At 51.0% G+C, this 252962-nt stretch overlaps 3 protein-coding genes, 1 long non-coding RNA gene and 1 other non-coding gene across 9 annotated transcripts; 3 read left to right on the top strand and 2 right to left on the bottom strand.

The window, feature by feature from the left end:
* The first annotated feature begins 9173 nt into the window (after positions 1–9173).
* Positions 9174–30175, top strand: LOC138984677 (uncharacterized). The gene is made up of 3 exons (XR_011461932.1): positions 9174–9302; positions 28180–28266; positions 29948–30175. It is a non-coding gene; the product is annotated as an uncharacterized lncRNA (long non-coding RNA).
* An 82234-nt stretch (positions 30176–112409) lies between these two features.
* Positions 112410–120336, bottom strand: DUSP7 (dual specificity phosphatase 7). Its single transcript, XM_005911657.2, has 3 exons — positions 118951–120336; positions 117055–117489; positions 112410–114402 (listed from the first exon to the last, which is right to left on the bottom strand). The coding sequence occupies exons 1-3, from the start codon at positions 119465–119467 to the stop codon at positions 114095–114097; spliced, it is 1260 nt and encodes a 419-aa protein (XP_005911719.2). The 5' UTR covers positions 119468–120336; the 3' UTR covers positions 112410–114094.
* Positions 120337–136352: 16016 nt separating this feature from the next.
* POC1A (POC1 centriolar protein A) lies at positions 136353–237070 on the bottom strand. 5 transcript variants are annotated; one of them, XM_070359191.1, is made up of 11 exons: positions 236930–237070; positions 201963–202047; positions 200828–200999; positions 200266–200445; positions 198773–198880; positions 197693–197808; positions 189569–189702; positions 179594–179662; positions 176964–177062; positions 154629–154772; positions 136353–136551 (listed from the first exon to the last, which is right to left on the bottom strand). In XM_070359191.1, exons 3-11 carry the CDS (start codon positions 200986–200988, stop codon positions 136453–136455), a joined length of 1110 nt encoding a protein of 369 aa, XP_070215292.1. In that variant the 5' UTR covers positions 200989–200999; positions 201963–202047; positions 236930–237070; the 3' UTR covers positions 136353–136452. The 5 variants fall into 5 exon arrangements, with proteins under 5 accessions (XP_070215292.1, XP_070215291.1, XP_070215290.1 ...); XM_070359190.1 differs by lacking the exon at positions 236930–237070 and adding an exon at positions 212431–212765 and having other exon boundaries at positions 201963–202118; XM_070359189.1 differs by lacking the exon at positions 236930–237070 and adding an exon at positions 212431–212765.
* TRNAG-CCC (transfer RNA glycine (anticodon CCC)) lies at positions 161378–161450 on the top strand. Its single transcript has one exon. It is a non-coding gene; the product is annotated as a tRNA-Gly (tRNA).
* Positions 237071–238668: 1598 nt separating the features above from the next.
* On the top strand, positions 238669–252728 carry ALAS1 (5'-aminolevulinate synthase 1). The gene is made up of 11 exons (XM_070359153.1): positions 238669–238826; positions 239837–240055; positions 243816–244064; positions 244811–244960; positions 245770–245992; positions 246846–247030; positions 247561–247740; positions 248076–248240; positions 250153–250421; positions 251119–251281; positions 252422–252728. Exons 1-11 carry the CDS (start codon positions 238685–238687, stop codon positions 252580–252582), a joined length of 2106 nt encoding a protein of 701 aa, XP_070215254.1. The 5' UTR covers positions 238669–238684; the 3' UTR covers positions 252583–252728.
* The last annotated feature ends 234 nt before the right edge of the window (positions 252729–252962 follow it).

Genomic DNA, 252962 nt, shown 5'->3' with positions numbered 1-252962 from the left:
CGGGAGTCCTTGAGGAACACAGTTAGGCGGGAAGTGACAGGAAATTAGTGTGCCGAAAACAGTACCCCTGGCTACTGTGGGGAGAGTGAACTGTAGGGGGCAGAGGAGAGGAGGCAGAGCTGTGAGGAATCTGGGACAGGACTTTACTTGGAGCTGAGTGGGGACACGAGGGGTGGATAGGAGTGGATAAAGAAAGACAGTAGACTGGGCTTGGGATGCAGAAGGTTGGGGAGATAGAGAAGGCCAGTGTAGCGCTTCAGTTTCTGGCTTGAACAAGCGGGTGAATATGGTGCCTTCAACAGAAACGGGCAAGAATGGGGGAGGGACAGGGGTCTTGTTGCTTTATTCTGAGGGCGCCAATGGCTCCGGTGTTTATTTTTTAAAAAAAACTTTTAATTTATATTGGAGTACAGCCGATTAACAGTATTGTGAGAGTTGCAGGTGCCCAGCAAAGTGACTCAGCTATATGTATACGTTTATCCTGGATGTTTTCTTTTTAGATGCATTAAATGTGATATGTCTGTTGATACCCCAAATGAGTAAAGCTTGTCTCCTGATATCTATTGCCCTGTAAAGTCGTACCCCTACATTTTTTTTCCACACAGCGGTGGGGTCTGAGGGCACTTTTCTTTATTTTTCTGGCCGCACTATGCGGCATGTGGGATCTTCCCCCAAACCAAGGGTTGAACCCCTGTCCTCTGTACTGCGAGTGTGCAGTCCTAACCACTGGACTGCCAGGGAAGTCCCTGAGGGTACTTTTTAAGATACAAATCAGATCTTGTCAGTTAAAATCTGCAAGGACTTCCCCTTGCATTAGAGATGAATTCTTTACCTCCCCTAATCCTGGCAACTCATCATTCACTTCTCTCCTATGGACTTCTTTCTTTCCTGCCAAGCACAAATACTTTGTTCCTGCTTCAGGGCCTTTGAACTTGCTATCCACTCCACTTGGACTGCCTTCTTCCTGCTCTCTAGATGGTGTCCTAGACTGCCTCTAGAATTGAGACCTTCTGCCCCATCTCCACAGTTACTCTGTGTCCTCTTATTCTGTTTGCTTCCTTCATAGAACTTTCCCAGCCTCTAATTACCTGTTTTATTTACTTGTGTATGTATTCATTGGCTCAAGCACCATGAATTCAGGACTGGTTTGGTCACTGTCATTTTCCATCGCCTGGCACAGCACTTGATGTAGAACAGGAGATTAAGAACCCTCCACCCCCATAGCCCCCTCCCCCCCACCACCCTGAATGGACACTCCTTGCACTCCTGGGCAGGCAATTTCACAGACTGATGGACACATGTTGCAGAGAGTTGAGGAGTGAAAGGGAAAGGAGGATGTGGGGGCTGGACACACAGGCGACTCCTTACTGAAGCATTCCTGAGAAAAGGGAGAGAAAGCTGGCAGGTTGAGTTAGGAGAATGAAGAGCAGGCTCAGATGCTCTGGGGGTGACCGAGTACCAACAAAGAAACAATTGAGGGTTTCCCTAGCGGTCCAGTGGTTGAGACCCCACACTTCCACTGCAGGGGGCACGGGTTCAATCCCTGGTTGGGGAACTAAGATGTCACATCCTGTGTGGTGTGGCCCCCAATTTTTTTTTTTTTAAGAAAAAAAATCAGTTGAGGCCAGAAAGAAAGGTGTCTCTACAACAGCTAAGTCCTTGAGGGGTGCTGAGAACAGGCGGACCAAGCTGGTGGGAAGAGGTGGGGACGATAGGAGGTGGGAGTGGTGCAAGGCCCCAGGGTGTGGGAGAGGTAGGGCCGGAAGTTGGGGCAAAGAGGGGAAGGGTATTTTTGGTTTTGGGGTTTTTTTTGGCCATACTGCACCTCTTGTGGGATCTTTATTCCCTGACCAGGGATTGAAACCACACCCTCAGCACTGAGTCTTAAGCACTGGACTGCCAGGGAATTCCCAGAAGAGAAGGTTTTTCACTCTCACACCTTGAAAAAGGGAAGCACACAGGGTAGGGGCTGGCAAAGGAGGCTGTGACAGCTTAAAAGGAACCAGGCTGCCCCACTGTGTGGCTTTCCAACTGGCAGGAGCTTTCACAGCTCCTAGAAAGTGATCAGTGATACACGCTGAGGACTTGTTGCCGGGTTGTTTTGACACTGGCAGAGTGAGCAGTGAGCAGAGAGCCATAGCCGGACGAGGAGGCAGATTCAGAGGTGGATGACAGCCATGCAGTACCCCTGGAGTTGCTGTGGGGATGGGCCCAGGGCAGAGTCCCAGCTGAAGGGCAAGGGAGGAGCCAATGACAAGGATGAAGAGTTTGGGCTGTGATCTGAGGGGACCATTTTGAGGGCTAAAGGGAACCATGATCGGGAGCCATTGGCCTGCCATGCATTTCATAGTGGGAAAAGATGGTAGGGCCAGCCATAGGTATAAAGAGAGAGTTTTCCTACCTAGCTTCCTTTCTTTTTCCCTTTCCTTCTCTCCTTCTTCCTTTCCTTTCTTCCTCTCCTTTCTTCCTTCCTCCCTCCTTCTTTATTTCATTCCTTTTTCTTCTTCTTTCTTCTTCCTCCTCCTTTTCATTTTCCCCTCCCAATCTGTCTCTTTTTCTCTTCATAAATGTACAAAGAGCGTATACAAGCTCTTCTGTAACCTGATTTTATTCATTCAGTCATAACCTGTGGACATCTTTTCCTTTTCATGAAAACCCTTTGTAATCCTATTTTATTTTACACACTTAAAAAATCTTATTCTGAGAGGAGGTCAATAAACATCACCAAATGTCAAAGCAGTTTCTAACACAAAAAAGGTGAAGCCCTCAGCCGTTCCCCCAGGGACTCACCCTCTGTCTGTGCGGAGGCTTCTGTGGCATAGCCTTGGGCAGAGCTGCTAGCTGGACTCAGCAGAATGCCTGTCAGCCAGGTCCCTTGTGCCTTGGGCACAAGTCAGACATGTGAGGCCCCTGTGACCCAACAAACCTTGGTCTGGGTGGGACTGGATGTGATGCGCCTGAGCCTTGTGGCCTGCAGAGGCGTGGTCTTGTCCAGACCTTGTCCAGCCACAGCCCAACCCACAGCCTGAGTAGGATCCACTGGGACCTACTTATTGAAATTTACAGGGTCAGAGACATCTGGGGTTATGTTTGCTGTGCTTGGCACAGTGCCAGGGTACCTGTGGGGACCTGATAAATGTTTGAGGAATTAAATGTAAATACTTCACAAATCGAGGCAGATGCTGAATCAGTGGGCAAGACATCAGTCAGCCTGGAGGAAGTTCACAGAGACAAGTCAGTTCTTTTTTTTAATTATTATATTTCTGGCTGTGCTTTGTTGCTGCCCAGACTTTTCTCTAGTTGCAGAGTGGAGGCTACTCTGTAGCTGTGGTGCGCAGGCTTCTCATTGTGGTGGCTTCTCTTTCTGAAGTGCAGGCTCTGGGCTCAAGGGCTTCAGTACTTGTGGTGCTTGAGCTTATTTGCACTGTGGAATGTGGGATCTTCCCGGTCCAGGGATCAAACCAGTGTCCTTTGCATTGTAAGGCAGATTCTTATCCCCTGGACCACAGTTCAGTTCAGTTCAGTCGCTCAGTCATGTCTAACTCTTTGTGACCCCATGAATCGCAGCATGCCAGGCCTCCCTGTCTATCACCAACTCCTGGAGTTCACTCAAACTCAAGTCCATCAAGTCCGTGATGCCATCCAGCCATCTCATCCTCTGTCGTCCCCTTCTCCTCCTGCCCCCAATCCCTCCCAGCATCAGAGTCTTATCCAATGAGTCAACTCTTCACATGAGGTGGCCAAAGTACTGGAGTTTCAGCCTCAGCATCATTCCTTTCAAAGAAATCCCAGGGCTGATCTCTTTCAGAATGGACTGGTTGGATCTCCTTGCAGTCCAAGGGACTCTCAAGAGTCTTCTCCAACACCACAGTTCAAAAGCATCAATTCTTCGGCGCTCAGCAAGGGAAGCCCTACCCTATATGTAGACTTTTGGATGATGGCCATTCTAACCTGTATGAGGTGAAACCTCATGGTTTTGATTTGTATTTCTCTAATAATTAGTAGCATTGAGCATCTTTTCATGTGTGTGTTGGCCATTTGTATGTCTTCTTTGGAGAAATGTCTATTTAGGTATTCTGCCCATTTTTTTGATTGGGTTGTTTGTGTGTTTAATATTAAGTTGTATGAACTGTTTGTGTATTTTGGAAACCCCTTGTCAGTCGCACTGTTTGCAAATATTTTCTTCTAGTCTGTAGATTACCTTTTCATTTTGCTTATGGTTTCCTTTGCTGTGCAGAAGCTTATAAGTTTATGTCCCATTTGTTTCTGTTTGCTTTTATTTCTATCGCCTTAGGAGACTGACCTAATAAAATATCAGTATGATTTATGTCAGAGAATGCTTTGCCTATGTTCCCTTCTAAGAGTTTTATGGTGTCATGTCTTATATTTAAGTCTTTAAGCCATTTGAAGTTTATTTTTGCATATAGAGTAAGGGTCTGTTCTAACTTCACTGATTTACATGGGGTTGTCCAACTCTTTTCTCTGCAAGGAGATCCAACCAGTCCATCCTAAAGGAGACCAGTCCTGGGTGTTCATTGGAAGGACTGATGCTGAGGCTGAAACTCCAATACTTTGGCCACCTCATGCGAAGAGTTGACTCATTGGAAAAGACCCTGATGCTGGGAGGGATTGGGGGCAGGAGGAGAAGGGGACAACAGAGGATGAGATGGCTGGATGGCATCACCGACTCGAGGCACATGAGTTCGGGTGAACTCTGGGAGCTGGTGATAGACAGGGAGGCCTGGCGTGCTGCGATTCATGGGGTCGAAAAGAGTCAGACATGACTAAGCAACTGAACTGAACTGTCTAACTTTTCCAACACCACTTGCTGAAGAGACTATCTTTGCATATTCTTGCCTCCTCTGTTGAAGATTACTTGACTATAGGTGTACGGGTTTATTTCTGAGTTCTCTATTCTGTTCCACTGATACATGTATCTGCTTTTGTGCTAACACCAGGCTGCTTTGATTACCACAGCTTTGTAGTATCATGTGAAGTCTGGCAGGGTTATGCCTCCAACTTCATTCTTTTTCCTCGGGATTGCTTTGGCAATTCGGGGTCTTTTATGGTTCCCTGTGCATTTTAGGATTATTTGCTCTTGTTCTGTGGAAAACGTCATGAGTAATATGATAGAGATCACATTAAATCTGTAGATTGCTTTGGGTTGTATGGCTGCTTTCACAGTATCAATTCTTCCAACACAAGAGCATAGGATATCGTTCCATTTCTTTGACTCATCTTCAGTTTCCTTTATCAGTTAAACCGGCTAATTGGAGTAAAGCACTGAACACTGTGCTGAGTATACATTAAGTGTTTAGTCATTGTTCATCCCAGCCACACTGTTGCCCATAAGGTTCCTGAGGAGGCAGACATGGCTTAAGGGAAAATGTCAGTGTCAAGTCAATGAGTGAGCACAGGTTCCAAGGAAGGTTCAGGATGGAGGGCCACCACAGTCCTCAGGGGTGCTGGGTCCCCTCAGTCCTGAAGTTATACAAGGACAGAGACTGCCAGTGTGCCCAGACAGGAGGAACTGGAGTGGCTCGTCAGAACCACAGTGTTTTAGGAGAGAAGACTGGGAGTTGGAGAGGAGGCCCCTGAGCACCAGGTTAAGCTTTGGATCTGGTTGAAAATTCCTGTGAGAGACCACCTGGTTCTTGTAGCCCCAGAGGGCAGAGCTATGGCCAAGGGAGGCAAATACCAGCTCCACGGATGAGGGTCATTTTTGCAATCAGAATTTCTTCCACACCATGGGCTTCTCCCAGAGTGATAAGCTCTCAGGTATTAGAAATTACTGGGAATAGAGGTTGAAATATGGGATGGAGGGTGGGAAACTATAGCTCTCAAGTTCAGTTTCCTCCAAAAGTCTGGGGTCCTAAGCTCCTGGAAGAAGGAAAGGTGGTGGGCAGTCTGCAGTGCCAGGCTGGGGCCCAGGATCTGTCAGGAAGAGAGAAGACAGGCCCCACAGAGGCTTGGGGTAGCACATTCCTCCAGTCACTGAGACACCTTCACACCTTCACCCAGGCCACATATTCCCTCTGGGGGGTTCCTGGCCATGAGGTGATGGGACATCTCCAGCCGAGAATGTTAGCCTGTCATCCACATGGGGGCAGCACAGGACCGCGGATGGAATGGGGCCGCCAGTCGCCGCCCGGAGCACCCGTCCTTTGGGAAGAAGCCCTTTGAGCCTTCAGGCCCTCTCACACCCCAGCTTCTAGCACCCATCACCCCCATAAGCCCCCCCACCCCCACCCATTCTCAGCAGGTTCTCTGTGTAGGTTGACTCTTCCCTGGCTCCAGGGTGTCCCACCTAAACCTGGATCCCAGAGAGGGATCAAGGTAGACAAAGTGGAGCCTGTGGGTGTCCCTGGGAAGCCCCTGCTAGTTTACATCCGAGTTATTGGAGGTTATGCCTGTTGGGGGTTAAAAGAATAGGTTTCCATATAAGACTGACTTGAGTTCAAATTCTGACTGCTGCTTCCCAGTGGAGTGACTTCACCTCTCAGAGCCTCAGTCTCTCCACCTGTGACAGTGGGGGGATGCTGAGCAGGCAGGAAGCCTCCCAGGTCTGGCTGAGCATTTCCTTGGGAAATGCTTAGAGCCTTGGGAGCTGCCAGGGTTCTCATCACCCTGTTTCACAGACGAGGAGATGGAGTCCTTGGGCCTGACTTGCTAGAGGTCTCACAGCCAAACGGAGAGCTGTGCTAAATCACTTTAGTCACGTCCAACTCTTTACGACCCTATGGACTGTAGCCCACCAGGGTCCTCTGTCCGTGGGATTCTCCAGGCAAGAATCCTGGAGTGGGTTGCCATGTCCTCCTCCGGGGGAATCTTCCCGACCCAGCGATCAAACCTGCGTCTCTTATATCTCCTGCAATGGCAGGCAGATTCTTTACCACTAGTACCACCTGGGAGAGCTATTGTGGTCCAGATGCCCCCACCAGGAACATGGGATGGTATGTGCCCAATGAGGTCCTGGAGGAAACCCTGTGATACTGACAGGTGACCTGGGAGAAACCCTGGCCTCTGCAGCCAACAGATGCTCAGAGTAGCGGTGTCCACTGTGCTGGCTCTGCTTCCGCTCAGACCCACCGGCCCCTCCCAGAAGATGCCTAGAAAGGAGGGGGTGTTGGTGGTGGTGGCAGTGTCCTGGGGAGGAGGGCAGGCTCCTCTCCTGCCAGCTTGGGCTGGGCTGGGTTCTGTGGGTCTCAGGCACAGGGACTAGCCGGGTGTGAAGGTGGAGATGCTCATCAACATGGAGGCCTGACCTACCAGAAAGGGAGGGATGGGATACATGGGCATGAGAGGAGGCCGGATAGGGCAGGACTGTATTCATGAGGCTCCCCCAACTCTGAGCCCTGTCTCTGAGGTGAAGAAAGAGCATCTGAAAAGGAAGAATGAAGCTGAGGGCTGGGAGGGACCCCTTTCCTTCCCCACTAGCAGCCTCCAGTGGAGCCAGCACTGCAGTGCCATGGCAACTGTGGCCTCTCCAGCTCCCCTCTCTCCTTGAGCCCCATCGTGCCTGGATGCCCCCCCAGCCTGTGCACACCTTTCTAGCTGGGGCTAAAGAGAAGCTGGGGAAGGGGAAGGCTCCTTTCTCAGCCCCTGTTATGGCCCAGGGGCTGAGTCCCAGGGCCACCCGAGGCTCAGGATCACGTGGAAGATTCTTTAAGGGGCAAGAGGGAAGGGTGAAGTGGCCTTTGCAAGAATTCTTCTGAATGAAGGAAGAATGAATGAAATCACCTCCCTAAGATTTCAAACCCCCAACTCTCAAAGTCTGTACTCTCTCCCAGGTCACAGAGGCTGCGACCCAGGAGCCCCTGGAAGGGATGAGAAAACCAGCGCCAGGGCAAGGGTATTGAAAATCACCTGGATCCCCTCTCCACGCCTATAGGTAGGGAAGCTGAGGTCTAGCGATGAGCAGGGACTTGCCCAAGGCACACAGAGAGTATGTGGCAAAGGCAGAACCAGGGTGGTCAGAGTGGGACAGGGCACGGGACATCCTTACTGTTGGCTTGAAGAGCAGGCAGTGAGGACCAGAAGGGCTGTGCCTTACAGTGTGGGGGTTGGGGTGACTCTGGGGAAGGCTCTGGGCCTGCCTTGCCTGCTCCCCACTTAGCGCTTCAGTAAACCCACTTCCGGCCTCAGGGCACAACGGAGTGAGTGAGGAAGGAGGCCTGGCCCTGATTAGGGAGGAACAAGGGACACCAGATAGAGCCGCAAGGAGCTGGGGATCCGAGGAGGGGCACAGGAGAGCTGGAACCCGCAAGGTCCCACTGAAAGCCCCTGAGCGAGAAGCACTCTGACCCAAGTGCTGCACTTTCCAAGCTCTGGGCCCCTGGGCAAATCCCCCAAACTCCCAGCGTCTGCCCCTCACTCTCCCCCGCTCCAGGTAAAACAGGGTCAGCCCACAGCCTGGAGGGAGATTCTCTGTGATGGTGCAAACAGAGAGAATGACCCCTGGCTCCACTTGGAAGATGAGTGGCTGGGCCTGTAAGCTTGAAATCCTTCATCTGCTGGCCCAGGACTACTATCAGGACCACCTGGAGCATCTGTGAGATGCAGAACCTGAGGGCTGGGACAGGAGGTGGCTGCGGGCACAGCACCCCAGGATGCAGAACAGAGAGAGTCCGTCTAGGCAGGAGCCTCGGGTTTGGAAGAGGGGCTCTGGAGCCTTCCTGGGAGAGGAGGGGGGCTGCTGGGGTGCAGGGGCAGGCCTTGTGAGGTCAGGGAGAGGGGGTGGGGTGAGGAGGATGCCATGGGCCGAGCAGGCTCAAGCTGGCATTTGCTTCCTATGGCTCTCTGGCACTGGACCCCAGATGATGAGGGCCTCCGGGAGCTGTCGCCATACCCCCGAACCCCCCAAGGCCTGGCCCACAGTGGGTATCCTAAATCCAGGGCCTGGGCAGGAAAGGGGTGTTCTGCTAGGGCCAGGAGCCAGGAGCTCTGCATTAGTCTTCGCCACACCTGCAGACTGGCTTCTTCTGTTAATCCTGTGTTAGTGAAAGTGAAAGTGAAGTCGCTCAGTCGTGTCCGACCCTCAGCGACCCCATGGACTGCAGCCTTCCAGGCTCCTCCGTCCATGGGATTTTCCAGGCAAGAGTACTGGAGTGAGGTGAGGCCCAGAAAGGTAAAGTGACTTGCCCAGAGTCACACAGCTATTTCTCTGTCAAGGCCACTCCTGGAAGCTCTGCTGGGCTTGGATGCTGCCGGAGACACACGCCGATGACAGCTTGGGAAAAGGAGGGCTACGTCCTAGCTGCGGAGTGAGCCTCTGGGAGAGCGTGCTGTGGTGTCCACGGCAGGTGGGTCCCGTACAGCATCCCTGCTCCGCAGCCCTGTTGGTCCCCCCAGTGCTCGTTCATTAGTGGGTCGTCGCATTCTTAAGCACTCACTGTCTGTCCACTGCTAAAGGCTGGAGGGCGTGACCCAGTTGCTGCCTTGACACTTGGCAGCTGGGTGACCTTGAGCAAAAGCTCCATCCGTTTGTAGCTCCGTGACCTCCTCGTGAGACAGGGCTGAGCGTGCCACCTACTACACTTGTAGGTTATGGTGAAGCTCCGGGGATCCTCACAGGGCCTGGCCGACGGGGCTGTGTCCCATTTGATAGCCCCCCGACCCCTGCAAGTCTTGAAACAGCCAGAAGGCCAGGCTGGTGATACCCGGCTCTCTTCCTGACCCCCAAATCTCCCCTGGAAACATGTAGGCTGCCCACCCCCAGGGCACCCCGCCCAGAGCGGGATGAGAGAGTGGGGATGGCTCCCCAGATGCTCTCTTCACCCCCAGCAGGCAGGGATGATGAGATGACGGTGGGGGGAGGGGGGTGGAGCCAGGAGAGGGCGGCTGAGGACAGCTGCTGAGTGGAGGCAGTGAGGGCCCGTGCGGGCCCCTGGCCACCCCTAACAACCAGCCCGCAGCACAGGGAGCCGTGGGTGAGGGACCCAGGGTCGTCGCTCCGCCTGCCACAGCGCTGGCCCTGCCTGACTGGCGCGAGTGCTCCAAGCACTAGTTTTAACCGATCTTTTTTCTGCAAGAAGCTCCAAAGCTCCCGGAGGCGCGGGGGCGGCTTCCCCTTGACTTGCGTCTCATAGAGGATGCGGCTGGCTAAAAATAACTCGAATTACTGTGCTCCCTCCCCCGGCGTGGAGGAGGGGCCCGGGGGCCTGCGGGGCGGGAGCCTGGAGGGAATGGAGCTGCAGCCCGGAGGGGGTTCCCTGTGAGGAGGAGAAAAGCGGGGCTGGCAGGTGGGAAGGGGTGCTGGGGGCTGAAGGGAAGGCCCTGTCTCACCCACTTCTCTTAAGGCCGGCTCCGGAGCAGAGCTGGGGGTGAAAGCTGGCCCTGATCTCGGGCCGCGCACCGCGTAGGGAGCCAGTCTGGCTGGGTAGTAGCAGCGGGCTCCTTCCAGCAGGAAGTCTGTGTTTGAAGGAGACCTCCTTCCACTCAGGTCAGCGCTATTGAATGCAAGCAGTGACAGCAGGGGGCGCTCCTGGTTTCCGCTTGCCTTCGCTATGGTGGGACACGGAGCCCCAGATCTTTATCCAAAAGCTGGGTGCAACTGCAGCATGAAGCACTACACTCCTGGGCAAGCTGAGGCCTCCTCTCGCAGCCCCACCTCCTCCGTCTGTCTGCAGAGGCAGCATCAGGCCTCCCCCATCACCCCCTGTGTACAGGGCTGACAGCCCACGTGTGACCACCCCTCAGAGCAGGCTGGGGGCTGTGGTAGAGTCCAGGAGGCCCTAAGCCAGCAGGACCTGGGGTCCCCACATGAAGGGGGCCTGGTCCGGGAGGGTGGGGGCTGCAGTGCCCATGGGACAGGGGAGGTCACCGTGAGGCCCAGGAAGGAGCCTTAGGTTGGGCTGCACAGTGGGCTGCCAGCCCTGCTGGCCTCCTGATGCTGCCCTCTCTGCCCTCCCCAGCTTCGTACCCCAGGGCTGAGACAGAGCATAGGAGGCTAAACGGCAGGGCCAGGGTCTCATGGCGGAGAGGGGATGGCATGGCTGGCCTTTGTGCACACGCAGACCCGGCAGAGGCAGTGGGGGACACACTGGTAGGGGGACCAGTCAGCCCTGCAGGAGGGATGGGCTGGGACCTCCAGGGCGCTGGGTGGGGGTCCTTCATGCTCTGTATCTCAGCTTCCTTATCCATAGGGGTGGTGGTTGGATGCCCTGGCAGTCCCCTTAGATGGAGAGCAGAAGGAGCCCAAGTGGAGTAGGGAAAAGAGCAACTACCCCTGCCCGCCTCTCACCTCTCAGCGCTCACGGGGCTCTGCAACGTTCTGTCCTAAAGTCACCCTCACTTTGCACACAAGGAAACCAAGGCTCAGAAAGAAGAAGTGACTCACCCGAGGTCCTGGAGCTTGTGCATGATGAACCAGGCCTTTATTTATTTATTTGGTTGTCCAAGGTCTTAGTTGTGGCACGTGGGATCTTAGTTACAGCAGGTGGGATCTAGTTCCCTGACCAGGGATGCAACCCAGGGCCCCCCTGCATTGGGAGCATGGAGTCTTAGCCACTGGACCACACAACTGGACCTTTGAACCCAGGACTGTCCAGCTACACAGTCTGTTTTCTCATTTCATCTTGTTCTGAACATGGAGCCAGATGCACTTGTGAGGTTGAGTCGAAGTGGGGTGCATGGGTGTGGATCCAGAAACGAGATGCACAGAGTCATGTAGATGTGGACCCATACCCTGACCCACCCATCCCCTACCCCTCTAGGGTTGGCTCAGGTCACAGGGCACCTCGTTCCAGGGCACCATTGTGCCTGGGAAGTGTCCGTGTGTGCAGGGGGGTCGGGGAGAAGAGGGAGTGTATACCCTGGCAGGATGGGAACATTATCATTAACAATAATGATAATACAATCCACCCCCCAGGATGTTTTTAGCAGCTCTGTTCCTGAGGAGAAGCTAAGAACAACACAAACATCCAGTAACAGGAGAATTAAGAAATCAACTGCACCTCCCGCAGCAGCAGGGGTGAACCCTAAAGCATAATGTAGAGGGAAGAACACAAATTGCAGGAAACTACACTCAGTTCAAAGCCATTTTTATCAAGTCCTCCACCAGGCTGCGGAGAAGGTGATGGCACCCCACTCCAGTACTCTTGCCTGGAAAATCCCATGGGCGGAGGAGCCTGGTAGGCTGCAGTCCATGGGGTTGCTAAGAGTCGGACACGACTGAGCGACTTCACTTTCACTTTTCACTTTCATGCATTGGAGAGGCAATGGCAACCCTCTCCAGTGTTCTTGCCTGGAGAATCCCAGGGACGGTGGAGCCTGGTGGGCTGCCGACTATGTGGTTGCACAGAGTCGGACACGACTGACTCGACTTAGCAGCAGCAGCAGCAGCCACCAGGCTGAAACGACACAGTACTGTTTAAGACGTTCAAATGCATATGATCGAGCTCTTGCAAAAGAGCAAAAGTGATAAACCAGCATTCTGGGTACGCTGGGGGAGGTAGGAATCGGGGAGGGGTGTCACACACAGGGGGATTCCGCCGATGAAATCTGTTGCTGGCTCACAGGGCGCCAGGTGCTGTTTGTGGTGCTGGGGGCAGGGGAGGTGGGCACAAGCAAGACAGACGTGAACCCCAGGTCTCACAGCGCTTACAGTCTCGCGGAGCGCACTTTGATTCTGTTCTTGTGTTGCGTGGTAGGTCACCAGCATCCATTAGGTTATTATGTATTGTCACAGACATTCCTTTGTTGTTGTTCAATCACTAAGTTGTGTCCGACTCTGCGACCCCATGGACTGCAGCACGCCAGGCTTCCCTGTCCTTCACTTTTTCCTGGAGCTTGCTCAAACTCATGTCCATTGAGTCAATGATGCCATCCAACCATCTCATCCTCTGTCGCCCCTTTCTCCTCTTGCCCTCAGTCTTTCCCAGGATCAGGGTCTTTTCCATTGAGTCAGCTGTTTGCATCAAGTGGCCAAAGTATTGGAACTTCAGCTTCAGTCCTTCCAATGAATATTCAGGGTTGATTTCCTTTAAGATGGACTGATTGGATCTCCTTGCAGTCCAAGGGACTCTCAAGAAAGCCCCTTATGTTTTTACCCCTTATGTTATACCTAAAAGAATGTCACAGACATTCTTTTACATTAATCAAATACTATACTTAAAGAAGTATATAAGAACCACAAAGGTAACTGACCTCTCCCTCAAAAAATCCCACCCAAGAGGGTGAGGTGCGGGGGCTGAGCTCCTCTCCCCACCTCTTCTCACTGATACACCATCACATTCATCCAGGAGTCCCAACCCTTGGACCCACGTCCCCCCAGGTGTTCAGTTCCAGCTGAATGTCCCACAAGGTTACTCCCTCACTCATCAGCAGGTGAAGGTCAGACTGGCTTGGAGTGCAAGGTTGGTGGCGGAGGAGGGTGCCCAGCTTCAGGGAGAGCCAGAGCCAGTTGGGGAGGTAAAATGAAATGGAGAGAGGCACAGAGCCTGGGGAAGATCCCCCCTCTTTCTGGCCCAGGGCTCTTACATGACAAACAGAGGTGGAGGGTGCCAAAGATGGGGAATAACAGGTCGGCTCTGTTTCAAGCTCTGCACCTTCACCCGGGGGTGTTGGTCTGCCATCCATCCATCCAACCATCCATCATATATCGGACACTGGTGATCTATCACACAACACCACAACAGGAACATTATGTACCTTGCGAGACTGTAAGCTGCACAAGGCCTGGGGTTCACGTCTGTTCGGCTTGTGCCTGCATCCCCGGCCCCCAGCCCACGTCCCCTGCACAGCAGGGGAGGGCCAGTCTGGCCGCCCTCACTCAATGGCCTGGTGCCTGGTGGATACTTGCGGAGGGGTACCCTGCCTCTCCGTCACTGCTCTCAGCAGAGAAGGATGCACCTCCAGGCCCTCACATGTGCTGTGCCCTCCGCCTGTAGCGCTGCACCCCCACCTGGCTCAGCCTAACCGTCATCGCCGCTGGGAGGCCTTCCAGGACCGCCCCAGCCAAGCCAAGCCCTCCTCTTCACATCTCCTGCAGCACCACAAGCTGTACCCTGGTCGTGCTTGTCTAGGTCCAGCTCTCCTGAGTTGGGGCACTCCCCTAGGTCAGGCCCAGGTTCCCCAGGGCTGGGCGGGCGTGCCCCCCCAGGAGGGTTCTCAACTTCATCCTCTCTGGTATTCCCACTCCAGCACGCAGTCTCGCATTTTCTCCCTGGAGGAGCCAAGCACGAAGGGGAGGTCAGTTTCTTCACCAGCCCCCACACCTCTTGGACTCCACTCTCTGGGTCTTCACCCCTCCCCCCAGCAGTCCACCCATCTTTCCCTGAGGGCTACCAGGGCTCCACGTGTCCATCTCATTTCTTCCAGAGGTGCCCTTGGCAGGAGAGATAGTGGGTGGGCAGGGTCCAGGGCTGGGGAATGGGATGACAGAAAGCTCCCTGAGAACCCTCCCCCCAGCTCTCTATCTCCACAGCCTGTGATGGATGCAGGGTGGGGGATGGGAGAGATGGCAGTGACTGGTCCCTGTTCCAAATCCAGGTCACTCCCAGCCTGCTCAGCAGTCATCGGTAATTAGGGGCCAGCAGGACGTGGGCAGGCGGGTGGCAGGAGGCCTAATTGTCTGATTTTTCAGGTAATTAACGGGAGGCTGTCTGGCCTGTCCCCGTGGGGCCCAGCATCCGCCACCCCATCCCCTGGGCAGCCCCAGCCGCCTAATGAGGCCAATTATTGAGGTGCCCCGGCCCTCATTAGCCACCTGGAAAGGTCATGTGGGAATGGCACTGGGGGTGGGGCTCAGCCAGCCGTGGTGGAGGTTGGGAGCCGCCAGCGATCGGGTTTGGGATGCGCTGGCTGTAGGTCTCTGTGGCCACTCACTGAGCGGTAGCCCACCCGCATGTGGGACCTCACTTCTTGGCCCTGCTCTCAGGACAGGCAGGAGCTTTAGGTCAGATCTTACCCCTGCCACTTCCCAGTCGTGTGGCCTTGGGCATGTCCTCTGGTCCAACCCTCTGTTTCCTGAATCAGAGATAATGGAGGTAAAACTCCAGGGGCGCAGGGGGTTCCCTGTGCATAGGTGCTCACCTTCTTCCCCTGGGGTCGGCTCCTTTGCTTCACTCTTAAGGAATGTTGGCCCAGAGCCCGCAGAGCCTAGAGTCGTTGGTGTGTCCGAAGCCCACTCTGCAGTGTCTGGCAGCTGAGGGTAGGCAGCAGAGGTGGCCCTCTGAGATTCACCCTAGGGACCTCAGCTACCGGGTGGGGAGTCCTGGGAGGAGTCATAGGGATGATCCAGCTTGGGAGAGGCGGGGCCTGGGAACAGCTGGACTTTTTGCACACTTGAGCAGAGTGGCAATGGGGAAGCAGGAATTCTCCAGGAAATTAGGGGCTATGGAGATCATGATGGAGCCGGAGGCTCTCCACCTGCTCCAGGACACTCCAGGACATAAGACAGTGCTGCAGCCTGCTGTCCAAGGGAGGGTTCCGTTCTTTCTTGGTTGGTCCACACCATTCTTGGCCCAGGAGATCACTGTGCCTTCAGATGTTGAGTTTTTTGGCTTCTGTGGCTCCTCTGTTTCAAGAATTCTGTGACCTAATTCCACGCTGACAAATTCCATGCTGTTCAGGCTCCTATAAATCGTCAGCTAATGCTACTTTTGGTCCTACAGCCAGCCCAGAATCTAGGTCAAGGGTTTCCAAACTGTGTCCCCCAGGAGCCCTAGGGTGGGAGCAGAAGTGAGAGGCCACTGACCTTCCAGTTGGAACAGCTGGACTTCAATCTTTGATAAAATATTAGTAGGTGCTCCTTTGTGAGCTGTAGCCATGTGCTAGACATGCACTGGGCCTCTGCCTCCGCGTGTGTCCTCAGAAAACCCCATGAGGAAGGTAGCGTCATCTCCCCATGTTACGTTTGGGTCGCGGACACTGTCGGAGGCTGAGACCAGGCGGCATGCCCCAGGGCTCACAGCCTGTGCAAAGGAGAGCCGGGACTTGGACCCAGTTTCCATTCTGAGCTGCTGGGAATGTGGGTTCTGCAGCTAGGGAGAAAAGTAGGTGCAGGACTCGAGGTGGGTGTCCCACTCATTGTCATCGGTTTCCTCTGGATTGGAGAGTGTGTACACACACCTGCCTCTCTGCTCTGGAAGAGCATGGCCCCAGCCCCAGGTCACCCAGGGCCCCTGCGCCCCACACGTGGTGTCTGTGTGCACTAGGGCCCATCTGCCCATCTGTTTCCCTTCCCTCTGCCGTGGGATCTGCTTCTCCGTGGTCCAAACAATAAGCTCCAGCCCAGAAATAGCATATGTTTCCAGCCTCTGCTAGTCCAAGTCATAAATCGCCCAGTGTGATGTGCTCCTTGTGTCAGCTTGCTTCAAAACTCGGCATGGGGGTGGCTGAGTGAGTGTGAGGAGCGTGCAGGGCCTCCTCCAGGCTGAGAAGCTGGGAGTCGGGGTGAGTCCAGGACTGAGGCTCAGGAAGGCAAGCAAGGACCGGAGCTGGCTTGGGGGCTCAGCCTGGGGCGGGAACCAGCGGGTGGCGGCCCAGTGTCAACCTGGGCCTCAGGGCTGAGACTTAAACGGGAGCTGAGGTCAAAGGGTCAGGCATAAGTCTTATCCAATGGCCAGAGGTCCAGACTTGGCTTGGAGTCAGGGGTCAGAGGGTAGGGGCTGTGACTCAGAACTTCATGAGAATGGAGAGCTAAGCTCAGTCTGGGGTCAAGGTCAGGCCTCAGGCTGAGGTAGGGTCAGAGGTTAGAGATTAGAATCAGACCAGTACCGAAGGCCACAGCTAGCTGAGAAAGAGGTCTGCAAAGACTCAGAAGCCGTCCTAACTCTGTCCTGGAAGTGACCAGTGGTGAGATGGCGACAGAGGGATCCCTGTGGTAAATAAGACAGGATGTTGTATGCAAAGCCACTAGAGCAAGGCTGGGGGCCTAGCCCCCAGTCCCAGCTCCCTGCCTTCAGGATGGGAGCCTTGGTTGCTGACCTCTGAAACGTGGAGGATCATGCCCCGTCTCCGTGTTGATCACACTCTGTCGGTGTTGCTGATTTCTACCCTCGGGACTGTAGGCCCTGGAGTAGGGGTGAGTGAAGCTCACTCAGTCGTGTCCGACTTTTTGCGACCCCATGGACTGTAGCCTACCATGCTCCTCTGTCCGTGGGATTCTCCAGGCAAGAATACTGGAGTGGGTTGCCAATTCCTTCTCCAGGAGATCTTCTCAACCCAGGGATCGAACCCGGGTCTCCCACATTGCAGGCAGACCCTTTACCATCTGAGCCACCAGGGAAGTAGGGGTAGATAAGCTAACAGAGTAAGGGGCAGTGGTCAAGGCGGGTATGTGAGATGCTTCCATGGCACCGAGTAGGGGTCTCTAGAGGAACTGTGCCAAGGCCCTGCGTCCCCAGTCACACCCCAGGGCCCTGTCATTCCCAGGCTGCCCCTGAGAGGCGGCCGTGCAGCCAGTTCGGGCCTCCGCGGCCCGCCCTGAGCCATGTGCAGGCAGCACTGTCCGGAGCTCCATCCCGTCAGCTGGGTTTTCCCGCCTCTTCTCCGTTCCGGGCCCAGCGTGGCTGGAGATGTGGGGAGAAGCCCACAGAGAAGCCGGTGATGGAGCTGGGGCGGAGGATGCAAGCAGGAATGAGAGGCCAGTGGGCCGAGGAGAGGGTTCCAGGGAGGAAGCCTTATCACAGGCCACTCTGTTCTCATCTCCCACGGGGCCTGGTCATGAACCAGCCTTGGCCACTCACCCACCCCTGACCTCAGAGGTCATGCCCTCCCCACAGGGGAGTCCAGGGAGGTTCAACAAGGCGGGGGCACCAGGCATGTGTGTGGGTTGGGGGCTGGAGGGAGGTGAGAGAACCCCTAGGAGACGGGAGTGGTGGGGAGCAGTGGAGGACAAGTGGACAACAAGAGGGCGGCCCTGCCCGCCCAGGATGCGAGGCCTGCAGGCTTTGGCTGTGAAAGTCCCGGTCACCTCCCCCGGCTGAGCTATTAATACCCAGCTGGGACCCACGCACCCTTGCTGGGAGCACGCCGAGTTCCTTGGGGGCTAAAAATGGTCTGTGATGGGGGTGGGCCCGTGTCCTCCCTCTCTGCTTGTCAGAGGAGCTGGGGCCAAAGGTCAGGCTGGCCTGGAAGGGGGCCGGAGCCAGGGTGGGGGTGCAGAGGGCGACTGAGCCCTGGGGTGGCCTGAGGATTCCAGGCTGGAGCAGGAAGGCGTGCAGCCAGTCCAGTCCCTGAGGGTGGGCGCAGGGGGCTTGCCAGTGATCCCACCTGGGAGGGAACCAGCACCTGGCCCTCCTGGCTCCTTGCCCCTACCTGGGCCTTCTGCCTTCCCTCCTCAGCTCAGTCTGCCCCAGGCTGCAGAGGGGCTGGAGGCTGAGGGCTGGCTGCCTGTCTCCTTCTGCCAGGAGAGGCCTGGAAGAGAAAGGGGACTCTGGGGAGCAGGGAGTTGGGAGCCTCCTGTGGGATCCGGGTGCCAAAAGCAGAGCCTTTCAATGCTTCAGCTTTATATGTGAAATCTAGATTATTCACAGCATTCTCTCAGCAGTAAGTAAATGGCAGTACCATTTTATAGATGAGGAAATTGAGGCTTGGTCATCTCCACAGAGCCTGAACTGGACAGACCCAGTTTGTCAGAACTCCAAACCCCTGTTGGAGTCATGTTGTCCCCTGTTAATGTCACTGCAAAAGGAGATTTCTTGGTTTGTCTCAAGGATCCATGAAACAGATATTTCCATCAAAATGCCCTGATCACCATAGTGTCCCCAGCCTACCCTGGTGGCCAAAGAATGAAGGGCCTGCAATGGGCCGCTTCGTCCTACATCAGTGAACCCCGTTCCCAGGGATCATCGACCACTTCTTCCCTCCTTCCTGGGGCTCAAGGGCACATTCGGGAGCCTGTGCTAGTCTTCTGGGCTCAAGGCCACCTGAGGCCACCCGCTCCCTGCTATATCCCCCTCCCTTCCCATGACAGATGCTCCAAGATCCAGAGCCGACCCCGGAAGAGCAGAGACTTGGCCGGGAGAGTCCAGATGAGAAAGTGACTGAGAGATGTCAGCCCTGGAGGCCCCCTGAGCCGGAAATCCCGACAGCTGCCTGGCTCATGGGTCCTGGGCACTGGGCCCTGACCCAGGGCAGGCAGCGGCCGCATCAGGTGTCCAGAGGAGTTGGGGGAGGTGATGGCTGGAGCCAGGGGCAGTCTGCCTGTGGTTAGCGAGGCTGTCAACACCTCCTGGGGTGTGAAGACAAGAGTGAAGCCAGGGGCCTGGGGGCAGGGTCCTCCTTTTGCCTGGAGGGTCCGAGGGGAGAGACGGGCCCTGTCTTGAGGGTCTGGGAGAGGAAGCACAGCCCTGTCCTAAGCTGAGAGAAACCTGGCCCTGCCTGAGAAATCTGAGGAGGGCGACAGATCCCCCGTGGGGGCTGGTAGAGGGGATGTGTTTCCTAAAGGCTGTTGGAGAATAAAGTGTGGGAGCTTGTCCCAGCCTGACACCAGGGAAGGCTGCCATATCCTGGGCTCAGGGGGCAGCTCTGAATCTGCCTGCCACCCGGTCCTATCTGGGAGGTGCATGGCTCTGCAGGACAAAGCAGGCAGCCTCTGTGCTCAGGCCGACCACACAGACAGCCCCAGGGTTTCACTTCCCTAGGAGAAAAGTAGAAGCCAACCTTGCCTGGATTTTCCTCAGCCTCTGGGGAGGCTCTTCGCCTCTGTGCTGGTGAAGATGGGAGGTGGGCTACCTCAGAGAGCCTGAACCAGGGGAATCCGCCCAGGATGGGCCTCTCTGCCCATTTGATGCAGGCACCTTTGCTCTCCTGATGCCCACGTGCTCAGCTCCTCTGGAGCCACCTCTCCAGGCAGTCTTTCTGGATTGATAAGAAACAAGCAGGCCCCATGCACTCACTCCCATGCCAGGCCTGCAGTGTCCAGGGCCACCCCGTGTCCTTAGGACCCCCACCCACAGAGCCTGACCACATGAGGCTTTGGGCCTTCACCTCTCTTCTCTCACTTTCCTTTCAATGCTCCTTCTCTCCCAGCTCTTTCCTAGACCCCCAGGCCTCTGGTTCTCTGACTGAAGCAGCCCCTTGGCCACACCGGGTCTGGGGTGCTCTCCTATCTCAGCTTTCTCTGCTGCTCAGTTGGGGGCTCAGTCCCCTGCCCTGGGTCTCTGTCTCTTCTCTCTGGGTTTATCTTCATCCTCTGGGCTCTGACTCAGCCTGACTATCTCTCTTGTTTTAGTCTCCATCTCTGCCCCCTCTCTGTCTCTGTCTGGCTCCCAGACCCAGTCTCAGATATCCCAGCCTTTCTGTTACTGTTGCTCTAGGACCCAGTCCTGGCAGTGTCTCCTCTCCCCACGGGGCTAGGGCACCTGCTCAGACATCTGCTCTGCCGTCTGCTCACTGGGGCCCACCAAGTGCTCAGACAACACTTGTGGTCTCAACTCTGGCCAAAGTTCCAGGGGAACCACTGTGATTCCCAGAAGGTGGGTCGGGGGGAGACAGACCAGAGGGGCCTAAGCTTGCCTGTCCCTTGAGGGACTCATGGCCCTTGGCCTCCCTCTGCTAGGGCCACTGGCCATGGTCCTACCACACACAACTACCAGTACCACAGGCCTCACGATTCACCCCACCACTGATGGTTCAGGGCTCTGGGCAGGGTCTTGTCTTGTGTCTCCTGGGGCAAGTAGGGCTGATTTGAGCAGGTGTCAGGAGGGAATGTCCGTGCACTTGGTGGGCACTGGGCCCTGTCCCCAGCATGCAGAGGTGCTCCATAGAGTCCCCGTGACTGCTCCTGTGACTGTAATTCCCCAGGGTCCCAGCGTCACGATAGGTGGGGCGGAGGAGGGGCTGAGCTGCTGCTGCTGGAAGCGTCCCGTGTTCACCCACGTCCCACCCACGTCCCTTCCGCTGTTGGCCAGAAGACCTCTCCCCACACCTGGGACCTTCCTGTCCTCAGAGTCAGTCTGAATTGCACACTGGTGCTCACTAAGTTAATTACTGCTGTCTTGGGGATATATTTTTTTAAGAAGACATTTTTTCCAGGGGGAAAAACACGCAGGAGTTATAATTAGTCAGGAAGAGGAAAGAGGAGCGGAGCGTGTGAATCACCAGCCCCGGTGACAGACGGTTAGAGCTGAGCAGAACTTTTGGGAGAAGCTGCTGGGGTGTGGGTGAGTTGGGGCCAGGGTGCTGCCCCCAGGCAGGCTGGGGTCCTCAAACACCAGGTGTGTTCAGGGATGGGTACTTCACCTGTCACCCGGAAGTCTTAATACCCTGCCCCTAAGGCTCTGTCCCCCATTACCATCAGGGTTCCAGTTTGTCAGCTCCCCTGCAGGTCCTGCTGGCCGTGACCATCCCCCGGGCCTTCTGTCCACATCATCCCAAGGCCAATGCCAGTCCCTGCTGGCATGTACCTGGGCAGACAGCCTTGCGGCCTGAGTGAGGAGAGAAACCGTTGAGGGTTTGATTTCCATCTAGACCAGCTTCTCATTCATTCACTCACGTGTTCATTGAGTACTAAAATCCTGCTGTGTGTGTGGTCTACAGACAGGCAAACCGAGGCCCAGAGTAGTGCCGCTCCTAGCCCAAGGCCACACGGCAGTCAGTGGAGCAGTCTCTCTGCCAACCAGACCCTGGGCAGTGCTCTGGGCCACCAAGGTGACCACAACCAGGCCCATATTCTGAGCCCTTTCTAACTGAGCCCATATTCTGATGGGGGAAGTGCCTCTAAGGCAGAACACCCAGTGCCATGAAGTGGGAAGCACAGTGGGAGTCCAGAAGCGGCTCTTGATCCAGCCTGGTGGTCAGAGACGGCTTCCCAGGGGAGGAGGTGAACAGTGTCCCGCGGCTGGAAACGACATGCTGGCCCAGCACGCTGGAGGGATGTTGAGTGACTCTGTGCCGGCTCAGACAGCAGCAGGAGTGAGGAGTCGCTGCGGAGTGTGGCTTCTGAGCCAGGTCCTCACAGTCCCCGTCTCCCTGCTGTTTCTCTGGAGTGGCCGTCTGGGGCACTCTCGGACCCTGGTCCTTGCTGACCCTCCACTAGTTCTTTTTGATGTCTGAGGCCCGCTGACAAAGGTAACCCCTGTCTGGGCAGTCAGTGGCCAAGGAGACTGGACCCCAGGGTTCTCCCTCTCGCCTTCCCCTCTGGCTGAGGGCTGTCTACCCAGTGCTCTGGGGGCTCCGCCCAGGCCTTGGGGTCCACTGGAGCAGCGTGGCCTGTGCCTGAGAGCAGAGGAGAGGACGCTTCCTCCTCTGGGAGGGCGTGGCATCATTGAGCACACAGAGCGCTCCCTTCCAACCCTGGACCGAATTAGCCTTCCAAATTACAGGCTGCATGTCCTCCAAATTGGGGATTGGGTAGGAGAACAGAGGGCCAGCTCTCCTTCCTGTTTCCTGCTCAGAGGGCCCTCGGTTGGCCCATCCCTAAATAACAGGACCACGTTAGGAAAGAATTCTGGGTGCACACACCCTCCCATCCCAGGGTGCAGGAAGCCCCAGTCTCAGACCTACATCAAGGCTCAGGGCAAGGCTGTGTCCTTCTGGGGTTTGACAACAAGCTGAGAACCAGAACATCTAGTCAAGGCCAGTTTGTTATTCTGAGGGCACTTGGGGGATCAGACATTCATTCATCAAACACTTTCTGGACACTTTCTTTATGCCAGGCCTTGTGCTGAGTTCTGAGACACTGAGTGGCAACGGAAGTGACAGACATGTGACCAGGAAGAACATGTCAGAATAAGCAGGCCTGTGGCAGGGGCTGTTCCCAAGTGGCCCTGGTAACGCTTGATGCGGTCAGGGAGAACTTCCTGGAGGAAGGGGTATATAAGCTGAGTCCCAAAGGATGCATATATCTTTAGCCAGGGGAAAAGAGTTCCGGGAGGAAAGAACATCAAGTGCAAAGGCCAGGAGCAGAGAGTGAGGGAGGGATGTGAAGAAGTGGGTGGAGGCACCGGTTTGTTCAGATCCAGGGGCCTTGTCAGTCATGCTCAGGGATTGGATTTCATCAGAAGTACAAGGGGAGAGGAGGCCTGTGATCCCGGGAGTAGAAGAGGATTGTGTGTGTGTGTGTGTGTGTGTGTGTGTGTGTGTGTGTGCGCACAAGCGGGCAGAAGCAGAGCTGGACCCACAGCCCCACCCTGGGGGCTCCGGTATAGGTATAAAGGGGTATGGGGGCAGAGGAGGGGGTCCTGGGACCTCCCACATTGGCCTCCCCCCTCTTCCAGACAGCCCAGGGCCTTTGAAGAAGCAATCAGTTTTACCACAAGGAAAACATGGGAGCCTGATGGTATTTCTTTGTGTCCTGAAATTAAGGTGCCTTCCTGTGCTTTCACTAATTGGTTTGGAACTTTTCATGTTTTTGTTTTATGGATGTCGAGCATAAATGCTAATCCTTGTGTGGTGCTGAGAGCAGAGAATGGAAGGAAAACACCTCCTGAGCTCGCCCACGCCTGTGTCATAGAGGAGGCAAGTCAGGTTGGGGGAGGGGTTGCCAAGGCCACACAGCCACTGTGGTGGTCCCCTGGGAGCAGGAGGGGTGGCTTTTGGGGCTCTTTGGAGAGAGGATGCTTGGTGAGGGGTTCTTTCAGCAGGGTGGAGAGAGGACCTGGGGGCTCCTCCAGCTTCTGATCTTGCTTGCACACCTCCTGGAACAGAGAGCTCACTGCTTCTGGTCCACTTGTGCTGAACTGGCCCACTGTTACCTGGTGGGCAGTTCTCCCTGAGTGGGCTGTGCTGCTGCCTTCCAGTCCTGCCCAAAGTTCCCTGCATTTTGACCTCTACCCCACCCGGGACCTCTTGTCTCCACCTTGGCTATGAGAGGTGACGCTGGGGCCCCGGGTGGTCTTGGCAGGCAGGACCCTGGGCCTCTGCAGCCTGCCCAGGCTGGGCCTGATCTGGCCCCAGTGTGGTGCCTGCAGTCCTGAGCCTGATGCTGGGAGGGCTTCCGGGCTGGAGCTTCCCCGGCTGGCGGCCAGCATGGGAGCGTGAGGAAAGGCACGGAGCCCGCTTCCTGGATGTGTGACCTGCTGTCCAGCACGTCCTGCAGGGCCCGGCCCTGCTTGGCCGAGGACACGAGCCAGTGGGTAGAGTCAGGGCCTGGCGGGCAGTTCCACGGGCTGTGCTGGGCAGACGGGTGGGGCGCCAGGTTGGTGCATGCCCTCACTCAGGAGGCTTCTGTTTACCCGCTGCCATATATCTGACCCTATGATGGCTGCTGGGCCCTCAGAAATGAATTGGATACCGACCGGCTCCTGCCTCCGAGAGTGGTCTGGAGTGTCCAGTGGTCTGGACAAGCGGGAGGAGATGACAGAGAGCAATAAAAAAACCTGCCTCCCTGGCCATAGCGAGATTGGCTCCAAACTTCGGGTTTGTGAAATCCTACCTTACCGACTTCCAGCAGCAGAAAGGGATCTCTCAAAGTCACGTCTGGCCTCCTGCTCGTTCTGCTTGACCTGCCGTGCCTCCCCTTTGCTGGCCCCCAGACGGCCTGTGTACTCTGGTCCAGCCTCCCCGGGAACTCGGCTGCAGTGAGCACTCAGGGTTTAATGGCCTCTCTGGCCATCTGGCCTTTGCCCAGGTTGTTCTGTCTGGAAAACGTCCCCTTCCTTTTCACTTGCTGATGCCTACTCACTCTTCAGAGTTGGCTTCCCAGCTTCCTCTCTGGGTAGCTTTCCCAGCCTCCAGATCAAGGCCCCCTGGCGCCTGTCCCTGTAGCCCCCTACACTGCTCCTCAGAACACTCATGGACCCTGTAATTAATCGTGGGCTAGTCCCACTGACGGCGGCCCCCAGGACCCAGAGTGGCCGGGTTTCTCATGGCCACCACTGGATCCCACGGTCTCACCCCACATGAGCCCAGAGCATGTGCTTAGTCAATGTATGTTGAATAATGAGTAAATGTAAAAACCACAGTGTTTCCATTAATAGAAATTTAAGTTCAGGCACAGACGTCAGCTAGTAAGATTGAAATACATTCTCATACCCACAAGCTGAGGATGTTGCAAAGATTACCCTGGACCCTAAAAGGTAACCACCCCCACGCCTCGTCCCCAAAGTCACTGGCAGCAGCCGGTTCAGGGTGGCTCTGACGTGAACAGCAACAGCAGTGACCCTGGCTGTGTGTTGGGAGCCACCTCAGCACCAAATAAGTGAAGAAATTTTTTCAATGAAACATTATGTTTGGATGCCAGAACCTAGAGTATCAAAGATGTGTGTGGAGCCAAGATTCATTCATCAACAGACATTTCTTCAGAGCCAGCTACGTGCCAAGGGTTGGCTGAACACTGCGGATCTGGCCGTGGACAGACAGCCTGCCTTTGCTTGTATCGGCGTCAGGCTGAAGCCAGAGGAAACGCGGGATCAATGGACCCACGTTCAGCCGTGGACCAAAGGGAAGGGAAGACATGTCCTCCATGTGTGCTGTCTGAGCCCATCTCTGTCAGCAAAGGGGCGCACCCTGACCCTGTCCTGCAGGGCCCTGGAGACTCTGGTCATTCTGCTGGGGGCCTGGGCCAGTCACCCCCGCCCCTCCCCAGAACCAGTGTTCAGGCAGCTGTTCTAGCTGGGAGGTGCCACAGGACCCGGCAGACATGTCCCTGCTCATGTCTGCCCCCCTTCACGGCCTGTACGCGGGATCCAGCCCCCAGCCAGCGTCTGCCGACGGTCACATTAGGGTCACATGCAGATCAAAGCTGCCCGTCTCTGCTGCCAGGTCACGGCTGGGGTGTCCCGCTGCTACGTGCGTGTCAGGTGGGGGGCATGCAGGGGCTGGGGGCCCTGGGAGAGGATGGTGAGTGCCTGTGAGATCAGGGCCTTGCCCACTCAAACTCACCAAAACCTGGCCTTTCTCATGCTTCAAACCAGAGTCCCCCCAGAAAGATAGCTGGCAGCGAGACAGCCACCTCCCTGGGGCTGGAGCCCCCAACCCAACTGGCAGGACTTGGGTCAGTGGCCTGGGATCTCTCTCTGGCCACCATGCCGACGTGCCGAGGCCCAGGTCCTCACCGATGGGGCCCTGCCGGAGCCGGGAGGACTCTGAAGGACACAGACAGCTCTTCCTCTGGCAGGACAGTGGGGCCATTTATCAGGGAGATAAGCAGTAGCCAGAGGGCAGAGCTGGCGGAAGGAGCTGTCTGGAGTAGATAATCTAGGGTCACTCAGAGGGCAGAGGGTGCGGAAGGGCTCTGTCCCCACCCCTCCCTCTGCCACCCAGACCCTGCCCTTGTGCCTGCTGGGCAGGCAGGCATCTGGATATCTTACCTCATGGGAAAACCTGATGCCCTCCGGGGGCAAGGAGCTGGGCTTCGTTGGGCATGGGGTGAAATGGGCATTTCCTGTTCACATTCTGTGCCATGGCAGGGCCCCTGTAATTCTGTCTTGCCCCTTCACAGCTGGGGAAATCAAGGCCTGGAGGAGTGGACTTTGGGCTGGTCTCGTCAAGGGGAGCAAGCACGGGGTGCTGAGCCTGCCTTCAGCTTCCTGCACAGGGTGGGAGCGGAAATCCATGGGGTGCTGGGTCACTGGGCACTCGCCATGTCCCAGATGCTGCCTGCATGGGCTCTGTCCTGTCCTCTACCTCGGGGGCCAGGCATTACCTTGTCCTCCTCTTCCAGAGGGAGGCAGTGCCCAGAGAGGAGAGGGCACCGGCCCAAAGGCAGAACCGCTAGGAAGTGGCCCAGGGAGGGTTGGAATGCAGGGTTCTCAGAACTGTGTCCAGAGCACTGTCTGCCCAGAGGGGCTTTGGGTGCCTGGCAGAGACCAGAACAAACCCACTGGGTGGAAGAAAGCTCTGGGTCCCTCTGGCCAGCTAAAAGCTGGTATCCCCAAACTGTCAGAAACCCCCAGGCTGCTCTGCTTACCCTACCTCGGCGCTTGTGTGTGTTAGTCACTCAGTCATGTGGAACTCTTTGCGACCCCATGGACTGCAGCCTGGCAGGCTCCTCTGTCCATGGGATTCTCCAGGCAAGAATACTGCAGTGGGTTGCCATTTTCTTCTCCAGGGGATCTTCCCGACCCAGGGATCGAACCTGGGTCTCCCACATTGCAGGTAGTGGCGCTCAGTGGGGCTCAATATACATTTCTGAACAAATTATTAAGTCTAAAACGAGCAAACTGATGAGCAGAAATAATGACATTTCCCCGCTGTGAGTCCCTGGAGGTGGTTAGGCCTTCTCTTGGGCCTGGGAACATTGGTGTCGGTGTCTCCCTACCAGGGACACCTCTGCACACTGCTTACTGGCTCTTCATGGTGATTCCATCCTAAAAGACAGTATCGCCTTTGGGAGTGTAGAGAAGAACCCAATTCTTGGACTGTAGAGGGAGGAGGGGGAGGATGAAGGAGTGAGGAGACCCCTCTCCTGGGCTGTTGCTGGGACCAGGGGCTGGTCTGGGAGATGAACCTTGGATCTCCTCTCTCTGCCCTAATGTCCAGGGCAGTAAATTTGACCCAGAACCAGCCAGAGGCTTTTCTGGAAAGTATTTGCAGAATACTTTCTGCGAATGAAAGGTAGCAGGGGGAGAGGGGGGCAACCTGGGAGCCTTGGAATTCATCTGGCAGGCCTAGGGGCCTGGCAGTGCTTTTGAGAGCCTATTTTGCCCATGACCAGCTTCGGGGGTTCTGGGTACTCTTTAGCAGGGAGAGGGGTCTGGATTGTGCAGAGAAGGGCTCCAGGGCCAGGGGGAGGAGCCAGTGGGCATGAACACTGGTGCAGAAAGGAGCCCCTGGGGGCTTTGTTGTGGAGGGACAGGCGGACAGACAGGCACAGCTGTGTCGGCCCCACCACCACAGCCCCCTGGGGGCCCCCACACCCAGAGGGGCCTGACCTGGGTTTGCTTGGGGCTGTTGGGACTCAGGTGTGGAAGGTTTTTACCCTTGGACACTGGGTCACCTCACATCAACCCAGGGGGAGATGCACACAGACCTCCAGTCCTCAGGAGACAGGCACCTGGCTGCCTCCCCCAGAAAAACCCCCATCCTAGGAAGTCCCCTCCTTGGTGGTTTGTGGCGGGGGGCGGGGGGGGGGCGCACATTGCCAGCAGTGAGACCCCACACTGAGCTGGCCTAGCCCCTGGGGGGACAGAACAGGCACATGACAATTTTAGCAACCCAAAAAGAAACCCAAGAAACACGGCTCTTGCTGTGCCCCGGCCAACGCTGAGCTTGGCCTTATGGGCAGTCTCCCATGGCCTTTTATTCTCCTGACCCCGTGAGGTGTGCACAGTGTTGTTCCTTGTTTTCCAGGTGAGGAGCCAAGGCCCAGAGCCACATCCATGATCCTAGCGGCAGACGTGCACGGCGCTCCCAGAGGGGCCTCAATGCACTCCCCAGGTATGTCCCTCTGCTCATGGGCGTCCTCCTAGCAAGAATCCTTAATGGGGAGGGGGGCACTGGGTGACCTGAAACACCCACAGTCGAGTCCATGTGCAGGACCCCAACGAGGTGGATGTGGAAGCTGGCATGGAAAGTGGATCAAGCCTGTGGTTGCGGGGAGGTTGTTGCTGCTGGTACAGATGGATCCCATTTGTGTAACACATGTGTCACAGATCTAAAACCTGGGGTGACGCGGGGGCAGATGAGGCACCCCAGTACACACATGCTGGGGGGCACCCATGCAGAGCCCAAGGACCATACCTCCCCTACCTTAGCATCGAGCACCCACACAGACCGGATCACGGCAATCTGCCAGGGCACTCTTGCCCTCTCTCTTTCTTTTTCTCTCCACCTGGGCCTCTCTGCTCACCTGGCTGGGGACAACGACTGGAGGTAGGCTGGGCCTGGGTCTTGGGCACAGAGTCCCACCTGGGGCTCCAGGCCTGGTCCAGACATAAGGCGGCCGGGAGTCTTGGCTTAGACCCTGCTCAGCATCCCGACACCTCCCTCTCTTCCTCTCTGCCTCTCTGCCTCTCTGTCACTTGCTTCACGTTCCTCTCACGTCTTTGGGGTTCTGAGGGGTCCTGCCCTCAGTGGCAGCAGACACATTGGCGACACGTGCCCTTCCTCCTGCCCCGGAGACCCACGCTGCCTCTGGGTATCTGTCTGAGGTCAGGCTGACCCATGGTGGTTACAGCCTCCCTCGAGCTGTACTCCCAGCCTGGTCCGGCTGCAGTTGAGCTGGATGGAATAAAGGAGCCACTGGCCTTCACGCCCCCGCCCATGCCTCCCTGCAGCAGCCCTGGGCTCAGGGGACTTGGGGGTGGATGAAGGCTTCCAAGACGGTGGCAGTGCCCAGAGTGGGTGTTGTGCCCGAGGACAGGGAGGGTGTGAGGATGGAGGGCTGAAATGAGGATGGGGTGAAGCGGGGACAGGGCTGAACACTCACAGGCAGGCCTCCCTGGGGGCAGGTCTGATCTTCCTCTATGCCCTGAGCCCAGTGCCTACCTGGTGTTCCCTGTGGGCCCAGGACACCGAGGGGCAGGAAGCTAGATAGCTTCTGGTGCAGACTTCCTGTGGTCTTGGGCCAGGCTATTTCCCCATCTGTCATCTGGGGCAAGGTGATGGCAAGGGGAGGGGAAGATGCAGGCCTGGGCATGCCCAGCAGGTACCAGGAAGACAACTACCAACCACTGTAGGGTATCCACACGGGCCTTTCTCGTCCGTGTCTGTGGCGTGCAGTCACCCTGGCGCCGAGTACTCTTGCTGTCCACGTGAACACCCGCCCGAGGCCACACAGATGTGGGATGCTGGTGTCAGGATTTGAACCTGTCACCTCTCTGAGGCCGCCTGCTGTCTCTCTGAGCAGAGCAAGAAGCTGCCAGACACTGGCCCAGGATTGGGGCCACCTGAGCCCTGCACTGGCCAGAGGAGGCACCACACATCCCCCCTGCATGTCCACCCGTCCACCCTGCTCTGAACTGTTGTGTGCATCTCAGCTTGACAAGGCAGGACCTCACCCACCCCCACAGAGAGCCCACTGCGAACACGCCAGGAGCCCAGCCATTGCCCTCTCTCAGCAGCTGTCCCCAGAGCCTGAGCCTAACCCACTGCACGTCCTGCCCCTTGTTCTTCCCAGGTGGCGTTACCCCTCTGTCCCTCTCCTCTGACCGAAGCTGGTCACCTCACTTCCAGCCCTTGTCAGCTCTCCCTGATCCCCATTCTTCAGCGGGTCTAGACTTTGTTCCCATGCCCAGAATTCCACCTCCAGGCATACAGGGGCCTGGTGGGACTCCAGATGGTGGCCAGCCATGGGACCAAAGAGGACACCCCCCCAGTGACAGGAGCAGAAGGGCTGGAGGCAGGAAACCCCTTACCGGTAAGACTTACCTGCAAGTCTCTGCTTCGTGTCCCACAAGATGGGGGGTGTGGGGTGGAATCCCTTCCTGGGAGGCTGAAATGAGAGGACGTGTGTCTAGAACAGAGCCCGCACGGGGAGTTTCCTCTTCCTTCTCTGGGCTGGCCTGTGAGCTCCCGGGAGGCAAGTAAACCGCCCGGTGCAGCCCACGGAGCGGATGGATCCATGACCGAATCAACACGCTGTACTCGTTGCCCAGCAGCTTGTGTTTCTGGCTTTTGGACTCACACAGAGCACACAGGCCAGAAGTTCCACTTACCTCCTGTTGGAAGGTTTGCAGGCCTCAGGGCCTGGTGGCGGGGGAGGGACAAATGGCCCCTGAGGGCCTGTGCAGCCCTGACCTTCCCAGGGCCTAGACAGGTGTATCCAGGCGTCCCCCCGCTAATGCTGTGTTGAGGCTGGGGACTCTGAGGGGGACCCTATTTGGGTCCCCGGTGGGCTGTGTTGTCCACGTGCCAGCTAGCCTGTTCTAGAGAGGGCCTCAGCCTCATGCCTTCCTAGAGACCCTTGGAGTTTAGCAGAGAGTGGTAACCCAGCGCTGCGTAAAGAGCCCATCCCCGCCCAGCCCCGGTCAGACTCCACGGGGAGGGCAGAGGCCTCTCACTGTTGCAGGAGAGGAAAGTGTCACGTCCCGGGACCCGCAGGAGTCCTTAGAACAGACCACCGCCAAGTGAGGGTCCTTGCTTCTTCGCAGGAGAGAATTCAGGATGGAGCCAGAGAAAAGCGGAGGTAAGTTTATTTAGCGCAATGCACTTACTCCATAGTCAGAATGCTGACCCTTGGAAAGCGAGAGCAGCCCTGGGGGATGGGGGTCGTGGATGTTTATGGGCCAAGTAATTTCATGTATTAACAAGTGGGAGGAATATTCTTGTTGTTTCGGAGAAGGGGGGATTTTTCCAGGAATTGGGCCACTGCCTGCTTTTTGGCCTTTTACAACCATCTGGGAACTATCATGGCATAAGGGGGAGTGATTTTGAGTATTACCATGAAAGTATAATGAGCTGAAGGCCAATGACCAGGCCATTCTGGAAGACTGCTTGATTTCAGCCGGTTCCATTTGATCTTAATCGCATCCCAACCAACAGCTGCGCCCCTTCAATATCTCGTGGTTGTGTGCTGCCCTTTCCCTCCTGTCATTCCCCATCAGAGATTTTCTCCTATATTCTTTTTTTTTTCAATTTCAAATTTGTTTTCATTGAAGGATAATTGCTTTGCAGAATTTATTTGGTTTCTGCCAAACATCAACATGAACCAACCATAGGTATACGTAAGTCCCCTCCGTTTTGAACCTCCCTCCCTCCTGTGTTCTTAATATTTACTTATTTGTTTGGCTGCACCAGATTTTAGTTGTGGCATGTGGGATCTAGTTCCCTGACCAGGGATTGAACCCGGGCCCCCTGCCTTGGAAGCAGGGAGTCTTAGCCACTGGACCACCAAGGAAGTCTCTTACTCCCATATTCTTACGGGAAGTAGAAGGACAATAATCTGTTTTCTGTAGCTATTTCAGGGTTGAGTAGGGGCATTGACCCTGTCTGTCAGGTAGTAAAAGTTTCTGGATGTCTGGTATAGGGGTCCCAAGGGCAGGATAGCTTCTTATTTTAAATCAGAGGGTGGTATGAGCTGGAATCCTCTGCTAACCATCATTTTGATGTGGAACTGTTGTAACCTGGAAGACATGAACTTTCCCAGGAGGTTAAAGAGGCAGGGTCCAAAGAGGAGGAGGAGGAGTATGATCTTTACTTGGGGTCCACATAAGGAACCAAGTAAGCCTAGGGAGGGTGCTCTTGATGGTGGACCAGATGGCATTACGGTCTACTCCCTGGTTGTAGCGGTGTAACCATGATACTTGTTATAAGTCCTTTAAAAAAATGTTTGGCTGCACTGGGTCTTAGTTGTGGTACACAGGATCTTAGTTGCGACATGTGGGATCTAGTTCCCTGACCAGGGATGAAACCCAGGCCCCCTGCATTGGGAGCTTGAAGTCTTAGCCACTGGACGACCAGGGAAGTCTCTCATAAATCTTTGTGATGTCCATCTCAGTCTGGCCTGAATTGTTGATATAGGTGCAGTAGGTTTCGTTTATGACCACACAGACGCCACCCTGCTTGGCCAGCAAGTGATCCAAGGCTAATCTATTGTCCACAACAACGTTGGCCAGTGAGTTGAAAGAAGTTGAAAGTCTCCTTAGGGCATTGCCAGTGGTCTGGGCTGGGTTGCCTAAAGTGCAGGTTAGGATTTCTAGGGTTACCTCATGGTAGGCGCAGCCTCTCAAGCAGCTGCTAATCCACCTGCCAGTCCTGCCCCTGCCAGTATTAATTCAATAACCCTCCTGGGATGATATTAAATATTTTTCTGTATTGTGACTGTGAATAGAACCAAATGTCCTAATGTACAGGCTCCCCTGTGCACACGTTTTATAAGGATAAGCATATATAGGGGCGGGATTACCCTGGAGTACCTTGTCTTAGGGCGCTTACTCTGGGGAGTGCTGCTCTCCAGACATATCCTGAAGGTGCAATCAGAGATCTGAGAATAGGGACTTCCCTGGTAGTCGATGGTTAAGACGCTGCACTTAGAGCAGGAGGCGTAGATTTGATCCCTGATCGGGGAACTAAGATTCCACACACTTGCATGCTCGGTTGTGTCACATGTCGCATGCCAAGAAAAAAAAAATGGGGATAGAAGAATTTAGCCAGGAAGCAGCCATCTAGATCCATGGAAGGGAAAAGTTATGAACGCAGTGCAGAGACAAGGGCTCATTCGTATATTCCAGATAGTTACATCTGGGAGTATTCCATGCCCTTGGCTTAGATGAGATGATGTAGTGAGAAGGTTTTAACCCACGGCTTCCATAGAGCCTGACACTTTCCAGCCCCAGGCTTAGTCCGTTCCATCCCTATCTTGTATACACCTGCGGTCAGGGCTTCATTCTAAACACAGAGAGTGGAGGCATTTGTGGGAATGCAGTTTGGGTCTGGCTTCCTAAATGCTGTGCTTATGTTACCATCTGGTGCCCAGGGATTGTTCTGAAGAGGCTCTCCATAGCCGAGAGAACCAGTAGCAGTGTAGTGGTGCTGGAAGCATGCCTGCCGTTTGTGTGTGTGTGATATAGATATTTTGTTGAAGTATAGTTGACGTACCATGTTTCAGGTGCACAGCAAGGTGATTCAATTATGCAAATACACATATATTTGAAATTCTTTTTCATCATAGATTATTACAAGATGTTGACTGTAGTTCCCTGTGAAAGTGAAAATGAAGTTGCTCAGTCGTGTCCAACTCTTTGGGACCCCATGGACACGTAGGGGTCCATGTAGTTCCCTATGCTATACAGTAAATCTTTGTTGCTTGTTGCAATCTTTATTAATTATAAATCTAGCCTTCTATGCATACTAAGTCAAACAAGTGGAATCAAAATATCATAATTTTTTTAGTTAGGCAAAAATTGATAAGTTTTCTGAAATATATGTATTATACATATTTATATATACAAAAGCTTTTCTACTACACTTGATAAAGGCTTGAGAAAGAATGTAAAAAAAAAGAGATGGAGAAATTGGGAAACATAAACTAAATGAAATGGAAGCACTGAATATGAAATAGAAAAGTGATACAAGCTAGATAAAAGTAAGAGATCATCACATAGTCCAGTTGTTTTTAAACATGACTGCTCATTAGAAACACTTCCGGAGCTCTGGAGGAAAAAAGCGATACCTAGGCATTTTATTTTTTAAAAAAATTTCAAGATAATTCTGATATGCATCTGGATTTTAATATCGGTGATTACAGGTTTTTCTGTTAGATCCCAGTTTTGGTGATATAGAGTTCTGTTATTTTTCTGTCCACCAATCATGATACAATGGTATTAAGTGAGTAATAGTTGCACGGTCACAATAGAAGGTATTTATCAGTTTTCACAATCAATAGCCAGACAAAAAATAAAAGATAATTGCAAGCCATAATGAAATTTTATAACAATATAAAATAATTACATGCAATTTGGGGGGGGGTCAAGCAGAATGATGTGGTAAGTGGAAGTGCATCCATGCACATGTTTTCATTCATCCAGCCAGTATCTGTCTTTTGGTTGGTGCATTTAATCTATTTACATTTAAGGTAATTATCAATACATATGATCCTATTACTATTTTCTTAGTTGTTTTGGGTTTATTTTCTGTAAGTCTTTTCCTTCCCTTGTATTTCCTGCCTAGAGAAGTTCCTTTAGCATTTTTGTTGTCAAGGTGGTTTGATGGTGCTGAATTCTCTTAACTTTTGCTTGTCTGGAAAGCTTTTGATTTCTCCATCAAATCTGAAAGAGCGTCTTTCTGGGTAGAGTATTCTTGGTTGTAGGTTCTTCCCTTTCATCACTTTAAATATATCAAGCCATTCCCTTCTGGCTTGTAGAGTTTCTGTTGAGAAATCAGCTGATAGCCTGATGGGAGTTCCCTTGTATGTTGTCATTTTTCCCTTGTTGCTTTTAATATTTTATCTCTGTTTTTAATTTTTGTCAGTTTGAGTACTTTGTGTCTCAGTGTGTTCCTCCTTGGGTTTATCCTTCCTGGGACTCTGTGCTTCCTGGACTTGCTTGATTATTTTCTTTCCCATGTTAGGGAATTATTCAGATAGTCAAAGTGAAGTCGCTCAGTCGTGTCCGACTCTTTGTGACCCCGTGGACTGTAGCCCACCAGGCTCCTCCGTCCATGGGGTTTTCCAGGCAAGAATACTGGAGTGGGTTGCTATTTCCTTCTCCAGGGGATCTTCTCGACCCAAGGATCGAACCCAGGTTTCCCACATTGCAGGCAGACGCTTTAACCTCTGAGCCACCAGGGAAGCCCAGAGATATTCAGATATTATCTCTTCAAATATTTTCTCAGGTCCTTTCTCTCTCTCTTCTCCTTCTGGGACCCCTATAATGCAAATGTTAGTGTATTTAATGTTGTCTCATAGGTCTCTTAGGCTGTCTTCATTTCTTTTCATTCTTTTTTCTATTTTCTGTTCTGTGGCAGTGATTTCCAACATTCTGTCCTCCAGCTTGTTTATCCATTCTTCTGCTTCAGTTAGTTTGCTGTTGATTCCTTCTAGTGTATTATTTATCTCTGTTTGTTTGTTCTTTAGTCCTTGTAGGTCTTTGGTAAACCTTTCTTGCATCTTCTCAATCTTTGTCTCCATTCTTTTCCCGAGATCCTGGATCATCTTCACTGTCATTATTCTGAATTCTTTTTCTGGGATGTTGCCTATCTCCACTTCATTTAGTTGTTTTTCTTGAATTTTGTCTTGTCCCTTCGTCTGGGACATACTTTTCTGCTTTTTCATCATGATTAACTTTCTGTAATACGGATTTTGTTTTAGCTGCTATGAGTCTGTGCTTCTTCTTGCATCTTCTGTTTGCCCTCTGATGAATAAGGCTAATAGGCTTGTGTAAGCTTCTTGATGGGAGGGACTGGTGATGGGAAAAACTGGGTCTTGCTCTGGTGAGCAGGGCCTTGCTCAGTAAAGCTTTAATCCATTTATCTGCTGATGGGTGGGGTTGCATTCCCTCTCTGGTCACTGTTTGCCCTGAGGCAACCCAGCCCTGGGGTCTGTGGCTCTATGGTAGGGTTAATGGTGAACTCAAGAGGGTTTATGCCAAGGGGGACCTTCCAGTGCCCCCCATACCCTGTGGTGAGCCCCTGCCGACCCAGAGGAGGCCCTCAAACACTGGCAGGTAGTTTTGGTTCAGTCTTCTGTGGGGTCACTGCTCCTCTCCTCTGGTCTTGGTGTGTGCAAAATTTTGTTTGTGCCCTCCAAGACTGGAGTCTGTTTCCCCCAGTCCTCTGGAAGTCCTATAATCAAATCCTGCTGATCCTCAAGGGCAGATTACCTGGGGATTCCCAGTCCCTTTGTCAGATCCCCAGGCTAGGACGCCTGATGTGGGGTTCAGAACCTTCACAACAGTGTGAGAACTTCTTTGGTATTATTGTTTTCCAATCAGTGGGTCACCTACCTGGTGAATATGGCATTTAATTTTATCGTGATTGCATCCCTCCTACCATCTTGCGGTGGCTTCTTTGTCTTTGAATGTGGGGTATCTTTTTTTGGTGAGTTCCAGTGTCTTCCTGTCAATTGCAACAGCTAGTTGCAATTTTGGTCCTCTCACAGGAGATGAGCGCATGTCCTTCTATTCCACCAGCTTGAATTGGAAGATGACTACTTTTCTGGGTAACAAAAGTAGCCATGATTGGGACTTCCCTGGAGGTCCAGTGGTTAAGACTGTGTGCTTCCAATGCAAGGGGCATGGGTTCGATCCCTGGTCAGGAAACTAAGATTCCTACATATGGTGCCACCAAAAAAAAAAAAAAAAAGTAGCCATCATTAACAGAAAAGTTATGTCACTTTTTTAAAAAGAGTTAAACACGAGCAAGGTATTGGGCCTGATAGAGATATTGTCTGTTACAGTTGTATTGGTTGGGGTTGGTGGGGAGATGGTTTCCATGTGTTGGAAACTCATGGGACTGGTAAAACTCCTATTGTATGTACCTGTTTGTACCTGTAATGACGGCTGTAAGCCGGGGTTTTTACAGTAGGCCCAACAATTAACTACGTTTTCTCCCCTGGCGACTATTTTATATTTGTTTATTAAAGCATGATTTTCTCATTCCTCTTGAGCCATGACCATCATCAGAAGTCCTACCAGGAATATGATGCCTTTTGGCATCATATTACTCTATTTTTGTATTTCAGACCTAGCAGAGGTAAAGATGTTTACTGGGGGAGTGGCTCCTGAAAAGTGGCAGAATAAGAGCACGATAGTCAAGAAACACAAGGATGACTAGGCCAACCCACCACAGCCACAAGCAGTCACTTACCTGTTCTCTTGAACAAGTGTCTGAAGTCTTCCATGGACTCGCAGGAGTAGGTCTCTTCTGGTTCCTGTTGGGACTTATAAGATACAGGTTTTGTTCTAGACATATGAACCCAAGTAGTAATTCCCCATAGGTTGACAGCAGATGGGTACTTCGGAACGCTTGATATGGTCCCTTCCATTTTGTTGTATCTGATCCTCAGGGACCCTTCCTTCCAGGTTTTTAGTAGGACAGAGTGCCCTGAGTGGATGGAGACTTCAACCTTTCCCTTTTTTTTTTTTTACTTTAAAGAATTTTTTTTTAATTTATTTTTAATCGAGGGATAATTGCTTTACAATATTGTGTTAATTTCTGTCATATATCAACATGAACCAGCAATGGATATACTACATCCCCTCCCTCCTAAACCTCCCTTTCACCTCCCACCTCTTCCTACCCCTCTAGGTTGTTACAGAGTCCCAGTTTGAGTTCCCTGAGTCATACAGAAAATTCCCATTGGCCATCTATTTTATATGTAGTAGTGTATATGCTGACCTTTCTCTGTGGGGTGGGCAGCACTTTGTTTCCATATTCTTGGAGGGCGCTTTGAACTTGGCTCAAGATTAATTTGTGGCTTTCCTCATCAAATGAGATCTGAACTCACAAAGGCCTTCCCATAGGTCATTTCAAATGGGCTAAATTTTAAAATTCCCTTTAGGGCCATCCTCGTCCATAGAAAGGCTACAGGCAAAAGGGAGACTCAGATTTCTGAAGTGTCTTGGCATAGCTTAGCAAGTGTCTCCTTTTTTTTTCTTGGACGCCTTCTTTTTAGAACATGATTTGCTTTTTCTGCCTTGCCTAAGGATTGGAGCCTCCAGGAAGAGTGGAGGTGGTCGTGAATACCTAGAGCTGAGGAAGCCTGTTGGGTCACCTTGGCAGTGAAAGAAGGTCTGGTATCATTCTGTAAGCTTTGTGATCTCACATCTCTCTCTGTAAGCAGAAACTCGGATCCATCTATTCCCTTGTCAGTCCTAATGGGGAAAGCTTCCGTCCACCCTCTGAAGGTGTTCTATGAATGCCGATAGGTGTCTCCATCCCCTGCATGGGAGCATGTCCATGTGCCAGTCTTCCCCTGCATAGGCTCCCCGATGTTGTATGGGCTGAGTGACGGGAGAAAGTACGCAGTAGCTTCTTGGGGCATGGCGGCCGCAAAGCTTGCGAGACCTGGTGACATTTTTAACAGTTTGGGACAGTCCCTTGCCCAGGAACACCTAAGTAACCAGTTTGGATAGGGAGTCTCACCCTAAATGGGAGGACTCGTGGAAGTGCTTAATTATTTTCCATTCCTTGATGCAGGAATGAGAAGCTTTTCTCTTTTGTCAGCCACCCTGAGGGCTCTCTTTTCAGCCCCTTATGTTTAGTCAGCCCACTCGAGTTCTTCCCCTATACAGGGTGGCGCTGTCAGGAAGGAGGTGCTGCCAGGCCTGAGAACGGCAGCTGTGCCCGAGTGCAGCCTTGGTGGCCTTGCTGGCCAGGGTGTCTCTCCTTGTTAGGAGGTGTGGCCCCTTTGGTGACCCTGCAAGCTCCTTTGAAAGCTGGAATGCTTCTAGGAGTTCTACAATTTCTGGTGGTGTTTTATAGGGACTCCTTTGTTAGGAATCTTCTTTCTTCCCACATGACAGCGTGCACATGTAGCAGTAGGAATCCTTACTTGGAATCAGTGCGTGTGTGTGTATATTATATATATATAATACACACACATATATATTTTGTTTTGTTTGTTTATTTTTGGCTGTCCTGGGTCTTCACTGCCACGAGGGCCTTATTCGAGTTGTGGAGGTTGGGGGCTGCTGTCTAGGTGGCGCACGGGCTTCTCATGCAGTAGACTCTGTTGCAGAGCACCGGCTCTAGGGTGCACAGGCTCGGTAGTTGTGGCTCACGGGCTTAGTTGCTCTGCGGCATGTGGGATCTTCCCTTATCATGGATTGAAACCGTGTCTCCTGCATTGGCAGGCAGATTCTTTACCACTGAGCCACCAGGGAAGCCTCCTCAGCGTTTATATTGACTCTATTTAAATTATTATCTTTTTAAAAAAACTTGTTTTTGGCTGTGCTGGGTCTTCACGGCTACTCCGGCTTTTGTCCGGTTGTGGTGTACGGCCTCTCATTGCTGTGGCTTCTCTGGCTGAGGGGGTATGCGGGCTCAGACGTTGTGGCTCCCGAGCTGTAGAGCACAGGCTCAATATGTGGTACACGGGCAGAATTGGACTTCCATGGTGGTCTAGTGGTTAAGAGTTTGCCTTCCAATGCAGGAGACGTGGGTTCGATCCCTGGCTCAGGAAGATCCGTCAGAGGAGGAAATGGCAACCCACTCCAGTATTTTCACCTGGAAAATCCCATGGACAGAGGAACCTGGTGAGCTACAGCCCATAGGGCCACAAAGAGTTGGACATGCCTGAGCACAGTGCACACTCAGGCTTAGTTGCTCCGAGGCATGTGGGATCTTCCAGGATCGCGGAACACACCTGTGTCTCCCGCACTGGCAGGTTGATTGAGCCACTGAGCCACCAGGGAAGCCTGTGTATTGACTGTTTTTTTTAATTTGTTTTCATTTATTATGGCTTCCCATATATTGACTTAAAAGTATTTGTTTTATCTTTGGCTGTGTTGGATCCTGGTGTGCACAGGCTTTCTCTGGCTGTGGCGGGGGGGGCCACTCTCACTGCAGTGGCGCCTCTTGTCATGGAGCCTGGGCTCTAGAGCGTGCAGGCTTCAGTAGTTGTGGCTCACGGCTTAGTTGCCCTGTGGTGTGTGGGATCTTCCTGGGCCAGAGATGGAAGCTGTGTCCCTTGCATTGGCAGGTGGATCCTTAACCACTGGACCACCAGAGAAATCCTCTATTGATTCTTTTCTTTTATTAGAAAAATTAATTATTTGGTTGCACTGAGTCTTTGTTGCTGCATGCGGGCTTTCTCTACTTTTGGTGAGCAGAGGCTACTCTCTGTTGCAGTGCATGGGCTTTCCACTGTGGTGTCTTCTTTTACTGTGGAGCACAGACTCTAGGTGCATGGGCTTCAGGAGTTGCAGTCCATGGTCTTAGTTGCTCTGCGGCATGTGGGATCTTCCCAGACCGGGGATGGAGTCCATGTCCCCTGCATTGGCAGGTAGATCCCTATCTACCGTACCACCAGGGAAATCCTCCTATATTGATTCTTAATCCTTTTCCTAGCTGGAGTGCTCTGGTCCAAGGGGATCAGCTTGGCCTTTTGGGTGGAAGTGTAAGAGGGTAGAACTCCAGGCTCACAGTTGTTCACAGACTGACTATGGACATAGCCAGATGGCCTTACCCCTTTGTGTATAAAGCTGCGTCTATCAGTAAACCATTTTTTTTTAAAAGTAACTAATTCATAAAATTATTATTACTTAATTTTGATTTTATACTGGAGCATAGTTGATTTTCAACATTGTGTTAGTTTCAGGTATACAGAGTAGTGATTCAGTTATATGTATATACTTTTTCAAAGTCTTTTTCCATTTAGGTTATTACAGACTGTTGAGTAGAGTTCTCAGTGCTATACAGGAGGTCCTTGTTGGTTATCTTTTATTTTGTAATTTTAAATATAGCAGTGTGTATACGTCAATCCCAAATCCCAATTTATCCCTCCCCTGGGCCTTTCCCCTTTGGTAATCATAAGTTTATTTTCTCAATCTGTGAGTCTGTTTCTGTTTTATAAATCAGTTCATTTGTATCATTTCTTTTTAAAAGATTCTGCATTAAGTGATGTCATATGCTATTTATCTTTATCTGTCTGACTGACTTCACTTAGTATGATAATCTCCAGGTCCATCCATGTAGCTTCAAATGGCATTATTTCCTTCAGGCTGAGTAATATTGCATTGTGTGTATATCTATTTATCTATCTCATATCTTTATCCATTCATCTATCCATGGGCATTTAGGTTGCTTCCATGTCCTGGCTGTTGTAAACAGCACTGCAGTGAATATTGGGATGCATGTATCCTTTTCAACCATGGTTTTCTCTGGATATATGCCTAGGAGTGGAATTGCTGGGTCATAGGGCAGCCTTATTTTTCATTTTTTAAGGCACCTCCATACTGTTCTCTATAGTGGCTTTACCGATTTATATTCCCATCAACAGTATAGGCAGGGTCCCCTTTATCCACACCCTCTCCAGTATTTATTGTTTGTAGACTTGAGAAAACAATTTTATCCATGTATTTTATTTTTGGCTGTGCTGGGTCTTAGTGCATGAATTTTTCTCTGGTTGAGGCAAGCGAGAGCTACTCTGTAGTCGCAGTGCTTGGGCTTCTCATTGCAGTGGCTGCTCTTGTTGCAGAGCACAAGCTGTAGGCGCTCGGGCTCCAGTAGTTGCAGCTCCTGGGCTCCACAGCACAGGCTCAGTAGTGTGGTGTATGGCTTAGTTGCTCTGCAGCATGTGCAATCTCCCTGGCCAGGGACAGAACCCGTGGCTCCTGCATTGACAGGCAGATTCTTTACCACTGAGCCACCAGGGAAGCCTTTTGTAGACTTTTTGATGATGGCCATTCGCATTGGTGTGAGGTGATAACTCACTGTCGTTTTGATTTGCCTTTCTCTAATAATTAGTGATTTTAAGAATCTTTTCATGGTCCTCTTGGCTCTCTGTATGTCTTCTTTGGAGAAATGTCTGATAGGTCTTCTGCCCATTTTTTGCTTGGGTTGTCTAGGTTTTTATTTATTTATTTTTGACTGCACCTTGTGGCGTGTGGAAGTTCCCTAAGGATGGAAGTCACGCCTGCTGTGGTGGAAGCACAGAGTCTTAACCACTGGTCCACTAGGGAAGCTCATTTTTTTGTTTATTTTTTGATATTGAGTTATATGAGCTGTTCGTAAATTTGGGAGATTAATCTCTTGTTGGTTGCATCATGTGTAAATATTTTCTCCCATTCTGTGTGTTGTCTTTTCCTTTGGTTTATGGTTTCCTTTGCTCTGCATAGCTTTTGCGTTAATTGAGTCCCATTTGTTTATTTTTGTTTTTATTTCCATTACTCTAGGAGACCAATCAAAAGTTTGTTTCTGAGTTTATTTTTGTGTATAGTGTTAGAGAATGATCTAATTTCATTCTTTTACATACAGCTGTCCAGTTTTCCCAGCACTATTTACTGAAGAGGTTGTTTTTTCTCAATTGTATAGTCTTGCCTCCTTTGTCATAGATTTAGTGACCTTGGTGTGTAGGTTTATTTCTAGGATTTCTACCTTGTTCCATTGATTTATATTTCTGGTTTTGTGCTAGTACCATACTATTGTGGTGACTATAGCTTTGTAGTATAGTCTGAAGGCAGGGAGCCTGATTCCTCCAGCTGTTTTTCCTTCTCAAGATTGCTTTGGCTGTTTGTCTCTCAGCTATATAGAGGAGAAAAGGTTTTCTAAATTTTGGAGACCTAACTCAGAGGTAGTCCGTAATTTTTATTTTAGATCTAGGAATGCCTGTTGGCAGTTTTCATTGCAGTTGAGAGGTTTGCGGTCACTTCCTTTTAGGGTTTCATAGAGAGGCTTTGCTATGAGCCCAAATCCTGCAAAATCCTGCCATCCCCAGAAAGGCTCTCAGTTGCCCCTTTGCTGGGAGTCGGTGGGAGGGTGGGTGGTGTTGGAAGGTCACAGTGACTTCCTTTTGGTCTTCATCTGGTGGGTGAGCACATTTCCCCATGTACTTAATCTGTTGGGTGGAAATCTGGGCCTTGTGAGGAGAGACTCAGTATCCTCATTTCCCCAGGGTCATAAGAGCTCATATATTAAGAACTGGGTTATTAAATGCTGGACCTCATTGGTCCTCGGGTCTCTAGGGATACTGTTTTTGTTCACGGGTTCCAATGAAACCTGACCTGGAGGCACATTAGAGCTCTTCCAGGAATCTCAGTGTTCCAGAAAGAGGGGTTTACTTGAGAAACAGTATAGGGTAAGGGGAGACCTCCTCTAAGGGTGGCTGAGGCGGGCTTCATGGCCAAGAATAGTGATTTCTCCTGGTGGGTGCCTTCTCTGAGGGTGTCTCCAAATTGAACAATTGTCTGGAACTGAGTGAGCATCTCCCTTCTCAGCAAGGGGATGGGGCACTCAGACATGAGCAGGAACTGGTGTGCCAGGGTGAACTTTCCTAGTAAGCAGCTGAGGGGTGGTGTGAATCATTTGGCTTTGGGCTCCATCAATCCCTATTACCATACAGGATGGGGAGAACAAGGGTCCAGGGAAATCAGTCATCACAGAGTAGGTGGATCTGTTAATAACAACAAAAAAACCTGCCCCACCTTCCATGTCAAGCATTACCCAAGGCTCCTCCCGGGTGTCCTTTGGGAGCCAGGGCAGGTCCTGGGCCCTCAGTCCTCTCAGCCAGCATTGGTTTGGGAGCCCTGAGTCCTCTTCAGGACTGGGGGCAGTCCCACTTCCAGTGGCCCTCTGGTTTGCATATCAGGCAGAGTCCCTGTGGATTTCTCCCACAGACGGGGCATTTGTCCTTCCAGCGGCCCTCCTGGCTGCATTTGTTTATTATTATTAATTATTTTTGGCTGCACTGAGTCTTCATTGCTTCGCAGCCTTTCTCTAGTTGCCATGAGTGGGGGCTGCTCTTCATTGCAACGTCCGGGCTCCTCATGTGGTGACTTTTCTTGTCGCAGAGCTTGGCCTCTAGAGCGTGCAGGCTTTCAGTAGTTGTGGCACAAGGGCCTAGTTGCCCCACGGCACGTGGGATCTTCCTGGACCAGAGATTGAACCTGTGTCCCCTGCGCTGGCAGGTGGAATCTTAACCACTGGCCCTTCAGGGAAGTCCTCCTGGCTGCATTTAAAACAGATCCATTCCCAGCTGGGCAGCGGCTCTGATCCAGATTTTCTAGTCCTGCCCCCACCATGGGCTGTCACAGGGAGGTAACCCTGAGGAGAGGTGGAGGCTGGATTCTTCACTCTCTGGGCCACCAGGGAAGCCACAAGAATACTGGAGCTGCGTCCAAGTTTGGGCCTTTCCTTGTTGTTCCTGAATCCTGTTTTCCTCCTCAAGCCTCTCTCTCTCCCATTCCATAGTTTGTCTTTTCCTTTTATTTATGGCTTCCTTTGCTGTGCAGTAAGTTTTATTATATCCCATTTGTTTATTTTTGTTTTTATTTCTATTGCCTTGAGAGACTGACCTAAGAAAACACTGGTATGATCTATGTCAGACAATGTTTTGCCTATGCTCTCTAGGAGTTTTATGGTGTCATAACTTATGTTGAAGTCTTTAAGCTAATTTGAGTTTATTTTTGAGCATGGTATGAGGGTGTGGTCTAACTTCACTGATTTACATGTGGCTGTCCAACTGTCCCAGCACCCTTGCTGAAGAGACTACTTTTTTTTTTTCTATTGTATATTTTTGCCTCCTTTGTCAAAGGTGAATTGACCATAGATACATGGACTTATAAAGAATCTGCCTGCAATGTGGAGTACCTGGGTTTGATCCCTGGTTTGGGAAGATCCTCAGGAGAAGGGAATGGTTACCCACTCCAGTGTTCTTGGGGCTTCCCTGGTGGCTCAGATAGTGAAGAATCTGCCTGCAATTTGGGAGACCCTGGTTTGATCCCTGGGTTGGAAAGATCTGCATCCCACTCCAGTATTCTTGCCTAGAGAATTCCATGGACAGAGAAGCCTGGTGGGCTACAGTCCATGGGGTTGCAAAGAGTTGGACACAACTGAGTGACTGTCCCTTTCACAATGTGGATTTATTTCTGGGCTCTCTGTTGTGTTCCGTGGATCTGTATGTATGTTTTTGTACCAATACCATGCTGTTTTGATTACTGTAGCTCTGTAGTAGTGTGTGAAGTCTGGGAGAGTTATATCTCCTGCTTTGGTTTTTTCCCCCCTCAGGATTGCTTTGGCATTTTCTGGGCCTTTTGTAGTTCCATGTACATTTTTGGATTATTCTATTTCTGTGAAAAATGTAATGGGTACTTTGATAGGGATCATATTGAATCTGTAGATTGCCATTTAACAGTGTTAATTCTTCAACCCAAGAGCATGGGATATTTTTCCATTTCTCTAAATCTGCTTTAATTTCCTTTATTAATGTATTATAGTTCTCAGTGTATTAACCTCTTTGATCAGATTTATTCCTAAGGGTTTGTTTTGTTGCGGTTTAATATTTGTTTTCATTTATTTATTTGGCTGCACCTGATCTTAGAAGCCACATGTGGATCTTCAGTTAATTGTGGCATGGGAACTCTTAGTCACAGCTTGTGGGGTAGATCCCATAAACCCTGACCAGGGATTGATCCTGGGCTCCCTGCCTTTGGAGCATGGAGCCTTAGCCACAGGACCACCAGGGAAGCCCCAGTCCAATTTTAAAAGTTATTGTTTTTTTACATTATCTTTCTGATATTTTATTATTAGTGTAAAGAAATGCAACCAGTTTCTGAATGTTAATGTATCCTGCTGTTTTGCTGGATTCCTTTATTAGATCTAGTAGTTTCAGTGTGGAGTCCTTAGGGTTTTCTATGCATAGAATCATATTATCTGCATCTAGTGACACTGTTAACTCTTGCTTTCCAATTCAGATACCTTTTATTTCTATTTATTTTTTTATTGCTGTGGCTAGGACTTCCAATACTATGTTGAATAGAAGTGGTCAGAGTGGACCTTCTTGACTTGTTACAGATTTTACTGGGAAAGCTTTCAGCGTTTCACTGTTTAGTATTTTGGCTGTGGGTTTGTCAGAAATGGCTTTTCTTATGTTGAGATGTGTTCTGGTTATGCCCTGTTTGGTAAGACTTTTTATCACGAATGGATGAGGAATTTGTTGGGTTGCGTTTTCTGCATCTTTTGAGATGGTCGTGTGCTTTTTGACCTTTGTAAATGTGTTGTATTACACTGATTGATGTGCAAATGTTGAACCATCCTGTGAACCTGGGATGCATCTCCCTTGGTCATTGTATGTGGCCTTGCTTATGTGCTGCTGGGTTCAACTTGCTTATACTTGGTTGAGAATTTTTGTGTCTGTATTCATCGAAGATACTGGCCTGTAGTTTTCTTTTTTGGTTTTCGCCTGGTTTTGGTATCAGGTGGCTTCAGAGTGTATCTGGGAGTGTTCCCACCTCTTCAGACTTTTGGGAGAGTTTGAGAAGAATCAGTGTGAGTTCTTTGTTTGTTTGGAAGAATTTGCCTCTCATCCTGGAGTTTTATTTGTAGGGAGGTTGTTTGTTTTTTTAATTAGAGATTCTTGTTCACTTCTAGTGATTAGTCTGTCCAAATTTTCTATATATTCTTTTTAAAAAATTTTGTTGAAGTAAGGTTGCTTTACAGTGATATGTTATTTTTTGCTGTGCAGCAAAGTGAATCAGCCATGCATATACATGCTGCTGCTGCTAAGTTGCTTCAGTCGTGTCCGACTCTGTGCGATCCCATAGACGGCAACCCACCAGGCTCCCCCGTCCCTGGGATTCTCCAGGCAAGAACACTGGAGTGGGTTGCCATTTCCTTCTCCAATGCATGAAAAGTGAAAAGTGAAAGGGAAGTCGCTCAGTCATGCCCAACTCTTCGCAATCCCATGGACTGCAGCCCACCAGGCTCCTCCGTCCATGGGATTTTCCAGGCAAGAGTACTGGAGTGGGGTGCCACTGCCTTCTCCGATACATATACATATATCCCCTCTTTTTTGGATTTTGTTCCCATTTAGGTCACCACATAACACTGAGTGTAGATCCCATCAGCATCTGTTTTGTACATAGCAGTGTATGTCTATCCGTCCCGATTTCCTAATTCATCCCACTGCCACCTTTACCCCCTTGGTGTCTGAACCTTTGTTCTCTACATCAGTACCTCTCTTTCTGCTTTGCAGATAGGTTCATCTGTACCATTTTTTTACGTTCCACATATATGTGTTAATACACGATATTTGATCTTCTCTTTCCGACTGACTTCACTGTGTATGACAGTCTGTAGGTCTATCCATGTCTCTGCAAATGGCATGATTTCATTTCTTTTTATGACTGAGTAATATTCCATTGTATATATGTGCCATATTGGTTTGTTTTTTTTAAATTATTATTTATTTATTTAACTCTGCTAGGTCCTAGGTGTGGCATGTAGGGTATTTAGTGGTGGCATGTGAATTCTTAGTTGCAGCATGTGGGATCTAGTTCCCTGACCAGTGATTGAACCTAGGCCCCCTGCACTGGCAGTGTGAAACCTTAGCCATTGGACCACCAGGGAAGTCCTGCCATATCATCTTTTTATCCATTCTTCTGTGACGGACATTTAGTTTGCCTCTGTGTCTCGGCTATTGAAAATCGTGCTGCAGTGAACGTTGGGGTGCATGTATTCTTTTGAATTCTGGTTTTTTTCTGGGTATATGCCAGGAGTGGAATTGCTGGATCGTATGGTAGTTCTATTTTCAGTTCTTTAAGGAACCTCTATACTGTACTCCATAATGGCTGTGCCAGTTCACAGTCCCACCCACAGTGTACAAGGGTTCCCTTTTCTCCGCACCCTCTCCAGCATTTATTGTTTGTAGATTTGTTGATGATTGCCATTCTGACTGGTGTGAGGTAATACTTCATTTTAGTTTTTTTTAAATAATTTTATTTATTTATATTTGGGTATGCTGGGTCTTTGTTGCTGCAAGGGTTTTTCTCTAGTTGCGGTGAGCAGGTGCTGCTCTCTGATTGCCGTGTAAAACCTTCTCATCATGGTGGCTTCTCTTGTTGCAGAGCTTGGAATCTAGGGCCCATGGGCTTCAGTAGATGTGGCTCCTGGGCTCTAGAGCACAGGCTCAGTAGATGTAGTTTCTCCATGGCCTGTGGGATCTTCCTGGATCAGGGATCGAACCTGTGTCTCCTGCACTGGCGGGTAGCTCCTTTACCACTGAGTCACCAAGGAAGCCCTCGTTTTAGTTTTGATTTGCATTTTTCTAATAATTGTGATATTGCACATCTTTTCATATGCCTATTGGCCATCTGTTTGTCTTCTTTGGAGAAAGGTCTATTTAATTAAAAATGTCTTCTGCCAATTTTTTTTATTAGGTTGTTTGTTTTAAATTTTATTTATTTAGGCTGCCTTGGGTCTTTGTTTCTGTGCTTGGGCTTTCTCTAATTTTGGCAAGCGAGGGCCAGTCTCTAGTTGTGTGGGCTTCTTGATCATGGTGTACAGGCTAAGCTGTCCCACAGCAAGTGGAATCTTCTCTGACCAGGGATCAAACCCATACGCCCCGCATTGACAGGTGGATTCTTAACCACTGGACCACCACGGAAGTCCTGTTAGTTTTTTTTTATATTGAGCTGCATAAGCTGTTTGTTTATTTTGGAGATAATCCCTGTCAGTTGCTTTGTTTGCAAATATTTTCTCCCATTCTTTTTTATTAAATATTTTTTGACATATAAACCCCGCTTTACTTTTTTGGGGTGCACTGAATCTTCGTTGCTGCATGTGGACTTTCTCTAGTTGCAGAGAGCAGGGGCTGCTCTCTAGCCATGTTGAACGGGCTTCTCACTGTGGTCGCTTCTCTTGTTGTGGAGCACAGGCTCTAGGTGCTTTGGGAATTGCTGTGTAGGGCTCGTTAGCTATGGCTCACAAGCCCTGGAGTGTGCTTCTTCTTGTTGTGTAGTCACTAAATCATGTCTGACTCTTTTGCGACCCCATGAACTGTAGCCTGCCAGGCTCCTCTGTCCATGGGATTTCCTGGACAAGAATACCAGAGTGGGTTTCCATTTCCTTCTGCAGGGGATCTTCCTGGACCAGGGATCAAACTCATGTCCCTTGTATTGCACGGTGGATTCTTAACCAGTAGACCAACAGGGAAGACCCAGTTCTTCATTTTATTATTGATTTTTTCCTATTGTTTTTTAATCTCTATTTATTTTCTCCCAGATCTTTAGTATTTCATCCTTCTGCTGACTTTAGGTTTTGTTTGTTCTTCTTTTTCTAATTGTTTTGGGTAACACTTGGCTTCCCTGGAACTCTCTTGCTCTCTTGCTTTTTCCATGATCCAGCGGACGTTGGCAATTTGATCTCTGGTTCCTCTGCCTTTTCTACCAGACCACCTGATCTGCCTCTTGAGAAATTTGTGTGCAGGTCAGGAAGCAACAGTTAGAGCTGGACATGGAACAACAGAATGGTTCCAAATAGGAAAAGGAGTTCGTCAGGGCTGTATATTGTCACCCTGTTTATTTAACTTATATGCAAAGTACATCATGAGAAACGTTGGACTGGAAGAAACACAAGCTGGAATCAAGATTGCCGGGAGAAATATCAATAACCTCACATATGCAGATGACACCACCCTTATGGCAGAAAGTGAAGAGGAACTCAAAAGCCTCTTGATGAAAGTGAAAGTGGAGAGTGAAAAAGTTGGCTTAAAGCTCAATATTCAGAAAACGAAGATCATGGCATCCGGTCCCACCACTTCATGGGAAATAGATGGGGAAACAGTGGAAACAGTGTCAGACTTTATTTTTCTGGGCTCCAAAATCACTACAGATGGTGACTGCAGCCATGAAATTAAAAGACACTTACTCCTTGGAAGGAAAGTTATGACCAACCTAGATAGCATATTCAAAAGCAGAGACATTACTTTGCCAACAAAGGTTCGTCTAGTCAAGACTATGGTTTTTCCTGTGGTCATGTATGGATGTGAGAGTTGGACTGTGAAGAAGGCTGAGTGCCGAAGAATTGATGCTTTTGAACTGTGGTGTTGGAGAAGACTCTTGAGAGTCCCTTGGACTGCAAGGAGATCCAACCAGTCCATTCTGAAGGAGATCAGCCCTGGGATTTCTTTGGAAGGAATGATGCTAAAGCTGAAGCTCCAGTACTTTGTCCACTTCATGTGAAGAGCTGACTCATTGGAAAAGACTCTGATGGTGGGAGGGATTGGGGGCAGGAGGAGAAGGGGATGACAGAGGATGAGATGGCTGGATGGCATCACTGACTCGATGGACGTGAGTCTGAGTGAATTCCGGGAGTTGGTGATGGACATGGAGGCCTGGCGTGCTGCGATTCATGGGGTCGCAGAGTCGGACACGACTGAGCGACTGATCTGATCTTGGCTTCCCTGATAGCTCAGTTGGTAAAGAATCCACTTGCAATGCAGGAGACCCCAGTTCAATTACTGGGTCCAAAAGATCCCCTGGAGAAGGGAAAGGCAACCCACTCCAGTATTCTGGCCTGGAGAATTCCATGGACTGTATAGTCCATGGCGTCACAAAGAGTCGGACACAACGGAGCGACTTTCTCTTTCTCTTAGGTCATTTATTTGAAATTTGTCTTGTTTGTTTTTTTGAGGAAGGCTTGTATCTTCCCTCTAAGAACTTCTCGTTGCATCTCATAGATTTTGTATGGTTGTATTTTCACCGTTGTTTGTCTCAAGGTATTTTTTTTAACTTTTTATTTTCTATTAGCCCATAGCTGATTAACAGTGTTTTGGTAGTTTCAGGTGAACAGCAGAAGGGCTCAGCCCTACATGTACAGGTATCCATACTCCCCTCCCATCCAGGCAGCTGCACAACACTGAGCAGGGTTCTGTGTGCTGTACAGCAGATCCTTCTTGGTTATCCAATTTAAATATAGCAGTGTGTACATGTCCATACCAAACTCCCTAACTGTCTCTTTCCCTGTCCTTCCCCCCGGCAATCCTAAGTTCATTCTCTAAGTCTGTGGGTTTCAAGGTTTTCTTTAATTTCCTTCTTGATTTCCTCATTGATCCATTTGTTTTTAATAGCATGTTGTTTAGTCTCCATATAATAATTTTTTTCTCAGTTCTTTTCCTGTGGTTGACTTCTAGTTTTATGCCATGTGGGCAGAGAAGATGCTTGAAATAATTTTTGTACTTTTAAATTTCTTGACATTGCTTTTATGTCCTAGTATGTGGTCAGTACAATTGAAAGGATTGTGTGTTTTTAATGTAATGTCCTGAAAATGTCAATTAAGTCTAACTGTTCTACTATATCATTTAGGACCTCTGTTCCTTATTGATTTTCTGTCTAGAAGATCTGTCCATTGGTGTGAGTGGGCTGGTAAGGTCTCCTACTATTACTATATTCGTATGCATTTCTCCTTTTATATCTGTTGGTATTCATTTTATGTATTTGAGTGGTTCTGTATTAGGTGCAGGGCTTCCCAGTCGGCTCATGTTAGAGAATCTACCTGCAATGCAGGAAACCCAGGTTGCTTCCTGGTTTGGAAATATCCCCTGGAGAAAGGAATGGCTACCCACTCCAGTATTCCTGCCTAGAGAATCCCATGGACAGAGAAGCCTAGTGGGCTACAGTCCATGGGGTTGGAAAGAATGAGAACGACAGAGCATGCACGCATGCGTGGTAGGTACATATATGTTGACAAGTGAAAACTCGCTTCTTGTATTAATCCTTTTATCATTATATATTGACCTCCTTTATCTTCCTTTACGGCCTTTGCTTTAAAGTCTATTTTGTCTGATATGAGTATTATAACTCCCACCTTCTTGTCATTAACGTTTGCATGAAACACCTTTTTCCATCCCCTCTCCAATCTACATGTGTCCTTTGCCCTAAGGTGAGTGTCTCGTAGGCAGCATGTTGTAGGCGGTTTTTGTTTTTTAATTTGCTGCTACTCTTTTTTGGTTGGAGCTTTCAGTCCATTGGTACTTAAGATAATTATTGATGCCTATGTATTTATTGCTATTTTAAACTTTGTTTTCTGGTTGATTCTGTTTCCCCATTGTTCCTTTCTTTTTCTTTGTAGTTTGATTATTTCCTTTTATTGTATGCTTTTGTTGTCTTTTTGGTTTTTGTAAACTTATTGTATGTTTTTGATTTGTGGCTTCCCTTTTTCAAGTATGTCTGTCCCTTCCTATATCTGCTTGCCTGGGTCCAATAGTCATATAGACTTGCTCCTGCTGCTGCTGCTAAGTCGTTTAGTCGTGTCCGACTCTGTGCGACCCCATAGACGGCAGCCCACCAGGCTCCCCCGTCCCTGGGATTCTCCAGGTAAGAACACTGGAGTGGGTTGCCATTTCCTTCTCCAATGCATGAAAGTGAAAAGTGAAAGTGAAGTCGCTCAGTTGTGTCCGACTCTTAGCGACCCCATGGACTGCAGCCCACCAGGCTCCTCTGTCCATGGGGTTTTCCAGGCAAGAGTACTGGAGTGGGGTGCCATTGCTTTCTCCTCATATAGACTTAGACATGTTAAAAAAAAGAATCTGCATTTTCTTACTCTCCTTCCCCACATTTTATGATTTTAGTGTCCTTTTCTACATCTTCATATTTACCACTTTGATATTCTTTGTGTTTGTCATCACTTTCACAAATAGGGATTTTTTTTCTTTTTGATCTGTATACTAAGTGATTTACCGTAAGTGATTTTTTTCTTTCCATATCTTCTTGTTCTTTTTTATTTAGAGAAGATATTTCAATATTTAAGATGGATTTAGTATTTACTTTTCTGAGCAATTCTTTATTTCTCCTCCTGTTCTAAAAGTGATAATCTTCTGGGTAGACTATTTTAGGTTGCAGATTTTTCCCTTTCAAGACTGAATATACTTTGCCATTCTCTTCTGGCCTGCAGTGTTACTATAGAGATATCAGCTGATGGCCTTATGGGGGAATCCCTTGTAATTAACTCTGTTTTTCTCTTCCTAAGGGAAGAGAGGGAGGATTCGAATCCTTCCTAATTTTGCCATTTGTATTATCATATGTCTTGGTGTAGGTCTCTATTGGTTCATCTTGTTTGGAACCCTCTGTGCTTCCTGTCCCTGGATATCTGTGTCCTTCTTTAGGTTTGGGAAGTTTTCAGCCATAATTTCTTCAGATACATTTTCAATCCCCTTTTCTCTTTATTCTCCTTCTGGAATTCCTACTGTATGTAGATTGGCACACTTTATATTATCCCATAGATCCCTTTTACTGCTTTCATTTTTTTTTTCATTTGTTTGTGTTTTTTTTTTTTTGATTGGGTTATTTCCATTCTATCTAATAGGTCATTCATTCTTTCTTCTGCATTATTCATTCTTCTGTTCATTGCCTTGAGCTCAGCTTTTGTGTCAGCAAATGAATTTTCTAATTCTTCTTGGCTCCTCCTTATAGTTTCTATTTCCTTTTTTACAGTCATCTGCATTTCTGTCATTAGTCTTTCTTATTTCCTTCAATATTTTCATTACCTCCATTTTGAACTCAGTGAGTATTAGACTGAAGAGATCTGTGTCATTGTTCTTTCAGAGGAATTCTCTTGGTCTTTGAACTGGGAGTTGTTCCTCTGCTTCTTCATTTTTCTTCTATTTCTCTTACTCTGTGAAAGTGAAAAATGAAAGGGAAGTCGCTCAGTTGTGTCTGACTCTGCGACCCCATGGACTGTAGCCTACCAGGCTTCTCCATCCATGGGATTTTCCAGGCAAGGGTACTGGAGTGGGTTGCCATTTCTTTCTCCGGGGATCTTCCCAACCCAGGAATCAAAGCCAGGTCTCCCGTATTGCAGGCAGACGCTTTACCCTCTGAGCTATCAGAGAAGTCCTCTTACCCTGTGAGTTTGGGAGAAATAGTTATCATCTATAGTCCTGGATGGTTTTTTATATGAGAGAGTGCCTGTGGTTACTTGTGTGAGTTTCATGTTTTTTGGCATGAGGGCAGTTACTGGTTTGGGTGCTTGCTGTCTCTTTCCTCAGCGTGTGCTGCCCATTATCCCCTTGGTAGGAGATGCGCAGGTGCATGGCCTGCACGGGCTCCAGGAAGGCGGGGGCAGCTCTCGGTGCCTGATCCCGGGACCCTCAGCAGCAGTAGCAGTCTGTGTCGGCCTCTGGAGTCTTAAGATGGCAGCAGAGGCTCACACCCACCCCTGGAGCGTGTGTAGGTGGCGCCCTGCTGCCTGGGAGCGTGTGAAGAAAGCAGCTCCTGTGGCAGTCCCCCCTCTTCTTGTGCCCCCCCAAATAATAGCCCAGGCTCCTTCCCACACTCCCTCAGTTGTGGTGACCACACCTAGCCCCTCAGGCTGTCCCCACACAGCCAACCCCAGTCCTCTCCTGGCTCTGACCTCTGAGGCCCGAGCCTCAGCACCCAGCCCCTGCTCACCCCAGTGCCAGTGTCTCGGCTGGAGAGCGGACTTCCCGGTGTGGAGAAAGCTTTCCATGTTTACCGTTCCCTCCCAGGGGCTCAGGGCCTGTCCTGATTCCTTTGTTTTTTATTGTCGTTGCACGGTTACATGGAGATTTTCTTGCCCTTTTGGAAGTCTTGGGTCTTATGCCAGCATTCAGTATGTTCTGTGAAAATCATTGCATCTGTAGATGTATTTTTGATTTATTTGTGGAACAAGGTGAACTCTGTATCTTACTTCTCAGCCATCTTGATCCATTTTTTGTGTTGTATTTTAGATTCAGCATATAAATGATATCATAAGTATTTGTCTTTCTGACCTGCTTTACTTAGGATGGCAGTCTCTAGTTGTATCCATGTTGCTGTGAAAGGCAGGATTTCATGCCTTGTTGTTGAGCAGTGTTCTATTGTGTATTTGTGCCACATCTCCTGTATCCATTCATCTGTTGATGGACATTTAGGTTGTTTCCATGTCTTGGCTATGTGAATAGTGTTGCTATGAACATAGGGGTGCATATATCTTTTTGAATTATAGTTTGTCTGGATATGTGCCCAGAAGTGAGATTGGTGGATCATATGCTAATTCTATTTTTAGTTTTCTGAGGAACCTCCATTACCCTTTACAGTGGCCACACCAACGTCCATTCCCAAGAACAGTGTGGGAGGGTTCCCGTTTCTCCACACCCTCTCCAGCATTTGTTATTTGTAGACTTTTTAATGATGGCCATGCTGACTGGTGTGAGGTGGTGCCTCATTGTAGCTTTGATTTGCATTTCTGTAATAATTACGATGTTGGGCATATTTTCATGTGCCTGTAGGCCACTGTATTTTGTCTTTGGAGAAACGCCTATTTAGTTCTTCTGCTTATTTTTGATTGGGTTGTTTGGCTTTTTGTTGTTGTTGAGTTGTATGAGCTATTTAAATATTTTGGAAATTAAGCTCTTGTTGGTCATATCACTTGCAAATACTTTCTTCCATTCCATGAGTTCTCTTTTTCTTTCACTTATGGCTTCCTTTGCTGTGCAAAAGCTTGTAAGTTTTATTAGGTCTCATTTGTTTATTTTGTTTTTATTTCTATCGCCTTGGGAGACTGACCTAAGAAAACATTGGTATGACTTATGTCGGAGAATGTTTTGCCTGTGCTCTCTTCTAGGAGTTTTATGGTGTCATGTCTTAGGTTGAAGTCTAAGCCATTTTGGGTTTATTTTTGTGTGAGAGTGTGTTCTAGCTTCACTGATTTACATGCGGCTGTCCAACTATCCCAGCGCCATTTGCTAAAGAGACTGTCTTTCTCCGATTGCATATTCTTGCCTCCTTTGTCCAGGATTAATTGGCTCTGGGTTTGAGGGTTTATGTCTGTGCTCTCTCTCTTCTGTTCCATTGACCTCTGTGTCTGTTTTCGCACACACTGTTGTGATTACGGTAACTTTGCGGTATTGTCTGATGTCTGGGAGAGTTATACCTCCTGCTTTGTTTTTTCCCATAGTATTGCTTTGGCAATTTTGGGTCTTTAATGTTTCTATATACATTTTTGTATTATTTGTTCTAGTTCTGTGAAAAATGTCATGGATATGTTGATAAGGATCATGTTCAGTCTGTAGATTTCTTTGGGTAGTATTGCCATTTACCAATATTAATTCTTCCAACCCAAGAGCATAGGATATCTTTCCATGTCTTTGAATCCACTTTAATTTCCTTTGTTAATATTTTATAGTTCTCAGCATAAGTCTTTTACCTCCTTGGTCAGATTTATCTCTAGTGGTTGTTCGTGTGTTTGTTTTGATGCAGTTCACTTTGTCTTCATTTTTGCTCATTTCTGTATTTGGTGCTCTGGGTCTTAGCTGTGACACGTGGGGTCTTTCATCTTTTACTTGTGGCATATGAGCTCTTAGTTGCAGCTTGTTGCCTGTAGTTCCCTGACCAGGGATCAAACCTGGGCCCTCTGCATTTAGAGTTCAGAGCCCTAGCCACTGGACCACCAGGGAAGTCCTGGTACAATTTTTAAAAGTATTTTTTAAAAATTACCTTTCCAATATTTCATTGTCAGTGTAAAGAAATGCAACCAATTTCTGAATGTTAATCTTGTTTCCTGCTACTTTGCTGAATTCCTTTATTAGATCTAGTGGGCTTCCCTGGTGACTCAGACAGTAAATAATCTGCCTGCAATGCAGGAGACCCCGGTTCGATCCCTGGGTCGGGAAGATCCCCTAGAGAAGGGAATGGCTACCCACTCCGGTATTCTTGCCTAGAGAATTCCTTGCACAGAGGGGTCTGGTGGGCAACAGTCCATTGGGTAGCAAAGAGTCAGACATGACTGAACAACTAACCCTTCCCTTTTTATTAAAGCTACTAGTTTTACTTTGGAGTCCTTATTAGTACTTTCTATATGTGTTATGGGGAGGCCTTACAAATAGCTGTGAAAAGAAGAGAAATGAAAAGCAAAGGAGAAAAGGAAAGATATAAACATCTGAATGCAGAGTTCCAAAGAATAGCAAGAAGAGATAAGAAAGCCTTCTTCAGCGGTCAATGCAAAGAAATAGAGGAAAACAACAGAATGGGAAAGACTAGGGATCTCTTCAAGAAAATCAGAGATACCAAAGGAACATTTCATGCAAAGATGAGCTCGATAAAGGACAGAAATGGTATGGACCTAACAGAAGCAGAAGATATTAAGAAGAGATGGCAAGAATACACAGAAGAACTGTACAAAAAAGATCTTCACGACCCAGATAATCACGATGGTGTGATCACTGACCTACAGCCAGACATCCTGGAATGTAAAGTCAAGTGGGCCTTAGAAAGCATCACTACGAACAAAGCTACTGGAGGTGATGGAATTCCAGTTGAGCTATTCCAAATCCTGAAAGATGATGCTGTGAAAGTGTTGCACTCAATATGCCAGCAAATTTGGAAAACTCAGCAGGGGCCACAGGACTGGAAAAGGTCAGTTTTCATTCCAGTCCCAAAGAAAGGCAATGCCAAAGAATGCTCAAACGACCACACAATTGCATTCATCTCACACGCTAGTAAAGTAATGCTCAAAATTCTCCAAGCCAGGCTTCAGCAATATGTGAACCGTGAACTTCCTGATGTTCAAGCTGGTTTTAGAAAAGGCAGAGGAACCAGAGATCAAATTGCCAACATCCGCTGGATCATAGAAAAAGCAAGAGAGTTCCAGAAAAACATCTATTTCTGCTTTATTGACTATGCCAAAGCCTTTGACTGTGTGGATCACAATAAACTGTGGAAAATTCTTCAAGAGATGAGAATACCAGACCACCTGATCTGCCTCTTGAGAAATTTGTATGCAGGTCAGAAAGCAACAGTTAGAACTGGACATGGAATAGCAGACTGGTTCCAAATAGGAAAAAGAGTTCGTCAAGGCTGTATATTGTCACCCTGTTTATTTAACGTATATGCAGAGTACCTCATGAGAAACGCTGGACTGAAAGAAACACAAGCTGGAATCAAGATTGCTGGGAGAAATATCAATAACCTCACATATGCAGATGACACCACCCTTATGGCAGAAAGTGAAGAGGAACTCAAAAGCCTCTTGATGAAAGTGAAAGTGGAGAGTGAAAATGTTGGCTTAAAGCTCAACATTCAGAAAATGAAGATCATGGCATCCGGTCCCACCACTTCATGGGAAATAGATGGGGAAACAGTGGAAACAGTGTCAGACTTTATTTTTCTGGGCTCCAAAATCACTACAGATGGTGACTGCAGCCATGAAATTAAAAGACGCTTACTCCTTGGAAGGAAAGTTATGACCAACCTAGATAGCATATTCAAAAGCAGAGACATTACTTTGCCAACAAAGGTTTGTCTAGTCAAAGCTACGGTTTTTCCTGTGGTCATGTATGGATGTGAGAGTTGGACTGTGAAGAAGGCTGAGTGCCGAAGAATTGATGCTTTTGAACTGTGGTGTTGGAGAAGACTCTTGAGAGTCCCTTGGACTGCAAGGAGATCCAACCAGTCCATTCTGAAGGAGATCAGCCCTGGGATTTCTTTGGAAGGACTGATGCTAAAGCTGAAACTCCAGTACTTTGTCGACCTCATGCGAAGAGTTGACTCATTGGAAAAGACTCTGATGGTGGGAGGGATTGGGGGCAGGAGGAGAAGGGGACGACAGAGGATGAGATGGCTGGATGGCATCACTGACTTGATGGACGTGAGTCTGAGTGAACTCTGGGAGTTGGTGATGGACATGGAGGCCTGGCATGCTGCGATTCATGGGGTCACAAAGAGTCAGACACAACTGAGCGACTGATCTGATCTGATCTGATATGTGTTATATGCATCTAGTAACAATTTTACCTCTTGCTTTCCAATTCTGATACCGTTTGTTTCTTTTTATTGTCTGATTGCTGTGGCTGTTCTGTGTTGTGCTTAGTTGCTCAGTCACGTCTGACTCTCTGTGAACCCATGGACTATAGGACTTCCAATACTGTTGACTGAGAGTGGATGTTCTTGTCTTGTTCCAGATTTTAGCAGGAAGACTTTCCGCTTTTCACCATTGAGTATTCTTTTTACTATGGGTTTGTCAGGTATGGCTTCTCTTATGTGAAGGTGTGTTCTCTCTATACCCAGTTGGTAAGAGTTAGGAGTTGGTAAGAATAGATGTCTAATTTTTGGCAAATGCTCTTTCTGTACCTATTGAGATGGTCATGTCAAGTGAAGTGAAAGTCGCTCAGTCGTGTCCAACTGTTTGTGACCCCATGAACTATATACCCCGTGGACTTCTCCAGGCCAGAATACTGGAGTGGGTAGCCATTCCCTTCTCCAGGGGATCTTCCCAACCCAGGGATTGAACCCAGGTCTCCCACAATTTAGGCAGATTTTTTACCAGCTGAGCCACCAGGAAAGCCCAGGTTTTTGACCTTCATCCCCTACTCCAGTACTCTTGCCTGGAAAATCTCATGGATGGAGGAGCCTGGTAGGCTGCAGTCCATGGAGTTGTGAAGAGTCGGACACGACTGAGCGACTTGACTTTCACTTTTCGCTTTCATGCCTTGGGGAAGGAAATGGCAACCCACTCCAGTGTTCTTGCCTGGAGAGTCCCAGGGACGGGGGAGCCTGGTGGGCTGCTGTCTCTGGGGTCGCACAGAGTCGGACACGACTGAAGCGACTTAGCAGCAATGTGGTATAGTGCGTTGGTATGCGTATGTTAAACTATGCTTGTAAACTTGGGATGAATCCCAAGCAGGGGTTTGTGACCTTTTTTATGTGGTGTTGGACCGATCCAGTTTGCTAATATTTTGTTGCAGACTTTTGCATCTATATTCATTACAGATACTGACCTCTAATTTTCTTTTTTGGTGGTGTCTTTTGGTATTGGGGTATTGGTGGCTTCATAGGGAGTATTTGGGAGTGTTCTCTTCAGTCTTTTTGGGAGAGTTTGAAAAGAATTGGTGTAAGTTCTTCTTTGTATGTTGGTAGAATTTGCCTGTGAAGCCATCTGGTCTTGGACTTTTGTTAGCAGGGAGTTGTTTTCTTTTGTAAAAAAAATTACAGATTCTGTTATACTCTCATGATCAGTCTGTCCAAATTATGTTATTTTTTAAAAAATTTTTATTGGATTAGAGTTGCTTGACAATATTGTGTTAGTTTCTGCTGTAAAGTGAATCAACTGTATATATATTATATATATATATATCCTTTCTTTGGATTTCCTTCCCCTTTAGGTCACCACAGAGCATTGAGCACAGTTCCCTGTGTATACAGTAGGTTCTCATTAGTTATTTATTTTATACCTAGTAGTGTCTATGTGTCTATCTCAGTCTCCCAATGTATCCCACCCTGCCTTTCCCCCCTTGGTGTCCATGTTTGTTCTCTATGGCTGTATCTCTGTTTCTGCTTTGCAAATAGGTTCATCTGTACCATTTTTCTAGATTCCACATCTATAGGTTAATATATGATATTTGTTTTTGTCTTTCTGACTGACTTCACCATGCATGACAGTCTCTCAGTTCATCCACGTATCTGCAAATGACAGTTTTCATTGCTTTTTATAACTAACATTCCATTGTTTATATGTGCCATTTCTTCATCTTTATTTTTTTTTTTAAACATTTATTTATTTGACTGTGCTGGGTCTTAGTTGTGGCATGCAGGATCGGTAGCCGGGCATGCAAATCTTAGTTGCAGCTTGTGGGATCTAGTTCCCTGACCAGGGGTCGAACCCAGGGCCTCTACACTTGGAGTGTAGAGTCTTAGCCACTGGACCTCTAGGGAAGTCCCAGTGCAATTTTAAAAGGTAAATATATATTTCACATTACCTTTCTAATATTTCATTGTCAGTGTAAAGAAATGCAACCAATTTCTGATTTTTAACCTTGTTTCCTGCTACTTTGCTGAATTCTTTTATTTAGTAGTAGATCTAGTAGTTTTAGGAGAAGGCAATGGCAGCCCACTCCAGTACTCTTGCCCGGAAAATCCGATGGACGGAGGAGCCTGGTGGGCTGCAGGTCCATGGGGTCACGAAGAGTCTGACACGACTGAGCGACTTCACTTTCACTTTTCACTTTCCTGCATTGGAGAAGGAAATGGCAAGCCATTCCAGTGTTCTTGCCTGGAGAATCCCAGGGATAGGGGAGCCTGGTGGGCTGCCGTCTATGGGGACTGAAGCAACTTAGCAGCAGCAGCATCTAGTAGTTTTAGTGTGAAGTCCTTAGAAATTTCTTTTTTTTTTTTTTTTTAAACAATCATTTTATTTAGCCCATGATCCTGTAGGTCAGTTGGGGAAATTTTCTGGTCTGGGTCAACCTAACTGAACTCTGCATTTTCAGTCAGCTGGAGGGTCAACTGATGGCTGGGCAATCTAGAATAGCCTCCCTCACCTGTCTGCAGTTAGCAAGCTATTGAGGGAGCTTCTGCAGTTCTCTTTCTCTGCACTTTTTCCCACTCCTCCTCCCTCTCAGAATTTGATTTTGTGCAGATATCTTTCCTCCGCCATCCCAACTCCCTATATGTAGCATGAGCCTCAGGGAAACTGCTGGAGAATTGACATGATAATTAACATAACTGCATTTCCCTTGCTGGTGATTGGTCAGGAGAAGGCACACCCAGGTCTGGCCAATGAGGAATGTGGGCAAGTCTGTTCAGAATGCTCCTAGGAAAGTTTTCCTCATCCCATGGAAAAGCTATGGAGAGAAATACCTAACTCTGATTGAGGGCTTGTTATGCCTGCTACTGCTGCTGCTGCTGCGTCACTTCAGTTGTGTCCGACTCTGTGCGACCCCATAGACGGCAGCCCCCCAGGGCTGTGAGAGTGGGCATCCTTGTCTTGTTCCAGATTTTAGCAGGAAGGTTCTCAGCTTCTCATCATTTAGTATTATTTTGGCTGTGGGTTTGTCAGAAATGGCTTCTCTTATGTTGAGATGTGTTCCCTCTATATCCACTTTGCTAATAGTTTTTTTTATGAATGGATGTTGAAATTTGTCAAATACTTTTTCTGCATCTATTGGGATGGTCATGTGCTTTTTTATGTTTGTTAATGTGGTGTATTACATTGATTTGTGTATGTTGAACTGTGCTTATGAACTTGGGATAAACCCCATTTAGTTGTGGAGTGTGATCTTTTTTCTGTGTTGTTGGATTCAGTTTGCTATTATTTTGTTGTGAATTTTTGCATCTATGTTCATCAAAGATATTGGCCTCTAATTTTCTTTTTTGGTGGTATCTTTGTCTGGTCTTGGTATCAGTGTGTTTGAGGCTTCATAGCAGGTATTTAGGAGTATTCTCTCCGCTTCAGTCTTTTGGGAGTTTGAGAATTAGTGTAAGTCCTTCTTTGTATGTATGGTAGAATTTGCCTATGAAACCATCTGGTCCTGGACTTTTGTTTGTAGGAAGTTTTGTTTTGTTTTTTTAAATTACAGGTTATATTTCACTTATAGTGATTGGCCTGTCCAAATTATCCTTTTTTTTTTTTAACTTTTATTGGAGTATAGTTGCTTGACAATGTTGTTCGTTTCTGCGGTACATTAGAGTAAATCAGCTGTGTATATATATACGTATTCCCTCTTTTTTGGATTTCGGTCACCACGGAGCATTGAGTGCAGTTCCTTGTGCTATACAGTGCATTCTTGTTAGTTATCTGTTTTATGCATAGTACTGTGTATATGTCTGTCTCAATCTCCCAATGCATCCCACCCCTCCTTTTCCCCCTTCGTGTCCATGTGTTTGTTCTCTACATCTGTATCTCTATTTCTGCTTTGCAAATAGGTCTATCTGTACCATTTTCCTAGATTCCACATATACAGGTTAATTTATGATTTTTTTTCTCTTTCTGACTCACTTCACCATGTATGACAGTCTCTAGGTCCATCCACACCTCTGGAAGTGGCACAATTTTTGTTCCTTTTTATGGCTAAGTAATATTCAATGGACATGGGTTTGGGTGGACTCTAGGAGTTGGTGATGGACAGGGAGGCCTGGCATGCTGCGGGTTCATGGGGTCGCAAAGAGTTGGACACAACTGAGCGACTGAACTGAATATTCCATTATATATATGTGCCATATCTTCCTTTATAAAAACTATTTATTTATTTATTTGACTGTGCCGGGTCTTATTGAGGCATGCGGGATCTGCAGTTGTAGCATGCGGGATCTGTAGTTAGGGCATGTGAACACTTGGTTGTAGCATGTGGAATTTAGTTCCCTGACCAGTGTTCAGACAGAGGCTCCCAGCACTGGGAGTGTGGAACCTTAGTCACTGGACCACCAGGGAAGTCCTACCATATCTTTTTTAAATCCATTCCTTGTTTTTTTTTTTTAATAATTTATTTAAAAATTTTTGTTAATTTTTTGTTTGCACTGAGTCTTCATTGTAGAGCACAGGCTTCTCAGACTGTAGGCACGGGAGCTTCAGTAGTTGTAGCAGGCGGCTCAGGAGTTGTTATGTGTGGGTTTGGTACTTATGGTGCACAGGCTTAGTTGTTCTGTGGCATGTGGAATCTTCCCGGACCAGGGATCAAACCAGTGTCCCCTGCATTGGCAAACAGGGAAATCCTCCATTCCCCTGTTGATGTACAGTTAGATTGTTTCCATGGCCTGGCTATTTTAAATAGTGCTGCAATGAACACTGGGGTGCATCTATCTTTTTGAATTACGGTTTTCTCTCTGTGTATGCCCAGGAGTGGGATTGCTCATTCATACTGTAGTTCTATTTTTAGTTTTTTTAAGGAACCTCCATCCTGTTCTCCACAGCTGCTGTACCAATTTATATTGCCATCAGCAGTATAGTAGGATTCCCCTTTCTCCACACCCTTTCCAGAATTTATTGTGTGTAGACTTTTTGATGAGGCCATTCTGATTGGTGTGAGGTGATATCTCATTATAGTTTTGATTTGCATTTCTCTAATAATTAGCAGTCCATCCTAAAGGAGATCAGTCCTGGGTGTTCATTGGAAGGACTGATGTTGAAGCTGAAACTCCAGTACTTTGGCCAACTGATGCAAAGAGCTGACTCATTTGAAAAGACCCTGATGCTGGCAAAGATTGAGGGCAGGAGGAGAAGAGGATGACAGAGGATGAGATGGTTGGATGGCATCACCAACTCAATGTACATGGGTTTGGGTGGTCTCCGGGAGTTGGTGATGGACAGGGAGGCCTGGTGTGCTGTGGTTCATGGGCTCACAAAGAGTCAGGCACAACTGAGCAACTGAACTGAACTGAGTAATTAGCAGTGTTAAGCATCTTTTCATGTCCCACTTGGCTATCTGTATGTCTTCTTTGAAGAAATGTGTGTATGGGTCTGCCCGATTTTTGATTGGTTTGTTTGGGGTTTTTTGGCCACACCTTGTGGCATGCAGAACTTCCCCATCCCATGCACCCTGAAGTGGAAGCACAGAATCTAAACCACTGGACTACTGTGGGAAATCATTTGTTTGTTTTTCTTTTATATTGAGTTATATGAGCTGTTTGTAAATTTGGGGGTCAATCCCTTGTTTGGAATCATTTGCAAATATTGTCTCCCATTCTGTGGGTTGTCTGTTTATGGTTTCCTTTGCTGTGCAAAAGCTTTTTGAGTTTAATTGAATCTCATTTGCTTATTTTTGTTTTTATTTCCATTACTGTAGGAGATGGATCAAAAGATTTTGTGTATGATGTTAAAAGAATGTTCTAATTTCATGTTTTTGCATGTAGCTGTCCCTTTTCCCCAGCAACATTTATTGAAGAAGCTGTCTTTTCTTCACTGATACATTTGTTTCATTCATTGTATATTGATTGACTGTGGGTGTATGGGTTTATTTCTTGGATTTCTGTCCTGGTCCATTGATGGATGTTTCTGTTTTTGTGCCAGTGCCGTACTGTCCTGATTACTGTAGTTTGTAGTATAGTCTGAAGGCAGGGTGCCTGATTCCTCCAGCTTTGTTTTCTTTCTCAAGATTGCTTTCGCTATTTGTCTCTCAGCTATATAGAGGAGAAAGGGTTTTTCTGTTTGGGAGACCTAACGCAGAGGTGGTCCATAATTTTTATTTTAGAGCTAGGAACACCTGTTGGCTGTTTTCATCACAGTTGAGGTGTTTGTGGTCACTTTCTTTTAGGGTTACATAAAGAGGCTTTGCTATGAGCCCAAATCCTGCAAAATTCTGCCATCCCCAGAAAGCTCCTCAATTACCCCTTTGTTGGGGTCGGGGGTGGGTGTTGGAGGGTTACAGTGACTTCCTTTTGGTCCTCATCTGGTGGATGAGCACATTTCCCACATACTTAATCTGTTGTATGGAAATCTGGGCTTTGTGAGGAAAGACTCAGTATCCTGTTCACCTAGGAAGTGGAGGACCTGAATGGTGGTATCATCTGAATCTTCCCTAATGGGACTGGAAATTAGGAGGTCATCCACATAGTATAAGAGAGACCCCTTACCAACTGGTGAGTGCTATCCCTGTAGCCTTAGAGCAGCAGAGTCCAAGTTAGCTGGGAAGTTACATGAGCATCTGGATCTGTCCACTCAAAGGCAAAGAGATAGATACTGGGAGTCTGAGTGCAGAGGAATGCAAAAGAAGATGTCCTTTAGGTATAGCACTGTAAACGGTTTGCATTTTCTGAAACAGGGTAGTATGGTTGTATGGATTAGGGACTAATAAGTGAACTGGTCAGTCCTGGGTGTTCTTTGGAAGAACTGATGCTAAAGCTGAAACTCCAATACTTTGGCCACCTCATGCAAAGAGTTGACTCATTGGAAAAGACTCTGATTCTGGGAGGGATTGGGGGCAGGAGGAGAAGGGGACGACAGAGGATGAGATGGCTGGATGGCATCACCAACTCGATGGACAAGGGTTTGGGTGCACTCCGGGAGTTGGTGATGGACAGGGAGGCCTGGCGTGCTGCAACTCATGGGGTCGCAAAGAGTCGGACATGACTGAGCGACTGAACTGAACTGAACTGAAGTGAACTGGGACCACTGCCTCATTAACTACCTTCAGGCCTTGAACAAGCCTGTATTCTCCACTTTGCAGGCAGAAGCAGGGTTATTAGGCTGGTACAAGAGTAACTGTGGTTCTGGACCTTGAATTTTAAATCATATGCAGGGTCAAACACATCTATATTAATCAAAACAGAAACCATTACAATCAATACATTTTTGCAAATGAGAAGTAAATTTGTTTATTCCTGTAATATGAAAATCCCTGCTTCAGGATTCGATGAACTCTTGGAAATCATTTTCTACCTCCTTCTGGTTGTGAAAGCGTTTTTCCTGAAAAAAGTTATCAAGGTGCTTGAAGAAGTGGTAGTCAGTTGGTGAGAGGTCAGATGAAAATGGTGGATGAGGCAAAACTTCGTAGCCCAATTTGTTCACCTTCTGAAGCATTGGTTGTACAGCATATGATGGGGCTTTGCATGGAGAAGAATGGGCCCTTTCTGTTGACCAATGCCAGCTGTAGCTGTTGCAGTTTTTGGTGCATCTCAGTGGTTTGCTGAGCATGCTTCTCAGATGCAATGGTTTTGCTGGGATTCAGAAAGCTCTAGTGGATCAGACAGGCAGCAGACCACCAAACAATCATCATGACCATTTTTTGGTGGAAGTTTAGCTTCGAGAAGTGCTTTAGAGCTTCTTCTCAGTCCAGCCACTGAGCTGGTCGTCACTGGTTGTCAAATAAAATCCACTTTTCATCACATGTCACAATCTGATCGAGAAATGGTTCATTGTTGCTTAGAATAAAAGGAGACAACACTTCAAAATGACTTTTTTTGGTTTGCTGTCAGCTCATGAGGGCTTCCCACATGATGCTAGTGGTAAAGAACCTGTCTGCCAAATTGAACCTGTAAGCGATGCAGGTTCAATCCCTGGGTCAGGAAGATACCCTGGAGAAGGGCATGGCAACCCATTCCAGTATTCATACCTGGAGAATCCCATGGACAGAGGGCCTGCCGGGCTCTAGTCCATGGGGTCGCAGAGTCGGACTTAGCGCACATGTCAGCTCATGAGGCACCCACTTACTAAGCTTTTCCTTATTTCCAATTTGCTTCAAATATCAAATGACCAAAGAATGGTTGACACTGAGTTCTTGGGCAACTTCTTGTGTAATTATAAGAAGATCAGCTTCAATGATTGCTCTCAATTGGTTGTTGTCAATTTCCGATGGCTAGCCACTAAGCTCCTCATCTTTAAGGCTCTCCTTTGCAAAACTTCTTAAGCCACCACTGCACTGTATGTTTGCTACCAGTTCCTGGGCCAAATGCATTGTTGATGTTGTCAGTAATCTCTGCTGCTTTTACAACCCATTTTGAACTAGAATAAGAAAATCGCTCAAATTTACTTTTTGTCTAGCATCATTTCCATAGTCTAAAATATAAAATAAACATATATGGCAAAACCAATACAATATTGTAAAGTTAAAAAATAAAATAAAAATAAAATATGGAATAACACACACAAAAAAATAAAATATAAAATAAACAGCAAAAAAACATAAAGCGAGAAATGCATGTTAAAATGATATATAACATAACAACATCTATTTAAGAATGTATTCCAATATCAAATGGCAAATTTCAACAGTGCAAAAACTGAAATTACATTTGTGCCAACATAATATTACACATAAATTGGCCGGGTTGTAAAAGCCCATATTTTAAGAACTGGGTTATTATATGCTGAACCTCACTGGGCCTTAGGTCTCAAGGGTTACTGTGTTCTCTGTGGGTCATCAGCATTGGGTTGCGATGAAACCTGACCTAAAGGCACATTATAGCCCTTTCAGGAACCTCAGTGTCCCAGACAGAGGGGTTTACTTGAGAAACAATATGGGGTGAAGGGGAGACCTCCTCTGAGGGTGACTAGGGTGGGCTCCATGGCCAAGAGCAGTGGTTTCTCCTTGTGGGTGCCTTCTCTGGGGGGTGGAATCTCCAAATTGAACTCTTGCCTGGAATTGAGTGAACATCTCCCTTCTCAGCAAGGGGATGGGGCACTCAGGCATGAGCAGAAACTGGTGTGCTAAGGTAAACTTTCCTAGAAAGTAGCTGAGGGGTGTGTGTCGTGTGAATCGCTTGGCTTTGGGCTTCTCTATCCTTGTTACTATACAGGGTGGGGAGGACAAGGATCCAGGGAAAAAAAGTCATCACAGAGTAGGTGGATCTATTGATAACAAAAACAAACTTTCCCACTTGCTATGTTAAGGGTTTCCTGAGGCTCCTCCAGGGAAATGACCAGGTGTCTTTTGGGAGCCAGGGATGGTCCTGGGCCCCGTCAGGCTTCAGTCCTCTCTGCCAGCATCGGCTTGGGAGACCCAAGTCCCCTTCAGGATGAGGGCAACCCCGCTTTCAGTGGTTCTCTGGTTTGCATGCCAGGCAGAGTCCCAGTGGACGTTTTCCATGCAGGAGACATTTGTCCTTCCAGCGGCCCTCCTTGCTTTATTTAAAACAAGTCCATTCCCAGCTGGGCAGTGGCTCTGATCTAGATTTTCTAGTCTTGCCCTCTCCATGGGTTGTCACAAGGCGGGTAACCCCGAGGAGGGACAGAGGCCAGGGCTGCTGCTGAGATTGTGCCATTCATTGTTGTCTCTGAATCCTCTTTGCCTCCTCAAGCCTGTCTCTATTGTTAGATACTACAGAGGCCAAGACCAATAGCTTATTCATGGGGATTTGGGGTCTCACAGCTACCTTCTTTAATTTTTTCCCAGTGTCTTAGGCAGATTGAGTGATAAAATGGGTATTTACTAGGACTTGCCCTTTGGGGGTTGTCAGCATTAATATTGGTATAATTTTTTAAATCAACATCATTTTTATTCAAGTATAGTTGATTTACAATGTTGTGTTAATTTCTGATGTACAGTAGTGATTCAGTTATACGTGTGTGTGTGTATATATATATATATACATACGTCCTTTTTAAAATATTCTTTTCCATTATGGATTATATTCCACAAGATTGGATATAGTCCCGTGCTGTACAGTAGGACTTTGATGTTTGTCGTTGTTACTGCTCAGTCTCTAATATGTGTCCAGCTTTTTGAGATCCCATGAACTATATATATAGCCCACTAGGCTCCTCTGTCCATGGGATTTCCCAGGCAAGAATACAGGAGTGCATCATCATTTCCTTCTCCAGGGGATCTTCTTGACCTAGGTATTGAACCCATGTCACCTGCTTTTATCCCATATATATATATATATATATATATATATATATATAAACTAGCTTGCATCTACTAACCCCAAACTCCCAGTCCATTTCTCTGCATTCCCCTCCTTGGCAACCGCAACTCTGATTTCTGTGTCTAGAGTCTGTTTCTCTTTAGTAGACAGGCTCATTTGTGCCATATGTTAGATTAGGCATATAAGTGATGTATATTTGTCTTTCTCTTTCTGACTTAGTGTGATAATCTCTAGCTGCATCCATGTTGCTGCAAATGGTATTATATTGTTCCTTTTTATGACTGCGTAATACTCCATTGTATCCATGTGGTATATCTTTTTTATCCATTCATCTGTGGATGGACATTTAGGTTGTTTCCATATCTTGGTTATTGTGAACAGTGCTGCCATGAACATAGGGGTGCACGGATCTTTTTAAAAAATTCGACACTGTTTTATAAAAAAGAATAAACAAATTGATTAATCTCCCAGGAGGCCAATTAAGAAAAACAGTAGGAAACTACATGTGGACAGAGGCAGAAAGGAAAATAGAACATTGCTTCAATTCTTGAAGGTATTAAAAACCTATGACCGTATTTTTTAAATTTATCAATTAAAGATTTAAATGGAAAAATATCGCAAAGCTTGTAAGCTAAACTTATACTAGAAGAAATGCAGAATCTGAAGAGTTTTGTATAAAATTAACGGAGTGTACAATGAAGTCTTACCACAGGTAAAACGCCAGGATGCTTCACAACTGAATTCCACAATAAAGTTTAGTAACAAATATAATTATTTTTAAGAATTTTTTTCAGAAAAGAGAAAAAAAGGGGGAAACAATTCTTAATATATAAGGCCAGTGCTACTCTGAAACCAAAATCTACCAAAAACTTTAAAGAAAAAAAATCACAGGCCGATCATATGCATGCATTTATTCAACAGATACAAAAACCCAAGCAGATACTATCAGACCAAACCCAGCAACAAATAGGATGAATGATGACACATTGTGATAATTCTGGGGATTTTATTTATTCTAGGTTTATTCTAGGGATACAGGCTGGTTTAACTCTGTAAAATCTACTATATAATTTGTCAAATGAGCAGAAAAATGCATAGAAATCACATAATCAGTAGATCATATGGCGTATTGAATGAAAGGCATGACCCATTCATTAAAAATAAAATACTCATAGAAAACTTGGAATAGAAGGACATTTCTTAATCTGATAAAGGCTATCTACAAGAGGACCTTAAAATAACAGCAGTGAAATATTTTCAAATTTTTGTTTTTATTTATTCACTTACTTCAGGCTGTGCTGGGTCTTTGTCGTTGCTCACGGGCCTTCTCCAGTTAGGCGCCCGGGCTTCTCGCTGCGGCGGCGTCTCTTGCTGTGGAGTACAGGCTCTAGGCGTGCAGGCTTCCCTCGTGTGGCTGGTGGGCTTAGTAGTTGTGGCGCACAGGCTTAGTTGCCCCGCAGCATGTGGAATCTTCCCTGACAAAGGATAGAACCTGTGTGTCCCCTGCCATTGGCAGGCGGATTCTTAACCACTGACAATCAGGGAAGTCCAACAGTGAAATATTGACAGTAAAACGTTGATGTGGGAAATGGAATCAAATGTTTCATCTCGAGGTACATGACCAGGGAACGCAGAGCACCTGTGAGACTGCCCTGTGTGACTCCATTTATTGAGGTTCATACACAGGGAAACTGCCCAGCTAGAAGCCCAGGAAGTGGCCTTGGCAGGCTCACGTCGAGATATTCTGCGTCTTGACGGTATTTTTCTTTCGCTCTGGTTGGTGGTTACAAGTGGGTCCATGGAGCAATACAGTGGTTATGTCTGTGAGTGGATGGATGAATACACTCCGTGCATGTGTTTTTTTTTAAAATACTTACTTGTTTTGGCTGCCCTGGGCCTCCGTTCCTACTGTGTTTCTCTCTGGTTGCAGTGAGCTGGGAGCTGCTCTCTAGTTGTGGCATGTGGGCTTCTCGTTGCCATGACTTCTCTAGTTGTAGAGCATCGGCTCTAGGGCACCCGGGCTTTATTAGTCGCATCCTGGGCTCTAGAGCACAGGCTCAGTAGTTGTGGCCCACAGGCTTAGTTGCTCTGTGGCATGTGGGATATCCTCCTGGACCAGGGAGCGAACCCATGTCTCCTGAATTGGCTGGTGGACTCTTCTCCACTGAGCTACCAGGGAAGCCCCGTGCATGTCTTTTTGAATTATAGTTTTCTCCAGGTATATACCCCAGTGTGGGATTGGATTGCTGGATCATATGGTAATTTTATTTTTTATTTTCTGAGGAACCTGCATACTGTTTTCCATAGGAGCTACACCAGCTTACATTCCCAACAGTGTCGAGGGTGTCCTTTTCTCCACATCCTCTCCAGCATTTATTGTTTGTAGGCTTTTTGATGACTGGTTCCTGGTATACCTTGTTGTAGTTTTGATTTGCATTTCTCTAATGATTAGTGATGTTGAACATCTTTTCATGTGCCTGTTGGCCATCTGTATTTTGTCTTTGGAGAAATGTCTATTTAGGTCCTGTGCACGTTATTCCATTGGGTTGTTTTGTTGTTGGTGGTGTTAAGTTATATGAGCTGCTTATATATGTTGGAAATTAAGCCCTTGTCAGTCATAGCATCTGCAAATATTTTCTCCCATTCCATAGTTTGTCTTTTTATTTTATTTATGGCTTCCTCTGCTGTGCGAAAGCGCCTAAGTTTTATTAGGTCCCACTTGTTTATTTTTGTTTTTATTTCTATTGTCTTGGGAAACCGACATAATAAAACATTGGTACAATTTATGTCAGAGAATGTTTTGCCTATGCTCTCTTCTCTCTCTTATAGTGTCATGTCTTTTGAGGTCTTTAAGTTAATTTGAGTTTATTTTGGGGCATAATGTGAAGTATGTTCTAACTTCACCGATTTACATGCAGCTGCCCACCTATCCCAGCAGCACTTGCTGAAGAGACTCTTTTTTCCATGGTATAGTCTTGTATCCTTTGTTGAAGTTTAATTGGCCATGGGTGTGTGGTTTATTTCCGGGCTCTCTATTCTGTTCTGTTGCTCACTATGTCTGTTTTTGTACCAATACCGCACTATTTGATTACTATAGGTTTGTAACTTTGTCTGAAGTCTGCCAGAGTTAGACCTCTTGCTTTGTTCTTTTTCCTGACAGTTTTAATTCTGGGTCTTCTTTGGTTCCATATAAATGTTCGTATTATTTGCTCTAGTTCCATGAAAAATTTTGTGAGTAATTTGATTGGGATCACATTCAGTCCATAGAGTACTCTGGATAGTATTGCCATTTACCAATATTAATTCTTCCAATCCAAGAACACAGGCTGTCTTTCCCCTTGTTTGACTCCACTTTAATTTCCACTGTTAATGTTTTATAGTTCTCAGTGTGTAGGTCTTTCACCTCCTTGGTCAGATTTATTCCTAAGGGTTTGTTCAAGTGTTTGTTTTGGTGCAATGTTATTTAATCTTTACCTTCTTTCGTTTGTTTATTTGTCTGTGCTGGATCTTAGCCGCAGCACGAAGGGTCTTCTAGTTGCAGCATGTGAACTCTTGGTTGGCAGATTGTTGAATCTAGTTCCCTGACCAGGGTTCGAACCTGAACCTCCTGTATTTGGAGTGCAGAGCCTTAGCCACTGGACCACCAAGTAAATTCCGCTGCAATTTTTAAAGGCATTGTTTTTTTAATATTAACTTTCTGAGATTTCATTCTCAGTGTAAAATCTGCAACCAGTTTCTGAGTGTTAATCTTATATCCTGTTACTTTGCTGAATTCCTGTATTAGGTCTAGTAGTTTTAGTGAGGAGTCCTTGCTGCTAAGTCACTTCAGTCGTGTCCGACTCTGTGTGACCCCATAGACGTCAGCCCACCAGGCTCCCCCGTCCCTGGGATTCTCCAGGCAAGAACACTTGAGTGGGTTGCCATTTTCTTCTCCGATGCATGAAAGTGGAAAAGTGAAAGTGAAGTCGCTCAGTCGTGTCCGACTCTTAGCGACCCCATGCACTGCAGCCCACCAGGCTCCTCCATCCATGGGATTTTCCAGGCAAGAGTACTGGAGTGGGGTGCCATTGCCTTCTCCGTGGAGTCCTTAGGGCTTTCTATATATAATATCACGTTATATGCATCCGTGACAGTTTTATCTCTTGCTTTTCAATTCGGAGAGCTGAACCTTGTATTTCTTTTTATTATCTGATTGCTATGGCTGGGACTTCCAATACTATGCTGACTAAAGTGGTGAGAGTAGACATGCTCGTCTTGTTCCAGATTTTAGCGGGAAAGTTCTCAGCTTTTTAACCCTGAGTAGTATTTTGGCTGTGGGCTTGTCAGAAGTGTCTTTTCTTATATTGAGGTGTGTTCCCTCTATAGCCAGTTTGGTAAGAGTTTTTATGGTGAATGGATGTTGAGTTTTGTCAAATGCTTTTTCTGCATCTATTGAGATGATCATGTGGTTTTTTCCTTTCGTTTATGTGTATTTATTACATTGATTTGCGTATATGGAGCTATGCTTGTTGAACTTGGGATTCCCACTTGGTCATGGTGTATGATTACTTTTATGTGTTGTTGGATTTGGTTTGGTAATATTTTGCTGAGAATTTTTGCATCTATATTCATCAAAGATACTGGCCTGTTGTTTTCTGTTTGGGTGGTATTTTTTGTTTGGTTTTGGTATCAGATGGCGTCATAGAATGTATTTGGGAGTGTTCTGTCCTCTTCAGTCTTTTGGGAGAGTTTGAGAATTGGTATAAGTTCTTTTTATGTTTGGTAGAATTCTCCCATGAAGCCATCTGGTCCTGGACTTTTGTTTATAGGGTGTTTTTTTGTTTGTTTGTTTGTTTTAATTACAGATTCTGTTTCACTTCTGGTAATCAGTCTGTTGAAATTATCTATTTATTCTTTTTTAAAAATTTTATTGGGGTATAGTTGCTTTACAATGTTATGTTATTTTCTGCTGTACAGCAGTTAATCAGCTATACATATACATTTATTCCCTCATTTTGGATTTCCTTCCCATTTAGGATACCACATAGCATTGAGTAGAGTTCTCATTTGTTATCTATTTTATACATAATAATGTGTATATGTCTATCCCAATTTCCTTATTCATTCCACATCCCTCCACTTCCCCTTTGGAGTCCATACATTTGTTCTCTGCATCTGTATCTCTGTTTCTGCTTTTCTGCTTTGGGAGTAGGTTCATCTGTACCATTTTCCTAGATACTACACACATGCCTAAATATATGGTGTTTGTTTTTCTCTTTCTAACTTACTTCACTGTGTATGAGTCTGTAGATCCATCTACATCTCTGCAAATGGCATGATTTTGTTCCTTTTTATGGTTGTGTAATACTCCCTGTATATGTGCCATATATATATATATATATATATTCTTTTTTAGTATTTGTTTATTTGGCTGCGCCTGGTCTTGTTATGGCAGGTGGGGTCTTTACTGGCAGCATGCAAACTCTCAGTTGAGCATGTGGAAGCTAGTTCTCTCACAAGGATCAAACTTAGACTCCCTGCATTGGGAGAGTGAAGCCTTAGCGATTGGACCACCAGGGAAGTCCTGCCATATCTTTTTATCCATTCCTCTGTTGATGTACATTCAGATGGTGTCCATATCCTGGCTATTGTATGTAGTGCTGCAGTGAACACTGGGGTGCTTGTATTATTTTGAATTATGGTTTTTGTCTGAGTATGTGCTCAGGAGTGGGATTGCTGAGTCATATGGTAGTTTTTAGTTTTTAAAGGAACCTACATACTGTTCTCCATAGTGGCTGTGATAATTTACATTCCCACCAATAATGTAAGAGGGTGCCCTTATCTGCACATCCTCCCCAGCATTTATTTTTTGCAGACCTTTTGATGATGGCCATTCTGACTGCTGTGAGGTGATACCTTATTGTATCATTAGAGAAATTGCATTTCTCTAATAATTAGTGATGTTGAGCATCTTTGCATGCCTATTGTTGTTCAGTTGCTCAGTTGTGTCCAACTCTCTGTGATCCCATGGACTGCAGCACCCCAGGCTTCCCTGTCCTTCATCATCTCCCAGAGCTTGCTCAAACTTGTGTCCATCGAGTCACTAATGCCATCCAACCATCTTGCCCTCTGTCCTCCCCTTTGCCACCTGACTTCAGTCTTTCCCAGTTCTAATGAGTCAGCACTTCGCATCAGGTGGCCAAAGTCTTGGAGGTTCAGCTTCAGCATCAGTCTTCTAATAAATATTCAGGATTCATTTCCTTTGGGATTGACTGGTTTGATCTCCTTGCAGTCCAAGGGACTCTCAAGAGTCTTCTCCTTCTTAAGTCTTCTCAAAAACTCTTTTCAAGAGTTCAAAAGCATCAATTCTTTGGCGTTCAGCCTTCTTTATGGCCCAGCTCTCACATCCATACATGACTACTGGAAAAACCAAACATAGCTTTGACTATATGACCTTTGTTGGCAAAGTAATGTCTCTGTTTTTTAATAAGCTGTCTAGGTTTGTAATAGCTTTTCTTTCAAGGAACAAGCGTCTTTCAATTTCATGGCTGTAGTCACCATATACAGTGATTTTGGAGCCCAAGAAAATTAAGCCTGTCACTGTTTCCATTTTTTCCCCATCTATTTGCCATGAAGTGGTGGGACCAGATGCCATGATCTTCATTTTTTGAGTGTTGAGTTTTAAGCCAGCTGTTTCACTCTCCTCTTTCATCAAGAGGTTCTTTGGTTCCTCTTCACTTTCTGCTGTAAGGGTGGTGTTATCTCCCTATCTGAGGTTATTGATATTTCTCCCTGCAATCTTGATTCCAGCTTGTGCTTCCTCCAGCCCAGCGTTTCTCATGATGTACTCTGCATATAAGTTAAATAAGCAGGGTGACAATATACAGCCTTGATGTACTCCTTTTCCTATTTGGAACCAGCCTGTTGTTCCATGTCCGTTTATAACTGTTGCTCCCTGACCTGCATACAGGTTTCTCAAGAGTCAGGTCAGGTGATCTGGTATTCCCATCTCTTTCAGAATTTCCACAGTTTATTGTAATCCACACAGTCAAAGGCTTTAGCATTGTCAAAAAGCAGAAGTAGATGTTCTTCTAGAATTATCCTGCTTTTTCTATGATCCAACAGATGTTGGCAATTTGATATCTGGTTGCTCTGCCTTTTCTAAATCCATCTTGAACATCTGGAAGTTCTCAATTCACATACTGTTGAAGCCTAGGTTGGAGAATTTTGAGCATTACTTTGATAGCATGTGAGATGAGTGCAATTGTGTGGTAGTGTGAACATTCTTTAGTATTGCCCTTCTTTGGGATTGGAATGAAAACTGACCTTTTCCAGTCATGTGGCCACTGCTGAGTTTTCCAAATTTGCTGGCATATTGAGTGTAGCACTTTAGCAGCAGCATCTTTTTGGATTTGAAATAGCTCAGCTGGAGTTGCATCACCTCCACTAGCTTTGTTCATAGTGATGCTTCCTAAGGCCCACTTGACTTCACATTCCAGCATGTCTGGCTCTAGGTGAGTGATCACACCATCGTGATTATCTGGGTCGTGAAGATCTTTTTTGTACAGTTCTTCTGTGTATTCTTGCCACCTCTTCTTCATATCTTCTGCTTCTGTTAGGTCCATACCATTTCTGTCCTTTATCAAGCCCATCTTTGCATGAAATGTTCCCTTGGTATCTCTAATTTTCTTGAAGAGATCTCTAGTCTTTCATATTCTATTATTTTGCTCTATTTCTTTGCATTGATCGCTGAGGAAGGCTTTCTTATCTCTCCTTGCTATTCTTTGGAACTCTGCATTCAAATGGGTATATCTTTCCTTTTCTCCTTTGCTTTTCACTTACCTTCTTTTCACAGCTATTTGTAGGGCCTCCTCAGACAGCCATTTTGCTTTTTTGCATTTCCTTTTCTTGGGGATGGTCTTGATCCCTGTTTCCTGTACAATGTCACGAACCTCCATCCATAGTTCATCAGGCACTCTGTCTATCCGATCTAATCCCTGGAATCTATTTGTCACTTCCACTGTATAATCCTAAGGGATTTGATTTAGGTCATACCTGAATGGTCTAGTCGTTTTCCCTACTTTCTTCAATTTAAGTCTGAATTTGGCAATAAGGAGTTCATGATCGGAGCCACAGTCAGCTACCAGTCTTGTTTTTGCTGACTGTATAGAGCTTCTTCATCTTCAACTGCAAAGAATATAATCAGTCTGATTTTGGTATTGACCATCTGGTGATGTCCATGTGTAGAGTCTTCTCTTGTGTTGTTGGAAGAGAGTGTTTGCTATGACCAGTGCATTTTCTTGGCAAAACTCTTTTAGCTTTTGCCTTGCTTCATTTTGTACTCTAAGGCCAAGCTTGCCTGTTACTCCAGGTATCTCTTGACCTCCTACTTTTGTATTCCAGCCCCCTATGATGAAAAAGGGCATCCTTTTTTTGGTGTTAGTTCTAAAAAATCTTGTAGGTCTTCCTAGAACCATTCAACTTCAGCTTCTTCAGTATTAGTGGTTGGGACATAGACTTGGATTACTGTGATATTGAATGGTTTGCCTTGGAAATGAACAGAAATCATTCTGTCATTTCTGAGATTGCACCCAAGTACTGCATTTCAGACTCTTTTGTTGACTATGAGGACTACTCCATTTCTTCTAAGGGATCTTGCCCACAATAGTAGATATAGTGGTCATCTGAATTAAATTCACCCATCCTGGTCCATTTTAGTTCACTGATTCCTAAAATGTCTATGTTCACTCTTGCCATCTCCTGTTTAACCACTTCCAATTTTCCTTGATTCATGGACCTAACATTCCAGGTCCCTATGCAGTATTGTTCTTTACAACATTGGACTTGACTTTCACCACCAGACACATCCACACCTGGCCATTGTTTCTGCTTCGGCTCAGCGTCTTCATTCCTTCTGGAGTTATTTCTCAGCTCTTCTCCAGTAGCATATTTCCATTTGTTCATGCCTATTGGCCATCTATATGTCTTCTTTGGAGAAATCTGTTTAATTAAAAATGCTTCCCGTCCCATTTTTTTGATTGGTTGTTTGTTTTAAATTTTGTCTATTTATGGCTACACTGGGGTCAGTTGCTGTGCGCTGGCTTTCTCAAGTTGTGATGAGCGGGGGCTACTCTCTCCTCACTGTGGTGGCTTTTTGTAGAGCACAGGCTCTGGGCACCTGGATTTCAATAGTTGTGGCACATGGCTCAGTATTTCAGCTTGTGGGCTCTAGAGCACAGGCGCAGTAGTTGTGGTGCACAGGCTTAGTTGATCTGCAGCATGTGGATCTTCTGGGACCGGGGATAGAACCTGTGTCCCCTGCATTGCAAGGCTGATTCTTAACCACTGGACCAGGGAAGCTCCAGCTCTTGGTTTTATTGATTTTTTTCTATTGGTTTTTGATCTGTATTTGATTTATTTTCTCCCTGATCTTTATCATTTCCTTCCTTCTGCTGACCTTAGGTTTTGCTGCCCTTCTTTTTCTAATTGTTTTAGTCGGCAGGTTAGGTTGTTTACTTGAGATTTTTCATGTTTGTTTTTTTGAGGAAGGCCTGTATCACTTTGAACTTCCCTCTAGGAACTGCTTTTGCTACATCCCTTAGATTTTTTATGGTTGTGTTATTAATGTTGTTTGTCTCAAGGTATTCTTTTTTTCAGCTTTTTATTTTGTGTTGGGATATGGCTGATTAACAGTGTTTTGATAGTTTCAAGTGAACAGGGAAGGAGCTCATTGGTACATATACATGTATCCATTCTCCCCCAAACTCCCCTTCCATCCAGGCCGCCACATAACATTGAGCAGAGTTTCATGTGCTACACAGTAGGTCTTTGTTCTTCTCCATTTAAAATATAGCAGTGTGTACATGTCCATCCCAAACTTCCTAACTATCCCTTCCCCGTCCTTCTCCCTGGCAACCATAAGTTCATTCTTTAAGTTGGTGAGTCTCAAGGTTTTCTCTAATTTCCTTTTCGATTTGTTGACCCATTTGTTTTCGCGTAGCATGTTGTTTAGTCTCCATGTAATCGTTTTCTTCCCTAATTTCTTTTCTTGTGGTTGATTTCTAGTTTCATGCCATTGTGGTCAGAGAAGATGATTGAAACAATTTCTGTACTTTTAAATTTGTTGAAGTTAGTTTTATGCCCTAGTTTGTGGTCAATCCAGAGAAGGCTCCATGTGTATTTGAAAAGAATGTATACTCTGGTTTTCTTTTTTTTAACATAACGTCCTGAAAATATCAATCAAGTTTCACTCTTCTATTATATCATTCAGGATCTCTGTTGTCTTATTGATTTTCTGTCTAGAAGATCTGCCCATTGATGCGAGTGGGATGTTAAGATCTCCCAGTATGATAGTATTCCTATCCATCTCTCCCTTTATGTCTGTTGGTATCTGTTTCATGTATTTGGGTCTCCTGTATTAGGTGCAGGGCTTCCCAGGTGGCTCAGTGGTTAAGAATCTGCCTGCAGTGCAGGAGACCCATTGCAGGGAAGATCCCCTAGAGAAGGAAATGGCTACCCACTCCAGTGTTCATGCCTAGAGAATTCCATGGACAGAGGAGCCCAGTGGACTGCAGTCCATGGGGTTGCAGAGTCAGACACAAATGAGCACGCACACATGCATATTACACGCACATATGTTGACAAGTGTAAAATCCTGTCCTTGTATTGATCCGTTTATGATTATATTAATATATTGTCCATGTTTATCTTTCTTTACGGCCTTTGCTTTAAAGTCTATTTTGTCTGATATGAGTATTGGGACTCTCACCTTCTTATCATTTCCATTTGCGTGAAATATATTTTTCCATCCCTTCTTCAATCTATATGTGTCCTTTGCTGTCAGGTAGGTCTCTTGTAGGCAGCATATTGTAGGCACTTGGTTTTTTTTTTTTATCTAGCCTTCCACTGTTTTTTGATTGGAGTGTTCAGTCCATTGATATTTAAAATTGATATGTACATATTTATTGCCATTTTAAACTTTATTTTCCAGTTGATTCTTTGTTTCTCTGTTGTTTGTTTCTATTGTTTTTCTTTGTGGTTTGATGATTTCCTTTTATTCTATGCGTGTGTTCTCTTCTTTTTGGTTTTTGTGAATCTATTGTGTGTTTTTGATTTGTGGTTACCCTTTTTCAAGTATGTTAATCTCTTCCTATATCTGCTTGCTTTGGACTGATAGTCATATAGGCTCAGATATATTAAAAAGAATCTGCATTTTCTTACTCTCCTTCCCCACATTTCACGATTTCAGTGTCCTTTTTTACATCTTCATATTTATCCTTTTGCTGTTCCTCGTATTTGTCATCACTTTCACAACTAGTTTTTTTTTTTCTTTTTGATCTGTATACTGACTAATTCAAGTGAGTTACTTTCCAGTTGTGATTTTTTTCTTCCCATATCTTTTTGTTCTTTTCTGTTTAGAGAAGACATTTCAATATTTCCTTTGAGATATGTTTAGTATTGTGGGGTTTTTTTTGCTTTTCTGAGAAATTCTTTATTTCTTCTCCTATTCTAAATGATAATCTTTCAGAGTAGACTATTTTAGGTTGGAGACTTCTCCCTTTTAAGACTTTGAATGTATTTTGCCACTCTCTTCCGGCCTGCAGTTACTATAGAGAAATCAGCTGATAACCTTATGGAGGATCCCTTGTAATTAACTTCTTTATCTCTTGCTACCTTTAGAATTCTCCCTTAACTTTTGCATTATTTTTATCATATTTCTCAGTATAGATCTGTCTGTGTTCATCTTGTTTGGAACCCTCTGTGCTTCCTGTCCCTGGATATCTGTGTTCTTCTTTAGATTTGGGAAGTTTTCAGCCATAATCTCTTCAAATGCATTTTCAATCTCCTTTTCTCTTTATTCTCCTTCTGGAATTCCTACTATGTGTAGCTTGGCATGCTTTATGTTATCCCATAGGTCCCTCTTACTGCCTTCATTTTTTTTGGTTTTCTGGGTTTGTTTGTTTGTTTTGATTGGATAATTTCCATTATTCTAACAGGTCATTTATTCTTTCATCTGCATTATTCTGCTATTCATTGCCTTGAGCTCAGCTTTTGTCTCAACAAATGAATTTTCTTATTTTTCTTGTTCCTCATAGTTTCTAGTTCCTTTTTTAGTAGTCATCTGCATTTCTGTTGATAGTCTTTCTTAATTCCTTCAGTGTTTTCATTACCTCCGCTTTGAAGTCAGTGTCTGTTAGACTGAAGGGTCTGTGTCATTGTTCCTCAGGAGAACTTTGGTCTTTTAACTGGTAGTGGTTCCTTTGCTTCTTCACTTTGCTTACATTTCTCTTACTTTCTGAGTTTGGGAGAAACAGTTATTTTCTATAATCTTGGAAATATATATGTTTTTAATTTGTTTTCACTTATTTGGCTACAACAGGTCTTCCTCTCAGCTTGTGGGATATAGTTCCCTGACCAGGGATGGAACTCAGGTCCCATTGGGAGCTTGGTGTCCTACCCACTGAACCACCACGAAAGTACCTTGGAGGGCTTTTTACAAGAGGGAAAGACTCTGGGTAGCTCATGTGGGTTTCACATTTTTTGGCATGAGGGCAGTTACTGGTTTGGGTGCTTGCTGTCTCTTTCCTCAGCGTGTGCTGCCCGTTATCCCCTTGGTAGGAGATGCGCAGGTGCGTGGCCTGCACGGGCTCCAGGAAGGCGGGGGCAGCTCTCGGTGCCCGATCCCGGGACCCTCAGCAGCAGTAGCAGTCTGTGTCGGCCTGTGGAGTCTTAAGATGGCAGCAGAGGCTCACACCCACCCCTGGAGCGTGTGTAGGTGGCGCCCTACTGCCTGAGAGCGTGTGAAGAAAGCAGCTCCTGTGGCAGTCCCCCCTCTTCTTGTGCCCCCCCAAATAATAGCCCAGGCTCCTTCCCACACTCCCTCAGTTGTGGTGACCACACCTAGCCCCTCAGGCTGTCCCCACACAGCCAACCCCAGTCCTCTCCTGGCTCTGACCTCTGAGGCCCGAGCCTCAGCACCCAGCCCCTGCTCACCCCAGTGCCAGTGTCTCGGCTGGAGAGCGGACTTCCCGGTGTGGAGAAAGCTTTCCATGTTTACCGTTCCCTCCTAGGGGCTCAGGGCCTGTCCTGATTCCTTTCTCTCTCTATTTTTTTTGTTTTTTTCTTTTGCCTTATGCAGTTATGTGATTTTCTCACCCTTTTGGAAGTCTTGGGTCTTCTGCCAGCATTTAGTAGATGTTCTGTGAGAATCATTCCACATGTAGATGTATTTTTGATGTATTTGTGGAAGAAGGTGAGCTCCATATCTTACTCTTCTGCCATCCTGATCCAGTCTCTGTTGTATATTTTAGGTTCAATATGTAAGTGATATCATAGGTATTTGTCTCTATTTCTGACTTATTTCTCTTCATGTGGAAATCTCTAGTCACATCCATTGCTGCAGTGACGTTATTTCATTCCTTTTATTGGCTCAGTACTATTTCAGTATATATGTGTACAGCATCTTTTTTATCCATTCATCTGTTGATGGACATTTATGTTGCTTCCATGTCTTGACTATTGTGAATAGTGTTGCTGTGAACACAGTGGTGCATGTATCTTTTTGAACTATGGTTTTGCCTGGATATATGCCCAGGAGTGGGTTTGGTGGATCATAATTTAAATCTATGTTTAGTTTTTTTAGTAATCTCCGTACTGTTTTCCACAGTGGCTGCATCAACTTACACCCGAGAACAGTGTAGAAGGATTCCCTCTTCTCCATGCCCTGTCCAGCATTTGTTATTTGTAGACTTTTTAATTATGGCCATTCTGACTGGTGTGAGGTGATACCTCCTGTTGTTTTGATTTGTATTTCTCTAATAAATCACTGCAGATGCTGATTGCAGCCATGAAATTAAAAGATGCTTACTCCTTGGAAGGAAAGTTATGACCAGCCTAGATAGCATATTCAAAAGCAGAGACATTACTTTGCCAACAAAGGTCCATCTAGTCAAGGTTATGGTTTTTCCAGTGGTCATGTATGGATGTGAGAGTTGGACTGTGAAGAAGGCTGAGCGCCGAAGAATTGATGCTTTTGAACTGTGGTGTTGAAGAAGACTCTTGAGAGTCCCTTGGACTGCAAGAAGATCCAACCAGTCCATCCTAAAGGAGATCAGTCCTGAGTATTCATTGGAAGGACTGATGTTGAGGCTGAAACTCCAATCCTTTGGCCACCTCATGCGAAGAGTTGACTCATTGGAAAAGACCCTGATACTGGAGGGATTGGGGGCAGGAGAAGGGGACGACAGAGGATGAGATGGCTGGATAGCATCACCGACTCAATGGACATGGGTTTGGGTGGACTCCGGGAGCTGGTGATGGACAGGGAGGCCTGGCGTGCTGTGATTCATGGGGTCGCAAAGAGTTCGACGTGACTGAGCAACTGAAGTGAATAATGTTGTTGAGCATCTTTTCATGTTCTATATTTTGTCTTTGGAGAAATGTCTAGATCTTCTGCCCATTTTTGATCAGGTTGTTTGGTTTTTGTTGTTGTTGTTGAGTTGTATGAGGTACTTGTATATTTTGGTAATTAAGTTCTTGTTGGTCATGCCTACCTGCCAGCCAAGTCACTTCAGTCATGTCTGACTCTTTGTGACCCCAGGGACTGTAGCCTGTCAGGCTCCTCTGTCCATGGTATTCTCCAGGCAAGAATACTGGAGTGGGTTGCCATGCTCTCCTCCAGGGCATCTTCCCGACCCAGGGATCAAACTTATGGCTCCTTCATTGCAGGCGGATTCTTTACCACTGAGCCACCAGGGAAGCCCCTTGTCAGTCATATCATTTGCAAATATTTTCTCCCATTCTGTAGGTTGTCTTTTCATTTAATTTATGGCTTTCCTTGCTTTGCAAAAACTTGTTTTAGTAAGTTTCATTTGTTTATTTTTGTTTTATTTCTATTGCCTTGGGAGACTGACCTAAGAAAACACTGGTATGATTTATGTCAGAGAATGTTTTGCCTTTTCTCTCCTCTAGGAGTTTTATAGTGTAATGTCTTATGTTGAAGTCTTTAAGGCAAGTCAAATTTATTTTTTAGCATGGTCTGAGAGTGTGTTCTAACTTCAGTGATTTACATGGAGCTGTTCAACTCTCCCAGCAGCACTTGCTGAACAGACTGTCTTTTATCCATTGTGTATTTTTGCCTCCTTTGTTGAAGAGTAAGTGACCGAGGGTATGTGAGTTTATTTCTGGGCTCTGTATTCTGTTCTGTTGGTGTATGTCTGTTTTTACACCAATACTACACTGTTTTCATTACTGTAGCTTTGCAGTATTGTCTGAAGTCTGGGAGAGTTTTACCTCCTGCTCTGTTTTTCTCCCCAGTATTGCTTTGGCAGTTCTGGGCCTTTTATGTTTCCATATAAATTTTTATATTTGTTCTAGTTCTGGGAAAAATGGGTAATTTGATATGGATCTCATTCAGTCTGTCCATTGCTTTGGGTAGTATTGTCACTTACCAGTATTAATTCTTTCAACCCAAGAGCATGCGGTATCTTTCTTTGAATCCACTTTAATATCCTTTGTTAGTTTTTTATAGTTCTCAGCATATACATCTTTCACCTCTTTGGTCATATTTATTCTTACATGTGTGGTTGTGGTGTTTATTTTGGTGTAATTTAATTACCTTTGTTTATGTATTCATCTGGCTGTGCTGGGTCTTAGCTGGACACATGGGGTCTTTGGTCTTTATTGCAGCATGTGGGATCTGTAGTTGAAGCGTGTGAACGCGTAGTGGTGGCTTGTGGCATCTTGTTCCCTGGCCAGGGATCGAACCTGGGCCCTCTGCATTTGATGTGCAGAACTGTAGCACTGGGCCATCAGGGAAGTCCTTGTGCAATGTAAAAGGTGTTTCTTTTTACATCACCTTTGTAATATTTCATTGTCAGTATAAAGAAATGCAAGCAATGTCTTAATGTTAATCTTGTATCTTGCTACTCTGCAGAATTCCTTTATTAAATCTAGTAGTTCTAGTGTGGAGTTCTTAGAGCTTTCTATATGTAGGATCATGTTATCTGCATCTAGTGACAATTTTACCACTTTCTTTCCAATTCTGATACCTTTTATTTCTATTTATTGTCTGCTTTCTGTGGCTAGAGCTTCTAATACTATATTGAATAGAAGTGGTGAAAGTGGACATCCTTAACTTGTTCCAGATTTTAGTGGGAAAGCTCTCAGCTTCTCACTCTTGAGTATCATTTTGGCTGTGAGTTTGTCAGAAATGGCTTCTCTTATGTTGAGATGTGTTCCTATTATACTCAGTTTGGTAAGAATGGTTATCATGAATGGATGAGAAATTTTGTCAAATGCTGTTTCTGCATCTGTTGAGATTGTCATGTGAGTTTTGACTTCTGTTAATGTGGTGTATTATGTTGTTTTGTGTACGTTGAATTATCCTTGCGACTTTAGGATTAATCCCACTTGGTTGTTCTCTGTGTTGTTGGATTTGGATTCCTAATATTTTGTTAAGAATTTTTGCATGTATATTCATCAAAGATATTGACCTGTAGTTTTCTTGTTTTGGTGGTATCTTTGTCTGTTTTTGGTGTCAGTTGGCTTCATAGAGTATATTTTGGAGTGTTCTGTCCTCTTCCATCTTTTGGGAGAGTTAGAGAAGAATTGGTGTGAGTTCTTTCTTTGTTTGGTAGAATTCTCCTGTGAAGCCATATGGTCCTGGACTTTTGTTTGTAGGGAGAGTTGGGCTTTATTTTTTTTTTTAATTACAGTTTCTATTTCATGTCTAACAATCGGTCTGTCTAAATTATCTATTCTTTTAAAAAATGTATTGGAGTATAGTTGCTTTACAATATTGTGCTAGTGTTTTATAGCGAAGTGAATCAGCTGTATGTATTATATCTATATGTATATATATCCCCCTTCTTTGGATTTCCTTCCTGTTTAGATCACCACGCAGCATTGAGCACGGTTCCCTGAGCTACACAGTGGGTTCTCATTAGATATCTAGTTTATACCTAGTAGTATATATATGACTATGCCAATCTCTCAAAGCATCCCACCCCTCTCTTTCCCCTCTTGGTGTCCATATGTGTGTTCTCGATGTCTGTATCTCTATTTCTGCTCTGCAAATAACTCTTATTGTTACCATTTTTCTAGATTCCACGTATATGGCTTAATATGAACATATGTTTTTCTGACTTACTTCATTGTGTATGACAGTCTCTACAATTTTAGTTTCTTTTTATGGCTGAGTAATATTCTATTATATATATATATGTGCCATATCTTCTTTTTTTAAAAAAAATGTTTATTTGGCTTTTCTGGGTCTCACTTGCAGCATCCTGGATCTATCTATAGTTGGGGCACGTGAACTCTTATTACTTGGTGGCATGTGGGATCTAGTTCCCTGACCAGGGACCGAATCCAGGCCTCCTGCACTGGGAGTGTGAACCTTAGTCACTGGACCTGCTCTGTCTTCTTTATCCACTCCTTTGTTGTTGTTGTTTTTAAACCCATTATTTATTTAAACTATTTATTGTTATTGGTCACAGTGGTCTTCTCTGTGGGGCATAGGCTGCTCACTGTGGTGGCTTCTCGGTGCAGAGCACAGGCTGTCGGTGCCCGGGCTTCAGCGGTGCGGCACACGGGCTTTAGGACACGTGGGTGTCAGCAGTCGCAGCACAGGGACTCAGTAATCGCGGCTCTCGGGCCCCATAGTGGTGGTGCACAGGCTTGCTTGCTTCGCAACATTTGAGGTCTCCCCAAACCAGGGATCGAACCAGGGATCAAACCAGGGTCCTGCATCGGCAGGCAGGATTTTATCCACTGTGTCACCAGGGGAATCCATTCCTCTGTTGATGGACATTTACGTTGCTTCCATGTCCTGTCTACTGTACATAGTGCTGCAGTCAACATTGGGGTGCATGTATCTTTTTGAATTATGGTTTTCTCTGGGTATATGCCCTGGAGAGGGATTGCTGGGCCACATGGTAGTTTTATTTTTTAGTTTTTTAAGGAACCTCCACACTGTTTTCCATAGTGGCTCTGCCAATTTACATTCCCACCAACAGTGTAAGACGGTTCTCTTTTCTCTGCACCCTGTCCAGCATTTATTGTTCATAGATTTTATAATGATGGCCATTCTGACCAGTGTGAGGTGATACCTCATTGTTGTTTTGATTTGCATTTCTCTAATAATTAGTTCGGTAGTTTGAGCATTCTTTGGCATTGCCTTTCTTTGGGATTGAAATGAAAACTGACCTTTTCCAGTCCTGTGGCCACTGCTGAGTTTTCCAAATTTGCTGGCATATTGAGTGCAGCACTTTCACAGCATCATCTTTCAGGATTTGAAATAGCTCAACTGGAATTTCATCACCTCCACTAGCTTTGTTCGTAGTGATGCTTTCTAAGGCCCACTTGACTTCACATTCCAGGATGTCTGGCTCTAGGTGAGTGATTGCAGTCATCTCACACACTAGTAAAGTAGTGGTCAAAATTCTCCAAGCCAGGCTTCAGCAGTATGTGAACCGTGAACTTCCACATGTTCAAGCTGGTTTTAGAAAAGGCAGAGGAACCAGAGATCATATTGCCAACATCCGCTGGATCATGGAAAAAGCAAGAGAGTTCCAGAAAAACATCTATTCCTGCTTTATTGACTATGCCAAAGTCTTTGACTGTGTGGATCACAATAAACTGTGGAAAATTCTGGAAGAGATGGGAATACCAGACCACCTGACCTGCCTCTTGAGAAACCTATTTGCAGGTCAGGAAGCAACAGTTAGAACTGGACATGGAACAACAGACTGGTTCCAAATAGGAAAAGGAGTATGTCAAGGCTGTGTATCGTCACCCTGCTTATTTAATTTATATGCAGAGTACATCATGAGAAACACTGAACTGGAAGAAGCACAAGCTGGAATCAAGATTGCCGGGAGAAATATCAGTAACCTCAGATATGCAGATGACATCACCCTTATGGCAGAAAGTGAAGAGGAACTAAAAAGCCTCTTGATGAAAGTGAAAGAGGAGAGTGAACAAGTTGGCTTAAAGCTCAACATTCAGAAAATGAAGATCATGGCATCCGGTCATGCCATGGGAAATAGATGGGGAAACAGTGGAAACAGTGTCAGACTTTATTTTTTTGGGCTCCAAAATCACTGCAGATGATGACTGCAGCCATGAAATTAAAAGACACTTACTCCTTGGAAGGAAAGTTATGACCAACCTAGAGAGCATATTCAAAAGCAGTGACATTACTTTGCCAACAAAGGTCCGTCTAGTCAAGGCTATGGTTTTTCCTGTGGTCATGTATGAATGTGAAAGTTGGACTGTGAAGAAAGCTGAGCACCGAAGAATTGAAGCTTTTGAACTGTGGTGTTGGAGAAGACTCTTGAGAGTCCCTTGGACTGCAAGGAGATCCAACCAGTCCATTTTGAAGGAGGTCAGCCCTGGGATTTCTTTGGAAGGAATGATGCTAAAGCTGAAACTCCAGTACTTTGTCCACCTCATGTGAAGAGTTGACTCATTGGAAAAGACTCTGATGCTGGGAGGAATTGGGGGCAGGAGGAGAAGGGGACGAGAGAGGATGAGATGGCTGGATGGCATCACTGAGTTGATGGATGTGAGTCTGAGTGAACTCCGGGAGTTGGTGATGGACAGAGAGGCCTGGCGTGCTGCGATTCATGGGGTCGCAAAGAGTCGGACAGGACTGAGTGACTGAACTGAATAATTAGTGATGTTGAGCATCTTTCCTTGTGCCTACTGGCCATCTGAATGTCTTCCTTGGAGAAATGTCTATTTAATTAAAAATGCCTTCCACCCATTTTTTGATTGGGTTGTTTGTTTTAAAGTTTATTTATGACTGCAGTGGTGGGTCTTTGTTGCTATGCATGGAGTTTCTCTAGTTGTGGCGAGCGGGAGCTACTGTCTCTCGAGCTGAGGCACTCAGGCTTCTCATTATGGTGGCTTGTGGTGGAGCACATGCTCCGGGCCTGTGAACTTCAGTAGCTGTGGCCCGTGAGCTCAGTAGCTCTGCCTCGTGGGCTCTGGAGTGCAAGCTCAGTAGTTGTGGTGCGCAGGCTTGGTTGCTCTGTGGCATGTGGGATCTTCTGGCACCAGGGATTGAACCCGTGTTCCCTGCATTGCAAGGCTGATTCTTAACCATTGGACCACCAGGGAAGCCCCAACTTTGGGTTTTATTGATTTTTTTTCTGTTGTTTTTTGATTCACATTTTATTTATTTCCTCCTTGATCTTTATTATTTCCTTCTGCTGACCTTAAGTTTTGCTTGTTGTTCTTTTCCTAATAGTTTTAGGTGTCAGGTTAGGTTGTTGGGGTTTTTTTTTTTTTTTTGAGATTTTTCTTGTCTGGTTTTTTTTTTTTTTTTTAGGAAGCCTGTGTCACTGTGAACTTCCCTTTCCCATAGATTTTATATGGTTGTGTTTTCATTGTCGTTGTCTCAAAGTATTCTTTTTTTAAAAAAACTGTTTATTTTGAATTGGGGTATAGCTGATTAACAGCGTTGTGATAGTTTTAATGGACAGCAAAGGCTCTCAGCCATCCAGATACATGTATCTCTTCTCCACTAAACTCTCCTCCCATCTAGGCTGCCACATAACATTGAGCAGAGTTCCACGCGCTGTGCAGTAGGTCCTTGTTGATCATCCACTGTAAATATCGCAGTGTGTACATGTCTGTACCAAACTCCCTAACTGTCCCTCCCACATCCTTCTCTCTGGCAACCGTGAGTTCATTCTTGGTCTGTGAGTCTCAAGGTTTTCTCTAATTTCCTTTTTGATTTCTTTGTTGGCCCATATGTTTTCTTGTGGCATGCTGTTTAGTCTCCATGGAACTGTTTTCTTTTCTCATTTCTTTTCCTGTAGTAGATTTCTGGTTTCATGCCATTGTGGTCAGAGAAGATACTTGAAATAATTTCTATACTTTTAAATTTGTTGAGGTTAGTTTTGTGCCCTAGAGATGAGGGCAATCCCAGAGAAGGCTCCATGGGCACTTGAATGTGTTTTCTGGTTTTGTTTTGTTTTTTGGAGGTAATGTCCTGAAAATATCAGTCAAGTCTAACTGTTCTATTATATCATTTAGGATCTCTGTTGTCTTACTGATTTTCTCTTTAGAAGATCTGTCCATTGATGTGAATGGGGTGTTGAGGTGTCCTGCTGTGTATTCCTGTCCGTTTCTCCCTTTATGTCTGCTGGTGTTTATATTATATGTTTAGGTTCTCCTATATTAGGTGCAGGGCTTCCCAGGTGGCTCAGTGGTAAAGAATCTGCCTGGCGATGCAGGAGATGCAGGTTGATCCCTGGGTTGGGAAGACCCCCTAGAAGAGGAAACGTCAACCCACTCTAGTATCCCTGCCTGGAAGACCCCATGGACAGAGGAGCCTGGTGGGCTATATGATCCATGGGGTTGCAAAGAGTTCGACATGACTGAGCACACAGGCATGCATATTGGGTACATGTATGTTGACAAATGTAAAATCTTCTTGAACTGATCCTTTCATCATGTGTATTGTCTTTCTTTATCTTTGGCCTTTGCTTTAAAGTCTATTTTGTCTGATTTGAGTATTTCCACTCCTGCCTCTTGTCATTTATGCTTGCATGAAATATCTTTTAACATCACCTCTTCAATCTATGTGTGTCCTTTGCCCTAAGGTGGTATCTTGTAGGCAGTATATTGTAGGCTCTTGATACGTATATTGATACACACATATATATATTTGTTGCCATTTTAAACCTTTTTTCCACAGTTGATTGTTTCTCTGTTGTTCCTCTTTTTTTTTTTCCCTTTTTTGTGGCGTGGTGATTCCCCTTCATTTTATGCTTGTCTTCTCTTCTTTTTGGTTTTGGTGAATCTATTTTATGTTTTTGATTTGTGGTTGCCCTGGTTTTCAAGTATCCCTGCCTGTATCTGCTTGATTTGGACTGGTAGTTATATAGGCTCAAACACATGTTAAAAATTTTGTATTTTCTTACTGGTTCATGTTTTATGATTTTGCTGTCGTTTTTTTTACATCTTCATGTTTTATCTTTTTGCTGTTCCTTGTGTTTGTCATCTCTTTCACAAATAGGTTTTTTTTTCCCCTTCTTGATCTATATACTGACTAATTTAAATGATTTACTTTCAACATTCAGAAAACTAAGATCATGGCATCTGGTCCCATCGCTTCATGGGAAATAGATGGGGAAACAGTGGAAACAGTGTCAGACTTTATTTTTCTGGGCTCCAAAATCACTGCAGATGGTGACTTCAGCCATGAAATTAAAAGATGCTTACTCCTTGGAAGGAAAGTTATGACCAACCTAGATAGCATATTGAAAAGCAGAGATATTACTTTGCCAACAAAGGTCTGTCTAGTCAAGGCTATGGTTTTTCCTGTGGTCATGTATGGATGCGAGAGTTGGACTGTGAAGAAAATTGAGCACGGAAGAATTGATGCTTTTGAACTGTGGTGTTGGAGAAGACTCTTGAGAGTCCCTTGGACTGCAAGGAGATCCAACCAGTCCATTCTGAAGGAGATCAGCCCTGGGTGTTCATTGAAGAGACTGATGCTAAAGCTGAAACTCCAGTACTTTGGCCACCTCATGCGAAGAGCTGATTCATTGGAAAAGACCCTGATGTTGGGAGGGATTGGGGGCAGGAGAAGGGGACGACAGAGGATGAGATGGCTGGATGGCATCACTGACTCGATGGACGTGAGTCTGAGTGAACTCTGGGAGTTGGTGATGGACAGGGAGGCCTGGTGTGCTGCGATTCATGGGGTTGCAAAGAGTCGGACACGACTGAGCAACTGAAGTGAACTGAACTGAACTTTCCTACTGTGATTTTTTTCTCACTATTTTTCCCTCTTTATTTCTCTTTAGAGAAGACGTTTCAGTATTTCTTTAGGATGAGTTTAGTATTGCTGCATTCTTTTACTCTGTGCTTTTCTGAGAGATTCTGTCTTTCTCCTGTTATTCTAAACGGTAACCTTGCTGTGTAGCATAGTCTCGGTTGCAGATTTCCCCCTTTCAAGACTTTGGATATACTTTACCACTTCGTTCTGGCCTGCAGCGTTAATTTTTTTTTTTCAAGAATTAAGTGATGAATGTCTTTTGGCTGTGCTGGGCCTTCGTTGCTGCGCACAGGCTTTCTCTAGTCGCGGCAAGCAGGGTCTACTCCTCGTTGTGATGTGCGACCTTCTCACTGAGGTGGCTTGTCTTGTTGCAGGAAGGGTTCTCGGCACACAGGCTTCAGTAGTCACAGCCTGCAGACTCAGTAGTTCCAGTACACAGGTTTAGCTGCCCCGTGTATTATAGGATCTTCCTGGACCAGGGATTGAACCACATCCCCTGCACTGGCGGGAGGGTTCGTAACCGCTGGACCACCAGGGAGGTCTCTCTAGTTTCTTTTCTTACAGTGTTCTCCATTTCTGTTGACAGCCTTTTTAAATTCCTTCAGTATTTTCATTGCCTCCTTTTTGAACATGTCTGTTAGACTGAAAAGGTCTGTGTCCTTATTCCTTCAGGGGAATTTTCTTGGTCTTTTAACTGGGAATGGTTCCTCTGCTTCTTCATTTTGCTTGTGTTTCTCTTACCGTGTGAGTTAAGGAGAAACAATTTTCTGTTAGAGTCTTGGAGAGCATTCTATATGCAGGAGCATCCCTGCATAGCTTGTGTGGTTTTAATTATTGTTTTTGGCATGAGGGCAGTTACCGGTTTGGGTGCTTGCTGTCTCTTTCCTCGGCGTGTGCTGCCTGTTATCCCCTTGGTAGGAGATGTGCAGGTGCATGGCCTGCACGGGCTCCAGGAAGGCGGGGGCAGCTCTCGGTGCCCGATCCCGGGACCCTCAGCAGCAGTAGCAGTCTGTGTCGGCCTGTGGAGTCTTAAGATGGCAGCAGAGGCTCACACCCACCCCTGGAGCGTGTGTAGGTGGCGCCCTGCTGCCTGACAGCGTGTGGAGAAAGACGCTCCTGTGGCAGTCCTCCCCTCTTCTTGTGCCCCCCCCCGCCCAATAATAGCCCAGGCTCCTTCCCACACTCCCTCAGTGGTGACCACACCCTAGCCCCTCAGGCTGTCTCCACACAGCCAACCCCAGTCCTCTCCTGGGTCTGACCTCTGAGGCCCAAGCCTCAGCACCCAGCCCCTGCTCACCCCAGTGCCAGTATCTCGGCTGGAGAGTGGACTTCCTGGTGTGGAGAAAGCTTTCCATGTTTACCATTCCCTCCCAGGGGCTCAGGGCCTGTCCTGATTCCTTTCTCTCTCTATTTTTTTTGTTTTTTTCTTTTGCCTTATGCAGTTACGTGATTTTCTCACCGTTTTGCAAGTCCTGGGTCTTCTGCCAGCATTCAGTAGATGTTCTGTGAGAATCATTCCACATGTAGATGTATTTTTGATGTATTTGTGGGAGAAGGTGAGCTCCATATCTTACTCCTCTGCCATTTTGATCCAGTCTCTGTGTTATATTTTAGGTTCAGCATCTAAGTGATATCATAGGTATTTGTCTTTCTCTTTCTGACCTAGTTCACTTAGTATGACTGTCTCTAGTTGCATCCATGTTGCTACAAATGGCAGGATTTCTTTTTAATGGCTGAGAAGGCAATGGCACCCCACTCCAGTACTCTTGCCTGGAAAATCCCATGGACAGAGGGGCCTGGTGGGCTGCAGTCCATGGGGTCGCTAGGAGTCGGACATGACTGAAGCGACTTAGCAGCAGCAGCAGCAGCAGTGCTCCATCGTGTGTATGTACCACATCTTTATCCGTTCATCTGTTGATGCACATTTAGGTTGTTTCCGTGTCTTGGCTGTTGTGAAAAGTGCTGCTATGAACATAGGGGTGCATGTATCTTTTTGAATTATAGTTTTGCCTGGATATATGCCCAGGAGTGGGATGGAGCAATCATATGGATCATATGTAATTCTCTTTTTACTTTTCTGAAGACTCTCCATACTGTTGGTGGCCACACCAACCTATGTTCCCAAGAACAGTGTAGGAGAGTTCCCCCTTCTCTGTATCCTGTCCAACATTTGTTACTTGAATAGTCTTTAATAATGGCCATTCTGACAGGTGTGTGGTAGGACCTCTGTAGTTTTGATTTGCATTTCTCTAATAATTAGTGATGTTGAACATCTTTACATGCACCTGTTGGCCACCTGTATTTTGTCTTTGGAGAAATATCTGTGTAGATATTCCGTTCATTTTTCAGTTGGGTTTGATTTTTGTTGTGGCTGTTGTTGTATGAGCTGCTTATTTATTTTGGAGATTAAGCCCTTGTTGGCCATGTCACTTGCACATATTTTCTCCCATTCCATAGGTTGCTTGCTTTATTTATGGCTTCATTTCCTGTGCAAAAGTCTGTAAGTATTATTAGGTCTCATTTGTTTATTATTTTTAAATACATTATTCTTTTAATAACTATTCATATATTTTTTGGCTGCGCTGGATCTTCATCGCTGCACGTGGGCTTTCTCTGGCTGTGGCAGGTGGGGCTGCTCTCTGGTTGTGGTGCGTGGGCTTCTCACTGCAGGGGCTTCCCTTGCTGTGGAGCACAGGCTCCAGGTGCGCAGGCTCAGTACTTACAGCACGCAGGCTCAGTAGTTGCGGTGCTTGGGCTTACTTGCCTCAAGGAATGTGGAATCTTCCCGGACCATTCCTTCCCACTGAACCACCAGGGAAGTCCTTCATTTGTTTTTTATTTTATTTCTATTGCCTTGGGAGACTGACTTAAGAAAACCCTGGTATAATTTATGTCAGAGAATGTTTTGCCTACGTTGTCTTCCAGGAGTTTTATGGTGTCGTGTGTTATGTTGACGTCTTGAAGCCACTTTGAGTTCATTTTTGTGCATGATGTGAGGGTGTGTTATAACTTCACTGATTTAATGTGACTGTCCAACTGCACCAACTGCTGAAGAGACTGTCCTTTTCCCGTTGTATATTCTTGACTCGTTTGTTAAAGATTGGTTGGCCTTAGATACGTGGGCTTGTTTCTGGGCTCTCTGCTCTTTCCCGTTTATCCATATGTCTGCTCTTGTGCCAGTACCACACTGTTTTGAGTGCTGTAGCTTTTTGTATTGTTTGAAGTCTGGGAGAGTCTTTTTTTTTTCCCTCAGGATTGCTTTGGCAACTCTAGGTGTTTGATGGTTCCACATAAAGTTTTAAATTGCTTGTTCTAGTTCTGTGACAAATGTTGTGGATAATTCAATAAGAATAGCATTCAATCTGTATGTAGATTGCTGTGGGTAGTATGGCTATTTTAACAATTTTAATTGTTTAATTGTTTAACAATTTTAATTGTTTAATTGTTTAATTTAACAATATTAAATCTTTCCTATAAATAGGATATCTGTCCATTTCTTTGAGTCATCTTCAGTTTACTTTATTAATGTTTTATAGTTCTCAGCATGTCTTTCACATCCTTAGATTAATTCTGAAGTATTAATATTTTATAGGAGTATGATTTTAAAAGCTAATTTTTTTACTTTCCCTTTCTAGTATTTCATCGTTGGTGTAAAGAAATACAACCAATTTCTGAATGTTAATCTTATGTTCTGCTATCTTGCTGAGTTTGTTTATAAGTTCTACTAGTTTGTGTGTGTGTGTGTGTGGAATTTTTAGAGTTTTCTGTGTATGTAGTATTAATGTCATGGGACTTTCCAGGGAAGACTAAGGAGGGATCCCTCTGTACAGCCGTGAAACAGAGACAAGGCCTGGCCTGTGGCCAAGTTGGCCAGGGAGGCCAAGGGCCAGCCGACAATCTAAGAAGTCAGGAAGAGTGGAGCAGGAGGAGGGGACTATCCCTGCCCTTGGCTGATGGATTTTGTGAATGAATGTAAGTCTGTGATCCGTTGAGGGACGTGGCCACCTGTGACTTCTGCTCAGGGCTGCAGTGAGGTCAGGCCCCAAATGTAGTGGGTGCTCCTGTAGTCCTCTATTTGGGCCCCTGGATGCAGTTCTGGGTCTTGGAAATGAACTGAGAATGGGTAGGCAGGGGAATCGGGCTCAAGGAGCCACAGAGGGAAAACTCGCCCAGTGAGGTCACCACTCATTTGCTGTGTCGGGTGCTTGTCTCATGGATCTTCTCAAGTCCAAAGGGATGGAGTGATTTAACCAGAAGGTGGGTAAGGAGAAGGAGAGACAGCCAGCAGAGAGGAGCCTCAGGCTTGGCAGGCTCCTTACTAGCCAGAGGGCTGGTCTCTGCCAGGTGCTGTGGACTGTGCCAAGTCACCTAAGTGGCTACTTGGTTTTCACGTCTCAGAATCCTCAGTCCTGGCCACGGGAGTTGTAGCCCAACAAGTAGGGCAAGATTATGCCCTTTGAGGTCCCTTCATGGTCACTACAGAAGATGTTGCAGGAGAGGGAAGTGTCACGTCCTGGGACCCACAGAAGTCACTGGGACAGGCCACTGCCAAGTGAGGGTCCTCAGCTTCACGCAGGAAAGAATTCAAGATGGAGCCAGAGAAAAGCAGAGAGGCACGTTTACTGAGAGGAATACATTCCATAGGCAGAATGTGGACCAGCGCAGAACTAGAGAGCAGGCCTGGGGCTCATGGGTGTTTATGGGATAAGTCATTTCATCGCTAACAAGTGGGAGAAATATTCTTACTATTTCAGGGAATGGTGGGGATTTTCCAGGAATTGGGCCACTGCCCACTTTTTGACCTTTTATGGTTCGTCTTGGAACTATTAAGGCATAAGGGGGAGTGATTTTCAGTCAATGACCAGACTATTCTCAAGCCACCTTGGTTTCAGCTGGTTCCATTTGGTCTTTTTTGCATCCCAATAGCTGTGTCCCTGCTTTATGTATCTCGTGTTTGTCCTGCTCTTTCCCTCCTGTCTCATGATGACTGTCCCGTGGGAGGGTAACAGGGTGTGGGGCTCCCAGAGGTGAAATCTGAGCCAGCTTCCTGGTGGAGGGGGCTCTGAGAGCTGCGTGGCTAGGGAGAAAGATGGCCTGAGCCCCAGAGAGGACAGGGAAGGGCCATGGATGGGGACAGAGGCCCATGCAGTGACCCAGGCACAGGAGGCAGCATCCTCTGGAAGGGCAGTGGGCGTGAGCAGAGCGCTGTTTCCTCCGGAAGGAGGCAGTCCCCTGGGGGAGGCTGGGCACCAGCTTCTGGGACTTGTAGGAGCCAGGGTAGTGGCTTCAAGGCCACAGAACAAGGTCCTGCTTATAGACATGGTGGCCCTGACCCCCCCACCCCCACCCCAAGCATGAGAGAAGCAGCTTCCGGAAGGGCAGTTTCTTCCCATAGCTTGCAGAGCTGGCCCCAGAGTGGGCCTGCTCTCCTGAACCCCCTCACCGGACGCCCTACGTTCTGTAAATAAGAAGGGGGCTCTGCCAGATTGGTAGGGTTATCTGGAGAACTGTAGGGTTATCTGGAGCCCTGTAGAAGAGGATTGTGTCGTGTCTGCCTGGGTGGATCACAGCACAAATGAGGTGTGATGGTCACATGTTTGTGCAGCCTGGGAAACTGAGGCCCAGAGAGCAAACTAGAGGCTCACTGCTTCTCCTTCAAGTGGCTATTTCCTTAGGAAACATTCCCAGGTACAGATCTGCTGGGTTAAAGGCTGTGCATATTTTTAGGCCTTTTGACACCAGCAGCTAGATGGCCTTCAGAAAACGTCTCCAGGTCCATGTGCTTGGCAGGTTGTGAGGTAGTCATATCTGTGACCCAGCACTGCTCTGGAAGCTGTCATACTGGTGTCATACTCCAAGTCCCTTGGAGTCCCCCCATGATAGAAGGACTCCCCCTTCCGTCTGTCGGGACTCAGGGCTATGCAAACCAGCCCTGCCCTCCTGCAGTCTCATGGGAGCCCCACAGGTAGACAGGCTCTGACAGCACTGATTAGGGGGTGGTGGGCACAGTGAAGGAACTTGAGTATATCCCGGTGGCTTCCTGGAGGAGGCAGTGCTAAGCCAGGTAGGAGGCAAGCTGGCTAGGGACAGAAGGGAGTGTGTGTGTAGCCAGGCCATGAGGTAACCTTGTCCAGAAGCCTCCCTGGGACTGAGCCTGACCCAAGGATAAAGCACCCCAATTCCATCATTCTTTCCCAGGCAAGGGTTGATGTGTGGGCAGCTGCTACCCCAAACTCCAAGTAACTGAACTTCTCTGGCCTTGGATTTCCACTCTCACAGTAAAATGGGAGCCTGGTAGAGGAGTTTGGAGAGCTGATGTGAGGTCTTCAGCTTCAGGCGGAGGTCACTACTGGCCCCAGATACCCAGGAGGCAGCATTTTCCTGGGAGGGAGGAGCATGGCTGAGTCCACTGGCTGAGACGCCAGGACTCCCTCCAGCCGAGGTTCAGGCTCAGATCACAGCATGCAGAGTCCTGCTGGCAGAGGAGAGAGGCCTCAGGCCATCTTCCAGAGGGCCTGACCGCCCCCCCCCTTGCCCTCCCCCTGGACAGAGTGGCCTAGTACCCCACTCCTCCCCCCACCTGCAGGGTCACCAGACTGCGTCCCCCTCCTTCAAGGCGGCACGTCCACCCCCTCCGTCCTCCTCAGGCAGGGGCCCACCCTGCGGTGTGGCTGCTTGGGCAGCGCCTGCAGGTTTGTTCTGGGGGCCTTTCCCCAGTGGGGCGAGGCCCTGGGGGTCCACTGTCAGCCCAGGGCCAGAGGCTCTGAGGGTGTCTGGGAGCTTCCCCACTTCCCAGCAGCCAAACCCAGTAACAGCTGCTCCCACTGTCCCTGGGGCCTGGTGATTCAGACAAGTCACTCCCACACCTGCTGAGACACGTATCTTTGTTATCCCCTGGAGTGAGGCTCAGGGAAATGAAAGATCACTTCTGAAGGTGGAACTGCAGAGCAGTCTGCAAAGTGAGACTCCATCTGGGCCAGAGAACTCATCCCCTGGGTCACCCCGGCTTGGGTGTTTCCACAGCCCCTTGTTCAGGAGACAACTCTGATCCTGGCCACAGCCCCCAGAAAGGGAACAGATTCAGCACAGCGGTGGCAGCTGAGGTCCAGAGAAGGCAGAGATGGCCTTGGCCCACACAGCTTTGAGCCGGTCACCAAGTCCAGGGCAACGGAGGGATGCACACCTACACGGAGGCTCTCGGGAGTCCTGGGGCTGAGGGGTGCTGTGTGCTCCTCAGAGTGACCCGTCCTGGGAGGTCAGAGGCCGGCTGAGGACAGAGGGGTCCTCCCAGGACCCTTGAGTCAAATGAGGTGACTCTTTGAGCCCATCATCTGCTGACTAACAGACCATGGTTCATCTGGCTTAGCAGGTGTTATACAAGAACTCAGGGTGTCAGAACTGGGAGCAGCCCTCAGTGAGTCCAACCAATGTGTGCAGCTGGGGAGACCAAGGTCCAGAGGGTGCAGGAACCCAGCTGCAGGCCCACGGCCCTTCCGGCAGCTGAGCCTCTCCCTCGGGCCTCAGGTGGCTTAGTCCAGACCCCACTTGGGCAGGTGCTGACTGTGGCCAGGGCCTGAGCCTGGACTGAAAGTGGTGTTGGAGCCCACCTAGAGCTAGAAGTTGGTAGAAGCCCCACCCCAGACCCCCACTTTACCCTGATGGTCATCAGGGATCCTAGGAGCCCCAGTATCATCAGGCCAGGCTCCCACTTCCCCCCAGGCATCTGGGAGGACAGAGTTCAGAGGCTGCCTGGGAGTCGAAAAAAGTTGAAACTGTGCTCAGAGCCCAGGTGTTGGTCTTCTGCAACTGGAGTTGTAGCGGGGGTTCAACCCTTCCCCCGCTCCCGGGGTCCCGGGCTTGAGTGGGCTGGGGGACACCTCGGGCTCCAGGGATTCTGAAGCCGGAAGGGGCCCTTGGCCAGCTTCGTGTGGGAGAGCATCCATCTCCACTCCCAGTGAGCCTGGCCCCCTCCACCCAGGGCAGCGGCCCCGCCCCAACATGTTCCTGGGAGTCCAGATGGGGCGGGGGGTTCGGGACAGGCAGGCGCTGGGGAGGGCAGGGCCAGGCATTTCCTGCTGGCGGGTGCCAGCTCCAGTGCCCTGAAGGAGGGCTTCTTTAGTCTTAGTCAGAGGAAGTGAGCAGGGCAGATGGGCAGCGTGTGTGCGGTGCCGCCGGGCGGGGCGGGGCTGGGCGGGCAGGCAGCTGTAGGAACCAGGAGGCAGGCCTGGTCCTGCAGCTTCCTTGCAGCCATACACACGGTATCTGCCCTGGACAGCCAGCCTGTTTCCTGCACCCAGATGCCAGGCGAGACCGGCCCCAGACCCTGGCTCCTTCCTGCCTGGTGGCCGAGTCTCTGCTCTGCAACTGTGTGGTTAGACACATCACTTCACCCTCTGAGCCTCAGGATTCTCATCTGTAAAGTGGGGAAAACTGCAGCACTCACGTGCCCCTGGCTTTCCCCCTCCCAGTTTGGGGTCCCACTCCTGGGGTCCTGGAGAAAGAGCCCACCTGGTAGAGCCTGTGCCCTCCTTGAGCAGAAGGGCTGATCTGGGCCCACAGCACAGGGACTTCTCGAGAACCGGGTGCAGTAACAGTTGATTCATGCAGGTGCAGCCAGGGGTGACCCCCAACCCCCTGGCCTTGGCTGAGCTCTCTGCCTCCCCATCCCCTGGTGGCCCCCAGCAGTTGGAGCCCCCTGCAGTCCACTGGGGGTGGGTTACCAACACCATGCTGCCTGCAGCCCCAGGGCTGGGACACCCGCCATGAGGTCACCACCTGTCCCGCAGCCCTGCTTCTGGGGCAGTGCCCGGGGCCCCAGGGGTCTGGATTCTCTCTGACACAGCTCTGACTCAGCAGGTAGGAGGCACAGTCTCTGTCCCCATCCCCAGCCTGGGACCTCCTCCCTAAGGCCCCAGCGCTCTCCCTCTCAGGAAGCCCCAGCACACTCTGGCCAGTTGGAGAAGGGAGGAGGTCTGGGGGCTCAGGTTCCGGTCCCCAGGCCCTAACAGGAGGAGGCTGGAGGCAGGGCTGTGGTGGGGAGCATGTGCCCTGGCCTCTGGGCCAGCCCCGCGTGGAGGGAGGCTTGCCCAAGGATGAGCTGAAGGGATCTTGAGCTGGCTCATGCCACAGAAGGGCCATATGGGAGCAGAGGCCTGGCGAGGACTCAGACCAAGGGCCTCCCCTGCTTCCCCACCCGTGGGCCAGGGCCCTCTCCCCACTTTGGCGCTCTCACTGAGGGCTGGTGCTGGCTTGGGGCAGGAACACAAGTGAGATGTCCTCCCTTCAGGGGCAGGGTAGCAGATGTCGATGGAGCCTGGGAGTCCATCTCAGCCACTGAAGGGAGACTAAGGCTTGGGAGGGGGCAGAACCTGGGGTCTTCAGGGGCTCCTAGAGCGTGCCTCTGGCTCATCTCCGACTGAGCCCAAAGGGGCAAAAGGCCAGGAAGGCGAGAGGGTCTCTGGACGGATGTGGCTGAGCCAGTGGGGAAAGGGTTGCTGGGCTCTGGCCCAGCTGGGCGGTCGGCCTCCCCGGCCCGGGAGCCTGGGCTGGGCGGGGGCAGTGGGGCTCAGGGAGGGCGGGCTGTTGATCCAGCCCAACAATGATGAAACGGCCCCTTTGTCCCGTGGCGCCAAAATTGCTGTGACTGAAGGAGGCGTGACGTGAAAGGGTCATTGTTCCCACTTGGACGGCCACTCGGGGAGCTGGAGGACCAGCCCAGGGTCGGCCGCCTGCCAAGCCTGCAGCCCTGCCTGCCGCACGGCAGGCGGAGTGTCCCGGGCTTGCGGCCTCCCCTCCCGGGGCCAGCTCCCTCCTGGGCTGGGCCGGCACAGGTATCCACCCGGAGGTGCCCATCCGTCCCGAGCTCCACGGGGCTGAGTCCGATGTCACGGTGCTGGGGGCTAGGCTCTTCGCAGACATGGGAGCCCTGCTGGGCAGGACGCCTGGGTTCTGGGAAAGCCGAGGTGAAGTGAAGCAGGTGCTTCACCCTAGGCCGAGGAGACAGGCCTGACCACACACCCCAAGATGTTGGGAACCCCTCCCTGACCCTTGCAGCTTAGGGAAGAGAGGCCCAGAGAAGAAACTGGGTGGCCCAGACCACAGGGCATTAGCAGCCAGTCTGCTGACACCCAGGCCAGACCTACCTCCCCACAAGTCTGCATGCCTGGTGGACCCCCGCTCTCTCTGGACACTGAAGCCCCACCTCTTTGCAGCTCCCACCCCTCTCCTGCTCTCTAATCCATTCCCCTGAGCACAACCCCCACCCACCCCCCACCACACCCCACATCTTTCTAAAACCCAAACTGATCAGGTCCCTCCTCGGCCTCAAGCCCACCATGTCCTCCACATCCAGAGAAGATTCTAGCTCTTATGTTGCCCTTCAGGGCCCTTACTGTGCTACAGAAGCCAAGGGCAAGAGGCCCCTTTAGAGACTGGAGTCTCTCTTAGCCCGTGTGGGGAGGTGACCAAGTAAAGGCCCTTTGAAATCTTCCCAGGGTCAGCCTCCACCCCTTTGCTCCCACAGATCCTGCCCCCTCCAGTTCACCACCGCCCCCCCTCCTCCTCCTGGTCCACCTGGCCTCTGGGGCTCAGGTGAGGAGCCAGGAGGCTGGGCAGGGTGATTGGGAGGGGCTGGTTCACACCCAAGCTGGGGCCCCCTCACCCTCCCACCGTGGCCCCCCTGGCCCCAGTACCCAGACTTTCTCTCCTCCAGGGCTCTCCACTGCCCCCATCAGCTGGCATCAGGCTCAGCTTGACCCAGGCTAATTAGACCCTCCCCTAGCCCAGAGGAGGCTCTGGCTCCAGCTCTAGGCTTTTTTCCCTGGAGGGACAGAGCTAATTAACCGAAAGGGTTTAATTAATCAATTAGTGTGGCCTCCAGACCCCTCTACTTAGCTGTCACGGTGGCAGGTATTTATAAACATGAGTTCTGGCTGAAACCAGAGGGGAGGACAGGCGACCATGGTGGGCACAGAGGCTGCAGAGGCCAGAGCTCTTGCCGGGTGCAGAGGGGCCCAGTCCCACCTCCTCAGCATCTCCACAGGCAGACACGCAGCCAGCAGCGTGAGGACACAGCGCGGTGTGTTCCCTGGGGACACATGTCTGTGTGCACAGGCCTGATGTCCTGAGCCGGGCAGGTTCCCAGAGGTGCCCCAGGCAGTGCCCAGAGGGCCGATGAGTTAGCACCCTGGCCATCGAGGCCCCCAGGGGGATGGCTCTGCACAGAGAACTGTGGGAGCCAGAGGAGGCACCAGAACGTCAGCTGCGGGGAGAAGTTGGGAAGGCTTCCTGCAGGCGGAGGCATTTGAGCCTCGCTTAGGGAGACGGTAGACAGGTGTGGCCATTTGAAGGGAGTGATGGTGATGCAGAGTATTCAGGGTGAGGAAATAGCTTGTCCAGAAACAGCTGGAGGCGGGACCTTTGCTGCAGGATGTCCCCTTCTGCGGGGAGCCTCCTAGATGCCCTGTTGTTGTTGTTCAGTTGTGTCTGACTCTTTGTGACCTGCAGCATGCCAAGCAGGCTTCCCTGTCCTTCACTGTCTCCCAGAGTTTGTTCAAGTTTGCTCAAACTCATGTCCATTGAGTCAGTGATGTTATCTAAATATCTCATCCTCTGCCGCCCTCTTCTCCTTTTGCCTTCAATCTTTCCCAGCATCAGGGTCTTTTCCAGTGAGTCGGCTCTTCTTATCAGGTGGCCAAAGTATTGGAGCTTCAGTATCTGTCCTTCCAATGAATATTCAGGACTGATTTCCTTTAGGATTGATTAATGTGATCTCTTTGCTGTCCAAGGTACTCTCAAGAGTTTTCTCCAACACCATAGTTCAAAAGCATCAATTCTTCAGCGCTCAGTATAGTCCACCTCTCACATCCATCCATTACTACTTGGAAAAACCGTAGCTTTGACTGTATGGACCTTTGTCGGCAAAGTGATATCTCTGCTTTTTAATACACTGTCTAGGTTTGTCATAGCTTTTCTTCCAAGGAGCAAGCATCTTTTAATTTTATGGCTGCAGTCACCATCTGCAGTGATTGTGGAGCCCAAGAGAATAAAACCTGTCACTGTTCCTACTTTTCCCGCCTTCTATTTGCCATGAAGTGATGAGACCATACACCACGATCTTAATTTTTTGAAGCTGAGCTTTAAGCCAACTTCTTCACTCCTCTTTCACCTTCATCAAGAGGCTCTCTAGTTCCTCTTCACTTTCTGCCATAAGGGTGGTGTCATCTGCATGTCTGAGGTTATTGATATTTCTCCCAGCAATCCTGATTCCAGCTTGCGCTTCATCCAGCCCGGCATTTCGCATGATGTACTCTGCATAGAAGTTTAATAAGCAGGGTGACGGTATTGAGGCTTGATGTACTCCTTTCCCAGTTTGGAACCAGTCTGTTGTTCCATGTCTGGTTCTAACTGTTGCTTCTTGTCCTGCATATAAGTTTCTCAAGAGACCAGTTAGGTGATCTGATATTCCCATCTCTTAAGAATTTTCCAGTTTGTTGTGATCCACACAGTCAAACACTTTGACATAGTCAGTAAAGCAGAAATAGATGTTTTTCTGGAATTCCCTTGCTTTCTCTGCGATCCAGTGGATGTTGGCAGTTTGATCTCTGGTTCCTCTGTCTTTTCTAAACCCAGCTTGTACATTTGGAAGTTCTCAGTTCATGTACTCCTGAAGCCTAGCTTCAAGGATTTTGAGTATAACCTTGCTATCATGTGAAATGAACGCAATTGTCTAGTATGAACATTCTTTGGCATTGAAATGAAAACTGACCTTTTCCAGTCCTGTGGCCACTGCTGAGTTTTCCAAATATGCTGGCATATTGAGTGCAGCACTTTAGCAGCAGCATCTTTTAGGATTTTAAATAGCTCAGCTGGAATTCCATCACCTCCACTAACTTCGTTCGTAGTAATGCTTCCTAAGGTCCACTTCACTTCACACTGCAGGATGTCTGGCTCTAGGTGAGTGCTCACACCACCGTGGTTATCTGGGTCATGAAGACCTTCCTTGTATAGTCCTTCTGTGCGTTCTCACCACCTCTGCTTAAACTCTCCTGCTTCTGTCAGGTCCTTGAGTTTCTGTGCTACGTTGTGCCCATCCTTATATGAAGTGCTCCCTTGATATCTCCAGTTTTCTTGAAGAGATCTCTACTCTTTCCCATTCTATTGTTTTCCTCTATTTCTTTGCATTGTTCTTTTAAAAAGACTTTTTTTTCTCTCCTTGCTGTTCTCTGGAACTCTGCATTCAGTTGGGTGTAACACTTTCTATCACTGTTCCCACTTTTCCCCCTTCTATTTGCCGTGAAGTGATGAGACCGTATGCCACGATCTTAATTTTTTCTCCCTTGCCTGTAGCCTCTCTTCTTTTCTCAGCTATTTGTAAGTCCTCCTCAGACAACCACGTTGTTTTCTTGCATTTCTTGGGGATGGTTTTGATCGCTGCCTTCTGTACAATGTTATGAACCTCCGTCCATAGTTCTTCAGGCACTCTGTATACCAGATCTAATCCCTAGGTGCCTTACCTATTAGAATTGCGTGTCCCTGAGCCTCTGCCCCTCCAGGCTGTGCACTCTGGGACAGCCTCCCAAGATGTTGCCAGCATTTTTCCTCTGCCTCCCCAACCCACCTGGCCCCGGGAACCCACAGATGCATGGTAGTCCCTTCAGGAAGGTTGGGGGTACAGGCTCCCTCCCTTAGGATGCTGCTTTCCTGTGGTCGGCTCTGGTGGGAGCCCAGGTGGTGTTAGGCTTGGGAGTGGTCAGAGACCCCAAGCCTCGGTGGAGCTCAGCCCTGGGGTAGTTGAGTGGTACTGAGTCCAGGCTTGTACTGCTGGCCACACAGTAGGCAAGTAAATCGAGAAGTGAGTTGTTGCTACAAGGATAGTGACTTTATTTTAAAAAATCAGCAGACTGAGAAGATAGTGGACTAGAATCCCAAAGAACCACTTCACTGGAGTTAGAATTCGGGCTTCTTTTGTGTTTAAAGGGGAGGGGGTGTGCTTGGCTGTTGCAAACCTGGTGTCAGATCTTCGGTCTCGGCTGTCCCTGGAGCTCAGGTCATGACATCCTGTAAACTTCCAATAAGACAAATGTGATTCTCCGTTACACAGCTTTCTATCTCTGTATGAATGGGAAAGTGTTACACCTGTAAAAATCAGAGCCCTGAGAATGGGCTAGCCTGTATATTTCAGGCTATGGGCAGCATTCCTTTTTCTTTTGTAAAATTTTAAAAAATAATTATTTATTGGCTGTGCTGGGTCTTGTTAGTTGCGGGGAGCGGGGACAGCTCTCCAGTTGCAGTGCGCGGGCTTCTCACCGTAGTGGCTTCTCTTGCTGCAGAGCTCGGTCTCTGGGTGCGCAGGCTTCAGGAGCTGGGGCTCACGGACTCTAGAGCACAGGCGAGCAGGTGTGGCACACGGGCTCAGTCGTCCCGCAGCGTGTGGGGTCTTCCCGGACCAGGGATTGAACGCAGGTCCTCTGCACTGGCAGATGGATTCTTTATCACTGAGCCACCAGCGAGGTCCCCTAGGCAGCGCTCTTACTTGTAGCAAAAGCAATAGAACACAAAGGCTGGAGTGAAAGAAAGAGGTCCAGCGCGGGGTCAGATCGGCTCTTCCCGTGAGAAGAGTCAGCCAGACGGGCCCCAGGCCCCAGTGTGGACCCCCCGCAGCTTGACTTCCACATCTGCCCATCAGGGACGGCCAGCACCTCCCTCCCAGGGCTGCAGGGAGGATTACATGAGTTTATCACATAAGTTCAGAGGGACACTGGCCCAGAGTGAGGGCCATGCGGCTGTGTTATTATCACTAGTCTTACTGCAATTAGAAATGCCGGAGGATCAGATGCCAGCCAGACTCCCAGGCAGAACAGCTTTGAGGGGCAGCTGGAGCCTCTGGCCCTATGACTCGGCCCCCAGTGCCTTGCTGAGTGCCTGGCACTGCAGATACACGGCTTCTCTGAATTAGAAGCAATCATGGCCAAAAGTTAAAGACAAACGGTCCTGCTTTCCTTTCAGAAACCAACTGGAAAAAGTAGAGCACAGGTGTTTGACCCGGAAATGCCGCTTCCAGGCCTAAGGCCCAAGAAAAGAGTCTGCAGTGTAAAAACACTGCACCCAGGGTCCCAGCCCACACGTGCCGATGGGACAGAGAAAAGGCAGGGCAGCCCGAGCACCGAGTGACCGGGGCGGGGGACGCAGAGGACGGGGCTGCCGGGGCCTGGCTCCAGGTAGTTCGAGGAAAAGCGGGAGCCAGGCCTTACTCCGGCTGTTTCCCGTCCAGGAGCACCTTCCCAAGCCCCCATGCCAGGCTCCAGCGGGGCCGGAAGAGAAGCAGCTCCTGGCAAGCCTAGGTTTGGGGCCAGTGTGAGCAGAGGACAGACGGGGTCCCGTGGGTGCAGGGCCAAGGAGGGACAGGGCTGGGGAACTCAGGGGCTAGTGAGGAGGGTCTTTGGGCAAGAGACGTAGGAAGCGGAGCAAAGGGATAGAGTGCGGGGAGCAGGCTGAGCTCAAGGCCCTTCCTGATGGCCCCAGAAGACACTCAGGCTCCACGATCGAAGCTTCCCCAGACACAGGCTGGGACTAGGAGGAGCAGGCCGTGGAGCTGTGAGCAGAGGCCAGGGCTCCCCCGGGGCCGCGCGCTTGGCAGCTCTCTGTGAGTTTTTCTGGACCTTGGGTCAGGGACACTGCAGGGAGTCCTCTGGGCAGGTAGACAGAAGGGGCAAACGTCCTCAAGGGGCTGCAGCAAAGGGCTCTCCTGGGCAGAGAGAGGCACCCCCACCCCAGCCAAAGCCTCTTGGCCCGGGACCGTGGCCTTCTCCCCAGGCTGGGCACTGACTCCTAGGCGACTCCTGATGCCTGGCTGTCCAGGGCTTGGGACAGAACTGAGGGTCTGGGAGTGGGTCCCCTGGGTCACTTTTCTCATCAGGGAACCCGAGGACCTGGAATGGGGAGGAGGCTTGTCCAGGATCACACAGGAGTCAATAGTGGCCAGCCCCGGGCGGTGCCCCCCATCAGGGGGCGGCCCCAGTTAAATCAGCATCACCCTCTGCTCGTGTTCCCAGGGCCTGAGAGGAAGACCCTTCATCCTGCCATCTCCTCTTAGAACTACAGTTCTCAAGCCCACTGTACAGGTGAGAAAACTGAGGCTCTGGGAGGGGCCTCCAGTCTGTGCTGTCCAATACAAGGGAGGACGCTGGTGGTCTCAGCGTGCGGGGCACAGTGAAGGGTGGGGGCAGGGGAGCAGGGACTCCAGTGGCCAGAACCAAGCCCAGGTCCGCTTGCTGTGCGCAGTGAAGCCCATCTGCTGACCCTGGGTTGTGATGAAGGACAGGCAGTGTTTATTGCAGGCGCCAATACAAGGGAAGGGGTGGCTGGCACTCAAGACCCTTCCCCTCCCCGCAGGGTTTCAGTGAGGCATTTTGAAAGGCCAGGTGAGGGAGGGGAGTCGGCAGGCTGTGTGATCAGCTTGTGCGTGATTCTCTGGTTGACGGTGAGGTCACGGGACAGTGTCAGAGGGGCTAACGTTACCCATCCTTAGGAGCCAGTAGGTCTAGGGGCTGCTGTTCTCACGGTCACCAGGTCGTTAACATCTTCCATTTGGTGGGTGGTTTTCACATCTGTGAAACAACTCAGGAAATGTGCATCTGACAGTATTATCTGGGTGCTTCACAGAGGAGCTACAGCAGAGGATATGCTGGGGGCAGGGGGTGGGTCTGTCCTGGAAAGGCCCACAGGGTCCTGCTAAGTCACACACGTCTGCTGGCCCTGAGTCGTCTCCCCGCCCCCCCCAGGCCACAGTGGTCCAGCCCCAGCGTGCACCCTGACCATCCTAGCCTCCTCAGGGTCCCCTGTCCTGAACACCTGCCCCTTAGCCTGTTCTCCACTCAGAAACTAGAGGCTCTTTCTTTAAAAAAAAAAAAAAAATTTAACAATGGTTTTTAATTGAAGTATGGTTGATTTACAATGCTGTGTTAAATTCTGTTGTATCACCAAAGTGATTCAGCTCTATATGTACACACACACACACACACACACGCATTCCTTTTAAAATACGCTTTTCCACTGCAGTTTATCTTAGGATGCTGATTACGGCTCCCTGTGCTCTCCAGTAGGACCTTGTTGTTTGTCCCTCTGTGTACAAACGCGTACATCACTACCCCCGGCTTCCCGCTGCATTCCTCCCCTTCCCCCTTGGCAGCCGCCACCCGGCTGTTCTCTGCGTCCATTTCATCATAGATAGGTTCACGTGGGTTGTGTTTTAGACTCCACGTGTAGTGGTGTGGTAGAGCATTTGTCTTTTTCTGACTCCCTTCACTCAGCGTGCTATCCTCTGGGTTTGTCTGTGTGCCTGCGCGCGGCATGATATCCTTCTTTTTCATGGCCGCGTGGTGTTCTGTGGTGTGTGTGCCCCTCGTCGTCTTCACCCGTCCATCTGTCAGTGGACATAGCGGTCGTTTCCGTGTCTTGACTAGTGCATAGTGCTGCTGTGAACATAGGCGTGTGTGTATCTGTTTGAATTATACTTTTGCCCAGGTGTGTGCCCAGGAGTGGGACTGTTGGATCCTACGGTAATTCTCTCTCTGTTTTCTGAGGAACTTCCATACTGTTTTCCACAGTAGTTGGACCAACTTACATTCTAGGGGGTCTTTCTAGGGACAACCAGATCTTGCCAGCCCTGGGCTTAAAGCTCTTTAGGGGCTCCCCTGTCCTCTGGACCACATCCTTCCACTCCCCTCCTGGCCCATCCAGCCCTGGAGAAGGGGCTGTGACTCCTCTTTGGCCTGCAGCAGGGGCGGAAGGGCCCTGGGACTGGAGAAGGAGGTGTGGGTGTGGAGCCGGTGGATGGGGTTCCTCCAGATGCACAGAAGCCATGGGGGTAGGTGACGGAGCAGCCCCGGGAAGGGGACTGCCTGCCTGAGCAAAGTGGATCTGGCAGGGGCTGGCATCCCCTGTCGCCCATCAGGGCTCATCTGGCCCATAGCCAGAGATGGTGGGGCTGAGGCCTCATCTTACCCCTGGGGAGTCGCTAATGATGGTCTGTAATGGCCTTGCCTGGGAAGGGATGACCTCACCGGCCACACCCTGATGAGAGGAGGCTGGAGTCAGAGGCAGGCGGCTCCTTCATCACCCTGAGACCTGCTCGGGCTTGTCTTGTCTGAGAAATGAGGGGGCCGTGTGTGCGCACGTGCTCGTGGATCTGGTCCTCCCCAGGGCCAGAGGGAGAAGGCTCCCAGCCCCTGGGTGAGAAGACGGGGGAGCAGGGTGGGCAGGCCTTGCTTCTGCTCAGCGTCTCTGGCTTCTGGTAAGGACTCAGCTGTGGGTCCCTGTGTTCCCGGCCACATCGGCGCTGATGCGGAGGGCCTGCCCGCTGCAGACACAGCATCCGGGGGCCAGCCTGCGTGTGCCGGGCGGTGGCGGCAGGTTCCAGCACAGTCTTGCCGCCTGCCCCCGCCCTGCCCCATTCACTGGGGATGACTGTGTTTGCACTCTGGGGAGCGGCCCTGAGGGAAGGGGAGTGGCCCCTCTCCTGAGGGCTGCCTCCCTCTGCCCCAGGCCCAGCGCAGGACCACCCGAGAGAGAGTTCATCCCTTTTGTGGTCTCCTTGTCACACCCACTTCAAGGTGACTCCTCCACAGGTTACAAGTTCTTTCTTGTGTCCAGCCTTAGTCACTCCTGCTGTTGCACCTGATTCATATATCGTAGGACAGTCGAGGCCCCATTATCCTGCCACCCAGCCTGACGTCACTGAGCTTCCCTCAGGCATGTTCCCACTCCTGGACACATGTGCCCGGTTGGCGCAGGAAATGGCTGCTGGATGAATGTGCAAGTGAGGGAGTGAGTGGCTCAGATCCTCCTGCTGAACGCTAAGTGGATGAGGGGGTCCTCGGGGGCCCGGGCTGAGATGGGGACAGGAACGGGAACCCAAAGGGAGGCCAAAAAAAAGAGGGGCAGGAGGAGAGAGATGGACTGTGGGCACAGAGAGGGGGCCGGGCGTCCCTGAGCCCCGCTGGCGGCCGGACCTCAGCCAGAGACGCCTGCGATGGACGGGGCCCACGGGGCGTCGGGGACAGCACGGCCAAAACAGACTGGAATCGCAAGCGCTGAGTGAGGGACCATGACGCACAACCTGGGACCCAGCGTGGGGACAGGGTGTGGCCTAGGCCAAGGTCAGAGCAAGGACCCAGGGCCCCAGCTGTGCCCTGTCCCTCCGTCTCCATCTCAGCCAGGCAGGCAGTGAGGTGGGGATTGCTGCGGATGAGGACAGAGGGTCAGAGAGGCCCCCAGGCCTAGGGTTGCGTAGGAGGCATTGCCCCTAAGCCCTTGGCTGGAGGACTGGCTCCGGAGGAGACTGCCGCTCCCCCCCACCGCCCCCCCAGCCCTGTGCTTGGGCACGCCGGCACTGCCAGGCACTTACTCGGGCTGTTGAGGGCCCAGCCCCCAGCCCAGCACCCGCGGGCTTCCCCAGCCCAGGCGGAGGGCAGCGAGAGGGAACAAAGGTCCAGTCTCTGCCTGCTCAGGCCCCCACCCCCGTGCCTGCCCCTGGCACAGAAGGACCCAGGCCCAAGGGAGCCCACGAGCAAAAGCAGCCCCCACCCCTTTGCCGACACTTTGAGAACTGCCTCCTCCCACTCCTCAGACCTGGTGTTCCCCAGTTCTAAAGATGGGAAGGCTGGGGACTTCCCCCTGGTGGTCTGGTGGCTGAGACCTCATGCTCCCAGTGCAGGGGCCCCAGGTTTCCTCCCTTCAGGGAACTAGATCTCCAGTCCCGAAACCAAGACCCAGCGCAGCCAAAGAAAGGAAGATGAGAAGGCTGACAGCCACGCAGCTGGGGCTCGAACCACGCAGCCTTCACCATAGGCGAGTGAGGCCAAGACTGGACTGTTGGATGTAACTCATGGCGAGATGGGGCGGGACACAGGAGGGAGCCTGGATGGCCCCAAGGTGGGGGGTCCTAAGGAAGCAGCTGAATCAGTCACTCTTCCCGCTGTGCCCACCTACCTGCCACCTGGAGCCAGTCCAGTGCTGGTCACAGCAGAAGGGATAATGCCGGGCGGGGGCAGGGGGGGCGGGGCGGGGGAGGGGCAGCAGAGATGGGGAGATGGGAGTCAGCAACCCAGACCCCCAGGTTCCCGACTGGGGCCAACTCGGTCAGAGGTGAAGCCCCTGCAGCGGGGCTCCCAGTTCCCTGTCTCTGATGTGGGGCTGTGGGCCCACTAGGGGCCTCCGTCCCCAGGCCATGGCCTTCCAATCCCTCCAGGCCCCTTCCGTGTCCCCTGCTTCCCCCAGGGTTGAGTCTGAAGCCTCCAGAGGGGCCCGTCTAGAGGGCTGCTGCTCAGCTGCCCTGGGGAAGCCAGCCATGGACCAGGCCCCCCTGGAGGCCCAGGTCAAGACCAGGAAATGAAGGCTCATCATGCCTGAACGGGAACACACCAGGCATCGGGGTGTGTTGGCCCCACTGTACAGAAATGGATGCTGTGGCTCAGGGGGGCCGAGGGACCTGGCTCCCGTGGAGCTGGCCCACTCACTGACCAGCATCAGGTCCTGCAGGCATCCTAGGGATGGTGTGGGGGAGAGTGAGGTTGACAGATGCACAGCCCATGTCCCATCCCCGAGAGCAGCAAGAGGAAGGGCCAGGGCTGCGGGGGCCAGTCAGGACCTGGGGCGGCTGGGCGGTCTGGGCAGCCTCCGGGCGGGCAGTGCTGGGTGTGTCTGGGCAAGCAGGGCTCTGCTGTGTGACCTTGGCGCACGGAACGTCTCCACGCCTCGCTCTCCTGTCACCCAGGGGGCCAAAGCCCCAGTGTCCCTGCCGACCCACACCCCAGCTGCTCCTCCCAGCTTTGGGCGCCTCTGACCAGTCCCAGTAAGTGCCCAGCAGGCCCCCGGATATGGCCATAGTGCTTCTCCTCATTGCCCTGGCCCTTATCAGACACCACTCATTTTAAAGAAAAAATAATATTTATTTGCAATATAAACAAAGTCCCGTTCGGGAATATATATATATATATGTGTGTGTGTGTGTGTGTGTGTGTATGTAGGGTCACAAATTTTCCTTCATAAGATCATAAAGCAAAACTGGCCACCCTTGTTGGCATACCCTCATGTACACAAATCTGATGCGTTTTTCTGGGTTTTTCTTTTCAAAGGTAAAAAAGAGAGAAAGAGAACCATGTACACAACATGGAAGCTTCTTGTCAATTTCTCAACTGTGGCAAGATTTTCACCTGCTGCCTTGAAGAATCCCTGAAAACCAGCCCTGTGAGGTAAGATGCATTGGGGCAGGGTTTCCGTGGCCTCGCTCACACGCCGAGTGCTGGCTCGCTCAGGGACCCCGGCCCTCCTTAGGACCCATGCAGCTCCACCACCCGGGAAAATGGAGCTTGGAGAAGGAACGGAACCAGAGGATACCGGACCCGTGGCTCTGCTCTGTGGACAGCAGGCTTGGGTGGCGGGATGGACAGGCCTCACACCCCTTTCCCTGTCCGCCCTTGCTGCCCCATCCCCCACCCCCCGGGGCTGAAATGGATGAGTTTCTTAACCCAAGGCATGGGCAAGGTGCGCACAGGGCCGGCTTCCACGGGTTGAGGGGCTGGGAGTGGCAGCTGGAACCCAAGCAACAGCCAGGGTGGAGGAGGAGACCTGGGAGGCAGGGCTGCGCCCTCCACCTAAACTTCCCCAGCCACTGGGCCTGCTCCCTCAGCCAGAGAGAGAGAGAGAGAGAGACAGAAGTAGTGGATAAAAAGGGCCTGGGGCCCTCCTCAGGGCTGAGCCCAGAGGGTTAATGCTACTGCTTGGCAGTCCCCTGTGGCCTCCTCTTCTGCCTGGGGTGGTCTGCAGGGACTACCAGAGGACAAGTGGGTGGGCAGAGAAGGCAAAGGTCACCCGTCCAGCCCACCACTCACAGCGGGCATCACAGGCAAATGCAGCGCCAGGTGGGCTCGGCCGAGGCGGGAGATACGGGCAGGCCTGGGAGACCCCTGCTGGGAGCAGCGAACCACCCCTTTAAGGGCCGCTGCAGAAACGGAGGCTTCACACATGTGCAAAACGCATTTGGTCAAGATCAACATGGGGTTTGTCTTTTCCATTAAAACAGAAACAAAAACTCAAGAATTGCTTTTTGAAATAGGAAGAAAAACAAACTGATAACACCTCTCTCTCTCTCTCACTGGATCAAGAAAGGGATGAAATACTGGTTTATACAGTCCACTGTTGCATGTAGCCTGAAAATAACACTTTCCATTACAGAAAAGAGCAATCAAACAGAGCTTCAACACGCTCTCTGCTCCAGGAAGCTTGGGTTTACCTGCCAAAAGTAAAAAGTAAACTCAGGTCCGTGGATGTGTCTTTTAAAAAAACAGCCAAACTGGCTGAGCCATCAGCAGAAAGGAGTGTCCTGGGACAAGGAGAGGCCCCGAGGGACTCCCAAAGCCATGTGTCTGATCGCCTCGGGCCCCTCCGGAAAGTCCTGCCGGTGGAGGCCTGGCTGTGGGACACTGAGGGGAGCTCACCTCGGCACAGGTGATGTCTGGGTTCCTCGGGCCAGAGGCGGCAGGCCTGGGCCCTGCCGGCGGGCCCTGTGGGGGCCCGGGAGGGGCTGGCCCATCGCCCCGTGCCCCCGGCCTCACGTGGACTCGAGCGTGTTGAGTGGGAACAGGTTGTGGTTGGTAGGTGTGGAGAAATAGAGCTGCTCACTGGGGGTGTGGTTGTCACACGGGCTGCTCAGCCCCAGCGTCCGCTCGAAGTCCAGCAGCTGCCCCATAAAGTTGAAGTTGGGTGAGATGTTGGACTTTTTCCTCTTGACAAAGTCGTAGGCATCGTTGAGCGACAGGTTCATCTTCTGCATCAGGTAGGCCACTGTGACGGTCACCGAGCGGCTGATGCCCGCCAGGCAATGCACCAGGACCCCGCACTTCTTGGAGCGGGCCTCGTCTGCAATACACGGGCATGGGTCAGGCTGGTGCCTCCTCCAGGGAGCTCCCGCGGGTCGGGCACAGAGAGGGGCATGGCAAGGGACTGGTGCCACCAGACTCTCAAGGGACTTGGTGAAGTCCCAGGCGGGTGGGACAGCAACTTGGGGTCAAGGTGAAGAGCGTGAGCATGGAGGGGCTCTGCCACAGTCCAGCTGACGTGCCTGCACCTCGGTTTCTGCTCTGTCGGACAGACCTGTTTACTCGCAGGGCCAGTAGAGAGACCTGAGCCAAGGGAGGGCTCCGTGAGCCCTGTGCCTGCTGCCAGTCCTCCTGCTGCTAGAACTGTGTGCTAGAGTCACCTGCGTCCTCTCGGGTCATCTGCAGCATGGCCACCAAGGTTATCTGATCAATGAGACAGGCAGACACACGCAGTGACAAGGCCACACGAGGGTTCCTGCTAACAGGCAGCACTCACCCCTGCTAGCCCACCTCCTGGGGCAGCTCCAGGGGTGCCCCGATAGCCTCCTTGGGCCATGGGCGTCATGGAGGCCCTTCCACATGGGACCAGCAGGCAACGCTCAGCTCTGGACTGGGCCCAGCCAGTCCCTGGGGGCCTGAGTCCTGCTCCTGAATAGATGGGGGACCAGGGCCAAGCCTAGTTTCACCAGTGGAGCTTAAGTGGGGCCCACTTCCTAGACTGTTCCCCGGCCTGTGTGCCAGTGACACCTCCCAGCACAGCCACTCAAGTTCCGTCAGCTCTCCCCGCACCCTCCTCAGTGTGGCGCCAGGCTCCTGACATGCATTCGGAGCTCACATGCTGGCTGAGCCACTGACCAACTCAGTCCTATGCTCCCCCCCCAAGACCCGAGGGCGGCTGCACCGCTGTGCCATGGCTGTGCTGGGGACAGAGATGAACGAGAGGCAGCCCTGGGGCCCACGTGGTTCCCGCCTGAGCCCCGGGAGCCGGGCCCACTCCTGCAGGAGGTGCGGAGGTTCACAGACCGCTCCTCGGGGGCGCGCTGTCTCGGGCCTGGCAGGACTTCCCTTTTCCCAATCCCACGTGAGGATTCCCAGGGCTGAACATGCAGTAGGTGGTTCATCCAGACTCGGGGACCGACTGGGGCAAGACCAGCAGGGGGAAGAGACAGATGCCACAAATTCACGTGGAACACGTTGTCGGATCTTGAAATTTGGGGCAGGATAAGGGGGGTGGTGGAGAAAAGCCCCATCAGGATAATGGGGAAGCCTGGTCCCCAAACCCAAACCCAGGTGATCCCAAGTACAACCACTTCCTGCTGGCTTTATTTTTAGCTCTTTAAGGGGTGTGGCTGGGTCTTGGGGAGGCTGGTGCTTCATCCCCTCTCCGCCCCCACCCCCCCTACCCCCAAGTCCTGTGGGATCTTTGAGCCTCACTTCCTTCTCTTGTCACACAGGGATGAGTGACATATAGAGGTTCCCCCCACCTCTATACCCTGTTCTGTCCCCTTCCCCTGATGTAAAGGGGCCTTCAAGAGGGATAAAAGCACCTACAAATCAGGCTCAGCCCTGGAAAGTCGTGGGGGACCCCCTTCACCCCACACCTAGCTGCGGAGACCACGAGTGCTGAGGTGGCACCCATACCCTCTTGGGCACGTCCTCGGGGCAGAGCCGGGAAGCTCCGGATAGCCCCTGACACAAGCCCTCCCCCGCCCCAGCTTCCTTCCTTCCTCCCAGCCAGGCACCTAGTTTTGGTTCCCAGTAAGCGGATGAGGCGGGGAAGCCTCCCACTTCCTGTTATTAAAAGCTAGCCCGGCCCAGCTGACACCAAAACGCCCTCCACTGGACACAGCCGCCAGGGGGAAAACGCTGCCCGGAGGCTGGGCAGAACACTGGTCACCAGCCTCAGAGAGCCCAGGGCTTACATTCACCCCCTCATCCCGTATCCCTTTCCTGAATCCTGGGGATGGCCGAGCCAGGGACGGTGACCTGCCAACTGATAGCTTCCAGCTGGCCGAGGAGGAAGCGGGCAGGGAGGTCAGAGATAAGGAGCCGAAGTCAGCCGAGGCTGCGGATGCAGGGGCTCAGAGGGCGCCGAGCCAGATGGCAGACACACTGATCTGGGGGAGGCCTTCCTCTGCCTCCCCTCACCGCCTGGACACCAAGCCAGCCCCACAGGCTGCCGGGAACATCTGAAGCCACCCTGAGGCTCTTTGGGTCAGCACGTCCCAAGAGCTGCCAGGTTGGGGTAGGCCTCTGGCTCCAGACTACCCTTCAGCCCCCTCAGGTACACAGTAGAGCCCAAAGAGGCACCGTGACAGCCCGTCCTCAAGAAACATGTGCTGAGGTGTGACGCAAGGCAAGTGAGACCCGTGGGAGGTCTGAGAGCTGGGACGTTTGAGTGTGCTGAGCTCCAAACAGCACAGCCAGAAAACCCAAGGTGTCTGGACAGCAGAGTCCAAGCTGCTCCAGCAGCTGTGGAGAGCCCGCAGGTCGGGGGCCTGCTCCAGCCCCGAGGGCCTCAGTGACTCACAGTGGGCCCCGGTACACCCATTGGCACAGGCTGGCACACGCAGGGCTGCACACAAGCCTCGACAGGCGCAGAGGTACCCAAGCCAGGCATGGGCGACACCCAGAGCCCCACACATCTCGACACGCAGGCCTGCCCCCCCTGCCTGAGCGCAGGAGCTCTTACCAATGAAGCTGATGGCCTCGGGGAAGAACTGGGAGAGGTTCTGGCTCCAGTGGTCAGAGATGGGGATCTGTTTGTAGGTGAACTCGCCCCCGTGCTCAAAGGCGTTGGGCAGGTTGGGCGTGACGTTGAGGATATACTTGATGCCGTACTTGCCGAGCACATCCAGGTTGGTGGAGTCCTTGGCGCAGCCGAGGTAGAGGTAGGGCAAGATCTGAACAGGGAAGGCTGGCTGGCTGGACGGCACCGGGCTGCCGTCTGACTCGGTGGCACTGCTGGGCAGCTCTCGGTCTGACTCCCCGTCCGAGCAGTCAGAGCTGATGCGCAGACCCCCCAAGCCCAGCACCGAGGTGGGTGGTGAGCCGCTTGGCGAGGACGAGCTGTCCACGTTGGTCTCGCAGTGCTCCGAGTACTCTGTCTGGAACTTGTTGAAACCACCTGTGGCCCCGGGTGGGGGTAGGGGTGGACAGGGCCCGCGTGAGACCGACAGTGCCACTGGCCAGTGTCCCCAAACTGGGCTCCTCGCAGCAAGGACCACGCCACCACCAATGGACAGCACAGGCAGTGCTGAGTATTTACACACGGACCCTCTCTCTCCTGCTTGCTCCTCATCTGTCCTGTGGCCCACATTACAGATGGGGAAACTGAGACCCCAAGTGGTAAAGTAACATGCCTGAGCACCATACCCTAACCCATAGGGCTTCAGGGCCCCAGCCACACCACTGACTTTAGGGCACTTGAGGACAGAATCCAGCCCCTGCCTCTTCCACGGCTCCCCTGCATCAGGCACCCATGGGTGCTCGGTAATTGCTAAGCAGTAAAGGAAAGCAAACAACCCCATCTCAGGCCAATACCTCTGGGTTTGCAAACCCTCTTACAGAAGAGATCACAGGCCAGAGCTGCATCTGGGTCAGCTCGAGGCAGAGGGCCTGGGCCCTCGACTGGGAATCTGGTGCTTGCTCCCACTTCCCACCACTGCCAGGGAGGGTAGTGAAGGTATCGGCTGGTTCTGTCCCCCAGCAGGAGCAAGTTCATAAAAGGTGTCCTGGCTCCTTTTCCATAACCCACCTTAGAACCCAAGATACCCCCACCCTGGCCTTGGACCCACAGAAGGGGAGGCTGTTGGGGGCTTTACAGGGACAAGAAATGGGGAGCGCGCTGCAGCTAAGCATGGGCCCTGCGCCCGAGGGTGCCGCAGGCCTCCTCTCCCCTCCCGTCTGCCCGCCCCGCTGCCAGCAAGAGGCCATTTTGGAATGTTAATTGGAAACACCGGCTGCAGTCACTCGCCTCCCAGGGCTGCCTCCCCCTTCCACCACCTCTGGGGTGACTGGCTAAGGACTTGGGGGTCTCGGAAAACCAGAGCTGGGGCAAGGGACACTCCTTACAGTCCTGCCCCAAGCACTTCCAAGAGGTGGTGATTCCCCAGTGACAAGCCCCACACGGGGATGCCCAGAGTCCCCCAAACTCTCCCTCTGCCCTGGGAGGGGCGAGGGTGGTGATTAAAGGCTCCTGTCCTAACTCTGGCCTTCCAGGGACACCCATTCCAGGCTGGAGGAGCTGAACTGGTGCCCAGGAGGGGACCATCCCTCCTTTGCCGGGCTCCAGGGGAACCTGGGAGCTACCATGGCCCCAACAATGGGGAAAAAAGGAAAGCCCAAGTGGGGAAAAGTTTGTTCAGCCCACTCAGATCATGCCCGGAAAGGGATGTAGAGGGGGCCACTGTACCAGCCTACACCCGCACAGCTTGGGCCGGGAGCCCTGGAGGGGAGGATGCGAGCGGGGGAGACGTGGCGCCGGCTGGACAGGCCGGGCACGGGGAGTGAAAGCCGCCTCCGTCGGGGGCATCCGGGAGCCACGGGAGAGCCCCAATTCCAGACTGGGTCTCGCTGCCGCCCTTACCTTGGAGGTAGTAGGCCTGGCAGCCGTCGTCGCGCAGCTTTTGCAGGAGAAGGCCAAGCACCGAGGCGGGAGCGCCGGGCTCTGGCTGCCATTCGGCCGTGGCCTCGTCGTAGAGCAGCACGGTGGCCGCCTTGCAGCGCGTAGCGAAACGCTCCTTGTCGGCGTGGTTGGGGATGATGGAGCGGATGGGCAGGTTGCCTTTGCGGAGGCGGCGCAGCATGAGGCCCGGGATGGCCAGGTTGATGGCCGTCTCGATGTGTGACGACTCGAAGAGCTCGTGCGGCCGGCAGTCGAGCAGCAGCAAGGACGCGCCGCCGCGCGCCTCCAGCTCCTCCTGCAGCCACTCGGCGCTCTTGCAGGGCATGGCCCCTGCGCCCGCCGCCGCGTCTGCCCCGGTGCCGGCGCCAGATCCAGATCCCGCACCGGGCTCCGACCCCGCCCCGGTGTCCCCAGCCGCCGACGCCCCCGAGGCCGACATGTGCGCCCGCGCTGGGGGGCCGCGGAGCTGGTTTTTCATGGGGAGCGCGGGCGGCCCGGGGCCGGGGCCGGGCAGCCCTGCCCTGGGACGGCGCCCCGGCCGCGCGGGCCCCAGCCGCGTCTCCGGGCGCCCGCCTCCCGCCGAGCTGCTCGCCCGCCGCCCCGGCCTCCCGGCCTCCGTCCAGCCCGGCCCTCCGCGCGCTCCGCGGCCTGACAGCCCCAATTAAACAGCGTCTCAGGCGGCCGCGCGCCCAGGCGTCCTCGGGGGGGCGGGGCCGCGCCGCGGCTCCCGAGCTTAAAGGCGCCGCAGCTGTGGCGCCCCTCCCCACGGGGTCTGCGGGCACGCGAGCGGTCCCCTAAGCCCGGAGACCAGCCCCCTGGCCTTCGCTCGGCCTCAGCGCTGCCGCCCAGAACCCACTACAACTCTCCCAGGGGCCCGACCAAGACACTTCTGGGTCCCTATCCCGGAGCTCCCAGTTCTGTGCCTGTCCCAAGAGCTATCCTCGGGGGCGTCCCGCTCCAGGGATCCTCTCCCCTACATTCCCGCAGTCTCCCGGGGATGGAGCGGAGGAAAGGGGCGATCAAGCTGGGCCGAAGTCCTGTCGACTCCTCTAATTCATGAACAACTCCCAGCGAGTTCAGCAAACGCGAACTGAACACCTACTCCGTGCCATTCCCTGTGCGCCTAGGTGGTCACCGTTTCAGGCGGCTGCACAGTCCCAAAGAGGGTTCTGCGTTTGGAGACCAGAGGGGTCGTCTCACTCCAGCAGGCCCGAGAGGGAAAGCAGAACTAGGCAGCTGCGAAGGTAGGAAGGCCCAGGGCCGTGCCACCCCCCACGAGCTAGGTTGTAGAAATCCCCAAAAGGACCGGCCCTGGGAAGAGACAGCGGGACCTTTAAGAAAGCTTTACAAGCGGAGTGGTGACAGGCGCGGAGTGAAGCGCCACGTGACTTTTCCCCAGGACGGGATGGGAGGGAGGGGCCCCCTCTGTAATCTGCTCTCCTCCCACCTTTCCTAACTCACGAATCAACTTTAATGACAGGCGGGACGCACCACGCAGAGCGCCAATCGCTGCCGAAGGAGCGGGGCAGAGGGAAGGCGGGGCCCGCCAAAAGTTCCACCCAGCGCGGGCTGGGCGGAGCCTCAGCGGCACTGGCTGCGGGTAGCAGGCTGGCTGGCTCGGCGGAGGAGGTGAATGGAGCCGCAGGTAGCCCTGGAACAAAGCGGCTCCACTAGCGCGGCGCGCGTGCGCGGGGCCTGCCGCGCTTTCCCTACGGAGTCAGGGCTGTCTGCGCTGGGGACGGAGTCCCTGGCTGATCCTGCAGTCCGTCCGGTCCGTTCCCTACCCGGCAGAGTGCGCCCACCTCCTTGGGGCTTACGCCCTCCTACTCTGCCCGAGGCTGGGCGGCTCCCCGCCACCCTGCCTCTACATCCGGGGGGGAATTAGGGTCAGAGATGAATGGCGGTGGTGCCTGAGATTTGCCAGAGTGCGTGCCTCTGGAACCCGAAGGATTTGAGCTTTCAGACCAGGTAGAGGAGCGGCCCTGCGGCATTCCCCGCTACCCATCTCCCCACCTAACGCCCTTTTGTCCTCGCGGAGGAGTTTACCAGAAGGTTTCATCCCAACTGCAGGGCTGTGTCGCAGAGGAGCAGGGATCTCTTCCACGGTTACACTTCCGGAAAGACCAGAGTATTGCAGTCATAGATGGTCTTATCACCCGAGATGCTAGGCCCAGGGAGGTGATAGGAAAAGCAGGTCTCTGGCTTCCCACGCAGGCTTGTCCTAGGGTTGCTGGGCAGCACCTTCTTGCCTGGGGATCCGGAACGCGTGGAAAGGGCTCCCCGAGCCTGAGGGGCTCAGATGCTCACTCTGCTCTGCTACTTGCTGATAAGTTGTGGTTCTCACCTCTCTGGGCCTCAGGTCTCCCCATGTGGGAGGGTGCTGGGCCCGACAGCACCCAAACAGTCCATCCCAACTCTGTCAGCCGGAGAAGGCAGTAGTCCAGGTGCTGGTCGGCAGGGACAGCACTCAAACGAAGAGTCCTGGGATTGACTCCTCTGCACTTCCAATGAAGGGGCAACAGGTGCCACCCCTTTGTCAGGGAACTAAGATCCCACATGCTGGGCTGTGCAGCCAAGTAATAGACAAAAAAGAGAGGTCTGAGCAGACACACATGGGAGAGGACCTCCTCGCCAACGAGGCATTCCTCAGTGGGCTTGTTGGGGGCCTGTTGGAGTGTGGACTACAGCAGTGTTCTCATTAGTGGGGACCCAACGGAGAGGGGACTCTCTGTGCCCCTCCCAGGAGAGGGAAAGAGCCCCACCTTCCCATAATTCGCTTGTGATGGCTTCCTATTCTTCCCACTTCGGACTCCTCTCCGACAGCCACCCTGGAGGAGAGGCCTGTGAGGATGCGGGGAACTGGGAAGACTCCCTGGGGGTGGGGGCTTCTTCCTGTAGTACAGGACAAGGGACAGCATCTGGGGAGGGAGGGGGTGACAGTGGCAGAAAATCAGCCTGGCCACCTGACGTGCAGCACGGTCCCGGGCCTGGTCACCCTGGCTGGAGAAGAGCCCAAGGCCTTGGTTCCTGAGTGGAAGCCCTGCCTCCAGCCTTGAACAGCTGGACACAATGCATAAAGTGATCCCAGCAGGGCTGCCCCTGAGTGTTGGGGGAAGGGCCGTGGACAGACACAGAACCCTGTGATGTACATACACGGCTCAGAGCCTGACAGGAACTTGGTTAGGGTCCAAGAGCAGACTCCAGAGCTGCCCCTGCCCAGGGCCTTGCTCTGCAACTGTGAGCCTCTCAGGGATCCTGGAAGAGGGGACTGGGTGGCCTGGGATCAAAGGCATTCCTCCTCTTCAGGAATGTGGCTTTTCCCACCCTTCCAGGTTCAGATCCTTCCTCACCTGCAGCCCCTGGAAGAGATGCCCCACTCACTAGGGTCTCCTGGAAGGGCAGGGTGGGTCCCTGGCGGTAAGTGGGGAGCTGTGGGTGGGTGTGGAGTTGTCTGCGGAATGGACCCCTCTCCCACATGCCTCAGGCCTCTGCACACACTTTCCTCAGCCTGGACAGTTTTTGCACTCTTTGTCCATCTTCTAGAAGAATATCCCAGCTTCTAGATTCTCTAGGCCAGGTGATCCCAGGACCCTGCCCCCATCTTTGCTCTGGACTCTTATCACAGTCATAGTCACAGCCCACCCACCCCCCCTTTGTATGTCCAGTGGCCTGTCTCCCCTCCCCAAGTCACTCCTCCTGCCACCTCTGCCTCATCCCTTAGTTGCCAGGCCTGAACCCAATAGACACGTTTGGAGCCATCCGCCCTGTCTGCACACATTCAGCCCCAGAACCACATGGTGGAGGGGCCTTCCCAGGGGGCATGTGCACATGTGTGTTGGGTATTTCTGCACGAGAGTGCACTTCCACTTCTACCTACTTATGGGCAGTTGAGCTTGCAGGAGTTGGGGTACAGCAGGCTGGGTATCCTGCCTCCGTGACCTCCCCTGTGTGAGCAAGTGAATATTTCAAGTCCTGCTCATGGCCCAGCCAGGCCTTTCTCATGACCCCACCTGCCCTCTGTTCCAAGCTCTCTCAGGCCTGGGGTTCCCCTCAAGAAGGGGGGGTCCGCCGGGCTGGTCAGCCTGGGCAAGTGAACATTTCAAGCCCTGCTCACGGCTGGCTGCCCTGGGGCCGACATCCAGCAGCCCTGGTCCCAGCACAACGGCTGTACCGTTTGCCCTCACGCCAGTGCAGCGCTCACCTCCTTGGCCCTGCACCACCCCAGGTTCCCCTGTGCGGTGAGCAAAGCAGGGCTTGGCTGTCCATCTTACAGATGAGGAAACTAAGGCCTAGGAAGGGAATGCCTTACCTAAGGGTCTGGCTCCAACCCCAACCAGTTAACTCACCTACCAACAGCGCCTGCAATGAGTCACGGTGGCCAAGGTGATGGGAAGGAAACACAAACACAGGCGCGTGGGAAGGGCAGACACGCCTGCCTGGGGCTCCCACACAGGCCCCGTCGTCTTCCTGATCAGGGGCCTGCCTGATACTCTCAAGGCTTGTTTCCTTCTGGTCTCATAGCCAAGCTTTGCACCAGCCCTGTGAGGGCTGTCAACTCTTTTGACCAGTGGGGAAACTAAGGCCCACAGTTACAGCCCCAACTGGGCAGGGGCCTGGGCCCCAACTAAGAACTAGAGCTCTGTTCCCCCAGTCTGGTGGTGCCCAGGTGGCTCTGACCTCCACAGGGAGCCCCTTGCTCCACCAGCTCTCTCCCATCACTGGGATGGCAGGGTGCCTGCACTGGCAGGGTGGGGGACAGATGTGGGGCACGTGCAAGGAGGTGTGTGCGCTATGCAATGTGCTTCTATGGCTAATTCTTCCCACGATCCAGAACCTGTCCACTGTGGCTCCACAGTCCAGGCCCCCCTGTCTCCCCTGGACCATTTCACTAGCCTCCTTCCCTGCCCCCCTGCTCCATCCCCACAGTCCATTCCCCACCCAGCGGTCCTTCCCTGCTCTGAATCCTCCCACGTGGGGGAACAGACCAGCGTGGCCTCAGTGATCTGGCGCAGCCCCTCTCCCGCCTCCCCTCAGGGTCCAGGATCCTCTGCCCTGCAGTCTCCATCCCCCCAGCCCAGGCCCCTGTGGCACCCCGCCTGCTGTCTCCGCAGGGCCTTAGCACTCACTGGTCTGAGTGACTGCATGCTTATCCTCCCCACCCCCGCCCGGCCTCCTGAGCCAGGCCTCCTGAGCCAGAGTGCGCACCAGAGGTGGCTGAGTCCAAATAGGGATCCGACTTCCTTTTGGACTCTTGGGTCATCAGCCACGAGCACGGTCCTGTGACTTAAAATGCCTCTGGCCCTTCTCTGCCACACTGGAGGATCCCAGAAACCTTTCACTTCCATTCATAGGCTGCCCAGAGTCGGAAGTCTCCTTACGGTGACAGAGTGGCTCCAGCTCCCACTGAGCCTGGCAGGCTGTCCTCCCCGTCCGCAGGCTGGTGGCCTCGATCTCCCTGTTTGAGAGCGTGGGCCACCACCCGAACCGGGGCATCTCATCCTCCCTCTGTAGACTGCTCTCTCAAATCCCAAGTCTGGGTTCCAATCCTGCATACCACCATTCTCGAGCCTGGAAGAGGAGCTGGACTGGGTGGGGAAGCCCCCTTTGTTGAAACTGAGGTCACCCCTAGAGGGCCAGGAGAAACAGCTCAACAGCCCCAAGAAAGCAGTGGCCAGCTCCGATTTCCTTGCAGCTTGGAGGAAGAAAGAAGTGGTGGAAAAGAAAAGGGCTCAGCAGGTCCCCTACCCCAAAGTTGTGGGTGAAGGCGAGCCTTCTCCTCTCACACACCCCTCCCCAGGACCTCTGCCATGGGCTGATCTCCCCCTTCAGAGTTGTGGACAGCACCACATGAGCCCGCCTGGGGCTCAGGGACGGAAGCCAGGGCTCTGGGGGTGCATCAGCCACCCTGTCACCCTTGGCCTCCCGCTTGACACCTCTGATCCTTTCTGAAGCCACCTCTGCGAGGAAGGGCCTGGAGCTCCAATGGTTTGTTGGGGCGAGGGGTGGGGTTGGGGGAGGTGGCCAGAGGGTGCCTCTGGTAGGCATTCCCAGCCAGAGCAAAGGCAAGGAGCAGTGATGGAGTCTGGGGTGGTGCCCTCTGTCTTGCCCAAGCCAGCTGTGGTTTTTCGAGTAGGCTAGCTAGCAGTGGCAGGCTCCTGACAGTAAAGTCAATCCAACCTTTCAGGCTGGGAGGGTGGAGGCGGCTGGGAATTCCCAGGGCACCTGGCGGGTAGCTGTGCCAGGGGCCTGGGATGGGTGCTTCTGGTGGGCCAAGGGGCGGTGCCTGGTAGGTCTCTCTGTAGCTGCCAGGCCCAACTGCCTCATTAGCATCTGCCTGCTGCCAGCCTGGGCCTGTCTGGTCCACTCCCCATCGGCCCACACACCCTGTTTTTCAGGAATCCCTCCCAGGAGGCCCTGACAGTGACAGCGATAGCGATCACTGTCACGTGACCACGATGAGGCTGCTGAAATGACCTGGCCCTGACATGAGGTTGCTGGGTTGAGGCCTCAGTGCTCAGCCCCATCGCAGGTTTCGTGGCCAGCATGTGTCTCCACATGGGCTCAGCTGCCCGGTGGCTGCCTGGCGCTGAATGTCCTGTGCTCACAGGTAGGCAGGCATGGGTGCTTGCACTACGCAACAGTCTGGGCAACTCCTGTTCTTGATGCGGCCTCACCCAGCCCTATTCCTGCCACAGGGGCACATGCCCCCAAAACCTGGGGCACCCCATCCCTGCAAAGACTAGGGTCCCCTGGGAAGAGAGGAGGGACCAGTGGAGTCTCAGGGCTCCTGGTGGGGCCTTCGGAGGTGGTCACAGGGAGGACCCGGGGCCAGCTCTGCTTATGGGCCCCTGCTCATGTCCCCGCCCCTCGCCGTGGCTTATGCACTCTCCAGCTAGAAGCCAGCACAGCCCTCTGGCCTGAGCCAGGGGCTCGTGGGGGTGAGGCATTGAGGGCAGTTTGGCCAGAGCTTGAGCCCCCTGTCAAAACCTCCCCTGTGGGACTTCCCTGGCAGTCCAGTGGCTAAGACTGCACTCCCAACGCAGGGGGCCTGGGTTCAACGCCTGGTCAGGGATGATCCCACATGCCGCAACTGAGTTTGTATGCTGCAATGAATGATCCCGCATGTCGCAATAAAGACCCCGACAAAATTTTGGCATAGCCAAACTAAAACACCACAAAATAAAAACCTTCCCCAGAACCACTAGGCCAGGCCAAGAACTCAGGCCGGGAAGTGGCTGGATTCCTCAGGCCATGAACTCTATTGGGCCATGGAGCACCCACAGTGAAGGAGCTGGAACCCTCAGATCTGGGGTGCTGCTGTGGACTTGGCTGGCCCCTGGAGGTGCCCAGCCTTTCCATCTAAAAGGGGGGCAGTACCTTTGCCTACTACTCTAACTCTCAGGGATGCGGGACAGCCAGGTGGGTTCTACCCTGGATTATCAGAGGGAAGGACTTCTTTGGCCTAAGGTGCTCCCAACCAGCCCCATGCATGGAGGGCAGCAGGAATGGGAGGAGTGGAGACTGGCAGCCTGACCAAGGGGCCTGGCTGTACTGCTGACTCCACCAGCCGCCTCCCCACTCCAGGCCTGTTTCCTCCTCTGTACACTGGGGCACATACAGAACACCACGCAAGGCAGAAGGAGAAGCGCTTGGGAAGGGTCCAGCCCAGGGCTGAGCACGTTTCCCTGGCTCAGCCCTCTTGTGCCTGGACAGTGGGGAGAGGGCCCTGGGGGTGGGCGGCGCCCCTTGTGGGAAGGGCTCCTGGAGCAGAGGCTTGGGACTGGGGCTGGTATGCAGCTGTACTGTGGAGTGTGGGCAACATGGACTCTGGGCAGAGAGGGTGTGGCTCCAACAGGAAGGGTGACAGAGGAGACAGCAACTCTTCTGAACCTGGAGTGGGTGGCTGCCTGAGCTGAGGCTGATGTGGGATGGGGAAGGCCCTGTCCCCAGCCTCATGCCTTGGTGCCCACAGCTGCCCACCGAGCTCCCATAGGGAAGGGCAGGGAGGGACTGGGCATCACGCCTGGCCCTCCCTCCAAGTCTCAGCCACACTGGCCCCCCACACACCCTTCCTTAGCTGTGACTGCCACTCAGTTCCTGCCCTTTGCTCAGTCTTGGCAGACAGCAGCCCCTGTTCTGACCCTCGGGGAGCCTTTCCTAGCAGGGGGGCTTTGACCCATACCTCCTGCCTCCTCAGGGCTCTGCCTATAGAGCTGTCCAAAGCGGGAGTCACAGAATGCTAGTCTCAACAAGCGTACTTGGAGAAAGAGGCTCACGCGGTCAGATGTCTGAGAAACACTCTGAACTCTGGCCCTGGCTGCAGAGCATCAGGGTGTGTTAAAGGCTCTGAGAAGTCCTGCAGGGACACAGCAGGCTTAATTTTGGCCGAATCTGGCATTTGCCAGACTCCAGGGACCACAGCATCCGTTTTTTTGTGTAACCTTCACTCCCAGCCCACGGCACTGCCCTCAGCCTGTCCTTCAGAAGAGAAAATGGCTTTATGTTGCCCAGCGGCTGCTCAGACCACGTTCTCTTCCCTGCACTTCCCTTCCTGTCTTCAGATGAGAGGCTGAGGGTCATCAAGAGCTGCTCAAAACCCCACGTTCTCCCTGTGATCTGCCCCAGGTGCTCTGAGGCCTGCTTTTCACCAGCAGGTCCAATGCCGCAGTGGGACCGGAAGTCATCCCGGCTCCTGGGGAGGCCAGGATGATTAAATGGGTGCTGGACAGAGCTGAGCCGGATGCCTGGCCACACTTCCCCCAACCAGTGCAGCTCCTGTGGTTTCCAGCTCAAGGCTGCACAGGGAGGCTGCTCCTCTCAGCATGGGGGCTGTGGACAAGGCCCCCTCCCCAAGAGTTGTGTTACCAGCCCTGAGGGGCTTCTAATGAGTTCCACATGCAAGTGAGGGCCTCTGAGAGGAAATGGGAAGGGGCTGAGGAGGGGGAGAGGGGCCTGAGAGGGGATTGGAACCATGTGTTTGGAGGAGGAGGACAGGGAGGGAGAGTGGAGGCCAGAGGAGGGAAGACTATCCTCACAAGTCCTGCTGCCCTCCCCGCACAAGGTGACTGCCAGGCTCCCAGCTCCGCAGGAGGGCCCAGGCCAGCAGGCTGCAGGGGTGGAGTGGGGAAGGGTGGCAGCGGCAGGGGAGACCCCTTAGAGGGCCCACTTCTCTCCTTCAGGCAGAAAAAGCCCCAAATCCCTGACCCTCTGGACTGGGGTTCTGAGCCATTAAAAGCAGGATAGAACCAGGTAGGTGGCAGGGCCCATGGGGGCGTGAGGAGGCCTCTCTACAGCCAGCCAGCAGCAAGATGCTCATTCAGATCCAGCCCAGCTACCCTGACGCCACTGGAGAGCCCTGGGTGCAGCGAGGCCACTGACCTGTCAGCTCTGTCCTCTAGGTTCAGGGGTGGGCAAGGAGATCTGGCATGTGGGTTGGCTGCTCCTCCTGCCCTCCCTGTCCAGTGGGAGCCATGCCTGGACACTCAGATTGGCCTGGTGGCTAGAAGCCTCATAGGAAAAGGCTCTGCAGGATCCATGTTGGCATGTGGAGTGGGGTGTCTAATGAGATAGACCCATGGCGGTTAGGGAGCAGACGGGAGGGCCTCACGGGGTACAGTGGGTCTCCCTCCCAGGAGCACTGGTTGAACCCCAGGTTTCCAGCGGGCCAACCAGGGCCGGGGAGAAGGCAGTGGCATCCCATTCCAGTACTCTTGCCTGGAAAATCCCATGGATGGAGGAGCCTGGTAGGCTGCAGTCCATGGGGTCACTAGGAGTTGGACACGACTGAGCAACTTCACTTTCACTTTTCACTTTCGTGCATTGGAGAAGGACATGGCAACCTACTCCAGTGTTCTTGCCTGGAGAATCCCAGGGACGGGGGAGCCTGGTGGGCTGCCATCTATGGGGTCACACAGAGTCGGACACGACTGAAGCGACTTAGCAGCAGCAGCAGCAGCAACCAGGGCCAGGCCTGCAGCAGGTCTTATAGCCAGCTAGCTAGCCCACAGGAGTGGATAATGGGGGCCCTGCCCTTTAGCTCCCACTTACAGCCACCTCCCCAGGCCACACACTGGAGCCCTGCTGGGACAAAGCCTGTTCTTACAGCCTTGTGTGAATAGTCTCAGCATATCTTTCCAGCACCCCTACAGGCCTCTACTGTTCTTACCCATGTTGTAGATGGGCAGAGCAAGGCAGAGAGTCAAAGCATGCCTGGCAGAAGAGCAGGTGCAAAAGCCCTGGGGCTGGAATGTTCCTGGTGTGTCCGAGGAACACTAAGGAGGCTGGTGTGCCTGGAGCAGCCTGAGGGGTGGCTGGAGGGGTAGGAGATGAGGGTCGGGCAACAGGCAAGCTTGAGTAGGGCCTCCTGGCTGCGGTGAGCATTGTGGCCTGTACTTAAAGGAGGCTGGGGAACTGCTGGAAGGGGTTCAGCAGGGCTGGCATGAGCTAGCTTACAAGTTTTATTTTTATTATTTATTATTTTTTAATCTTAGGGCTTGGCTGACTCTGGCTGCTATGCTGAGAACAGATGGAGTGGGCCAATGGCAGAAGCAGGCCAGGCAGGAAAGGAGCAAGCCTCATCGCAGCAGGTCTGGCTGCTCAGGGGCGCCTGCTCCAAGTGCTGGGCAGACTCTCACCTAACCTGCCTCAGACTAAGCCCTGGCCCCTCAAGAGGGGCCGCCAGAGCTGAGGTTCCCCTAAACCAGAGGCAGTTAACCCAACAGAAGACCCTGGGAAGAAATATAGATGGCCAACAGACACATGAAAAGATGTTCAATATCGCTGATTATTAGAGAAACGCAAATCAAAACCACAATGAGATATCACCTCACAGCAGTCAGAATGGCCATCATCAAAAAGTCTAAGAACAGTAAATGCTGGAGAGAGTGTGGAGACAAGGAAATCCGCCTACACTGTTGGTGGGAATGCGTAGCCATTATGGAACAGTATGAAGGTTCCTCAGAAAACTAAGAATTACCATATGATCCAGCAATCCCTCTCTGGGCCTATATCCAGAAAAAACTGGTAATTCAAAAAGATACATGCAAACCTATGTTTGGGCTTCCCCGGTGGCTCAGTGGTACAGAATCCACCTGCAGTGCAGGAAATGCAGGTTCGATCCCTGGGTCGGGAAGATCCCCTGGATAAGGAAATGGCAACCTACTCCAGTATTCTTGCCTGGAGAATTCCATGGACAGAGGGGCCTGGCGGCTACAGTCCATGGGGTTGCGCAGAGTTGGACATGACTCAGCAACTGAACAAACCCCACCACCACCTGTGTTCACAGCAGCACTGTTTACAATAGCCAGGACGTGGAAACAGCCTAAATGTTCATCAGCAGATGAATGGGCAGAGACGTGGTGCACACACACGGGGCTACTACTCCGCCATAGAAAAGAACGAGGGACTTCCTTGCTGGTCCAACAGCTGACACCCTGTGTTCCCAATGCAGGGGGCCTGGCTGGGTTCGATCCCTGGTTGGAGAACCAGATCCTGCATGCTGCAACCAGAAGACCCTGCATGCCACAGGAAAACGCGGTGCAGCCAAGTAAATAAGCACTGGAGAAAAAATGAAAGGATGCTGTGTGCAGCAACTGGACGCAACTAGAGATTATCATACTGTGTGAATAAGTCAGAGAAAGACAAATACCACCTGATGTCACTTCTGTGTGGAATCTACAACGCGACACAAATGAACCCATCTATCAAACAGAACCACGGACATACAGAAGCAAGCGGTGGCTGCCAAGGGGAAAGGGGCTGGGGAGAACTGGAGTGGGAGGCTGGGGCTAGCAGATATAAGCTTTTATATATAAAATGGATACACAACAAGGTCTTACTGTAGCACACAGAATTATATTCACTATCCCTTCATAAACCACAATGGAAAAAAAGAATATATATAACTGAATCACTTTGCTATACAGCAGAACTATTATAAATCAACTATACTTCATTAAGAAAATATTAGAACTGGAAAAAAAAGGAGACTTTGGGATATGTTTCAAAGGGCATGGGCATCCTTGTGGGAACCTCACAAACAGCCCTATTCCTAAGCACACCCCAGCTGAGGGCGAACTGGACCCAACCTCGGGACCAAGGCCACCCTGGGAGCAAAGGCTAACTTCACAGTTGGGGCCAAGAAGCCCCACTCAGCAGCCCCGACTCGGGCCAGCCCAGGCCTCTGCAACAGGAAGTACTTTGTGTTTCTAGTTAACAGGCACATGTGAGCTGCTGCCTGGAGGGTCCGGGAAGACTAATTACGTTGCTTCTCCTGCTCCAAGTCCCAGAGGCTTCTAGGAGAGCCAATCCAGGAGCAGCTGTCACGGAGAACAATTGTGGGGGCTGAGCTGAGGGTGGGGGTGGGTGCTGGCCCTGCTGAACGCAATCAGTGCTCCCAGCCCCACCTTGGGCGTGAGGGTATGTCCTTGGGTGACTCTGGCTGGGGTCAGTTTGAGGGGTCAGAGCAGAGGTGGGTGGGGCATCATAGGAGCTTCTGGGGGAGCTGGCTGGTTCCAGAGACCTGCCAGGTCAAGGCGCGTCACTGGGCGGAGCCTAGCTGGGCAAAGGCAGGGGCAGGGCAGAGGTCTGGAGGAGAGGCCAGATGAGCAGAGCATCTGCAGGGCACTGGTGCCCTCGGCCAGGCCTGAGACCAGGAGAACAAGATGGACTGGGTGAACGTGGGCCCCAGGTGCCTGGGGACGGCCACGGCTCCGCAGTCGGTCTCCACTCCAGAGCTGAGGCCAGAGGCCAGGAGCTGACGTCAGTGTGCGCGGCTGAGTGACACCACGACCCCACTGGCTCCTACAGGCCAGGCCTCTGCCCACTGAGCACCCGAGAGAGAGTCAAGGTCCCACTTTCAGAAGCAAGTATTCGTGCCTGCAAGAGCAGCTTTGGACTGAGAAACAGAAGCTGCAGGAGGATAGGACTTCTGCTCCTGTCCAGGGCCCTCATCTAGCGGTGCACAGGTTTCTCATGGGTGGTAGGAGAGACTTGGGGGCAGGGGTCAAGGTTCCTGTCACAGCAGCAAGCCCAGGCAGAGGGGGTTCAAGGTGGCCTCACCTGAAGTGAAACCATGCTCAGCCTTGCCCTATAAATAGGTTCTTGGGAGAGTGTTTCCACACAGCAGCTCCCAGCTGGAGGAGGGGCTGGCACAGAAAGCTTCCTAATGGCTTCACCCCAGGCTGTGTGGCCTGGCTCCAGTCTCATCCTCGAACCTGGATGTGAGGGCCCCATGTGCTGGGCCTCTAGAGAGACTTCCCCAGAGTGACTGAGAGGGAGCCCAGGGTGCTAGGGTGACAGCTGGGGTGGGCTGGAGCCCACCCAACAACGGGACAAGGCCTGGTGTCAGGGTGGTGACGCTCACAGGAAGTGAGCTCGGGCCTTCAGTCTGCCACTGCTGCCTTGGCAACGTGGTTCCCTCCTTGGCAGCCTGGAACAGGGCAGGGTGGAGGGATGCTTAGAGAAAACTCTGGGGCTGATGTCTGTGCCCCTTAAATGACCACACACCCATGAAGGCTGGAACCATCAGGGGCTCATCTTGAGCGGATCATTTAGGAAGACGAGATTAATGACAAGGAGCCGGGACAGTGTGACTCACCACCCTAGCGCCTGCTCAGCGGGCTGGGTTTCCGGGATTCCCGGCAATAATCACAAACGCCCACCCCAAGCCTGCGCTGGCCCTAGTGGCGGCCTTGGAGGGCCTGCCTTCTCGGGTCGGGGTGGGGGGAGGCTGTCTGCCAGCCCAGCTCCCTCACCACCACTGGGGATGCCCATGGCAGCGGTCATGGGGTCAAGAGACCAGAACTCTGGCCACGGAGAACTTCAGAGCCAACACAACTCTGGGACCATCAGACCGTGTCCTCCTGGACACAAGCCAAGTTCTGGGAAAGGGGCCCAAGCCACCAGAAGTCTCTTTCCAGCCATACACTGAGCACACTCGCTCTGGGCACCTTTTGTGCCCGAAGCATTAGGAACTAGCTCACAAACCGTCTCTACAAGGTTACTGAACCTAAGGTCACGGAGCTAGCAGGGGCAGAGCCGACTGTGGCGGTGAATCAGGCGCCCTTGCCTGCCTGCTCTCAAGCAGCACACCCCTGTGGAGATCAGGAGACCAGGGACAAGGTTGCTGGTGGGATGTGAGGATGGCAGAGTCTCCAGGACAGGCTGGCTCATGCCCCTCAAGTCTCTGGAGGGACACAGGTCTGCGGGGACCCATCGACACTTAGCCTGTCTGGGCTCCTGGGAGTGGTGCCTCAGGAGTGAAAGGTGGTGGGCTTGCCACAGGCAGGGGCTGGACTCTGCTGCTGCTTTCTGGCTTGGTTTGGAGCCTACCTGACCTGCCTCTCTCTTTCTCTGGCAGGAAGTACAGATCCATTCCCGGAATCTGGCAAAGGATAGGTAGGGGGCTGCAACTTAAGTCAGAGATACTTCTTTTATTCCGCATGGTAGGAAAACTAGAGCATGAAGGGATGGGGATATGGGGTTGGGATCTGCCATGAAGACGTACTTCCTAACAAAAGCCCCCTGGCCTAAAAACATCTTCCTAGCCAAACCCCGCCCCCTGCTGCAGTTTGGTTTTCTGGAATCTCAGTTACCAAAATCCAAAATTAGGAGAGATGACAGCTAAGCTGAGGCATTTACATTTCTAGAGGGCTGCTTCTGAGCTTGGCGGCATGGCTGGGGGACTGCTAAGAGCCCCAGCCACAGGGGAGCTGCTGGGGTGGGCTAGCAGGGAGTATCATTTGGGGAGGTCACAAGAAAGGCCGTCACGGGGCCCCCAACCAGGCCAAGTCACCTCACGTTCCCCGCCGCCAACCGCTTGTGAGAACCCCCATAGCCAGACCTGTCAGCCCCCAGCCCAGCCAGCACTGCCTGGTTGAGCCCCGCACTCTGCCTCAGCCTGGTCACTCACACTGACCCCCAGGCTTGGAGGCGGCAGGTCTCTGTGATGTTTCAAAGACAAAGACAGCTCTCCAAGAACCATCCTTCTCCCCTGTGCCTGGCCTGGCCGGTGACTCCATCAAGGCAGGCGAGTGTGGCAGGAAACCCCTCAGGCGGCCCTGGTCCAACCCCTCGTGCAAAGCCCTCCCAGACGGCCCGTGGGCACAGCTCTGTCCCCCTCCTTCTGGGGAAGCCCAGGTCACGCCGATACTGTGCCACCAGACAAGCTGTGTGCTGTTGGGGGTTGGGGGGTAAGCAACCCTCTCTAGACTGTTTACATCTGATAATGGTTGTTGGGAAAATACCACACTACAGCCTCCCAGGCCATTTCCCAAGTCCTTAGCAGACTCTCAAACCCATTTTTTTCTCACTGAGGAAGGGAGATTTCAGAGAAAAATTAAAAACTCGATCCTGGTATAAACGGAAGGCGTGATGGGTGGCAACCCTGCCTGGTATGCGAGCAGAGCTGGACACAATGCCTTGGAGACCCGGCTCCTGTCCTGCTGTCTCTAGCAAGGGCCACCCTGGGTCTCTGGAGAGGACCTCGCCTGGACTGGCTGCTCAAATCGCCACAGCCCCAACACCTGGGAGCTCCAGCTCAATTGACCACAACAAGGCCGCCCATGTCTCATCAGAGGCAGGGCAGCCAGCCTGGGAGGGACAGACAAGCCTGGCCCCACAAGCTGTGTCCCCTCTGAGCAAGCTGACTTGGGGCCACTCGGACTTTCCCTAAAGGCCTCCAGGGCAACCTCCCCAGTGGCCAAGACTCCATGCTCCCAGTGTAGGAGGCCCAGTTCAACCCCTAGTTGGGAAACTAGATCCCCACGTGATGCAACTGAAAGTTTGAATACCGCAACGGAAGATCCCACATGCCGCAACTAAGACCGGGCACAGCCAAATAAATATTAAATAGATAGATAAACCATATCTCCTTAAAGAAAAAAAGCCTTCAGAGACTGGGAGCCATGACCTCCCGAGGCAGCTGAGGAGCTTACCTGACAGTTTAGACCAGCAAGACTTCTGGGCTCTTCTACATGCTAGCAGGGCCATGTGGAGAACTGCAGCAGCTTCCGGGGGGCTCTGAACCGTCCTGAGTCGTCAGCCTCTTGCCCATCTAGCAAGCTCCATCCTCCTAGAGGGACAGGTGGGCCAGGGAGCCACGGGCCTCTGTTGAGTGCCTACCTGGTAGGGTGGCCACCACTGCTACCTGACACAAGACCCTGAGGCTCAGAGGCTACACCACCATGTTGGGGCTACACAGCTCAACCAAAGGCAGAGCCTGAGGCCTGACTCCAGACTGAAGCTCTCTCCCCACCCAGGTGGCAGAGCAGCTCCCCCAGGCTCGTCGTTCACCAGGACTCAACACAGGCTGCCTCTTGTCAGCCTCAACTCTGAGGCATTCAGCCTCTGCTCCCATGTGGAACCTGCATAGGCTGGGAACTTCACTAGCCGCCTGGTACTGACAATTCCTGGGACTCTTAACACCGCCCGCTCCTCTAGGCCCCTGGGCAGGGCAGGTATGTTGGAGGGTAAATACCTCCCTGGCTGGCTGGGCCCCAAGAGGCTGAATGCAGAGATATGGATGACACCCAGACATATGGAGAACACTTGCCTGGCTTTCCTGCACAGATGCAGGGAAGCAGCCCACGGAACCCTCGTGAGCAAGGGGACAAGCAGGTGCCTGAAGCCTCCAGGTCCCAGCTGAAGCAGCCGGCTGCGCCAGCCAGAGGGAACTCTGGCTGTCCTTGCTCCTAAAGACCCCGAACAGTGGCAAGCAAGGTGTGCAGGGCTCTGGAGGTGATGCTGGCGGGGCCCTCCCAGATGTCATTTTGTTCTCCCTTATGGACGCTGGGGATGGAGGCACTGATTAGGTCTCACTCAGAACAAGCCATTCCAGTGACGAGTCCATCAAGTTCATTTTAATGTTCAAGGTTCCTTTGCCCTCGTGGATGCAGAGGAAGAAGCCACCAGGCCCCAGTAAACGTGGGACAGAAATCAAGGCCCCTGCGAAGCCACCATCCCCTCCAGAGGGCTTGTTCCTGGATAAATCGGACAGACGGGCCCGCTTTGGGCCTTTTGTCAGATTTAAAGGAAACTATTGGCTCATCCAACAAGTGGTCCACCTCTACTCTGGGATAGAGGACAAAGCCAGGCACGTGGCAGGAAGGTCAGTAAGGGATGAGTGAAAAGCAGGGTGGCGTGGGGCTCTCGCCTCCAGAGGAGAGCTCCATCTTAGGGCTCCTTAAGACTCCAAGGTAACAAACATTAATGTGAAGTGGCTCCTTCACAGTAAACTAGGTATATCATCTGTGCATACGTGGGCCTGGCCTATGGGGGCCTCCCATCAGCAGGTGGAGTCTCTGGGTGCAGACAGTTGGGTGGAGGGCATAGGCGCACAACCCCTGGGGCTCTGGGGGATATGGTTCCCAGGGCTGAATCTTATTTATTTACCCAAGTGTCCAGTACAAATCCCCGACCTGCCACCCCCCAAATCGACCAAGCTCTTGATTCTCGTTCCCCTGATCACGGTGTTGTTCTCTGCATGATTAGCTGCTGGTTCTCCAGACACTGCTTCAGCTTGTCTTCTGTCAGTGTCAGCCGCTGCTCCAAGATGGAGACTGTCTGCAAAATAAATGGTCAGGCTCAGGATGGAGGGGCCCCTGGGCTGCCCTCAGCCAGGCCTGCTCAGCTGCCCCGGAACAAATGCCATCTTTTCCCACCCAGGCTCCTGCTTGGTGCCCTGTCCCTGGGTCTCCATGCCTTCTCCTGCTGGTTGGGGAAGGTGGTTCTGTGCTGTTTGTGGGCAGCGGAAGGGCACAGTGAGGGACAGCAGGCCTCGTGGTCTGACATTTAGACTGAGTTATAGAGCAGCAGCACTTGCTCATCTGGGCCGGGCTCTGTCCTTTCAGAGACCAGCCAACCAGAGACCATCAACCATCTCCATTCTGAAGATGAGGACACTGCACCCACAAACGAAGGGCCTCCACCTGGGTCCCGCCCAGGCCTTTTATCTTCACAGCTGGAGGGACTTCCCAGGCTTGGAGGTGAGAGCCCTGAGCCCAGGAGGGCCACAGCCTGTCCGAGTCCACTGGGGACCGCTGTTTCTGAGCAGTGTTCCTGAGTCCATTTTCTCCGCTATGATAGGAACGATAATGGCAAGCTCACAGCAGTCCTGGAGACTGTGAGGTGACAGCATGGTGCCCAGTACGTGTCAGCCTGGCACACGCTGGCCACGGTGACGATGCTCGTCATGTTGGCCTCTGGGGGGCAGAGACTGACTCTCTGGCCTCTCCTGCACACCCGGCATGATGGCTGGTCTGCCGACCTGGCCTCCAGACAAGGCTGCAAAACCTGCCCCCTCCTTTGCCTTTGGACAGAGCGTTGGAGAGGGGCAGGAGTGTCCAGGCCCACACAGGCCCTGGGCGAGTCCACTGGAAATGAAGCAGGCTTGGTTCCTTGCCGTGTAGCCTACAGGCATTAGAAAGGGCTCAGATTAAGAAACAAGACTTTCTCTTAACTTTACCCATTTGTGGGCTTTCCCAAGAGGTTTTGCCACCTTCCCTGGGGCTCCATAGAGGCTCTGGGCCTTGGTCCAGTAGAAAGGAAACTTTCCTCTCACATATTTAATAAAACACTGAAACATTTGGGGAGGGAGTTTCCCCTCTAAGGCTGCTATAAATTCTCGCAGCATCCCACACGGATATCAGCCTCATGGAGGCTGCTCCTCCTGGCGGCTGGCCCCTTCTAAACAAGCTGGCTGGGCTGCAGGGGCTCTGAGCCCCGGGGCACAGGACAGAGCCTGAAAATCTGCTGCCTGTGGAATACGAACTGGCACCCTGAAGAGGCAGAGCTGAGCTGAAAGAGACGATCACATTCATCTCTACTGGCCGGCCAGCCATGGAGGGGGTCTGCGGCTCGTAAAAGTGGGAGCGGAAATAGCCCCCGGCTGGCCCAGAGCAGCATTCCTGGAAGTTTCCACTGGCTGCTGCAAAACCCACACTGAGCCAAGCTCCAGAATCATTCCTCATCCAGACTTTTTCCGATGGTCCTGGACTCCAGGCCCCAGTGGGGGAGCCAGCCAGCTTGTCCTCTTTTGGCCAGCACTGCCCCCCAAAACACACATACTTAAAAGAAATTTTTTTTCCATAGGGACTGAATTTCCAAATGTGGAGGCAGTGGGTTTTGGGCCAATGTCAATACCAGGGGTGCCACGCATTTCATGGGGCTAAGTAGAGTGTTCCATGGCGGGCGGGGGTTACTCAAGCTCAGTAGAAATATGGTCATTAAATTTGATGATGTTAAACTTCTTTGAACAAAAAAGCATTATCTGTTTCACCTCAAGCCACAAATGGAAGGTGTTGGGAGGTCCTTCCTTTGGGAGCTATAAACACCTGAGGGGGTGTTTCATACCATGTTATAGACAAATGGGCTGAAAAAAAAAAGCCCACCCCTCTCAACTCTGCAGCTTCTCCCCTTCCCCCAGGCAAGGTTCTGGAAGAGCCACATCATCTGTTTGGTCTCCACCCCCATTCCTGGTGTGCCCAGCCTAATCTGCCAAGATGCTGGCTGACAGCCACCAGGCACTGATCAAGTCCACCAGGCTCTTCCCAGTCATGTAGGATTCCCACCAAACCCCTTCTGAGCTGGAGGAATGGGCCTGTGAGAGAAGCACAGCTTTGGAATTCTGTACATTAGAACAGTCTCTGCTTCACAAATCTGTCTTAATAATCCTATCCCACTAGAGCATGGGACCTCATTTTCATGGGAAACGGTTATCCCTTCTGATAACGTGAAGCCCGGAAGCCCTGATTTCTGATTTGCTGACGCACCTTCCTTCCACCAGAGAGAGGGCTTCCCCAGTGGTGGAAAGGCTCCGATGGGGCAGCCAAGTAGCAGAGGTCAGACATGCGCAGGGCTGGCAGTACACGCAGTCAAGAGGCCAGGCAGGCCACCTGCAGGGAGCGGCTAGGCCTCCAGTGTGCTCTCCGGCTGCTGGGGTCCCTGTGAGGAGGCAGCAGTATCTCTCACAGGGACAGATAAGATTCTGGGCCATGTCCTGTGCCATGTTTGCACTGTGACCTTTACCTGTGGGCTCAGCTTGCCTCCATGAACACGTGCTGCCTCGGCATCCAGGGCAGAGCCCTGCCTTCAGCCCTGCGCGCCTGGGGCCACGCCAAGCAGGCTGCTCGCGGCTTACCCCACCTCATGCCCTGGTCCAGCCCTGGGACCTTTCCTCCTGCCACCTGGTGCCCATACTCCCTGGGCCTGGAGACAAGGCCAACCTGCCCTGGAAGGTGAGGAGAAGCACTGGAAAGACAAACACCTCTGCAGTCCCTTTGAGTCCATGCTCCCAGACCAGTCACCTCACTTTCCTCTTATTCAAGGGTGAATGATCTGGTGCCAACCTCTCACAAAGTCCCCAAGGGGATGGAAGTCGGGTGTTGTGGCAGGTCCCAAAGAAGGAAATGGCCTAGCCGGACGTGGTGCCACAGGATTAGCAACTTAATTTTAAGGAGGGCCAAGGAAAACTGGAGAAGGGGCCAAGGAGTCAAGGGTTCTGGCTCCTGGGCAGACTGGTCTGGGCAAAGTGTCTGGGAAAGACAGCCATCATTGAATTGGTGATTCAATGGCTAAGACTGCGCTCCCAGTGCAGGGGGCCTGGTTTGATCCCTGGTCAGGGATTAGATCCCACATGCTGCAACTAAGAGTTAGCATGCCATAACGAAAAGATCCTGCATGCAGTAACTAACAGCCAAATTAATACACAAATAAATGAATATTAAAAAAAAAAAAAAGACAGTCATCAGCCGGGACTCTGGGGTCCAAATTCTTCCACAGAGAGGGCCCTCCTGTCTGTTGACCTTGGAGAAACCAGGCAGCTTCATACACTCTCCTTGGCCCTGTGCCATCCAGACACAAGGCCCCCAAAGCCCAGACCTGAGGGAAGACCCAGGACTGCGCCTGGGGTGGGGGTGGGGGAGTCCTGACTCTCTTTGCTGAGCTTGCTCTTTGTTGCTGTGCGGGCTACTCTCTAGTTGCTGTGCGTTAGTGTCTCACTGCAGTGGCTTCTCCTGTTGCAGAAATAGGCTCTATGGCTTGCAGGCACATGGGCTCAGCTGCTTGGCTGCATGTGGGATCTTCCTGGACCAGGGATTGAACACGTATTCCCCTGCATTGGCAGGCAGATTCTTTACCACTGAGCCACCAGGGAAGCCCCATCTTAATTCCTGACACATACAGCTCCAAGGGCTGTTCTTGGCAGCTGACATGGAGCGCTCACAATGTTCCAAGCACTCCAGTATGACCCCTCAGGGCGGGAGCATTTATCATCCCATTTTTTTCCAAAGAGGAAACCAAGGCACAGTGATATTAACCTGCTGAAAGTCACACAGCATACAAATGACAAACCTGGAGTGTGAACCCTGGTGGCCTGGCTTCAGAGTGAGGGCTAATGTGCCATGAGCTGCGCATGTTTGCTTTGTCCCCACCCATGTGTAAGGACAGGCCTGGCCTACTCCTCTTCCCCTGGCTCACTGTGGCAGTGCCTGAGGACTACTGGCCCTGGGCCCCAGCAGTCTTGATTGTCCCCCGCCCTGTGCCCAAGCTCAAGCTACCTGAGGACATAGCCATGGATCTCTCTTCTCACCCAATGGCAGCCACCTTCTGTCCAGGCCACTTGGTCTGGTGGCTCTGGATTAAATGAGCAAAAGCAGCTAGAAGGGACACCCCCGATGGTCACCCAGCAGTGTCCTCACATCATCTGGCCACTCTCTGAGGCGGTTCCCAGGCCTCAAACACCTCCCATGCCGACGAAGCAGTCTCTTTATCTAGCCAAACATTTAGGTTTGGAATCATCAAGACAGTCACAATTTTGAGCTATGAAAAGGCAATGCTGCTGCTGCTGCTAAGTCGCTTCAGTCGTGTCCGACTCTATGCTACCCCACAGACGGCAGCCCACCAGGCTCCCCCATTCCTGGGATTCTCCAGGCAAGAACACTGGAGTGGGTTGCCATTTCCTCCTCCAATGAAAGTGAAAAGTGAAAGTGAAGTCACTCAGTCGTGTCTGACTCTTCACGACCCCATGCACTGCAGCCCACCAGGCTCCTCTGTCCATGGGATTTTCCAGGCAAGTGTACTGGAGTGGGGTGCCATTGCCTTCTCTGATGAAGAGGCAATAATATAGGGATATATCGACAAAAACCTTTTAATATGTATGCCATGACAAGCAACCCTAACACCCTTATTTTAGATGCTATCTCTCATTGGGGTGCTCTCCCTACAAGACAAGCAGTCAGACCCCAACCAAGCTGTGGGACTTGCCCAGGTCGCCACTGGCACCCCACCCCTCACAAGACTGGGTTCCACTTTATTTATTTTTTTGGGTTCCACTTTAAATGAAGCACCTTCCTCCCTGAATCAGAGCAATAGGAAGCAGAACTCGGACTCCATGCCTGGACACTTATCACTCTTTGCCCAACACCGTCTGCCTCCCAGGGTCACAGCCATAGGGGAACCAGAAGTTTCACTTTCAAAGTCACACCTGTCAGAGAATCACCTGGGGGCTTGTTTCAGAAACACCTTCTTCTGCTATTACCAACAATTTCCAGGAAGCCACAGCCCTTCTCTTAAGGAAAAGCGTTCCCTTAGAAACACTCCTGTTTGCTGTTGAATGAATTCTGTTGTTTCTCTAGACCAAGGGCTGGCACACTCAGTCTGCGGCCTGTTTTTATAAAAAAGGTTTTACTGCCATGCCCACGTGCTTACATTCGTCCATGGCTGCTCCAAGGGCAGGGTGAGTAGTTGTGACAAACTCTATGGCCCACTGAGCCTAGAATATTGACTGTTAAGAAAAAGTTTGCTGGAGACACTTTCTTCAACCCTTGCCGGAGACACTTTCTTCACTCACTCAGATCCTCTGGGGCATCACCCTGTGCTGGCCCCTGCCAGGTTCAGGGTGACAGTGGCGCAGAGCACAGGATCAGTTGGCCCCACAGGATGTGCAGAGAGTTGGAGGCCAGTGCTAAGCAGCTGCTGGGACTGCAGTGTGTGCTGGGAGATTGCGGGGTGCTGCCTGGTCAGAACCAGGGGAGGTGGCCCTAGGAAGTGAGTAAGCTAAGACCGAGGGGGAGCTCACCAGGAGAGAGGGGCAGGAAGGCCCTGAGGTGGAAGGGAAGGCAAGAGGCAGGAGAGGGGCCTGGGAGGAGGTAGGAGATGGGGTCGGCCCTGCAGGCCATACCCGGCAGCCCCAGTTTCAGCCTCAGAGCAGCAGGAAGGGGCTGGGGGCTTGAGGCCGGGTGAGGCCCCTCCGGCTGCTCCATGGTGATGGTCTGGGAGTGCCTGTGATTAGGTATGAAGGAGGCGAGAGTGAGAGGGGATGGTGGTGGGTTGGTCTGGAGGTGGTAGTGGGTGGGCTAAGGGCGAACATGGACAGACTCAGAGCCATGAGGTATGACCCACCACCGCCTGGTGGTGAGTCAGATGGGGAGAGAGAGACGAGAACACAGGGTGAGAACGGGCACAGGCTGAGGCCCCTCCGAAAGGGCCAGGCAGGCACAGGGCAGTAGTGGAAGAAGCCTGGGCCAGCAGCAGGGTTATTCTGCATTTCTGAGATGATCCTCATTAACGGGGGTAGAGGGGCTGGCGGGAGACAGGAGAGGAAGAGGGTCCTGAACCACAGCCCGTGGTACTGGAGAGCAGAAGCCGGTGCAGGACCATGTCAGCGATGCCACTGACAACCCCTGGAAAGCAGCCTGGCCCCTCAGTGGGTGCCAACTGAAGGACCACCCCACCCAGGGACCCCACAGGAAGCAGGATGCTGGAGGCATTGGGGACCAAACCCAAGAGCACGGGAGAGGCCAGCTGGGGCCAATGGGTGGGGTTCCTGGCATGACCCGGTCAGAACCTTCTGAGGAAAACCCCCTGGGAGAGACTCAGCAAGGCTGAATCTTTTGAATCCTGATTTTCCTGCTGAGGGGGGAGAAGACATTGTGACCTGTCTCCTTTGAGGGCAACACTGACAGGCGAGATGCTTCTCTCGCTCACAGTTCAACAGTGAACTGTGATGCTTTATGAAACACCCTGAAAGTCTTCTGAGTGTGGTGTAAAAATAACCAATTTTTAAAGAGACAGGCTTTTATTTTTAGTCCCTTATGAATTATAGTGACGCCCGAAGGAGCTGCACCAAAATGCCACTCCTCGGTACTAAGTCTGGCACCTGGGGCCCTGAACTCCAAGCAGGAGGGAACGCAACACGGGGGACATTTTGACAGCGTCACAGTTCCAAACCTTCCTGCCTCAGATGCCTTTTCTCTGCTGGCATTGAGTCACCAGGCGTCTGCACCCTCTTAGGACACAAACTGCAGGGACAGAACCTGGTGTGTGTATCTCTTCTGGCCTCCGAGGTGGCCAAGGGGAGCCTCCATCCTCACTCCTGCCACGGGGCCTCGGACATCTGTGACGCTGGGAGAAGTCAAAGCAGGTATGTGGGGCCTCTGCCCGTGAAGGGCTGGGCAGCCGTACTCCCAGGGGCTCTGCTCTGGTCCAGGGAAGAATTTGGCAGGCATCATACGGGGGAGGCGAGAATCAGTGCTCCCTGGGAGAATAATCCTCCACCTTGGGAAGCCGTGGAACACAGCAGGACAGGTTCAAGTTACCCACAGCCTCATGGAGCAGAGCAGTCCTTTCAGGCACACACGCTCCCCCTGCCTGTCCCATAGACTGCCCACTCCCCAGGCCCCCACACCCACATGGCGCGGCCTTAGCCCTGCTAACCTCCTTTTCCTCCTTGGCCTGGTTTCCTCTCAGGTGAGCTTGTCCTGTACTTTCCCTCAGCTCTTTCCCCCATCTCTCATTTCTGGCTCCTTTTTAAGCCTCTTTTCCCATCTCTCTTTTTACTTTGTATTTAGGGAGAACGCAAGAAATGTGTTGACCTGGCCCACAGGGACTGAGCTCCGCATGGAGTCCAGCCCCCGTGGGAAGGAGAGTGCCAACCCAGACAGGAGGCCCCAAGGCCTCTGTGAGGAGACAGCACAAGACAGGCCAAGCTTCAGGTGCAGCAGGGGCAAAGGTCCCAAGGCAGGGAACACAGCACTCTCTTGGCACTGCCAGGAGGCCAGAGTGGTTGGTTTGGAGTCACCAAACAGGGAAAAAAGAGCAGTGGCCACAAGGAAGTGGAGGAGGGACCCCAGGGCCCTCAGCCAAAAAGGGACAGGAGTCAGGGAGCCTTCACTCCCCGGCACTGCCTCACCAGACTCAAATTCGAGCAGGTCCAGCCAGGGAGAATGGTGCTCCTGTGGCCAATTTTCCAAGTGCTGGATCCAGAGGGGACCCTGGGAGAAGAGGAAGAGGCTCAACTCGGGAACTAATCATGGCTGTCTTAGTTTCACAACAGGCAGTGAAGCAGGACCGAATAAACTGGCACTTCAGAACACAGACCTAGCTGCACCCTCCAAGCCAGGTCCCTTCCAGCAGCTGCCGCTCTGTCCAGAGCCACCACGGCGACCATCTTGAATGACGACCTCTTGCACACTCCCCGTGTGCAAATGCAGCAGGAAAACTACTAGAACCCTAACTTCTGCAAAGCCCAGAGGGGCCTCAGGACACTACGAGCCCTCCTGACATCATCATGCACTCACACGCTCAGCAGGGCCCATCCCAAGCGTAACCGAGACGCTGGCTCCTAGGGGCTCCAGGCACTGAGGGGCTGCAGTACCAGCCCTATCTGGGCGGGCTGCTGGCAAAGCTGCCACGACGGACAGTGAACACCACCTTGAAGGAGGGGAAAGAATGAGGACGATCAGCCAGCTGTTCGCTCTACATTTTCCTCAGCTATCGGGCGAGTTCCTTACAAAGCTGCCCGTGCGCAGGTGACTCACTCCAGGCCTCCCCACCATCCTCCCCGCTGCCATCCAGCTCGGGAACAGCCCTTCTTCCCGCAGCCCTCAACCTGCAGCCACGGCGCTTCCCCGTCCATGCTCTGCTGTGAGCAGAGCCCCAGGGTGCTCGGGGCCCCCCGTGGAGAGTAGTATTGGTGTCTATGGTTGAAAGGCCCTCCTGTGTCTCCCTGGAGCAGGGGAGACAGGTGGTTCAGAGGTGGACACCGTGGCTGAGCCCACACAGATGACAGAAGAGAGCTGACATTCAGCCACGTGTCCCCTCCAGTGCACTGCCTCATGGCGAGGGGAGCTCAAACTGCCTTGGGAAGGCAGTCTCATGGGAAACCAGGAGATGGGGGGGTCTCACAGTCTGGAAGGGAAGAAAGCTGAGAGGGCTGGGGGTAGGAGGGCCACATAAGCACACATCTGCGGCAGTGTGGGAAGGTGGCCAGGCTGAGAGAAGGGAAACGTGCAGGGCCGAGGCGACACCCGGGAGAGGGAGGGGAGGGCAGGGGCAACAGGGAGCACGCAGAGCGCTGAGCGGACAGGGGAGGCCGCGGGAAGGGCTGCCACAGGGTGCCCCCTCTGTGGCCGTGTGGGGCTGTGCACGGCAGTGTTGCCAGGACTCTGCCCAAAGAGCCTCCTTGCCTTACCCCAGGACTCCCATCATGCAGTCAGTGCTGTGGGCCCCCCGCGTGGATGGAGGACCCTTCACGGATGGATGAAGGACTAGATGACTCCTCAGTCCTCATCCTCTTGCCCTGGCTTCCCGGAAACACCCCACCCTCCTGCCCTCCACACCACTTCTGCTATATTCCTTTTCTGTTCAACAGCACAGGCCAAAAGGCCAGGCTCCTGGGCCTGGCACTCAAGGCCTGTGTTGCCCATCACCACTGCTCTCTCTGCCCCACCCTGCTTGCTCAAAGCCCCACTCCAGCCCTGCGCCCCTAAGAAGTGCTCCGCGTCCCCACCCCAGCACCGGTCCCTGCCCTCCTCCTCTCTCAGCATGTCATGGTGCTGACACGGCTGTGGGCCTTAGAAACGCTGGCCTCCCGCTTTGTCCTGGGTAGTGAGAGCACAGGCACCGAGACTGTACAGCCTGTGTTCAAACCTGAACTTTACCACTACCTTGCTGAGTAGTCCTGGCAAGTTATCTGACCTGGACTTCAGAGTCCTTATCTTGTAGAGCCATCGTAACACTTTATCATAGCTAACATTACATGGCACTTGCTCTGGGCAGGGGTTCACCGAGGGAACATGGCACCCCCCGGCTCACAGGGGTCCTGGCTGAGCTCTGGGCTAGTGGGGGAGGGGCCCGAATGAGGCCCCAAAGATGGCCTGTGGCCACAGGCCTCGCAGGGTCTGAGCCATCAGGGCACGTGGTGGTCTGGCTGCTTCTTAAAGTTCTCCTGTGACGGAAAGTTCCTTTTAATCACTTCCAGGCTTGTGGTCGATTCTGGCTCCTCCAGGCAGTCTCCCTAGAGGGGCTGGGTCACCCCAGCCCCCTTCCCTCAACACAGGAACCAGATTCCTGGGGGGAAGGGAGGGTCCCATATACCCTGAGTTTCAGGGAGAGGGCACAGTCACCCAGCCATGCCACGGGGGCACTCATGTCAGGCTGTGGGCAACATTCAGGGGCAGCCATTGGCTCAGCAACTCCGACTCAACTGTGCTGCACACAATGTCTAACTTTCCTTGGGTTTCACTGCAAAGATGGAAAAATGTGGAATTAATCTCTCCTGTAGCATGCTTTTGACTTCACTCAGATTCTAAAGATGTAAAACAGATGCAATAAAAGGGGAATCTCTTTGCTGTGGGGTGTTGTGAGCTATCAAAACAACACAGGGCTGCTGGGCCCAGTGCCTGCCTGGCTCAGCCTCGTCTCCTGGCAGCTCCAGTTCCGGCTCTCGGGGTGGTACACGTGCGTGTGTACACATGCGGGGCCCTGACTCAATGGTACCCTGGACAGCCAGCCGCCACATGTCAGAGGTGAGCTGGGGTGGAAGGGGCTAGCCCATCTCCCTCGGGAAGGGTTGCTGGTCTGGGCCCAGCTCTTCCCACCACCAAAGGTCTGCGTCTCAGCCCCAGCCTGAGACTGGCGCCTGAAGGTCTGTGGGCCAGGGGCCTTCGAGTCAGAGGTGTGAATGCCCGCTCACAAGCAGCCAGCTGATGGCCATCAGAGTGCCAGCCTCACAGGCACAGAGTTTCTGTCTATTCCTGCTCCCAGGCACAGCCCTGGGCATGTCATACGAGGTGCACACTGACTGCTGGATGGACACACACCAGACCCTGAGTGCTGTGAGGATGCAGAGAAGGCAGGTCCAGGTCCCGGGGCACCTGAGGATGACCCTGCCTGGCTGGTGAGGACATTCCCCCAGCTTGGTTTGGATCTGGGGAGGCTTGAGGGAGCGGTGGAGGAGGGAGAGGAGGGCAGACAGGCTGGAGCCCGAAGGGTTGCTGCCAGCTGGCCTGGGGAGGGAGGAAGCCTCCTGACCTCAGCAGGAAGTGAGGGTGTGCAAAGCAGGACAGAAATCCAGGAAGCAGCCCAGTTCCTCCCCCTCCCCCGCCCCCACGCCCGACCTGATGGGACTGAAAGCTTCAAGGCCTGAACTTTAAAGGGGAAGGAATGGAGATTCCCGCTCATGCTGATGTCTGTCTGATAGGTTAACTCGTCCAGATCACACACAGCTGATGCACAGAAAAACAAGCTTCTAAAGATATTCCCCCCAAGCTGCCTGGTCTCAGCAACTGTCTTTTTAACCAATCCTCATCATCCCGCAGCCTGCTGCCAACATCACAAAATGAGCTTTTGTCCCCTGAGCCCTCCAGTCCACATTTCTGCTTCACATTATCTCAGGGATATAGGATTTCTCTGGCGTTTCTGCATCCCCCACCCCCACCTCTAATGAGGACTAGTTCTCTTCAGGAAGTACATGGAACACTATTTTCTATTGGTGGATTAGCTATGGGATTAGAGAATCTTGGCTAATTTACCTTCCTTGTGACCTTATAACAATTCCTTTTAAATAAACATAGGCTTTTCCATATTACTGCTTACCCCCGAAGAAGAGGCTGTAAAAAGCAGGTCCACTCACCACCATCCATAAAACTGGATGCTCCCGGGACCATGAGGTGCAACCCCCACCAGGAGGAAGACCTGAGCCATACACTCCCCGCCAACCCTGGCCTCTGCCAGCCATGAACAGGCCACTTGGGAAGCCTAGGGTCGGGGAGGGACACGACCCCAAGGGGCAGGATCCCAGTCACCGCACAGGCACAGGCTCTGTTGTGCTCTGGCTCCAGGGACAGTCCAAACACGGCACGAACCTTGGCCACCTTCAGTATCCCATTTCTTCAGATATGCAGATTTTTAGCAGTCCACATACAATAGTCAAGTAGCCAAGACCCAATAAAACACAACTGTCACAAGTCAGAGAGATTGCTCGATGGCTTGCTAAAGGTCTGAAACCTCAGTACAGCCTGGCAGGTCAGGCTGTGGCCCTCATCCAACAGGCCCACCACAGGGATGCAGGACTCACAGGCTCCCCCTGCCCTGCTGAGTGCCCACTACCCAGCCTCTCATCTTGGCCAGTTTTCTAAAGCCACCAGCTAAGTCCTGTTCAGAATAGGGGGCACAGAACCATTTCCCCCAAATGCCACGCTCTGCTCAGTTGAAAGCTCCTTTCTGCTTTTTCTCCTCCACCCCGCCATGGCTACCATGGGGAAAATGAGGGTCTGTACCAACAGTCCAGGCCCACAGGGCCCTCTGCTGAGAGGCAGAGACAAATGGCAGGCCCGACAGCAACCCCTCCCAGCTCCTGTGGTGCTTCATTCAGGAGGGCACCAAGGGCCAAGCGGTCAGCTAGGGCTTGGTTAATCTCAGAGCTGCGTCGGCCCATTTGGGGCTGCCTGTCACAACCAGAAGACTCATGGGCCCCTTCTCATGACCTGTGCTTGACCCTTCTAGGGAGGGCCCTTGGGTCCCCAGAGCAAATCGCCTGGGCCCCCTTCCTCCATCCTCTGAGAACTATCCAGAGCCAGGGAGCATGAAAGGTCCCTGCTCAAGACTAGTGCTTTAGCTGCTGCACACCGCCCCCCCCACCCCCACCCCACCGCAGCTCCAAGCCTGCTTTGGGCCTCCCAGGAGAAATCTCATACGACCGTGAACACTCCCAGGCCCAGAGGTAACCACAGCCTTCCCGAGCCCATGTGGTGGGCGGGAGCATTCCATCTGCAGCTTCTTTGGGGAGGGGGTGCTTCTGCCACAACCACAGATGGGATAGAACACAGAGCTGCCATCCAGCCCCACTCACGGCAGTGCCAGCCCTGACTCGGTACTCCCCAGGCCTCTGCATTTGCAAAGCCAGAGAAGCCTGTGGACAAACTGCCAGAACGAGCAACAGGGCTGGGGAAGGGCCAGGGCCAGCTGCTCTGCAACCGTCTGGAGGGGGACCCAAAGTGTCCAATAGACCAGAGTATCTTCAGTCCCTTGTCCCCAGGAAGTAGCCTCTCAACAGGAAAAACAAGTCTCTTGTCTCCCAACCCAGAGAGGCAGGAGCCCTCGCTGTCCTGAACTCAACTGTGGCCCAAGGGCAGCCCTTAAATATCCATGAAGAGGCTGGTAAACCCACTCGGGGTTGTACACAGTCGAGGCAAGGTGGAGACATGCAGCTGAGGGAGGGCCTGCTCTTGTGGAAACCAGCAACAGCCATCCCCGTGGCCCTACCTGTGTGTGCCTGTGCCATGGGGGATGGGGTTGGGGGGAACATGCACACACAAACAGGGGTCACTGGGCACTTGCACTGTACACCTTCCCAACAAATTCCATCTGACACACCTGGGAGGACACGCCCCCAGAGAAATGGAGAAACTGCTCTAAAATCTGCAGTCTGTTTCCACAAACAACAGCTGGTCTGTCCAGGAAAGAGGGACTGAGAACCCCTCAGAGTGGTCAGGCAGCTCAGTCCACGGCAGGTGGGCCCAGGAGTCCCACACCTTCCCACCAGGGTAGAACTAGACACCTCACCTGAGCACCCCATCAGAAAGGAAATTGCAGGGACCATGGCAGGCAGGGGGGCTCAAAGAAACGTGTCACTGTATCCAATTCCCCAAAGCAAACAGGCCAAAATCCTTCTCCTTGTTGAGTTAGGTCATCAGAGTCACAACAACCTGGACCTTCTAACCAGCAGGGCTGGGTGGCCTGCCCCCGCCTGCTTCCCACGGCTCGGGTTCCAGTCCTGGAGCCCAGCGGCCCCCATGACTCACGGGAACCTGACTGTCTGACATCACAGTCTTGAGCACGGCTTCCATGAAAAAACACAGTTGAACAGGAATTTCATGGCTTGGTATTTTTAAAAAGCAGAAAGACATGAAACCGGAGTCAAAAATAACTTTGCTGTGGGTCTCTGAGGCGAAACCACTGGTCGCCTGCCGGGCCCAGGCCCCTCACTGCAGCCTCCCTGCTCCCAGGTACTGTCCACACGGCCGCGCCTCAGCCCTCGCCCCTGAGGAAGATGCAGGGCCCCCACAGCTTCCAGACACCACCCACCCTGTCCCTCAGAAGGAAGCAAAGGGTGCCAGGGTGGGAGGTGAGGACACTGGCTGTGAAAACAGCCTCTCCCTGCTCCCTGGTTAGTTTCCCAGCACCTGGGAAAGGGACCCTGAAATCATTTGGCAGCAGCCCCACAAGAACACAAAGGGAAAGGTCAGGGCCTCTGTCTGGACACTCACTGAATGTCTGTCACCAAGCAGGCAGGCCTGGCAGGGGTCCACCTGGAGCCCTTCCTCTTGGAGTAGCCACAAGGGGAGGGGCCCCGCCAGGGGCAGCAGGGAGCGGCGACTCACAGAAAGAAGGCCGTAATAGTCTCAGGCCCCACCTGAGATGCTAACCCCTGCTGCCCACCCCCGGGACAGATAGATGGGCAGGGTCTAATGTCTCCCCTCCATGGAGTAGGAAACCACAGCTTCCCCAGGTCCACACAGATGGAAAGAGGCCAGGCTGTGCCAGAGCATCTGGGGCTTCTGACTCCTGGTTGAGCTTTGCTCTGGCCCCATGCAGGCCTCTGCAGTCAGGCCATCTATCTCAGGAAGAGACGACTGGGGCAGGCCCAGCAGGACGGTGACAGGGTGGCCGCAGGACAGAATGGGGGTTGGGGGGGCAGGACAGGCTCCCGGGAGGCAGGGAGGGCAAACAGCAGCCACATCCATGATCTCAGCCCTAGCTGCTCTTGGGAATTCCCATGAGGGGTTCTGAAAATCAAGAAGTCTCCCAAAGAAAAACCTAAATCTCATTGTTAGGGAATACATTTTCCGCAACAACCATTACAATGATTCAGTTCAAAGGATGGCTGTCAAAAGATGTATATACATCTTTGCAGAGCTTCAATCTTGGCCCAGATGCCAGGATCTGGGTTCAACGCTCCCATCTAGTGCCAACTCCCCCACCCCGAGCCACCCGATTTTCAATAGTCTCCAGGCACCCCGGTCCCTCCTGCCACCTCCTGGACCTGGGAAAAGACCTCCTCTTTATCTCCCTCCCATCCTAATGCCTAGTCAGACCACTAAAGCCTCCTGGCAGCTCAAAAGCATTCCTGGGACTCCAGCAGTTACGGAGGCCCGTGGCATGTCCACTCCTGTGTCACCTGACCACACTGGTGCACTCCCACTTGGATCCCGAAAACATCTCCCTCAAGTCCTGCTTCACAGTCGGCGCCAGTCTAGCACCCAGGTAACCCGGATCTTCCCCACTGTGCTCAGAGAACATGAGTAGGCTGGACTGTCCCCACTTCACATGCGAGAAGGCTGAGGCTCTGGGAAGCCCCGTCCCTGCCTGAAGTTACCAAGGTAATGAGCGATGGAGCTGGCCCCAAGTCCAGGAGAGCAGGTATGCCCAGGCTAATGGGCAGTGGCTCACTGAGCTGAGCAGAGCAGCCCTGATACCCAAGGGTAGACCATGGCTCCCCACAGGTAACAGGGACGTGTAAGGTGGCCAGATGCGATCAAGGTCCTGAGGAGCTCAGTGGCAGTGAAACCCCAAACAGCAACTCTACAGGGGCAAAGACGGGGGGAGGCGGGTCTCTCCAGCACAAAGAAGGGCCCGGGCAAGGGGGTGTGCTTTCTGGCTAGTGGCCTCAGTGGCTGGGCCACTGGGCAGTGACCACAGAGCACTAAGCAAGAGTGTCCAACCGCAACTTTCAGGAAGGTCAGGTTTGGTCTGCAGATAAACTCAGAGGGTCGCACCAGCAGGAAGGCAGGGTGAGGACCATGAACCTCCACAGTGGGGTGCCGGCTGTCACCTGGGACTCTGGGACTCCACTAAACATCCCAGCCACTGCCCACTGCAGCCCCAGGCTTCCTCCCTGAAGGATGTTCAGCAGGACAGAAGCCCGTGTCCCTCTCAGAGGCTGCTCAGAAGTAGACTTCCTTGAGGGGGAGGGGAGGGGCAGTGATGTAAGGGAAAGGGGACTTTGAACTAAGCAGGAGTCAGTGTTGGGGTGGCTGAGATACCCTCGGCTCCTCCAGAGCACAGGCATGCATCAGATGGTAAGGAGCACTGCCAAGAGGGCAGCATCTGAGGCCAGTACCCACAGGAGGCGCAGAGCCTGGCTGAGATATCCACACAGGAACAAGGACAGCAGTAGTCATCCAGCTCTACACCTGAGGGGAGCCTCCAGAAAGGACAGTCCGAGGCCATGCTGGTCCTAAAAGGAGGGACCAGGGACCCTCCAACCTGAATGGGGCAGCTCTGGCTGGGGCTGAACACCTCAGTGAGAGCCCCAACTCCAGGAGAGGATGTGGGTATGGAAAACAACCAGCGACCAAGCCCAAGGTAGCATGCGATTTAGTGCAGACACTCCCCCAACACACACCATTTAGAAAACAGGTTGCACTCTTAAGACCTCGATGGGGACTTCACCTTGGAACCCAAGCCACACTCTCGCTTCCAGGAACGCACACCGTCCAGCACAGTGGGTGACTGGCTGATGGGCTTGGCCTTTGGTCAGGCGTGCAGTGCCGTCTGGACTTGCAAAGGGGCTGAAAGGTGTGAGCCCGGCCGCAGGCCAAGGCAGAGAGGCTCACTTCTTCCAGGGATGCCAGTTTCTTACGAAGTTACTATCAGACTCCTGACTGCTAACACATAACAGAACCTTCCATGTACGCCTTTAAAACACAGTGACAGGAAATGTTTTTAGTGTTATACTCCTCTGGATGCAATGAGGCTATTTTTAACCACCCTCTCAGACTTGATTTCCAATTTTATCCTATAAAGTTCTAATTCATTCCACCTCCCCTGATCTCTCACTTGACGAGGCTGTGAAGAACACGAGGCAGGCTGGGCGCTTTCTGACGGCTCTGAGGTGGGGGGTGTTTTCTAAGTCTTTGCTTCTCCCCCTCTCAGCACAGGCCTTCTCTTCCAAGGCTCAGGGCGCTCAGGGATGTCAGTATGATATGCACACAGTTTCACCATCCCCCCAGTCACTGATGCCTGACCTTTCCCCTCAAAAGTCCATCCGGCAGTGGGTCCAAGGCGTGCAATACTAGCTGGGATGCTGTGACACATGGACCACGTGATGCCATGTGGAGGAGCTCTTCAAACTTAGCCTGGAGCCAGCGGTACAGAAGAGACACCATGCCACTTCACCCCCATCTCCATCAGAGATTCAAGGGTACTCTGCCTCCTTCCTGAGCCCTCCCTCTACCTCTGAGCTGGCACAGGAGAGGGGTCTACACCCAAAGCCAAGGCGGGCAGGAGGATGAGGACCTTTAAATTCTGCGGTCGCCCAGCCGCCACCACCACCTACATGCCTCATGTTGGCTGTGCTGGACTCCCCTCACTGCTTGGATGTGCTCGTGGTCCCCACCTCCACCCCTGGTCCAGGCCTGTAGGCATGCTGCTGCTCCCTGTGCAGAACTGCTCTACTCCAGGACGAGAGACCCTCTGGGCATGCCCACAGTGCTGGCTGCCAACTCTTGTCAGGGCATTCTGCTCCACTGAAATCTCTGCACTGCACAGACTGCTGTCCATAAGCAACCAGGTACATTTATGCGCCTGGTGGTGGTGGGGCCACATGGGTCTTGTGGATGAGGGTGGTCAGCGCCGCAGCTAACATTTATTGAGCAGCTACCCAGTGGTAGGCACAGGCCAAACATTGCTTGCAGACTCATCGCCTTTAATTCTGACCACAAATATGGCAGGCTCGGGACTTCCCTGGTGGTGCAATGGCTAATACTCCACACTTCCCAATGCAGGGGACCTGAGTTCAACTCCTGGTCAGGGAACTAGATCCCACATGCCACAACTAAAGATCCTGCATGCTGCAACTAAGACCTGCTGCAGCAAACAAATAAAACACGGCAGGCTGGTGACAGATAAGCACACGGGGCTTGGAGAGCCACAGGGGTATCTCCAAGGTTGCTCAGAGGATAAGGAGCAGTGCCAGCTCAAACCCAGAGTGTAGCTGGGCTCTCGGGGTCTTCAGTCTCTGTGCACAGTTCTTGGCATGTCCCCGGAGTGCCCACCCAGTGAAGAATCGAATAAAGGGACAGTGTTTCTTTCAAAGCTCTGCTGTGGCCCAAGCCAACACTGGGTGGGCACTCCCTGGCAGGATTCAGTGTTGGTGATTTGGGGTCCAATGGCTTGGCCAGGGATTGAATGGCTCTGAGACAGGATCCCAGGGCAGGCACTGCCATTTCATTCATTTGGGCTGAAGAGTAAGTACACTATAATTATGTTTTTTTAAAAACCCAGGACCGTCAGGCCAACTTCAAATGGCCCGAATGCCAGGCCAAGTGCAGATGATGCGGGGAGTCCATGTCACAGTCTACCTGGGTGAGGACGTCCAACTGGCCCACGATGTGCTCCAGCGTGCTGGTCAGCGACTGGGGCACGCTCACGGGCTCCTGGGATTGGCTCTGCATCGACTCCTGACTTCTGCCCCTGCCTGGCGGGACGAGGGGATCCACTTCTGGCTGAAGACGATGAAAGGAAAGAGAGCCCTTTAGTCTTGAGGGAACACTGAGGAAAAGAAGAGCCCCTCAAAGATCAAGGGGAAAACCACCAGCAAACTTGAGAAGACAAGTTCCAAATGTTGGTGATCAAGAGTGGGACTCCACCTCTGGGCCTTCCTTTCCAAGTGGAGACTGAGGGCAAGGAGCGGAATCAAAATAATTGTCAGTCCAGGCTGCAGGGCCCTGAGAGGGACGTCAGGTTGGGCTCTTGGAGGTCCTCAAGAGAGGCCAGGGGCTGCCAGCTCTTCACAAGACCTGTAACCTTCAGTGTGAGACCTCTCAGAGGCCAGGGCCCCTGAAGTCTATGCTGGACCCTGAAGTCACCCTTCCTCCTAGTTAGCCCAACACCTACTCCCCACCCCAGGGATGGGATGGCCCAGAACTAAGGGAAGGGTCCGGCCCTGCCCTGGCGCAGATCCCTTGGGGAGACAGATTCTATGTGAAAGTACTGGTCCAATGGCTGGCGGAGTCAGCATCCACAGGACAGGTGCCCCATGCTGCTTCAGAGAAGACTCCAGGAACCTGAAGGACTTGGTGCTCCTGTCTAAGATCCTCCGTCCCCAAATGCAGAAGCCATCCTCCCCTGCCACCACCGCCACTGGACAAGTGATTTCCTAAATGGACTAATCTAGTCCAATGCGTGTCTCCCCAAAGTCAGGCACTGCTCTACACACAAAGGCTTTTCCAGACCCCAGAAGCATCGTGCATGTGCGCAGCAGAGCAGGATGCCGGGAACCACATGGTTCCCAAGGACATAGTGGCAGGTGCCTCAGGAAGATATAATTCCTCTATGGACTTGTTCCCTGTGGGAAGGACATGCTCAGCGAGGCTGACACTCCTCAGTGTCAGTTTTGAGGCCAGCCCCAAACCCAACCCATAAATGCAGCCACCCTTGGGACTCAGTGTTTTCAACCACAATCTGACTGACAGATACTCAAAATGTTACATGTCCTTCTTTGGCTTTTATCAGTCCTCCAGGGGTCTCCACAGGCTCTGAGAGAAAAGCCCCTTGACAGGGGACCCTGCTCTAACCTGCCTCCCTCCCCAGCGCTGCTCCCACCTCTGCCCTCTGTGCCCAGCTCCCAGGGTCCCCTCATCCACCCTTCCTTTCCCCTGCTCCAAGCATCCTGATCCTCCACTAACCCTGCAACCCCTCACGCCCAACCAGAAGCTCCTCTGTGCTCCTGCACACCTGGACATGCCCTACCCCTACCCTGCTCCTCCAGCCACTGCATCTCCAGAGACAAGACACATGAGCGGGAAGAATCAAAGCCAGACCGGCCACCACCCACCCACGTGTCCGTGTCTCTCTCTCTGTCTCCTGCCTGCACTCATCACTCCTCTCCCCTCTAAACCCAGGACACATCATTGGGCTCGAAGCCTGTCAACTCCCCAAACACAACAGAGCCCAGGGCACTCCAGCCAGCACTACCCCATTCTTCAAAGCCACGGCCACTGCAGAATACCAGCTATGACTGCAGCTCACCTAGGATCAGCAGCCAGCTGGCATCTCATCTGAGTTGGCCCATCTCCGAGACAAATCCAGTGGCTCTGCCCTGGGCATGCTCCCCTGGGCAGGCTTCAGCATCCTTGAAAACAATCCGCCCAGAAGACAAGTACCAACCAGCAAAGAAGGGCAACTCAGCACATGGCCCCTACCTGCATATTTCCCTTTATTAGGAAAGTGTTCTAATCTCCTAGTTAACACTCTCAAGTGCATGTCAATTTGAACTTGGAAAAATGGAGGCCCCGGTGCTTAAAGAGAATTTGAATGTGAGACACAAACCCGAGGAGCATAACTGAAAACAGGGGCAGCGCCACATCCACACGCCTGCTATCTGCTGTGGCCATTGTTAAGACCTTGGCCCATGGGGCCTGGGGGTTTTCAGCTCTCAAAGCCCATCCATCCCAAAGGGAAATGCTTCAGAAGCCTTGACTGACCTTCACCACAGCGGCCCCCAGACCCAGGCAGTTCTGTTGGGAGACAGAGCAGAGTGCAGCAGGGAAGAGCAGGGACTCAGACAGCCCCTGGCCAACATCTGAGCTCTACCCCTGACAGGCTAGGTGGCCCTAGGCAAGAGTTTTAGTCCCTCTTAGGGCCTCCACTTCCTCATCTGTAAAATGGGGGTGAAAACTGGGCCTGCACTTCCAAGGGCTGGACTGTGAGGAACGCTTATCTACAAATCATCCACAGGGAGGAGCCTATGCCCACAACTTCCAAAGAACCCCCTTCCAGACACACACGCTCTTCTTCCTGTCACTGAGTCCCCCTGGCTCCCTCAGGAAAGGATGGGAACCTGGCAGCCCTCTGTCCTGACAACCAGCGTCCTCAAGGAGTGACCAGTCGGGCGCTACCTGCTGCCTGGGAAGGACGGGATGGAAATTCTGAGTGTTTCTGCAAAATGGCTCAGAGACGGACAGTGCCAAGCCAAGCCTCTGGAGGCAGGGGTGGGGATGAGTGCCACTGATTTCAGCAACAGGAACCCTCCTTCTGAGCCCAAGCCACTCCAAAGGAAGACTGAGGACAGTAGCTACGTGCCCCAAACAGGACAGCGGCCTCGGGGAGAGAGGCTGCAGGAACCTGAGCTCAGACAGGAAGTAACTGTCAGAAGGTACCCAGCCTCCAGCCTTGCTCACAAGTCCAGGGTTCTGCCTGCCCTGGGCTATTCCTCCAGCCACGCCATTTGCTCTTGCTTTTACTTTCACCAGGACTACAGACATCATGGCGCTTAACACACTGCCGTCTGGCACATAAAGACGGACACCGCTGCGGTGTACTTGTCACCCACGAGCCAGCATTTTAGATGTCACTTAATTTAATCCCTACAAGGACCCTTCACAGCAGGCATCACTGGCCTTAATTTTCAGATGGGGAAGCAAATCAGGGAGGTTAAATAACTTATTCTAATACAGGAAATGACAGCTGGGATCTGAACTCAAAGTACAGGCAGTTCCTGACAGGAAGCAGCCTCTGACAGGGGACATCGCCTGTGGATTTGCTTCCACACACCCAGTGCCTCTCTTCCATCCTCATGGAGGCTCCCAGCTCCCGGCTCTAATATTTTTTGCGTCATTCCCCAGCCCTACCTGCCTTGGAATGCTTGCATGGCAGAGCTGAACACAGAGCCGCCAGGCCCTCCACACACACTCGACGACACCTCAAAGAGCCAAGCCCACCACGATGACATTCCTGTGGAATGACACCTCCCCGCAAGGCAAAGGGCCAGCAGTTCCGCCCCACATAGCTGCTCACCTGCACTCGAGCACTTTGCAGATGTGGCATTCCCCAAGAGCTTGGCAAGTAAGTGATAAAGCAGAGATAAGAAGATGATGGGCAAGAGTAGGAAGAGGCACACGTGACAGGCTGTGGGTAATGACAGTGACGGGACATCAAGAATAGTGTGTAAGGGGTTGTCTGTTCAACATCAAAGGGTATTAGGGGCCCTGCCCGGTGGTCCTCAGCTAGGTCTATCACAAGCAAAAATTGTAACAGCCTTAGTCCTACACATACAAATGTAGGGAGCTGCACCAAGTCAACAACTTTCACTCTTACCAAACAAAAACATCTTAACATTACAAGAAAAAAAAGGTGAAACTCAGAATTCTGCTGTTGTTCAGTGGCTAAGTCGTGTCCGACTCTTTGCGACCCCATGGACTGCAGCACGCCAGACTTCCCTGTACTCCACTATTTCCCAGAGTTTGCACAAACTCATGTCCATGGAATCAATGATGCTATTTAACCATCTCATCCTCAAATATATGAATCAATCTAACTTTGTGGAAATCTCACTTGGGACCTGTGGGTGTCCCCACCCTGGTGCAGGATCCTGGGCTCTCACAGTAAGCTAACCTGCTTGCCTCAGTTTCTGTTGCTGCCAGCCTATCATATGCTACCAGGAGCTCAGCCCTACACACAGTAGGAACTGCATAATATCTGTGGTTGCTCTCAGCCACTCAAATACACGGGTAACCAACCCATATATCTTCATTATAAAACAAAGTAAGTGCAGGGCTTGCAGGTCTGTCCTGGACAAGAAGTCAAGCCATCAGGGGTAACTTCTTGACTGTTCTCTGCATTGACTACTCTGGTCTCACTTTTTCATCATTATCAAGAAGCAGACAAGGATAATGAGCTCCCGCCCAAGATAATCCCATCCTAACAAGAAAAAGACAAACAATCTAAAAGGATCTTAACTTATCCCTGGAGAAGGGAATGGCAACCCACTCCAGTATTCTTACCTGCACAATTCCACGGACAGAAGAGCCTGGTGGGCTAAATTCATGGGGTTGCAAAGAGTTGGACATGACTGACAGTTCAGTTCAGTCACTCAGTGGTGTCTGACTCTTTGCAACCCCATGGTCGCAGCAGGCCAGGTCTCCCTGTCCATCACCAACTCCCAAAGCTTGCTCAAACTCATCTCCTTCGAGCCGGTGATGCCATCCAACCATCTCATCCTCTATCATCCCCTTCTCATCCTGCCTTCAATCTTTCCCAGCATCAGGGTCTTTTCCAATGAGTCAGTTCTTTGCATCCGGTGGCCAAAGTATTGGAGTTTCAGCTTCAGCATCAGTCCTTCCAATGAATATTCAGGACTGATCTCCTTGGATCTTCTTGCAGTCCAAGGGACTCTCAAGAGTCTTCTCCAACACCACAGTTCAAAAGCATCAATTCTTTGGCTCTCAGCTTTCTTTATAGTCCAACTTTCACAACTGACAGTTAACTTATCTTAAATCCGATCACATAGCAAACAACTAGCCTGGAATGTAAGTAGAGGCAGACTCTTCCAAGGAAAACAGGAAGTGAGTATCAGTCACTCCGGCAAAGCCTGGGAAAGCGGGACACGGAGTGCCGTACAAGTGGCGAGAAGAGCATGTTAACAGCCGCATGAGTTAACAGCATGTTAAGTCACCATGTTAACAAGGTGAGTGAGGCCAGGGTGGAGGGAAGAGCCCACAGGAGCAAGGGCGGTTTGCACCTGCTCAGAGGGCCTTCCAAAATGGGAAAGGAGTATATCAAGGCCATATATTGTCACCCTGTTTACTTAACTTATATGCAGAGTACATCATGTGAAATGCCGGGCTGGATGAAGCACAAGCTGGAATCAAGATTGCCGGAAGAAATATCAATAACCTCAGATATACAGATGACAAAAAGTGAAGATGAACTAAAGAGCCTCCTGATGAAAGTCAAAGAGGAGACTGAAAAAGCTGGCTTTAAACTCAACATTCAGAAAACTAAGATCATAGCATCTGGTCCCATCAATTTGTGGCAAATAGATGGGGAAACAATGGAAACAGTGAGAGACTTAATTTTCTGGGGCTCCAAAATCACTGCAGATGGTGACTGCAGCCATGAAATTGAAAGATACTTTCTCCTTGGAAGAAAAGCTATGACCAACCTAGAGAGTATATTAAAAAGCAAAGATATTACTTTGCCAATAAAGGTCTGTCTGGTCAAAGCTATGGTTTTTCCAGTAGTCATGTATGGATGTGAGATGGACTATAAAGAAAGCTGAGCGCCAGAGAACTGACGCTTTTGAACTGTGGTGTTGGAGAAGACTGGAGAGTCCCTTGGACTGCAAGAAATCCAACCAGTCCATCCTAAAGGAAATCAGTCCTGAATATTCATTGGAAGGACTGATGCTGAAGCTGAAACTCCAATACTTTGGCCACCTGATGCAAAGAGCTGACTCATTGGAAAAGACCCTGATGCTGGGAAAGACTGAAGGTAAGAGAACAGGATGACAGAGGATGAGATGGTTGGACGGCATTACTGACTTGATGGACATGAGTCTGAACAAGCTCCGGGAGTTGGTGATGGACAGGGAAGCCTGGCGTGCTGCAGTCCATGAGGTCGCAAAGAATCAGACAAGACTGAGTGACTGAACTGACTAATTGAACTGAATGGTCTTCTCCACAGACCTCCACTGGGCATTCATTAGAAAGATGGGGTGGGGAGGGTGGGATGCAGGGATAGAAGAAGACCATCCTTGAGGGTATAGGCCTGGAGGAGGGGAGTAGTCACAGAAAAGGCACGAAGCCCCACCAAGATCCTTGTCATCTGTGGAACACAACTCTTAAGCTATGAGAAGAGCAAAAAGAGAGAAAACCCTTTATTCCTGTGGGAAAGGCAGGAAACCATCCTGACAGATCACTGAGGTCTTCAAAGGCTGAGGGAGGGGCAGCACTGCTGAGAATGCCCTACTCCTGAGACCCAGGGACACAGAGCCTAAGCCTGAAACTGGCCCAGGACACAGAGAATCCCTCCAACAAAGCTAGCGAGCAACAGGTAACAAGCAGTAACAGCTTACTGCCAGGGGTGGGACAAGACCATGGACACAGATACTCTCTGAGGGGCAGGCCCCCAGGCTAGACTGAAAGCTGGGGGTGGAGCAGGAACATTGAGAAAAATCCTCCAACACCCAGACCTCACCCTAAGTGCAAGGTAATGCTAAACTAAGCTTAACTCCTGGTAAGACTATTTACCTCAGCCTCTGCCATCCTCAACATGTTGACTGGCATTCAATAAAAAATTATGAGACACTCAAAAAGGCAAGGAAGAGACTTCCCTGGTGGTCCAATGGTTAAGACTCTGTGCCCCCAATGCAGGGGGCCCAGGTTCAATCCCTGGTCAGGGAACTAGATCCTATTTGCCATAACTAAGTCCCAGTGCAGCCAAATAAATAAATACAAAAAAAAAAAAAAAGAAGAAGAAGAAATGACTATTGATAAATGTAACAACATGGGTGACTGTCAAAATAATCAGCTCGAAAGAAACCAGAGTAAAAGGAGTATATATCTGTATGATTTCATTTATATCACATTCTGAAAAATGGAGAAAGCAGATTAGTAGTTGCCTGGGGCTGGAGGTGGATGGACAGGATTGACGACAAAGAAGCACAAGGAAATTTGGGAGATGATGGAAATATTCTATAACGTGATCATGGTAGTGATTACATAACTACTGAAACTCACAGAAGGGTTCACTTTTAAAAATGGTGAATGTTACTATTTGTATATTAATAAGGCTGACCTAAAAAGATGCAGTTACAACTGAAATGTCCTTAGGACCCCAACCAGCCCATCACATGACTCTACACGTGATACTACCCATCGCTGCACTCTGCTCTCAAGGTGAAAATCACTGCCTGGCCAGGGGACATTAGCAGTGGGTGAAACCTAAGGCTGAAGACCACAGGTGAGGTCTGTGAGGGCCACCACTGGTCTGGGGGTGATGGTTTCCAAATGCAGAGGGTAAGAGTCACATTTCAGTGACTTCTTGGTTGTTAGCAGATGTCCCAGGCAGGGTTTCCTAAGCAGCAGCCACCCAGTCTATGAACTTTGGCCTCAGCCACTCAGGGGTCCATACACAGCTTGCCAGTCACGAGCAAGCGAGGTCTGCATACAGCTGGCTGGAAGCCAGGAGTGGCTGGAGTTTTACCACAAAGATGTCACAAGCTGACTTGACAGAATGCCCCCCTCTGGTTGGGTGAGGTGGTTAATTATTAACACTTGCTCAAGACTGAAATTTCTCCTTTTCTTCTAATCTCTAACACTGGACCTTGTCCTCTGCCCAAGTTGCTCCAGAAACAGAAACTCTGTAATAGACCAAAGTATCCAGAAACTACTGCCCAAGGCTTGGGTCTGACTAGAGAGGGGAGATGGGAGTGACCTGGGTGGGCTCACTGCTACCCTCCTAGTACAGACCCTGAGTTCAAAGCTGGAAGAAATGGACAGACACACACACCATGGTTAAATCTCTTCAACCTAATCTCTCATCCAACTGCTCATCACATAGTCTGTTAAGCAAGGGTACAGACTCACACACACAGACGTTTCTTGGTTTTCACCTCAGGCCTTTGGCTTTGACACTTGGCCTCACGGAAAGCTAACAGTCATCCAGTCTGCCTGTCTCCCTGTCTGCTAAACCTGGACTTGGCAAGGGGAGAAGGGGACAGAGCCGAGCTCACTCGGGCTCCCCTCAGCTCCAGCTTCTCCAGTGGAAATAGGCTCAGCTGTTTTCTCAAGTCAAAGCTCAAAAGAAAGCTGGTACTGTGCTCCCCACACATATTTGTGGACTAGATCTACTACCGTCTTGTCTGCCCTATAATTTAGGGTTCCGGCCCGGAGTCCAACAAGAAAGGAAACTTCTGGTTCTAAACATAGTCCTGAACCCAAGAGGAATTCTGGCTTCTTAAAATCATCTAATTGTTCTGCAGTCTTGCCAATGTTCTTTCAAGCCAGCCCAAGTTACAAGCACTGGGTTTGGTTGCCGCTGTTGGCTTCTGTGTTGAGTACGAGCATGCAGGGTGCCACTGTGAGTTCTCCACACCAGACTCCCAAGAGGGTGAGGCCCTGGGTCTTCTGTGCACTGAGTGAGCCAAGAGGCCCAGCGACAAGGGGCTGGACGACATCTTCTGAACCTAATCAGACTCTTCAAAATGACAGATCCCAATTCAGTGTAAGAGCCACCTTGTGACCCCAGGCTCCCACCAATGGGAAGCAGACAAGGAGTCCTCTGAACTAAGAATCTGTGACCTGTGAAGAGGTCGCAGGATTGGTCTAACATGGAGGACGAGGGATCCACATGCCTGACCCACACCTCCTCACTCAGAACCGGTGCTGTCCAAATGGCAGGACAGCAGGCAGCTTGGCCCACTTTCACACCTCACAGTCCCCTCCTGAGGCACCCTCTGAGGCAAAGACCATGCTGCCTCAGTCCTCCTATTACACCTGCATGGGTCATGGGCCTCCCTGGCATGTGGGTGGCCCATGTACATGTTAAATGTACAACCAGGGAACCCTCTTCTTCTCAGTCAGGCCCAAAGCAAAACTGAGGCCCCCACCCCCAGCTATGTCAGCCATTCCTGGGCTCAAAGCCAGACATCTCCTGCTGACTCCCCAGCACAAGGGTTTCCAAGAATCTCCCCCTACACAAGAGGGCTGGTTTATGAAGCCAAATGTTTCAAAGGTATGAAAGGAGGGCCTTGGTTATACACAGGAAATGGAAAGGCATTCCAATGTCCAGATACGCCTCCAGGAGCAAAAAGTAGTACTGTCCTACTGAAATGACCCATGAGAGAAGCTGTGGGGAGAAGGGAGCGAGGATGAAACAGGGAGATAGAGGCTAAGTGATTGCAAACTGGTGGCAGCAGCCAGGAAGCAAGCAGACCATCATGAAGGGAGAACATTCCTGTGCGCAGGGGAGATCCTGGCCCTCTTCTGGTTCCAAGGGTGGAGGAGGCCTTTAGGACCGGAAACCCCCAGGTCATCACACCTGGTACAGCCAGAATCCCACACTGGTAGGCAGCAAGGCAGAGCCCAGGGTCAGGGACACAAATGAGAAGGAAGAGGGCGCGGCAGGCAGTGGATCCTCCACGCAGCCCAGGGAAGTGTCAGGAGGACGCTGAGTGGAGCATCTGCTGCCAGTCTGCCCGGAGTTCCTGGAGCAGGCGCACCTCTGGAGCATTCTGAGAACCAACATCGAGAAGCAGACTACGCCCCTGTGCGGTGCCCAGGGGGTGACCGACACCTTTGCAGGAGTGCTCTCTGAACACGACCTGCTTCCTGTAGGGCCAGTTTTTTGCTCAGTGCACCTCAGGCTGGGTGCTGAGTCCCTAGGGTTGCTACCTCCTACCGTGAGACTGAAAAACCTGCTCTCCACACCACAAACACCTGAACCGAGACACCCTGGGCGGGAAATCAAGGCTTCCGATAAAGTTCAAGCATCAAGGGCAGTTTTTGTTTTTTAAACTGCTCTGATCTAATTTTAGACTTAGAGAAAAGTTGCAAAAAATAGTACAGAAAATTTCCATATATCCCTCCCCCAGTGTTAACATCTTATATAATCATTAGTACAATGGTCACACCAGGAAATGAACACGGGGACAATTCCATTATCCAAACCAAGGAAGGGCTCCACTCAGGCTTCACCAGTTTACCTATTAACATCCTTGAATCCTGGTGTTCCGGAATCCTATCCAGGATCTCGCACCACATTTAGTTTTTCCTCCTCAGTCTCCTGCAATCTGTCCAGTTCCTCAGCTTTCCCTTTTTTTTCATGACAGCGACAGTTTAGAAAGATTACTGGTCAGTTACATTGTCAAACATCCCTCAGTTTCCCTCAGCTGGAGTGAGGTTATGCATTTTTGACAAGAGCACCACAAAAGTCACGTGTATGACATCACAGGGCTCATGTGGACAGGTCTTCTGTATGAGTGACACTGACCTCGATCAATGGTGATGCTGACCCCACTGCCAGGTTTCTCCAATGCAAAGCTACATCTTTCCCTGTGCAGTCAGTCAAAGGGGACTGTGGCTTTTTAAAAATGAACGTGTGGCTGTCATTACGCACTGTGTGTGTCAGCCCAGCTTGCTGATGGCTGCAGCTGCCCGGCAGATGAGAGGCATCTAATGAAGATGAGCAGCAGAGCCGACGTCTCTGGAAGACGCCGAAGCTCTCGGTGACAAAGAGGAACAGTAGCAGTTTATTTATAGATCCACTTGAAGACAGCTCATTGTAACTACTGGAGATGAATGTTTAAAACCTCAGGAACAAAGGCTGGCTATTTTAAACTCTCCTTGCACTTGGTTCAATGGAGAGAGAGTTAGAGACACCGATCATCCCCAGGCACCACTCCCACCATTTGGTAATTCATATTTTGTGCAGCTTCTCAGGACGTGAGCAAAGCCTGTGAGACAGATAGCCAGGACTGGCCCAGACTGCCCAGCAGAGGCTGTGGGCCTCCAATGAGCCAAAGCCTTCACCTGGGTGCTGCCTAGGGAGGAGCCGAGGGAGGCGGCCTCCTCCCAACCTGGGGTTTCACAGCCCCCCTCTCCTGGAAAATGAAATTGCACACAGCTGTTGTGAATCAAGGTTACAGCACCTCTCCCACCTCCCTCCCCCTGCAGGCTGCGAAGGGGGACAGCGCACCCCAGTGGACGCCTGCCCTAGGACAGCTGGCGGTGGCGGGCCCACCTGCGCTGATGCATCTGTGGGGGTGGACAAGGGCTTCGGAGCTCAGAGCACACAACTCTCTGTGAGGACAGTGGAGTGGAGCCTCGAGGCCAGCCTGGCCTGGCCCACCTGCCGCTTTGAGCTAGGAGCACTGAGCTTCTCCACGTCCCAGGACCACGCTGGGAGGGGAGACTTGGGGTTTCTCAAAGACTCCTACATCCTTCTTTGAACAAACAGGACAAAACAACGTTCTTGATGCAATGAAGAAAAATGAGAATATACACTAGGCACCTAATATTAAGGAATTATTCATTTTGTTGGATGTGGTAAGAGAGCTTCAGTTATTTAACCAAAAGAAGTCTTTATTTAGGGTAAAATAGCTGGATTAAACAAAAATATTTCAATTCTTTTAAAAACTGTGGGAGGAGACAAAAAATAAGGTTGGCAAAACGCTGGAGTGAGGTAACAGGTACATGGGGGGTTCATTATATTATATTCTACTTTTTGTGCTAGCTTAATAATTTCCCAAAAGGTTTTTTTTTTTTTTTTTTCCTGGAGGTTAAAAAAAAAAAAGCTTCCAAGTGACAGGAATGAGTTGTGGAGCCGAAGCCAAGCAAATGGGACCCCAGGAGGAAGCTGAGGTACAAGATCACTCCCACTCTGGTGTCCTGACACTTTGAAGCACAGGAGGCAAATTTGGCTAAATCTACAAACATCCAGGATAGCCTTTGGCACTGCCACAGAGAAAGCCCCAACTGCACCAACAGCATTCAGTGAACCCTGCAGCAGTGTCCAGAACTTCAAAGAAACTAATTTTAAGATAATCTCCATGGAAACCATCTATTCTGATTTTTTCCATGGTAACCAATGAGAACATAAACACAAGCATTATTCAACACCCTTATACCACATGGGCCATGCTGCCATCCAATCTGGAAAATATAAGCTGCAAAGGGCTTTTTTCCATTGAAAATGAAAAGGAATGAAATGAAAAGGAAAACTAAAACTTCTAGTCCAAACATGTGGATTCTCCCACCCTCCACGACCCACACCACCCCATGCCACCTAACCCTAGGCTGACAAACCAGGCCAGCAAGTGGTTTCCTTCCTTTAGCCTGGGACCATCAAACGTGCCAAAAGCCCAGAGCCAGAGCCTGCCTCCAGCCTCACACACTCCACCCATGCTGCCCACAGACAGCAGGCATGTGTCCACTGAACTCAGATTTCCTGTTTCAGAGGCATGCTGAGCACCACGTGGATACAGAGGAAAAAGTTAGGCCTGCAAATAACTGACTGCAGCAGAGAGGGGCTGCTCTAGTAAGCAATGCTCTGGGTGGGCAGAGCAGGAAGAGTTCGCAGCCTTCCTTCTGGGAAGGCTGCATGGAGGAGGTGCCATCTGGAAAGAGACTGAAAGGATGAACGCAGCTCTGCTGGGGAACAGAGGGTGGGGCCGAAGAACCACAGTCAGATGGCAGCAACTGAGTCTATTTCCACTTGTGGCTCATTTCTTCCATTTTCAGGTTTCTGAGTTTGAAAGCTCCATGGAAAAAGGAAGAAAGGGAGGGAAGGGGGAACGAAGGCAGGCAGGCTCTAGATGCCAACAGCCTCAGTTCTTGCCCACCCTCCTGCTTTGTGTGCATGGCCTCTGCTGGCTTTCTGTGGAGAGGAGACTGGTCAGCATCGCCTAACCAGGCTGTGGATACTTATCAGTGCTGTCACCAGAATGGTAGCATCACAGCAGTGGCCCCACAGGTGAAATAAAAACACCCAAGGCATGTGACCTGTGCCTGCCCAGGACCTTTTAACCTCAGAGTAAAGTGCCACAATGTCAGGAACCCACTGTCCTGTGATTTGGGCTCACATGTGCAACTGTGGGGGCTTCCCAGGTGGCGCTAGTGCTAAAGAACCTGCGTGCCAATACAGGAGACGCAAGAGACGCAGGTTCCATCCCTGCATCGGGAAGATCACTTGGAGGAGGGCATGGCAACCCACTCCTGTATTCTTGCCTGGAGAATCCCATGGACAGAGGGGCCTGGCAGGCTACAGTCTATAGGGTCACAAAGAGCTGGAAACAGCTGAAGCGACTTAGATGCACATGCAACTGTGCAATCTCCACTGACCTTAAACCCATGCTTTGGCTGCCGGGGGAAAGGAAACCCAAAATAGCTCTGAGACCCTTGAAAGAGGTAAGAGAGCTCTCTAAAGGTGTGAGTGCATGCCCAGGTTCCTGCACCAGGTGTATTCCGACGCACTCAGAGGGACACAAGGGCATCCAGGCTTTGTCTGGATTCCAGAGTCAAGTTCACCCACCTTCATGGCACTGTGACTGTGTTAATGAGCCTTGCCCTGGATTTCGGAGACTACACCCCTGGTTGGTTTAGTCATTAATAGGCCTTCCTTCCTAGGAATTATGCCTTTCTCCTCTGGATAGGGACCTTATAAAATGGATGGGAATTTTTCAGTGGCAGGAAACTACCATCATCCCCTTGAAACGGCAGCTGGAGAAGGGAGTTCAGTTTCTGCCCATCCCACCATTCTCTGGATATCACAGCTGTCAGGGCCATCTCAGGGCTTGTTGCTGCTCTTGCTATCTGGAGGCACTTTCCCAAAAGGCTTTACAAAGACGACCTCCACCTGGGGGTTTAAATGTTGGGCCACAAGCACCCAGGCCATCTCAAGCTCAGGTGGCCCACCAGAGACTCACCCACCAACTTCCCTAAAGGCCCTGCAGGCCCTGGAGGACCGGAGGCGACCTAGGCACCCCCATCTGCAGGGTAAGAGGTGAACACTGAGGACAATGCAGGAGGCAGGTGGCGTGGAGAACGTGGGTTCAAGCACTGATGATGGACTGACACAGCGGCACTAGGGACCAGGACAGGAGCCCACAGAGGATGCGGGCTCAGCAGAAGCTCAGAGGGCTGCCTGGGGTCCCACCCTCCCTCTAACTGACTGTAAGAAAACCACACCTCTGCCTGCTCAGTTGTCAACAGCCCAGCAGGTTTAAAGAGTGCCTTTAGGTCTAAAGAGACCACAGGGCAACAGTGGGACTTCTAACATGGCACAAAGATCAGAACCAACCACACCTCTTTCCAAATTGGGCTGAAGGGGCACCAATTCTCCAGGCGCCTCTCCCAAGTTGTAGAAACTTCCTAAGATGGACAAAGGCTCTCTCCTTCCAGCCGTCTCCCTGCCCAGAATGCCAGGGTCTCAATCTATTGGTTTCCAGCAGCATCAGCAGCATCAGAAATTTGTTAGAAATGCAAATTCCCTTACTGAATCAGACACTCTGGGGAGGGGACAAGGTGAATTTTAACAAGCCCTCAGGGAAATTCGGATACACACCAAAGTTTGAGAACCACCACAAGAGGCTTGCTGCAGTAAATGTCATATGTTAAAAGGCTTGTCTCCTCACTACATGGCCAGGAAGCCCAGTAACTTCTCCCAATGCACTTCCACAAAATCCTTCTCCTGCTTGTGAAAAGCAACCTGCCCCTTCTGGGAAACATAGTAATTATTTAACGTGTGCCTGGTGGCAGCCCTGCCCCACCTCCCAGGCAGTCACTCGCAGCCTCTGGAAGGAAAAGGAGAGGGGATCCTGCCTGCTTCCCAGAACTGGACATAGCGGGCCGGAGGGAAGGGTGCTGGCCTCAGGGAGCCCTCTGCTACGTGTATCAGAATCTCTGCTGCTCCTAGACAGTGCACAGTCATGGTACCCATAAGCCACTGTCCAAAGCAGGAAACTTTCTTCAAAAATTGTAGCTTGGGGACTTCCCTGGTGGTACAGTGGATCAGAATCCACCTGCCATTTCAGGAGTCATGGGTTTGATTCCTCGTCCAGGAAGATTCCACGTGCCACGGAGCAACTTAAAGCCCATGAGATACAACTACTGAGCCTGCGTGCTGCGAGCCCGTGCACCTAGAGCCTGTGCTCCACAACCAGAGAAGCCATCACAATGAAAAGAACAGAGAGTAGCCCCCGCTCACCAAAACCAGAGAAAAGCCCGGGGAACAGCAAAGACCCAGTGCAGCCCAAAGTAAGTTAATAATTATAGTTTGGGGGCTTCCCTGGTGGCTCAGATGGTAAAGAAATCTGTCTGTAGTGTGGGAGAGCTGGGTCGATCTCTGGGTCAGGAGGATCCCCTGGAGAAGGGGATGGAAACCCACTCCAGTATTGTTGCCTAGAAAATTCCATAGACAGAGGAACCTGGTGGGCTACACTCCGTGGAGTCGCAAAGAGCTAGACATGACTACTGGAAAAAGAACAAACACTGAGCTTCTTTATTTCTAGGATCCTCTGGCTTCTCAAGGAAACTAAGAAACCTGGAGCACTTTCTAGGACTTCCACTCAGGTAAAGGTGGGGGAACATGCAATCCCAGCTGCCCCGCCCCACTGCCACCCCCACTGGATGGTCTTCTGCAGAGTGAGCTCGCAAAATGGAAAATGCCCAAAGGAGTACTGTAGGCTGGTGGGGAGAAATCAGGATACAGAGAATCCAGATGACCTGCCTGAGGTCACAGAAGAGACGTGTCACATCCGGCCAGGCCTCAGCCTTGGCTGGGGACAGGACACAGGGGCAGTACTGCCTGCCAAGCTCTTAAAGGGACTCCCAGAGCCAGAAGTTTCCAGCATCGCCCCCCTCCCCAGTAGGGCTGCCCAAGAATCTTTCCCCAGCAGCCATCCTAGTAAGAGTGCTTTACTCACCCCAGGAAGCCCCTGGCCAGCCAGGTTTCTGGTTGTCCTATATGATGCCCAGCCCATCCCAGATGATCTGGAGATGCCTCTGAGGAGAGGAACCTTGGGGTCTTAGAGTGGGTGATAACAGGGATGGGCAGTGGGAAGTCAACTTTCACCTAGGGTGATGGGCATGCAGACACCAGAGGCCCCGAGGGGAACTGCCAGGGGTCGACACAAGAACATACACACACAAGGGTGACAAAGGGCTGTGTTTCTGAGTCACCAGTCTGTCCTGTGCAGGGCTTGGCTATCTGGCTCGGAGGCTGAGGAAGACAGGATGTTTTTGCCCCTTTAAGAAATGGGGAGATTACCTCTTGCTTGTTTCCAATTAAGAGTCTCTCAATTTTCCTAACAGAAAGGCTGAGACCTAGGGACACAGGCTTCATCCGGGCCTGGGCTGCTCACCAGCAGGCGACCTTAAGGCTCAGGTTTCTCCTCTGTGCAGCACCAGGGGTAGGAACGAATTATGCCACAGGAGTCACACAGAGATGGCCTCTCCACTAAGTCCCAGGAAACATGAAAACAAAGTCCCCACTGTTTCCAAGTCTATCCCCAAAGTCCAGACCCTGCCAGGCCCAACAATGGCCAAACCAGGCAAGAAGGTGCTGGGAGGGTTGGGGAGGGTCTGCTTTCCTGTGTCTCTCACCAGGCTCTCCATGCCCATGTGCCTGGCACTCTGATTGCTTGAGGATCAGACGAGATCGGGCACTTTCAGGGTGGCATGGCCTTAGACAACTGCTTGAGGATCTGCTGCCAAGAACCCCCTTTAATAGCTTGGAAAATTCTGAGCCAGAATTGGCCTCAAGTAGAGAAAGGAGAGGCTCTTCTCTAAGACATGTAAACTTGTGGTTCACATCTGCTCTAATTACTCACAATGCCCCATCTACAGATCCATACTTCTCCTCACTATGAAAAGTGAATGCTAGCCACAAACGTGTGTTCTCACCAAGAGACCCAAGTCTCCCAAGTTCCTGAGCAAGAATGCAAATCTATGAGACAGGTGGAAACGGGCCCCTTCCCTACCTTGATCTGATGACTCCTCAGGCCAGGGCCGTAAGAACCCAGATCTTGAGCAACCACCACCAAGGACTCCCAGATCCTCAGCATGGGACAAGATCCAGTGCCAGGGCTCTCTGGGCCAGGAATCAGGGCCCAAGGACCCTTAAGTCAAGCCCAGTCTGCAAACAAAATATGTGGGAACTGAAGTAGGGGTACAGGGGGTGTCAGGGGCTCCATGGACCAAAGGAACTAAGAAGAAGAAATGGACCACCCTGAGTGAAGGCTGAGGCCTTGGACAGATAGCCTCGGCTAACCTGGCCTCCTCTTCCTGGGGACAGAAGAGGAGGGCTGAGGTTCGGGGGGTCCTGGGCACTGTGCCCCAAGGAATTGCGGGGGCAAGGGGGAAAGGAGGGCTGCTTCCTCCCAGCTCATAGATTTGCTCTCATGTGTGGGAGCAGAGAGGACTCAGGCTACTCATCAGGATGTATAAATGACACCTGCAAGAGTCTGGAAGCCGCATCGGCCCTCACAGGGACAGCCTGGGAGCAGAGTCAGCCTCGAAGATGACCTGGTCAGAAGCGCCTCACGCCCTGGCCTGCTGTCTCTCACCACAGCAGGGGCAGGGGGCTTGTCTAGTTCTGTCAGACAGAAGAAGGAAAAGGATCATTCTAAAAATAGAAAAAAGGAAAACAAATTTTAAAAATAGAGCTTGGTGAGCACTCGCCATGTGCTAGGCACGGTTTCAAGTGCCTGCTTGATGGGTAACACCTCGTGCGATCTCACAGAGGAGGAGTCCGCATCTTCCCGCCTGAACTGAGTGGAGAAAAGCCCTTGGCCCGAGACCTCAAGGTTCTCTGAACTGGAGGGCAGCCAGCTCAGAGAACTCAGGAAGTGGTTTTCTAGTTTTACTGAATTACCTAGAATTTGGCCTTCTTAACCTCCTGCCCCACCCAGTACAACCTTCCTTCCTAATTGCACAACAGGCTCTCAGATGTTTGGAGGAGGGCAAGAGTAAGATTGTTATCAGAATAAATGCATCCTTGCTATGAAAAACGATTTTAGGATGCTTCTGTGGTTGAGGCAGAAGTCAGCTATAGTGGCTGGGACTTGGAGAGCAGGTGCCAAATCCAAGGTCAGCCAAGACACAGTGGTCAATAGCCTCAGGGACTGAGCAGAAAACACAGGAGGGAGTGAGAACCATGAGAATGAGTGAGAGAGGGCGAGGTGACCAGGGCTGGAGTAGGAAACAGAGCTCAATATAGTCCCCCGACAATGCCAGTACAAGCCCCTGCCACAGACAGCATGTGGGGACCCCCAAAAGCCCCTCTGGAGGCATTCATCTGCTTGAAACTTTCCAACCTTCCTCCACCACGCAGCACGCCACAGGGCAGAACGTGGCGTCTCCTGTCCATTCTCAGCCCAGGGCACGGGCTGCAGTCCTGCCTCTGCAGGCTTCCAAGAAGAAAAAGCTCTTTAGCCACAGTCCCGAGATCCCTTCTCATCACAACTCAGCCAAGAATAGAGGGAAAATGGAACCCATTATTCTCATTCTGAAGGGCTGGGAAATGGCTTTTGCTTTTCAACATGAAATGTGTCTAAAAATAAGCTGTGAATTTCAACCAGAGGTTGAAAATAGCTCCGGCACTGAACAGAGCTCTGTTCACAGTGGGCTCAAGGATGGCCTTCATTCCAAGAGCAAGCGCTGAAGCCACAGCCAGGGCAGGGGTCCAGGCCAGGGGCTGTCACAGGCTCACAGGGCCGCCCCTGCCATGGTCTGCCCCTCTGGCTTTAGACTGCCAAACTCTAACAGGCGTGTGGTCCAGAATTCAAGATCCAGCACCTGGCCCAATGTGCTTCTAACATCCCCAAATGCCCAGGGGTGACTCATGTGGCATTTGAATCTGAGACCCGGAGTGTAAACAGGGCTGGTGGGGAGAGGAGGGGAAGGTGGACATCAGGATCAAGAGCTCCCTGGCACAGCAGTGGTGTTCAAGGCTCTCTGAGAAGCCAAGCCACCAAATCCTCACCAGGCACTACACCTCAGAGCCAGGGGAAGCCTGCAGGCAGGAAGGGCAAGAACACACTTTAAGTGAAGTAAGGAAAATCAAACTGTTAAAGGTCTTTTTCTGCTGTTTACCATCACCCCTGGAGATTCCAAAGTTTGATAAGCCAAACATTTCTACAAAATTGGCTTGTGTTAGAAAGCCAGACTAAGAGACCTGGGCCACAGTTGCTTGGTTGGGGGAGAGCTCAGATCTGGCCCATCAAGAAGGATCACAGGCTCCAGAGGTAGTGCCATCCCCAAGCCCCTCCCATCCCCAGCCAGCCCTACTGCAGAAGCCCCTCTTCTGGGCTCACTCCCAAGGCGGAGTTACCGCAGTGACTCTCAACCAGGAGCAGTGCTGCTCCCCAGGAGACACCTGGCAATGTCTGAAGACATTTCTGACCATCACAACTAGGGGTGGGGGGTGCTACAGGCAAGCCAGTGGGATGCTCCTAAACCTCCTACACGCACAGACAGCCCCCACAGTGAAGATTCATCTGGCCCAAGGGATCAACGGCACCAAGGCAGAGAACCCCTGCGCTGCTGGAAGAATGGTATGTGGACAGAGTTAGAGGGGTGGGGGCTCCCTGAGGAGCTGAGACACCCTGGTTGGCCACAGAATCAGTCACCAGCACTACCTCGGTGCCTGGGAAGCCCGTGGGCAAGAAAGGAAGACTACATTTGTCAGCCTGCCTCCCCACATCAGGGGAAAACCTAGCCACTGAGCTGCACTATACCAACTAACTCACCTCAATTTGGGAAGATGAAAAAATTCTGTGTACAATGGTGGTGATGGGTGCAACAGTGTGAATGTACTTAATGCCACTCAACTGTACACTTAAAAATAAGCACAGTGGGGGCTTCCCTGATGGCTCAGTGGTAAAGAATTTGCCTGTTAGTCCAGGGAACACAGGTTCGATCCCTAGGTCTGGAAGATCCCACATGCCACAGGACAACTAAGCCCATGCACCACAACTACCGAGCCTGGGCTCTAGAGTCCAGGGGCCATAACCACTGAGCCCGCGAGCCTACAGCCTATGCTGCACAGCAAGAGAAGTCACTGCAATGAGAAGGCCGCACACCACAACTAGAGAAAGTCCTCCAGAAGCGACAAAGGCCCTATATAGCCAAAAAATTGAAAACCTCTTAAAAAAAAAAAAAAGGCAAAATGGTCCACATGCCACAATGAAGATCAAAGATCCTGCATCTGTAAGATCCCGCACAGACAAATAAATAAATAAAAATACATATACTTTTTTTTAAAATAGGCAAAATGATGAATTTTATGTTACATATATAAAACAAGCCAAACAAACCCCTCAGCTCTCCTCTTTGGCCTGGGAGTCCTGAGGTCAGAGCTGCCACTCAAAGTACATGCTGGTGGCGTGCACGTGTGGGCATGGTATGTCTGGAGGAGGACCTACACATCACGTCAAGAGTCTCAAAGGGGCCTGTGACAAATGGAGAAAAAAGCCTGAAACAAAGAATGACTTTAGGATTAAAAAGTCAAGTCACTTTCTGGGTTAGCAGAAGTCACCTACATCAGACGTGGGGTCCTGGTAGCCTGCCTGTGGGGGTGTTCGGGTCCCACTATGGAAATAGAGGTTTGAGAAGAGTGAGCGTTTTTGGACCACGGAGCCAGGGTGCAGACTCTAGGTCCCACACCCCTTTCCTGATTTGAGCCCCACAGGGTGATGCCCACTGGGCAGGGGGCTTGAGGCTAGCTCGGGAACAGATGTTTTTTCTGAGGCCTGCTAATGGTTCGGCCAGCCAGACCCTACCCTGCCTTGTCCTGCTGGCTTTCCCACCGCACACCCTCCATCCTAGATGACCAGGCCCTGCAGCTATGGGAAGCAAGGGTGCCCCACACCCTGTCTCTGGCTCAGACTGAAGGGACATGGGACAGCTGTCTAAGTTACTTTCCCAAAAGCTACCAGAAAAGGAGCATGGGATTCTCCCCTTGCTGCTGATTACTAACCATTCCCAAGAAACAGACAGCAGACTCCCCCTCTCCTGGGAGGGAAGAGCTTCCAGCCAGCACTCTACCACCTGCAGTTTCTAGCTCTGTCAGCCCTGCCCAGGGGGCCAGCACGGTGGGCTCCCAGGACTACACACTGCAGCAGGCGACTACGCCCCAGGTGTCTCAACGGTGAACGAGAACAATCACTCAGAGCACTCATCGTGACGAGGTCAGGAATACACAGAGCACTACAAGTCAAGGCCTCAACAGGGTGTGGTTCACCATAAATACCCAAGAGACAGGAAGCTGTAGAGGAGGTGGACATGGACCCCAAGGGATCACAACCCCACTGGAAAAACCCCCAGTCTGGAAAATGCTTTTATGGGTAGAAGATGAAATAGCGGCAAGCAGACCACTGGGCAACCCAGCCACCACTCTCCCAACAAAACCAAAAGCTGAGGACTGGACACTCCTTAGCAAATGTGGAGGGAGAACAAAACCTCTGGGCCAAGGGCAACTCTTGCAAGAAAAGCTTTAAACCCCAACCTGGCGTGTTCCTAGAGGGAGTCCCACACGTAGGACGGGCCGTGGGCAGGGTGGGGCCTCTGCTGGAGCCAAAGAAAGCCCTGGGATGGACTTGGAGGCTTCCTGGTTCTATTCTGGGCCAACCTTGACTCGCTGGGGGCCTTGGGCAAGCCGCTTCCTGTTGTTCAGGCCAGCTTCTGCATGTGGGAAAGGCCAAGCCGCCACTAAGGTCCAGGCAGGAGGGATTTAAGCAGCCTGCACCAGAGCTGACAATCCGCGTGGCTCCACCTCCTTGGCATCACTGTTTATTTCAGCCAAAGCTGAAAATTACCTTCTTCAAAGCATGAGACCATATCGGTTATCTTTTCTACCCCAAATATTTGTCCAAAAAATATTGGTAACTATTGAATATTTTTAATTCAGGAACACTGAATGCCCTTTTACCAACAAAGGTACTAAAAATGGTTTGTGGCTGAGGAACTTCCTTTCCATGGTTTAAAAAAAAAAGGAAGTGAGAACAGGGCTGGGGCCCTTCCCATTCGTCCTAGCTGTGGCTTCAGGCCCTGCACCCTCTAGGAATCTGACAGTGCGCCCAAGGCTCGGCACCAGAGAGGTCCTTCCTCTCCTTAGGCCTCAACCAGCCAGTGGCCTGAACCACAGAAACAATCCCCCAGCAGACGACGCGGGGCCTAGGCATCTGGCAGTCTATGCTGACAGCCTCCTAACATCTTGTTTGTTCACTCCGGATTTGAAACAAAGCACCACAAGCACCTAAGAAGTTTCTGGTAAATCATGAGATCTTACCAGGTCTCTTCCCTGGAACCTGCCTAAACCTGCAGCGCCCCCACTGTCCCTGAGCCCAGTGCTGTTGACCATGACCCAGTCCACCAGCCACAGGGCTCAGTCAGGATAATGCCTGTCAGGCCACTTACCAGAGTCCCAGAGGAGCTGGCCCGCGTGGCTGGGGGCCTCTGCACTCTTAGCACTTCGCCATAATCGACGACGTCAAAGTTACTCTTCCAAACCATCACCTGTCAAGACCGACAAGCACACAGAATCAGGAGGAGAAATACCCCTTACCTGTCCTTCTTCACGGAGAAAATGGGCCCAGAGGCTACTGCCAAAGTTCTGGGCCAATGGTGGGACTGTGGTCCCCACCTGGCACCCCCACTCATCTCTGGACCTGCCCCACCTCCCTGGAGAGCAGACTTTCTGAACAGGCCCCGAGAGGATCGGGTGCTCCATCAGGGTGGAGAGTCACCATCACCACTGGGCCTCTGCACTGGCTGCTCCCTGTGTCTGGGGCATCCCAGGTCCAGGCTCTGTATACCTAGCATCTCAGGCTAAATGTCTGCCCTAACACCACCTTCTAAGAGAGGCCTTCCCTGGCCCTCTTGCTAGTTTTGATCATAGCTCTCTATTTCCTCCAAGGCATCAGACACAGTAGTTGTTTAAATCTCTGTCTGCTTTCCCATGTTTATCACCTATCTCCCCACCAAAATAGAAGTTCTTTACAGTGGCAGCCTGGCCAGCCTCACTGTGAGAAGTGGTTCAGATACAGACTCCAGGCCATACCACTAGATTTAAGATCCTGGCTACACCCCTTACTGTGTGGCTCTAGACAAGGGACTCAATCTCTCTATGCCCTGTTTTCCTCATCTGTGAAATGGGGATGAATGGTAGTTTCCGCCTCACAGGGCTGCTATAAAACTCAGACACTGGCCCCAGGGAGAAGTCTGGCCCCAGAGAGAAGTGGTTAACACACCCATTATTCTACATCCCAATAGGAGGATCTTCACGCCCTGAGGTTCCTCTTACAAAAGCTGGGTAAGAGTGCTCCCTGCTGGAGGGAGTCAGCACTCCTCCAGGGCCACTTCCAGGATGGCAGGAATTGTGAATCGTGTCCAGCAGTCAACTGAGGCCACAGAAAAACTGCCGGATCCACATAAGATGTAAACTCAATGTCCCCTGATGCTTCCCCCATCGGGACGCAGCCATAAGCCTGGTTCTGTGGGAAGCTGCTCACCACCCACAGAGCAGCACTGTTCATCACCCCCAGCTGATGGGGATCCAGGGTCTCTCATTGGTCCCCTTTTCAAAAAGAACGTCGGCACTCACCCCCTTGTTTATAGGGTTCTGTGCACTGCACCAGTCTAACTGTTGAATAATCCTGAGCAGAGGAATGGCTATCAGGAATGTGGAGAGAGAATGACAAATGCCATTCCCAAAAGGCTCTCAGAGCACACAATAAGAAGGCAGATGGGGAGCTGACAGCGGTGGCTGCCGAAGGAGGGCTCAGGGTGGGGGACCCTACTTCCTACCAGGGTGTCTCTTGTGCTTTTACCAGAACTTTACTTATGGTGTGGATTTATTAGTTTCCCTAGTCTTCTAAGCAATGAGCCAGGACTCCACACCCAGGGAAGGCTCAGGAGTCTCCTTGGTCTTCCTCCTGCCTTGTCTGGTCAGCACAGGAACTGGTGCTGGTGTGGGAAGACACCTGCCATCTTGTAGCCCTGCTGTGTCTCCAACCACCCTCTGCTTTACTGACAGACTGAACCGAAATCAGCCACGGCTGGAGCTCACTGGGAAGCCAGTGGGACTGTCTTGGGTGAAGAAGCCAGCAGAGCTATAAGGCTGGGAGCAGCAGGATGAACATTCTGGGCAACCTACCAGGTCACACTGCCTCAGAACACCCACTCTTTCCTCCCCAGCTCCGGGAAGTATGGTTTTCTGGCCAAGCAGCGCTGCACCAGAACCTGGAGAAAGATTTCCAGTGGGAGGACTACCAGGCCCCAGACTCTGGGCCAGACCCCAGGGACATGGTGGCAAGGCAGGACAGGACCTCCTCACACATGTTCTAGTTCTGCAGTCGTGGAGCTGGAAAATGCTGTCCCTCAGACAGCACATGAGCAGGCCAGGGAGCAATGGCTGGCAGACAGTGGAGCGCAGCCTCCAGCCACGTCCTAGCTCAGACTCAAGCTTCCTCACCCACAGAACGGCTGAAGTGAAAATTCCCCAGGGCTGCCCTGAGGACTCATTGAGGGGTCACACTCTTGCCGTGTTGCCCACATTACCAGGTCCATGGAAAGCATCCAATAATTATCTAATTATTCACCTAGAATCAGGAAAAAGAAGTTCCTAAAAAACTCTGGGGACTTCCCCAGTGGTCTACTGGTTAAGTCTCCACGCTTCCAATACAGGAGGCACTGGTGTGATCCCTGGTCAAGAAACTAGATCCCATATGCCTCATGGCCAAAAAGAAACCAGAACAAAAAACCCTCTATTTTACCTTTCTCATGGCAACACTAACCCAGACTCCTTCCAGCCCACACTGGTCTGAGCAGCAGGAGTTCTGAGATGCTGCCATGGTCGGCGCTGCAGCACCTGCTCTGGGGAAGCAGGGCGCCACTCTGAGCACCCTACCCCAGGATCCAGCCTTTACGGCTGCTGAAAGCCGCCAAGGAAGCTGGTGAAAGCCAGCCCATCCATCTCTGGGGCACTTCGGTCCCCTGTCTGTTCTACTCAGTATCCACTGGGATCCCTCAGACCATTCTTTACTTACTTGTTCATCTGAACCGCCAGAGGCAAAATACTCCCCCGTTCTTGAAAAGGCAACCGTGGTGGCTGGACCCTGTGAGAACAAACCAAGAAGAACAAACACCAATGGTCACTCTAGATCCTCAATGCACAGGAAGAAATCAGAATCTCATGAGTGACAGTGACAGCAGGACTCAGGGCTGAGCACCTCACCCAGCCCGTGTTCTCCCCAGCCTGGGGTGGAGGAACCGGCAGGTGCCAATGCATGAGCACGACCACTGAGGCTCTGTTCCCAGACACCACTGACAAAGGTGGGCCATGAGGTCAAGGCCAGGATGAGCGAGACCGTCTGTGCTGACAGCCTTGCTGGGCCAACACCACTGTCCTCACTTTCCAAGGGGAAGCCAGAGGTCACAGAGATGCACTGGCTTATCCAGGCCCAGCACTGGGGCCAGAACTTGGTCCCTTTGACCAGACCATGCCCCACCTCGTGTCCCTCTAATGAGTACGTCACTTTCCTCATGCTGGGGCCCTGGGAGGAGACCTGACCCTCTGGCTTCTCAGATGCTGAAGGTCCTCACACCTGTCCAAAGGATGATGCCAGGCCTATGCCTGGCCGCGCCCTGAGGGCCAGTGAGCACATCCAGGCTTGGGGCAGGGGACATGATCTCCCGTAAAGAGCGAGGACTCTTCCTCAAACGCCTGCAACCCGCGGCAGAAAGACACACAGCAAGAGTCAGCTCAGCACACCACCGCAAACCATCACTTCCTTCTGGCCAAACTTTAATGTGGTTCTACCTGTCATCCCCCAAGCAAAGCCAGATGAAGGAGGTTCTCTCCTAGAGGACGACGGTGCAGCCGCTGTCTACGGCCACCTCAGTTCCTCTAGAGCAGCACAGGGAGCAACAGGAACCCCTGCTGCCCGTGGGAGGGGCCCCTGTCAGTGGGGCCGACACAGCAGTGCTGTCCATACACCTATGGACAACAGGAACACTGGGAAGCACTTCCACTCAGTGCCAGAAAGACCAGACAGGTTGTAGGCTGGAGAGGGACCCGAGGTCATGGAGCAAGGGCAGCTTCAGCCTGCCCAGAAGAGAAGGCAGGTTAGACAGAGCTGCAGGAGAACGCACGTCTGCCTACGCCTCTGGAATCTACCCACAGCTCCTCTTCTCTGAGCTGCTCATAAAGGGGGGTGAAGAAGAAGTAGCATAAGCTGGCTAACGCCAAGTGCTCAGGCTGCCTGGAGCACTCCACTTGCCCTGACACAGTTAATCCTCTGGCGCGGCCTGTATGTTTACCCTTCTGAAGGGTGACATGTCCAAGAGGGGAGGACAGGGCTGAGGTCAGGGATGAAGCCTCCAGCCGTGTCTCTCACTGCCTTCCTGTGCAGGTGGGGCCCCAGGGGCGGGGGTCACAGAACCCAGGAGTCCTGGACAGCCATCCATCAGGACAAAGCAGATCCACTCTCCCTGACGGGAAACCATGTCCACTTGCGTGGCTGAGAAACCACCACCAGGAGCGGAGCACCACGGCTGCAGGCACAGGGTCTGGGCGCAGGGTGGGAGCAGGTCGTGTAGCGCCCAGATAGCCTTCCAGGGGGACAGTCACCACAGGCTGACAGGACTTAAGGGGGGGCAATTTCAGGTGACAAGTTTACTTGAGTCTTAGACTCCTTACTGTCCCATACTTTCGATATCTTAGTGAGTATATAGCTACACTACCTGAATACAAAGATAAAACGACAAAACTGTTTTCATTCTGAGGAAAAACAAAAAGGAAAGAGAAAAGGGAAGGAAAATAGTACACAGTGTATCAAAAAGCCGGGCTCTCTGCCTGCCCAGAGCTCGCTGAGGAAGGGCGGGTTTCCAAGAAGTCACAGCAACTAAGGAACCAAACAAATACTCGTGGGTCAATCTCCCTTCCTGTTGTCACTCAACACCAGATGCCAGGCTGGGGACAAGATGCTGGAGGCCAAGCAGCAGCAGGACCACTGAAGAATGTGGCCAGCAGCCCAGTCTGGCAGGGGCATCAGGACCAGAGAGCAGGTGCTGGAAGTCCTCCAGGCAAGAACTAGAGCTATCCCCAGGGTCCAGGTCCCAGGAAATGCCAGGGAGGGTGCAAGCGACAAGGGTGCTCTAAGGACCCCCCCAGAGTGGAGGCCCACAGTCCGCCCCACCGGTGCCCATTTACCAAGAGGACGGCACGGCTCCTATGCCAAGCCCCTCGGTGTTCCTTCCACAAAGGCTCCTACCCTTCCACCCAGGGTGCACAAAACAGTCCGGGGCACTTGAAGCACAGCCCGAAGAACGGCTGTCCCTGGGCTCTGCTGTGGGCCAAAGTCATCATGGACTGCAGCGCAGATGCAAGCTCTCCACTGCTGATGATCCTCATGCCAAGCCTCGGGAGGTCTTTGGAGACCCAGACTACCCAAATCTTTCTTGGTTTGCAGTAAATTCATTTAAGGCTACAAATCTGCCTCTGCCTGCCACTGAGCACGCATCACCTTAGATCTCAGATCCCCAAAGCTTCTACTCTGTGGTATTTTCCTGTCCTTCATCCCAGTGTCCCGTTTCACTGGGACTCGCTGAAGCCCAGCAGTTACTGAGGAGCACACTCTGGTTTCCAAACCCTGGGGGCTGGGGAGTCTCTCCCAGCCCCGGCAGGGCCCGGTATGACGTGTGTTCTCTGAGACTGCCCTGCCTTAACGGTAACTGGCTCCTTTCAGTCAATTAGTCACTCCTGAAACACTCATCCACCGGCTCAGGGGAGGCATGTTGCCAGGCTGTTTCTTCGCCAAGGCAAGGCCCAGGGCCTCTCCAGTGCTTCCTGAGCAGTATTCTGAGCAGCAGCTCTCGCTGGGGCCCCGGCAGTGTGGATCCAACCTGTCTCAGGTCACTGGGGGTGCCCATCTGGGGGCCGGGTCCACTGGCAGGGATGCTGCACAGGCTCCACCAGCTCCTTCCCCGCTCCCTCCCCGGATCTGGCCAGCTGGAGCCTTTTCTGAGACGATCACCGGGAGCACTGGACGCAGCCAGGCCCCCACCTCCCTTTCCCCACTGACCCAGCCTCAGGTGGCCCTCGAGCTGGACTCATACCCAGCCATTTCACTACACGCTGCCTCTGCCTGAACAACCTCTAGATCCGAGGGACCCACACTGGCTAGTTCCTTCACACTCATACAGCAAAGCATCAACGGCAGGGGTGGGGAGGCAAAACAAAGGATGCCATAGCGTTTAGATCCCACAGCTCTGATGACCCTCACCCCGCAGCCCCTGCAGCTTGTCCAGATCTCTCCGCTCTCCTCACCTTCCAGCCTGAGGCCCTGCACACCTGAACCCTGGCTATTGTGTCCACAACAGTTACAGTGGAAGGCCAGCCAGGCACCCCCATCACCACTACCAAGGGGTTTTGATGTTTTTCACTGGCTTCCAGCAAACACAACGGAATGTCACACCACATGCCCCACATCAGAGATAGAAGCATGGCCATGAAACACACACACGGAGATCAAGGAGGCCTCTGGCGTGGGTGCTTAACTCTAACCCCGGTGCTCAGACAGAGGCACCGTAACCCACCCCATCAGACTGTGTCTTCCACAAAACTCCGAAAGGGAGGCTCTACACTGGCTCACTCAACCTGCTGTGGCCTGGTGGATGTCCCTTTAGGGAGCCCCGAGGACAAGGAACAGCCCCCTAGCTCCTAGGCTGCTCCTGACCTCAGCCAAGGACACCTGTTCCCAGCCCTTAACCTGGGCTGCCAGCAGGGAACAGAAGATCAGGCTGAGCTCCTGGTAACTTCAGCTGGAGCACATGAACTATTCTCCTCCCTCCTATGTTCCCTCACCTCTTGCAGGAGGTGCCCAGCCATCGAAGCCAGAGCTAAGCCTCTCAAGCAGCAAAGCGAGTCCCCCAAATTAACCAACTACATAAGAAAGCTGCAGGGTGCAAAGAAACGAGGCAGGAGGGGCCTGTTCTGAGAATTTCCTTCCACCTGGGGCAGCCGGGGGGTGGCCCACATGCACAGGCACTCTGTCCTGCTGCTGTGGCTCCTCTTGGGAGGTGAGCCCCCCTTAATGCCACTTCCTCAGCTCCAGCCCAGGCCCCAGCAAGGCACAAGCTGCCAGGAGCATCAGCTGACCCATTCTCAGAGCCTGTGATTTCTCAGCAACTGAGCTCAGCCCCTGGCACAGACAGACGGCGTCCCAGTTTGGGGTTCTAGGCCTTGGGTGATGGGTGCTCGCCCCACCGAGGGCCAGCTGTGGTGTGGGGAACCACGGGCCTGCTGGTCCCTGTGTGGTTTCATCACTCCACAGAGACACGAACTCCAACTGCACAGCCACAAGCACCAGATTTAACTCCCCACCCACGCCCCACCTACCATCCTCTCCCAAATAGCTCTGGGGACGAAAACCAAATGAGCATGGCTCGAGATTATGTTTCGGAAAATACAGAAAAATAAATCTGTATTTCTAGCACACTGTCCCACGTGTGCCACACAGAACTCTGTGGGGGGGCGAGGGGGAGGCCTTGCTCGGGGCAGTTGGTGGGAAAGCCCTCTCCACTGCAAAGTGAGGGGTGCGGTGGGATGAGGAGGCTGCCATGCAGTGACAACCCCAAGTCTATACTGGCTCCAGCAAGAAGCAGGGACTCCCGTCCCTCCTGCCTAAGTGCCCCAGTCTAGGTGGATCCCCAAGGGCAAGACTTTCCAGAGCCTCAGAGAGGGCACTGTCCGCCACAGACAGCCTGGTGCCATCAGATACCAGGCTGTCCTCCAGGGGTCAGGCCCTGGAAGAGACCCAATTAAAGAAGGGCCATGCAAGTAGGCCTGGAGACCAAACAGCAGTAGGCCAAACCACTCAGGGCAGCTGCGGGACAAGGACTTTGGGTCAGGGAATCACTGCATCCCACCCTCTGGGGAATGGATTTTAGGAGCTGTGGACAAAAGTCAAGTCAGAGTGAGAGGACGTTATGGAGCGGATGAGAACAATGCTAAGCAAAATAAGAAGCCAGACAAACCCTACAGAGATTCTGGGGGTGAATGGGAGGAGGGGAAATGGACACACCCCATCCCAGATGGGAAAGGGCTGATGGCCATGGCCCTGACCCACCCATCACAGGGGTTGTCATCAAAGCCCCCTACCATGAACTCAGTTTCCTAACAAACACTGTCCGCCCATGGTGCCAGGACCATGCCCATAACAGAAACTGTGAACTGCCTGTTAAAGAGCTCTCACCTAGGGACTTCCCTGGTGGTCCAGTGGCTAAGACTTGAGCTCCCAATACAGGGGGCCTGGATTTGACTCCTGGTCAGCGAACTAGATCCCACACACCACAACTAAAGATCCCAAGTGTCACAACTAAGACCCAGCACAGGAAAAAAAATAAATAAATATTTTAGAAAAAAGAGCTCTCACCTAGAACAGCATGGGGTCATTTTCCAAGAGTTGCACAGAGAAGGGACTGAGCCCTGTGAGGACCTACTGTGTCTGGCGCTGAGCAACACAGACATCCTCTCCCATTATGACAGGTACAGGCGTCATTCTTACAGAGGAGGAAAGGCTGGCAAAGGCAAGGTCTTGACCACTGTCAAAGGGTAAGAGATGGTGCCAGAATGGTTTGATCCCAACACCCAGGCCCTTTCCTCCCTTTTGTGGACCCCCAAAACTCATGCTTTTCTGGCTGAACAAGATGAGAGAGTGCCCAGCGTCTTTTCTAAACCAGAAACAGGTGGGTATAAGCGGTTCGTTCAGTCCTGGAAATACTGGGGTGATTCCTTAGAAAGCTGGGCATCAGACAAGACTGTGAACTTTCCCCAATAATATATATCAGACATTTGGCCTCAATCAAAGCAGCTGGCAAAGGTGACCATGAGGGCTCCTTTCCACCAGATCACTGAGAGAGAAATCATCCCAGTATCCCCAGGGGAGAAGGCGGAGGAAGGAGGACAGTGCCCCATCCCCAGGTTGGCAGAGCCTCTCCACTCTGTCCACTCTCCACCTCAATGGCAGACTCACGTGGAGGCAGAGGGCTACCCCACCTCTCAGCCCCAAAAGGCTCCTCAGCCCATCCCACACCCCTGCCCTGGCAAAGGGCACTGTCTGCTCAGCTGGAGTTTGCAGACCTACTGCCCTCAAGCAGCAACAGCAGCAGGGTTATTGAAAGGCCAGGGCCCACTCGGGCTGGAGCCAGCAATGGGCCTGCCCAGCTCTCTGGCCTGTTGCCCAAATCACTTGCAGATACTTACCCCAAAGAAGTCTCTCAAGAGCCACACGAGCCTCAGTAGCAGCCAAGGAGTCATTTCAGGGGTACAGCATGCGTAATGCCAGCTTCCATGAGGCAGGAGCCTCGCTCAGTCACCAGTCGCACCCCCTGAATGGCCCTTTATGGCTCAGAATCCCAAAGCTGGGACTGCAGGGAGAAAGCCCCAGAATCCTTTAGGCTCACAACAAACTAGTAACTCATGTCCACCCGCAAACCCACAAGTCAGCCGGCCCCTCAGGAGCCAATGGAAGTGTGGCCAGTCACACACCAGAGAACCACCAAACTGCCAGCAGGGTCAGACCCCTGGGGCACCAGCTGCCCTTGGTGCTGCATGCGGGCCCACCCAAGAGACCCAGACCACCTCAGGTGATCCCGATCTTAGCTTTGCACTTCGCATGTGGCCGTCCTGGTGCTCCTGTGCCTTCAGGAGACAGCAGATTTCTGGCCTCAACCCAGGGCAAGAGAGCTTCTGCCCAACAGCTCTGCCTCCTCGACTCTTCCTTCTCCACTCTGACCCTTCCTCGCTCTTCCCGCATTAGAGGTGGTTCAGGCCGGCCCTCTCACAGGACACAGAGACACTTCCTTGGCACACACAGAGCCCCTTCTCTTGGTCAGGGTCTAGTTCACCCCAGCACCAGTCCCCTGCGGCTGACTCCTCTCAGCTGGCCTCTGACCCCTGGCCTGCACTGTACCTTCTCACAGGTGTGGAATTGGAAGCCCAAGGGGGTTGTTGCTCCATGGAGCAGAATAACTCAACAGCCCTCCCTCTAAAGCTCCCTCAGGGCTCTGCCTGAAGGCGATCACAAGGAAGCCCTCAAGTCCAAACCAAAGCTTCAAGGGGATCCCTCTCCCACTGACCAGAACGCTGTCATCCAACAGGCAGGCTGGACAAGAAGCCATGAGGCCTGCTGGCCTCCTACAGAGACCAGTGATCTATTACTAAGAACAAGAGTGAGATTACAACTCAACTTGTAACAGTCATACACATGGGCTCAGCGGGTGTGTTGGAAACTGTAGATATGGTTAATTGTCCCCGTTCGACAACCCTAAGCTGCCTAGACCATATTCTGGGCCTCGGTTCCCCCACCAGGACTCAAAGGTGCTTTCAAATCTGCCAACTACTCCATGGGACAGAATCCCTGGGCATCCGGGGCCACTAGGGAGCCACGGGGCTGCTCAGCCACAGGCTTCAGGAAGTGGCCAGTGACAGCTGTGCTGGGTGAGGCCCTCAGTCACCTCCCGGAACAGAATGTGGAAGCTCAAGTCACCAAGGAGCTCAGCTGCGCATCTTACTGGAAGGACAGGGCCAGGGACACTTCATGAGGGGGGGAGCCTAAGACCAGACGCTGCACAGAGCATGCAGGCAGAGCTGCACTCCTCAGCCACGGTACAGGCCCTCTCCCGGGGCTGGGCCAGGGCGATACACTCTCCAAAGGGGCAACACAGGTGTCCCAGAACTGCTCCAGGGTGGAACCACTCTGGACGGACAGCACGCACAGACCCTCACAGGTCAGGGACGTTTACAGAGCACACTGGCTCCCAGTGACAACACAGGTCCAACCTCCACAGATCTGTCCCCTCCGGGAGAGAAAAGCCACTCTTGCTCCCAGCCCAGATGTCCACCTGCTCTAGGTATTCAGGTTGGTTGGTGGACTGTTTTTATCAACTGCCCCAATCAAGGCTGCTCAACCGCACTATCCTTTCTAAGGAAGGCACCCTTAGCTAACTGTGAATCACCCCAAACCCAGGCCCCTAAGGCCCGCAGCACACCAATGCTAAGTGTCTGTATTTGACAGGGATTTTCAAGGGTCAGAACAGAGACAAATGTGAGTGTCCCATATGTGAGCCTCACACTTCAAAGTCCCACTTTGATCATCTGAGCAGCACTTTGGGGGAGAAGCCCACCCTGTGTCACCTAACCCTCCAAGTACCACCCAAGACTCAACCTGCCTCTCCTTGTTCCCTAATGCATCTCATGCCACCTCAACTCTGCTGATGGCCACAGTGAGTCCCCTGCTTGCCAGGCATGAGCCCCAGGGGATGGGACCACCGCATCCATTTCATACCCATGATGCCCAGCCCAGCAAGCCAGGGAGCGGATGACAAATGGACAAGCAGACAGCAAGATGAACAGGGGTGAGCTTGCTTCTCTTTCTTCCCCCTTCCTCTGGGCACTGCAAGCTTGGTGCCCTGAGGAAGACCTGATTCCTGGAGCCATTTCCCATTCTCCACACCCCAAAACTATCAGCTGTCCTCAGCCTAGCTCCCACATTCCAGGTTCAACAGCAGACAGGCAACCACGTGATTTATCATGGCCCCTGTCTTGGTTCTCTGGGAGAACAACATCCACAGGCTTCTATGCTCTGACGCTGGGCCTGAGCTAAGGAATGCCCCTGTAGATGCTGCATTCAAGGCTTCTCAGGCTCAGAGGCGAGTCAGTGGTCTAAAGAGCACTCACAAGAAAAAGCAAAGAACGGGGTGATCACCTGGTGTGCACCTGTCTGCACGGTATTTCCGTGCATGGCTTTTCCTTCATCATCGGAACACAAGAGGCAGCAGCCTTCACGTGGTTTTCAAATGCCCTCCTGTTATAAGAGCCAAAACTAGTTACGCATGAATCTAAGTAATCAAATTGCCACAGGGATAACCAAGTGATTCGCCCACAGGCTGACAACAAGAGCAGCAGTCACCTCAGCCCAGTGGCCACACATGACACCTAGATGTGTCAATATTAGGGGAACAGGTCCACACTCCTGCACACCAGACATGTCTCTGACAGACAAGGGGTCACCACAGCTGACGGCAAGTGGCCTCCACGTCCCAGGGAAGCAAAAGAAAAGGCCTATGCCCCCACAAGACCCAGCCAAGGCCCTATACACCCCAACTCAGGTGGCAATGGGATCCAGAGGGCCCTCAGGTAGACAGCTCAACCCAGCTGCTGGCTCAAGAGGCATAAGCACCCCAGAGCCTCCCTCAGCCCTCGAGAGCGACCCCACTCTCCATCCTGCCTGCGCCTGCTCACAAATAGAGAAGTGGACAAACGGAAATGCTCTGGTCTCTGTCCCAGCAGGAAACACTCTGCTGACCACTCTGCTCAGCAGGAGACACTCAGCCGCACCCAGGGTGCTGCAGGGCAGAGCCTTAGGCAGCCCGCCTCCCACAGCCCGCCCACCAGGGCCAGTGCCCAGTCACTGCCCCACAGGGAGCCAAAGCACGGATGTGTTGCTAAAAGCGGCTCAGAGAGAAGGCCCCTCTCCTAGATTCAACTCCGGGAATTCCTCAGCAAATGTGTGGGAAGATTTCCCTCCTTCATGCCCACCTCCGCGAGGCACCTGTTGTTTCTGCCTCCAAAGGGCTCCAGGAGGCTTCATGGCTGTTCACGGAATGGGTCCCAGGGCTCTTCTCAACCACACCACCAACGGAGGCTGGAGGTCACTTGGGACAGACTCCATTCAGCCCCTAGAGAAACCCTGCCGACCATGTCCAGGAGCCTCTCTCCCCACCCACATCTGACTGAACCCCTGTGCTCCCTCCTCAGCTGCTGCCCCAGGCCCAGCGCTTCTGCAGAGGTCACAGCTCTTGTGGGTAGGAAACCTGTTTCTGCAGCTCACCCCACTGCCCAGGCTGTGGGGGGATGCAAAACACTGCCCCCCCATCAGGCGCCAAGGGAAGGGTCACTTTGAGGCGGCACCTTCACCCCACGCCACGCCACGCCACCCCGCCCAGGCTGACGCCCTCACCTGATGGCCATGGAGTGTGTAGAGCAGCCGGCCCTCCATGAGGTCCAGGATCTTCAGGGTTGAGTCGCTGGAGGCTGTGACCAGGTAGTTCCCCGACGGGTGGAAGGAGAGGGCGTTCACCGCCGCGCTGTGCACTGGGGGAAGGACAGCAGTCAGGCGCAGGCCGGGAGGCCTGTGAAGCCAGAAGACAGCAGGACCAACCAAGGCTTGCACAGGGCTAGGCCAGGGCAGCCAGCACCCCGAGCTGCTGTGAGGAGCCTCCCAAGGACTTTCCAGGAGGGCAGCACGAGCAAAGGGCAGGAGGAGACCCACCCAGAGGGCAGGCCGCGGGAGACGCAGGGCAGGTGGGAGCACGTGGGGCAAGGCCAGGGGATCGAGCCATCCCTCCGCCTCTCCCTCCTCACCAAGCTGTCAAGCTAGAGACGAACAGAGTGCCTGGACATAACCCTCACTCTGCCTCACATGCTGCCACCTCAGGGAAACCAAATGGAAAAGAAAACCCCTGAAATGCCACTACAACGCCCCTGCCCTGGGGGAAAGAATGTGAGCGGGATGGGTGAGAAGAGAGTGCAAACAAGCTCTCGGGAGCCAGTCAGGCTGGGGTTCTGATCCCAGGCTCCCGACTGGCCCACCCTGACACACTGAGCTTGTCTCTCGTTCTGCGGCACAGCACCCACCTTAGCGTGCTGTGGGGATACTACCAGCTGATGCCTGGGAGGCGTCTGTGCAGAGTGAGCCCTGATGCCCCTCTCCACCACCCCAGGCATCCGACGCTACTCCAGGTCCTGCCACTCAACCCCCTTAACAGCTCAAGCCCCTCCATGACTCTTCCCCACTGCTCTAGCCCAAGCCCCACCATCCACGCTGGTGTCCCTCACTCTCCAAGATCTGACCCCTAGCCCTGTAGGCTCCCTAGCTGGGGGACCTTCCTACCCCTTGTTCCCCTTGGGCCGGGAAGACCCTGACTGGCCTCTTTCCCTGACCCTGCAGCTCAATGTTCAGTTAACGCCCCAGGGAAGCCTCCCCTGACCTCACCATCAGGGTCTTATTTTGGCCTCCTGAAGCACCATGAGCCTCTTCAAAGCAAGGGTTTTGCATTTATGTGCAGTTAATTCATTCCCCACTGGGTCCCCTAGAGACCACGTGCTCCACTAGGCAGGGGCTATGTTGGGTCCCTGGCTCCCGGTTCAAGGCCTGACACTGAACGGGTCTCAAAAAGCAGTTGGTGAGTGGGACCCAGACAGGACACACGGGGATGGGCAGTGCGAGGACCAGCCAGCCACATCACAGCTTCTTAGAGCAGCTGCTGAGGAAGACCTGGTACCTTCATACCCACTACTACTGGCCAGAGGGCGGGTGGTGGGGTAGGGTGGCAATCAGTGGGACTACAGTAACCATGAACCCACCAAGTCAGAACAGCCATAAATATAAAGGCAAATTCTAAAGCCAACCCCTCATCCTGGCACGTGAGCGTGCAGGAGCCACTGCTGGGCCAATAAACACCCCCACCACGAACTAGTCTCCACAGAGCCGACAGAGGTGCACGGAGCCCCTCAAACTCCAGTCTGGCCAACATGCAGACGCCGGGGACTGTGGATTCACGGTCCTGGCACACTTAGGGGAGACAGCCAGGACTTTACGTAACACGATATTCAGGTCTGAACACTCTCGGCACCAGGAACTCCAAGAGATGGCCTGGAGTGGGGCTGCCGGGATCCCCAGAGTCAGCTCCTGGAGCCACAGCCCAGAGCCCCCACAGCCCAACACACTCCTATACCAGGGCCAAGGGAAAGGGGGCAGCACCCTCAGTGCTTACCAAAAACAGGGGCATAGAGAGCAGAGAAAAAAAGTCACAGCAACCCCAGCTGAACTGAACAGGCACCAGCCGCACACAGCAACAGAAAGAACATAAATAGCGCAGAGTGTGACCAAGACTCCCCACGTGTGGGGGGAGCACCCACGTGTGCAGACCCAGAAGCAGCATGGACTGAAGCTCCTGACACAAAGCAGGATTCTCTCTGAGGAGCACAGGAATAGGGGGCCTCTAATTCATCTACATACTTCCAGAATATATTTTTTCAGCATTAGACTATAGTTACTATGATAACACAATTGAGTGGATGTTTAAAAAGTAAATCCTTCCTTCACCCTGAGTGTCAAGTCTGGGGAGCAGGAGACAGGGTCCTGCAGGCTCTTCAGGCTGTGTGTCTCTAGGCTTCGAGCCTGCTCCTGAGGGGCTGTGCCCGCCAGAAGGCAGCTTCACACTCGTGGTGAAGTTGGGGGTTGGGGGGTTGGGGGAGTGGGGCTCGAGGGAGGCAAACACAGCAAGATCCCCTGCGCCCTCAGCCCCACAGCAGACAGCGTGGAGAGTCAGCTGCGCACCGTGCCACCCCCCCCCCAACCTCACCACTCCCCCATCTCCTCTTGGGCCTCCTCAAAATGCTGCTCCTGGCACTTCTGCCTCCCTGAGCCTGGAGAAGGGCACACTATTCTTGTTTCTGCAGCCCCTGGCAGCCTGCGCTGGCATGAGTGCCACCCCCGCCCCAACCTGAGACAAAGTTGGGAGAGCCAGCAGCAGGATCAAGCAGGGAAGCAAGCTCAGGGAGCACAGGGCTTGTCCAGCACCAGCCAGAGGCAGGGCGTGGCTACCACGCCAGGGCCTCCCACCTGGTCAAGCCCACCCAAGAGAGGGAACTACCCCTCCTCCCTGAGGAAGGGTGCCCAAAGCCTGGCTCCACGATAAATGACAGGAGTAGCAAAGGCCTCTTGGCTGGGGTAGAAATACCTGGAACCGTTGACTCCAGAAGAGGGCTCAGCCCGGCAAGCCAGGCTTTTGGAGATGTGCCAGACCCCACAACCAACTGCCTTTCCCCACTCGCTCAGCTGCCTCATCCCCTAGCCCTGTCAGCCTGGGGCAGCTTCTCCAGCTCTGCAGAGGGTGGGACTGTGCCAGGGAGGCCTCATAAGAATTAGCCCTGGATGACAGTCCCCCTGGACGATGGAGGCCCAGCTGCCCCACGAAGGGGTGAGCCTCCTGTCACAAAACCTGAGCAGTGATGGCCCACAAACAATCCACTTTTCACCAAGCCTGAAGCTGCAGGCCCTCTGCCTGGCTCCATGGCAGACATGAGTGACGGCTGATGGGAGGCTGCCAACCGGGCACAGCTGTGTGCTACACCCCACCCCCACCGCTACCCCAGAGAAGGGATGCCAACTCAGGGTCAGAGATGTACCAGCTCGAGGTCCTACAAGTCACCAGGGTGCCAGGGAGGGGGCCTGAGGTCACTGCAGACCCTGCCCCCAGTAGTGGAACAGGTCACAGCTGCGGCTTAAGGAGACATCTGGGTATTCCCAACCTGCCTGCACAGCTCTTCCTGCTGAATCCTCAGCAAACCTGCCCCCCTGCCCAATGGGCTCCAAACTGGCCAAGGGACCCAGGTGCCCAAGCAGCAGGTCCCTTCCAGGACAGGCCACACCAGTGCCGAGCCGCACCCCATTCCCCACCCCACCACAAAGAGCTTGGTACCAACCACCCAGGGTGGCTCTCACAACACAACTGGCATCACAGGTGACACAGAGGCTGTGGGTTTACAAGAGCTGTGGGCTCACACGATGAAGGTGCTCTGACAGCAGCAAAGGACGCTCCAAACACTGCTCTGCAGGAACGCTGTGTGAACGCTGGCTCAGGGAAGGCGGGGGAGAGGCAGCGTGTTGGCCAGATCAGGTGGGACAGTACCTGGCCTCATGATCAACCCTTTCAGTCTCCAAAACCCAAAAAGGGTGCAGACCTGCCCTGCTGGCTACACAGCAGCTTTAAAACCTTCCTTGACCATGTCTGGGGTAGGGCGGGGCATCCAGGGGGTTGCTAAGGACCAATGTACAGAGAAGCTGGGACTCTGAGCTCTAACTGGAACTTCTGGAGAGAGCCATGTCCTCTCAGAGGCCTTGGGCAAATAAATGACTGGAATCAACACAGTGTGAGGAACCCGCAGCTTCTTCGCTGCATGACCCAGGCAAGCCTCAAACATCCCATCTGTGAAATGGGGAGCAGCCCTGCCCTGCTGACCACCCAGGCCTGTCCCTGGATATCGAACACACACGTGCCTGGAAAGCACAAGGCACATGAAGGGATCTGGGACAAGGCTGCTCAGATGTCTGAACAGTCTTAGTGTGGGCTCCGAGCATATGGCACCTAAGCCATCTCCGTGGGGACTGGCACTCTCGGGGCTCCAGCGCCCCACCAACTCCTTGCTGAATTGGGAAATCAGAACTGCTCCCTGCAGTGACAGGCCAGAGCAAGACACTCCTCGCCTAAGACAAAGGGTGCCAGCCACCTGCTGTTGCCCAAAGTGATTCTAACACGCCAACAGGGGACGGGAAGTACCCTCCACAGAGCAGGATTTTGGTGGGTGGCCACAGGCGGCCTGGACTCGCTGGCCACACACTGCAGTATCACGAACCAATTTCTCAGAAAAGCACAACAGCCTTATGCACTCAAACCCCAATCAGGGGAGACACTGGACGCCACTGGCCTTAAAAACTTTCCCTGGGGGTCTTAAGGGGTCAGAAAAAAACTTCGGGGCCTGCTGCCAAGGGACTGGGAGCCCTTCTTGGGGATTCAGCCTCCCAGGGATCCCCCTGCCTCTTGTGGTGGGGAGACAACTGCTACTCAGGAGCTGGAAACATCTCTCAGGTCGAAGGTGCTGCCACAGCACTCCCTAGGGGAGCGGCTGGACCTGAGCAGACCTGACCAGGTCCCTGCCAGTAAAGAGGGTGAGGGGTGGACCCCCAACCAGTGAGCTCAGGTCCGCGAGGTTTCCTTGAGCCCTGGAGGCTGAGCCCAGAGGGAATCCAGCTGTTTGTGGGGTGCTCCAGGCCCCCGAAGTCTCTGGTCCCTAAGCGGGGGTGGTGCTTAGGAATCGAATGCTTCAGGCTTGCTGAGTGGCTGTCATGAGAGGAAAGGACAGCTGTACTAACAGACTGAAATTCCTCTGCGGAGCCCGTCAGCCTCATGCACCTCAGGCCCCCTCAGCACTCGACCTCTGATGCCACCTGAGTCCACCCACCGCCCCCCAGCCCTGCCAATCATGGACCTCCCACTCCCACCCGCTGCCAAGCCTGCTCCCTCAAGAACCCGAGGCACCTCTCCCCAGCACCCTCCACTCTTCTCCACTGTTGTGGGTCACCACACCCTGACCACCCTCTTCAGGATATCCCACTTTCCTCCACTCCCCCGGCTCCGCTCTCCTCAGCCCTCCACTTCGAGGAGACCAGGCTCCCAGCCGTCCCTCTGGATGCCTTGTGGATCTTTTTCTTCCATGGCCCCTCAAGCTCAGGGATGCAGGACGTGTCCTCAGCCCTTCTCACACCCCAGATCCGGGCTCAGCTGGCCCCTCCACCCCACAGCATCAGCTTTGCCTAGATCCAGTCTCCAGAACCTATCCTCTGGGCCTGAGCCCTGCCTTACTCTCATGTCTAGCCTTCACCCAACATCGGGCATGGACAGCCCGCCCACCAGGCACATGGCTTCCTACTCAAGCAGGCTCTCAGCACGCTATCCTCGCAGATGCCTGTCACCTCTTCACCCCATCCCAGCACGTCCAGCCAGGACATGGGCTACAGCATGGCATTCCAGGCCCTCCCCTGCGGGTACCTGTTGCTGTACCTCGTCCACACCAGGCACCCGACCCATCAGAGGTGTGCCTGGACTCTCCCAGGGTCACCTGGAGATTTTCCCCATCAGTATGAAGATTTATGTGGTAAAACCACATATCCAGTACTAGACTGTAATCCTCATTTGGATTCTCCCATCAGATCCTCACAAATCCCATCAGGCAGGCTACCACCACCTCTGCACAGACAGGAAGCAGAGTCCAGGCACTCCTCTGCCTCATCACCTCCCTGCCCATCTCTCCCTGTCCAAGGCCCCCTGACCTCACACTCAGAGACAGCATTCCCGCCCAGCACCACTCTGCTCCTCCTACCTGCCCCCATCAGTGTGCTGGTATACCCAGTTTGCAACTTGGGCCTGGCCCAAAGCAGGAGAAAGGCCTCTAAGGCTGAAGGAGAGGAGAGGCGTGGTCTCCAAGGAGAGGGCAGACCCCGCTGGGGCTCTGATCTAGAAGCCGCTGTCTGAAACAGCCATCAGTGACAAACTCCAGGGTTTCCTGTTGAAGCAAGAATCATTCTTGTGGCTGGCCCCTGCCACCTGGTGGTGGTGTGCAGTACTGCAGGCCTGGGCCAGCCAGGCCAGCCTTGCGAGGAAACCAGACCTCAGGACTCCAGGACAGACTCAGCAGCAGCAGCATCACCATCACTGTCACCAACACTGCACCAACGCAACATAGAGAGGCACTCTCTAAGCTCCTGTCATGGATCAACTCATTACATCAACACCACCTATGAAACACGTCTCATCATCGTCCCAGGGGTACACAGGAGTCAAGTAACCTGCCCAAACTCACCCAGCTATCTCCATCATGTGCTTTTCAAGACCAGGACCCATTCTCCCTTCTTGGAAGGTCTGTTCCTTTAGTCACCCCAAGAAAATGCCAGCCTCAAACATCTAAGACTCGGAACAGCTTGTTGGGGGTGCAAGGAGAGAACTCTGAACCCCACACCCCATAACTTTGTACAGATATGTCCTTCTCCACTTACTCCTTGGAAGAAAAGTTATGACCAACCTAGACAGCATATTAAAAAGCAGAGACATTACTTTGTCAACAAAGGTCTGTCTAGTCAAGGCTACGGTTTTTCCAGTGGTCATGTATGGATGTGAGAGTTGGACTATAAAGAAAGCTGAGCACCAAAGAATTGATGCTTTTGAACTGTGGTATTGGAGAAGACTCTTGAGAGTCCCTTGGACTGCAAGGAGATCCAACCAGTCCATCCTAAAGGAGCTCAGTCCTGGGTATTCATTGTAAGGACTGATGCTGAAGCTGAAACTCCAATACTTTGGCCACCTGATGGGAAGAACTGACTCATTTGAAAAGACCCTGTTGCTGGGAAAGATTGAGGGCAGGAGGAAAAGTGGACGACAGAGGATGAGATGGCTGGATGGCATCACCTACTCAATGGACATGAGTTTGGGTAAACTCTGGGAGTCGGTGATGGACAGGGAGGCCTGGCGTGCTGCAGTTCAAGGAGTTGCAAAGATCGGACACGACTGAGCGACTGAACTGAACTGTCCTTCCCATTTTCGGGTGTGAATTTTGTAAGTAAGCCCATGAACTTGAAACTTAGTCCCAAATTCACAACCACAGTTCTTCAAACTACTCCAGCTCTGACTCCCCCTGGTTTCGCCCCAAACCCCCAGGTCTGTCTACCCATTCAGCCTCCGGCAGAACTCTCAACGCCTCCTGTGGTATCTCACCAGCTCCCTTTCTGGGTCCGTATCCCCACAACTGTGGTGAATCACAGTTCTGCCCAGTCACACCTGCCCTGAGGCCAGTTCCATACCCTAGTAGCTTCAGATATTTCATCTTGAGCTCACACAAGTCTGACCCCACCCCCATCTCCCTCCTGGAGCCTGACAGCAGCCCATATTGACAGCCCGCCACCCTGCCTTCCAAGGGCTACAATTAAATTAGGAGACACAGCACCAGGGCTGTGTTTGCCAGCCTGGCCCCTAACAAATGGACCCTCCAAACAGCTCCTGGCTCCACATTTGTGGAGAACACCATGGAACCAGAGGTGGCCAAGGTCCCACCAACACAGACCTCTTTTGACAAACCTCTCCCCTTCATCACCTCCAGGGCTATCAGCTTGGCCCCAGAGCACAGAGCGTCCATTACAGGGGGAGGCAGGTGGCATGTGCAGCCCCTGAGAAGTGCCCCTCACGAGGTGCCCTGACCAGAGCCCCCATTTGGCCCGCAGTGTGCGTGAGGCTCTGCCACTTCACAAATGGCCACCAGAGGGCCGGTGGATGCCAGGTGGCAACCCCTTCCATCCCCTAGCCAAGTTTCCAGACAGCCACGCCATAGACGACCCACCCCTGGAGATCCCAACAGACCTAGGACTCCCCACAGCTAGCCAGGGCTGTCCTCAGGCCCAGTTCAGCCCCGCAGCCATGAGCTGGACACCTGGCACAGCACAGTCCTGCATCAGCCCCTCGGGGACACTCACACTGATAGTGCTGTAAGAGCCGGTGAGTCCGCACGTCCCACACCTTCACCGTGTTGTCCATGCCGGCAGCAGCGATGCACGTGCCACTGGGGTGGAAGTCCACGTAGGTGACAAAGCTGGAAAGAGGGGGCCACCGAGTGCTGTAGGAGGCCTGACTCAGACCCCAGAACGCCCAGCGCCTCCCCGTGCCCACACATCTGCTCATGCTGCTCCCCTCGGCGCAGAACACCTCCCTGCTGCCCTGTGTCTTTAGCGGGCGGCCAAGGGAAGGCAAGAAGGAGAGGGCGAGGAAAGAGCTAGGAGTGACCTGGGGGGGACTTCCAGAAGCAAGTCCCAGCACAAATCTCTAAATTCGAGCAGAGACACTGCTCTTCAGACCAATGGTCAGCCAGCTGCTCGCAGGCTTTCAGTCAGAGCCGGCGCCCCGACCTGAGCCAGAGGCAGGGCAGACCCTGACAACCGAGGCCCAGACAAGAGGGGCCAGCAGGTTCCAGATCATCTGCTCACCTATTCCTAGGAGACAAGCCAAGGGCCCTTGATAGACTCATATGAGACACTCAGGATGGTACTGTGGCCTCAGGAGGGGCCCTGACATGGGGGTCTCAGCCTACTGGGGGCAAAAGCTGGGGTTCATTCAGGGACCCAGATCAGGTGAGGCCCTGCTCAAACACAGGCTCCTCCCTCTCAATGATGCAACACAATACGAACAGGCACCATCTGCTACAAGAACTGATTAGCCTTTCATTTATCAAGTCGTCACCAAGGAGAACATACTAACATCCTTTTAGGGGTTTGGGTTCAACTTCTTCAGACACACATGTCACAATTCTGAGAACTAGAAAATGAAGGAAAAAGAGAGCCCCAAGAGTTTCATGCCTTGAGGTTAAGCCTCTTATTGTTCGTGGGATGAGGCAGAACCTTTCACACACACACACACAAACAGATGCAGAGCCAGGGAGCAGCAGAGACATGGCTGAGGGACCCCAATGCCACCACCGGAGGCCCCTACAGCCTTTTTATGCCCTAGTCTGTGCTGTTCTCGAGGGCCTACAGGTGGGGGGAGAGGATCTAGGAACTTACCCGCCATGCTCACAGTATGAGTGGACACACTCCCGGCTGGTCTTGTCCCACAGTTTGACAGTTTTGTCATCACTGGCGGATACGATGAGCCGCCCATCCGGGGAGAACCTGAACCGGCGGGGACAGGAGTTACACCACCAATCAACAGACATCACAGGTGCCACACATCGCCTTCCAGTCACTCTTCTTGAGCTGCCCAGCACAGGAATGTGCTGGGGCCACACACCCTGCTCTGACCCTGAGTGATCCTGGGCAAATGCTCTTCTCTCTGCAAGATGGACCAGAAGGGTGCCCACCTTCTGGTGAGCAGGTAAGAAGTATGGTCACACACAAGGCCCCTGACACTGCACATGGCAATATGCATGCTGACTCTGGTGCTGTAGCAACAAAGTGGCCCAAAGCTCACTATGGACATCGTTATCCTGTCCCCAGACGCCCTGAGTCCATATGTGACTCAGAATGGGTCAGCAAGACCAGATGCCAACTAAAAAAGATGGAGGTTCTGGAGACCTACCACCAAAGGCCTGGTGTGAGTTCAACACTCATTTGCTGGCTGGGCTGCTCCCACTATCAGAAGCCCAATAGTGAGGACCTCTCACAACAGCCAGGGACCTCCCAGGACAGAGAACCGAGTGCTCTAGAGGACAAGTAACTTCCTGGGGTCCCCAGAAGAGCACAGCTCAACAGTCCCCAACCTCTGACTCCCATGGTTTCCTGGTGTCCCCAGACACCCTCAACCTCTTCCCCTGAAGCACACAGATTTGACACGTGAGATCTGTTGAAATAAACAGAATAAACCAGAAGTAGGCATAGCTGTGTCTGCAGCTTTTAGGCCTTGAAAAGTACTTTCATTACCTGGCCCCACCCCCACAGCACTGGCCCCACACCAGAAGGAAAACCAGCTTCCAGATCAACCTCATCAGAAGCCTGGGGCCCCATCAGGCTTCTGGAACAAAACCCGCCTCTGAGGAGCAGAGCATCTAAGAGATAAGGAGGCAAGCCTCAGTGCCAGGGGCCCAGCTTCTAAGCTCAGCTCCGCCACTTAATCCCTGTGTCAAAGGGCAAGATATTGCATTGTTCTGAGCCTCATGTTCCTCATCTGCAAAATGGCAACAATGCCACCAACTTGCAAGACTGCCATGAGGAGTTAGAAGAAAATGTCTAGGGGTGGTATGATGTTATCTTGTTGTTGTTGTTATTGCTAATAAGTGGCCCCTGATGACCCACTTTGGGCACGTCAGCACAGATGTCAGGGGTCAACTGTGGCCAGCAACTGGCTAACTTACCCCTCATGCATTAGCTCAGCGAAGCTTTGATAGCTTACAATGTGAGAACTACTAATGTTCTTATTCACAGATAAGGAAGCTGAGGCTCGGGAAAAGTAAAGAGTGGCTAAGTAACTTGTTCAAGGTCAGGATGCAGACACCTGGCATCTTTTCTGTACCCCCAACCCCTGGGGTCTCTCCGACAATCTCAGGTAGGACTACACTCACTTGGCACAGCGGACCCAGTTGATATGCTGGCTCAGGGAGAACAGGAATTTCTGGCGATGAGTGGACCACACCTTGACTGTCTTGTCGTCAGAGGCTGTCACGAAGGACTGGCCATCACTGCAGAAATGGACGCTCCTCACTGTGGCCGTGTGTGCACGAAACACAGTTGACTCGCCTTTGCTGCAAGGATGGGTATCCAGAGTCAGGAAATCCATAAACCCGTAACAGCAACATAAGGGCACATCGAAGCTCTCCCCACTCCTCAGGACCCTCCCCAAATCAATCCAGGCCTGAGTGCCCCAGTCCCCAAAAAGGGAAGCAAGAGCCTCCCCGCCAGGAGCAGGACCCCCGCCCACCTCACCCACGTGCACGCAGCATCAGGCGGGATCCTCCCAGGAAGGCTGAGGTCAGCCCAGAATCTCCCTGCTGACCCTGAAGGGAGGGCCCCGACTGAAGCCCAGCTTCTAATGGCACCCCCTCAGAAGTTAGGCAGAGGTCCTACTGTGACCAGTCCAGCACCAGGGCCAAGACTCAGACAAGCCCGTTCATGTCTTTAACTCACACGTTGGGTACCCATATGCGGACAGTCTTGTCGCGGGAGCCAGAAGCAAGCAGGTGTCCCGAAGGGGAAAAGTTCACACAAGTTACGGCGTCCTTGTGGCCGGCAAATCGGTAGGCACGGGTCTGGGGCTTCATGTGCCACACCATAAGGCACGAGTCCATGGAGCCACTGGCTGAGGAGAGAGCGGACACGTGACCCTCAGCTCGAGCAGGCTGGAGCCTCTGCCAGGAGCTGGGGCACGGTGGGCAGCAGGGAAACTCAGCTTCACAGCCAGCTCCATCTTCTCCATCTTCAGTCACACCTCCAGTGACTGCTGAGCGGGGTTTTGGAGAGCCTGTGGCCTGTTGACTCTCTAGGCAGCAGGTCCACACAGGAACCGGCCAAGGATATGCCCATCAGCTAGCCCTGCAAAGGACCCAGGTCTCCCCAGAGACACACTCTGAGGCTCTAGAGAGCAAGTCCTCCTAAAACTGGAGAGCCAGCTCAACCCAGTGGGCTTATTACCGTTAAGAGGATCCATCAGAAGGGCCCCAAAACAGAGCCCAAATGACTTTGGTTTCCTTTTAACCTCCACTGTATCATGAAACCAGCAGTTTCTGGCAGGGGACCTTGACGATGGGATGAAGGGGGAAGCTCATCCATAGAAACAAGAAAGCTGCAGCCATGTATGAACCCTCAAGTGGCCAAGAAGGGGGCACTCAGCTGTAGCATAAGGGCAGTGGGGGGGAAGGGCATACACGGCTCTGCTCCACAGCCTTCTCACTGGTGGCATCTTCAACAAGAAGGCGTGCCCATGGCACTGTGGACAGCAGAATCAGTAAAGGCCCAGGGAAATGCCACCGTTTAGGCTCATTCTGAGGCCAGACCTCAGAGGTAGACAGGGTATGGAGGGAAAAGCCCGGAACTAGGTCCTACTCTCAAAGGCTGTATGATCTTGGCAAGGTCCCCAACCTCTCTAAGCCTCACACTCCACGTGCAGAATGGAACTCAGAAAGCCTAGTGCCCAGGGCGCTGGCTGCTGAAGCAGCCTGCAGGTCTAGAGAAAGCACCTGAGTTCTCACTGTGCCCTGCGCCCCCCATGCCACACCTCCCAGGCAGAAACTCGACCTTCTCAGTCCAAGATGCCTCCTCTTACCCAGCTGCTTTGTGTTGAGACTGAAGTCCACAGAGGTGACTGCATCTCGATGGCCCTTAAAATGCCTCTCCAGCGAGGGGTCCTCCTGAGGGAGAGCCAGGGTCAAATGCGTGAAGCCTGGATGAGGAAGGGGCTTCCCTAGGTCCAAGACACTTCCTAGAACAACCAGGAGGGTTTTAAAATGCTCAAGGTATGACCCTTTATATAGGAAAATTCCAAGGAATCACTAAAAAACTATTATAATAAACAAGTTCAGCAAAGTTACAGGATACAAAATAGACAAAAATCAAGTATATCAACAATGAACACTGTGAAGAATAGAAGTATGAAAACAATTTCATTTATGATACATAAAGAAAAAACTTAGGAATAACTTAACAAAAGATGTGCAAAACACAGTGAGAACTAAAAGAAAAAATCACTGAAAAAAGTAGAAGGAGACCAGTTAAGATAAGAGGCTCCAGTTCAAGACGGAATAAAAGTATGTGTGCTCATCTCCTCCTGTAGGAACACCAAAATCACAACTAGCTGTTGAACAGTCATCGACAGGAGGATGCTGGAACCTACCAGAAAAGATATCCCACGTTCAGAGACAAAGAAGCCAAGGCGAGACAGGAGGAGGGGCACAATCACGATAAAATCAAATCCCGTACTCTTTGGGTGTGTGACACATAAACTGGAAAAGAGTAATACCAAAGAAGCTCTCCCACTGTTGTGAAGGCTCTGAACCCCACATCAGGCTTCCCACCTGGGGATCCCACAAAGGGACTGGGAATCCCCAAGGAATCTGACCTTGAAGGCCAGTGGGATTTGACTACAAGACTTCCACAGGACTGGGGCAAACAGGGACTCCAGTCTTGCAGATCACAAACAAAACAAAATAAAACCCAGACTCAGAGAAAAGGAGCAATGACCCCACAGGAGACTGAACCAAAACCACCTGCTAGTGTTGGAGGGCCTCCTGTGGAAGTGGATCAGCAGGAGCTCACCACAGGCACGGGCGCTGGAAGCGGCAGTCTGGGAAGGTTCCCCTTGGGGTGAAGCCTCTTGGAGGTCTCTATTAACTTGATTATAGACCCCTCGGCTGGGTCCCCTCAGGCCAAACAACAGGGAAGGAGCACAACCCCACCCATCAGCAGATAGTAGGATTACAAAGCTTTACTGAGCAAGGTCCTGCCCACCAGAGCAAGACCCAGTTTTTCCCATCACCAGTCACTCCCATCAGGAAGCTTACACAAGCCTCTTAGCCTCCACCATTAGAGGGCAGACAGAAGCAAGAAGAAGCACAATCCCACAGTAACTAAAACAAAACCCACATTACAGAAAGTTAATCTCGATGAAAAAGCAGAAAGGTATGTCTCAGGTGGGGAACAGATGGGGAAACAGTGGAAACAGTGTCAGACTTAATTTTTTGGGGCTCCAAAATCACTGCAGATGGTGACTGCAGCCATGAAATTAAAAGACGCTTACTCCTTAGAAGGAAAGTTATGACCAACCTAGATAGCATATTCAAAAGCAGAGATATTACTTTGCCAACAAAGGTCCGGCTAGTCAAGGCTATGGTTTTTCCTGTGGTCATATATGGATGTGAGAGTTGGACTGTGGAGAAGGCTGAGCGCCAAAGAATTGATGCTTTTGAACTGTGATGTTGGAGAAGACTCTTGAGAGTCCCTTGAACTGCAAGGAGATCCAACCAGTCCATTCTGAAGGAGATCAGCCCTGGGATTTCTTTGGAAGGAATGATGCTAAAGCTGAAACTCCAGTACTTTGGCCACCTCATGCCAAGAGCTGACTCATTGGAAAAGACTCTGATGCTGGGAGGGATTGGGGGCAGAAGGAGAAGGGGACGACTGCCGGGAGCAGGAGCTCTGCCCGTGGCAAAGGTCATGAGGAAGGAAGCTCGGCATACGCAAAGGCGGGATCGAGCCTCAGGAGTCCCCCTGGAAATTCTCGAGCATCTACCCCCAAAACCAGAGTCTGCCTACTTTCTGCTTTGTGCTCTCACCTACACCTCTGACTTTACGGGGGGCTGTCCCCCACTACCTCTCTCTGAAAAAAAAGAGTTAACTTACAGCTCCAGTTAATAAAGTTCCTGGGTGTGATAGTGTTTCAACCTACAAACTCCTTTGGAAGTCCTCTAGCCTGCCTGAATAGGTTTTTCCGGCCACATGTGATTGCTCAGAGCCTCCCAACTGTGAGAGGCATGAGATGTTCTAAACTGTCTAAATACAGATTCCTTTGAGCAGTTAAAAGATTGATTAGAAATTGTATTGGTGAAGGGTTTTTCACTTGTTGGGCCAATGTTTGCTGCTAAGTCTCCATATCCCTTACCTGCTGTGTCTCTGGCAGTGTATTGATTAATATAATTGGTGTAAGTAGTAGCTTTAATGTTTGTACCTTTAGAGAAAAATAAGTTTTCTGAAGAAAGGGTCTTAAAATGTTAACAGGCCTCTGGGCCAGAAGATGATCCAAATCACCTAAACTTTTGCATATAAGTTTGCAGGAAGAAAGCCTGGCTTACTGCATGACTCTACCCCTTCCCCCATTATCCTCTATGCATAACTTAAGGTATAAAAACTACTTTGGAAAATAAAGTGCAGGCCTTGTTCACCGAAACTTGGTCTCCCCATGTCGTTCTTTCTCTCACCTTCTGGCTGAATTATTCAGCGTCTTTTCTCCACTGAATTTCCTCACTGAGCTATCCTTATTTCAGCCTCTTTTCTCCACTAAATTTTCTCACTGAGCTATCCTTATTTAACCACTCTTTATATCCTTAATTAAGGCTTAATTAAGCAATTATTTCCTGATCCTCGCCCCGCTTCAAATTCCCTGGATCCACCGGGGCTGGACCCCAGCAGATAGAGGATGAGATGGCTGGATGGCATCACTGACTCGATGGACGTGAGTCTGAGTGAACTCCAGGAGTTGGTGATGGACAGGGAGGCCTGGTGCTGCGATTCATGGGGCTGCAAAGAGTCGGACACGACTGAGCGACTGAACTGAACTGATGTCCCAGGTGAAGGGACAAGACAAAATCCCAGAAAAACAACTAAATGCAGTGGAGATAGGCAACCTTACAGAAAAAGAAATTAGAATAATGACAGTAAATATGATTCAGGATCTTGGGAAAAGAATGGAGGCAAAGATTAAGAAGATCCAAGAAATGTTTACCAAAGACCTAGAAGAACTAAAAAACAGACAGACAGAGATGCATAATAATACACTGGAAGGAATCAACTGCAGAATAAATGAGGCAGAAGAACTGATAAATGATCTGAGGACAGAATGGTGGAAATCACTGCCACAGAACAGAATACAGAGACAAGAATGAAAAGAAAGGCAACCTAAGAGACCTCTGGGACAACATTAAACGCACGAACATTTGCATTATAGGAATCCCAGAAGAAGAGAGAAAGGACCTGAGAAATTATTTGAAGAGAGAATATCTGAAGACTTTCCTAACATAGGAAAGGAAATAGTCAACCAAGTCTAGGAAGCACAGAAAGTCCCAGGCAGGAGAAACCCAAGGAGGAGCACCCCAAGACACATAGTAATCAAATTGACAAAAATTAAAGACAGAGATAAATTACTAAAAGCAACAAGGGGAAAATTACAAATAACATACAAGGGAATTCCCATAAGGCGATCAGCTGATTTCTCAACAGAAACTCTACAAGCCAGAAGGGCTTGATATATTTAAAGTGATGAAAGGGAAGAACCTACAACCAAGAATACTCTATCCAGCAAGACTCTCCTTCAGATTTGATGGAGGAAACCAAAAGCTTTCCCAACAAGCAAAAGTTAAGAGAATTCAGTACCATTACACCACCTTTACAACAAATGCTAAAGGAACTTCTCTAGGCAGGGAACACAAGAAAAGGAAAAGACCTACAAAAGGTAAACCCCAAATACCTTAAATGTAAATGGATTAAATGCACCAACCAAAAGACACAGACTGGCTGGGTGGATGAAAACAAGGGCATGTATGCACTTTCATTTACCACATCACTCTGCTTGACCAACCACTGACCCACCACCACCTCCCCACCCCACCCCACCCTCGCCAGAAACTGTATGTAATTATTTTATATTGTTAAGTTAATCATGTTCCCATATGGCTTGCAACTGTAATTATCATTTGTTTTTGTCTGGCTATTGATGGTGAAAACCCAAAACATCTTTTACTAATGTGATTATGTAACGATTACTCACGTAATACTATTTTATCATGACTGGTCAACAGAAAAATAATAGAACTCTACCACCAAATTAGGATCTAATAGAAAAACCGGTAAAATCCACTTTTTGAAATCCAGATGCATAACAGAATTACTTTGAAATTTTTTGAAAAACACAAATGCTCAGGTAGTGCTTTTTTTCTCCAGAGCTCCAGATGTTTCTAATGAGCAGTCATGTTTAAAAATAACTGGACTATATGACCATGTTTTGTCAGTTTTCATTCGGATCCCAAAGACAGGCAATGCCAAAGAATGTTCAAACTACTGCACAACTGCACTCATCTCACACGCTAGCAAAGTAATGCTCAAAATTCTCCAAGCCAGGCTTCAACAGTATGTGAAACATGAATTTCCAGTTGTTCAAGCTGGTTTTAGAAAAGGCAGAGGAACCAGAGATCAAATTGCCAACATCCACTGGATCATAGAAAAAGCAAGAGAATTCCAGAAAAACATCTACTTCTGCTTTATTGATTACATGAAAGCCTTTGTGTAGTAGTCAAGTAGTGAAGTCATTCAGTCGTGTCCGACTCTTTGCGGCCCCATGGACTGTAACCTACCAGGCTCCTCAGTCCATGGAATTTTCCAGGCAAGAGTACTGGAGTGGGGTGCCATTTGATCACAGCAAACTGTGTTTCAAGATATGGGGATACCAGACCACCTTATCTGCCTCCTGAGAAATCTGTATGCAGGTCAAAAAGGAACAGTTAGAACCGGACATGGAACAACAGACTGGTTCCAAACTGGGAAACAAGTATGTCAAGGCTGTATACTGTCACCCTGCTGATTTAACTGATATGCAGAGTACATCATGTGACATGTCAAGCTTGATGAAGCACAAGCTGGAATCAAGATTGCAGGGAGAAATATCAATAACCTCAGATACACGGATGACACCGCCCTTATGGCAGAAAGTGAAGAACTAAAGAGTCGCTTGATGAAAGTGAAAGAGGAAGTGAAAAAGCTGGCTTAAAACTCAACATTCAAAAAAACGAAGATCATGGCATCCATTTCCATCACTTCATGGCAAATAGGTGAAAAACAATGGAAACAGTGACAGATTTATTTTCTTGGGCTCCAAAATCACTGCAGATGGTGACTGCAGCCGTGAAATTAAAAGACGCTTGCTCCTTGGAAGAAAAGCTATGATCAACCTAAACAGCATTTTAAAAAGCAGAGACATTACTTTGCTGACAAAAGTCCGTCTAGTCAAAGCTACGGTTTTTCCAGTAGTCATGTATGGATGTGAGAGCTGGGCTATAAAGAAAGCTGAGCACCGAAGAACTGATGCTTTTGAACTGTGATGTTGGAGAAGACTCTTGAGAGTCCCTTGGACTGGGAGATCCAACCCGTCAATCCTAAAGGAAATCCCTCCACCAGGAAGGACTGATGCTGAAGTTGAAACTCCAATACTTTGGTCACCTGATGCGAAGAACTGACTCCTTGGAAAAGACCCTGATGCTGGGAAAGATTGAGGGCAGGAGAAGTGGATGACACAGGATGAGGTGGTTGGATGGCATCACCAACTCGATGGACATGAATTTGAGCAAGCTCCAAGAGTTAATGATGGAGAGAGAAGCCTGGTGTGCTGCAGTCCATGGGGTCGCAAAGAGTCGGACACAACTGAGCTGAACTATATGATGATCTATTATTTCTATCTGGTTTGTCTCACTTTTCTATTTCATATTCAGTGCTCCCATTTCATTCAGTTTATGTTCTCCAATTTCTCCATCTCTTTTTTTTTAATGTTCTTTGTGAAGCCTTTATCTAGTAGAAAATCTTTTGTATACATACATATAAAAATATACAAATATATAATATATATATTGAAGAAAATTTACAATTTTTCCTAGTTTTTTCACTTATCCTATTTCATATTCAGTGCTCCCATGTCATTTAGTTTATGTTTTCCAATTTTTCCAACTCTTTCATTTCTTGATGTTTTTTCTCAAGCCTTTATCAAGTTATCAGGTGTAATAGAAAAACTCTTGTATATATATAATAAACAATACATACATCTATTTTATAAAACTTAGGAATTTTTGCCTAACTAAAAATTTATGACATTTTGATTCCTCTTGTTTCACTTAGTATGAAATGTAACACAATATATCTAATTTTTTTAAAAGATATGCAACAAGCAACAAAGGTTTATTGTATAGCACTCTACAGGGAATTATAATCAATATTTTGTAATAATATAATAAAAATAATTTCAAAAAAATAGTATGTGTATATGTATAACTGAATCACCAAAAAAAAAGAATTCTATTTTTTGGAATTTAGTAATGTTTATCTTTTTGCCAGTTTTTTTTAAATGTCCTATGTATGACATACAAAATTTTAAATATATTTGTGTAGGATGTAAGATTAAATTAATATAAATAGAAATCTATTATATTTAAATTATTAATGACATTATTCAAGATGCTATATTTTCTGCCCTTGATAAAACAGTCTCAGAGAAATGTTAATATATCTCACAATTATTATATATATATATATTTTTTCCCTTTATTTCTTCAATTTTTGCTTTATGTTTGCTTCTTGTTATTGGACTTCCCTGCTTTATGTCTGCTTCTTGTTATTGGACTTCCCTGGTGGCTCAGACGGTAAAGCGTCTGCCTACAATGCGGGAGACACGGGTTCAATCCCTGGGTTGGGAAGATCTCCTGGAGAAGGAAATGGTAACTCACTCTAGTATTCTTCCCTGGAAAATCCCATGGACCGAGAAGCCTTGTAGGCTACAGGCCATGGGGTCACAAAGAGTCAGACATGACTGATCGACTTCACTTTCACTTTTTTGTTATTAGATGTCTAATGGTTTATGATGTCTATCTTGTTTGTGAATCATACCTTTTGTCATTAAAAACATTCATCCTTGTTTTATTTAAAAATACATTAATTTTTTAAAAAGATCCAGATAAATGGAAAGATGTCCCATGTCTATAGTTTGGATAACTTAATATTAAGATGCAATACTCAAGTTGATCTAAACAGAGTCAATGCTGCTGCTGCTGCTGCTAAGTCGCTTCAGTCGTGTCCGACTCTGTGAGACCCCATAGACCGCAGCCCACCAGGCTCCCCCATCCCTGGGATTCTCCAGGCAAGAACACTGGAGTGGGTTGCCATTTCCTTCTCCAATGCATGAAAGTGAAAAGTGAAAGTGAAGTCACTCGGTCGTGTCCGACTCTTCGCAACTCCATGGACCGCAGCCTACCAGGCTCCTCCGTCCATGGGATTTTCCAGTAAATAGAATCTCATAAAAATCTCAGGTGCTTTTTTTTTTTTTTTTTGGCAGAAATTCACAAGCTAATCTTAAAATGCATATAAAATATAAGACAGCCAGAATAGACAAAAATTTTTTTTAAAAAAAGGACTTCTCTTGTGATCCAATGAAGAATCTGCCTACCAAAGCAGGGAAAGAGGCTCAAGCCCTAGTTTGGTAAGATCCTACATCCTGCAGAACAACTAAGCAGATGCACCACAACTATTGAGCCCATGCACCTAGGGCAACAGGAGAAGCCACCGCAATGAGAAGCCTGTGCAACGCAACTAGAGAAGAGCTCGTGCTCACAGCAACTAGAGAAAACTCATGTGCAGCAATAAGACAAAGCACAACCCAAAATACGTTAACCAGTTAAATTAATAAAGCTTTTAAAATAAAAATAACGTATAAAAAAGAGGGGTGCTTCCCTGGTGGTCAGTGGTTAAAAGTCCACCCTGCAATGTAGGCAACACGGGTTTGATCCCTGCTCCGGGAAGATCCCACACACGGAGAAGCAACTAAGCCCATGCACCACAACTACTGATTCTGTACTCTAGAGCCCAGGAACCATTACTCCTGAGCCTACTTGCTGCAACTACTGAAGCTCGTGTGCCCTGGAGCCTGTGCTCCGCAACAAGAGAAGCCAGTACAATCAGAAGCCCAAGCATCACACCGAAGAATAGCACCTGATCTCGGCAACTAAAGAAAGCCTGCGTGCAACAACGAAGATCCAGCATAGACAAAAACAAATAAACCTTAAAAAAAAGGGGGGGGGGGGACGGTAAACACTCACTATAGAAAATAATCTGGTAGTTTCTCAAAAAGTTAAACATAGGACTTCCCTGGTGGTCCTGTGATTGAGAATCTGCCTACAAATGCAGGGGACATGGGTTTGACCCCTAGTCCAGTAAGATTCCACATGCCACAGAGCAAATAAGCCTGTGTGCTACAACCCCTGAGCCAGTGCTCTAGAACCCTTGAGCCCCAACTACTGAGCTCACGTGCTGCAACTAGTGAAGCCCACGCTGTGCTTAGCCACGAGAGAAGCCACCAAGCTGAGAAGCCCGCACAACCCAACAAGAACAGCTCTCGCTCCCCACAACTAAAGCCATGAACACCCAGCACAGCCAAAGATAAAAATAAACACATCATTTTTAAAAAACTTAAACACAGAATTATCAAATGACCCAGCAACTGTAGGTAAATACCTGTAAGAACTGAAAGCATTCTCACACCAAGGCCTGTACAGAAACATTCATAGCAGTATTAATCATAATAGCACAAAGTGGAAAAACCTTACTGTCCATCAACAGGTAAGTGGATAAACGACATGTGGTACATCCATACAACAGGATATTTATTCAGTCACGAAATGGAAACATGTACAGCTTTGAAAACATTATAAGTGAAAGACACCAAAGGCCACATTTTGTCTGAGTCCATTTATATGAAATGTCCAGAATAAAGACAGAAAATAGATTCGTGGCTGACAGGGACTGAAGGGGCTGAAGGAAGGAGATCGGGGGGAGTGGGGAAGAAGGGGAGCAACTGCTTAATGGGTACAAGTTTTTCTTTGGGGTGATCAAAATGTTCTGGAAACACAATAATGCTAACACAATACTGTGAGAGTACTAAAAACCACTGAATTTTACACTTCAGAAGGGTGAATTTTATGGTATGCGAATAACATCTCACCGAATTTATTTTTTCAAAGAGAGAAAATGGGGTCTTTCAGCAACCACCATCTCAGGAATCGGATCCCAAACCCTCCATCCCACTGTGGACTAACAAGTAAAACCGAAGGTCCACCCTGAACAAGCCCCTGAGGCTTTACCACCACCTCCACTCCACCCAGCATCAGAGAAGCTGTAGCTTAGGAAGACATGGAGATAATATTCCAGACTTCTCCATCCAACAGCAATTCATGTTGGAGAGCTATACCCCAGCCACGCAAAAATCTCTCTTTACCCCAAATATCAGTAACCTCAAAGAAGCATTTTGGGGGTACCAGGGAGCCCAGCAAAACCTCCTCTTGGGGAAAACCCGTCCTTGGTGCAGAGCAAGGACTCCAAGGAACTGTAACCAGAACAAAGGTTCCCGTTCCTCATGCCCCGCTCCACCCTCAACACACCTGCCTTTCAACTAGAGAGGGAAGGGCAGCTGGGGGGAACAGAGCAGAAACGGCTCCACCTGAGCTTCTTAGAAAGAACTAGGGTAAAACAGTACCCCCTCGAGGGCACGGTCAGATCTGCCCCGAACCACCGGACCCCTGAAATCTCCCAGCACCCTCTCTTCCAACGCCACAGGCTTGCTGGTTCCTCGTTTCCCCCAAAGCTGGGGAACACCATTGGGGTCAAAAGGCCTGCTTCCCAGTCTGGGCCCTCGGCTCAAGTACCCAGACACCTGAGAAAGCCAACAAGCCACCACTCAGCGTCACTGACTTTCACAACCCAGCCAGAGACTACCAGGCAGGTTGAGTTTTCAAAACAACCTCTCAAAAAGAGGGGCTTTGGAGTGCTCCCCACTGGCCTCTGGAAGGACCTGGGGCCGAGAGAGGGCAGCCTGTTACACTGACGCAGGCGTCCCGGGGGCCTAGCTTTCCCACAGGGAATAGGGTACACTCTCAACAAGCCCCCGTTCAGCCACCCGCTGCTCAGGGAAACGGAGACTGAAACTAGAGAGGCCCGGCACTGACCCCAAGTCACACCTCCAGTCAGGCCGTACTACTGTCTGCCCAGCTAGGAAGCAAAACCCGAGGGCAGACACTACTGGTTTGTTAGCCCCGGCAGCGCGAACAGGGCCTGGCTCGCAAGAGGCGTTCACCAAGTGCCCGCACTCAGCACCGCCTGCACCGACCGAAACCTGGGGCCTGAGAGGACCGGCTCGGAACCCCGCGTCCGGCTAGGCGCCCGCTGTCCCCGCGGAAAGACTAAAGCTCGAGCGGCCGCCGCTGACAGAAACTTACCGGGCAGTGCGCGGTCATGGCGGGGCGGGGGGCGCCCAAGGCGCCGGAGGAGCGTGAAGGAACGGCGGCTGCCGTTGCGGCGCGTTCAGTTTCCGCGCCCCCAACCGCCGCCAATAGCAACGCGGGTCTCTTCACCTCGCCCCGCCCACCGCGGTTAAAGGAGACGCGATGCCCCAAGTTTTTGCCCGGCGACCGGAAGGAAAGCTGTAGGGCCGGGTCCACGGTCTCTGCGTCTAGTGCCACCTGGCCAGTCAACCTACGGACGGCGCTGCCAAATGCCTCTGTCCACCGTCATACATTCCCACTGAGAAATTGAAAAGTCCAGGAATAAAGGGTTCCCCCACCGACCCGTAGCCAGGCTAAAAAGACCATGTACAGAGCCTTCTGGGATTGCAGTTCCAAGACGGTCCTCATCCTTGTGTCTGGAGGGTACCGGGACTACATTTCCCAAGATGCCACGAGGGTGGGACCGGGATTAACCACCCGAAGCCAACGCGTTAAGGATCCCGGAAGTAGAGGGTGTGGCTCGATGTGCTTGTGTTCTCTAAAAGCGCCTGGGAGGCCGGCTTTTCTACCCTATTCAGAGCCAATTATTGGCCCTTCAGGAATTCTTTAAGTGGTTCGCTCCTCCGAACGCGCTTAAAACAAGTGTCTGTTTAAAAGAACACTAGTCACCCGGAATCACATCCGTGGAGTCGAAAGGCCTGGGATATATTCTCAGTTCTTGCCCTGATTCGCTGTGTGACCTCGGGGAAAAAGTAACTCTGCTCTGTGGACCTCAGTTTCCCAGTTTGTGATATGAGAGGCTGTTTCGCAGCCTGGCCCTCTCAGGACCCTCAGCGCTGAGTACCCGATGTAAATTACAATACCAGTTTAAAAGAGGAAACAATGCCGGGACCTGTCCACCAGAGGCCGTCCTTGCTCACTTTCTGCTGTCCTTAGACGCGCGCCCCCACCCCCACCCCAAGCTGGGCCTGATCTAGACTGGACATTTTTCAAGATTTGTGAATCTTCCATCACCTCTTCTGGTGAAGTATGGATTGTCGATTCTTAAAATGAAGCAGGGCAAAGGCTAACAGTTTTGTCAAGAGAATATACTGGTCATAGCAAACACCCTCCTCCAACAACACGAGAGGTCTCTACACATGGACATCATCAGATGGTCAATACTGAAATCAGATTGACTGTATTCTTTGCAGCCAAAGATGGAGAAGCTCTATACAGTCAGCAAAAAAAAAAAAAAAAAAAGACCAGGAGCTGACTGTAACTCAGATCATGAACTCCATATTGCAAAATTCAGATTTAAATAGAAGAAAGAAGAGAAAACCACTAGGCCATTCAGGTATGACCTAAATCAAATCCCTTATGATTATACAGTGGAAGTGAGACATAGATTTAAGGGGTTAGATCTGACAGAGTGCCAGAACAAATGTGGATGGAGGTTCATGACATTGTACAGGAGGTGGTGATCAAAACCATCCCCAAGAAAAAGAAATGCAAAAAGGCAAAACAGCTGAGAAAAGAAGAGAAGCTAAAGGCAAAGGATAAAAGGAAAGATATACCCATCTGAATGCAGCATCCCAAAGAACAGCAAGGAGAGAGAAGAAAGCCTTATGTGAACAATGCAAAGAAATAAAGGAAACAATAGAATAGAAAAGACTAGAGATCTCTTCAAGAAAATTAGAGATACCAAGGGAACATTTCATGCAAAGATGGGCTCAATAAAGGACAGAAATGGTATGGACCTAACAGAAGTAGAAGATATTAAGAAGAGGTGACAAGAATACACAGAAGAACTGTACAAAAAAGATCTTCATGACCCAGATAACCACAATGGTGTGATCACTCACCTAGAGCCAGACATCCTGGAATGTGAAGTCAAGTGGGCCTTAGAAAGCATCACTACGAACAAAGCTCGTGGAGGTGATGGAATTCCAGTTGAGCTCTTCCAAATCCTGAAAGATGATGCTGTGAAAGTGCTGCACTCAATATGCCAGCAAATTTGGAAAACTCAGCAGTGGTCACGGGACTGGAAAAGGTCAGTTTTCATTCCAATCAAAGAAGGGTAATGCCAAAGAATGTTCAAACTGCTACACAATTGTACCCATTTCACATGCTAGAAGGTAATGCTCAAAATCTTTCAAGCTAGGTTTCAGCAATATATGAACCAAGAACTTGCAGATGTACAAGATGGATTTAGAAAAGGCAGAGAAACCAGAGATCAAATTGCCAATATTCGCTGGATCATAGAAAGAGCCAGGGAATTCCACAAAAACATCAACTTCTGCTTCATTGACTTCACTAAAACCTTTGACTGTGTGGATCACAACAAACTGTGAAGAATTCTTCAAGAGATGGGAATACCAGACCACCTTACCTGCCTCCTGAGAAACCTGTATGCAGGTCAAGAAACAACAGTCAGAACCAGACATGGAACAACGGACTGGTTCCAAATTGGGAAAGGAGCACGTCAAGGCTGTATATTGTCACCCTGCTTATTTAACTTATATGCAGAGTACATCATGCGAAATGATGGGCTGGATGAAGCACAAGCTGGAATCAAGATTGCAGGGACAAATATCAATAACCTCAGATATGCAGATGACACCACTCTAATGGCAGAAAGCAAAGGGGAACTAAAGAGCCTCTTGAAGAAGGTGAAACAGAAGAGCAAAAAAGCTGGCTTAAAACTCAACATTCAAAAAACTAAGATCATGGCATCTGGTCCCATCACTTCATGGCAAATAGATGGGGAAAAAACGCAAACAGTGACAGACTTTATTTTCTCGGGCTCCAAAATCACTGCAGATGGTGACTGTAGCCATGAAATTAAAAGACACCTGCTCCTTGGAAAAAAAGCAATGACAAACCTAGACAGTGTATTAAAAAGCAGAGACATCACTTCATATAGTCAAAGCTATGGTTTTTCTAGTAGTAATGTATGGATGTGAGAGTTGGACCACAAAGAAGGCTGAGCACTGAAGAACTGATGCTTTTGAACTGTGCTGCTGGAGAACTCTTCAAAGTCCCTTGGACAGCAAGGAGATCAAACCAGTCAATCCTAGAGGAAATCAACCCTGAATATTCATTGAAGGACATATACTGAAGCTGAAGCTCCAATAGTTTGGCCACCTGACATGAAGAGCTGACTCACTGGAAAAGACCCTGATGCTGGGAAAGATTGAAAGCAGGAGGAGAAGGGGACGACAGAAGATGAGATGGTTGTATGGCATCACCGATGCCATCCAATGGACATGAGTTTGAGCAAACTCCAGGAGATTGTGAAGGACAGGGAAGCCTGGAGTGCTGCATTCCATGGGGTCGTAAAGAGTCAGACACGACTGAGAAAATGAACATAAACAAAACATAAACACTGATTAAGATTTGGCCAGGCCCTGAGGTTTCTCATGATATCCAAGTATCTAAGATGGTGTGTGCCTGGACCTGCAAACCAGAGACCAATGCAGTGAACTCAGAGACTGACAGTGGGTCAGGGGGCGGGGTGGGGGGTGGTGAGGGGGTTGGGGGGTAGGGGGGTGAGGGGTGGGGAGGGGGGAAGAGTTGGCATGTGGAAGAATGAGTCTCTTCTTTGGACTTGAAAGGTCTGGGGCCAGACACAAGAAATAGATACATTTTAACCTTAAGAAGAAAATGGCAACCACTCCAGTACTCTTGCCTGGAGAATCCCATGGACAGAGGAGCCTGGTAGGTTACAGTTCATCCAGTTGCAAAGAGTCCGCAGGACTGATCGACTTCACTTTTCGCTTTCACTTTTTTTTAACCCTAACTTCACTGTGATTTGGCTTAAAATTGGTTCCTGTATGTTAGAAGGGGCTTCCTATGTTAGAAATGTTCAGGCTCACTTAAGTTATACACTATGAAATTTTCCTTAAAACATGTATAGTATCACTTACACACATCCCAAAATTGTTCAGCACTGTTCAAATGACAGTTTTCAAGCTTTTCCATCAACATCTGCATCTTACTCAGCTATTCTCTTGCCTACTGGCCAAATACTTAAAATGAAAACACTAAGGAGGAAACAAATACACAAAACCATATCTATTACACAGACAGATTCATTCGTTCTTGTTGTTGGTGGTGGTTTGGGTTTTATTTTTGTCCGTTGTAGTTAGAGAACACCTCTGGTCTACAAGAGTTCATAATCTACAAAACTGCATTTATAAAATCCTTCGGTAAAATGATTTTTAAATGTCAGGCTTGCTCGAAGTGAGAGGCAGTGGAAGATTTTACTCATCCTCTCTGGTCTTTCCAGCTCCCACTGTCTGCGATTCTCACACCTCAGGGAGGAGGAACTGAGGATGCCCCACTAGCTCTTGCTCATTTACTCACCATAAAAACGCAGAGGTCTACTCTGACAAAACCACAGACAACCTAGGACCCACCACAAGCACCACAACCTAGACACCACAAGCACAGTCTCCATAAACCAAGATTGGCGGCTCCACGTTCCATGTTCTGGTGGAGCAGACTGAACCCCGTTTCTGACTGGGAACTCCATGGGAGCAGGGGATGCTCAGTGTTGGAAGAGCTTTAATGTTGTTGGGTGATCTCCATGTTGAGGAGGCTCAGGGAGACCTTCTTTTCCAAGCCCCCCTATGGCAGACATGTCTCTGTCCTGGTACACAGCCCCCACACAGGGCCCCCTGCAAGGGCCTTCCATCCTTGCATCATCACTCCCAGACTCCCTGCCACAAGGGACATGTGGCCCTCCTAGGGTTGGGGTGAACCAAGATGGCGCTCTGGTAGCAGGTCTCCCTCTTGTGGGAGTGACCCCTGCAGGATGACCCTCCCTAGGAAGACCCACTGCAATTCAGGGGAACCCACTGTGAAACTGGCATGCCCCTGCAGGTCAGCCTTCTTATAGGGGAGGCCCACCCCAAAGTGGGGAGAGGTTCCATGGAGTCCCCACCCTTCAACCTCACCTAGCTCTGCTCAGCCATCCAGCAGCAGTGGCCACTCGGTATGCACACAGCTTTGGCCTGCCCTTGCATGTTGCAAACAGTGGGTAGCATGACTAGTCACCACGGCAATTCCTGGGATGATAAGGTCAGTGGACCCAGGGGACTCTGGGGCCAGTTTTCAGAAAGACAGAGCTGGACAGTAGCCACATTCCTCACCATCCACTCAAGCCAGACAGGGATGCCTCTGAGTACTTCTACCCACACCCCATAAGTATGACAAGCATGAAGCATGACCTGTCTCCCATAGCCTCAAGAAACGCCACGAGAGATGCTAGACCTCCATTTCACATTGTCCAGGGAGAGGGGAATGGGCAGGCAGCCCAACTATGTGGAGAGGGAATTCCATAAAACTGAGGCTAAACCCCCAGCCCTGGCTCTGCACACATGAGCTGGGAGAGGGAGGCAGACATTCACAAAAGGTATTAATTCAATTTGAACCATTTCCACTAGAGAAAGCTTTCCAGTAGACAATTTGAACAGGGCTTCAGAGCAGTGGTTCTCGGCCCTGGCTGCTGTTCAGAACCTCTGCAAGTGGGGTCAGGCACCGGTGTTTTTTAAAAGCTCTCCAGGTGAGTCTAGTGGGCAGCCACAGCTGAGAACTTCCTCTTGAGATGAGTGGAACCAAAAGAACTTTCTGTGATGATGAAAATGTTCTGTATGCACACTGTTCCACAAGGTAGCACTGGTCACACGTGACTGTCAAACACCTGAAATGTGGCTACTGTGCCTAAGGAATTGGATCTTAAATTTTGTTCAATTTTAATGAATTTAAATGTAAGCAGCCATATGTGGCTAGTGGCTACGATATTGGACTGCACAGCCCTAAAATAGGGACTGGCTCTGTGGCCCTGGGGGCACAGTGTCCAGTCCACAGTAGCCAGAGCAATTCATTGTCCCCATGTCCCCCTGCCCAGCTGAGGAGGGTTTGGAGTGCTCAGTTGCCCAGTTGGTTCAACTCGTTGCAACCCCAAGGACTTTTTAGCCAGCCAGGCTCCTCTGTTCATGGAATTTTCCAGGCAAGAATACCGCAGTGGGTTGCCATTTTCTACTTCAGGGGATCTTCCCAACCCAGGGATCGGACCTGCATCTTGTGTCTCCTGCATTGGTAGGCAGATTCTTTACCACTAGCACCACCTGGGAAGCCTGAGGTTTGGAGACACCAACCCAAACCCAGGGGACTTGGGCAAGACGGAAGGATGCCAGGCCACAGCTCCTCAGGTCCCCTCACAGATCTTTGCTGGCTGCCCCCAGAGCACCCAGGGTGGGAACACAGGGCTAGATACCCAAGAAATTAGGATAATCACAGCCCTGAACTGTGGTGTGGTATAGCACCAGCAATAAAATAACTGACAATTTTCATTTACCAAGGAGTACAGCAAAAATAAGACTGGGAGCTGACTGTGGCTCAGATCATGAACTCCTTAAGGGAAAATTCAGACTTAAACTGAAGAAAGTAGGGAAAACCATTAGACCATTCAGGTATGACCTAAATCAAATCCCTTACAATTACACAGTGGAAGTGACAAATAGATTCAAGGGCTTAGATCTGATAGACAGAGTGCCTGAAGAACTCTGGACGGAGGTTTGTGACATTGTACAGGAGGCAGTGATCAAAGCCATTCCCAAGAAAAAGAAATGCAAAAAGGCAAAACAGCTGAGAAAAGAAGAGAAGCTAAAGGCAAAGGAGAAAAGGAAAGATATACCCATTTGAATGCAGAATGCCAAAGAATAGCAAGGAGAGATAAGAAAGGCTTCTTATGTGAACAATGCAAAGAAATAGAGGAAAACAACAGAATAGGAAAGACTAGAGATCTCTTCAAGAAAATTAGAGATACCAAGGGAAAATTTCATACAAAGATGGGCACAATAATGGACAGACCTGGTATGGACGTAACAGAAGCAGAAGAGATTAAGACAAGGTGGCAAGAATACACAGAAGAACTATACAAAAAAGATCTTCACAACCCAGATAACCATGATGGTATGATAACTCACCTAGAGCCAGACATCCTGGAGTGTGAAGTCAAGTAACCATCACTACAAACAAGGCTAGTGGAGATGATAGAATTCCAGCTGAGCTATTTCAAATCCTGAAAGATGATGCTGTGAAAGTGCTGCACTCAATATGCCAGCAAATTTGGAAAACTCAACAGTGGCCACAGGACTGGAAAAGGTCAGTTTTCATTCCAATCCCAAAGAAGAGCAATGCCAAAGAATGTTCAAACTACCGCACAATTGCACTCATCTCACACGCTAGCTAAGTAATGCTCAAAATTCTCCAAGCCAGGCTTCAACAGTACATGAACTGTGAACTTCCAGATGTTCAAGCTGGATTTAGAAAAGGCAGAGGAACCAGAGATCAAATTGCCAACATCCGTTGGATCATTGAAAAAGCAAGAGAGTTCCAAAAAAACATCTTTTTCTGCTTTATTGATTACATGAAAGCCTTGCCTGTGTAGATCACAACAAACTGTGGAAAATTCTTCAAGAGATGCGAATACCAGAAATACTCCTGAGAAATCTGTATGCAGGTCAAGAAGGAACAGTTAGAACTGGATATGGAACAACAGACTGGTTCCAAATTGGGAAAGGAGTATGTCAAGGCTGTGTATTGTCACCCCACTTATTTAACTTATATGCAGAGTACATCATGCAAAATGCCAGGCTGGATGAAGCACAAGCTGGAATCAAGACTGCAGGGAGAAATATCAATAACCTCAGATACACAGATGACACCACCCTTATGGCAGAAAGTAAAGAAGAACTAAAGAGCCTCTCGACAAAAGTGAAAGAGGAGAGTGAAAAAGCTGGCTTAAAACTCGACATTCAAAAAACAAAGATCATGGCATCCAGTCCCATAAATTCATGGCAAATAGATGGGAAAACAATGGAAACAGTGACAGATTTTATTTTCTTGGGCTCCAAAATCACTGCAGATGGTGACTGCAGCCATGAAATTAAAAGATGCTTGCCCCTTCAAAGAAAAGCTATGACCAAGCTAGACAGCATTTTAAAAAGCAGAGACATTACTTTGCTGACAAAGGTCTGCCTAGTCAGAGCTATGATTTTTCCAGTAGTCATGTATGGATGTGAGAGTTGGACCATAAAGAAAGCTGAGTGCTAAAGAGTTGATGCTTTTGAACTATGGTATTGAAGAAGACTCTTGAGAGTCCCTTGAACTGCAAGGAGATCCAACCAGTCAATCCTAAAGGAAATCAGTCCTGAATATCCATTGGAAAAACTGATGCTGAAGCTGAAACTCCAATACTTTGGCCACCCAATGTGAAGAACTGACTCCTTGGAAAATACCCTGATGCTGGGAAAGATTGAGGCCAGGAGAAGGGGACGACAGAGGATGAGATGGTTGGATGGCAGCACCAACTCGATGCACATGAGTCTGAGCAAACTCTGGAGGTTGGTAATGGACAGGGAAGCCTGGTGTGCTGCAGTCCATGGGGTTGCAAAGAGTCAGACACGACTGAGAGACTGAACTGAACTGAAGGAGTACAGCAAGATCCATGTGAAGTTTTAACTACAAGCCCAGGAGCAGTACAGTATTTATACCCATTTTACTGATGGGAAAACTGAGGCACAGAGTTAGTATCAATATGTAGGAAACCAGGATTTGAACCCAAGTCTGTATGCACAGCCTGGACCCTTAATCCTAATGTATACAGGAAGAAGAATAAAAACCCTTAAATAGTTTAGGCCCTGGTGGAAAGAAAAGGGGGCCTCAAGATTTCACCCCCAACAACAGAGATGGGGACTGAAACTGTCCCAAGGTGTCCAATCCCACACTACAAAGTCCTTTGTTGTCTCATATTTTATCTTAAACCATGAATTTTAGCAAATACTCCTTTTTAATATCTTTTAAATATCAAATTATTGTTTTAATGATTGACCAGTTAACTCCAAGTCACGCTGATATTCAGAAATATACTTGTTTACCCCGTGGTTTCATGACCACCACCATCCCACCCTCAGTTTGAGAAGCAGGGCTATAGAACAGTCACTCAGCTGGTCATTAAACGGAGTGAGATTGCCAAGGCCAGGCCTACACGGGGTTTTCCAGAATCTAGGGTGCAGCTGGTTTAAATGCCAGTTCCCAGACCAGCCATAGCGCCAGGTGGAGCGGGGAGCCCATATTTATAATAAACCCTTTGGTGGTTCTTTTTTTTTGGCCACACCCATGGGCATGTAGGATCTTAGTTTTCTGACTGCGCATCAAACCCATGCCCCAGGTACTGGAAGAATGGAGTCTTAACCACAGAACTGCCAGGGAAGTCCTCCCCTCTGGCGATTCTGATGTAGTGGTCCGGGGAACTGATAAACTCTGGGCACCAGGAGGACCTGGACAGCCTGCCCCTGCCTTTGAGGAGCCACTTCTGCTGGCCCCACCCCAGGCATCCCTCATGCCTCCATACCCTTCACTCCTTATATGCTGGAGTTTTCTGTCTATCTCCCCCTAGGCTATGACTACGTGAGAGAGAGGACCACACCCTGCTAATCACAGGAGGGTCCTGGGCACTCAGCCCTGGCTTGGCACAGGGAATAGTCGCCGAAATTTTTGGACAACTCACTGCCTGGAACCACTGGGCCTGAGGAACACTAGGAAATCCCTCCCAGGGGTCCCTGTGATGCTGAGGCTCAGAGAAGGGCTTGCGATAGTGGTGGGAGCAGACAGTTCTATTCCACAAGCATCTGTGGAATGCCAGCTGCATGCCCCACTCTGTTCCATGGCCCCTGGGCATTATGGAGGGTCAGGTATATCGCTGCCCCTGCATCCCCTCAGTGGGGGTGGCAGGAGATGAACTAGCCTCTGCTCCAGGGGAATCAGACAGGGAAAGGGCCACCAAGCAGGCTGAGCCCTCTGAAAGTCCTTTTAGGGGTCCTGGCCCAGCACTGAGGGTGTCCCTCTGTTGGCAGGATGGGGAGAAGGCTTCCAGGACAAGGCAGGGGTGGGGATCTGAAAGCCAAGCAGGATGCAGATCCAAGTGCTTCTAGATGGAGGGTCCTGTCAGTTTATCCAGGCCCCTCTTGAGAGCACGTGGAATGGATGCAGGTGTGTGAATGTGTGCAACCTGTGCCTCTGGGTTCTTGCATGTGATTGTGTGTCTGCTGCACTTGCCTGCACGCTTACGGGATAACTTTGACACATGCACCTGTATATCTTGGTTTGGGTTCTTCCAGAAGCTAAGAAAGGATTAAGGCTAATTCATGTGTTTGAGAGAACACCAGTAGGGAGTGTGAGCGTGAGACAGAGGAGGGGGAGCCACGAAGGGTATTATTAAGCAAGTTACTACCTTGGGTGACTGGAGCCTGACGTCGCTAGAGAGCCCAGACCGAGCACAGGACATTCCTCAGGGTCACCTTACCTGGGGTGAGGGCCTATCCACCCACACTTAACAGCCTGGCACCTTCAGTCAGTTCTACACCAGGCCTAGGGGTTTCTGGGACACAGAAAGCCCTCAGCAGGGGTCTCTGGCAGTGAGAGCTCAGGCTTGTGTACCCCAAACGGTAAGTGGGAGGGAGCAGGTAGAGCACCAACAACAGCTGTTACATCACATGCCGATGTACTGGCGTACAAGCTGATGCCCCGTTACATCACATGGACACACGGACTCCAGCGACCCCTCCTTGTGCAAACCTCTGCTGGACCAACAGAAGGTCATCACAACATCAAAGGAGCTCTGGCCTTGCCCTCCTTCCCTTCCCTGAACAGGCTGGCTCAGGATTTGACAAATCATGCTGGGCCTCCAACTTTGGCTGAACAGACCGGGACCTGCTTTGGGCAGTGGCAGCTTCCGCCCTTGGGCCAGGGTAGAGGCTGAGGGTCAAAGCGGGCTGGGGGCAGGGAGATGGGGGAGGCCCTCTGCAGAGAAGGCAATTGGGGCCTCCTCTGTCTGAACCTCATGGTCCGCAGGAGCTTGGACAGTGGTCTCAAATGCCACTTTGGGGGCAGTGGGGCATGTTGGAAGCCTGGGGTGCCAGGGAGGGGGTATGGTCGGTGCTCCCCTACAGAGGGTCCATCCTGAGCAGGGATGGAAGGGGGACAGAGTCCTGGTATGGAGACCTGGGAGCAACAGGAAGAAGGGGTACAACTACAGGGAGATCATGACTGCACAGAGATGCACAGGAGGATGGGGGTCCAGGCTGTGGGGGTACCAGAACTCCCATGCGGACAGTTGAGAGCAGCGCCAAGGACGGAGGCCATGCAGGGTCTCGGGGATGGTGAGGGGCACCCCTGAAGCCTGCTGGGGAAGGAAAGGAAGGAGGTCAGATGGGAACATGGGGAAGCCAGGACGTGGAAGAGTTTTAGGAGCTAGTGAAGAACACTGGAGGCCCCCAACAGGGAGGGGATGGGGTCTCCCCTGAGGCTGCAGGGAGTGGGATGCTCTAGTGGGTCAAGGAATGGAGCCAAAGGAGGTCCAATAGGCAGAGGCTGAGCTCACAGGCTTGGAGTTGTGCAGATCTGGGCTCCAATCCCAGGTGTAACACTGACTTGCTGTGTACCGGTAGGCGACAGCTTAACATCTCTGAATCTTATTTCCTCCTGTACAATGGAGATCCTAACAGAAACTAAATGTATTACTTTCCTAGGTTGCTGTAACAAGACACGACAAACCCAGTGGCTAAAAACAACAGAAATTTATTCTCTCCTGCTTCTGGAGGTTAGAAGTCAGAAATCGAGGTGCTGGCAGGGCCATGCTCCTCCCAAAGCCTCTAGGGAAGGACGCCCACCTTGTTTCTGCCTCAGGAGTTTCTCAGCTCTTGTGGGGCACAACTCCAATGTCCACCTCCTTCCTCACATGCCTTCCTCTCTGTGTACCTCTGGCCTTCTTATAAAGGACACCAGTAGTAGGATTAGAGCACAGTCTCATCCAGTAGGACCTCATTTTAACTTCATTATGTTTTTAACAACCCTGAAAGTGAAAGTTGCTCAGTCGTGTCCGACTCTTTGCGACACCATGGACTATGCAGTCCATGGAATTCTCCAGGCCAGAACACCGGAGTGGGTAACTGTTCCCTTCTCCAGGGGATCTTCCCACCCCAGGGATCGAACCCAGGTCTCCCACATTGCAGATGGATTCTTTACCAGCTGAGCCACCAGGGAAGCCCAAGAATACTGGAGTGGGTAGCCTATCCTTTCTCCAGTGGATCTTCCAGAGCCAGGAGTTGAACCAGGGTGTCCTGCACTACAGGCGGACTCTTTACCAGCTGAGCTACTCGGGAAGCCTATTTCCTAGCAAAGTTCCATTCACAGGTATATGGGTGAGTTATGACTTCAACATATCTTTGGGGGGACACAACCTGCTACCCACTCCAGTGTTCTTGCCTGGAGAATCCCAGGGACAGGGGAGCCTGGTGGGCTGCCGTCTATGGGGTCACACAGAGTCGAACACGACTGAAGTGACTTAGCATAGCATAGCATAGCAACCCTATGGCATCGGGTTGCAGGAGGATTAAACCACAGGCCTGGCATACAGTAAGCTCCATGAAAAAAAATTCCAATTATAAAAGGAATAATTCATGGTGAGGAAAGGTACAGCATGGTGACCATAGGTAATAATACTATATCCTGCATATTTGAACATAGCTAGGAGAGTGGATCTTGAAAGTTCTCATCACAAGGAAGATGATTTTTATGTAACCGTGTATGGGGATGGATGTCAACCAACTCACTGTGGTGATCGTTTTGCAATACATACAAATATCGAATCATTACACTGTACACCTGACATTAATTTGGTGTTTTGTCAATTAAAAAAGGAGAGAGGCAGGCAGGGGTGGGGGTTGGGAGTGCAGGAACGCAGACTGTAGACTTTGCTGCACGTGCACACGTGTGTGTATGGACAGACACAGGTACATGGGAAGCAGGACACTGCTCACAGTTACACCCAGGACAGCTGGTGACCCAGGGACCTCAGCCTGCAACCCATCTGCCAGGCACAGCCACTCAGCAAGCCTCAGGGCCTGACGCTAGCGCCCTGAGCAGGAGGACCCTGAAGTCGAAGCCTTGCTTGTCAGGGACTTCCCTGGTGGTCCAGTGCCGAAGACTCTGTGCTTCCACTGCAGGCAGCATGGGTTCCATCCCTGGTCACGGAACTAAGACCCCAAATGCTGTGCAGTGCAGCCAGAAACAATAATAAATATAAAGTAATAAATTTAAAAAGCCTTGCTTGTCAGAGGATTCCTTGAGAGCCCTGAGCAAGGCCACCACTGACATCATGAGCAATTTCACGGACTATCCCGACACCCAAGGCTGCTTCAACCTGCAGCCTTGACATGCTGGGGGAGGGCTACAGGGTACAGCCAGCACACACAGCTGCTTCAGGAAGGAGGCAGGACACGATCAGGCCCCAGGGACGCCGGGCAGCCACCCCACAGACCCCACAGAGGACTAGGTCAGAGGGGCTCTGCCCCCCCAGCCTCTCCCCATCAGTCACCTGCACCCGGCAGTCAGGCCGGGCTAACTCCTCTTCTGCCGGCTGCCCTCTTCAGTCTGGCCACACCCCTAGGGCAGGCCGGACCCAGTAGAGGGTGTGTCGGGGAAAACAAGCCTGGCCCCAGCTCCCCAGAACCTTCTGGTTTCTGCCACAGGACACCCTCCAACCTCACCCACACCACTGTGAGCTGCAGGTGAGCGGAGTTTATCCACACTGCCATGACCCCTGGGGAGATATGTCCGGATGCCGAGTGCTCCAGGGAGAGGACACAGGTCAGTGCTGATAAGGAACATGTTGCTGGTGACAGAACCTGGCTGCCCCCAGGGCCACTCCCCACTGCCCTGGCCTGAGCACTTGTCCTCTCCTCACCGCCCACCCAGGGCAGCAGACCTGGCATCGGACCAGAGAGCCCCACCTGGGGTCCTCCTGTGTGGGGGCTCCAGTTGCTCAGGCCTGGCTGACAGAGGAGTTCTAGCCCTGCTGGCCCCCTCCAGCTCTGTTCCTCCCCTTCTGACCCTCCCCTTCCCCAGCACCACGTTTGGTGCTGGGAACAGGGCCAAGAACACGACGGCATGGCCTTGGCCTCCAGGCGTGGACGCAGAGGGCCGCAGGTGCTGTCGCGGGTCGTGGCAGGCCTCATGGAAGAACACAGTGTGCAAGCACGGGGTTGGAGGAGCGAGAAGGAAGGGATGGCGGGGAGGGCTGGTCCCTCCAAGATCTGAGGAAGGAGCGTTTCAGGGCAGAAGGGGCAGCAACACAAAGGCCCGAGGTGGGGATTCACTGGGTGGGCTTAAGGGACAGAATAACTAGCTGGGGGGTCATCTGGTGGGTGGGCCTTGCAGACCGTGAGGACGTGCCTTCCACTGAGTAGGGGGGAGCTCTGAGCAGAGGCACAGCCCCAGGCAAGTTTTGCCTTGAAAAGCTCCCTCTGCCTCCTCTGAGGTCTGCGGTTTTCCACGTGTGGCCCCAGCAACACCTGAGAACTGGCAGCAATGCAGACTCTAGGGCACGCGGCTGAATCCACAGCCCCACGGTGGGCACAGAAGGGTCCAGGGATTGCTGGTGTTGCCAAGCAGCCTTACCCAGGTGCCTCCAGCCCACCTGAGGCCCTGAGAAGGCAGTGTGGGTGGCCACGAGACCCACGCTATGGCCTCCCCACCCACCCCACTCCATTCCTGGGAGCTCTGGCAGCACACAGCTCTGCCAAAACCTACAAACAAGAAAGCAGTTCACCTTTGTTCAGCCCGGCTGAATTATATAATGCACATTCCTAACCTATGTGACCACAGAACATTTTTTTCAGAGAACACCTGTTCAACAGCCCGAACACTGACCAGTGCCTCCTCTGTGGCGTACTTTGATGTATCCTCTCTGGACTCCTGCCGGTGCCTAATAATACCCACACACTCTGGAAAGTGCACGAATGTCCCAAGATGACCCTGACTGGACTCGGGTGATTTTTACAAACCCACCGTCCTTTCCCAAGCTGCCAAGGGGGCGCATACTGACCTCACAGCCCTGACCTCACCAGAAAGGCAGGTGGGGGAAGGACAGTGATGTCGCATTCCGGGGAGCTAGTGGGCACTCGGTGGGGGGCAGTGAGAGGGAGAGGCGAAGCAGCAGTGCACAACCCTGTGGCGCCACACCGCCGGGCCGCCGCGTGTGTGACAGTGCACACCGCACACAGCCGTGGCGTGCAGCGGCCCGTCCCTGCATGTCTGCCTGCAGCAAATGTGACTCTGCAGCTACACATGGCTGCTAGTGTGAGTGTGCTGGCCGTGACTACAGTGGCTGGGCATGTGGCTGTGCATGAGGGGGTGTTAGTGACTCTGGCACCTGTGGGTCCTGGACCAAGTGTGCATTTGAGAGACATCCGGTGTGTACACCTGTGAATGACCACCAGGCTGCTCTGGCCCTGAAAATTCCCAAACCTAAACTGTGACTTCAGAGCTGCCAGCAGCTTCCTGTCTGCTAAGACATGAGCAGGATATGGAAAAACTACTTTTTAAATGTAGTTACTCAGACATAATGTGGGAGCCCTCCCACGCAGAGCCATGGTTACCTGATGTGCTGGCCAGTGGGACAAGGGCCAGGAGAAAGGCTCAGGGCCTGGGATGCGGAGACACACCACCTGCCCTGTGCCCATCTGTCCTGAAGCTCCCTACCCAGCCCAGCTCCACGGGGCCTCAGCTGGTTTCCTGACCACTCTCATGGTCTACAGACCAGGATCAGACACGGCCAGCCCAGGGTGAGCACAGAGGATGGCGTGGACCCCAGGGAGGGGCCCGTGAGCCCGTGTGTGGACAAGAAGGGGTGTGACAGCAGGGTGCCTGCAGATCTCCCCAGGGGCAGACTCGCACAAATGCCTGAGCGACCGGGTGCCTGGTAATGACCTTGTTCAGATTCTCCTGCCCAGCCATCAGCTTCCCACTTTTCACATTTGCCTCTTTGGTGACACAACCTGCCCACAAACTGCCCCCAGTTCTGGGGCCTGAGAACTCACCATACACATGCACTCACAGAGCCCACAGAGAAGATTTGCCTGTTTACCCACTCCATTCATTCATTCACTCATTCATTCACTCGTCACATGTTCACGGAGAACCTCCTCTGAGCCAACAGCTCTGCTGAGCCCCTCTAGCCCCCCTAGACCGCCCAAGTCAAAGCAATGAAGGCAAAGTCCCAATGGACCTTGAAGTAGGGGCTCAGAAAAGAGGAACTCAGGGGCTGGGTGGGATGGTGGCCGTTAGCTAGAGGGAAGTGCTGAGCTGGTGTCACAACCAGGCCTCAGCATCAAGCCAGAGGGGATCTGGAGATTGGGTAGATGTGAAGACTGCCCTCCTCCGACCCCGGGATCCCCTGCCTGGGTCTGGCACTTCATGCTGCCTGAACACCAGGGTGTGTCTCACCTAGGATTGACCCCAAGGCTTCACAGCTGTCCCCCAACCCCAGACCCCGTGGGAAAAGGTCCACCTCTCAGCCAGCTCTGGGGACCCTCTCAGTTGGGGCCTGGATGACCTCTGCTGCCCCCCATGCCCCATCCCACCAGCAACCCCACCTCTATGACTTCAGCGAGGGCTTGGAGGCCTTCTAGCTCCTCCCCATCCACCTTCCTCAGGGTCCTCAAAGGCTTAAAGAGTCCAAGCCCATCTTCTGAGCACTGCCTACTAGCCCCAACTTCTCATCCATGCCTTCTCATTCACATTTTACTATAATAACAGTAATACGATGAGACGTATCCAACACGTCCTTGGTGCCTGGCACAACAGGTGATATTTTCAACTCCCCATGTCATGATGGAAGAGTCGACTCACTGGAAAAGACCCTGATGCTGGGAAAGACTGAAGGCAGGAGGAGAAGCGGGTGACACAGAATGAGATGGTTGGATGGCATCACCAACTCAACGGGCAGGAGTTTGAGCAAGCTCCGCGAGATGGTGAAGGACAGGGAAGCCTAGCGTGCTGCAGTCCTTCGGGTTGCAAATAGTCGGACACGGCTTAGCAACTGAACAACAATATCATGAAGCGTAGTGACTAGAGCTGGAGACAACCAAGATCGTGGGTCCCCGTCCGGCCTGCTCCATCCCAACCATCACCTGGTTGGCTCTTCTCATTCTTCAGGACTTACACGGAATGTCCCATCCTCATGAGGCTTTTCCAAATCCCCAGATAAAGCAGCCCCTGTTCTGGCCACTCAGACCACCCACATGAGCTCTCACTCTCACATGACCATGTGTCTGGATGGGCTTGTGTTTACATCTGTCTTCCCTGCTGGACTGTCCGCTCCATGAGAGCTGGGCTGCCTCCCTGGAACCCGGCTCAATGCCCAATAAACAAGAGGTGCATGATAAGTATTTACTGAATAAGTAAACCTATTTATCTATTTCCTGAAAACTACCTCGTTCCATCAAGAATCTGAGGTTGTTTATAACAGGGCATACAATTCTATTTGAGAGAAAAAGCAAAGTTGGAATCAAAGATTTTGACCTTCTCTTGCTTGGAAAATCCCATGGACGGAAGAGCCTGGTGGGCTGCAGTCCACGGGGTCGCTAGGAGTCGGACACGACTGAGCGACTTCACTTTCACTTTTCACTTTCATGCACTGGAGAAGGAAATGGCAACCCACTCCAGTGTTCTTGCCTGGAGAATCCCAGGGACGGGGGAGCCTGGTGGGCTGCTGTCTATGGGGTCGCAGAGATTAGGATACGACTGAAGCGACTTAGCAGCAGCATAGACAATAAATGCTGGAGAGGGTGTGGAGCAAAGGGAACCATCCTACACTATTAGTAGGAATGTAAATTGGTGTACCCACTATGGAGAACAGTATAGAGCCTCCTTAAAAAATGAAACATAGAGCTACCATTTGACCTAACAATCCCACTCCTGGGCATATATCCAGAGAAAACTATCAAATACACGCACCCTAATGTTCACTGCAGTACTATTTACAGTAGCCAAAACATGGAAGCAACCTAAATGTCCATCAACAGATGAGTGGAAATAAAATGTGGTACATATCTCTGTGTATAGTACATACGTATCTGTGGTACAATGGAATATTACTCTGCCATAAAAAATGAAATAGTGCTGTTTGCAGCAACATGGATGCACCTACAGATTATCATACTAAGTGAAGTCAAACAGAAAAAGACAAATATCATAACACTTTTAAGTGAAATCTAAAAAAAATCAATACAAATAAACTAATTCACAAAACAGAAACAGACTCATAGACTTAGAAAACAAACATATGAGGGCTTCCCTGGCGGCTCAGTGGTAAAGAAGCCACGGCTAACGCAGGGGACTCGGGTTCAGTCCCCGGTCTGGGAAGATCTCACATGCTGCAGAGCAACTTAGCCCAAGTGCCACAAGTATTGAGCCTGTGCTCTAGAGCCCAGGAACCGCAACTGCTGACACTCACACCCCTTAAAGCCTATTTCTGCAACAGAGAAGCCACTACAATGAGAAGCCCGCGCATCACAACTAAAGAAAGCCCACGCACAGCAACGAAGGTCCAGCACAGCCAAAACTAAATAGATAAAATTATAAAAAAAAGAAAGAAAACAAATTTATGGTTACCAAAGGGGAAAGAGGAGGAGGGATAAGTTAGGGGGTTGGGATTAACATATATACATTAATATAATAATATATTATTATATATTAATTAATGTAATAATCAACAAGGACCTGATGTAGAACACAGGGAACTCTATTCAACACTCCGTAATAACTTACATGAGAAAAGAATCTGAAAAAGAATAATATATATATGTATAACTAACTCACTTTGCTGTACACCTAAAACTAACACAGCATTGTGAATCAACTATACCCTAATATAAAATTTAAAACTTTAACAAAAAACAAAGATTTTCAACCTTCTATTTCACCTTTGACCTAGTGATTTCATTTCTAAATATCCCACAGACGTCCTCACCCCATATGAGGATGTCTGACGGTGCAACCTACTGGAAACCACCCAACAATCGGTTAAGGGCTATGTGGGTGAACAATGAGCAACAGTGCGGTGGAGTATTATTACGCAGTTGTGGAAAAGGACGGGCACTCCCTGGTCACTGACAGGGCTCTCTCCAAGCTATTAGTGTTAGGTACAAAGAGCAAAAAGGACTATGTTCCATAAGTGCAGCACTGGACACGTAGTAGATGATCGACTGATAAATGTTGAATAAATGAGTGGCATCTTTCTGGAAGGACCCATGAGAACCTAGGAGCAGTAGCAGTGTCTTCGGAAAGATCTGGATGAGGGGAATTTGCATTGTTTACCCTGAACCATGCTATTTGCACTTAGGGCATATGCAAATATTATCTATTCAAATAAATAGGGTTTTGCTATTAAAAAAAAGACAAGAATTCAGAGTGTTCATGTCAAAATCTAGATATGAGGCTTTTCTTGAAAAAATGGGAAGCAGGCCTGGCCACAGAGGGCTGTGTTCCTGAGAATGACAAGAGCTGCAGAGAGATGGGGCTGTCCCTGAGCCCAGGGGGTGCAGGGCCCATACTACCCCACCCCATCAGGCCTCTGTGGGGCTCTGTGCTGCTAACCCAGGTCTATGCTGCAAAGAGATGAGCTTGCAAGGTGTGCAGAGTAGGGAGTGGGGCAGAGAAGTCTTCCCCAAGGTGAAGGGGTGGGTATTTAGCCATCACCCCTGGTTGATTTCACTCGTAACGACTCTAAAAGCCACAGCAGGGCCACCATAGTTCGAAGACTGGTGATGGCTGACATGTCACAAGACTGCTAGTCTTGCCCAAGAATCAGTTAACTCAGTACCAGTCAGGCCCCAACAATGCCTCTGGCCTCACCCCCAACTTGGACTTGAGGGCTCTAATTAAACCCAAAGGGAACCCCAGGAGAGAGGGAGTCACCGGAGGCCCCTTGGGCACCTTGACTTGAGGGTCACGGCAAGGAGATGGGTGACAAGGCAAGAACACATTGAGAGAGCTGGGAAGACAGGCCTGGCTCGATTCCTGACTCCAGCTCTGAAACTCTGGACAAGTCACCTCTCCACGCCTCGATTCCCTCGTCCGTAGCTCACACTAACTGTATGCTGTTTCCAGGTGGGGGTGGTGTTTCAGGGAGTCCTCATGTCAGCCTTGGAGAACCACTAAGATACATATTTAGCATAGATGGAAAGGGAGAGAAAGAGAGGTTTATTTTAAGGAACTGACTCACATGACTGTGGTGGCTAGCAAAACTGAAATCTGGAGGGCAGGCCAGGAGGCTGGAAACTCAGGCAGAGTTTCTATATTACTGCTTGCAACAGAAGTCCAGCTCCAGGAAACCTCGGGTTTTCCTCTCAAAGCCTTCACTGACTGTGTTAGGCCCAGTCACGTTACTGTGGACAACCTCCCATACAGTCAGCCTATTGCAGACATTAATCATATGTACAATCATATGTACGTCACAGCCACATCTAGATTGGCGTTTAAACAAACAAGCAATATCACCTAGCCAAGCTGATACATAACATTTAACCACCATATAATGTATTACTTCCTTCTGTGCATGAGGAAAATGAATCTCAGAGAGGCTGTGGCAATTGCTTAAGGCTAAGGAACCCATGGAGGGATGGAGCTGGGAGTGGAACACAAACAAGAGTCTGCCTTCGCTCTGAGAACGGAGCTGCAGAAGGCGGCCCACATCTGAGAATTAAATAGGAAAAGGCACAGATCTGCCTGGGACCACAATTCAGTAGGGCGATGGTTGGTCTTTGGGAATCACTGTTAGTCCTGAGAAAGGATGGATGGAATGGTGCGGGAACAGGAGAAGAGGCAGAGAGGAGTATTGCTTCTCCCCATCAGAGATGGGCTCTAGAGTAGAGGGCAGAGAACTACAGCCTCCAGGGTCTCCAAGGAGCAAGGAGAGCAGGGCGGAAGGCAGCCTCCGGCAGGCTGAAAGTCCCAGTGCCAGGCAGCCAAGTCCAGAGCCTCTGACCCAAGTGCAGGGGACAGAGAAGGAGCAGGTGTCACCGGTGCGTGGGGTCAGAATGAAGTCTCGCCTCCTGAGCCTGTGGCTGGCTGCCCAGAGGTTTCTGGAAGTGGATGATTTCCTCTAAGGGTCAGGCTGGGCCGTCTCCTTGGCTGGGCACTCCCATCTGCCCAACCAAACCGGACCAACACCCAGAAGTAGAGAAAGGCTTCCGCGGAGAGCTGAAACCCTTAGACGTAGTCCCAGCCTCGTTCCTCCCAGCTCCCTTAATCTCCCTGGGGTGGGGCACTGGATCAGAGGCCAGCAGGTCAGCCCTGTTCTCCACCTGCTGGCTGTGTAACCTGGGCGAGTTCCTTCACCATCCTGAATTTCTGTCCAGTGTATGTGGCTAATCACTACATGGCCTAGACGGCTTCTTCGTGGGGACCAGGGCCTACATCTGAACAGAGCTGCTACTTGTTCATGGTAGTGCCATCCTCCCAGCCTTCTTACTGCCCAGTCCACCCAGGCCCACTGCTCTCAGCCTTGCTTACTCACTCTCTCCTCCTCCCTCCATTGTCCCAGCTCCCCCCTCTTCTGGTCAGAATGCAGCAAAATAAGGCCTTTAAATGCCTGCACAGCCAGGGAGAAATGAAAGTCCTTGCCTTGGCTGATAATCACACAGCTGGTGACAGTAGGATGACCCCCACCCCACATACCTCCCTTGTCTCCCTCTTGCCTCTAGCCTCCCTCGCCCCCCAATTCCCTCCTCCACACTAGGCTCCTCCAGCCTTCTCTGCGAGACCCTCAGCCTGGCTGTTCCATCAGAGCAGTATCTCCCTGATGCCAGGTCCCAACTCCCAGGTGGGTCCCGTCCTTCCCGCCATCATCCGTCCCTGCCCTGTCCACGCTGGTCACCGTCTGTAACGGTCCCTTTCCTAGGGTGTGTCCTCAGCAGCTCAGGGCAGGGAGAGAGGCTCCTTTGCACTGTGCATCCAGCAGTGGCCAGAGGAGGTGGGCTCAGTCGGGTCCCTTCACTCCACCCTATGTCATCACCCCATCACTGCTCCATCACCTCAGGGGGCCTGCTCAGGCCTGACCTTCAGGCTGGGGCTGGGAGCTGAGGACAAGCTCTGGGGAACCACCTCTGGACCAGTCCGATCCTTCCCCTAGGCCCCCACCCCAGACCCTCCTCCAGAGGCTGAGGGCAAAAGAGCCCAGCATGTGGGCTAGAGAGCCGGGAACCATTACATGTGGTTCCCTTTGCAACCCAAACCTCATCTGCTGTGCGGCCCTGAGCAAGTCCTCTCCCCTCTCTGGGTCTTAGTCACCTGGGCTCTAAAATGGGTTAGGGCTACAGACACACACTCAGATGTCTGCAAGGTCAGACAGCTGTCACTTCTTGGACATCACACATCCTCAGGGTTAGGAACCCACTGGAGGGAGCGCTGGTGGAAAAGTGGAGACAGCAGGTCCTGCCTGGGCCAGCCCAGGGGTTCCAGGCCTGCAGGGTGCTCAAGAGAAGCTAAAAATCCGAGTTTCAGTTTAAAAATCTCCAGGTTGCTACATCTTGCCAACTAACTCACATTTTTATAAGCACTGTGTAGGTCAAACAGAACTTGTCTGGGCCACAGTTTGTGGGTGCTAGGCTGGAAGGTTAGATTCTGGGGTCCTCTGGGGCTCTCTGGGAAGATAAGTGTTGGCTTTTGGGGGCGTTTCTTGCTCTCTTTCAACAAGAGTGCGGGGAGTTGTTCCTTGTGGACCACTCTGACCTGCCTCCTGGAGCATCTGATGGCTTTGCTCCACTGTGGCCCCTTCTCCCCCTAGTCAATAGGAGCCTATCCCCTGCCCCACAGATGGCTTCACAAACCCAGGCCCAGGCCTGCCCCAGGTAAGCCAGAGCCTGGAAGGACCAGAACAAGGCAAGTGGTAGGGGCTTCAGAACCCTCCTGTCCCAGCCAACCCCCAAATTCCTAACATAACTCCTGGGCCCGATCACTATAAACCCTGGAGCTCGTGGTTTCCAGCCCTCCAGGGCAGAGCTGAGCTGTTTCCAGAACCTCTAGCCCCTCTACAAGGCTGGCCCCTCACCCACCATTATTCATATAGGCACCGATACCCAAACGGGCACTGCAGGCCCAAGGCCAAGGCCACACTGAGCATCAGTAGCACAGGCTGAAGGTTTTGCCTGTCTTCAAGACTGTCCCACGTCCACTGGGGTCTCCTCAAGAGGAAGGCTGGCAAGATTTCTCACCTGGCTGGCAGATGTGGAAACTGAGGCCCAGAGGAAAGCACGAAGCTTGCTCAAGGTCCCTGGGCTTCATGATCCTTAGAGAGGGGCCCTGCTAAAAATAGCTCCTCGGACAGTGCAACGGCCCCTGACGGTGAAGATGACGCAGACAGGGGAGTCGGGGAGGCTGGGTCCTAGCGTCATTCCCAGAATGGAGCCTGACCTTGCCTGAACTACGGAGGCTTGGGCTCCCCCGCCCAGGACCAGGGTGGTAAGATGAGTGTTTTACACCACAGCTCTGAGGAGGGAGGCAAGACAGCAGTGAGGCTGGAGAAAAGAGAGGGAAGGAAAAAGCAGAGGCAGGGAGAGGAGAGCAAGAAGGCTGAACTCAGGAGAGGGATCTCAACTCTGTCAAAATGGGGCCCACCCACTGAGACAGAGGGGCACTCTCACTTCACAGATGCATAAACTGAGGCTTAGGGCATGGGGTAATTTGCCCAAGACTCCAAAATCAAAAAGTAGCACATTCAAGATTAGAATTAATAGCTTTAGCCTTTGCCCTTCTAGCAAGGTCTCAGGGACTTCCACGGTGGTCTAGTGGTTAAGAATCCACCTTCCAGGGCTTCCCTGGTGGCTCAGTGGTAAAGAATCTGCCTGCCAATGCAAGAGACGTAGGTTCCATCCCTGGTCTAGGAAGATCCCACATGCCTTGGAGCAACTAAGCCCGTGCACCACCGCCCAGGAGCTGCAACTACCGAGCCTATGTAGTACAGCTTCTGAAATCTGCACGCCCTAGAGCCTGTGCTGTACAACAAGAAAAGCCACTGCAATGAGAAGCCTACACACCACAACTAGAGAGTAGACCTGACACGCTACAAGTAGAAAGAGCCCACGCAGCAATGAAGACCCAGCACAGCCAATAAATAAGTAAGAATCTGCCTTCTAATGCAGAGGACATGGGTTCAATTCCTGGTCAGGTAACTCAGATCCTACATGACACAGGACAACTAAGACTGCATGCTGCAATGACGACTTAATGCCATCAAAACTTTTAAAAGTAAATACATAAAGTTCTTAAAAAAAAACAAAAAACAAAAAACAAAACAAGATCTCAATCTGGAAACCACTCGTGCAGCATTTCCCAAGATGTTGCCTCAAGCTACCCTATCTCCACATTATGAGGAGGGAGGCCTGGTTAAGACGCAGATTCCTGGGTCTGATTATTTCAGTCCCATACCGGGAAGCTATTTGGCTCGTTGTGGCCTTTCTCATCTAACTACCTAGCTGCATTCCTGCAGCCCAGCTATTCAAGCTGACTCACACTGCCCTCCAGGACAGAGCTGGGTTTTCCTACTCTATGCCTCACCTACCAGTCTTGCAGTCCCATAGACACCCACCCCTCCAGCCAGTACCTTTCTTCTGGAAGCCTTCCTTGTGGCTGGGATTCCCCTCTCCTCCAGTGCCTGTTGGAGTAATAGCCTTTTCCTCCATCTGGAATTATTTACAACATTCTATTTCACTTTCTGTGGGAGTCTTCTGTTTCCTAACCTTTCCTTCTATTAAACAGGAAATTCCCAGAGGGCTGGAAACTTGTTGGTTTAAACAATTGGCCTCTGAAATCCATGACTTCACCTGACCCTCTGCCAAACACAAGTGGCAAGGCTGGGAGAGCTTTACAAGGAGGAACAGAGCCTTAGAGAGGTTGTGGCCTACCTGAGACCAAACAAGATCGAGCTGAGGTTAGAACCCATGTCCAGCTCTGATATCCAGTTCTTCCAGCTTCTGCTTTGCCTCTGATCACTCCAACAGCCCCACAAGGTAGGCAGAATGGGGATTATGATCCCATTGCTCAGATAGGGAAAGTGAGGCCCAGGGATGGGCAAAGCCCTCAGTACCATGTTTACTCTGTTCTGGCTGCACTTGAGTCTGATCTTTTCACTTACATTCTCTCCAGCTGTTGGGCACTGCACAGGGCCCCTCAGCAGGATGGGACAGAGTTGAGCCCTAGGTTCCCAGGCAAAGCTCTCATCTTGGAGCCCCAAACTGGCCCCAGTGCCACTTCGGACCCTGGTGCCTCCTCTGCAGGTTGACTTCCTTCACCTGTCTGGCAGCTGGCTGGAGACTCAGAGAGAGGCAACTGGGGAGTACTGGACCCACCTTGACCACTATCACTCTAGACTTTGTCCCTCTAATTAACACCTACCTGAGGAAGGAGCTACCTGGGCAGTCCTTTCCTCAGGAGAAGGGGAGAGCAACCCTGAGCCCGGTGCAGGCCCAGCACAACCAAGCCCAAGTTAAGCTGGGAAACGTGTGGAGCAAGGAGGCCATGCTGGCGTTCCTGACAGGGCTTTGTCAAGCTGTACCCTAAAGGTGTGGTCTGGGGGAGACTCAAAGGAGGTAGGGCCAGTTCAACTCTGGGAGAAAGCCCTGAGTCACCCAGTTGGTGCCCAGACCGGGTGGCCAGCAAGGGACTTTGGGCAGCCCACAATGGAAAATAACCAATACGTGCCAAACCCAAACTACGGGTCAGACCCCATGCTTCCACCGCCGGCCCCCCTGAGTGTGTAGTGTGTGGGTTCCATCCAGCCCTGTTCCTTGTGCTCCTTCTCTGCATCAGGTTAAGTCCCTTTATCTCAGACCACAAAGTGCAACGGATAGGTCTGCTTCTGCTCTTAGAATCCCTCCCTCCAGGTCCCTGGGAATCACCCCCAGGACCACACCATGCTTAAGTCAGTCCAGTCCCATCTCCTCCGGGAAGCCTCCCCTGTCCCTCCCTTTCCCCCACTCCCACCCACATAAAAACAAGCCTGGGTGAGTCAGATACTGCTTATTACCCTGGTCTGGAACTCCTAGTTTCCTCTCTCTTCTCTATTCCCAAGGTACCTATTTTTAGAGCCGTATTACCCCTCAGTTGCCCTAGAGGTGTCCCCCCCGCATCTCTGCCCTTTTATGCCCCACAAATGGTTCTGAAGCACAGGGGTACTTGGTGGGGGGAAGCGGCAAGGTGGTGTGGGATGAAGGTATCCACTCCTGTACAGCACTGCACTTCATCCCCACTACTGGCAGTCCCAGTTATCCAGTCAAAGTCCAAGGAGCGCCTCCGCGCCTCGCCCCGCCCTGCCCTTTCCGCGGCACGCCTGCGCAGAAGCCGCACTCGTCCACGGCGCATGCGCAGCTGCCCATCTGAGTGTATATTAGGACGACAGGGATCACGGCCTGAGGGTTCTCGCAGACAAGGGCAAGGCTTGGTTCGACGCTTCCACTTGGGTACCTGCGGCCTCCGCCACCTCCGCCGAGTTCCCCGCGCAGGTGAGGGCCCCGCGCTCTGCGTGCGGCGCAGCCGGGGGCAACCCGATCCCCGCGTGCCCTGCCTGCCGGCGCCCCGCTGCCCTAGCCGTTGGGACCCCATCCCCCACCGTACTAATCACCCTCCACCTCGGGGTCAACTTTTTTTGTCCCGATCTCCTACCACATCGACCCCTTCCGCCATTCCCCATTTAACCGACCACTTTCGAATGGCCATTTGCCATTTAACCGACTGCTTTCGAATCCCTGTCTTAGACACCTCGTTAATCTCGAGTCCTAGACACTTCCTCCCCCACCGCTACCCGTTAACTTCTGGCCTCCCCTGCCCAGGACCACCGCTTTCCGCCAGACCCAAGGCCCTCGTTTTTTAACCCTTGCTTCTTCGCAGTTAGTCCAAGCGGCATTTCCCCTTGTACCCTTGGCCTTCTGTACGCCTCTCCTTTCTCAGTTATGCCCAGTTCATGGAACTGTAGGGGCATACCCTCGGGGAAATCCTGGCCTCAGGAACCCCGGGCTGGACTGGATGCCTTCTTGAGAGTTTTGGGAGTGTGTGGGGACCAGGAGAAGATCAGGATCCCTAAGAGTCCTCTCTGCCTGGATGGATGACAGTGGCTTCTTCCCTAGCCTCACTTCACCACTTGGGTGGGTGCCAAGGTGTCTTGTCTGCACTGTGCATCTTTCTCAAGGAGCCTCTGACTTCCCAAACCTGTTCCTGACTTGTCCCTCATGTCCCAGCCCCTTGGTTATTACTCATCATTATTTACGGTATTTGGTAAAGTAGCTTTGCAGGTGCCTTTTTAAGTAGCTGGGGAATGAAGAAGATGGTGATCTGGGTTGCGTGTGGCCACCACTTCTTAGTCTCTCATCAGCGCTGTCCTTAGACATTTTTGAGTGAGACTCGTTAGTATCCCAGGGTACCCTTGCTACAGACTTCAGGTGACAATCCAGTGACCTTGGGGTGGTATTTGCACAAATATTAACAAGTGTTGGTGTCACTCCTCATCTTTGTGCAGGATCAGTGTACCTCCGGGAGATGGAGACTGTTGTTCGTCGCTGCCCATTCTTATCTCGAGTGCCTCAAGCCTTTCTGCAGAAGGCAGGCAAATCTCTATTGTTCTATGCCCAAAACTGCCCTAAGATGATGGAAATTGGGGCCAAGCCAGCCCCTCGGGCCCTGTCCACTTCAGCAGTACTCTGCCAGCAGGTCACAGAAACCCCTCCAGCTAATGAGAGTAAGTGTCCTTAGCAATGAAGTAGAGGGTGGTGGGATGTCTGCATTCATTACAAGACCCTGGAAGCAGTTCTTGTGCACAGTGCTGACGAGGGTCACGCTGAGGGGGTTACTGTGTGCCAGGCTCAGTTCTTTACATAGATTATCTCATGGAATCATCATCCTAACCCCACAAAGTAGGCACTTTTAGTTTTCACATCTTTAAAGGTGAAACAGTGGCCAGTGTTCCACCTTATGGATTGCATGTTGGTATCTGTTGGGAGTTTGTCAGTGCCTCATTCATGGAAGCCTAAGAATCTAGAATCTTTCTGTAAAGATGGAATCTAGAAGTCTGTAACTTCTAAAGTTGTGATTTTCTTCTTCTTTTTTTTCCTTGCCTTTGCTATGTTGCCTGACCTGTGCCTTTTGCCCTCAACTGCTTTCTCTGTGCTATGCCTTCCCAAATTCCTGCTAATTACTTAGGCAGTCACCCCCCTTTTTTTTTTTAATCACTTGTTTATTTGGCTACACCAAGGTCTTAGTTGCGACATGTGAAATCTAGTTCCCTGACCAGGGATCCATCCCAAGCCTCCGGCACTGGGGAGCAGAGTCTCAGCCACTAGACCATAAGGGAAGTCTGAGTCACTTATCTTATACTTTTATCTTTTTGTCTGGCTCCAGACCATGTGGGCTATTCCAGACTAAACCATCTTCAAAGTCAATTCTGTTAGTTGCTCAGTTGAGTCTGACTCTTTTGTGACCCCATGGGCTATAGCCTGTCACGCTCCTCTGTCCACAGGATTCTCCAGGCAAGAGTACTGGAGTGCTTGCCATTTCCTTCTCCAAGCAGGTTCTGTACCATCTGAGCCACCAGGGAAACCCAGAAAGTCAACTGTGCCTGTGTGCTTTTCAGTTACGTTAGGCTACACTGAGGCATCTAGCAACCCCTGAATCTCACGGGCTTAACACACAAAAGATTTCTATCTTGTTCATACAAGGCAGGTCATCTTGTTCACACTTTGGGTCATCAAGGCCATTTTCTTCTAAGCAGTGACCTGGGGTTCACACTTTGGTGTCCTACAGCTTTACTGCTGAAATAGATGGCTTTTGGGTCACTATTGCATGAGGGGAAAGTGAGAAGGTCTCAAATCAGCTCATCTTTTAAAAACTTCATAACAGTAAATTTCAATTTTGAACAACAATAATCAGTGAGAGCCAATTTTGTTTCACTTGTGTCCCCATTTAGCCGCTGTTAACGGAGAAGGCAATGGCACCCTACTCCAGTACTCTTGCCTGGAAAATCCCATGGACGGAGGAGCCTGGTGGGCTGCAGTCCATGGGGTTGCTAAGAGTCAGACACGACTGAGCGACTTCACTTTCACTTTCACTCCCACTGTACTATTTTGAAACTGGTTCCAGAAATCTCCTCTGTAAATATCAGTATTGTACCTTTAAAAGATATGAGTTCTAAACCCACCATCACAGTACCATTATCACATCTAAAAGATGATGCAGTTTCCTAATGTCATCGATACTCACTGATCCCCACCAGCTCTTGGGTATTTTAGCCAGGAAGCAACATATAACAGCTATTGGCCAGAACTAGTAACAGAGCTCCAAATAAATGCAAGCATGCTGTCCTTATTCTTTTACTTTTTTTTTTTTTTTTTTTACTGTGGCCAAGTACATATAAAACTTCCCATTGCAACCACTTTTAAGTATACAGTGGTATTAAGTATATTCATATTGTTCTGCAGCCATCACCACCATGCAATGTCCAGAACTCTTTTCAGTGTCCCAGACTGAAACTCTGTGGCAACTCAATCCTAACTCCCCCCGCCCCCATTTTCCTCCCCCAGGCCCTGGCAGACATGATTGAACTTTCTCTGACTTTGACTACTCTAGAAATGTCACTTAAGTGGAATCATACAGAATTTGTTAAAGTAGTAATTTTTCAACACATATATCTTTGTATATTAATTTTAAAATTTTGTTTTTAAGAAAGAGATCAGAGATTTAGTTCTAGTCTTTTCCAGGAGAGAATTCAACTTTTCAGATTCCACTTAATTCTGGGGAATAATTTACCCTACAGGCTTGTTAGGTATGTTCTTTGAGTGTGAACTTGTAAGAAAAGAATGTTTTTTTCTTTTAGTAGAAAGGATTTAATCCTTTGTAGGATTTTTTTTTCCTCCTTACCATTGTTTAGGAATTAGTTATGGCTTTTTTTAACTGAACAATCAAAACCCTGTTTTACCAGTCTCTTAACAATAGATTCCTCTTGTATTCCTGGTTGAGTAAAATGTGACTTGTCCACTTGATAGACTATTATGTAACCATCCCAGATGATACTCAAAATATTTACTAGCTTACATAGATCTTTATAATGAAAAGGGCATATTAAAACAAGCATACAGGTGGCTCAGCTGGTAAAGAATCTGCCTGCAGTGGGGGAGACCTGAGTTCGATCCCTGGGTTGGGAAGATCCGCTGGAGAAGGGAACAGCTACCCACTTCAGTATTCTGGCCAGAAATCCATGGACTACGTAGTCCATGGGGTCACAAAGAGTCAGACATGACTAGGCGACTTTCACTTCAACAACATACAGAAAAAGTAAAACTTTTTCTAAACCTGTACAAAAGGGGAAAAGACAGTTAATATGCCAAGTTGTCTGCAGTGGTTATGGCAGGGGGTTGTTTGTTTTCTGGTTTTCTGGTGTTTTTGTTTTGCCACACTGCAAAGCATGTGCAACTTCCCCAACCAGGGACCTGTGCCCCCTGTAGTAGAATTGTGGAGTCTTAGCCACTAGACCACCAGGGAAGTCCTGAAATGGTTATTATTTTTTTTTTAATGGTTATATTTTGAATGATAGAACTCGGTTTTTCTAGACTTCCTACAATGAATATGTATTTAATGACTCTTACAGTGAATGAAATGAACTTGAAAGCAATTTTTTTGGCCATGCCACATGGCATACGAGATCATAGTTCCCTGATCAGGGATTGAACCTGTGCCCTCCTGTAATGGAAATGCAGAGTCCTAACCACTGGACTGCCAGGAAAGTCCCATTTCTGGGTGTTTTTTTTTTACTTTCCTTTTAGAAGATTTTGATAAAAACTATATTACTGTATGGAGACATCTTACCCAAGTTATAGGAGAGCCTGGCCTATGACTCACAGGAATATCCCAGGATGATGAAGAAAGACTTCCAGAAGGAAGATGAACACATTTGCTCAAGGAGAGAGGGAAGTCTAGGAAATTAATTCCCAGCCAACTGTGTTAAGTCATGAACTTCTTTGAGCCATTTAGAGAAAACTGATGGTTTATATGTTAAGCAACAGCACGCTTTTGGTCAAGAATCTAAACCAATGTTTTTGGTCTAGAAAATATTAGTAGAGAAAAAGCTGTATGACTATTTCCAATTACTTCAAGAGTGTGTCCTCTCATGAAATATGCTGAGTGTACTTGGGGCAGATTTACTGAAAATAATCCAGCTCAAGAATGCAGGGCCGTTTAGAACTAGAAAGTACTACTTTGGGGATTGATAAGTGAGAGGTACTGTGGGTTTGAGCAGTAGGTGGACTGTGCCAGTTAACTCTTCACAGGAGCATTGTTTCCAGTGAGACAGATGAGAAAGCAGTTGAATTTGCAGAACCCAGGTGTCTGGATCCTGAGGTAGAGGAAGTATAAAGTGTGTCTTCGAGGCAACAAGAGAAAGAAACAAGTGGGCTTCTGTGTCCCGAGCAGCCAGATCCGATGCTTCAGTTTTTCCGTTTCCCCCTCAGAGGACAAAGCCGCCAAAGCCGAAGTGCAGCAGGCTCCTGATGGATCCCAGCAGGCTCCTGATGGGTCCCAGCAGACTGCAGATGGCACGCAGCTTCCGTCTGGACACCCTTCCCTCGCCTCGAGCCAGGGCACTGGGAGCAAATGCCCTTTCCTGGCAGCCGAGATGAGCCAGGGCGGCAGCAGTGTCTTCCGCAAAGCCAGCCTGGCGCTTCAGGAAGATGTGCAGGAGATGCATGCCGTGAGGGAAGGTAAACTGACAGGGACCCTCACAAGAGTGAAGAGGCCCTTCGGCTTCTCCAGACCCTCAGATTTGTCTGAGCTATTACTAGGGGAGTTTTTGTGTCTGCATCTTCCTCTTTTAGGGCCAAGGAGAAAGGTCATCCAGATAGGGGACTGTGTGGTAAATGTGGGAGTTTCTTTACTCTTTGTGTTGTGTAGGGTGTGACCAGCTTTTACAGTAACTAATTTCTGAAAATACCCCGCAGGCATAAACTGTTAACTGGTTGCCCTGTGTTTCTTTCCCATCATCTGGTGGGATAAAAGGGAAAAAACAGTGTTACTACAATTAGTGCTGGTCTTAGGACTCCCAAGGTAGCCTTTATTCCATTTGCGGCTGTATCCATGGAACACACACGGTCCCCAAGAAACCTCGCCAGCAGAAATGATCAAATGGCTGGAATTGTTTTCTATAAAGAAAATTGTCTCAGTTAGGGTTGGGGGGGGTGCAGTGGGGAAGGCATACTAACCAGCCAGGGGGCAAAAAAAAAAAGCTTCAGAGTTTAATGTTCCTCAAAGCTGGCTGGTAGCTCTGAAAACAAAATCAAACAGTAACTAAAGAAGAGAGGCTTCATATATTCAGTTACATCTCACTTTGGTTATGATGGGCTATTTTTGTGAACTAGGCAGTAAGCCATTTTTGACAATATGTCTGGAAGGTATTGTGGACTCAGAATAGAACACTGATCCCCTGTGCCTCTTGTTACTTGTTTTCCAGAGGTTGCCCAAACTTCAGTGAATCCCAGTGTGATTAACGTGAAGACCGAAGGAGGGGAGCTGAATGGACTGTTGAAGAACTTTCAGGATATCATGCGAAAGCAACGACCAGAAAGAGTGTCCCACCTTCTTCAAGATAACTTGCCAAAATGTAAGTCTCCTTGATATTTGCCTAGTGGAAGACCGTTTATAACTTAAACATACATCAGATTAAACATACAATTGCATGGTGAGTTGAGGATTAAAAACCATGTCCCTGGGACTTCCCTGGTGGTCCAGTGGTTAGGACTTAGCACTCCAAAGGCAGGGGACCCAAGTTGTATCCCTGGTCAGGTAACTAGATCTCACACGCCGCAACTGAAGATCCCTCATACCACAATGGAAGATTCTGCATGCCACAAGTATTAATAAGACCCAGTGCAGCCAAATTAATTAAAAAAAAACCATGCCCCTTGCTTGATTCAGGTGGGTGCTCTTGACTATAGTAAATGCCAGTCCTGTTGAGAGCCTGCATCCTCTCTCTTAGCACCTACTGTCTGCTCACGGAAAGTGAAAAGTGAAAGTCGCTCAGTCGTGTCCTACTCTTTGCAACTCCATGGAGTATACAGTCCATGGAGTCCTCCAGACCATTATACGGGAGTGGGTAGCCTTTCCCTTCTCCAGGAGATCTTCCTGACTCATGAATTAAACCGGGGTCTCCTGCATTACAGGAGGATTCTTTACCAACTGAGCTATCGAGTGGGGATTATGTTAAATGCTTGGCACATACAGTGTCCTTTGAGACACATACAGTCTTAAGATGAGGGCATCAAGAAACTTGCCCAGATGAGTACTTCCTTCAGTTGTCCAGAGCCTCCCTACTGCCAAGTGACCGAGCTGGGATGGGAACCCAGGTCTTCCACCAAAGCCTAGATGTGCTTTTTAACCATCAGATTGTACCGTCTTTTGTTTGGTTTTTAGCTGTTTGCACTTTTCAGTATGATCGTTTCTTTGAGAAGAAAATTGATGAGAAAAAAAATGACCATAGCTATCGAGTTTTCAAAACTGTGAACCGGAAGGCGCAATGCTTCCCCATGGCAGATGACTATTCGGACTCTCTCATCAGCAAAAAGCAGGTGTCTGTCTGGTGTAGCAATGACTACCTAGGAATGAGTCGCCACCCACGGGTGTGTGGAGCCGTCATGTAAGTAGCTCTCAGCTTTCAGATACCACTGGCATGAGCATGACTTAGCAACACACTGATAATTTACAGGGATTGGATCTTTTATAGGGGAAAATTTTAAAAGCTAAATTTTTAGCCTTTAAAAACATGTACACATTAATTTTAGAGAACTCTAAAGTGTAAGTAGTTGATGGAGCCCCTCTTTGTGCAAGGGTTCAAGTTTATGCGCTTGTTGACTATATGTCTGCTCACTTCCTACTTCTCCATAAGCAAGGACCCCTCTTACACCAAGCAGTCTTGCACATACGTGCCCTACCTTGTAGGTGTGGATGGAGAAATACAAATTGAGCAGCAGGGGATGGTACAGCCCGTCATTCATGTCCTTCAGGAGGTTTGCCATGGTTAAGGACACCTGAGAGAGTTGCTGGCCAAATTCCGCAAGGAGGCTTGCCAGAGAGAGCCCAGTCTGAGGTTTAGTAATAGAGACAGCCTAAGATTATGGGACTGGTTCGCAGAGGGTATAACCGACACTCAGTCAAGATGTCCCTCTAGAGCCTGAGGTCATGTTATTGGAGAAAGAGATGTTTGTCAGAGAAAAGAAACCTTCGTAAATTAACTAAACTCCACTAAGACTGGTAAGTGGACACTTGCTCTTGATCCCCCCAGAGGCATCATCACCCTGATGTTGAGACTTTCTCCCACCCAGTCTAGACAGGAAGTGGTTGAAACTCCTGGCCCCATATTCACAGGGCAAGAAGCGCTACATCAACATCAGTTTGAGTCTCCTGGATTCTATCGGGAGGAACTGTTCTTATAGTATTCAGAACCATGAGATTTATTTTCTGTTTGCCTTTTTTTTTTTTTTTTTAAAAAGAGACACTTTGAAACAGCATGGTACTGGAGCAGGGGGTACTAGAAATATTTCTGGAACTAGTAAATTCCACGTGGACCTGGAGCAGGAGCTGGCTGACCTCCATGGAAAAGATGCTGCGCTCTTGTTCTCCTCATGCTTTGTGGCCAATGACTCGACCCTCTTCACTCTGGCTAAGATGATGCCAGGTAGGAAGCCTGCTGTGGGTGCCTTAGAACTGTCTGGGTTTCTTAGTAATAACAGGAAGATGACAAAAAAGACTTACCGAAACCATTCAAGAGATACGCTAGGAACTTATAAACTGAGTTAACACTTCACGAAGTGTTACATTCTGAGTTCCAGTGGAGCAGGATAACAATGAAGAATCAGACTTGCAGGGCTTGTCCTTACAGTAATTGCTTCCAGTGTGCTTTGTATTCCAAGAAAATCTTTTGGAGAATTCTCTTAATCATGTGTAGTTATCTTTTGATTGAGTTTGGAGTGAGGCAGCCAGATTTAAAAGGAGATTAACTGTGTGCCACTGGGTTATTTTATATCTTTGGGCCTTCTCAGAGGAGAAGCACTAGTTAGTTATTTTGCCAAAAAGAAACTGGCATGCAGGGTCTTTTTCCTACGGGGCAAAGTAGCATTTTCAGGGCCAAGTCTGTTGTCCTTGACTGTTGAGAAAATAATATGGCTTTGGTACAGATGGCAATAAAGCGCATTTTTGTCTTGTTAGGCTGTGAGATTTACTCTGACGCTGGGAACCATGCCTCCATGATCCAAGGGATTCGAAACAGTGGAGTGCCAAAGTACATCTTCCGCCACAACGATGTCAGCCACCTCCGGGAACTGCTGCAGAGGTCCGACCCTGCCGTCCCCAAGATTGTCGCCTTTGAAACTGTCCACTCAATGGACGGTAAGTCTATCTAGAGGCCAGCCTGAAAACTTTTAATGAAAACAGGGCCTGAACTTAAAAGCGTGATGTTATTTTTGTAGTTTCTTTTCTTTTCACTTTCTGCCAGGATTTTGTAGTTGGGGGACACCGTATAGATTTGGGTGATTGTAGGTAGATATTCTACTTTGGCTTTTACTAAGCTCCAAATCTCCAAACAGTCCAGAAACTGGGGGAAGTTCATTGCTTTCCCCATATTAAAAATATCTTAGAAGGTAAGTTATTGTGTTCTAATCCTTACCAAAACGGAAATCTGTGACACAGCAAGTGCTTCAGCATGGTCTGTGGTCTCTCCTCAGGGGCAGTGTGCCCGCTGGAAGAGCTGTGTGACGTGGCCCACGAGTTTGGAGCAATCACCTTCGTGGATGAGGTCCACGCAGTGGGGCTCTACGGGCTGCAAGGCGGAGGGATTGGCGATCGGGATGGAGTTATGCCAAAAATGGACATCATTTCTGGAACACTTGGTATGTATACTCTGCACAGTCTGTAATCCATACTAAAATTAAATTCTGACTCAGTGGTAAAGAATCCACCTGCCAATGCAGGAGATGAGAGTTCCATCCCTAGGTCAGAAAGATCCCCTAGAGGAGGAAATGGCAACCCACTCCAGTATTCTTGCCTAGGAAATCCCATGGACAGAGGAGCCTGGGGACTAGTCTATGGGGTTGCAAAAGAGTCGGACAAAATTTAGCAACTAAACAACAAAACCAAGGACTGCTGGTCTAATGGGTCAGGTGAGGAGATGGTCTGATAGCATCTAAAGCCTGGGTCATTTTTTTGAGCAAGTTTTCATTTTCTCAGTGAGTGGCACAGCTTAGCAGAATCCCTTGAATCATGGAGGCCTGGCCAGCAGAATCAAAGTAAATCTCATAGCCTAACATGACGGAAGTACCATTTGTTGCCCCCTGAGCTCATTCCAAACATAGTTGTGGGTCTAGGTATACACCGTGACAATAGCTTTTACTCTCTCTACATCAGATTGTTCCCTTATATTAAAAAGAAATAAAAAGGAAGAATTTTAGTGCTGTTCTCCTGGAGCTACAGGTTCAGGTGCTGGGTTGTGAAGCTGAGCTCTGTCTCTAGCACATGGGAACAGTCCAGTTCACCCAGTGTCTTTGTATATCCTCTGCTCCTCCTAGTTGAGAGGCAGCGTCTCTTGGAGCAACTCCAGACTCCATAGCCATGCTGCCTGCTGGGTGTAAGTCTTGCCTGTGTAACTCACTATCGGTGTGACCTTGGATTGGTGGTTAACTTCTCTGTGCCTCAGTTTCCTCATGGAGGTAACAGCAGACCCCTACCTCAGTTTGAAGAATATAAGTGAACAGTATACAGACAATTACTACAGGCCTTCTCTTCGTCTATGAAATAAAAACATCATCTATACAAATTTGAGAATTTCAGAAGTTAGTAAAGCAGTTGGAGACACACGCAGTGGCTGGCTGATGCCACTTTACGGTCTGCACTGGTAAAGGAATGGCAAGCAAAAAAGAGTGTCCTTCAGCCCTGTCAAGGGGCATGAGAACGTTGTGCAGACCAGGAGAGCCTGGGGCTCTTGGGGCAGAGCCCTGCCGGAGAACTCTTGTTCAAGTGTCCTGTCCTGATTCCAGCTGCCCTTTTCTTGTAAAGAGCTCCCATGACGTGGGCCTTTTGAAGGTATGGTCCCTGAGAGATGAAAAGGGCTGGAGAGAAAAATTTTCCATTGTGACATCTTATACCAGTCCAATCATGTGTGGGGTTGAAGCAAGAATGTTAATTACAGAACATAATATTTAAGATTGAGGAGGACTCTTCTGGAGCCCTTAATCTTGAAACCTGAGATCCTGATTATATAAGGGAACTCAAGAAGAAGGAAAAATGAGGCCAGCCCTAAATCAACCATAACAGGGTCTGAGTTTTCCTTGTTGGAGTTTTGTGATTACTTAAGTAGAAATTAATACCGGTCCTGCCAAAACAAGTTAGTGTCTTTAGCTGGCTGACATTCTGGCCTGAAGGGTAACACTCACAGTGAGCACCCAGCTGGACCCTGTCCAGAGCAGGCGCAGTGCAGAATGCGGGGGATGCAGCCGACCTGGGTGGGCAGGGAGGACAGAGGGAGGTGGCACTTGGTGTTAGGCGTGCTGGGACCAGCCGCTGGTGCAACACCTAGTCTGGAGACCTGCGCTTTGATCCTGGTCAGACACCAGCTTGGCCATTTGATTTTGGGCAAGACCCTTTTGTAACAGTCAGCTTTTTCCCTTTTGGAAATGGGCTGCTGTCCCTTGATTTCAGTCTTAGGACAAACAAAGGAGAGAGAGAAGAGTAAGTGTTCTGAGGGTCTGCAGCGCCTGGCTGTGCACATTTAGGGCAGTCGCTGTAATAAATGAACCTGTCTCCTAGGCAAAGCCATTGGCTGCGTTGGAGGGTACATCGCCAGCACGAGTTCCCTGATCGACACCGTCCGGTCCTACGCAGCGGGCTTCATTTTCACCACCTCCCTGCCGCCCATGCTGCTGGCTGGAGCACTGGAGTCTGTGCGGATCCTGAGGAGCACTGAGGGCCGAACACTTCGCCGCCAACACCAGCGCAACGTGAAGCTCATGAGGCAGATGCTGATGGACGCTGGCCTGCCAGTGGTCCACTGCCCCAGTCACATCATCCCCGTCCGGGTAATGGCCTGTCTGTGACTCACTTGCTGGGGGCTGGACCTCTGCACGTGACCAGGAGATGTTCTGGTTCACGCCTTCCTGAACTTGGGCTGGGCAGGGTGACTGTTGGGGTCAAGGGCTGTAGCCAGTGGCTGTCTGCCATGTTTCTGCCTTTGGCTGACTTCACAATGAGAATGAAGCCTTTGAGCCCAGCAGGCTGGAGGTTCCTTCTCCAGCGCACTAGCCTTGACAGGGTAAACACAGAGCTTGAGTCTGGGAAGCTCTGGAAGCCGGAGCTTGGCTAGCTGTGAAGTATGGCTTTTTATTCATTTCATTGTGATACAGGTCTTGCTCTGCCTGCTACAAAGGGCAGCCCTGTTGGCGTCACAGTTGAATTCGTCTGAGTAACAGAGCTGGCATCACCAAAGCTTCCTTCATCCCCAGGGTGCACACACCCCCTGCCATCACAATAGGCTCATGGGAGCTCCCACTACCCCCCTTTGAAGCCTAGGAGGGAGATCAGTGTGAAAGTTACTTCTACTATGGTTTCAGTTCTCTGATCTGTGGTGAACAGCCCTTTAAACTGCAGGTGTCGGGGCAGCACTCTGCCTTTCTGCCAGGCTTGTATGTGCAGGTCGAGCCCAAGCCACTTGGACATGCATGTGACTAGTCTCTGCTGTCTGGTTCCAGCCTTATCTTCTGTTATTATCAATCTTAGGTGGCAGATGCTGCTAAAAACACGGAGGTCTGTGATGAACTAATGACTAGACATAATATCTATGTCCAAGCGATCAATTACCCCACAGTGCCCCGGGGTGAGGAGCTGCTGCGCATCGCCCCCACGCCCCACCACACGCCGCAGATGATGAGCTACTTTGTGGGTGAGTAGCCAGGGAGCTGCCAGAGCCCCTCGGGAGAGTGGCATGAAGCTATCTGCAGCATTTATAATTCAAGCCATTCAGATTTGCCTTTTTCCAAGTAATCAAGAATTCTCAGGTGGTACAGAAGGGTGAAAGACGTTTAGTCGTTTGTTCCACTTCATTGGAAGCACTGAGGGAGCCTGCTATCCGCTCATTGTCCCCATCCATGCCTCTGTCTGTGTGACTCAGGGACCCCCAGTGGTGACTGCTGCAGGAGAGATGCCTCTGACCGCCTAAGCCTGCCCAGGCCTCCAGAGCTCAGCTCTGCACTTCTCTTTTCCCTGAAAACCGACTACACACCTAACCCCTTCTGTTCTCATAGTTGTGTGTAACCCAGGCCTTTCCCCTGTGTCCACCTGAAGGCAGAGACTGAACGGGCTGCCCATAGCTGCCTCTGCCTCGGAGGTGTGTTGCCCTCCTGAGCCTCCACCGCCACCCACGGTGGTTTCCCTGCCTCCAGCCTTTAGGGCTACTCTGCAAGGAATGATCCGTTCCACACAGTGGAGCCATGTGGGAGCAACTTCTTCTCTGAAGGGTGTAAAGTAAAGCCAGACCTGGGTTTTCTCTATTTTTTAAGTAACAGCCTATTAAGATAGAATTCATATAAAACAATTTCTAACCTTCAAATTACATAATTCAGTGGTTTTTAAGTAATGTTGTGCAACCGTCAGCACTCTGATGCCAGAATGTTTTTATCACCTCAGAGAGAAACTTTACACCACTTCGCAGCCACATCCCAGCCTTGATCTACTTTTTGTCTGTGGACTTGCCTATACATAACATTTTATATAAATGGAATCGTACAATATATGGCCCTTTATGCCTGGCTTATTTCACAGCACAGTGTGTTCAAGGTTTCATCTACGTTGTAGCTTGAATCAGCACTTCATTCCTACCAAATAATTTTCCTCAGTACAGATACACCACATTTTGTTTATCCATCAATTGGTGGATGTTTGGGTTGTCTCCACTTTTTGATTATTATGAAAAAGAAAAGAATGCTGCTGTGAACTCTTGCATACAAGTTATTATTGGGGACATATATTTCCATTTGTCCTGGGTATGTACTTCCTCTAATTTTAAAAAACTTGCCCCTCACAGATAACCTGCTGGCCACGTGGAAGCGAGTTGGGCTGGAACTCAAGCCACATTCCTCAGCCGAGTGCAACTTCTGCAGGAGGCCACTGCATTTTGAAATGATGAGTGAAAGAGAGAAATCCTACTTCTCTGGTATGAGCAAGCTGGTGTCTGCTCAGGCCTGAATGTGCTGTGCCCTAAGTTACTCCACCTACCCCAAGTCACGTATCCACGTAGTCCCTGCACAGTTGTCTTTGTATGTGAATTAAATTATATTGATTTTAATCTATGGTAAACATGTAGTCCAGAAAATAAATTCTTGTCTAAATCAGGGTTCCTCTTTTTATTGGCTGCTGAATCAAAAAGTCATTCATCCCTTTAAACTCAGTCTGTATTGCTGAGATGTGTGAAAATATCCTGGTCCCAGATAGTGGCTCCAGACCCTACCCAGGATGGCACAGCCTCTCAGAATGCCGGAAGCTGCTGCTGCTAAGTCACTTTAGTCGTGTCCGACTCTGTGCAACCCCATAGATGGCAGCCCGCCAGGCTCCCCCGTCCCTGGGAT

Source organism: Bos mutus, chromosome 22 (genome assembly GCF_027580195.1).
Source record: "Bos mutus isolate GX-2022 chromosome 22, NWIPB_WYAK_1.1, whole genome shotgun sequence".
Taxonomy (NCBI): Eukaryota; Metazoa; Chordata; class Mammalia; order Artiodactyla; family Bovidae; genus Bos; species Bos mutus.
Note: the sequence above shows the minus strand (reverse complement) of the source record. Positions and strands in the feature narration are given on the sequence as shown.

Excerpts from the sequence above, each read along its gene's own strand:
- POC1A (XM_070359189.1), bottom strand. Across the intron at positions 197,809-198,772 it reads TCATACTGTGAGCATGGCGG|CTTTGTCACCTACGTGGACT; the intron begins GTAAGTTCCTAG and ends CCCTCTTTCCAG. Across the intron at positions 177,063-179,593 it reads CTGGCGGTTCAGATGAACAA|GTGATGGTTTGGAAGAGTAA; the intron begins GTAAGTAAAGAA and ends CGGTCTTGACAG.
- ALAS1 (XM_070359153.1), top strand. The coding sequence starts at position 238,685 with ATGCGCAGCTGCCCATCTGAGTGTATATTAGGACGACAGGGATCACGG. Across the intron at positions 250,422-251,118 it reads GTCACATCATCCCCGTCCGG|GTGGCAGATGCTGCTAAAAA; the intron begins GTAATGGCCTGT and ends TATCAATCTTAG. Across the intron at positions 251,282-252,421 it reads GATGATGAGCTACTTTGTGG|ATAACCTGCTGGCCACGTGG; the intron begins GTGAGTAGCCAG and ends TGCCCCTCACAG.
- DUSP7 (XM_005911657.2), bottom strand. The coding sequence starts at position 119,467 with ATGAAAAACCAGCTCCGCGGCCCCCCAGCGCGGGCGCACATGTCGGCC. Across the intron at positions 117,490-118,950 it reads CCAGGCCTACTACCTCCAAG|GTGGTTTCAACAAGTTCCAG; the intron begins GTAAGGGCGGCA and ends CCGGGGCCACAG. Across the intron at positions 114,403-117,054 it reads CGAGGCCATCAGCTTCATTG|ACGAGGCCCGCTCCAAGAAG; the intron begins GTAAGAGCTCCT and ends CGTGTATTGCAG.